Consider the following 288,358-nt stretch of genomic DNA (forward strand, 5'->3'; position numbering starts at 1 on the left):
TCTGTTGGGTGGAAAGGGGTACCTCATTGTAGTGTTTGTTTGCATTTCTCAGATAATGAGTAAGATTGACATTCTTTATATAAGAATTTGCCATTCTTTCTTCTGTGAGTTGGCTGTTTACTCCTTTTGTTAGTCCCCTTTTCTACTGGGTTGTTGGTTTTTTTCTTACTGACCCATAATATAGTCAAGATCTTTTGACTTTACTTATGACTCTTGCTTATGATTTTTTCCCAAGCAACATATTATTTTTTTTATGTAGTCATATTTATTGATCTTTTATCATTTCAGAGTTTGATATCACACTTAGAAAAATCCTCCTTCTAAGCTTTTTTTTTTTTTAAATTCTCCAATGTTATCCTAGTAACATTTTTGTTTAAGTTTTTGCATTTCACTCTTTGACCCATCTGAAATTTATTTTGGTATGAGATATGGGTTTTATTTTTCAAATGGCCACCTATTTATTTTCCAGAACCATTTAATGAATACTCTATTTTTCCCCTACCCATTCCAGTTACCACTGCTGCTTAATAAACCACCCCCAAATTAGTGGTGTAACTAAAAAACCATTATATTGTGCTCACAGGTTCTTTAGGTCAGGAATTCAGAAATGTCACAGGAAGAAAGCTTTTCTTGCTCCACGGTGTCTGGGGCCTCAGTTGTAAAGAAGTGAGGGCTGGGGTCCCTAGACAGCTGGAGACTGGAATCATCTGAAGGTACTCTCACTCATCAGTTGATACTGGCTCTTAGTCGGGACCTCAGCTGGGGCTATCGGCCAAAAGGCCTCTTCGTGCTCTCTCATGTGTCTGCGTGGGCTTCCTCAGAATATGGTGGTTGAGTTCTGAGAGCAATCTTCCCAGGAGAGCCAGGGGGCAGTTACTGAATTTTATGACCTAGCTGGTAAGTCACGTAGTGTCACTGCCACACTAGACACGAAGCCCACCCCATGTACTGCCTAAGAAGTCAGTACAAACTTACCCCTTTGACTAATACAAAAGAAATATACCTGGAGGAAATAACTCCCAAATGCAACAGGGAGTGGCAAAAACAGAACATTGTAAAAATGTGTTAGTGTTCAAAAGCAGAATGAAGAATAAAATCTAATGGACAATAAAATAAAAATAAAACAGATTCAAGGAAAGGAAACACAGACTCCACCTCTAAAAGTGAGGTGTCAGAATCACATTATATATATACCTGCCCCCAGTTCCTAGTGTAAGAACACTAGGAGTATCTCTTGTTCTAATACTTGGTCTCTGACCCTGGGCCAGACACAGGGTTCCTAAAACCCTACTAAATTCCTAAGAGATAAGAACACTAGAAGCATCTTTTGTTCTAATGAGTTGACTCTGAGTGGGCTCCTGGATGGGGGCTTATCACCAGAAGGACCAAGCCCTGATTAGAAGCTTAGAATTTTCAGTCCTGCCCTCCTCACTTCTCTAGAGGGGAGAGGGGCTGGAAATGAAGGTAATAATTGATCATGCCCACGTGAGGAAGTCTCCATAAAAATCCCAATAGTATAAGGTTTGGGAGCTTCCAGATTAGTGAACACATCCATGTATCAGATGGCACCCCACCTCCACGAGGACAGAAGCTTCTATGCTCAGGGCCCTCTCAGACCTCACTTTATGCATCTCTTCATCTGGCTGGTCATCTGTATCCTTTATCCTATTTTTGATTAACTGGTAAACCTAAGTAAGTGTTTTCCTGAGTTCTGTGAGCCTATGTAGCAAATTAATCTAACCCGAGGAGGAGGTCACAGGAACCTCCAATTCATAGCTAAGTCGGACAGAGTTTTTGGGTAACCTGGGAACCTATTACTTGCAATTGCCATCTCAAGTGGGGTGGATTGAGTCTTCTGGGACTGAGCACTTAACCTGCAGGACTTGATACTGTCTCCAAATAGATAGTATCAGAAGTGAGTTTTACCGTTAAGAGACCCAGCTGGTGTCACAGAATTGCTTGATGTGGGAAAACCCCACACACATCTGGTGTCAGAAGTGTTGTGAGGACAGTAGTAGTGTGAGTGTAGAGGAGAAACCTAGGAAGATGAGTGTAGGCTCTTCCTACATGAACATACAGAGAGAAGACAATATGAAGACACAGAGGGGAGACCATCATGTAAAGCTGGAGGTTGGGATTACACAACTGTAAACCAAGGAACACCAGTGATTGCTGGGAGCCACCAGAAGCTCAGAAGAGGCAAGGAAGCATCCTCCTCTAGAACTTTCAGAGAGAGCACGGACCTACTGGCACTTTGATTTCAGACTTCTAGCCTCCCAGAACTGTGAGAAAATAAATTCCTATTGTTTTAAGCCACCCAGTTTATGGTACTTTGTTACAGCAGCCCTAGGAAACAAATACAGCAGCTTAGACCCCATATCTAGGTTTCTGAGCATTAAAACTCACATCATCAGAGAATAGACGCCACCATCCATTCACAGCCTTCAACTTTAGCTGGATCCTCAACATCAGTCCACGTACTCGAAGACATCTCTGGTATAGCTGTGCAAATCCTTATCAACTCCCTTCAAACCTCCTAAAGCAGTCCCCCTCCTCACTACCACATATAAACAGCAGCTGCAATTGTGGTTATAACTTGTTTATGTTTGCGGTAGTCCACTGTCACCTGCCAGGATCTATCTGGCTTATGTAGGGGCCATACTTTTAATTGCCAGTAAATTAAATGTGGACATGAAAGGGACCACCACCCAGAAATCCTTTAGGTCTTTAAGGGTTGCACAAATTTCTGCCATTTCTCTTGAACTGTGAAATTGTTTTAGGTTCCACTATTTTGGCCAGAGGAGTCAGTTTTAGAGGTTTGTACTTGGCCTTCCCACTATGTGATAGTTCTTACCAACTGACCAAGGAATCCAAAGGAGCATTTTGACAAATACCAAGTCTGTCCACTCCAATTCTACATTCAGGGACTGAGGAACTGAGCACTTTGTCAATCCATGGGCCCCACATGAGCTGGACACAAGCCAGGACTCCATTTATTGCTGGGCCAACATGCGCTCCTACTCTATTAGAGAGGCCTCAGGTCCTTGACTATCAATATCAAGTCAGACCTTAGGTTCGACAGTTCTCACAATGTCTGGGTGTATCCCTTTTCCCAGAGTATAGTTACCTAGCAAATGGCCGTAGACCCCTTTGGGAAATAACTGGAAAGAATCATCAATGCATCCACCTGCTGTGGTGTTGCAGTGGTCCATCCTTATGGGGACCCAGTTTGTCCTTGACTCAATATGATACAGGTCTGAAAACTAGCTCAGTTCTGGAAAACTAGGCTAGGGATTATGACATTTTGTTGGGCTGTTTGCCCTCCTCCCCTAATTTTCTATCCTGATTTCTTTTGTAGTTTACATTGGACAATATCCTTGTTGTCTGCCCAGCTATCTTGCCCTGGGAACATCATGCTCCATTAACCATCTTCATAGCTCTTGGTGGTTCAGCCTCTTCTAGTTGCTACTCCTGCAATGCTGTTCATTACGCTAATCACATCCACTTTGCTTCAGAAGGTTAACTGGCATCACCTGGTTTCCATTATCAGCACGGCTTTCAAGGAGCCCAGTTCTATAGAGCTGCTCCTGTCCTCAGCCCTGGTCTCCTGAAAAGGACATCACTGAGCTCCACACCAACACTGCTTCCCAACAACAGCTCTCCCTCATTGGTACATCCCTTATGGGTTTGGTAAACTGCATTCATCTGGGCTCTCCCACAGCTGGTGGACTTTCTGGCCTTACGTAGTATATCCACTCTAGCATGCCCACTTCTGTGAGCCTCCCTTGCTCAACCATTTGCCGGGAAGTTCTGGAATTTCTATTTCAATACGTGTGAGCCATTATTTCCACAAAGTTTCCAGAGTCAATCTAGCAGTGTATTAGCATCATCTTCAGTGGACCCTACCAACGTTAAATCCTGCGTCGGGAGAGGGGGTTCCTGTGTCAATAAACTTTTATTTTATTATATCAAATATTATATGTTATATTCCATCTCACTTGACTTGTCACACTCTCAAAAGTTCTCTCGTAGAGACTGCTTGTATACGTTGGCTAGATTCTACATCTCATTTGTTGTTAAGTCCCTTTCCTTCCCTAGCAGGTCCAGCACCTCCCCAACCAGATATGATTTCCCCAAGTTGTGATTGGACCCTAGTTATTGGTCTGGTGGTCAGGTGGCAGGGGAAGTGACTTCCTGAGGTGGACTTATGTTTTCTCGCAAGGCTTCAGCACCATCCTCAAGGTGGGAGTACTAGCCTTCAAAAAGGAAGAGTGAGCTCACTCTGTAGGTTTGAAGTCCTGTTTTCCAGCAGAGAACAGGTAGCTTCGAAGGGTAGTAAGAGAAATACTTCTGAGGTAGCGGGCATGAACCCAAAGCAGAATATAGACACATCATGTTAAAAGCTGTTGCTTAACTGTCCTGATCAACTCTGCGAAGAGTGTGAAGCTACATTTATTACATTTTGAAGCAACAGAAAGTAAAGTTATTGTTGAGTCAGGATGCTTGTATTACTGCTTCAGTATTTCACATACTATTTCATTACATCATTTCTACAATGTGCTAAAGACATGCTAAGTACTTATGTGTCCATCTGTTATGTGGAATCCAGAGTAGTCACAAGATCTTTTAAAAATGGTTGTTTCTCAGACTCCAACCTGTTTGGAAAATCTGCTTCCTAAATATATGTAATCATACAACTTCCTCTGTTGGTTGCAGATATTTTATTAGAGGATTTTTGTCTGGAAAGTGGGTGAAGAGAAGGGGAGGTGATGGCAGTAAGGAAGGGAAGTGTATGATTAGATTTTGCCTGATATCCATGGGTCCCGACTGGACCGCACTCCAATATGACCGTTTTGAAGGGTCTGCAGCTGTTTGTAAAGGTAGTTAATATCATTTTGTGGTGAGAAAAGCCTTCGGAATCAGAATACCTTTGTTGAAGCCCTCGTTTCTCTATTTGATGGTTGGATGACCCTAGCGAAGTCATTTAACTTCTTTCTGCTCTGGTTTCCATATTTTAAGAATGAGGATAATACTACCTGTTCTGCTAATCTCAAATAATACTGTTTGAAATATTAAGATTCTGAACGTAAAACACTTTGTAAATTTTAAGGGACCCCTAGGGTTGGTGAGGCTGTTCCTCTTGTAATTACTATGGAGTAGCTGCAAACCAAAGGCGAACTGTTTATTCCTAAAGGGTGAATTTGTCTCTTTGGGGTGGCGGTTTGTTTCCTCTAAAATTCCTAGGATTTCATTTTTTTAATTTCGAACTAAAGAAGTATTGGCAAACATAACTTGTAAACGTTACGTGCTTTAAATGAATGCTCATTTCTGATTTCATACCATGATTATTTGAAAACAACTTTTTTACTTTGAAAAAGTATCTACAGCTTATAACCACAGAGAAGGCAAACTGGTTTTTCTTAATTGCTCCAAAGGACATTCTATCCTGAGGTGATAAATGTGTAAATTTGCAGACATGTTTGAGGATCCAAAGTAAATTTCTAAATCTACAGAACTTTATGCAAGAAAATGTCCTTTTATTTCAAAGTAAAATTTGGGTTTAAAAATAAAAGTCAGTGTGCCACAAAAACAGAAATATAAATCAATGGAACAGGATAGAAAGCCCAGAGATAAACCCACACACATATGGTCACCTAATCTATGACAAAGGAGGCAAGGATACACAATGGAGAAAAGACAGTCTCTTCAATTAGTGGTGCTGGGAAAACTGGACAGCTACATGTAAAAGAATGAAATTAGAACCCTCCCTAACACCATACACAAAAATAAACTCAAAATGGATTAAAGACCTAAATGTAAGACTGGACACTGTAAAACTCTTAGAGGAAAACATAGGAAGAACACTCTTTGACATAAATCACAGCAAGATCTTTTTTGACCCACCTCCTAGAGTAATGGAAATAAAAACAAAAATAAACAAATGGGACCTAATGAAACTTAAAAGCCTTTGCACAGCAAAGGAAACTATAAACAAGACGAAAAGACAACCCTCAGAATGGGAGAAAATATTTGCAAACGAATCAATGGACAAAAGATTAATCTCCAAAATATATAAATTATATATATAAATACATAATATATATATTATATATAATATATATAATATTGAGCTCATGTAGCTCAATATTAAGAAAACAAACAACCCAATCAAAAAATGGGCAGAAGACCTAAATAGACATTTCTCTAAAGAAGACATACAGATGGCCAAAAGGCACATGAAAAGCTGCTCAGCATCACTAATTATTAGAGAAATGCAAATCAAAACTACAATGAGGTATCACCTCACACCAGTTAGAATGGGCATCATCAGAAAATCTACAAACAACAAATGCTGGAGAGGGTGTGGAGAAAAGGGAACCCTCTTGCACTGTTGGTGGGAATGTAAATTGATACAGCCACTATGGAGAACAGTATGAAGGTTCCTTAAAAAACTAAAAATAGAATTACCATATGATCCAGCAATCCCACTACTGGGCACATACCCAGAGAAAACCATAATTCAAAAAGACACATGCACCGCAATGTTCATTGCAGCACTATTTACAATAGCCAGGTCATGGAAGCAACCTAAATGCCCATTGACAGACAAATGGATAAAGAAGTTGTGGTACATATATACAATGGAATATTACTCAGCCATACAAAAGAACAAAATTGGGTCATTTGTAGAGATGTGGATGGACCTAGAGACTGTCATACAGAGTGAAGTAAGTCAGAAAAACAAATATCGTATATCAACACATATATGTGGAATCTAGAAAAATGGTACAGATGAACCGGTTTGCAAGGCAGAAATAGAGACACAGATGTAGAGAACGAAAGAACAAATGTATGGACACCAAAGGGGGAAAGCAGCGGTCGGGGTGGTGGTGGTGGGATGAATTGGGAGATTGGGATTGACATATATACACTAATATGTATACAATAGATAACTAATAAGAACCTGCTGTATATTAAAAAAAATAAATAACCGGTGGCAAACAAAAAAAACCCTGAAAAATAAATTGCTGACATAGGCGAAAGTAAACAAATAAAATTATGGTTAATTTTTAAGCTAAAAAAAGTCAATGTGCCTTTTTATTTTTTTTTATTTTTTATTTTTTTAAAAAGGCATACTTTTTTTTAAAATTTTATTTATTTATTTATTTATTTATTTACTTACTTACTTACTTATTTATGGCTGTGTTGGGTCTTCGTTTCCGTGCGAGGGCTTTCTCTAGTTGCGGCAAGCGGGGGCCACTCTTCATCGCGGTGCGCGGGCCTCTCACTATCGCGGCCTCTCTTGTTGCGGAGCACAGGCTCCAGACGCGCAGGCTCAGTAGTTGTGGCTCACGGGCCCAGTTGCTCCGCGGCATGTGGGATCTTCCCAGACCAGGGCTCGAACCCGTGTCCCCTGCATTGGCAGGCAGACTCTCAACCACTGCGCCACCAGGGAAGCCCTCAATGTGCCTTTTTAAATAAGATCTGTAGTGAGATAACAGACGTGCCTTTCCTCTCCCCTCCCCCAACCATAATGAACTTCATTTCTAAAGAAATCACATAAGATGTGTTTGCTGCTTGATATTACTTCTTTTTGACCCCATCCTGGTCTATTCTTACTCCCTTGAGTGTGTAATTCCAAGGTGACAGCAGTTTTCAGGTAATAAGCAACATTCAAACATCTTTCATAAGGAAGATTCTGGATATTCCTTGATCCTCTTTCCCCACAGTTAATATCCCCTGTTGCTTTCCTTCCACGGATGTGTTATTATTTTATGATATATATATAATTAGACATAATAGTACAAAGATGTATTATTATTATTATTATTATCATGAATACCTAAAGATTTTGCTGATTTTAAATTATTCTTTGGCTAGTAGTAGAAAGAAATCTTTGAAAGATATTACCCTGTTAAAGAAACAGCACTTTGAAATGATTCTCCTGCATGTATAACCAGCTTACAATGGAAAATAATTAAGCTCATAAAAAATAATCACCTGGCTTGCATAACATTCTATGTTTCTAAACTTTCCACCAATATTAGAACTAATTTGTGCACAAGCTTTAAATCTGGGAACCATCTGCTTTATTCCACAAACAGTAGGCAAACTAGAATGGAAGAAAGAAAATATGCTTATCAAATTGAAGTATCCCAGTTGACTGTTCCACTTAATCAAATCACCGGGATAACTGCCAAATACATTCCCTTGGGTGGCATCCCACATGCTCCTAATAGAACCAAAATACCAGGAGTTTTTATAAAGATGAGCCCCCTGTAGAGCAGGAAACTGGGCAATTCCAGTGGTTCTCTACCCCCCAGTCCCCAGCCCCAAGCCTCAGGATAACCAGGACCCCTGGCGAGATCACCCATACTTCCGAGAAGAGATTTTCTGTGGTGTAGATTAAACTTTCAGTGAGGTATGTGTGTTTTGAAAAAAAAAATCAGTACTATAATATAATTTTATATTTGGAAAACCAAATAAAAATGCTTATTTTGAAATTTTAAATCATTTATTGTTAATTTGGTTTTCCAAGGGGGGCACAAAGTTTGAAATGTTGAAATTCTGTCCAGACTTTTTCCTCCTTTCTGCTCTTTGTGAGAATTTGCCTGACTTTCACGACCGAGCCAAGATCCCTGCTGAGAGTAGGTGTCAATGAGACCACCAGCTTCACAGGGTGCAAGAAAGAGAAATCCAGCCTCCATCACTGCTCCAGCCCAGGGCACAAATGCCCACGTTTGTCTCCACACCTCTCTTCCTCAGTCAGCCTGCCTGTAGGAACTGTAAACCCAGTGCCCAAGGGTCACAATGAAGCTTGAGTCATGTGCCTGGAAAATGAGCTGATGGAGCTCTGGATGAGAGTTTGAATACAAGGAGAGTCGCCATCCCAGACAGAGCAATTTTCTCCACACCAATCTCCTGGGAGAGAAGTAGGATGGAAGAGGAAGAGAGGAAGCCTGGCCCACATTTATCAGCATGAGCTTACTTAAGCCTTTTGCTAAGTAACCATAGAAAAATACATTGAAACCAGACTTCACTACTGTAACCAGAAAGTATTTTTCATGATTAATTGCTTCTTAGTCTCCAACTCCTGGAATACATCTCTGCTGGTGAGAATGCACTAACAGCTCTCAGAAAACCCATGAGCAAGGTTGAAATCACATATGCTGGAACAATCAGGAAATGTTAACACATACATGTTGTGATGTTGACCTTTTCTTATGGAGAAATAAAGACGGAAGTCAGTTTGCCACACAGAGTAACCAATGGGAATTGACCCAAAAAATGATGAATTGTCTAGCTTTACTACACCTAAGATTTATTGAATATTTACATTTCTTCTTGATCAATGGTGATTCCAGAGGAGTGAAGTCTAAAGATTTTATGGTCTCTACATTCTCTAATCAAAAGTAAAACACCTACTGTACATGAATCAATCTTTCAAGGACCCTGAGGCTCCCCAGCCTTAGGAAGCACAGAACTGAAGGTGTCAGCAAGGCTGGCTGGCTGTATCTTGTCTACTTGCTCACCAACCAAGACTCTGATCTCAGAAACCAAAGCCTCCAGGTTCCAGTATCCACCACCAACCAGGAGATGCTGAAATTACGTACTTACTGCATTAGGAATGCCTTTGATTGGCTTAACACTTTATTTACCTATATCTACAATTTATTTACCAAAATGCAAATATTCTTGAGAGGGATAACAGAATTTGTTTTATCTAGTGTTTATAACTTAATGGAGAAAGATTTATGACAACTCGAGAGCTGGTTCTGACAGAGAAGGAAGCGAGAGAGGATGAGGGCACGGAGCATCTGAAATGACTGTGACAAATGAGGGGGCACACAGAGGGCACTGGGGACTCTGAAATCAGTTTGCTTATTTATTTTCCAGCCTTATTTTAGTGAACCTATCCCTGACAGCATTCCCCCTTCAGGATAGCATTCGTTATCTGGATAAAAGAAAGCAGAAACTAGTGAGCTAGATGAACCAGGATCCCGCATCTGATGAGGCAAGTGGAACAAAATGGAACATCCCTTGGTCAATAGGGATGAAAAAATCCAGGGTAATTGGCCGGGCACATCTGGAGAAAGTGCTACAGAGGGCACACGTGGAAACGCTCTAAGAACACACACAGCCTTGGCATGAAATGATGATCATATTCCCAAAGTCTTCAGGTTGCCCTAGTTTCTACTGCATCTCAGTGTTCTCCCTGCTCTCCTACCCTCCTAGGGCTGTCACATCTACACTCCGACAGCTTATAATGTCCTCCATCCCCATGACCCTTGGATTCCTGGGTTGTCCTCCTCAGGGTTCTGTTTTCAGAAAACTGTGCTCTTGCTTAATATCAGTGACATGATGGCCCAGGAATTGTCACCAGACGTCTAATCTACTTCCAATGTAGAACTAGGTCAGAAATATGTTTAATCTCACCAGGCCCGTCAGGCCTTCTCAGTCTCTCAGTCTTCCCACCTCATGGTCAATCTGCCCACCTTGCTACCTATTTGAATCTATTTGAATCTCTACTATTACCATCACCACCACCATCAAGGCCCTTACACCCATTTTTTATTGGGCATCCATCCCTGTATCAGACAGAGAGATATTGGGAGCCTGCTACATGGCTGGCACTGGGAATGTAGCAGCGACTGAAGGAGACACAGATCCCTGTCTTCCTGGCATTTACAGTTTAGTGGGGGGATGCAGACAACAAGGAAAATAAATAAATACGACATCTGGTATATTAGCAAGGGGTCAATTCTGTGGATATAAATAGGTGGGGAGAGAGAGGTGGCTGCAGTTTTAACCATGGTGGCCAGGGAAGGCCTCACAGAGAAACTGACAATTCAGTAAAGACCTGAAGGAGAAGAGGGGGGACATCTGGGGACGAGTGTTGCAGAAAGCAGGAAGTGCACAGCCCTGAGGCTGGAGCCTGCCTGGCCGGTCCCAGGGGTGCTGGGGAGGCCGGTGTGGCTGGAACAGAGTTAGTGAGGGAAGATCAGAGCAGATGGGGTGGAAGAGATAAAGATGATGGGCCCTGGAGGTGAGAAACAACTCTGACCATCCCCAGATCCCAGAAACGTGGAGCATTCCTCTAGGGAGCCCTCCCCAGGGACTTTATATCCTTTATACCTGAGAGCAGCCAGAGAATTTACTGTTCACTTCTAGACGTTCTGCCCTCTATTTGGAACCTCTGCCAATTTAAGGCAAAACACTTATGCATTTCTTGGTTCCTTCAGTGGCAGTTACGTTGATAGGTTTTGTCAGGAATTGTTTTGCTCACAGTTGCTACAAAGATAGAAATTTGTGGAGATTTGTTTGCTGTTGACTCTTCAGTCAATTAATTCAAGATCAAAGGAAGCATACAGGACGATTCACAACCAGAGATATATGCATTTTTCAGCCACGTCACTAAGAATATTGAGGTAAGATAGTGACCCACAGAATATGGGAAATGCGGTGATGCGTTCTAAAAGGAACACAATGGGCTTACATCTGTTGCTAGTGGTCCCCAGTGCCTAGATCGCGTCACAATGATGTTTCATACAGCTTCTCTGTATTAAAAACAACTACTTAGAACACTTAATCTGTACCAGATGTTTTCATAAGCATATATTTTTACATATATTAATCCATAAAAATGCCTGATGTATTCTATTATGCCATTTTAAAGATGAAAAAATCGATGCTTAGAAAGTTACAGAAATTTTCACTGTGTTGCTATGTGTAACTGCCAAAGGCACACATTTTCATTCACTCTGCAGAGGGAGGCATGGAGAACTGGTAAAATATATTCAAATCTCAATAAGCAATACCATTATCATTAGATAATGATACCAATATCATTAGATCTGTCTGTGATATTTAATCTATCAAGAGTTTATTCCCTGATGAATTTCTCTGATGGATGAGGGAGATATTCCCTTAAGGAGCTGGGTGTAGGTCAGGAAAGCTGTAGGAAATCTTGGCTTGTTCAGGTTTTACAGGCCCACGAATTGGCCTGAAAACCTTGGAAAAATAGATACAGACACATTATCTCACTTTTTCCACATCCAAGTCCGGTTTCAACCAAGGTCAGAATTGTGTGCTTCAGGAAAAATCACGGAAATAAGCTAAATGAACTGAGATACACCGAGGTACACCGTTGTCCTGCTGGGCCTCATGCAGCACAGCTCCTCTGGGATTTAGCTGTGCTTTCCTTATCTCAGGATGAGGAATTCAGAAATGTCTAAGAAGTGAAACAAGTAGGATGTACTTGTTTCACTTGGGTCTTGGCCATTCCTTTCTTCAACCTCAGCAGACGGAGAAGTGGCTCTGAGACTCCAGAAAACTCCCCTGTGGGGACACTGGTGAATCCAAGAACACATTGTTTACTCTCCTTGTGGTCGAGTCCCTCAGAAGCACACAGAGGGCCAAGTATCTCAGAATCCAAACTCCCCATGGCTTCTGCATCAAGACCCTCCACCCACTTTACCCCACACCATTTCCTTGTCCTCTTATTTCAGTACCATCTACTTAAATCCATAGCATTTATATAAAGTGAGTCTTTCTTTACAAGCTTGTAGCATTCTAGAAAAGTTCTGATTTGCTTATTTGCAATTTTTATAAATCTTATTAATGTTTTTCCCTGGGATGCATTGTCATTTCAGACATGCCATCTCACTTGAAGAGGACAATATATACGTATACATATATCTTTTTGATTTATATATTTATATATGCAAATGTTTAATATACATATATTAATTTACAAGCTATATTAATAGTCACATGTCCTGATGCCTCAAACTTGTCGAAATCTCATCTCTAGGACAAATATAATTTCTGATAAAATTGTTTTTTTAGTCTTGAATTAAAGTTGGTGGATACTTCTGGTAAAATAGCATGGTAATGAGATTTGAAAAATTCAAAAAATATTTTGTTCTTATCTCCAAATATTTACAGATCAACATCCCTCTTCCAAATTAAAAAAAAAAGTTCATTCTTTTAACAAATATCAATTCATTCAACAAATACTTACTGGGTGGTTGATATGTGCCTTGAAACGTACCACCTGCCAGGCACTACTGCTAAGCAATGGAAATAGAGTGACCAAATGAGCACAAACAAAGGTGAGCCCTGCCCTCCTGGAGTTTAGAGTCTAATGAAGGTGTTAATAAATGAATCATACCAACAATATAATTATAAGCAAATAAGGACTATGAGGGAAAGGTACTCAGGGCTTACCAACAATTCAAATCATATATATGGTAAATGACTTTTATTGATAAACTGTATTAGGATGCATAAAATTGACTGAGATGTACCCAACTGCTTACTCAACTACTGCATTTTGATGTCTGATCAACATCTGAAGCTCAAGGTGTCAAAACTAAGCTCCTCGTCTTCTCCCTAGCCTTTTCTGTTTTAGTTAATGTCAACTTTATCCTTTGAGGTAGAACAAATACTTTGGTGTCATCTTGACTTTTCTTTCTACTTCAATCCTTTTATCTAATCCTTCAGCAGATCTGTGGCTCTATTTTCAAAATATATGCAGAATCTGACCACTTATTCCCTCCATTGATCCCACTGACGTCTGGATTATCAGAATACAAGCGATATTAAATCTTGCCTGGGTTTTGCAATACCTCCTAAATGGCCTACCTTCTACATTCTTCCTGTTAGCAGTCTGTTCTCAATGTGGATGATGTAGTGACCCTGCTCAGAGTTAAGGCAGAATGTATGACGCTTCCGCTCAAAGCATTCCAGTGCCTCCGACCCACCCATTAAGTTCACAGCCCTACATGGAGGCTCATTTCCCCTCTGACCTAACCTCTTGCTCCTCTGTCCTTCACTCCCTCTACTCAGCAGCCTGACCTCCTTGCTGGTCCTCAGACTGGCCAGGCACATCCCTCTGCAGAGCGTTTGCTCCCACTGTCCCGCCTGCCTGGAAATCCTTTCCTCAGAGATCAGCCTGGTGCTCCCACTGTTCCCCCTGCCTGGAAATCCTTTCCTCAGAGGTCGGCCTGGCTCCCCCACTCCCTCACCTTCCAGGCTTGGCTCAAATGCCACCTTTCCAATGAGGCTCACTCTCTAATATGGCAACCTGCCCTGGCTCGCACTGCCCAGCGTTCCTGATTCCTCTGACTGTGCTCTTCTTTTTCCTTTTGCCCCAGCACTTAGCACCTGTTAACGTGTATATAATTTTATATGAAATTATATTGTTTCTTTTGTCTGTCTCTCCCACTGGAATCTAAAACTCATAAGGGCAGGAAACTTTGTCTTTATTCACTGGTGTATCCTAAGCACTAAAAACAGTGCCTGGCATCTAGTATGCATTCAATAAATATATATATATATATATATTTTTTTTTAATTAATTAATTTATTTATGGCTATGTTGTGTCTTCGTTTCTGCGCGAGGGCTTCTCCAGTTGCGGCGAGCGGGGGCCACTCTTCATCGCAGTGCGCGGGCCTCTCACTATCGCGGCCTCTCGTGTTGCGGAGCACAGGCTCCAGACACGCAGGCTCAGTAGCTGTGGCTCACGGGCCCAGTTGCTCCGCGGCATGTGGGATCCCCCCAGACCAGGGCTCGAACCCGTGTCCCCTGCATTGGCAGGCAGATTCTCAACCACTGCGCCACCAGGGAAGCCCTCAATAAATATTTTTAAATAGATAAACAGAAGTCAGTAGGCAGGGTCATGTAATGGATGAGTAGAAGCCTTGAGGAAGCAAACCTGAGTTCTAATACTGACTGCATTTTCTAGTTGGGTGAGTTACTACATACTCTGAAGTTTCAGTCCCCACTCCCCATAAAAACGTAAACAATAGCGTCATTATAAGAATTACACATGAAGCACTCAGTGTGACATAGGCTTTACAGGTGTAGTAATGACTGACCACAATATTTTTATTTGAAATAGTTAACAAAAGATTTAATGCTCTATTTTTTCAAACAATGTTCTATAAGTCATAAAGATACCTTGAATACTTAAAAATACTTGCTCATTTTGGTCCTGTAGGTACTACTCAAAATGTGAAGCTCATCAATTGTGTTAAATTCTTCTGGGTTTCTCTGTAAGAACTTCAGCAGTTCAGTTAGTGGAAGGTGTAGGGGAACAAAATGTCTCTTTGGCATGTAGATTATTTCTAGCTGAAAACAATCAAGGCCCAAAAGACTCCAAAAGAAACTCTGACCTTCCCCCTAACTGCCTAAAAGAATGTAGATAGAGGAGCAGTTCTAGGAAGGGAGCTGTCACCATTCATAACTATGGTATGAGCCAGGTGTTGTAGACAGGGTAGAACCCAGCAAAGCCTGTTAAAATTTCTCTCTGTGTCCCACTGTCTCTGACTGGCCCAGCAAACATTTGTTTACCAAACATTTGCTTTTCCATGTGAATTGCCTTCCTCCCTTTTGAGGTCCCAAACCACTACCTCCAATATCCTCTTTTGTCCTTAGCTGAAGGTATTTAAGTCAAGGGAGTCACCATTTTGGCGAGTTACTCAGTTTTTCTCAGTCTCTCCCACGTATACATGTTATTAAACTTTTGTTTGCTTTTCTCCTGTTAATCTGTCTCATATCAATTTAATTCTTAGACCAGCCAGAAGACCCTAGAAGAGTAGAGGAAAGTTTCTTCCTTCCCAGCCTAGGTAACAGCAGCTGAAAGACACACAGAGTTTCTTAAGCCATAAACACCTAAGGACAAAAAATAGTCTCATTAATAGTATTCAAAGTTAGAAAATTAGAGAAAACAGGCCCAGTCCTTGTGGCACATAGTGAAATGTTAACAAATGACAGAGAGGAAGACAGAGAATAAATGACAGATGACATTGTCATTTATTTATGTTAAACGTTAACAAATGACAGAAATAAAAATTTGTTCGATTTTTTTTTTTTTTTGGCTTTCTTTCAGGAAGAATGAACTTCAGGCCAAGAGTGGTAGAACAAACATCAATGAGAGGATGTAGATGCCTAAGATATGTGAGGTTGTGAGAGAGAAAGGGACGCTATTCTGAACCAGTTCGTCCCCACAAGGTAAAGTGGTGAGCATCCAGGAAAACTGCCTTTAAGATTTCTGAGCCACTTTCAATTACTTTTGAGAAGCAAAAGGAAATATATTTTCTGAGAGATGGAAGATGAGAGTGGGGCCGCTTTAGTTACAATTTCCTAAAGTAAATTGCATAAACCATAGCTTGACTTTAAAGCATATATGCTAAAAGCTAGTCTGAGTGAGTAACAGAAGCCAATATAATTCATGAAGTATTAATACAAATTCATTCATTCATTCATTCTAAAGTCACTTATTGAGTGCTTACCATGGGCTAGGCACTCAATAAATGTCTTTTTTTTTTTTGGCTGTGTTGGGTCTTCGTTTCTGCACGAGGGCTTTCTCTAGTTGTGGCAAGCGGGGGCCACTCTTCATCGCGGTGCGCGGACCTCTCACTATCGCGGTGCGCGGGCCTCTCACTATCGCGGCCTCTCTTGTTGGGAGCACAGACTCCAGACGCGCAGGCTCAGCAGTTGTGGCTCACGGGCCTAGTCGCTCCGCGGCATGTGGGATCTTCCCAGACCAGGGCTCGAACCCGTGTCCCCTGCATTGGCAGGCAGACTCTCAACCACTGCGCCACCAGGGAAGCCCCAATAAATGCCTTTTGAATGAGAAAAAATTCCCACCCTCATTGAAAATAACACCCTGTTCCTTTTTTGGAGACTGGTAAATAAAGGCAAGGCCATAAGAGCACAGCTAGATCTCCAAAAAGCATTTGATAACACCTTTTATGGGATACTAATAACGTAGTTATCTTCTCAGCAGACTGAAGGACGAGTCCCTGACCAATGAACGGTGAAACGTGTAGGTAGACTCTGCGACTTGATGTAGATCAGTAGCACATTGAGTGAACCAAGAAAGTGATTTTGATCTGCTTTGTTAGAGAAATCCTGTTCAGAAAGGATAGAAAGGCCACCTTCTGCGGAAATCACCTCACCTTGGGTACTGAGTTCAGTTCCAGGTGTCAAAATTGAAATGGAAAGAAATATTGTTAATCTGAGGGCAATATAAAGATGCTGAGGAAGTACAGAGACTCATATCGGGAGTGACTGAAAAGAAGAAAGCCCCAGGTGTTTGCCCTGAGAGAAAAGAAGGATCAGGGGACACATAATAGCTGCCTCTATTATAGAAAGAGTGCTGCCAGGGTGGGCTGGAATTTGAGGAACAGGCAGACCATTTGGGGCCCATCTCTGAGTCAGGCACTCCTCAGGTACATTATCTCATTTAATCCTCATATTTAGCATTAAAGTGCCTGATCCCTGATGCACGCACGCACCTGACATCTCTCCCCAAGTACATCGGGAACACTGGAAGTCATCACTTCTGTACATCCAGGCTCATCTTCCAAGGCTTTGAATTACTGCTTTTGTATTAACAGAATCTCATTGTTTGTAAAATTTCCGCGCAGTTAAGGTCAGTGAGGATTCCAAAGAGGAAAAAAAAAAAAGTATTTTAGCCTGAGAGGCAAATATTTAACTGAGGAGTGGAGATAGAGAAGCCACTCCAGCCATCAAAAGTGACTTCAGAATCTGAAAGGACACGGGTTGTGTGTGCTGCCTGAAACGTCACAGGTAGAAGCCCAATCTCACAGAAAACTATAGACACGTAGCACTAGCCTGTGTACAAGGAGCTGTTGGCAGATTTCTTAAATGGGACTTTAAAACATGGGGTCTGCTTTGAAAATGAGAAAAATTGGTGTTTCTGGATGGGAAAGTCAGTTGGAGTTCTCCAGTTCGATAAACATTTCTGAATCAGGCTTCTGTTCCTTTAAGAACCATGTTTACCTTCAAATTCATTTTGGTTTATAGAAATCCTCCTAAATAGCAATGTTCACGAAGAAAGGAATCCTTTCAGGGAAACCTCAGAAAATATATGAAAAGGTTCTTTGAAAGCTATAACATTTTGCAACTGACTTTCAAAGAGCTGCTGCCAGCTGCAGTGATCAGTTTGAGTAGATTCAATGGCTTTTCTTTATTTTTAGTATTTCATAGTTCACTTTTCCCTACTATTCTCAAATAACCTAAATATTCTGAGCTTTCTGGTATTCGCTTTACCAGGAAACTGACAGCATGAGAAGAAGCATTCTTTTTTCCCTAGTAACGTTCCCAGCAGATTTCTGCACATCTGAAGTTCTGTGGTTAAAGAACATAGATTTATAGGCATAAATTTTAAGAACTGTTCAAGAAAACAGACATCCAAACATAACCTCCATGAAACAGTAGTGCTGTTTGAAATACTATGGTTTGGGGTTTTGGAATAGAAAGAAGTACATTTACTGAAGACATAAGCACCTAGATGACTCCACTGGAGGGGAGTGGGGTGGTCACATTCCCCAGTGAGATGGAGTCTGGTCATAAACTCAGTCCAGTCTGTCCTTCCACCACCCCTCAAACCAGAATCAGGCCAATCCTGAACTCCCTCACAGCTGTTCTTTGCTAATGTCGACTTTTGTTAAATACTTATTATATGCCAGGCATTTAAGGACACAATTGAATTTAGTCCTCACAGTGGCCTCTTGAAATGAGTACTGTTTTTATTCCCATTTCACCAAGACAGAGACTGAGGCTTAGAAACTCTGCTTAAAAAATTGCTGGTAAGTGGTGACTCAGGCTCAGAGCCCTAGTCCTTCACTGTTACCCTAAAATGCCTCTCTCCGCCTTGTTCCTTCTACATACACTGGGTCCACGGATGCCCGAATTTAATCAGAAGTGTTCTAATGAAAAGGAAAATCCCAGCTAGGCAATGAGTTAGTGGAACCTGAAATCTCTGGCCACTAGAAACAGAAAGAACCCCCTGGCAGGAGTATCAGAGAATACCACGTGTGAGATCAGTTATTCTGGCAGGTTCACCCCCCAGCCTTGGCTTGAGAGAAGAGCGCAAGGCTGGCTGCCTAAGCCCTGAGAAAAGAATCTAGTCTTTTTCTGTTCATTTTTATTTTTATTTTTTTTAGGCTTCTGGGCTTTGGGAATCTGCCCGCAAAGCCTGCAAACAGCCTTAGGAGACCTGCTGGCAGCACCCCTAGGAGTTGTTAGCCAAAACCTTCCAGATCCTCTCCTCATCACCGAGACGTGTCCATTGGGAGTAGCTCAAAGATACTCTTTCAACCAAGATAATTAGTTTAGCAAAAGGGAGCCATTGTGGTTTGGAGAGCTCACCATTGATTACTAGGTTGAGATAAAGATTGTTCTCTCCTTTTTTCCCTCTTGAGACCTTAGATAGTAAAGCACTTTTGACCTTGTGCAATAGAGATCTTCTTTCCCATTGAGAATAATGTGGGGAGGAAGGGGAGGGAGGCGGGAAGAAGTACATGTCCATTGTGCTGCTTCTCGGCACTTGCGTTTACCCCATCAGCCTTCACTAAACCCGCAGGTATGTGGCCCTCAGGGGAAAAACATGGCAATCCTAAGGCCAGTGATGGCCCTGAAGGGGTTCAGAACATGCCACCCCAAAATATGCTGCTTTGACATACTGATTATTTTGAGTTGAAAGCACTCAAGAAATAGCAGGTACGGGAAGGGCTCTCTGACCTCCTTTTTCTACCTAAAAGCACATGATAAAATTTCCCATGAGGGAGGTGCCCACCCTACACCAGGAAGAGAAGAATATCCTCATCACCAGAGACTGGTGTACAAACAAACCTACTAAATTAACCCTTATCTTCCATTAGTTCCTGCATGCATTCTCTATCGCTGTCTCACAATTTACTCCCCCAGCCCAAACCCCTTTGTCTTATTGTATTCTTACAATTTATCATTCTTTGCTTAAAAAGACATATAAGCTTTGGGGTCCAATGGCTTCTTCTGGTTGTCATTTCCCTTTGGAAGACACCCGTATACACATAAAAATATGTATGCTTTTCTCCTGTGACTCTGTCTTCTGTCAATTTCAGTCCACAGAACCTAGGAGGGTAAAAGCAAGTTTTTCCTCCCCTATAGCCCTCTTGGAATGCATGGAAGCTTTTTTTCCCAAATAATTTGATGACATAAACTAGCCAAAGTTATAAAATGCCTCTTTAAACTATTTTTCTCCTTTTCTGGCCCTTGTGTATTCTATTCATGATCATTGAAGAAAGTTTAGAAAATATAGATCAACAAAAAGAAAATAAGTAAATTAAAACCACTCAAAATACCACCACCCAGAGGTAATTATCATTAATAATTCTGTGCCAATTCTTCCAAGCCTTTTCTATTCAAATATAAACATATAAAAGTTAACTCTTTTAAAAAAAGTGTCAAATTCTACACATGGTTTTGTAACTTGCTTTTTACTTAGCAATAGATCTTTTCATATACAAATTAAAATTTCTTTTATTTTACTGCCATCTATATAGATGAGCATACCATCATTTATTAATTTGTTCAGTATTGTTGAACATTTAGGTAGTTCCTCATTTTTCACTATTACTTTAAGCTACAACACAACAGCATCATTCATACATTTTCGAGCACTTGCCAATTATTCAAAATACATTGCCAGACTCAAACCGGCACATTTACTGAGGTTTCTGAGACATTGTCCTCCAGAAAGATGATCTCCAACAACAGTTCACTAGCAATGTTTGAAAAGTGCCATAAAGCCTTTTCAAAGAGCAGAGCAAACCAATGATCCCAAAAACAATCCTAGGAGAGGGAAGAGGCAGATCCACTGCTTTGCCAGGAGACCCTTCCACTGGGGCTCTGATAATTCACTGAGATAATGTAAATGATTGTCACTCTGTTGCCCCCATCCCAAGCTTGTAAAATGAGAAAACAGCAGAGTTAGATTATTATCCAGAACAATGGAGAGTCCCGGGGGCCTTCTGAGAAGGCATCGCTTCAGTGCGCAGCGTTGTTAAGAAAACAGAGGAAAAGCCAGCATTTGGTGAAAAGCTCAGTGGCAGCAGTTGATAAAAGCTGACGCTTTGGAGGTGCAGAAAGAATTTATTAATCAAATACTTATACAGCATTTATTATGAGCCAGCCACTCTAAGTGCTTTATAAATCTCAAATCATGTAATTCCCCTAACAATCCCATAATAAGGCAGATACCACTTTTAGCCTCATTTTTACAAGGAGGTTAAGTAACATGTTGGGGATAGTTTTCGAGTCCGTGAGTCTAACTACAAAGTAATGTTGCCCGTTAGGGAATGTCCCCAGTCCCACTAAGAGCATCTCCAACTGCTTCCACATATACAGGATGGTAAGCACTCAGTTTTCCAATCAAGCAGGAAACACCATTTAACTGGTATTGCCACAGTAAAAACAACAAAGACCGAACTTTGCACACAAAAAGCCACTTAATACCTAAAATAACTAAGATAATTTTAGATAGCAACATGTTCCCTGTACCTGATTTAGCCCTGGTTTCATTTGTCACTTATTAATTTTAACTATTTATTTGTCTGGGAAGATTCATTTTTCTTTAATAAATCATAACTGGACTATGTAAGGTCTTATACTTTGCAAAGACCTGTGACATATTTCATCTCATTTAATCCCCAAAACAACCACTTTGGAAGGTATTGAGGCTTAGAAAGGCTAAGTGACTTGTTTGTGGTCACTCAGCTAGATAAATAACAGAGGCAGGACATAATGCATGGCGTCTAACTACTTCCCCACTCTGTCCTAGCTACTAGCATCCATAAGCTCACAGCAGACGTTGAAACTAAGGAAAGATGTGAGGGAGCATGTTAATAGGTTAAAAGATACAGGTAGTTATATAGATAGATAAATATCTAGACATACACATCATAATATTTCATGTATTTTGAATTCAACCATCTGGGGAACTCACCTTCCAGAACTCAAAACCACCTGGTTGGTCTATCTATCTATCTATCTATCTATCTATCTATCTATCTATCTATCTATCTGCTTACCAGTAATAAGCTTTCTTTTCCAAGCCCCACAGAACTATTCTTAAATTTCACACATCTCAAGTCTTCTGGATTCTTTTCTCTCTGTAATTGACAGAGGAAGTTAAGGCCACTTTTCATTCATTTATTCATATGTTCACTTCTATAAACCTGCCCTGGTGTCTTCTACACAACTTACCAAAACACTCTCAGTCTCTTTCAACATAAACACGCGCACACACACACACACACACACACACACAGGCCCACAGGTGCACGCACGCACCTATTAGTTGTAGCTAATTTTTGCAAATTTAGCTACACATTTAAAGCATGTTTGTCATATCTTATCCAACATACCTAGGTGTTACTTAGCAAAGATGTTTCTGGTTAGCTGGTCCTTCTTACTGCCTGAAAAGGGAAGTTATTCTTTTTCTCTCTAAACTTCCCTTTTCTTTGATGTGTCCACATTTTATTGCTTCTCTTCCTCTTTGTTTCTCTTCTCATTTCTTGCCCCTTCAATATCAGAATTATCATAAAATCTGTCCTGGCCCCTTTATCACTCTAATGTGCACTTCCTGTGTGATCATTTTCATAGATAAAACTGAAAACAGTGTGCTGATGACTCACAAATCAGGAACACAGAATTCCCTTCTTGACGTCTAGAACTTTATATCCAATTACCTCCTGCATATGTTCACCTGAATAGGCCACTGGAACTTTAAATTCAGCATTTCTAAAGCCTAACTCTCTCCTCCCCCCAAATCTTCTCTTTTTCTTGTACCTCTAAGAGACAGGCAATGTCATCCACTCAAGTGAAAAAAACTTAAAGTCACTCTTGACTCCTCCCCTTCCCTCAGTTTCCACTTCTGTCTCCCACCAGAATAATCAACTACCTACCGTATCCAATTAGGTCTATTTCCCTTCTCTTTTATTCAATCCTCCACTTGCCTACCTTTTCAGGCCTTTGTCATCTCTCTCTGGGAAAACACAACAGCAGTCTCACCTCTGCTCTATGCTTTCCAACCAGGACTGACAATTCTAGTAAATAAATATACAAGATGCCCAATTAAGTTTGAATTCCAGATAAACAATCAGTATTTTTAGTGAAAATATTTTCCAAATATTGATGGGCAGACTATAATTTATCCAGCAACCCTACAAACACATCTTCGATATTGTCATCCAAGTGAGCAGAAAATTTACTATGGTATTCCTGGCTTAATATCCTCAAGCATTCCCCATTGTCCACAAGATTGTCTTTGGCATGGCACACAAAACTGTCCATAACCTCGCCACTCTATACCTCTCCAATTTTTCTCACCTATCTCTCCCTTTATTCACTGTGTTGCAGCCCCACTGGCCTCCTTCTGGGTCCTAGAATGCATGGAGCTCTTTTCTGCCTTGGAATTTGCAGGTCCATCTACCTGGACCACTCTCCCTCAGATCTCTGAATGGCTGCCTGACTCTTATTTTTCAGAACTTAGCTAAATGTCACTCATTCATAGAAACTTTCTCTGGGCATTCTATCTATAGTAGCCCCTGGTTACTCTTCACCTCATTCTTGTTTCTTTTTTTGATAGCATTTCACAATCTCAAAGTATCTTGTTTATTTGCTTACTAGTTTATTATACATTCATTAGAATATAAATTCTGTAAGGGCAAAGACTTTGCTAGTTCACCACTGAACTCCCAAGGTTTAATACAGGTCTTGACACATAGTTGGTGTTCAATAAATATTTATAGAACAAATGAATAAATGCATGCATGAATGAACAAATTAATGAACAGTTAAGCCCTCTAGCCATGAGTTTCTTTTGACTGTTTGCTTATGCCCTGTGCTTCATGCCCTGTCTTAGTCAATTCAGGCTTCCAAAACAAAATACCTTAGACTGGGAGGTTTAAACCATAGAAATTCATTTTATCACATTACGGAGGCTAGAAGTCCAACATCAATGTACCAGCATGGTCAGGTTTTGGTAAGAGCTCTTTTCTTGGGTTATAGATGGTTACCCTTCTTACTGAATCCTCACATAGTGGAGAGAGAGAGAGTGAGCAAACTCTCTGGTGTCTCTTCTTATAAGGGCACTAATCCCAACATAATGGCCCCACCTTCATGAACTCATCCAAACCTAATATCTCCCAAGGTCCCCACCTCTAAATACCATCACATTGGGGATGAAGGCTTCAACTTATGCATTTTGGGGAGACACAATTCAGTCCAAATCATGCCCCAAGTGTGATTCCCTCTTTTCCCTTCTATGTGCTCCAGAATCACCATTTCTATAGACAGATTTCAAGTAAAATAAATCACTTCGTCCTTTGAATCTTGCCAACATCCTATGCACCTGTAGTGCTTTACTGTAACTAGTTTCATACATGACCATCTTCCTTTCTGAGACTTATAAGCTCCCTGAAGGTTGTACAAACACTTCATTGTGCCAGACATGTCTGGCACAATGTCTGGTGCACAGAAAGAGTTCAATAAATACTCACTGATTAAATACATAATTGGATGAATGAATATTAGCATCTAAGAAGGCAACATAATGTGGCTAGGACTCAGGGTAGCCAGTATTCATATCATAAAGCTCATAAGAGCTACTCACAGAAGATATATTCTTTCATTCCCTCATAGTCTATTTATAGCTAGTTTTCATGGTATTAATGATTTCCAAGTCAACCTGTATTAGTTTGCTAAGGCTGCTGTAACAAAGTACCACAGACTCTGTAGCTTAAACAACAGAAATTTACTTTCCCACAGTTCTGGAGACCGGAAGTCCTAGATAGGATGTCAGCAGGGTTGGTTCCTTCTAAGGGCTCTGGGGGAAGGATCTGTTCCAGACCTCTCTCCTTGGCTTGTACATGGCCATCTTCTTTCTCTAGCTTCACATCATCTTCCCTCTGTAAGTATCTGTGTCCAAATTTTCTTTGCTTATAAGGACACCAGTCGTATTGGAGTGGGGCCCATCATAATGACCTCATCTTGACTTAATTATACCTGCCAAGATCGTATTTCCAAATGAAATGACATTCTGAAGTAACAGGGGTTAGGACTTCAACATATGGATTTTGGGGAAACACAATTCAGCCTATAAAACAATCTCTGTTATGCTAATGAGAAAAATGGCAGGCAAGTCTGGTCTAAGCAATCACACAACAGCAGAAAGAGAAGTGATATCCAACCACCTGAAGCCAAGGGAGAGAACATGGTGGATGTGGGGACCATAAGGGGGTGGGGGAAGAACACAATGAAGAACAAACACAAGACATTAATAAAAGGATACCGACCAAAGGGCAGCGTGCACTGCTGTTCGTGAAAATACACAGGGTCTTTAGGAAAATATTTGGTTATGTGTAGAGTAGCTTATTTAATGGAGCAGGAAAAGCTGTAATACATTTTATAAAGCAATCCTTCAAGTATGGTTACATGGTTTTAAATATTGCTTCTTAAAGGTAAACCTCCAGGCACGTGAAAAATTTAGCTACTTAAAAAGACCCAGCCCCTCAGTGGTCCCATTGTTTCCTGATAACTTCCATCTTAAAGTAAATTACCACAGATCATAGAGTAGAAACGAAAAAAACCAAAAGATCAAGTAGTTCCCCCAAATGGGTGAAAATACCAGGAACATACATTCAGGTGAGAACCCATATGTGTAAAATAAGACACATATACTCTTTAATTCTTGTTCTTGCTCTTAGCTTCTCTTCTTTGCCACCCACCTTCTAGGACATCCGCTTAAACATCCTGGAAGAGTGAATCACCATGTGTATGTAAACCCAGTATTGGTTTCTTGGAAGTCTGGCAGGTGAATCATATTTCATAAATTTTGCCTTTAACAATTTCATTTGGAAAGAAGTTTTCATGTTTCCCAAATGTACAGTGTGTCTGTTAAGAAATTGAAACATGGTAAAAGAATGCAGAGCTTGTTAAAGCTAAAAAGTGTTATGTTATATACTTTTTGTAGCATAAGATATTTTCACATCATCATGTTGTCTCCATATTCATTTCTTAACCACAACTATTATTGTAATTGCATTAATTATGGTAATGCTAACTGTTTTAACAAATATCCCAAAATATATATAAGGTTCAAACACACTGTCTTGAGTATTTGGGATGGCTAAGCTCCTCCTTTGGCAATCCTAACACTTTCATATTTGAAAATGAGTCAAGTATATGGATATTATATTCCAATTCCAGTTAACAAAGAGAGAACTCTTTGTATGTTGGATATTCCCAAATTCTTTCCTCAGTAGATTAGGAGATTTGGATTTGGTCTGAATTTCTTTATATTCCTGAAATCTCCTTGTGGAATTCTTCAACTTAGACCAGTGTCTGGACAGCTAGAATTATGGTGAGCACTGCAACATAAGTGACAACAAAGCTTACCTACTTAATGTGCCATAGGCCATAAATAAATAAGACTGCTCTTTGGAAAACTTCCAAAGGGGTTAATTTCTACCTCTTGGAAGAACCAAGTGCTTCCATTTATGTAAGATCACATTTATTTCATAGTATAGAAAGAGGTTTAATAAAATATTGTATGTAGAGCACTTAGCTCAGTACTTGGATATAGGAGACAAATAATAATACACAGAATATGGCCTTATACAAGCAGCACTCGAAGGATATGCATTCAGATATTAGGAGTGATTTGCTCTGCTTGGTAGTATTTCGAGTATTACTTCTTTTGCCTGTCTATATTTCTCTGTTTACAGTAAACATTTATAGGTTTATAACAAGTAAAATTAAAAAGCTATTTTTAGCTTTTAAGATAATATTTTAAATTCCGTGCTAGTGTTTATTAATTCATCTCTCTTTACACCTGAAGTTTCCCTGTTAAGTGGATAGTCCAAAATACCCATTTGCAAAAAAGGGTCCTATTACCATTAGGAGTTTAACATGTGTTTAAATTTTTGTTAGTGACACACAGATAGAACCATAAAGCATACATGAAAGAAAATACTTTCTCATCTAAGAAAGAAGTCATTTTTTGCTTCAACATTCTAGGTTGGAAGACAAGTATTAATGGCGGATAACCTGATAATCATAACAACATTTTCAATTGAGAGATGGATCACTGCCTGAAAGTCTGAGTAACCCAGGCGTTCCTGAAATTCTGTGGTGGCTTCTGTTCTCACCCTGTGTCTACTCTGAAATTAAACTCAGCTCTTTGCCGCATCCCCAAAAGAAATCCGACACTAAAATTCATTCATAAGTAATGCCAATTTTACTGAAGATTTCTAGGGGAGATGAAGAAAGGAAATTACATCATATATCACCCAGAAAAACTTAGTAAAGTTAATCTTCACTGTTTGCCCCCTTCTCCTGTGTCAATCAGAAAATCCTCTCTACTGTCTGAAACCCAGCCTTGGGCTTGTTGCCAGCAATACCCTCCACAAACAACAGCCCTCACCATTGCCATAAAAAACAGACCAATAACTACTTAGCACAGGTTAAGTCTGGTCCATGGGTGTTTTATGTTCCTTCTCAGGCAGTTTATTAAAATATTCACCCAATAAAACAGGTATGTGTGTGTGGTGGTGGTGATGGAAGTGAAATTTCGTAGCTAAGAGAATATTATTTCCACCAGATGGATAAATACACAAAGTCATTGTACACCCATAAACATATATGAATAAACACACAATATGAAAGTGACAAGGACTCTTTCAATTCTGCTCTCAGCCTGTCCTTGTCCCAAGCTTTGGCTCCCGAGAAGAAAGAGCTGGCCATTCCTGGAGCCCTTGGTGACAGGACTGGGGCTCCTTAACTTAAGTTCCCTCTACGTGGGAGCCTTCGGTATGCCCTCTCAGAAGGCACATTGCAGTGGCTTCCGAGAACACATGGAGCCTCCCAATGCAAAGTATTTTTTAAGAAAACTTTTTTAGAAATCTAAAAAAAAATTTCCTCTATACTTTTGTATAACACTTGACAAATCAAGAAGAATTTTAATTGGAAATACATAGCAAACTTTGACTTTCCTTCAATAATCATGTGTCCTATTAGTATATAAACTGTAACATGAGGGTAGGAAGACTTACCTTGATAGCTGTCATGAATCCAAATTCAAGCTTTTTTCCAACTATTTACGCCATCACTCAGCAACCATTTAGTAATTGCCCAGTTACTGTTTCCAAGTATGTGGGCTCTGGCTTGTAAAGTCAGAGTGGGAAAGAGGAAAACCCAGCCTACAAAGTTTCCATCAAATAAGTCTAAACTCCAGACGTGTCTTGAGTCACTCTGACTCTGCTTGGTTATTGAAATTCTATGGAAATTTTTTCTCCTCATTGGCACTACTCAAACCTCCAGACCACTGGTTTCCAGCCTTATGGTGCACTGTGCTGTTTTTCCCTATTGCTTTTTGAAACATAAGAGTGTAACTCTTCCACTTTCATCCTTGCTGTTTTGGGGGTTTCAAAATTTATGCTCACATATTATCTAGGTTATTCTTATTTTAAAATAAGGACAATCACAATTTTAGGTTTTAATAGCTGAATTCTTCATATGCCATTGCGTCTCAAAACCCAAGTTGCCCACTCTGTCTGAGGCGGCCACATTCCACGGTTGTCCCAGAAGTACCTAATGAATACAGCTTTCCCCCAGCAAATCTGTGAAGGCGGAGAGCATGTTAGCCCTGGATAGCCTCTGACTCCCCTTTGCTAGCCCTTCCCCCCATTATCATCAGCATCTTATCCTCCAAGCGTTACCCACATCTCAGACATCTATCATTTCTTGAGATCCCAGAAAAAAATAAAGAACTGAGTGAGTTAATTTCTTAGGAATAGATGCAGTTCAAAAAAGGCGCAAAGGTTTCAGGTAAATTTAGCAAATCTCTGATGGGCATAGTTAAGACTCCAGAAGGAAATTGTCTCAGGGCAGGACCCTTAATACCAGTTGGTTTCACCCTTTTGGCCACCATATACTCTTCAGAGGGGGGCATCATATTGGACTAGGGACAACACTCTGCATTCTCTGAACCTCACTTGCTGCATCTGCACCTACTCTCAGGGTTGTGTAGAAAAATGGGACTGTGTAAATACAAACAAGTAATATTTTATGAGTGCATGTGAAAACTGGTGAAATCTGAATAAGGCCAATGGGCTAGTTAACAATATCGTACAATGACATTTCCTGGTTTTGGTATTTTACTATAGTCGTGTAAGATGTTACCGCTGGGGAAAGCTGGGTGAAGAGTATACTGGACTCTTGTACTATTTTTTGAACTTCCTGTGAGTCTATAATTATTTCATAAATAATTTTTGTGTGTGCATGGAAAAAAAGTGAGAAAGGATTTTAAAGTCTTCCTAGAAAGGTACAGTGCATTAAAGAAATACTAAAGTTTTACCTGCCTCATTTCCAATATCTTTTATGTCCCCAAGTACTGTGTGCAACATTTTTAAGTAACTAATAATAACTACCCCCCCATAAACTCATTAAGCAAGAAGCATCTTTAATTCTCCAAAAATATCATTTTGAAAAGCATTAAGGTGATTTTTCTCTTTTGCCTATTTTGAGCACAAGCCGTCATCCTGACTTGCCCAAATGTGGATACGGGTGAAGTGGAGAAATTAATGTTTTGCATGCTTTTATCAAATACCAAAAGAAAGGCTGGTGTTCTAATATTCAAAAATAGGACTTTGCATAAAGACAACTAGACCTTTATGGCAGATTATTATTTGGGGAAACGATTGTCTAAATTCCTCCATCTCCCCTTGAACATATTCAGGGACTGACTTGATTGCCAAAACATAGAGTTTTCATTGAGGAAGGTCCAGAAGGAGAAAAGACTGCTCCTTTTTGGCCTCGGTGAACTGCAGAAAGGAGGAGAAAAAAGAAAGTGTAGGAGAAACCATCAGATATTTGTATCCGTTTTTATGTCTCCGGCAGCCCAAAACATGTTAGGTTCATGAGACAATAACTTATGGGGGTACAGGGGAGGTGGTCTTGCATTGTGAACTTGGGGAGGAAGCTATCCTGATCCAATGTAAGGTGCAGTCATAGACACAGAGCAGAGTGGTAGACAGATGGAGCCCCTGAAGTTAGCTTTCCTGAGCTACTCAGTTTCCCTGTGGCCTGGATCCTGAGCTCAGGGCCAGCAGTGTGAGAGAGGAAATCCCACAATAGGGGATAAGACTGGATTTCAGGGCCAGCCAGATAGACGGAGGATGTCGTGAGAGACTCAGAGGCTGAGGTGGCTAAGCCAGATGGATGGACCTTGAGTTCACCACTGGTAGATTTCAAGCTTGGAGATGAATAGGGCAATTCCATGAAAGGCAGAAAGGAACTTACTTCTGAGGCCAGAAGATGTCAGCCAGTGCACACTCACGGACAACAGGAGGTCAGGGATCTCTCCCCCCCAGCCCCACAAGGTCAGAAACTCCACTTCTTTTAAACCTGGACTCCAAGCAATAGAGAAGGAGGGGGGAGACACTCTATGAGAACTAAATATTTTCATCCTAGAGCGTCTGAACACTACTCCAAAACATCACTCACATTGTAAGGTCACACTAGCCTTTAAACAGGACTAGATTTTGGTTAAATTTTTTCCCTGTCAACCAGCATATGGTGACTCTTCTGCATACCTGAATATAATGCAGTTAATTATGAGATAAATTTTTTAGTCTGCTGTCCATGTGTCTTGTAAACTACAGGCAATCTACATGGTACCTGGGTGGCTAGAGAAAAGAAGAAAGATCAGAACTGAGCAGAATTTGTTCTCACTCAGGTTTAAACATATGGCAGGACAAATCATGTTATTACATCCTTACATCTAAAGTCTCTCTAAGCATAGTTTAGTGTAGCCGAAGCCCTTAGCATTTTTCTAACATAAGCTTAAACAGGTCCAGATAAGTTTAACTTAGCATTTATTGAGCCCTTCTCAATCAGACACATTGGTAGTTACTGGTACAAAGATGAGTAAGACAAGGGTCTTGCTCTCAAATTGCTCACAAGCATCTAAGTAAATCATTGTGATACAATATATGCACTAAAACTACTTTAAAAGACAGTGATGTCAACGTACGTTCTGAAGTTAAGGTCCATCAGAACAGAACAAAGATCTATCAGCCAGTCTTTCACTAAGACTCTAGTTGACAATGTAACTGAATCTCAGTAATGTGTCTAATAGTACCTCTACTGTGGTTTAAAAAATTATATTTTAAAATTCATGGGTTGTTTTACATGGTCATTAAAATGCTTTTTTTCCTGCAATCTAATTTTTAAGACTAGTCTGAATTCTATCACATTGGGACCTATAGGCTTGCTGTAAATTTTCAGAGCAAGTATCAACCTATAATTGAAGCACTTTTCACTTTTCTAAGCATATTTCATGTGTTATTTCACTTAATCCTTACAACGGGCATTAAATTATCCTGTTATCAATGAAAATGAACAAAACAGAGTTCACGCAACGTGATGCAAGGGTCCGCCTCTGACTACTGTGCACACTTCCTCTTCCCTGTGCTTTTCCTAAAGCACCTGGCAGGTCTTTCCATGTAGTACTAGTTTATACAAATTGGCTTTGTTGCTCCACATTTACCAACGTGTATTCTTTAGAACACTAGAACTATATGCATAGGCTGCTGGTACTTTCTGTTTTGATTAAAGTTTTTTTTAAGTAAAACTAATCCTTGAAGCTTTTGGTATATTAATGTGTACTGTGTATATTTCCAAAGGACATAACAGTGCTTAGTACTTTCTAAGCGTATAAACTGTTTTGTAATGGAGCTTTCCAGGTCTATTAGGTTTCTCTAGAGAAACAGAACTAATAAGATATAAATAACATATATAATATATTACATATATATTAAATATGTATAATATTTATTGATTTATTGATTTTAAGGATTGGCTCACACAATTTGCAGGCTGGCAAGTCCAAAGTCTGCAGGGTGGGCCAACACTCTAGGGACCCAGGGAGGAGCCAATATTCAGTTCAAGGCCGAAGATCTGATGTTGTAAAGGAAGTCTTAAGGAAGTCTTCTGGAGAAGTCCCTCTTGCTTGAGGATGGCAGACTTTTGGTCTATTCAGTCTGTCAACTGATTGGATGAGGCCCACCACATTATGAAAAACAATCTGTTTTTCTCAAAGTCCACAGATTTAAATGGGGCAAAAATACCTTCACAGAAATACCCAGAATAGACCCAGGCAAACTAATACGTAAAATTAACTGTCACACCAGTAGATTAGGATTCCACAGAAATCACCTTAGAAAACACTGCCCTGGCTGGATTATCATCTCCTTAAAGGCAAGACCTGGGTTTTTAAGTTCTTGTATCCTTCAATATCTTGATTAATTGATAGTAAAAGACTGTAATTATGATAAAATGGAATGAGCACTGGATTTAGAATCAAAAAACGTGGAGTCCAATCCTGGCTCAACATTCTAGTAACTTTGTGGTTTCAAGGAAATAATTCAATCTCTATTCTTATCAGGTTTGTTACATGTGGACTGGGAGTAATCATAACTATATCAAATTAAATGAGAAGATACGTGAAAGTGTTTGGTACATACACTTATGAATTTAAAAATGTTTCATAAAGCAAACAGTTAAAACTCCATGACAATGTCAAAGTATATCTCTGAAAATCAATACACTTCATGTTATTTTTGTCTGTTATCAATACTTATTCATTTTGTTTTTTTAGCCAAAAATGAAACACATGTCATTTTAATGTTACCAAAATGGGGTATAGGACAAACCATATGAAATTGTCAATGTTTAGTAGTTTTTGAATTACAAGAATGGCAATTTCATTTGGTTTATCCTAATACGAATAGGTGGTAAAATGCAGGGTTACACTTGAGGTTATTATAGCTAACAGACTTGTTATTGCTAATTAGGACTTGGTAGGCCCCATTCATTATTGTCTCTGCCTACAAGAAGATTTTATTCTGGGACAGAATGACTCAGAGTGTCAAACAGAACTGAAAGAAATAAATTTGATCACTTATTTGATTTGGTGGCAACTTTTAACAAATCTCCTTTATCTAGGTTTTTATTCTTACCGTGTATTGCAGGAAATGGTTATGAGAGGTCTGAGGGGAAAAGAAACTTCTCTTAATAGCCATTCTGGCTTCCTACTGCTCCTTGAACATACCAGGCACATTACTTCATAGCTTCCCCATGCATCTGCCTGGCCAGCACGTCATCTCCCCCAATTCTTTATCAGGTCTCACCTTCTCAAGGAGGCCTAACCTGACCACCCTATTTATTATTTTTAACAAACTATCCTCCACATTTCCACTACCCATTGTCCTGGTCCTTTTTTATTCTGCCTTATTTTTTCTTTTTATCCATAGCATTTATCTCTTTCTAACATATATAATTTAATTTTCTTATTTGTTGTATCTATTATTTATTGTTTATCTTTCTCACCAGCATATAAGCTTCTCAAGGGCAGGGATCTTTGTTGATTTTGTTCACTGATTATCCAAAGCCTCTAGAACAGTGTCTGGAACACAGTAGGAGCTCAGTAAACATTAGTTGAATAAATAAATTTAATGAGAAGATCTTGAACAGGCAAGACGTGTTGTTGAATGACTAGGAAAAGGTAGTTGGTTCCAGACTCAAAGGGACAGCAAGAGAGGAAGATATTTCGTATCAAAGTAATCGATTACATATTTGATTCTAAATTTCTGTTTTTATTTTGTGGAAAACTCTGCTGAAATGCTGTAAGAGACTGAAGTCACAATCTGAGGTGATAGCTGATGATGAAATCATCAGAATAAGTCCATTTTCTGAGATGACATCCAGACAGATCGGGAGGAAACATATGAATCTACTGCCAAAGCCAGTTGATCAGAGCCACTGTGGACAATCTGTTTCCGGTTTTTTCAGTATCCCAGAGTAACAAGATTAAGCATTCTTTTTTCTTCCCCCTTAAATTGCTAATGTGTGTATAACTTATAAAAATATTCTTGGACCTAACCAATGAATAAGGACTGTAATAGAGGCAGACCAAATTTAAAGATCAGGGCAACCACAAACCATAATGGAGGGTGCTATTAATGTGACTAACTCATTCTGGCAGGAAATATAGGAGTCAAACCTCCAAATCACAGGGCAAAGATCAACCTGACACAATCCACAAATTTGAGTCACTGAAATTGTGCCCAAACCCAAGTGAAGCAGAAACAATTGCCTTGTTCATTCAAGAAGAGTGCTTTCTATGTGATTGAGAGAGGGCAATGCTACCATGGCAGAGCCTCTGTTGCACATATTCTAGATCTGGTAACTTATTGAATCCTCATAACAACTCCATGAGGTGGGTACTAAATGATTCCCCTTTTACAGATGAGAAAACTAAGTTGTAGTTTTAAGAAACTTGCTCCAGGTCACACAGCTAGGAAGCCAGGATTTAAAGCCCGGTGGCTGTAACTTAGGAATTCATGGTCTTATCAATTCACTACCACCTCATAACACAACAGAGAAGAGATGATTCCTTGGGAGACTATTATAAACAAACTTTACAGCTAACACATTAAATAGAGAAGACACTATGCAAATCATTAGGCAAAATTTTTTAATTTCTAGAAATAGGAAAAATTGTTTAAGGTCTTTGTTTATCCCTTAGACGTATAGAACATTATACTTTAGTGGAGTGAGCCATATGAGATGGACTAGCTAGCCGCTCCAGATTTCTTCTACACCTACGCATTTTAATTTACACACTGAGAAACATAATATCGTAGAATAACAGAACCAGCCTAGGTCTAAGCCTGGTGTCATGATTTACTAGTTGTTATTCAGCTACGTTTACAACGTGGATTTGGGACAAGTCAGAATTGTATGAATCCTCTGTCGTTGGAAGGCTGAGGTTTGTTCCTGTCTTGAAGTTTGTTCAAGCGTGAGTCCACTGATTGAGGGAGTGATTGTGGTCTTCCAAGGGTGCTGTGTAAAAAGGAAGTTGTTTCTTCCAACAGCCTTGTTTGTGTTTTTGAAAACTGTTTCAGTTTATGTCCTGTCTCCATTCCCAGGCCCAGCCCTCTCAAAGTAAACAGATGACAAGCAGTAGTGGTAGGGTAGTGGTGATGCAGGGGTGGGGATGGAGGTGGAGGAAGGAAAGAGATGTCCCTAGGGCAAGAAGATTTCCAAAGAACCCAAATGTAATTTGGAAATAAACTCAAGTGCCAAAACCAGATGGGATTTATAGCATCAAGATCAGTCAAATCTATAAGCATAAATATAGACTGAGAGAAATTTCATGTACTTATTCTAAAATGATCAAACACTGATGGACATTCTTATACTAAATGCCAGTTAAATTAATGGCTAAAGATGAATTCTTGGCACATAAATAGGTACACCTCTTTATCCCATTCATCTCTAGCCATCTGCTTCTACTTGCCCAGAAAACTCATTTGTTTCTGATGTTTTGTGGAAGAACAGAATCTGAGCTTCCTTAATTCAGACTATGGCACTAAAAACCATGAAAGGAAAGCAAAGAAGGAAGGAAGGAAGGAAAGGAGGAAGAGAGGGAAGGAGGGGAGGGGAGGGGAGGGAAGAGCAGGGGAAGGGAAGGGAAGAAAGGAAGGAAGGAAGGGAAGAAAGAAAGAAAGAAAGAAAGAAAGAAAGAAAGAAAGAAAGAAAGAAAGAAAGAAAGAAAGAAAGAAAAAGAAAGAAAGGAAGGAAGGAAGGAAGAAAGGAAGAAAGAAAGAGAAAGAGAGAAAGAAAGGAAGGAAGGAAGAAAGAAAGAAAGAGGAAGAAAGAGAGGAAGGAAAGAAAGAATAAAAAGAGAAGGACGAACGGAGAAAGGCATTGAAAAAATAAATTTCCATAATCTTAACTAAATCTGGAAAATAAGCCAACATTTAAAATTTCCCTTCTTTCCAAGTCTGCTCCCAAGACCTTAGCTGACCCCATCTGGGTTAGAATGTTCTCTTTCTACAAACAAGAATTAATTGCAATCCTTGATTCAGTAACATTGGAACTCACAAAAATGTCCCTCTTGTATGCCTGTCTACCAAAACACGTACAACTAAAACCAGAAGTAATATGCGTTTCCTCTATTTAAAAAGCAAGTAATTCTGTAGTATTAAATTATCATTTATATACAAAGCACTTGTCAAAACTTTAGTTGATCGCATACTTTGATGTCAGCAGAATAAAAAGGAAAGACAACTGCATCACCTGAGAGATGATATAGTTCTATTGGCCAAAAGACAAAAAATAACTCAAGAAGACTTGGGGTGATGACTGGTCATGGATGCTAACATGGATTCTTACCACACCCACCTGAGGCTCCACTAATTCTCAGCTACACATTTTGGGTACCAATTTGTAAAAAATCAAGGCATTTATTGAAATATCAAGTAGTCATTTCCTGACTTACTCCAATAAGTTAAATTTTCTGATAGAAAGGGTTTTTTAAATCCTTAAAACATAAGTATTTTCCTGAAAATTTTGAAATTCACCTGAGAAAAACATTTGACTCTGAACCAAAGTAATGTGGATTGACATTTCTCCAAATCCTATGTTCAAATATTACATTCAAAGGAGAGCTATGCCCAGGGGCCATGAATTAATAGAGTTTACTGTTATAATCATTGGTTGATGTGATTATGTGTGATTTTAATAATGTGTAATATATATTATATATTTTTTATATGTAGATGTAGTTTATATATAAAATGTTTATATATGTAGTTAAATAGTACAAACATATACATGTAGTTTGGATAGTGTTACAATGAGTATGTGTTTCTTTTATGGTTTAGAAAAAAATAAATTATTTCCATTCTTGGTGGGGGAAAACTACATCTTAGTAAATTCAGATTTTGAATATACCAATTTAGGAATTAAAGTTGTGCCAATATAGTACTTTAATTTTTAAAAAATAAAAGTGCCATATATATGTTTACCAACTTCTAGGAATTTTCACAGAAGATACACTTTGAACAAAATTACATATGGATTAGGTTATTCATTGCTGTATATTTGTAACTACAAAATATTGGAAACAGTTAAAGGCCCTTACATAAGAGATTGACTTAATTAACTATGGTAGTCAACAGATTTTGACAAAGGAGTGAAGGCAATACAATGGAGCAAAGGTAGTCTTTTCAACAAATGGTGCTAGAACAAGTGGGCATCCACGTGCAAAGAAAAAAAATTAATCTAGACAGAGACCTTACACCCTTCACAAAATTAACTCCAAATGGATCATAGACGTAAATGTAAAACACAAAATTATAAACTCCTAGAAGAGAGCATAGCAGAAAACCTAGATGGCCTTGGGTATGGTGATGACATTTTTGATACAACACCAATAGGCGTGATCCATGAAAGAATAACATAACTACACTGAAGGGGGAAAAATTAATACAAGTCATTTTGGAACACAGAATTGTGATTATAAATTTTTAGTCTAGAGACACAAAGAACTAAAAATATTTCTTGAATTCTACTTAGTAGATTTGTTTCTCTCAACCGTGTTGGTTAGTAATTCCTTCATTCTTCATATTGTAGGATTGAGCAAATGAGTAAATATGTTGATAATGTTGGGAACCAAGTTTCTCACTGTTGGAGAAGGAAGATACCATTATGAAATGGGAAAGAGTTAGAAAGAACCATGTAGTACTGAATGGTAATTGAACTCATTGCATTTTACACATGTAATTATAAATATAAATAGAGATATAAATAGAGACACATAGACAAAGAGATGTAGCTATAGATTGTACTCTTGTTGACTAAAGGAGCCTAGATACAATGATATGCCAGAAGTAATTAGGGCACCAGCACCCACTAAATGGAACCAGGGCTCCTTGGAGAAATGGCTGATTCCAGAGTTAGCACAGATAAGTACAAGATGAGCTTAAAACATTATTTTTGGTATCAGAAATTAAGGAAGTGCTCAGAAAATAATGAGGATATGTCAAAAGGACACAAGAACCCACCTGTAGGAGCTTGCACAGGCCAAATTTGGGGCAATTTGAGTACTTAACTAAACAATGATTCTGTGTATTTTAATCAATTGGAATAAAAAAGAATCCGTGAGTCTATATAAATAAGAAACAAATAATAGGGCTTCCCTGGTGGCGCAGTTGTTAAGAATCCGCCTGCCAATACAGGGGACACGGGTTCGAGACCTGGTCCGGGAAGATCCCGCATGCCGCAGAGCAGCTAAGCCCACGCGCCACAACTACTGAGCCTGCACTCTAGAGCCCGTGTGCCACAACTGCTGAGCCCGTGAGCCACAACTACTGAAGGCCGTGCGCCTAGAGCCCGTGCTCCACAATAAGAGAAGCCACTGCAATGAGAAGCCCGCGCACCGCAACGAAGAGTAGCCCCCGCTCACCGCAACCAGAGAAAGCCCGCGCACAGCAACGAAGACCCAACGCAGCCAAAAATAAAAATAAATTTAAAAAAAGAAGCAAATAATAAACAAACAAAAATAAGAAGGGAAAGCTTTTCCTTACAGTAGAAAGCTAATAAATGTAGAAGGAATAATGGCAGTATTTAAAATCACCCTTTTGCAATTGTCATAGTAAAAATTGAATCAGGGAAGAATTATTAATGGATACTAAAGACAGGTGAAAATTTAATGAGAAACAGAATATTGATAGGGGCTTGAGTATCTCCCCACTAATAACTTCTAAATTATAAGGAGAAAGTACTATCTTTGCAGCAGAGAAACCTGGTGAACACCAACTTAACCAACTGACCAAATTTGGCATCAATAATAATGGCAAAATCGAACATCTTGTGCTTCCAGAAGTGAAGCACCAAGGACACACTATCACTGATGTAGTGTTCCTGCCCAAACTGCAAAACATGTATCCAATCATAAGGACATATCAGACAAACCCAAACTGAGGGACAGCCTACAAAATAAATAGCCTGGACTCTTCAAAACGTTGACATTATTTGGTAAAGGCTGAGGAACTGTTGTACCAAAGAGGAAAGAAAACTTAATGCAATGCATGATTCTGTTTTGCATCCCAGAAAATAAAATCTTTTAAAGGACATTATTGAAAATGAGAAAAAATTAAATTGATCTGGAAATTAAATAATGATATTGTATCAACATTAAACTTCCTGACTGTGGTTGTGTGACTTAATGTCCTTGATCTTAGGAGATACACCTTAAAGTTCTGGGGTGGTAAATGGGCATAATGACTCCAGTGTACTCTCAGAAAGTTCAGGGAAAAAAATAAAGCTATCCATAAACATACATAGAGAGAATATTAACAATCAGTGAAGATGGGTGAAGGTTAAACAGAGTTCTTTATACTATTCTCACAACCTTTCTGTATCTTTGAAGTTCTTTCTAAATAAGTATTTTTTAAATGCAACTAACTTTATTATTTACATTTTCAGATTTTTAAAATAAGACAAGATCATTATTTAAAAAGTAGGCTACATACTGAAAGTTATAAAGTAACGATTGTAAATCCCCTGTAATTCCATGAATTGTTAAATCAGTGGTGTCTTTCCTTCAGAATGATTTTACACATACATATTTCTTTTTAATGGGATAAGATTATACCAAAAAAAAGTTATACAATCTCTATGCAAAATATGCAATTTTAATGTTTCTCTGACTGAAATTTTTATTTCTATGTTGAGCACCCATTTGATCTGATATCAAAAACAATTTAGTTGCTTTAAGAGAAACTCAGAAGCAATGAGGGCAACCACAGTTAAACTCAGTTCAAGGATGTAACCATCCTTCACTTGTCTCCCCCCAAAGTGGAGTCTAAATTCCAGGTTATCTTATCTAGTTTCCAGGCCACAGTGGGGCAGGGGACCACTGATTGGAGGAATTCTATCTGTATACAGGGCATCAACATTTTTGCCACATAGCTGGAAATAGTTTCCAATTTTTGTCTTGTTTTTCAGCTTCTCTGAATTGTACATTTTAAAACTAACTCTATAAGTAGAGTTAAAAAAAAAACCCAATGGCCCTAAGCTAATATTTAAATTACTTATAATTAATGACCATAATTCCATTGAAGTCCTAATAGAAATAGTTTGTTTTTTTGAAGCTCATGCCACAAGATTTTTTTCTCACCAGCAAAGCCTGTGTCCCCTGTATGAACTGGTCTATATATATCAGAAATGAATCTGGAACATTGCCAGTCTGCAAACCAAAAATCTGACCAATGGTATTGCCTCCCAAATGAGTACTGGGATCTCTTTGCTTAATAATCACATTTTGAAAAATTAAAGAGATACATATATAGTTTTTAAAAATTTGTATGCAATGCCAAAAGTCACAAGATAAAAATTTTATCTCCCTCTGTCTCTTAGTATTAATTCCTGCCTCTCTCCACCCTGGCTTTAGTGTACAAATCAAGGTTGACAAACTTCAGACCGTGGGCCAACTCTAGCCCCCCAACTACTTTTGTAAATAAAGCTTTATTGGAAACAAGTTACTCCAATTCCTTTTACATATTATCTATGACTACTTCCTTGATGTAATGGCAGAGTTAATTAGTTGCAGCAGAGTCTGTACAGCCTGAAAAATTCTATTATCCAGCACTTAAAGAGAAGTTTTGCTAGCCTCTGAAAAATGATAGTATACTATACATGCTATTCTACCACTTCTCTTCATTTAACAATAGTCATACAGTCAATATGTAGATCAACTTCTTTCTTTATAGTAGTGGAATCGCATTCCATTGTTTGCTTAAATAAACACCATAATTTGCTCAACAAGCCTTTTAGGTTATTTTCTGGTCTTTGTAAAAGATGATATTTTCATGCATTTGTGCAAAGTATATCTGTTGGCACCACTTTTACAAATGAAATTACTGAATAAAGGTAATGTGTACTTTTTATTTTAATAAATATTGCCTGATTGCCAAGTATAAAAAGTTTTATAACAAAACTGATGTAGAACTGATTCAAAAGGGAGACCTACTTCTCCTACTCTCCCTTCTATTTAGATAATGCTGGGAAGAAAAATATAGCCCAGGATTATAAGAGAGATAATAAATATAATAAGGAAAGAACAACATAGCACAATCTCTGGCAAAAAAAGTGTACCTTTAAAATAATATGTTTTTATTGAAATGAAAAAGAGAAGAGAATAATGAAAATTATACAACATGGCTTTTAGAGGAGTTAAGGAAAAATAGAAAACTTTGTTTTACATTCTCCTGCAGAAAAAATCATTTACAGTTTGCCAAAGTTGTTTTATATATTAAGTTAAATAATGGTTTCAAATGTGGGCAAATATGTCTTTAGTTGCAAAATTTCAGAGACAGGCTGTTCTTTTTCCTGATAAAAGTCAAGCCCAGTAAGAAGTTCCACATCACGGACCCGGGCAACATGTGCGTTGAATCTTTCTTCAATCCAAAGAGCTTCTGGTTTATTTTCCTGAAAAAGAAAAACAAAAGACTATTTTCCCTGGGGCATGATTTTTCATTAACAGAAAGATCTTTTATTACTTAGAAGTTGTCCTTTTTCCTGTGTTTTTTTGGTTGTTGTTGTTTTTGTTTTTGTTTTTTTTACTGAGGTATAATTGACATAAACAGCATTCTATTAGTTTTAAGTGTACAACATAATGATTCAGTGTTTGTTCCTGTGGTTTTTATTGCCTTAAATCTTAATTTGATACAGCTAAATTTTGTTGTATATTAAAAGAAAAAGAAAAAGTACAAAGTATACTATAACAAATACAGACTGCCATAAAGTCATAAAGTACAGCCAATTTTATATTTACTTCAGATACAATTTTTTTTTAAAACTGAGACATTAAAGATGAAGTTAAGTCCCCACATTCCTCTACTCAGAGTTAATCGTTACCATGAGTCAGTGTGAATCCAGTCTGTGTTTTCACACTTTTACTGCACATCAGTATACAATATATAGCATTGATTTATGTTTTCAAATTTATAGAAATCATGTAAGTGGCATTCTATAATTACTTTTTCCTTCAATATTATGTTTGTAATCTATTCATAGTGAAATATCTAGATCTAGTTAAATCATTTGTTTTTAGCTATGGTTTGTGGTAGCACAGTTTATTTTTTTCATTGCCATATTGCTAGTATTTTTGGCATTATAAATAATAGTGTCATGATAAATTACCACATGTCTTCTGTGTTCAAGAACATGAGTTTCTAGGATATAGAAATGGAATTGCTGGGTCATAGAGTACATGTAACTTTAACTTTACCAGATATTAAACCTAGCACTCCTCAAAGTGTTTATACCAATTTATAGTTCCATTGGCAATGGAGGATAATCCCCATTTACCCACATCCTTACCAAACCATGATGTGAAATAGTGCTTTATCCCTGTTTAAGTGTTATTACCCTGAGTTTGACTGAGTATCTTTTCAGATATTTCTTGGCCATTTGACTTTCAATAGGTTTTTAACTACATATAAAAAACAGTATAGTTAAAAATAGTATAATAAATAGTATAGTAAAAACAATTTTGTATACTATATATACTGTATATATAAAGGTTAGTGCAATAATTTAAAGCCATGGATTTCTGTGAAATTCCTTATTCTTTATTTATTAATTTTCTGATATTCATATGATATTGCTAAATTTCCAGTTAAATTTTTAAAAAGTAAGAAAGTTTACAAGTTTGTTTAATTAGATGGGTCTGCTTAAATGACTTTCAGTTGACTTCAGCATACTGGTTCACTTTTTTAAATATGCAAGATTAAAATAGGCAGCTACTATTTGAGCCAGAGAAAGTATAAGACGAAATCACTGTTTGTTTCGAACCTCTAAAGTATTTCTCCATGTGAGATTCATGAGGTGAGTTATTACTTTTTTAAATAAATATGTGATGTACTAATATTAACTCATATTTCTAATGGGAATCCAATTCAGTCTTTTTTCCTTGCCTGCACTATTTCACATTTTAGTAACATTTAATAGTTTTGATGACTTTTTTCATAAAGTTTCCCCCCCGTGGCTTTTATAACTCTATTTTCTCCCAGCTTATTTGGTATCCATCTAACTGAATGTTTAGGGAACACCTGACAGTCTTCACTTTTTTAAAACTGCAATGAAATGATCTTAATGATCTTAAATGAAATGAAATGTACTTAAATGATCTTAAGTACAACATAATTATAACTAGGCAGGGGTGATACTCAAGCTATTCCGTATCAGATAGTTCACCAGCACCAATCAATCTGAACAGAAGCCAGCTGTAGACAACTGCTCTAGCTGTACCACTGCATCCCAAGAGAATAAAAGCCTTGTGTATATTGAGTTTTTATGAGCCATATTTAAATATACGCTTTTAGATTTATATATATATATATATATAATTTATTGATTGATTACATATGTATTAGACCTGTTGCATAAATAGAAGTATTGTATACACCTAAAATACAACTCAATTTGTTCGTTTTTTGAGGCGATACCAGTTTCAGTACTTTTCTCCCCTAACCACCTCCTTAATCTCTTCCTTATTCACTTACAGTCTCGTTATCACTGCTGTCACACTAATGAAACCATTTTGTCAAGGATGACCTAACTGAGTAGAATTTTTGTAGACCTTTCACTTAGCTATTACCCCAAGCTTCTGAAAGTTCCTTCTTTGTCTTCCATAGCTCTGCTTACTTGTTTGATGACACCTTCTGTTTCCTCAGCTGACTTTAGTTTTTTCCATCCTGGAAGAATAGACATTTCCCTCCATCTGATCTTTGGACCTCTTCTCTCTATTTTCTTCCCTTTGGAAATTTTATTTCACTCCCATGATTTAATACCAAATCTATCACTATAGTTCTGTTCTCTTCCAAGTTCCATAGCTGTATTGTCTACCCCTAATTCTATTTACAGTACAACTGTGTACCCCCAATTGCATTTCCAATATATACTAAGTTACAATAATGATAGTCACTTGGAGTTATGGCAGTGTTCTCATTTATCTGACAGGAATTCAGCAATACAAAGTTGAGGGGAAAAAAGAAAAAGGAGGAGGAAAGAAATGATGGAAGAACAAAGGAAGACAGAAAATATATAAGGAAATAAGAATCTAGTTCCCTACATCAAGTGTGAGGTGGAATTGTGACTCTACCATTTCTACAACTGGTATCTGTTCCCTTAAACATTTTATAGTGTGAGTACCTTCCCCCCACTCAGTGATTAGAATATTTAAAAGTGCAGAATTTTCATACAACATGACCCTTAAAGAAAGCCTATTTCCTTGGGTGCTTAAAGCACAATTACCTGTTCTAATGCTGGTGGAAATGTTGGCTGAATTTCACTTATTAAGGTACAGCTTGTGTATGTACAGTACTTTGTGGGTGATTTGATTCTGGGTGATTTTTTCTGTAAACAATTTCACTTTATTTTGACTTTAGAATGTAATTCCTTAAAAAATGTGATTTCTTTATAATGGCTACCATTTGCTTACTATTTATTTAGAATTCTTAGGGGTTTATATGAAATATCTTATTTAATTTTCAAAACAACATCATGAGGGGGTGAGTTTTTTATACATTTGAAGAAAGTGACACAGTTGTTTACCCAAAGAGGCCAAATCAGTAACTGAACCCAGATATCCAACTCTAAAACTCATGCATTTGCATTCTATTCTATACTGCTTCTCACATACCCTCCTAGATATTCAACTAGTTTCTTAATCGGAAGACCACCAACAGCAAATGTATCCTTCCCAAAACAACTGATTGTCTTATATATTTCCTGGCCAATCACACCTAAATTTTCAGTCACCTTTGGCTCTATCATCCTCTCTTCCCTCCCTATATCTAATTGACAGTCACATCTTATTAATGTCACAATCTCTCTTATAATTATAGCTTGGTTTAAGTTTGTTTCATACTCATCATATTATGCCTCATAGTTATCTTTATAGATATCATAGCCTGATTACTATACTGCCAATTCCTTAACATTTTGGAATATGTACAATTTATTAGTGATCATGTCTTATTCAATAGAGATGATGCCCTGTTAATTTTGAGATCATCTCCACGTTGGATGTTCAGGGAAAGCTTCATACCGTTTGTACTTTACCTTGAAGTGTAGGTGGAATTTTTAGCAGATGGAAAAGAAGGGCATTCTAGAAGACAGAAGAGCATGAGCAAGAACATGGAGGTAGGGAAAATCAAGGGGTGTTCAAGTAATTTCAAGAAGCTCAGTTGGCCTGGAACTTGCGTCTGCAAAGTCAGCTGAGGGTAAATGGTGAAGAGCCTTAAGTACAGGCTGGGAGAGTTTTGTTTGTTTATTTTTGTAGTTTTATTCAGGGTAGATAGATAATCAAATGGATGAGAAAGGATGTCATCGTGAAAAACTAAATTTTAAGACGAGCAACTTGATAGTGAAATACAGAGGTGAAGGGGAGGAGGACAGGAGATAGTAAAACTACTTAAGATTCATTTTCAAAAGTCCTGATAGAAGACAATAAGGGCCTAGACCAGGGATAGCAAATCATTTCTTCTTTTCGCACCCATTCTAACCAATCCAAAATGGCTACCTAGAACCTCTATGATAAAGAACTATTTATTCCTGATTCAGTGGAAAAGAGCACCACACCGTATCAGTCACCAAAGTCTGCCACTGGAAGAGGAAGTGAAGAAGGACGGCTTCCCCTTGTCTTGACTAAATAAACTTCTGACAGGACAAATAGGAAGAGATTTAACTACACAACATCTCCTGATAGCTTCTTGTTTGGAAACTCTTCCTCATTCTAGGACTATGAGTGACCCACTGCTTAGCCTCTAAACTTTGCCATCCATCTTGAGTCACTGAAAGCAACCATTCAACACTCAAGTTCAAATCCTATCTTCAAGACTCAGCTAGAATGTCACCTTCCTTACCAGAAAGTATTTTTCCTTTGAAATCCTACTACATTTTATCTGTCCCACTTTGTGCCACTTATTTTTCTTTCTTTTATTTTACTAGGCTTCTAAATGATAGACTATGAGCCTTTTTTGCTAGAATTCATATCTGATTTATCTGTGTATTGCCCATAGCACAGAGTATGGTGAAGGCAGTTATGTGTTGAACACCTGAAATAGAGATGAATCCCAACCTGGCTTAGAACCTAAGCTTTAATTTCCATCTCTACTAGCCCATGGGATTTTCCATGTGAACGCCCATTTCTACAAACCAGGTGTGCCTACACTTAATTATCCTACCTACCTGCCAAAATAATTCTCATTCCTAACTTCCCTCTATTTTCCCCCTAATTACCTGCATTTAAAATCTCTGATTCAGCTTTGAGTCTCCCTTTTCCTTTGGCTCTTGCATCCAGCCAGTTGCCAAGTCCCTCCCTTCTTCATTTCCTCCACAGAAGAGTCTTCCTAATCCTTTCAATCTGTTCAAATTCTGCCCATCCTTCAGGGCCCAGCCCTACTCCCACCTCAATTTATGTAACCTTTATTGGTTATCCCAGCCAAAAGTGTTTTGAATTTGAAACACTAAATACTTACAACAGTATGTGACAACGAATCCCAACTTTGTAATGTCTCTTACTTCTAATTTTTAAAATAATTCTTATATGATCGACTGGCCCATTTATGTGTCTGTATCTCATTTATATATCAAAGTTATATATGAACTCCTTGAGGGCAGACAATGTATTCTTCTTTGGTGCATTCGAAAAAGCTTCTATCATGATACTGTTTACTTAATAGGTATTCAATATATTAGCTGAATGACTTCACTAAAACCCAATTACCAGAATACATATGTTTTTCTATAAAGAACATATATGAAGTTGAAGTAACTATTTACATATAATTTGGCTTGATCCAAAAGGTTTTGAGGTGGCCTAATACATGATGTTAAAAAAGGAATGTTATTCGAACTAACTTATTTTGTAAATATATATATGTATTTAGGTAAATACATATACACATATATATACACATATATATACACACTATATATATATGTATTTTCAGACCTCATGTTTCAAGTTGATGGAATTTTTATATTTACATATTCATTTAAGAAACATTAATTTAGTGCCAACTTTGGGACAGAACCTTAAGGCTTGCATTCAGAATAAAAAGCCTAATAAGATACAACCCCTTTCCTTATTAGTGAATGTGAATAAAATATATCTAAATAAAATATATGACATGCATATATAAACACATGTTCATGTAAGCATATACATGTTTAAGTTGATATTAATTACATAGAGATCAACAGTCTAAGGAAAAGTTCAAAACTGAGGTCATATTTACTACAACTCTAACCCATGAAACACCTAAAAAATATACTGTAGTCAGAGCCACTTTTATGAAAGCCCAGATGAGCTCTGACTAATCGTTTTCTCAGGGCCCAGGGCCTCTCCAGGAGCATACTCACGGGACAGCTCTCCACGTTGGTAGGTCGGTGAGGGATGACAAAGGGTAAGACGTCCAACCACCCAGAGCAGGCGTCGGGGGTTTGGCTCTTATTTTTACAACTGGTCAACACCACGAAGTAGTGTGTTGGGATGGGAACACTGGTGTTGACTACATATCTAAAAACATAATTGAAAAGATTTGAAGTTATTATACTTTTGCTTCTGAAGATTAGAAATGTCTTTATATATTTTTAAAGAAATGTCAAAGTAAAATTATAGTAAAAGAAAGTAAATAAATAGAAAATACAAAATCTTACCACACATTTTTAAACCTTAATGAGCCTGAATCAAGATTTATAGAAGTCCAAGCCTGGTCATTTTAACATCATGGGAAAGTATTAACATACAATGAAAAGCAGAGCAAGGTATTCTGCCTCTCAGCTTTGTTGACTTATACATCACAGTAACGTTTCCTAATAGAGCAGGGGCTGGAAATGAAGGAGCTGGGATTTCAACTCTAGCTGCGCACTTCTACTAGACGTTTGGATGTGTACTAATCCTCTAATAGTCTAAGACTTTCTAGGTTTCCTCAACTTTAACATGGAGGTTTTCCTATGCTACCAACTTCGCAGCATAGACGGGGACAAATCCATACAACTGATATGACAGTCCTTTAGTCTCAGATAACAAACGTGAAAGTGCTTTTAAAAGTTTCAAGTGCAAAATAAAGGTAAGCTATTAGTATGAGTCCACTAAAAGGAAAATGAACTGGTAGAAGTAGTAATGTATTACTGTGATTTAGAATCAGAGCTAGACTGTCTGGGTTCTGGCTTTACTACTTAGTTTTGGAACTTAGACAAGTTAGTTAACCTCTCTGTGCCTCAGTTTCCTTTCCTAAATGGGAACTAATGGAATCTAACATGTGGATGTTTTTCAGATTAAATGAAGTATCTGTAAATTCTTAGAAGCATACCTAGCATGGAGTAAAGTGCTATCAAATTGTTTGCTAGGATTATTAAATGGTGAAAGACAGGATCAATAAACATTGAAATAAGGACAAGGCAAACAAAATTTAAGGCCACACACAGTGATCATGAATGTTATCTTATCAGAAGGTATAAGTAGAAATCATTGCTTTACATAATCTAGGCTTAGACAGTACAATAGTTTAGTACTGCCCATTTTGATAATAAAGAGAAATCATGGATGACACTTCTAAAACTCTCTATTCCTGTGTGCTGGGTTCAAAAGTAATTCTTAGCAACATGTATGACCAGGTTTAGTACAAAGATGTACAGTTTAGTAGGACTAGTTTTCTATAGGAAGCCTACACTATCTCCTGGGAGATAGTTTTATGAATCATCCACTATCCAAAATATTGGGAAGTATTTTGAATAGTCACTTCTTGATTTTTTTTATTTATTGCTGAACTGGTTCTCTATTTACTGATAGCACAGTGAGTCTTCCCTACCTCCTTAACCTTGACAAAACCACGTTTTCCCTTTCACATTAGTTTAGAAATTTTCCAAATAAAAATTTTGCTAAACTATTCCTGGACATTTTTTTCTTTGCCTATTAGTTTAAATCTTTGCCATAGAAAATTTTTGCTAAATATTTAGATAGACTAGTTGAAAATAGTCAACAATTGCATCTCTATATAAATATGTTATGTAATGTTTAGAATACTGAGCTTTAATTTTAAATATTGAGGTTTCCCCTTATGATACCCTACTGCCAAATCAAAAGTCCATTTGGTTTCAAATTACTTACTCTGTAATTTCATCTGGAGCATCAAAATGACCATCGTAATTATAATCAAATATTGGTCCACTAACCACATTCACTCCATTTCTTTCCATGGCATGTTTTACAAGAAGAACACTATGGAAGTAATTCCACATTGCTAAAAATAAAAGAATAAAGCGTTAAAAATGTCTGCCTCTATTGAACATGGAAATATTTTCTATTATAAACAGGTCCATTTAAATAGCATCCAATTCTGCTTTAATACTTGTCAGTGGTCATTGAGTAATACTGCAAAATAACCCATGCGACAAAAATAAACAGCCACATTCATGATAGCTTTTTGTTGTTGATGTAGTTACAGTCTCGGAATGACAGTTAAATATGTCTCCAAATGCTTCCCTAGGGCTGAGCTGCTTTGGGGACTGTATTAAAAAATGGTCAGAACACACATACTGCCTTATTAATTGTGACTCTAAGGACAAACACTTTTCATTTACTTATGGTGAGTATCAGTAAAATTTTCTTTTGTGGTTAGCTCTAAAATTAGGATTAAAAAATTATCAAAATTCTAGCAACAAGTCACCCAAAGTTGAAGTAAGTTGGAAAGAATTTACATTAGACATCCTTCCTGTTTCAATATTTAAAACATTAGAACAGGGACTTCCCTGGCAGTCCAGTGGTTAAGACTCCATGCTTCCACTGCAGGGGGCGCGGGTCCAATCCCTGGTCGGGGAACTAATATCCCGCATGCCACAAGGTGCGGCCAAAACAAAAAATTAGAACAAAATGACTGGTAACAGGAACAAATTGCAATAAAAGATGTGTTTAGTTTAGAAGTTCAAGGAGTCACTTGGGTATTTTAAAATTAATAATCTAAGTATATACTTACTTTTGAATGCTTCATACATAGGGACCAAATTACTTGTAATTAAAGCATCATATTGACTATCAGAAGTTCTATTGTTTGCTGCAAAACAAATGAATTTTATTAAATCTAGCTATAAGAGAAAGTATGACATTCTACATAATAGGCCCATTAGTATTACATACCAATGTAAATTTATTAACACACAAAACACAGAGATACAAAGCACTCTCCAGTGGAAGTCATCAATAATGCAGGCAGTTTTATGCATTTGATTGATACCTATAGTGGGCTGGTGACCCTCAAGAAGATAGGTCCATGTCCTAACCCCCCATTACCTCTGAATGTGATAGGTAGGAAAATAGTGTCTTTGCAGATGTCATTAAAAGTTCAAGATGAGATTATCCTGGATTTAGGGTGGGTTCTAAATCCAGTGACTGGTGTCCCTATAAGGAGGAGGAGGATTGAGAAGAGGAGAGACTCAGGGGAGAAAGCTATGTGAAGATGGAGGCAGAGATTGGAGTGATGCAGCTACAAGCCAAGCAACACCTGGAGCCCCCAGATGCTGGAAGAGGTAAAGAAGGATTCTACCCTAGATTCTCTCTTGCAAAGGGAGCTTGGCCCTGTCAACACCCTGATTTCAGACTTCTGGCCTCTAGAACTTTGAGAGAATAAACCTCTGTTGTTTTAAGCCACCAAGTTTCTGGGTAATTTGTTACAGCAGTCTCTAGAAGACAAATATAATACTGATAGGAAAGCATTGTTATTGAATATACATAAAATAATAATGCTATGATAAATAACACTTCCAAAGTAAAATTTTCTTGAGAAAGTGGGTTTTAACTCAGTGACGATTGCTGACAGCACCGTCAATGGTTGGCTTTGAAGACACATGGGCTTGCCATCTAGAGGAGCGTGTGCTGAGCCTGTATGCGCTGGAACCAGACCGCCCGGGTTCGAATCCCAGCTCCACTGCCCACCAGCTGACCCACTTGGGCAAAGCGCTATGTCCCTCTGTACTTCATTTGTCTCATGTCATCTCTCTCACTGAAATATTGTGAGGATTTAAACTGCTGCACGCCTATGACTGTTTATTATAATGTTTTTTATATTTAAACTACCCTTGGCTACCTTAACTAATACTCAAATGAAAGGCCAATGCATGGGAAGCAAAAGGCAAGGAGAAGCAAGATTTTTTTTGCTTTTTTCTTTAAGACTTCACAGCTGCTCACCGTCCCCAGATCCTCTACAAGCCTTTTCTACTTTTTTAAACTAAACTTTGAAAGTTGTAAAGTCAATGAACATAACATTATCTTCTTTTCAGGAAACATATGAATTTGCTTATAATGGAAATGCTAACAATTTGTAATGGAGAGTTAGAAGGTGGTTTTGTTCAATCCTTAATATTTTTTGAGACAAGCTGTTTAGTTTTTCATTTCATTTCCTTGTCAAGACAAACATTTATAAATCAACCAATATCTTAGGGCTTAACAGATACAATTTTATAATGCCAATTTAAAATTTTTTATTAATAAAATGTTGCAACTATTTAAGGTTTATCCTAGGGTTTACATAAATTTGGTGGCGCTCTAATTGTCTCTAGATATTGTAACAAGATATATCAGTTTATTATCCTAATTCTCTGTCAGGAATTTTACATTGATGTGCTACTTGCTTTCACTAGGCCTTTTTTTCCCACTATAAATCTCAGAACCTCCAAATTATAAATCTCTAAATTGACCTCTTTGGTCATGGCTTCCAGAAAAATGAAGCCAAATATCTGGAGAAAACCCATTCTCAGAAGCTGAAATTGTTGAAAATCTCATGAGTAAATCAAGGAAATGACAATCCCTGCTGAACAGAGAAGAGATTTGGGTTTTAGAAAAATCACATTGGCTTTTGCATGTTCCCAAGAGAGAAGCTTTCTGAAAAAATATTTCAAGTTCATTCAGCTGCTTAATCCACATAAAGCTGTTGGATATACAGCCTGAGCGAGAGGCCCAAATTCCAGCCTGATTTGTCTTCACAGGCACAGCTGCATTCTCAAGGCAAGCCTTAGCTTGGCCAGTCACCAGAAAAAAAAAAAAAGAAAAGAAAAAAAAAAGTTTTTTTAGACGCTTGTGTCCCTCTCCAAAGAATCTTCAGTTTTAAAATTAAACTTAAACCTGCCGAACTCTCTGAACATCTGGGCCAGATTAAAGCTGATATGTGGTTCCCAGTGCAAAATTTATTAGTCTTTATTATAGCTGTTGCACTGCTCCAGGCCAGCCCACAACCACTGGAAGCCTCCTGGGCAGCTAGTTTAGCCCAAGCAGGTAGTTTTGGTGGGGAGCATATGTTTAGGGCACATGCCCACATCCAGCTGATGAGGGCTTTCTAAGCTGCTGCTCTAAAAAAGAGTTATACAAACCAGGAGGATAGAGGAAGCCGTGGGTGATATTCTTGTCTGCTAAACAGAAGGAAAAATTTTGGCTCTCAGAAGGAGCAACCCTGACATCAGCCCGCAGACAGTCTGGGACAGTGGGAGGAAGAGGCGATGTGTCTCCCTGTTGAAAGAGAGAAAAGAAAAAAAAAAAAATGACGCCCACATTGTGGCTCACCCATCGCCTTACTCGGTTTGTAACTTCCCTAGAATGTTTTTCATTTAACCTTTTCTTATTTTCTTAGTGAATCAGGTCTACGCAAGCAATGGAAATGGATGTCTTCAGCAATGTTTTCTTCTGTGGTTCCCTTCTGGTTAGGGACACGGGAAGGGCAAGTCAAATACACCTTGGAAAGGAATATTTGCAGGTTAAAACCTGAATTGAGTGCAGAGGGATAATGGGAGCTACTGCTAAAAACCCAAATCCATTTCAGGATCTAACTTTAGGTGGTGATATATACTGTGCTTGCAAATAAAAATTGAAAATAAAATATAAACTATTTTTAAAATACAGATATGACTTAAGGATAATATTCTTCAGTTGAGCAAGAACTTCTAATTAACCTAAGATTAACTCAAAGAAGCTGTATAAATTTACTTATTTGGGGACTTTAATAAATTTGTAGCTATGCTTTATTCATCTTGAAATATAGGAATATATGTTTTATAATTTTCTTTGCAACTTTAAAGACTAATATGATAATTCATTTACTAGCAGGCATCTATAAATGCACTGCCTAAGTACTTAAGGTAATACAGTATTACATAATCATATTTTGATGAGCATATAATTATGAGTATGTAAACATTTTGCTATTCATTTAATTTTTTCAGAAATTTTGATTTATATGCCCTCTACTGCCCACAACATATATATTTCTTAAAAAATTATTTTATAATTTATAAAAAAGAAGTTTAAATTAAATTAGAATGTTCTTCCTCTATTCACTATATTGTGCTAAAAGCAAAAATTAGCTATGGTGTCTAAAACATATGTGGTAATTATTTTATAATATATGCATATATCAAATCATCACATTGTACACGTTGTAAACTTACACAATGTTATATGTCAGTTATATCTCAATAAAGCTGTGGAAAAATAAATAAATAAAATGTACAAGATCAATTCACAAAGGAAAAGGCAACATACACTGTGTGCTACATTCATAGGCAGGAGAGCCCCATGATGAGATATAGGACAGGAGGGAGATGAAGATGAGGGGAAACACAAGCAGAGGATGTACCCCTAACATGCGGCAACACACCGGTTGGAAAACACTATACAGCAGTGGCGTAAATTTCTCAACTTGATTGTACACAAACATTTATCTCTGCTCCCCTCTGAAATCCCATTAAAAGAACAGTAATGATGAAGACACATAAGAGATGATAAGAAATTTTCAGAAACTGGAAGTCAGATAAGCATATCTGTTTACTACTGTAACCTTGACTTGGTAAACCAGTAAACACTGATAACAAAGAGCCTCTGGTTGGGAAAAGCCCAAAGAAACTGATTCCTTCTGTAGAACACCAGAAGTGTAGAATTTGGAGTCTCCTAAAGACAGGGGATGTATGTAAAGTTGGAAAGAAGAGGATAGGCTGAAAGTCTGTAAAAGAGGCCAGACAGAGGCTTTACTCACTGGGGAGGTTGATCCAAAGAGACAACCAGACTAAAGGACACAAGGCACCCTGGAAAGCAGATGAAAGCAATGGAATTAAATTTTAAAATCTATGTACTGAATGGTAAGATTCCCTCCAGTCTCATCACCCCCGTGTATGTTGGTTCACATGAGAAGTGTCCTTTCTTTGAAAAACAAACCAGCCTGAAAAGAAAACGAGATACAATTGGGAGTCCCCAACAAAATGTCTGGTTCTCCTCCTGATTAACATATAATGAAGCCTATCAGCTGGCAAACTCAGCCCTGTAGCTTAGGGCCTTGCCCTTAAAATATGAGCTGACAGCCAAGGACCACCAGATATGCATTGGGGTTGGGGAGAGGAACGAAGAAGAAAAAGAGACAATACAGACAGCAGAAGAAAACTCACTTCTCAGAGAGATGAGAGTATGTATGGCATCCATAGAGAAAGAGCAGAAAGCATTTAAAAAGGAAAGAGATAACAGAAAGAGCTCTTGGGATTTAAAAATATGACAGCAAAAAAAAAAAAAAATATGACAGCAGAAATAAAATTTTCAATAAGCTCTGGAAGATGAAATTGCAGATATTTCTCAAAAAGTGAATTAAAGACAAGAGATGGAAAAAGGGAAGGCACATATAAACACATTAGAAGTCTAATGTCCTATTAATTTTGAAGAAAAACTGTTTCTAAAATTCTAAAGCTAAGCCATCAATTAAGCATATAGATAGAATAAAGACATTTTGAGATGCACAAAGTCTCAAATATGTATCTTCTCTTCTTCCTTTCTTAGGAAGCTCCTCAGTGATATAGTCACCAAAACAAGGAGTAGACCAAGAAATATGAAGATATTAGTATTAGATGCAGTGTATCCACTCCCACCATTTATTTCATTCTCCTTCTGGTGCAGATACTAGAAAGCTAAAAACATTTGTTTATATTCTTTCAAAAACAGATAGTGAACAATTCTGAATGACCAGGTTTCTTCACTTGGTGTAAAGGGGCACATAGAGACGATGCAAAGTGGGAGAACTAGGGAGATTGACAGCTGACCCAGTCAGCCCTATAGACACCCAGAATATTGTGAGTTGATGTTTCCTACCACACACCATTTTACTTGAAGAAATATATAATACATGAATGTAGCCATTGATGCATTTTCCATAATATAAGGAAAGTGAAATGCCTATATTCAATAGTTAAAATTATAAAAATCTTAAGGAGGGAAGTTTATTGTAATTTTAATGAGCCTGCAGCTATGGAAGTTGTGCTCAAACAATTCAGTTGGGCAAAATGTTTACTGTTTTCTCAAAATGGCATAGACTTTGGGTTGGGAGAAAAGGACCAGGATGGCTTTAGTCAGAAAGTACTAAAAAAAAGCTACACGTTTTCTGCTAACTGAAAATCTTAGATGTGTTTCTTATTTTTCAAACTTGAACCCCCAAATATAAGGACATCAAGACTGGGAAAGACAGGGTATGGCCTCCTTTATAAAGGTGAGATCAGGCAGTAGGCAGCTCTCTAGAAGGATGGAGGGGAGGTCTAGTCACATCATTTCTGAATCTTGGGCTCTTGAGAAAAGGCATAGTGAACTACCACCTTACGACCCCACTACTCCCCTACAGACACAGATACACGCACAGACACACACAGACACAGACAAACACACACACACACACACACACAAATAGTTTCATCCTTCCATCTGTTCAGAGTTCCTTAGAGTTTTTTAAGCCAGGGGATAGAAAGTCAGGAAAACAATAAATAGAATTCAGACACTCAGATGAAATCTGAACTCTAGCTCTCAAAATTCTTCAAGGGAAGTAGATGATAAGCACAGACAGGAAAGTGGGATACTTTCATTTCTAGTCTGGCATGGAGACAAAATAGAACTTAAACAAGGGATAAAACTATTTTTATTGAAGTTATATAGACTCTCCTTATCTGTAGACTGAATGTCAAAGCTAAAACGTATTTATTTGAAGATTGGATAATTGTGATCTTGCCTTACGGTAAGGATAATAATTATACACACGTTTAAATTATTTTTCTGGTCGTGATTTTTTTCTATAGGGAAAAATATTTATTATAGTTCAAAAAACAAAAAAAAACTTTTGCAATACACAATAATGTCCCTAGTTTTTAAAGACTCAGAAAACACGTTTGGGTCATAATTTACAATATCAGTGCTAACAAGCTTTAGAAACAAAAAAGACTTTGTGAAAATTTAGTTATGGGCAATATATACATATGTATATATAGAGAGAGAGGGAGAGATTTTTCAAAGTGTACTAGATTTTCTTCTCTGAAAAAGCCCTTCGACTTCATACTCAATTTCTGAATTAGATATGCTAAATAATTGTAATTCTTGGTATTATTTTTAATTTTCCACCTAGCAACAGAAAAAACAATTCTCATCTTCCTACTGAGGAGGGCCAGAAGCAAAACCGTTATACAGTCTGATCAACCTTAATGGTTTTGAAGCAATTGCTGTAGGACCGTGATTTCAAATCACAACTACTTCCCCCAAACTCTTCTGAGATAATAACAACAACAACAATTAGAAAACCCACCAAAACCACAGAAAAACAAAAGTTCCGTAAAACTTAAAGACACAAGCCAATTGGGTCCATGCTCCAAAAAGTGCTTATTTAAAGTCTGATTTTTCAAACACAGAGCTGATTTACAACATTTCTATGTGAATCTCAAAACATCCTTGTATGTAATTTTCTTGAACCACGACATACTAACAGAGTAATTTCTGAATTAGAAAGCAGAAAATTGCTAGAATTCCATCCTCTCACATGGACAGAGAAATACACAAGTGGTTCTGTGGGATCTGTGAAAGGACAGGAACTTTGGGTAACAAAGAAGCTAGTTTTAAAACAATAACAAAAAAAGAATTGTACTAAACTCTTAGTCTGAGCCCACTTGAAATCTCTCTGCCTTTGGTTTCCGCTAAAGCTCATATAAATTCAGGAATGCAAGACAGCAGGGGAAAGTATTAAAAACATAAACATTCCCCTTAACTCCACAGAATCCCTGGTACCTGGACTTTTCAAAATAGAGAATAGAATAATAAAACTGGCCTTGAATATACTGCCCCTCTCAAAATCAAAAACAAAATAGAAATTATTTTAAGGAATAAATAACTTCATATTATTGTTTCATAGTATGCTTCATAGCATGTTGAAGAAAATCACAGACAACGGAACACTGTGCATATTAAGAAAGTGATGTTGCCGTTAACCATACATATGAACTCAGGTAACTTTGTAAAATATTTGCCCACATTGGAAAACAACATTAGTGCTCTCCTACCACTGACCACAATTAAACCATTGTCAGCGGGAGAGTTGACTTTCAGAACACATAAAGCCATAATTAGTAGTGGGAAAATATGCTTATTCCAGAAATCTTGAATTGGAACAAGAAGAGTAAATAAACTAGATACAACCAATCATTTCCTTTCCATAAAAAGAGATGGAAGATCTGTACCCTTAACAAGAACAGTAATAGGTAGGGGTTTGTCATCAGAATCTTTGTATCTAAAATACTAAGATTTTCTCTACAAAAACAGCTTCCTGAATATTTATTTACCCTTCTGGTTGGAAGTACTGCTTCATCTTTAGTTCTTTAAAAATAATGGTTGGGATTAATTTATCTAATGCATTCACTCAATAACCATTTACTGGGCAGCGGTATTGTGCTGGGGAATACATTAAATAAAACCATTCAGCTCGGTGGTTTGTGACCACCTAGAGGGGTGGGATAGGGAGGGTGGGAGGGAGGGAGACGCAAGAGGGAAGAGATATGGGAACATATGCATATGTATAACTGATTCACTTTGTTATAAAGCAGAAACTAACACACCATTGTAAAGCAATTATACTCCAATAAAGATGTTAAAAAAAAAAAAAATTCCTGCCATGAAGGAATGTTTGGGCTGATTTTTGGCAGACTTTGATTTTTGCTTTAATTTACATTTCCCTGATTGCTAATAAGTTTCAATTGTTTGGTTCATATCCTTTGCCCATTTATTAACTAAGATGCTTGCCATTCTCTTGTTTATTGGTAGAAATTTACTAGCCATTCTGGATCCTAATTAGTATTCTGTATACTCATCCCTTGTTTCTCATATGCAGTGCAAATATATTGTCCCACCCATAACTTCATTTTTTTTGTCACACATTAATGTTAATGTAGTAAATTAATCAATTTCCTCTATGTAATTTTTGTTTTTGTTGTTGTTCTGTGTCCTAAGAAATCCTTCCCTATCCTGGGGTCATAAAGATATACACAAAGGAAAATATGGATTTGCTGTTCACATTTAGGTCTATAAATTCACCATCAATTTAATTTTGTATGTAGTGTGAAGTAGGGATCGAATATTTCTTTTTCTTATGGTAGCCAATTGTCCCGGTGACATTAATTGAAAAGGAGTTTGCCAGATAGTGAAAGAGGTAAGAGGATTTAAACAATTGGATTCTCAACCTCAATCTGCAGAGACCTGTAACATAGGACACCTATACATGTAAGGCTAGCCTGGCTTCTTAGAGTGCTAGATCCTTTAGGGAAGGATTACCTCTTATTCACATTGTGTTTACTGTGCCTACCACGGTACACAGCAGATAGTATAGTGTTTTAAAGTAATCAAATAAATAACAAAACCCTTTATAACTTAGTTACCATCACCTTTTAGGTGCACCCACCATATACTTGGGAAATACCAAATGAAATGTGTGCCTCTGTACTTCCTGTTGCTTCTCTTTGAAATCTTTTTTTCTATCTGCCATACCAATTAGCCAGTTGGCCTGTAAACACTCTGCTTTCTCCAGGCAAAACACAATGTATTCCTCTTTTGCACCCATGTAGCACCTACAAGTACTTGTAAGTAAAACCTGGGACATTGTCTTATCAATACAAGCCACAGGCCCGTTGAGCTCCCTTTGGGATCTCTACTGCAAATCAAAATTCAACTTTTAGTATAGTAAAGAACTACAATTTCTTTCCAGCCTGCGTGAATCAATGGACACAGGAACTTACCGGTTTAGGGACTGTATATGAACTCCAAAGGGGCATCCTGCTAGTTTTGTCAAATCCACTGATATATTCCCTGTGATAAAGAAGACAGTGTTCCTTGTTCTTCTGTATAACCCTGGGCCTTCCAAATGGCAAGTTTAGTTTCTTTGTTGTTGTTACTAAAATAAAAATAACATAAAATAAAAATGTTTGTGAAAATTAGCAAATGTTTCTATGTATAGTAACTACCCATCTCTGATGGATTATTATTTTCCAGGTACTCTGATAACTATTTTACATATTTAACCTCTTTAAAGTCTTACAACAACCCTATGAGGTAGGTGTTATTATTGCATTCTAAAAATTATAAAACTAAGGCTTAGATAAATTATTTAGCTAAACAGCTAACAGTTCACAAGACATATCCGAAGAGATAAAACCTTAAAATCAAAAGCACATACTTTATAACAAAGATGACTTACTTTAGTAATTGTCCTAGGAAAGAAATTGGAATTTTATTAAAAGTATGCCTACTGTATTTATTCATTTTTAATTGTCTGCCATTAGTCTAAATTCCACCAATTACTGATGGTTAAAAAACGTGCAGGGTATTCATGCCATGGAATAACACTCAGTAGATTATAAGAAGATTGTCAAAACAGCCGACGTATTTACTGAACTCTTACTGTGTGCCAGGCATCATTCTAAGTACACACATATGTTAACTCATTTAGTCTTCCTAACAACTCTAAAAGTAGGTATTTCCATTTTACAATGATGAAACAGGCCTAGAGAGTTCAATACAAGAATACTTGAAAGATAACAGGTTGATTGTAGTTAATAACACAGTATTGCACATTTGAAAGTCACTAAGAGAGTAAATCTTAAAAATCCTCATCACAAGAAAAAAAAAATTTTATAACTATGTATGGGGACAGATATTAACTAGACTTATTGTGGTGGTCATTTTGCAATATATACAAATATTGAATCATTATATTGTACACTTGAAATTAATATAATGTTATACGTCAATTATACTTCAGTTAAAAATTTTTTAAAGTAAAAAAATAAAAGGGATAACAGGTAATAATAATATTACTCCAGGGCAGACACTGTTCTACATTCTTTCCATGGGTTAGCTCTTTTTTTAAAATTTTTATTTCATGTCAGAGCATAGTTGATTAACAATGTTGTGTTAGTTTCAGGTGTACAGCAAAGTGATTCAGTTATACATATATTCATGTATCTATTCTTTTTCAAATTCTTTTCCCATTTAGGTTATTACAGAATACTGAGTAGCATTTCCTGTGCTATACAGTAGGTTCTTGTTGGTTATCTATTTTAAATATAGCAGTGTGTACATATCATGGATTAACTCTTTTAATCTTTTCAATTACGTGAGGTGAGTACCATTATTATAAATGAAGAGACTGAGCCACAGAGAGGTTAAGTAATTTGGCCCAGGTTACACAGAGGGGAAACAGTAGACAGAGGACTTAAACCCAAGCAGTTTGTCTCTTCACATCTAAAAAAGTGAATAGGGAACTGTAGACAACGCACCACCATTTCAAGGAATTGTTGTGTGCTTGGGACCATCATAACTATTCCATGCTGCTACTGTTGTTATTAGATCTGGGGTATTTTTCCCTCTTGTATATTGGCAAGAAAATCTTTATGTTCAAAAGGACCTGTAAGCTTATTTTGGAGAACCTTCAAAAGGCAATATGGTATTTTGTTAGGTCTAAACATCGAAGACTTAACACGCTTTCTATTGACTTACTTTCACCTTGGGTGAGATTTAGCATTTGATTCACGCGTTCAAGGTCAGCATTCTGCAAGATAACGTGGGAGATGGGGAGAAAGTGAATCATAGTAACAACACATGTTTTAAAAGGTGATCGAGATTATTTCTGCAGTAGTCACATGAACGTTTTACTATGGAACAAAAAAGCCAGACTAACTTGAGTTTAAATTCCAGTTCTGCCACTAACTCAGAAATATAGAGACATTGCTACTGCCAGGAATACATTTTTTTGTGTGGGAGTATGCAAAGATGTAATTGATAATGGGGCATATCATTCTGACCATAGCTGGAATCAACTACTAAGCTTGGATGACAACATCCCTGGGTTTTTGAAGCTTTAATATATATATATATATATATATATATACACACACACACACACACACACACACACACACACACACACACGCAACTCCCTTGAGAGTCTTGCTAAAACGTACATTCTGATTCAGTGTAAGCCCAAGCTTACTGGGGCCTGAGATTCTGGATCTCCAACGAGCTTGCAATTGATGCAGATGCTGATCCTAGGACCACACTCTGAGCAGGAAGCGACCTTCCTTACAGAGAAGAACTTGGGGTTTTCAGTCACATAGACCAAGCTTCTGTGACATTGGACAATTTACCTAACTTTTCGGAGCCCTCCTTATCTCTAAAGTGGGGAAGAAAACACCCACTTTGTAATATTTATTATTATTACTTTAAATAGTGGTTCCATTGAGGTTATCTGGAGCAGTAGGAAACCCACACCTTTACTCTGATCTTCAGGATGGATTTGATTTTTACTGGGAAGTTTAGACTTTTGCCCCTTTAAATCTTTTTTGGTTGGTAATTTACTTATGCATTTATTTCTGTGAAATGATGTTATTTTGAGGATCAGAGAATGGAAAGTCTTCCATGTCCCCTGGCTCTAAGAAACAATTCTTACCTGAGGCAGCTGGTGTTTATTTAGCTTTACAACCACCCTTGGAACTTGGCATCAAATGTACCTTGACATTAGTTTTAGCTTGATGGACTACGGATAGTGGGCTCCAATTCCATTCCGATATCCCAGCCCCACCCATGTGCTTTAATTCTCACAGCGGGGCTTGGTCCTTGCATTCTGAGCTCCTGTTCTGATTGCTTGCCTTTGGGAGACCCCTCTTAGCGCTGGAATCTCACCTGGTTGAGAGTCTCCTGGGATCTGAAATCCTGCTCCTGAACTCAGCTGGGCATCTGATCCACTAAAGAGACCTTCCCAATGCCGACTGTTTGTCAGCCAGCCTCCAAGCGTCCTCTGATCAAAGGGTTCTTCACTACTACCCAAAAGGATACCTCCCACTTTAGATGCTAGGCTTCCTGCTGAGCAGCCTCCGAAGCACCTACCCTAGTGGGTGTGTCAGATGCCCCATCTCAGTCCCTGCCCCCGCCAGCTATTTCTGCTCTGAAATAACCGAGTATGACCATCTGATTCTTAAGCTGTAAGAGAGATGGTTTATGAGGGAAATCAAAGAGAGCCCCAGGATTCCACTGTTTTGAACGATTAAGGACAGTTAGCTCACCATGGGTTAACAATTGCCAAATAGTGCTTTCCAGTTTACAAAACATATTCACATACTTAATCTTACAATGTTCCTCTCATTTCCAGATAAGGTTCAGAGAAACCACATATTCTCTTAGTAAATATCTGAGCTAGGACACAAACCTGGTTGTTAGCTACTCTGGTTATAGATGAGTTTGCCCCTTTACATTCTTATGGATACATGAAGTTATTACTTACATTTTGTAGCCCGGGGCATGAACATCCTAGAGTATCTGTGGGCAATGGAACAGTAAAGCCACAAACAGAAAGCTTTGACACTTCCTCTGCATGAGATGGTTCATAAAAAGGCACCTTCAGAAGATAGTTTAAACTACCATGGGTACCATTGTTTGGTGCTGGTTGAATGTGTAGAAGATCTGTTTAAAAATTAAATTCAGAGTAGTTTTAAATTAGAAGGCAACAACATCTATGCCGAAGATGGGAGAAAACAAACACTTAGTGTTCACTTCCTTTAATAAATTCTGCTGCATACACCATTCAGTTTAGCAGCTTCCCCCTCCCCTCCCAACTTCCATACCTAGTCTTTCTAGAAAATAGGAACAGTTGCTGTAAATGAGCCACAGGAATGTTTATGAACTGTTTCTGTTCCTCCAGAGAAAAGCATCTTTGCTTAAATGATCACTTTGTGCCTTAAGCATGTCATGGTTTTCTAGCATTAAAAAAGCTATACTTTTAGTAAAAACAAGTTTAAAGAACTTAGATAATTTACAATCTTACTTGTAGTATATTTATTTAATTATAGGAAAATAAGTACAGATACTTTTAAAGTATTAAACTAGTGAATTTTGCTTAAAATTTAGAGAACTTTTTATAGTTTTTCCTATAAAAACAGAACATACAAATATTGCACAAACATAGCCTTGTAAGTGGCTCCTGCTGAGGACTACCAAAGAGATCTCTCCTAGAACTGCAATCCTAACTAGTTCTTTTTAAACTTTTCCTGGAAAGGGCCAGTAGCCCTGACCACAAACTCAGCCTTGGGAACAAAGAATTTAAGTTAATGCTACAACACATTATTTTTAAGTGGATACTCTTTGGTCTCTAAGTTACATTCAGTTACTACAGGCCAGTGGCAAGATTAAGAGTGACAACTGTGAGCTACTTATGTTCCCAGATTCCTATAGCTAAAGGTGAAATTGCAACTCAATTCATTGCCTTGCCTAGCTAAATGATGTGTGGTCTGAGGTGAGCACATAGGCAGGAAGGTAGGTTAGATTCCCCAAAACTCTAATTCTTTACGGTTTTTTAACATTGAGTGTAATGTGTCGATCCAAATAGGACTTTTTTACCATCCTTTTATTCCAGAAGCTTTCTCTCTGTAATTACAAGAAAATACTTCTGTTTTTTGCTGTGTTATCCCTGCTCTGAAAAGTTGGAAGTGTAATTTTATTTATCTAAGTTCTATTAAATTAAATTTTCATGTAGTAACTAACTAACAGAAAAGTTGGTCTCCCAGGGTCCAATGTTTATCATTACTAAAACAAAACAAAACGAAAAGAACTCACATTTACCGCTAAATTAATTCTGAATAGTAAATAATTCTACCTCATCTTTTCTACTTGCCGTCTCCTTAGGACAGAGCATCTACTTCTGGGATTCAATTTATCACCAACTTCAAAATTCATATTTTTAAAACTCAATTCACATATGATTGTTGAAGTTATATAGGTATACTTACCGCACATTAGGTTATAGACTTCAATATTGTCAAATGGTTCAACTTCAGTCTGCTGTTTAAAACTGGGTCCATGTGCCAGAAAGATAGCCTAGGCGGTAATAGTACACCTATTACTAGATGCCATGTAATCTCAAAAACAGATGTTGCAAGAGACACAATTTTCTTTTTCTAACAGCTCTTCTATTTGTATCTTAAGCCTCTTTAAGAATTCCTTTCCAGATTTTTTTTAACAGTATGATTTTTTTTTATTATTGAAGTACATTTGCTGTACAATATTATAAGTTACAGGTGTACAATATAGTGATTCATGATTTTTAAATACTCCATTTATAGTTATCGTAAAATATTGGTTGCTTTCCAGATTCGAAAATGATTTTTGCAACATTTCCACCTGAGATGTTGTACCAAGTCCAATCAAATATAATCCATACTGTGTTTACTTCTAAATCCACCTGCTTCCATAGCACCTCCTATGTCAACAGACTAGGAGAATACACGCAACAGTGGACAACCGATGCCAGCACAATTCTACAACATCTGGACAACAGAAATTAGAAATTCATCATACAACATCATATATTCTTTTTATACTCCTTTCTTATCATTGTTCACATATGTTACTACTACATGACAAAAAATGTTGACATTTCTAAGCATTAAATATTTTTGTACACCTTATACTTGCCCACTGATTTCTCAAAGACATCTCCCATTTACTTTTGGGATGAAGAGACCTAAATATTTTTATTTATGTTTAAATAATTAAAGGTAACTTAATTATATTATTTATAACAGATCTAATTTGTTTTAGATTCTAAATATCTAGAAGAACAGTATCAAACACGGATAGGCAAAATTCTTTTCGGGCAACAGGAATATAAATATACACATATATATTTTCCCAACATAATCAGCAAAGAATTGGAGGCATAGGTTTTTCTTGTAGTAATCAACTCAATTATCAAATAGTACCCTAATTAATAGAGAAGGATGCTGTCTCCAGAAACTTCTCAAGTATTTACAAAGAGATATAATTCATCATGACAATGTTAAGACGTAGTATATTCATAGAGAGCCTAACACATTTTTCTTTCTTTGGAAAGGGGCATGTGTGTGTGTGTGTGTGTGTGTGTGTGTGTGTGTGTGTGTGTGTGTGACAAACGGAACTAGGTAAGACAATCAGGTTGCAAAATCATGAAGCTTTACCTAGGGGGGAATATTGGCTACACTTTACTCATGGGCTCCTTCAAATAGTTTCCTCCCTGGGCTCCAAGGACAGCACACTCTCCTGGTTTTCTTCTTCCCTCACTGGCTCTACTCCCAGGTCTCTTTGCTAGTAACTCTTTGTCTCCCAATCTCTTCAAAGAAAAGTGCTTAAGGCTCAGTACTTGCTTTTCTTCTCCACCTACGCTCAGTCCCTGAGAATATTATCTAGTCACATATCTTCGAAATAATTTATATGCCCAAAACTCAATTTTTTTATCCCTTTAGGTAGACTCTCTAATTGCCTATATGTAACATCTCCACTTGCATGTCTAATAAATATCTTGAATTTAACATATCCAACTAACTCTCCCTCTTTCCTCTCCAATCAGCTGCAGCCATGGTCTAATATCCTAACAGCCTAACGAAAGTTCTCTCACCTCCAACATATCAGACACGTTCCCACCTTAGGCCCTTGACACTGGCTGTTTCTTCTGCCTTGGACACCTGTCCCCTGGATACTTGAAAGGTTAATTCTTGCACCTTCTTCAAGTCTCTGCTCAGCCGTCATCTCAATGAATCTTACCATCTCCATCTTATTTAAAGTTGCACTCTGCCCCCATGTCACCCCCAAACACCCCCAATTTCCACCTACTCTGCTTTACTTTTTCTTTATTTCCCGTAGCACTTATCTCCTAACGTACCAACCATACATTGCTTTGTTATGCCAATTGTCTATATCCACCTGTTAGAATAAAAACTTCATGAGGGCAGGGGTCTTTATCTGTGTTGTTCACAAAGGTATTCAAGAGTCCTGAACATTGCCCGTCACAAAGTAGGTGCTCAATAAATATTTGTTTTAAAAAAAAAAAGCAGTAAGTTACCTCCATGCTCTTAAACTCATTGTTATAACCATGGTTGCCTCCTCCACAGGAAAATGCTTTAGTCCTATAAAGAAATAATATTATTACACTCTGATCAATCTATTGATATGAGACCTTATTGCAAACTGAGCTTTAATGGATTTTGATGTAGCCTCTCCTTTTATATAAGTAAAATTTTCTGTCAACAACAGCATAAATATATTTATTTTCATGCTCAAATTCAGAGCCACAGAGGAACAAAGAGAGTGGTAGGAGAGAAGGAAGGAGAATTCCAGCATCTATAAATAGAATTCAAAAGTATTTGACTTTTAAACATTAAGAGAAGGATATACAAAGGCATGGATTTTTTAAAAAATTTGTCTTTGGGCTTACTGTACCTTTACACATCCATGTCTGTGTGATTAAGAGTAGTTTGATTAATATATTATGTTAAGCATTTCAGTGCTTTAAAAATAAATCTTTGGAACTGGGAAAAAAATATCAATTCCTATTTTATGTCAGAGATGTCTAGGGAAATAATATGAAAATATGAATAGAGAATACTCAGGGCAAGTTAATTATAATACTTGGAAAGGAAAAGCCAGTATATTCTGTAAAGTCAGAGTTTATTTTTAACTTTTGGGATTTTCTTCCAGAGGTTGTTGTTCTATTACTTGAAAGACTTTTCAAATTTAATTCATTTGTATTTTGCCTACGTTTCCACATTTTAGTCTTTGAATTGAGCAGTATTAGCAATTTTATATGTAGTTAGTTTTTATACTTGAAAACAAAATAGTGATAAAGGAACCTAGATTTTTTTAAAGCAATAATGTTATACTGGTTCAAATTAGGTCCCTAAAGGGAAAAAGACTAATATTTCCAAGTGTTGGCCTTAAAAATTTTCTCTCATTTGTTTCCCCAATCCCCAGCTCCCAACCCCTGGGCAAATACACACACACACACACACACACACACGCACAGTTTTTGTTTTTTACATTGTAACGTTAATTGAGAGCAGGACTTTAGTGTCTTAAAAAATCAACTTTAAAAAAATTCATAACTGATTCTCACTCAGCTTAAATAAAAAAATAAAAATAAATCACAAAATAAAAAATAAATCACAAAATTCACCAGGCCACACTCAAGTCTACCCAATAGAGGGAAGAAAGGAGAAACTAAGTACCACCTAGAATGGGGAAAGCAAGAGTAGTCCTTTTGATAGGGGGTTTAAGTTCAGTTACTCTAAGGTGTCAGTTCATGTCATCTTAGTTAATGCCAATAAAATTCTTGGTATGAGGTAAAACTTGTTCTAAAAAATATTTTTATACTTATTCCATAGATATTTGGTTCCCCAAGATTACTGGAGCTATTTGATTGAGGATAATTAAGTTTTAAATTCTGTGTGGGGAACTAGAGTATTCATTAATGAAAGAAAGGAAAAGTCTTTTGAACTAAGCCATTGGTAAAATTCCTAAAATTGATCCTTTATTTATCTTTCTGTTTTCAGATAAATCTAGTTTTTGTTGGTTTGTTTTTATATTTCCAACCCCTAACCCATCTTCATTAGAAAACTTTAGTATTACAAAACCATATTTGGAAGCAAAAGATAAAAATATTGTTAGAAAAACTTCTATTTTTTATTGCTTTCCAAGTGAAAACTTTAGAAGTCTGCTTTTCTAATTGCTCACATTCAAGCTTTCCAACCATTAATTTGGCTCTGGAAATTACATATGGAAAAATGGAAGCTGGCACTTGGAAAAGATGAGTTGATTTTATCTTTCATAATTTAGCTCAACTTCCAAGTACTATCTAAAATCTTTTGGAACAAATCGTTTTTATCTTCTCCATGTTTAATTAATAAAGTCAAAATTAAGGCCCCGTTTCTCTGCCACAGCTGGGACATGACACACATGGGCAATAAGCAAGCCTTCTCTCCTGATACCCAGTTAGTTGCCAACTCCTATCTTTCTCTGTCGTACCTGTCACATTTCCCTCACTTTCCTCTACTGCCACCATTCTAAGCTAGATCTGACCTGAATTGGTTATCCTGGCTCTGAACTCCAAAATCTTCCCACATAACTCGTACACATACACACACCCCTAATTGTATTTAACCCTATATGTCCCTGCCGGAAATGGAAACATATGTTTTAATGAGTACAAATGGAAGACAGAGTATAATGAACTGGTACTATCCTGGAAAATCTGAGGCATAAGTTCACCATACTTTCCCAATAGTGTGCTGACTAGTTTTACCATCCCCTACAGCTCCACAGCTCCCTTGGGGCTGTCATCACGCTGAAGACTGGGTCACAACACATCTTTCTAACTGGCCTCCCTGCCACTTGCTTGACCGTCCTCCTCCATATGGCAGCTGGAGTGAGCTCTCAGAAATGCAAATCCCAATATATTCACCTCCAGCCACCTTGTATCTCCCAGTGGTCTCCTACTCTTTTCACAAAGTCACACTCCTTAGTCCTGACAGATAAGGTCCTTCATGCAGGAGGACCTGAATGAAGGCAGCTTCATTCACTAGGTGCTCTAGCAAAACGGAACTACTTGCAATTCATGGAATCTAGTCCCTCTGCTTGGAAACCTGACCCTCTGTTTCTACCTTTCCTTGCCCCAGAGCTGCTACTGACTTAAAAGAAAAAAAAAAAGGGACTTCCCTGGTAGCGCAGTGGTTAAGTATCCACCTGCCAATGCAGGAGACACGGGTTCAAGCCCTAGTCTGGGAAGATCCCACATGCCGCGGAGCAACTAAACCTGTGCGCCATAACTACTGAGCCTGCACTCTAGAGCCCGCGAGCCACAGCTACTGAGCCTGTGTGCCACAACTACTGAGCCTGCACTCTAGAGCCCGCAAGCCACAACTACTGAAGCCCGTGCGCCTAGAGCCCGTGCTCCGCAACAAGAGAAGCCACTGCAATGAGAAGCTTGCGCATCGCAATGAAGAGTAGCCCCCGCTCGCCACAACTAGAGAAAACCAGAGTGCAGCAACGAAGACCCAATGCAACCAAAAATAAATATAAAAAAATAATTAAAAAAAAAAAAAGGTGCTCCACTGCTCTGAGCAGAGCATTCAGAGAAAGAAGCACCTCTGAGAAGACACAGCCTGGCAGTGCTCAAGGCGTGGCAAGCAGAGGGGTGCCTTCCAGTAAGGAAAAGGGGTCCTTCTCCTCTGCAGACACGGCCTGTCCAGGCTTGGTGAGCGGAACAAGGGTTAGATTCCCACTCCCACTCGTCTCCTTGGTTGAGTGCCTCTGTACAATGCACAGACTAGACAACTGCACAGGGAGACCCACTTATGTGACAGCATTTAGCCTAACCCATCCTGAGCCTTCAAAACCCAGAGCAGGAATCACACCCACGAGGAAGCGTTCTCTGACATTCTCTGGCATTCGCACCTGGGGTGTGAAATCACTCTTTTTGTTTCCTTGTGCCTTGTACTTGATCCCAGTGCAACAGTTGTTACACCTGATTATAACTGTTGCCATCCTCCCTCCCTGGGTGAAGATCCTTCGGGTGGGGACTGTGTCTATCTCCATTTCTCAGAAACGTGCCTGGACAAACCGATGGTTTGTCAGTTTCCAATCATAACATAAAAAGCTATTATTCATGTTATCTAAAAGGGAACTTTAACATTACTTCAACTAGTTTCAAATAATTGGGTTTCCCCAAATTAGTAAAATCTAACACATTTTATAAAGGGCAAAATAAGGAGGAGAAGGAGGAAAATAGATTACACTAAATGATGAAATTTGCTATAATTTTGAACAGGGAATCTAGTTATCAAATATTGAACATTATAACTAAAGATGACGTATTTTAACTTAGAAAATAGGTAGCCTGAGACTCATGTGTTAAGGGCTGGAGATAGAATACACCCAGGACTTAATCAGATGAGACTTCCTGTTGCTCTGATTGGGGCTGTAGTCAGCATTCCCTCTGATGTAAGTTAGTTTACGTTGTATATGAATAGCAAGAGATTAGTAAAACCAGGTTCGTCTTGTGTTACAGATGAGACAGATGAAGACCTGAGATATTTATCTGTGCAAGTTCTCACAACAAACTAGGTGCGGAGCCGGGGCTTGAACTCTGGGGCTGCTGCTCTATTTACATCTGACTGCTAGCTAGTAAATGTACAAAGCTCACAATTTGAGACTGAGAATTAATGTGTGAAACCCAGAGGTATCCTGGTGGCTGGGCTCTCCTTCTATAACCCATAGTCCATGTTGTTGAACTGATGGGCACCTTCTCATTTTGTACCATTGGTCTCCTAACTCCTTTGATCTCATACCCTTAACAGTAAATATTTGGAGAACTCACTCACATTTATATATGACATACACACACTACTAAAAATCTTATATATTTAACGTTAGTAAAGCTTAATTTATCTCACGTAATTTAATCTTCTTTTAGAGAATGCTGTCCTGACCCACAGGACAGCCTACTGAGCCAAAGGGCTCTGAAACTCCAATTCCAAGAAGAAAGGCTAGTGTCATCTAGTGGCCACGTGTTAAACTGCACGCTCCCTGGCCTAGCGATGCACTGCTTGGCTTTCCTGTTATCTCGGAGAATAGACTCTACCAAATCTCCATTTCCTCATCCTGCACACATTTATTATGTTAGAGCCCAACTTCCTCTCTTCCTTTGTCTCCTCTTCCTTTATTAAACATATCTTCTATTTATATCCACTTATGCATATGGAAAAAATACTGGAATAAAATACAAAAATAGGGAATGCGAGTTAAACTACCAGATAGTGTGTATTTATTTGTTTACTGGCTTATTATCAGGCTTTTCCATTTGACAAGGAGGGCAGGAATAATTTCTGTATCCCAAATGCCTTGAACAGGGTTTGGTACACACATAGCAAGCATCAATAACATTTTTTTGAGTCAATTAATTAATTGGTTATTTGGGGATAGAATGATTCAGAATGCTTTATATTTTCTCAAAATGGCCTTATATTTTGCAAATGCTCAATGATCAATATGAATTACAATTACAACTAGAAAAAAAGAAATGTTACAACTAATTGGTTAGCTTGGCCTTACAGCCATAAGCATGCTCTTTCAGAAAAACCACAAAGGTGACAAAGATCTTAAAGAGCTATCTAATCAATTACTCATTACCAGCCTGTGAGACAACTGAGGCCATCTTTATATCCTGTCTGCCACCTAAAGGAGACCACAGTGGTCTCAGTGGTTAAGAATGTGCTGGTACTGATAATCTCTGCGACAGTCAGCCTTCTTCCTCATTCTCATCTACATTGTAAAGATTAGTAGGCTAAGATGGGCAACCTCGTAACAGTCATTTCAAATACAGAAATGCTAGATAGCATATAAAAGGTCAAGAAATTGTCATACTCAGGAAAATTCATGTGATCATAATAGCAGGGTAAGGTCAAGGAAATTTATAATGAAAGATGGCTGTTAAAAGTATTATGAGATAAATTAATAGGCACACAGACCTCACAGCCAGCCACTGTCGATCCACCAAAAGATGAGCTTTGTCAATTCTGACATTTTTGGCATAGTGTAGGCGTTTTGGCAAATCAGGAGTCAAATAGGGTGTGAAATGCTGATCAGGTTTTCGGCACTGAAAAAGAGGTAAATTATTTCCTCATGACACCTATAAGATATGCAAACTAATTCAACAATTTCATCTCCTAAGATGATTTGTTAAACACTTTTTAAAAGTAAGAGGATTAAAAAAAAAAAAAAAAAAAAAAGCCTCGCTAATAAAATAGCGATATAAAACCTGAGATGCAAGAACCAATCAAAAGCAGTTACAATTATACTTAAGGGAGTTGATTTTTCTGACCTGTACAAAAAGATCTATAATATCTGTGCTTCACTATTTTCCAATATTAAATCATACAAAAAATATGAAAAATGATGCCACCTGAAGCTCACTAGCCCAGCTCCTTTGAATGAAACATCAGCCCATTCAATTCAGGAGTCAGTGCCTCTGATACCCAAACAAATTTCCAATAGTGGTGTCAACTCCAAAATAAAAACAGATAAGGTAAAACCAACTGACAGGAATTTTCAAAAAAGTTGATGGAGGTTTAAGAAATAAATTACAAATGGCTTGGACTCGAAAATATAGAATACAGCTTTCTTGAAACTTAGATTAAAAACATCCATTAATTTAAACATATGTATTAGAAGACTGTATACTTACACTGAGGTTCCTAACAATTTCTTCAGAATTAACTGTTTCAAAAGAAAAAGAAGTAAATCACATTACAACTGCAAAGAAATATAAACAATTCAGGTGAATTTGACACAGACGCTTATTAATGACTATGATCTGGTAAAATTAAATTAAAAAGTACTTTAAGCAAAGAATTATTTTAGTATTTAAGAATGGAGTATATTTTAACTTAACAATATTAGATATTACCATAGACTTTAACAACAGACTGTAATTAAACATGGGATTTTCTCATTTGCTTCTGTGTGGTCTTCCCAAGAGGTCAGAAGAGGGGGCCTGGTAATCCCTGCATCCTCAGAATCAGGAGGCTATGGTTATTCGCTTTCAGTATTACCTTTATTTTTTTATGTGGTCATCTTCATACTTACAGGTAAAAAAATCATGAGGTACATTATGACTCCTGATACGGGGGGCAGGTCCTTCATACATGTAGAAGTTTACTTGGGAAAAATAATTAGTCATATATTCCACTTTGTCACAATAAGTCTGATCCATTCCTGAATTAAAAAAAAATTATTCACTGAATGTATAAGATGGTAACAATCGGTTGTCTTTGATCAGGTCAAATAGGAGATATTTTATGTTACAGATCTCAAACCAAGTTTGACTGAGAACCTTTACAATTTACCCAATTACTTTATTCTAATTAGCAGGCCTTGAAAATCCTGGCAGTGGAAGAGAAGGATCATGTTTATAAGAGAAGAACAGATAGGAATTATAAACAGATCATCTGTTCAATGCAGATCTATTAAGGTAATTTCAAAGAAGAAAGTTCTCTGTAGGAAGCTAAATAAATCTTTATAACATCTGATTTTACATAAAGCAACATGATATATTTTTAAATCAAAAAATAACATGCATTTTTATAAAACAATACATTAAGCAAGAGAACAAAGCCTAGAGAATTTTTACTTTTCATAAGTGTATTATTTAAATTTATATAAGAAGCATATGCTTTAAAAAAGAATTGGTAGTTAAACCTTTTTTATTTGAAGATTCTTCAGACTCCATCCAAATTTTTATTTTTATTATTTTTACTATTCATTTTATTATTTTTATATTTTATAATTTTTTTAACAAAATATGCATTAAAATATTTTCTTTAATTTTAAAACAATAGGTCAAAGTATTAGGGAACCATTTTAGAAACTTTTAAAATAAATTACTGTGTCTCACATTATCTTGATGTAAGATATAAACAAAATTCTGCAGATGTGTTCCTTTTCCTCTTCTCACCCCATCTAGACTACCCTGTCTAGAAAAGGTCCACTTCTGCTTTATGTACTTCCTACCACACCACATCGAGCAAAATACTTGGCATTGAGTTAGCAGTTTAAAAATGTTTGTTGAATGAATGAGTACTTTAAAAGTGAGGTTGCAGAGGGCATGACATCTGTCTCACTTCTTTTAATATTCAGGTTGACTGAAATGGAGAGCTACCCTCAAGCAGAGAAATGTGGAGTGACAGGGACTTTATAGAAGTCTATTCACATGACTCAAAAGAAATACACAGAACATGGTAAAACTAGCCAATTCAGTAAACAGCAGCCAATCTATATGAATGAATCATTCACTGAAAAGAAGACATTTTTTATGATAAGAGCCCAGCCACATCCTTGTTAAGTACTACTAACTCCAAATATATAGAAAATTAAGTGTATGGATAGATTTTTCAGAATGAATGTTAGAATAATTAAACTAAAAGTATAAATTTTAGTCCTCTATTCATCACAGCCTACTACAAAGCTCATTCTTTGCTCATTCAAGAGCTTCTAGGTCTAGAAATAGACTTTAAAAATCTCTATTTTTTTTGTATGCTCCCCGAAGTGATAAGATTTAATCAACGATAAAATACAATTTTAAAAAAAGCACGATAAAATATGATTTAAAAAAAAGCATACCATGGTCAGCCAAAAGGATTATATTGACACAATTGACTAAGTTTCTCTGCTTTAGGCCTTCCATCAACAATCCAAAAGTGTAATCTACTAACTGTAAGGCTTGAATTACCTAAGGAAAAAAAAATTGGAGTTAAGATTATCTTCATGAATTAAGGCTTAATTAACCAAACCATTACCTAATCGAGTAAAAATTAAATAATTTCCTTCTCTGAAATTGTTGGGTTTTGAAATAGGATATCAGAGCCCAGCACCCATACTACATTTACCAAATACCAATTCCCTATATTTCTATAGCCAAAAAAAAAAAAAAAAAAAAAAATTAAACCATATTCCCTACAAAGGAAAATAGACTACTGGCCAATAAATACCTGAGAAAAAGTGTTCAACTTCAACATTATTCAAACATTATTTAACTGCAAAGGTTTTCATGATAATTTCCAATGCTGGGGAGAAGAGTCCATAGACACTTCTATAGGAACCTAAATGGTTACATATGTTCCAGAGAATAATGTGACAATGTGTAGCCAGAGAGTTTAAAAGGGGCATACCCTGTAACCTAATAATTCTGTTTCTGGGCATTTGTCCTAAGTAAACAGAGTACAGATGGAGATTTACATACAAGGATATTCATCACATTATTTATTTACAATTTAAATACAAGAAAAAAAATTATACCATATCCTTAAGTAGGCATACTCAATAACCATTAAAAAATATTTAAGCAACCTAAATGTCCATCAACAGACGAATGGATAAAGAAGATGTGCTACATATATACAATGGAATATTACTCAGCCATAAAAAGGAACGACAATGGGTCATTTGTAGAGACGTGGGTGGACCTAGAGAGTGTCATATAGAGTGAAGTAAGTCAGAAAGAGAAAAACAAATATTGTATATTAACGCATATATGTGGAATCTAGAAAAATGGTACAGATGACCTTATTTGCAAAGCAGAAATAGAGACACAGATGTAGAGAACTAATGTATGGACACCAAGGGGGAAAGGGAGTGGGGATGGGAGGAATTGGGAGATTGGGATTGACATATATACACTACTGATACTATGTATAAAATAGATAACTAATGAGAACATACTGTATAGCACAGGGAACTCTACTTAATACACTGTGGTGACCTAAATTGGAAGAAAATCCAAAAAAGAGGGGATATATGTATATGTATAACTGATTCATTTTGCTGTACAGTAGTAGAAACTAACACAACATTGTAAAGCAACTATACTCCAATAAAAAATAATTTAAAAAATATTTTTAAAGAACAATGGCATAGGAAGATGATCACAATACAATGCTAAAGTTAAAAAATTAAAGCCAAACTGTATGCACACCCATACATATTGCATAATCCAATTTTGTTTTTAAATACATTCAGCATTTCATAGTAAAGTCACATATATGGAAAACCAAAAGAAAATATATCAAGGTACGGTTAACAGTGATTGTCTCTGAATAATGAGTTGGAGTTCATTTTTATTTTATTGTTTATATTCTTTTGTATTTTTAGATTTTTCTACACTTTATCGATATAGTATATTTAACTGACTTAAGGTTTAAGTGAATAATTTTAAACTAACATAACCTCATTTTTTTTCAGTGAATAAGAAAATGTAATAGCACTTTCCCCACGGGATTGGGGGAAATGTTTAATCTTCTTAGTACTATTATAACAATGATTGCCTTTTTTTTTCTTTTTTGAGAAAGGATTTTACAATTTTACAATTTTATTTTATTGGCTTTGAGAAAGCCAATTACTGTTAAGAGTGTTAGTGCATTACCTCATGAAATCTCTCAGCAAACATTCATGGAAGGTGCTACTGGAATTTCCAGTTACAGAGACCAGGAAACTTGAGGTTTAAAGCAGTTAAGTGACATGTTGGTGATCCCACAGTTACTAAGGGACAGGGCAGGACTTTAACTCCAATCATCTCTATATACTGCTAAGTCTATCATCAACTCCATGACACTTTCCTGACCCTCATTCTCAGGGTGACCACGCACTCTGGTTTGCCAGTGAGAGTCATGGTTTCCACCTGTCATCACAGCCTAATTATGTTCCCTTTCACATACGCCACCTACTCACTCCTCCTGGCTGCACTCAGAGCCCTTCCTCCTCTGTCCTCCCCTGGCATCCTGGCATCCCGCTACCTTTGGACTCTCCACAGTTTAGAAATCATCTGTGCCTCTGCCTTTCTCCCCAGGAGCATGGGAGCTCCTGCAGGGAAAGGACTGTGCAACCAAACTCATCACCTGCTTCCTAAGCACAGAGCTGTTCACAAAGTACACACTCCATAGATGGCACGTTGCACTGAACGTGAAGTGAGTAGATGCCAGCCTCCTATTCTAGCCCAGACAAAGCTAAGAAACAAGAAATGCCTATAACAGGCAATGAGTAAGATAATTAACAGGGATAGAAAGCTCTGAGGCAAACTAAGTTTGGGTAGAAAACCCAACTTCTTTCACATGCAATCATGATCACTCACTTTCACAGGGGACACTGTGGAAACAGTAAAATCAATCCTGATATAATTAATTAACTGGAAAGACCCTCAATGAACAATTTTTCTCTGGATCTGGAAATCCCCTTGGGTAAAATGGCATTCAAGGCTGCTCTATGCAGCAGAGACATAACCTGTTTTTCAAAAGGTACAACATTCCTCCTGTCTTGTTCCAGCTCCTTCCACATGCTTCCCCCAAAACAGAGTCCTTCGGTGCTCAGAAATTTTCCCATCACGTTCATGAGCATTAGCAACATGTCAGTCAATCTGTTCTTAATTTCAATTTTCTTTTCAGAATTAAATTTTTCTTCCCAACTTTTCATTCCATCTAAGATTAATAATTTGTTTTTTAATAATGAATAATTACTGGATCTTATTAAAGTATTAGACCATTATTTAAAGTTACTGGAACCAACCAGGACACTCTGTGCCTAATTCAACATCAATCCTAGAGACTCATCGGAGCAAATTTGTTATTAAGAAGTTCTGATTTTATTATACTTCAAATGCCTCTCCCACCTCCTCCTACCTCTCCAAATCCTGTCACCCTCTACATCCCCATTTCATAAAGCCTTCTCCAGCTATGCCAGGTCACAATAATCTTCCCATCTAAACACTATTTAAGCTATGAAATTTTTTTAAGGTTTCTTTGAGAAAGAATCCTTTTGTGCATTAACTCGTTATTTCCTTTATCTGCCCTTTCAACCTGGTTTCTGGTACAGGAGCTTCATCTTCTTCACCTCTAAGAATGCCTGGCATGACATCAGGCCCACAAGAAACTGTTAAAAGTAGGTCTTAGGGACTTCCCTGGCGGTCCAGTGGTTAAGACTCCACGCTCCCAATGCAGGGGACACCGGTTCGATCCTTTGTTGGGGACCTAAGATCCCGCATGCTGCGCGCCAAATAAAATAAAAAATTTTTTAAAAAGTAAGCCTCAAAGGGATAGCAGGGCAAGAGCAAGGGTACTGATAACTGAAAAACCTAGAACTAGTTAATAAGCTTTCAATATAGTAAATCATCTTTTTACTTTCAAATTATGTCATAGTAACTCTGAATCAAAGTATGTGATTAAAAGTAACAATAGCAATAACAAAGCCATAAAGCTTTCCAGTTTCTGCATCTGTTTGGCCTCTTCTTAAGTTTTAAATGAGGCTTTGTTTTAATCCTTCTATTTTCACTGTTCACTCTTTCTTTCCTTAGGACATCTCCGCTTCGATGCACCATCTGTATGCTGCCAAACTGCCTGATCTCCATCTCCTTTGAGCTTTAAATCCATATTTATTTGCCTTCTGGACATCTCCATTTGGATGTCACAGGCACCCCAGTCACAACATGATCTTCACCTCCAAGAAGATGCCCTTCAGTGGTCTTATTGGAGGAACCTGCCTGCTTATGCTAGAAACCTGAAAATCACCATTGATCCCCCACCCCATCACCTATCTCACACCAAGTCATATCAAGTCCATCTCTTAAATGAATCTTAAATATACCTTCTTCCATCCATGATGGTTGCCACTACCACAGTCCAAGTCACTATTATCTCTTTCCTGAAACATTGTAAAAGCTAACTCATGTCTCCCCACTTTCCCTTGCTCCCTCTAACCCATTCCTCTTACATGATAAAAGTGATTTTTAAATTCACATAGATCTGATCATGTCCTTCCCTGATTAAAATGCCTCAGTGCTTCGCATTGCACGTTTTATGGCCTAGAAGAACTCGCGTGGTTTGGTGCTTGCCTCCTTCTGTAAGCTTCCTCTTAGCCCTCTCCCCTGGTCCACAGTGCTCCTGACATTAGTGAGAGATAATCCTCATATAGCAATTCAGACAGTACCTGGCACAGAGCAGCACACAATAAGAGTTAGCTGCTATTCTTATTTTTACCATTATCATATTATCTATTTGTCTAGCTACCTGTCCATTTGTCTGTCCATTTGTTCCTCTAATGTGCTCAACTCCTCCCTTAACCAGGCCATTTGTGAACTTTTTATCTTTTTTGTTATTCAGAGAACTTTCTAACCAGCCCCAACCCAGACTAGGTTAGCCCCTAAAGACCTCTCAGGGCATTCTGATTGTTCCCTTGGCAGCACTTTTCCAAATTACACTTAAAATTTATTTGGGTACTAAACTAGAGCATTGGATAGAAGAAAAAGATATGGCACCTAAAGTCAGCTGTAGGGGTCAGACAAATGCAGATTAGAGTATCCCCTCTCAAATCATATCAAGCAGGGATAACAATTAAAATGGAAAAGAAGAAATGGTGAATATGCTTTAGATAGTTACTAAGCCATTCACCCTTAGAATAACCTGATTAAGTGTTAGATTCTGTGAGACAGTCAAGGGTGGTGTAGGAATATAAAAGAGGACAAATGGGTTCATAGTGGTCAGACATGAGCAGGGCTTATATTAGAAATCATTTTGATTTAATGAGAAGGAAGAAGAAGGGCATTTCTGGCAAACACCTAAGTCATGCTGCCAGAATGAATATGCTTGCATTCCAACTGAGGAAAACTGTTAAATGAGTTTCCGTGGGGTAAGGAAACGCCATACTCATGGGGACCTTTGCAACTTTATATCATGTCCAAGACAATGCAGCCTTGAGTGGGTTTTAGAAGAGAATCAGCTTTTTAAAAAAATCATATTTAAGAACTATATTTCTGTAGTAAATACAAAATGGTTTAGATAATGAAGAAACAAGTATTGAAGGGTCTACCTCAATTATAATGGGGGCCTAGAAGGCGAATAACTCTGACTGATGCAATAATATATTGTCCAATTATAAGGAACTTCTGATTGGAACTGTGCTTGAATAGACAGCCGTATATTCTACGACGGACTTTCAGGTGACATGGCTCGAAATGGGCTACATTAACATGTTAAGTTGACACACTGGATCTAGCCTTGATGTTCTCGTGATGTGACATAACAATGCTGCATCTAAGCATTCAATAAGTGTTATCAAATTAATTAAGATGTGCTTAATAAGGCAGATATTGTTTTTACACGTTTAACTATTTTGTGGTTAATAAAGCAGATAATCATTTAGACTTTTAACTATTTTTATGTCTTCATCTATATCAAATACACTTGTATTCAGTGGAAATTAAAGAATAACATTTCATGCTGTGGGTGAAGGCTAGATGATTTTAGCTTTGTTTAAAAAGAAAAACTTACTGCGGCACTGACTGGTCCCTGAGCATGTCCTGCAGAATCAGGTTGTTCCACGTATATGGTATAAAAATCGGGTCTAGGAGTAAAATTGAAACAGAGAAAGACGTTACCCATTTGGAATAAAGGTACAAGTTGGGTGTGGGAGATTTGTAGGTCTGGAACTTTGTGGCAGTTTCCTCCTCTTTTTCTCTGGTCTTTCCTTCTCTACAACCAGGCCCAGTGGTTCAGTGGTTCTGCTTGGCTTTGGCAGGGATGGTGGTCTAGCAGGAAGTAAATGAGACCTTCCAGGATGTAAGCACTTGTCTGACTCAGTGCTGAAAATCTGTCTTGTTCTTGCTGTTAAGACCCCTCTTGATGAGCCTCGGCCCTCTGTATTTCCTACTTTATGACTTTCTGCTGACTCTTTTCTCTGCCACACTAGTTCTTTCTTTAAATGTCTGGTTTTAAGAATAATTCTTGAAAAATGCCTGTAAAAAGGAAACGCCAAGTTTTTTTCCAAAATGGTAATTTAAACTAAGAAATACTTTCATTTTATGCCCACAAACATCCCGCTGTGCCAGCACTTCCCTGACACTAGATATTACCGTTCAGCTTTGGGCAGGTCCAGCCACTTTAACAATGTAAAGACCCTCTCTTCATATGTGACACTTCTGAAATGAAAAGTAAAAATAATTTTTAAAAATTAATCGAATCAAAATAACTTCATTATATGCCTGCTCAGGAAGGCAGGTTGATATTTTTAGATATTTTGTGTCCATATATTATAAAAATACTGAAAGGGATTCAGTACTACTCAGAGGGATTCCCGTTTTCAATACCTATAGAGAGATACACTCGACTCACTATAAATTCAATGTATATTGTTTTCTTTCCTTCTCATTCATCCTTCCTTCACTGTTCCCCCGATTAAAATAGAAGGCCATTAATTACTATCCATTAGTTCAATTTGTTTATTTTTATTTACTTCATTCATTTATGCATTTATGTGCACTATCTTTTGTCAGACATGATTTCTTCATTTTAAACAGAATTTATCAGTGAGCAAACCAAAGACGACGTCCTTCCTAGAGGTTACATTCTAGTCAAGGAAGACAAACAATAAATAGGCCTAATACATAAATAAATTACAGAGTGTATTAAAAGGTGAAAAATGCTATGGGAAAACAAAAGCAAGACTAGAGCCAGAATATGGGGCACTGAGAAACTGGAGTGGGAGGATTTGAACTTGAAATCTTAGTGTGATGAGGCTAAGACAATACGGAGAAGGTAATTTTTGAGCTACAGCCAGAAGGAGGTGAGGGAGTGGGCTGTACAGATACATGGAGTAAGACTGTCTCAGGCAGAGGAACAGCCTGTGCAAAGGCCCTACAGCAGAAGCAAGCCTGGTATGTTGGGGTCACCGAAAAGGTCAGTATGGCTCGAGTAGAGTGACAGAACCCAGGAAAGTAGCTGGAGAGGAGTCCGAGAGGCAGGGGCACAGCAGGGCTCATACCACTAGGGCCTTGTGGGATTTACTCTTTGCTAAACTGCAAGCCGTTGAAGTTTTTGGTGCAAAAGAGTGCCATAATCGGACTTGTTCTTTTAAGTAATTATTCTGGCTGATAAACTGAGAATAGATTATAGGGAACAGAAATAGAAACAGGGAGACGTGTAAAAAGGCAGCTGCAGTAGTGCAGGCAAAAGAGGATGACAGCTCGACCAGAGTGTTAATGCTGGGGGTAATAAAAAGCTCTCAGACTGCATATAATATTTTGAATTAGAGGCACAAGGGTTTACTGACAGATGGGATGAGGGATGTAAGAGAGAGGAATCAATGTTGACTTCAAGATTTTTTGGCCCAAACAACTGGAAAAATAAAATTACCATCAAGATTAAGACCAAAAAAAAAAAAAAATTCTAGGGGCTTCCCTGGTGGCACTGTGGTTAAGAATCCACCTGCCAGTTCTGGGGACACGGGTTCGAGCCCTGGTCCGGGACGATCCCACATGCCGCGGAGCAACTAAGCCCGTGTGCCACAACTACTGAAGCCCGCACACCACAACTACCGAAGTCCGCACGCCTAGAGTCCGTGTGCCCTAACAAGAGAAGCCACCGCAGTGAGAAGCCCGTGCACCGCAACGAAGAGTAGCGCCCCCCTCGCCGCGACTAGAGAAAGCCCATGCGCAGCAACGAAGACCCAACGCAGCCAAAAAAAAATCGAATCATCCCTGCCTAGACGGGATCACATCTGCAGGTGCTTTAGTACCTGTTGTAAATCCTATATATGGAAGGAAAGGTGCCATTTATAGCCACATCTGATCCTGGCCAAAAGTAGGTACCAGCTTTTAAACCTTGATACATTGCTGTCAGCCAGATCTATAAAGAGAAAATTTCAAATAAGTGGAGGTCAAGAGAATAATCAGTTTGAGTAGAAATGGTGCCATTTATGAGAAACTTGAACAGTATTAACAGTTGCAAAATTTATTCAACTATTAAAATGTATTTAAATTATTTAAAATTTGTCTTTGTCGCAGTTTAAAAAAGTAATTATCCAGGCATCCACTTCAAAAATCAAAAAACATAGGACAGTAAGAAAGATCATTTTTCAAATTGGTAAAATTGTACAGTTCTTCTTTCCCTTTTAAAGATTTATAAAACAGAATGAGTAAAAACGTTAACAGATAATCTTTCTGAGTAACTTCCAGGTTGATACGTTTATAATACAACATCCAAGTTTCAACTGAAGACAATTTAGGTGAACAACTATACACGTTAAAAAGATTCAAATTATAATTATAAATAATGGTGAAACACCATCCCACCCCTAGCCCTTAGAAATTAAAAAGATAATGTAAAACTCAAAGTGGAGAGAGAAGAGAGATCCACTGTCACGTTGGGAAATGAAGGTTACTTTGGAGCCACATGAAGAATACTACATACTGGTTGTCCATGCCACCAAACTGGATTATCTTTCTCCTTTGAAGAAAGTGAAAACTTCTTGTTGAGGTATACGTCATACATATTATTGTCAATGATGCCATGTGATTCTGGATATAACCCCTAAAATGATAATTTTTTAAAAAGATTTAAGGTAAAATAATAAGTTAATAAAACATACATTTAAATTGAAATAGCATAAGACCTATAACTCATATTTGAAAAGATGCCATATACCTTTCAATATAAAACCCCTGGATCTGAACCCTAATGCCAAATATACATACTAGTATTATATATATTCTAGTTCCACTGTGGTCTATAGCTGCAAATGAATGACATTAGGCAGATGATTTGGGCTGATAGTTTTAATATAACTCATGTTATTAATAACTGTTTGCTAATTATAGATTCTATATTATAATAATGATTAGCCATTGGTTTTATTGGCAGTAATAGCAAGAAATTTACTACATGGATGCTTTTAAGTATCAGATAGCCTGGCAAATGGGTTAAAGTGTGTTACCAGCACTTTAAAAGGAAGCCTGCCAAGTCTCTGTACTTCCTCCCTTCCATTCATCCATCAATCCAGTCATTCCTTCAATTCACATATTTTTATTGAATGCCCATGATACCCTATGCAGTTGTAACTATATTTAGAGAGGTTTTTAGGGTCATTATTTCGGAACATTACTATATATATGAATATGGATACATATGCATATGTAGGAAATTAATAGCACTTATGTATAATCCCTCATTTATATATACATGTATAAGTATTAATATACTATGTATGTAGACTTATGTAAGTATGCGTACATATAGTCAATTCTTGCTATTTGCAATAGTTATGCTCTATAAAGTTGCTGCAAACACTGAATTAGTGAATATCGAACCACTGCTCCTAGAGAAAATAAAGGGTTAGGTTCCTGTGAGCTTTTGGTTACAATATTTTTGTCTACTGATCCATATGTAATCTTGTTTTATGTGTGTTTCTGTTTGAAGATCCCTTATTTAATATATATTTTTAGTTCAGTATAACTCATGACTGAACAAATCTAACACACATATCTTTTCCATAAGGTACATCACAGACTTCTTGCTCTTAGGAACACTAGAAAGTACTTGAGCACCACACTTGAGGGCCATTGTAAACAGCAAAATCTCCAATAAAAGAGCACAAACATGTGAAAAACATGGCACTAAATAGACAGTAGACTGTGAAAACAACATTTGTTTATAGAATGAGAGCTAAAAACAAGAAGGCAGAGTAATGCCTTGTTAGACCTCAGCTGGAAACATGTGAGCTGGGTAACTCAAATGTTTAGGTGAATCTGCAAAATGGAATCTGCATTTATACATGCACACACACACATGCAAACACACATATATACATATATACATACATATAATTACTTAAGGGCTAAAATTTAAATAAGTTGTAATTACTGTTCCATACTAATAAATGCAATGTAGTAAAGACATAATATCCTTTGGCAATAAAGGCTGAGGCAGAGGATGCCTTAAGATGTGTTCTAAATCTATAAATATTAAATAAGTTAATCTTCCTTTGAGTTCATTTTGATCATTTCTTGTACGTCTTCTCATACATTGAGAATTCATTTGCTTTACTTGCTTTATCTAAAGAGATATAGCCAGTTTGGGACTTCCCTGGTGGCGCAGTGGTTAAGAATCCACCTGCCAATGCTGGGGACATGGGTTCGAGCCCTGGTCCCAGAAGATCCCATATGCAGCAGAGCAACTAAGCCTGTGCTCCACAACTACTGAACCTGCACTCTAGAGCCCGCGAGCCACAACTACTGAGCCTGCGCACCACAACTACTGAAGCCCGTGCGCCTAGAGCCTGTGCTCCACAACAATGAGAAGCCCGCACACTGCAACGAAGAGTGGCCCCTGCTCGCTGCAACTAGAGAAAGCCCGTGCGTAACAACAAAGACCCAACGCAGACAAAAATAAATAAATATTTAAAAATAAATAAATAAATTTATAAAGAGATATAGCCAGTTTGAATTCAATTATGAAACAAGAGACTTTATCAAATTAAATATAATAAAAAAAGACTAGGAAAGAAAGAACTTTCCCACATCAGAGTGGCTGTCCTCATACATAGCCTACCATTCCCAGCAGACCTTCAGATAAATGGAGGTTAATCAAAAGATCAGAATAGAGGGTATTTCTCACATCCAAGAGGCTATCCTGGCCTGTCACAGAGGTAAATGAATCTAATGCTGGGACACTCATTCATAGTTAACATCTCACAGCCCTGGATTGACCCCATACTGAGACACTCCTTCCCAGCCTGAATTAGCTGTGACTGCCACCACACATGCTCGTGAAATGTGTGACCTGCGGCTTGGCCAGTTCCGCCTAAGCATGTCTGGTGTGGTCAGTCTTGCCACTGGGCTAAGCACTTACCGTGACAATGGTGTAATGATTTGGGAAGGTTTTGGTCGGATAGGCAGGTCTCAGGTATTTTGAATGAATTCCGCATGTTTCTGCAGCAAAGGATAGTGAGAAATTAAGACGTTGTTTCTTCCTCAGAAGTTGTTTGAATAACTAAAAATCTGAACACGAAAGTTTCACAGAGAAATAGAAAACTAACTAAGGGGTGAATTAGATGGAAAGAGGTCGAAATTCTGATGCTTAAAATTCCTCCATTCCAAGGAATGACAGTTTTCAGGAGAGGAGTGAGCTAAATCAAGGGTCAGGAAAATTTTTCTATAAAGAACTAGATAATAAATATGTTAGGCTTTGCAAATCCATATGGTCTCTGTTGCAACAGCTCACCTCTGCTATTAAGGCCTCTAAGCATCTATAGACAACATGTAAACAAATGAGCATAGCTGTGTTCTAATAAAACTTTATTTATAGACATTGAAATTTGAATTTCACATTTTTTTTTTGCATGGCACAAAATATTCTTTTTTTCCCAACCATTTAAGAATGAAAACAATTCTTAGCATTAACAGGCCTTACAAAAACAGGCAGAGTGGGCGAGATTTGGCCCGTAGGCCACAGCTTGCTGACTCCTGAGCTAAATGTACCCTACTTTACACAGTGCCAGCTTTGTTTGCTTTTGCTGCTCCCCTTTTTCTGACCCAGGTCATTACAACAAGAATTTCTGTATAACATCGGCTTCTTAGCTAGTTCTTATACATAAAGTATCCAATATAACAAAAGTGAACACAACTATCTAGATAACTGAAAAGGAGTTTAACTTGTGTAAATGCATAAGCCCATGCCACAAAGCAATGTTACAAGATGAACTAACTTTCCCACTTATTATTTTCAGTCAGTACAGTTTCCATCTGATCAGTGAAGTTTCCTGTGATCTGTTTTCCCCAAAGCATGGCATCAAATTGGCTTTCAGTTATTCTGTTGTTTTCATCTGTGCAATAACTCTGCTCAAGGAGGTCAGAACCACTAAGGCACACTGATATTTCCTCTGCAGCAGTGAAGTGTGAGAAATTTTCCATACCAAAATCCTACCAACTCTAATTCTAAAAGAGAGCTTCACCATTAGAGATTCTATTTAGGTTAAAACAAAAAGTGCAATGGATTGTTGTCCAGAAAGCAACAAACATTGCAACTGGAAATAATGAAGGTTTTCTCAAATAGGCTTGGAACTGGTCTCCTTCCCAGCCTCTAGAACAGTGTTTCCAATATTTTCCAGGAATTTCCTCCTTCAGAAGATTCTTGGATCCAATACCAAGTCTACTAAATAGGACTCTGGTGGGGATGGGGGAGGTTGAAAAGTGGAGGAAAAGGAGCTCAAAAAATCTGTATTTCTAGCAAGCACCCCAAGTGGTTCTGATGTACTCGAGTTTGAGGCCTGCTCTAGGACATAACGTATAATCAACTTTTTTCGTTCTCAGTCAGTACCCCCAGTAAATAAATCATGTCCTCAATCAGGGAAAGAAACATTTAATATTGTTAAGAAGTCATATGATAGGGCTTCCCTGGTGGCACAGTGGTTGAGAGTCTGCCTGCCAGTGCATGGGACACGGGTTCGAGCCCTGGTCTGGGAAGATCCCACATGCCACGAAGCGGCTGGGCCCATGAGCCACAACTACTGAGCCTGCGTGTCTGGAGCCTGCGCTCTGCAACGAGAGAGGCCGCGATGGTGAGAGGCCCGCGCACCGCGATGAAGAGTGGCCCCCGCTTGCCGCAATTGGAGAAAGCCCTCGCACAGAAACGAAGACCCAACACAGCCATAAATAAATTAATTAAAAAAAAAAAAAGAATGAAGAAGTCATATGATAGAAAATAAAATGAGATCACATCCACTGATAAAAGAATTTAACTGGGGAAAACAATCATACAATAGAGAGAGATATAAAGTCAGTCTCTGTTTTTATTTCCCTGAAACATGGGTAACGCGTTCAAATTCTTAAATGCCTAAAGTCACAGAGTATAAAATAAAAAACAAAGCTACCAGTGATGTAAAAACATGACACCTTCGTAGTTTTAAACAGGACACATCTGTTGACTATCTACAGATTCAAGCTACCATTTTCAATCACCTGCCTTTGAACCAGAGCTATTATAGAATAACTCATCAAAAGCAAGATCTTCTACCATTGTTTCTTCCAGATCTTAATAATCTAAATTATGACTGAACAGAATAATTCTGGAAGGACACACAATAAACCAATGAGAATAGTTGCTTCTACAGAGAAAAATGAGGAAGATCAGGAAAGAGAGTCTGTTGGTTGGTTGGTTGGTTTTTTTGTTTGTTTGTTTTTTTACTGTATACCCTTTAATGTCACTTGTAAAAGTTTATCATTTGCATGTTTTACTCCTTAAAAAACATATTTTTAAAAAGAAAGTACCAACCGAAAAAAATTCTGAAGATATAAATGGAATAAATATATATCCATAGTAACTATAAACTATAAGAAGAAGTGGAAGACTGAATGGATGAGTAGGTGAAATAGCTGAAGAATGTACAGATGCAGCAAAAGCAGTACTAGGAAAGAAGTTCATAGCAATAAACACCTACATTAAAAAAGAAGAAATTTCAAATAAACAACCTAAATTTACAGCTTAAGGAACTAGAAAAAGAACAAACAAAATCCAAAGTTAGTAAAAAAGAAGAAAACAACAAAGATTACAGCAGAAATAAGTGAAACAGAGAATAGAAACAGAGTTCTAAAAATCAACAAAATTAAAGTTGGTTTTTTGAAAAGATAAACAAAATTGACAAACCTTTAGCTAGATTAAGGAAAAAAAAGACTCATCAATAAAATCAGAAACCAATACCACAGAAATAGAAAGAATTATAAGAGACTGCTATGAACAATTACACCCCACGAACTGCATAACTTAGAAGAAATGGATAAATTCCTAGAAACATACAACCTTCCAAGTCTGAATTATGAAGAAATAGAAAATCTGAACAGACCAAAAACAAGTAATCAAAAACCTCCAAACAAAGAAAAGCCCAAGACAAGATGGTTTCACAGGTTAATTTTACCTAACATTTAAAGAAGAATTAATGTCATTTCTTCTCAAACTCTGCCAAAAATTTGAAGAGGCAAGAACACGCCCAAACTCATTTCATGAGATCAGCATTACCCTGACACCAAAGCCAGAGAAGGATACTACAATAAAAGAAAATTCCAGGCCAATACCTTCATGAATTTAGATGGAAAAATTCTCAACAAAATACTAGCAAGACAAATTCCACAGCACATTAAAAGGATCATACACTACTTTCAAGTGAGATTTATCCCTGGGATGCAAGGATAGTTACTACTAGTCTTGTCCTATCCCCAGTTTCATATCTAACTTTCCAAGAAATCTGACTTCTAGTTCAAGCTAAATCACTTCTATCTCACCTGACAGTTCGTTGATTCCTGCCCTTCTTTGTCTGCTCCCACCCACGTTAGGACAAGACAACAACCTCATGTTCTCACTAGAGTCCGTGACCCCTTAGTAGTCACTGATATAACTCACTGCACTGTGGTGTTAGCCCATGCTCAGTTTCCAGGCAGCTTGATAAGACACTAGAGATGAGGTTCTAGACTTCCTTAAAGTAATGCCTGCTGTCACATACCTCACCTCAACCCTACCATTCTCGGGAGGTCCTAATCCTAAATCTTTTAACACATCTACTCTTAATTGGACCTCCTAGAAATGAAGAGCCCATTTTGCCTTGGTAGACCTAATTAGTTATGGCTTCACACATTAAAGAATTGAGACGTTGTATAAATGACTTAAAAAATATTTTAAACCTTAGAAAGGAAGGCTCTTAATGGCCCAGTATTTCACTGGTGTCCTTTCCAACTCTCAAGGGGATGAGCAAATAAAATAATTCCACTTCTAAAGGGGTCCAGTTCAACCTGGCTAGATAAATTCCCTTTTGGACACAGGGTTTGATATCCAGACTACCAAGGGAAATGCAGATAAGGAAATAGAAACTGAGAGTGGTTCATGACTTTTCAGGCTAAAGTAACTCAGCAGTAAGTGACAAATCCTGAATTTGGAGCCAGTACTGTCAGAGACCCAACATCTTAATCTCTTTGCTAAAGATCTGCCTCAGAGAGTGTAGGAGAACCTGAAGAGACAAAGTCCCTGATGCTGTAGGGGGGAAGTAATTTACCTTTCTACAGTCAAGGAATTTTAGTGCTGGGATTAGTAGTAGAAATCATTAGGTCTAATCCTCTCATTTTACAAATGAGGAAACTGAGGCCCAGAAAAGGTGATCACCTTACTCAAAGTCAAATGTTATTTTTTAATAATTTGGAAAAAAATAAAACCAGGAAACCAGTAAAATTGTCAGAAATTTTGAGGACCATGGAGGTAAAAGAGGGTCTGGTAGAAGGGGGAAGTAAGAGAGGAATTGAAGGGCAGTGAAGACTGTGCGCCCTGGAGCTGACCGTCTGATACTTCTTAACTTTGTGTCCTCGGGGTTCTCCATTCTTCTTTATTATTGACTTTATAAAATTGTGCGAAGTCCAAGTACCCTAACTCAGAAGTACATCATGATAAAGATGACAATAAAAATAATAATTATAGTAATAACTTAAAATCATCCAATGTGCACTATGTACATAATCTCACAGTATTTCTATGAGGTGGTAAGTGACCATTTTACAGAGGAAGAGACTAGGGCACCAACCGTGGAAGTAAACTTGCCGAAGGTCTCAGAGCTAGTAAGTGGTGGAGCCAGGTTCCAGGCACTTTGATTCCAGAACTGGACAGAGATACTGGACTTTTCACCTACTGGAGCCTTGGTATATGCTGATTCTGCCCAGTCTGCACAGGCTTCTTCACGCTCCCATCCCTACTGGGCATATCCACCTTGCTGAGACCCAGAACCCAGGTCTGACAAATGCCAACTTTGAGAGAGTATCCATGAACAGATTTTCACAGAGCAGAAGTTATATTCAAATACAGAACAAATCAAAATAAACAAACAAAAAGATAAACACGCTGCAAAAGAAGGAAGGAGGAGCCAAGAAGTATGAAAATAGGTATCGTGTAGTAAACTCATCAGACTCTTGAGAGGACCCAGAACTAAGACAAACCACTGACATTAAAGGTCAGAAAGAAAAGTGTTAGTTAATCTAGACATTAACTAACTAGGTGTCTATCATCTGCATGTCCCTGATTATAGGAGACTTACTCAGTTTATTGATATTAGGTATTAGAGTACCCCATGTCTGTAAATATTCAGCTCTAAATCCATCCATGGAAAACAAAATAACTGGTGGCAGGTCAAATCTGAAAATGCAAAACAAGAAATTGTCCATTATTTTGATTTTTTAAAAAAGACACTTTTCTGTACTACTTATATTCTCTAAATTAGAAAATACTAAGAAAGTACAGTCAGAAATAGTTCTAAGTCAAGTTTTCCTTTCTCTTTTGAAAAATTATTTCCCTTTACAATCAGTATGTCCAGTACGTTATTAATCCATAGTAAAAATGTACAGTATTTTTTAAAAGGTGTTACATAAATCTGGGTCTTTCAACTTGGAGATCTACCACCCTTTGAGTTCTAGAGTTTAAATAATTTTAGCTAACTTTATTTCCATTTGCTCCTTGGCACTGGCTATCTGTGACACCGAGGTATACCATATATGAAATTTCTCTAGCCCTGAGTGTTTACAATGACCAGGCAGTGCACTGTGGAGAAAAAGGAAGGGATTGGCCTCAGAAAGATGAGTTTAATTCTCTGCTTCATTCTTTAGGAGCTATTTAACTGAGCAGTTATTCAACCTCTCAAAATTCAATCCCAACCCACGCACCCAGCACTTTGGAATCATTACAACATGGCACATTAGTATCATTGCCTCACCTCAAATATATGTAGTATTTTACAGGGGCAGGTATACATGGAGCTAATTATTTGTAGTTTTACAGTAGAAGTCAGCAGCGTGCAAGCAGAGCACTAACAAAACATCACCAGAAATGAGATTTTCTATTAGAGACATTTCAAAATCCCAGCTTTGGCTAAGGATTCAAAAGCAATGATTACTGAATTCAATGCTCACACTCAAAAATTATAAAAGTTACAATTATTCTACCACATTTTGGATACAACTATTGTTATTATGATATGGACTTTAGGAACTCTGAAACTTACAAGATGTTTTATTAAAGTTCTACATTTTTTTACTCTTATTCCAATATCTCAGGATATTAATATTAACCTCCAAAGCATTACAATCTCATTTTAGTTGAGTATTTAAGTTACAATGATGAAAGGTAACTTTTGGGTTATAGTCAGAGACTGTCTTTTTTCCATTCAATATCTTTTTTCACTTCTAAAATTTTATTTGTATTTTATATACACACACACACACACACACACACACACCAGAGATGTATAGTTTCATAAATTTTTCCTAACTGAACTCCACTGTGTAGCCATCACCCAGATCAAGAAACAGAATATTACTTAGAATCCTTCCCTCGTTCCCCTTTCTAGTCACCAACCTCTGCAAAACACGCACCACAGACGATCAGTGTCTTGACTTCTAATAGCATAGATTAGCTGTGTCTATTTTTGTACTTATATTTATATGCAAACAGAATCATACAGTATATATTCTGCTGTGTCTAACTTCTTTTACTTAACATTATGTTTGAGATTCATCTGTATTTTTGCATATAGTTGTAGATCATTCATTCTCATGGCTGTCTAGAACTCCAGTGAATGAATAAACCACAACTTATTCATTCTGCTGATGGACATTTGGATACTTTCCAGTTTAGGGCTGTTATGAATAATAACTATTAACAGAGTAAGTTTGTCTTAAATTCCAAACTTAGTGCACACATGGGACTTCTCCGGAGGTACAGCAGTTAAGACTCTTTGCTTCCACTGCAGGAGGCGCTGTTCGATCCCTGGTCGGGGAACTAAGAACCTGCATGCCACATGGTGTGGCCAAAAATAAAACAAAAACAAACATAGTGCATGCAAATAAGAATGCCAAAAGGAATTTTCAACTCAGTGCTCAAGCAGTTTCACATCTAAATTTTTGAACAAGAACATAAGTTTTCAAGAAATTTGGTTAGAATTTGTCTTTTAAAATTCTGACAAAGGCCCAGTAGTATTGTAAAGAAACTTCTGAATGCTGATACCAGCTCAAAGTAAGAAAAATGATTTCAGTTCTTTTCAATGTGTTTGAGTAGAGCTAGAAAAAAATATTAGCATAGCCATCTATTTGCACATTGTAAAAGAAACTGTGAGGAGAGTCTGGAGGATGTGTATTTGGTTTCCCAGAATATGTATTTATTGTACTCATTTAACAAATATTTGAGTCGGACATTGTGCCAGACACAGAATAAAGGCATGAAGGAATTGCAGCCCTTATCTAGGGGATGAAATTGAGAAGTAAACAGAAGTGATTAATGACTAGATTTGGGTACAGGATGCTATTCAAGTACATAGGAGGACGTCAGATTCGATCTTTGTAAGGTGAGAGCAGGCTCTCCAGGGGGTATGACATGTGAACTGACCCCTAAAGAACAAATAGAAATAATATGAAAAAAGAATGGGACCGATGTTTTACTCACAGAGAGCACACGTTGCAAAAGCCCATGTGAGATAAATGATGCATGCAATAACATTTAGGAGTCTCAAAAGCATTGGGTTAAGCAAAAAACAAAAGAACACAAAAAGAGACTCAAGAGGATAGATGGTATGATTCCATTTATATGAAGTTCTAAAACAAGAATCTATGGTGATGAAAATCTGAACGTGACCTCTTTCTGTGGAGATGGAAATATTCTGTATCTGTGGGTTACACAGATTTCTGAATTTCCAAATCTCATTATACTGTACACATAAGTGTGAACACTTCAGTGTATATGAACTACACCTCAAAAAATCAGAATGGAAAATTTTGACTGTTTTAACCACAATGTGCAAAAAATTCATCACGAAATTAAAGTGACATATTGCAATTTGCGTTGGAAAATACTTATTTTTTCATAAAGTCAGTAGCATAATGCTGATTTTTAAATTTATATTTATAAATATGCCATCAAAATAACCACGCAGCTTAAAAACAGGGTAGGGGGTTTTTAAAAAAAAACTTCTGTAAGAACAGCATCTGCACTAACTAGGATAAAACTATAAGGTCTCTCAATCTTGATGCTGCAGGCTAACATCAGATCACCAGCTGAGCCAGCCAGAAATGCTTCCCAGTGTTCTAGTATTGCATAATTGGCAGTGTGAATTCCAGGGTTCCCAGCTTCAAATGCAGGGCTTGGTGCTGGTCACTCACCAAGGGAAAACACTGAACAAATGGTCTTTCCAAAGATTTTAATAAAGTCTGACACATTGTTCACATGATTTCAGGTTTGGGGGTAAAAGAAATATAAATGCATCCGTACGTGTGTATGTCTACAACTGCTCAGAAGAGTCCTCTATTTAAAAAAAAAATTTTAAGCGTGGAAAAAAAAAAAACCAGGGTCATACATCTATGTGATCAGGATGCTGATTCAATTCTCATATGAAATCTTCTGAACTTGGCACATTATCGTTGTTGTTATTATTTTTACTGTTATTCTGATTTTACAGATGAAGCTTAGGGAAGTTACCAGGGCAAAGTCCCACAGGCAAAACCAGGATTAAAACTCAAGTCTTTTTTTTTTTATTCCAAATTCTTTACTCTTCTACCTAGAAGCTTCTGAAGAGGGCAGCTGGATCTGAGGACTGGTGTAAACCAAAGTAACATGATATACAAACAGACACATTATACACACACATTTTTTTTTTAACGAAATAACGTTATCTAAAAATGTCTCCATCAATTCTTTCTATAGTCAGATATTCCTTTCTCCTTCTTTTATCTCACTGTCATCCTCCCACTGCTTGGGCCAGAAGAGTGCAGCAGGTAAAGGGCAGAAGGGACAACTAGAGGAAAAGGGGAAATCCACCTTGACTGGGAGGTGACGTGGGGCACGTTTCCAGGGGTGGGCAAAGTCCGGGGAGCAACCATCAGAAACGTGTGAAGGAAATGTGTGCCAAGGGTGGGGTGAGGAGGGCCTCACATGTCCATCACCCGTGCCCATCTGGCAGTGTTCTCCTCATCCATTCTTCAAGGTCCATCTTTCCCTGTGAGGCCATCCATGGACAATCCTCTTCCCCTTCCCTCAGTGAGAATAAATCTGAGGTGCCAGGATGATAATAGAAAAGAGTCCTGGCTGGAGTCGTTTAGATCTAAATTCTAATCCTGATCGTAGGACCTTGGGATGTTAGTACAAATATTTCAACCATTTTTTAAGTCATTGTTGTAAAATATGAATATAATAACTTAATGTAAAAATGCTTTTAAAACAATAAAGCAAACGAAAGTATGTTATGAGTTGGAAGCCACAAGGAATCTAATCTTTTGTTAACTGTTTTGTTCTAAGATGTAAACAGAGTGGGGGAAATTCCACCCTGCCTCTCAGCTACATTCCTGCGTGCCTGTTAAAGGAGAATCTGTTAAAGGAGAATAAATGTGCCCATGTCCTTCTCACCCTTCTGGGCACTGAGGCTGCTGGGCTGTGCCACACTCTTCTTCCACCCATGAGGTTTCTCCTGAAAAGCATAAGATCAAAATCTTTAGATAAGAAAAGAGAAACCAATGTCCAATGGACATGCTCTTTCCAAACGACTTAATTCATGTTCCTCCAAAGACGAAATTCTTCCAGAACATGTTAAATGCTACTTCACACGTTGGCAAGGTCAGTGCCTCTAGCGATTTGCACAGATTAGTAATCTACACTGACTGAATACCAGGAAGCCCATCTTTACCAAGAAAATAACGGGAATTCCTTTAACTGGAAAGGGACAATTTCTTCTTTCTTTTTTAAATAATGTTTTTTCCCTCAAGGACAGTGTTTTCCCAACTGCTAGGAAAAATGAGTTTAATAAATATAGGTATATAATCTAAAGAAAAATGAAAAGAAAGCATGAAAAAAAAAAGAGAAATAGCCAATGAGAATAATTGATATTAACATCAAATGGGGAAAATCAAACAAACAAATTTTTAAGATCGTAACTAAAAAATTCTCACTCCATGGTTGTTTCTGTCTATAGAACATTCCCACTAGTTAATGAAGTAGAAATAATAGAATATGAATGTCATCATTTGCAACCCCTAATGGATCTAGGCAATGATCATCAATGGCTAACATGACCAAAAAAGAGACAAGCAAACAAGATGTGCCTCTTGATGGAAGTAACACCACTACCTGTGAAGGGTACATGGTAAACAGGTAGATAGATTGATAGATAGATAGATAGAAAGATAAACACCTGAATCTGAACAGTCCTCTAGTTCTAACTACCAATTTGCAGGAAATATAGGGGATGACAAACTGCTTAAGTCACAGAGGATGCAATCTGCAAAACCCAGACTGGAAAATTCTACAGGACAAGTGACTCCATGTATCCAACATGTAAATTGCATGGGGTGGAAAAAAGGAAGGGAGAACCCACTTTTAAAGGACTTGAAATATATCAGCCAGTTGCAATGTATGGAATCTGTTTGGATCCTACTTCAAATAAATTTTTTTTAATATAATAAAACAAAAAAATCTGAACACAGATTGGACATTTGTTAACAATAAATAATTATTGAAGACATTTTTAGATATATTGATGATATTCTAATTTTGTTAACTCTTCATCTTTTTTAGATACATACTGAAAATATTTATAGATGAATGATATTAACCTTGGGATTTGCTTTGAAGTAATCTAAAATTTTCAAAGAGAGGTTGGAGGTATTTTATTAAGAAAAAAAAGCCCCAAAACTTGAAAATAAGCAAAAGGAGGACTGATCATTAAACTTCATTTTAATGTCATGCTGGGAATTATTTTAAAAGCCCACCTATGGATTATCTAGTTACCTAGGAGTATATACCTTTATCTAGCTTATTCTTTACCACTTATTCATTTTACAACTTAGTAAGGGTAGCAGTTAATTGGTAGAAAACTAATAGCAGTGTAACTGATTCTTATCTGATAGCAGATAAATTGTCCTGTAGCAAAGCAAATCATTTGTGTCCCACCACAAATTACATCTTTAGTGATTTTATTCCAACATTCTCTCAGTTCTAGGTATACTTAGTCTCTTCAATCCTCTGAGCCAGCTTAACATTCATACTGTATTGGTATGAGACAAGATTGGGCACGAGTTGATCACGAATGAAGCAAGGTGATGGACATACGGTTAAACACACTATTCTTTCCATATGTTAGAAATTCATCATATTTCTTTTCAAAATTTTGAACTTAAAATATAAAAGTTAACTAGCTGGTTTCTTGCACAAAAATTATTCAAATTCCCTCCAACTACGGTCTGGAGATACAATTTTGGCAAGAACCATTTAACAATCTTAAAGTGTTGAATTCTTAGAGTGAGAAAACATTTACCTTTGTTTAAAAAATAAACTGAAATGATTCAATGAACACCATCAAAGTGGTTAATTAGTGGTAAAGGTAAACTTCAACACTGCTTATAAAAATTACTTTTGTTTCTGTTAAATTCGAGAAATGTTGTGCAATGAATTCAGTGAGAAAATTTGCCACATGACCTGCGGATCACTACTGAGATAAAAAGTTAAGAGTTATAAAATTAGGACAGAAGGCAGGAGACCACAAAGCTCAGAGGCACTATGCTCAATGAACTTATTAGAGAAATAAGCAAACTGCAAACTACACTTGCCTTTGTGAATTTAGGGGGATTTTTAATGACACAATATTCACTATTAAATATCAATTATTATTTAAAAACAGACTTACCATTTCAGGCTTTTACTTTCCTTTCTGCTTGCCCTTTTTAGTGGATTTTCAGTTATATTTTGCATAAAAACTGATTCATCTATTAGTGTAAAACTTATTTTTTACTGAGGGACTATATTTAATAATGTTTCTACTATAACATTTTCCTCTTATTTAAAAAAAATCAAAATTCACCTTAATCTCTTTTTTTGTCTAAAAATATTACACACGTAAGTTAGTTAGCTCTACTGGGTGTGGTGTTAGGAAAAAGGGGTTGATAGCTTGAAGCAATCTTGTTGCTATGTGTATATGTATGTTTTTCCTAAGTCTCATCAGATGTGTAGAGGGATTGGTGATTTTTTTAAAAATCTACATCACTTATAAAGTGGTAAAGCAGGTGAAATCAGGCGTTGAATAATCTGGATTCTAACCTTGGCTCTCTGCATCACCTCCCTGCCAGTCCTAAATCAGTCATTAAACCACTGAGGACATAGTTGTTTCAACAATCACATTGCTTTAACTACCTGCTATTCAGGCCAGAGAATCTCTTCTGCGATGTTTTAACTTTAGGATCTGCCGTCCAGTGTCTCAAACCACAAGAATGTCTAGCATAGTCATTGGACTGAAAAAGACCTTGCTTTACAGAACATGTGGAATGTTAACCTTTCTCTTCTCTTCTATAATATCTTTGCTATGAGCTCCCTTCCTCTATCGTGCACAAAACCCATTTCTTCCCACAGTAAACACATTGGGTCTTTTCTTCCACATAGAGTGGCTAAAAATTCTTTGACTTGTTTTAATGTTTGCAGCCTAGGCCAGCTCTAGGGTCACTGAACTCACAGAGGCAAATGGGTCAACACCTGCTTACCTTGGCAAACACTCTTATAGTCAGCACAGCAGTCTTTCTTCTGTAAACAGTCATCTGAACAAGAGCAAAAGCTGGATTCCAGTCTGGTCTCCCCACAACGAAATTTATTGCACGTCCATATTCGAGCTGGAAAATTACACAATTCGGTTTTGAGCATACAACTTAATTTAAGCATCCAATAACAAAACTACAAATTCCATGCATTTCTTCTTGTATTATCCTATGGTCAAATTCTTGGTTTATCTGCATTCATAAATGAAAATTCATAATACGAATAAGGGGCAATCCACCACTTTTCTTCGTTTGGCATGGGTGGCAGAGAGAAATGTAGCTTTAGAAGCTGCAGCTCTGGTCTACCTATCAGGTACACCTCTGAGTTTGGAGAAACTCTGAACACCTGTCCTATTCCCACCCAAGGGTAGGAACTTCCAATGGTAAAGAACTACTAACCTTGAGTGACTGTTGCCACCCAAGAGCAGCCTGCCCAGCCTTATCTAAGGACAGACAAGGAAGTGGCAGTGACAACAGAAGTAACAGGAACATGGTCAGGTCTGTAAGAATGTAGGCGGGCAGGGTACCTCCCAGCTGAGAGTGAAAGAAAGGTAGATCAGCTCCCCACCATGCCTCTGATATTTTCCCAGGCTAGGCACTTAATGTGAGATCAGTTTCAATAAATCCCAGTGCTAACAACAGCAAGAGGCTGGACCGAGACTGCTTCCTAGGGCCACCTGCCAGGAAACAGTGACTAAAATCAACATCAGCCCCTGTGCTCAGACAAATGCATTGGCTAGGTGACAGCTGTGTGTTTCAGTCATGCACAGAGTTCTTCATTCTTAATTATATGTTATGTACTTAGAAAGAAAAGAGTTCTGGAGATGAATTAAAAGGAGTACAGATCTTATCCATACTAGGCTATACCCTCCTTCTTGCCCTTTTCAGAGAGCATAATGTAAGGAGCTGTACTGTCCTAATCTTCTCTCCTCGAACCACTAGACATCTCCCCCCACCACCTCCTTGATTTCTTAGAAAATTAAATATTGCAAACTGTCTCTTCCGCCTCAAGAACAGTGTTTCCCAAGTTGTGTTCTGTGGACCGCTGGCATCAGAATCGCTAAGAATCACCAGCTTTCCAGTGGGGTCTTATGCATCCTGAAATTTGAGAACCACTAAAAATGAAACTAAATAAGATGATAAGCCATGAGAAAACTCCCTTGAAACTTGTGTAATTTGACAACATTTCATCTACTGGAGACTCTTTTTCCTCAACCTCAACTAAATAAAGTGTGGATTCTATCTTTAGTACTGAAAGGGGGGTCAGGATAACACTAGATCCTGAATACAAGGCGTAATGGGCTGAATTGTGTCCCTCCCCTAAAATGTTGAAGTCTTAACCCCCCATGACTGTGAATGTGACCTTATTTAGAAAAGGATTTTGCAGATAATCAAGTTAAAATCAGGTCAGTAGAGTGGACCCCAATCCAGTATGACTGGTATTCTTCTTACAACAAGAGGAAGTTCAGACGTGGACACACCCAGAGGGAAGACTGTGAGGACACGGGGAGAAGGCCATCTGAAGATGAAGGCAGAGCTTTGAGTTATGTCTGCCACAAGGGGAGGAACACGCAAGATGGCTGGCGACCCGCCAAAAGCTAGGAGAGAAGCATGGAACAGATTCTCCCTCACAGCCTCAGAAGGAACCAACCCTGCCAAACCTAGATCTTGGACTTCTAGTTTCCAGAACTGTGAGAAAATGAATTTCTGTTGTTTAAGCCACCCAGTTCGTGGGACTTTGTTATGGCAGCCTGAGCAAACTAATACACAAGGTGAGCATTTGCACATGCATTAACGATAGCACAACCAACATGCTAATAAACTTGCTCTCAGGATTCGTACTTGATTTCACACAGGTGTCTTCAAAGTCCCAGCAGCAGTCGCCTCGGCCTTTACATCCCACGTCACACCGGCAGCCCTCTAGTCCTCTATGTGAAGCATCAAAGCATTTTTTCCTGCAGCTTCCCTGCAGAAAGAATTCTGCAGAAACAATAAGGAAATCTGTGCTTAGAAGTTATCCGAAGTCTCATAGCTTGATGGTGCAAGCACAGGAAGTACCTAGCACAGATTAGGACGGACAGTTAGATAATTTTTATTGCACTGTATGACTCATCAGTGCAAAGTGATAAATAATGAGTAATACATAATGAGTGATTTTTCCCCAGGACTCCAGAGAGGTCCCAGACTCAGAGACACCAGGGGCCATAAGGAGAGGGTAGGAGGGACAAGCAGAGGCTAAATGTAGTGGAATTGGTTGAAAGTCTGGATATGAAGCAGCAGCTACCCACCCCACCTCCCACTTCAGAATAGAAGGCTCAAAATTTGGAAGAAATTGGGAGGAGTTGCTTTCATCACAGAGACAGCAGACATGGAGGATGGCCATAATGAGAAAAAAAGATGAACAAGTCTTACTCTTAAATGTGAACAGATGATTACCAGACCTTTGAGGATAGCATCCAACATGAAAGACCAAAACAAACAAGAAAAAAAGAAAAACTTTTGAAGAGGAAATAATGCAAGGAGCAGAAGAGTTAAACACACACACGCTCACGCACACACAAACACACAACTGATATTGAGATGCTCAGAAAAGAAATCGCATCCATTAAATAAGAAAGTAAACTATAATTTTAAAAAGGGAAATCACGTTCAGGGTGCTCTTGGAAATAAAAACATGAGAGCAGTAATGGAAAACTCAATAGAGGGGTGTGGTAGGCAGAATTATGGTTTTCAAGAAGATTCCATCCCCTAATCCTCGAGACTGTGAACATACTGCCTTACATGGCAGAGGAAGTTTGCAGATATAATTAAGGCCACTACTTAGTTGACCTTGAAACAGGGAGGTAGTACTGAAAAGTGAAAACAAAGAAAATGGAAATGATATTATTAAAGAAATCATAATAAAGTTTCCCAGAATTGAAGAGTAAACATTATTATGTCAAAGGTGCTCACCAAATTTCACAGCAAAACTCACACCAAGGGATCAATAGGGATAAAGAGATCTGGAAAGCTCCCAGAGATAGATCAGGAGAAATGTATACAGGATCACAAGTCAGAATGATATCAAATTTCCTAAAAGCAACTCTGGGAGAGGGCATAGGTCAAATGGCATGTTGGATACACGTCAAAGAGCACTATGTATTAAGTAGATAGGTGCATAACAGTAAGGGCATGCATGGCAATTAGATGGCTACAAAGTCCAGTGAGAAAGTAAGGGGAAAAGTTTATATGCCATTTACATAAAAGGTCTTTACATTTTTACATTCACTCTCCTCCTTTGAAACATTTTCCGCACTTGGATTTCAGGGCAAAACAATCACCTGGCTTTCCTCCCACATTCCTGGCCCTCCTTCCTAGTCTTCTGTGTTCTCCCCCCTTCATCTTCCAATCCTTTAAGGTTGGCATACCCTGGTCACATTGCTTTAAATCCCACGTATGATGCTGGTAACCACCATGTTGCATGTCCAGCCAGAACTTCCCCCAAAAGCCAGCCTTATATATCCAACTACTTTTTGACTTTTCTACTTGGACATCTAGTAGGTATTTCAAATTTAACATATCCAAAACTGAGTTCCTGATTATTCTTCCCAAACCAGCTCCTTCTATAGCCTTCCCCATCTGAATTATGGAAATGCCATATTTTCAGATGTTCATGCTGAAAATCTTGAGGTCATTCTTGACTCCTCTGTTTCTCACTCCATATCCAATCTGTTGATAAAATCTATCTACTACATCAAAAGATCTCCAGAATCCAAGTGCTTCTCATCAGTTACAATGCTACCACCCTGGTCCAAGACATATGGCTTGTCTATATTATTGCAATAATTTTCTAATTGGTCTCTCTATTTCTCCTGGTTTCACTCTGCCATTTATTCATAACACAGCAGCCTGAGCGATCATATTGAAAAGCAAACCACAGCATGTCATGTCATTCCTCTGCTCAAAACCTCCAATCACTCCCCATCACACTCAGAATGAAAGCCACAGGCCCTATTTTGACCTACCAACCCCTCTGTGATCAACTCCTCTTTGGTTGATCTAATTTTATGACTACCCTTCCTCTGGTCCTCTTAGCTCTAGCTCACTGATCTCCTGTTATTCTTTAAGTAGAACATGCCAGGCAAGCTCCTGCCTTAGGCCTTTGCACTTGCTATTTTCTCTTGCCTGGAATGTTCTTTTCCAAAATATCCTTGTTTCTTCCTCACTTCCTTTAGCTCTTTACTCAAAAGTTATTACACACACCCCACCCACCCTGACTCAATATTTCATGTTCCCCTTTTCAGTTTTACTTATTCCTTAGCACTTTCCCTATCATATTATATATAAATATATTGCTCAATTTTAATTATCTGTCTCCCATGCTAGAATGTAAACTCTTTGAAGGATTTTTGTCTGTTTCCTTTATCACTATATCCCCAGTAATTAGAATAGTGTCTAGCACAGAGTCAGTGCTCAATTGTTGAAGAGCAGGTAAAAAGGATGTGCACATAAAATGAGAAATTTATCACTCAGACTAGAAAAACTAGTTTAAAAACTCACACTAGAAAAAATATATATTGCCTATGAAAAGTAGGTTAATTGGAGCAGAGAATGGTGAAGATGATCAAGGGTTGGGGTTTAGGAAACAGTTGTGGTGGAAGAATGAGGGGGTAACTATGTTAGGATGCTGGCAAAAAGAGGCTGGCGTTAAACACCCATCCACTGGGTGGGAGGCAGAGGAGAGTGATGCCACACAAGCCCTGATAGACTGAGATGAAAGGAAGAGAATAAGGAACAATGACTGGGGAGCCAGTCAGTAGCTGTACTAACGTAAGGAAGGGAGGGAAAGAGCTGGAATAATTGGAGATTTTGCTCAGAGATTACGATATGCCTTTTGCAATTAATTTATGTGATTTGCGGGATGAAATAACCGAGAAATGATGCCCACCTGCGCACACTAACATCAGAATAATACCACCAAAATGACCTGCCAACCTTTGCTAGATCTAGGACTGGTACTGCAGCTCAGAAACACAACAGCCAAGTGACCAAGAAAAGACAGTAATTTTCCAGCCAATGCCCATCTTTTCAGTTCCACTGTGTTCCCATGTTACAGCAGGGGTACTGAGTGTTTGTAAGTTACTAAGTGAAAACATAATTGGAAAATTGCCAGTTAACCTCACCAAGAGTCTCCTAATGGAGAAGACTTTCCCCATTGGAGTCAAATTAGAAGTTAATCAACCAGATAAAAAAGGAGAATAAATTATCTAACACTTGACCTCATACTTTCCCTTAGTAAAAGTGTCAAAACAATATATAGTAAGATTATAGAAAGTGCTTTTTATTGAATCGCTTGCAAACGGTTTATTTACTGTTCATACTGATGCGATATGGCAAAAGGGATGTGAGGTGTTTTGATACTTTGAGCCACGGATCTCCTATTTTTTTCTTTGCTTCTTATGAGGAAAAAAAATGTGAAGCTTTTATTGTGCACTACATTTCAAGAAAGTGGCACTGCCTAACCAAGAAATGGTGAGATTTCTGGGACGGGGTAATACTAACGTGATATCAAGGTACAAAAGTGGTGGTAGGAAGTCATGGGAGTGAAGCAGCTAAGACTTTTGAAGCCAAGTTTATCATAGGGTATTAATGATTAGAGTAGGAGCTGGGAGAGAAGGAATCTTTGATTCAGTTACCAAAGCCCTCTATGAAGGTGGGAAAAGGGGGAAATACTGGAATGATATGAATCTCAAAGAAGCAGGGAGATGAGGTCAAAGAGGAAGGTCCAGAAGCGGCAGTGGAGAGGGCTAACCACAGAGGTAGGCTCCTGATAAGTGGGGCGTGGGAGAAAGGGGAGCCGAGCCGAGCCTAGCAAGGAGGCGCGTCCAGGTTATAACAGGGAAGGTGAGCAGAAGGAAGAAAGAAGGAAAGTTTCTGAGACAATGCTGAGGGGAGTACCTTGCTCTTCTTGCTGCCTGAGTCCAGCTACCAGGCCTAACGCAAGTGACACAGCCACCAACAAAGTGAGAAGAACCTATTACCAAAAAAATGTGACTTTTATTACCATTTTGTTAAAATATACAAAGACCCAGATAACCGCCCTCCCTTGGTGATTGTTAAGGGAGCACAGCCTGCTAGCTTTTCGGTTACCAGACCCAACAATGATAAGGGGAGAGAATTTTATTTAACGCCTGATTATTTTCAGGCATTAAGTAAGAAAGGTTTGGGAAGAATGTTAAAATACTATTTATTACAGATCTTCAAATTCAAATACAATAGTCCTAGTTAGTTTAACCCCAAATTGAGTTAAAGTACAAATGAAACCAAGGGGCCATTTACCTATGCCCATTTTCCTTTCTTAACTAGATACATGTTTGGAGATCATTTATTTAAAAGCATTCCAAAACTGTGAAATCGTTAACGACCTCATTCCCAGGAAGCAGGGTATTTTTCTCCCACTCTGACCATCAGAGAATAATGAGAATATTTAACATATAAAAATATAATGTCCAAATAATTAACTAGCAAATTATCTGCTTTGATCTGCAGTGCAAACAGATGTTTTAGGGTAACTGGGAAGTCACGTGATCAAAGATTGTGTATGTCATTCATTATCACTACTACTGACAAAGCTCTTCAGTGTAATGGACCTTATACTATGACTGAAATTAAACAGTGATACAAATTAAAGAGAATTCTTCCCACTGACCTCTTTCCCTATCCATTAAGTCCAATGATAAGCATACTGATGATAGAGCTTAAATAATATGTATCACCATAAAGAATACAAATGCAACAGGTACACAGTTTACTTAAAGTATTTTACAATACAAATAAACTTTGTATGTTTCTTTTTTAAAAATCACTTTTATAAAAGAAAAAAAACCAACATCAAAATTTGCTTAGATAATAAAAACCCTACATCAACTATAGATTTTGTCTGTTTTTCTTCTGAAAATCAACTGAAAATTAACATACCTAATTTTTACAATAGAAGAGAATTCAGTGATTGGGAAAATATGGTTAAAATACTGTGAAAACAATTTTTATATGAAGACTCAAAATTAGCCCAAGGGTCAGTGACCTTCCAGCAGGTATTCATTCAGTGGAGAGGATGGAGAGGGAAAAGTAAACATAAACAGTTATTAAATAACATCATTAGCACTTTTTCCCTTATTATGATGCTCAAGAGCCACAGGTGACTAAGGCTACTAATGCTACAAAGCAACAAAGCACTGGGAAACTTTCCTATGGTAAACCTCATATGTCATAGATTTACATTTCGGCTATATCTCAGTTTACATCTTATTTTTGGTCCTTTGGCCATTCAAACTTGCTGGGAGAAGCAGAAAACATCTAGCTGTCCTTAGGATGCTTTAAAACTTTGTAATGTTAAATTTTCATGTCTATTTCCTAATGATTTTGTACTTGTTCCATATATTTATGACTTGCTCTCTGCATTATTCTGTAATCTCCTCAAGGGTAAAAAGGTTCATTTTTAATCTTGTATAATCATTGACTCTAAGTATGTAATTCTGAATAAGCTTCTTGATATTAAGGTGCAAATATATCTTAAACTATCTTATGCTATCTACAAAGTGGAGAGGGGAGTGCTTTGGACTCCAGAAATCACTGAGAAACCAACATTTGGCTTTAGCTTGGCTGAAAAAAAATGCTAGAAACACAATAGATACATAAAAAAATATTAAATAAAACTTATACTAAAATTTAGAAAAAATAGGGTAGCTTTGAAGCTATGATTTTAAACTATTGAGCTTCTGTTTATGTGTACTAACAACCCACTAAAAGGATACAACGAAGGGAAATAAACGATGAACAGACTTTGCTCCCCAGGAGTTGATAATTCCCTGAATAAATAAGGTAGGATAAATATAGTAAATGGCATAAGAGCTAAAAAAGAATGCCAAAGTTCCCAGAATAATGAATAAATAGAATATCTTGAGCGTTTCCTTTGTTATAGTCACTGAGCTCAATACTTATACACACTGTTTCATTTACTCCTCCAAACAATGCTTGCATGACAGAGAGAATGGCAATGACATTAAGAAAAGTAGGGAATTTAGGAGAAAACTGCAGTGGTATAGGTGTGAGAAAACTATGCAAATGGTTTTGGCTACAAGGAAGGTGCTGGATGAGGAGCCAGCAAGCAGGCACTTGAAATGGTGTGATAGCAACTCAGCAAGAGGTCAGAACTAGTGGCTGACTTGGAATTCTTGGTGGAGAATATGCTCTTAAAACCATTAAAAAAGGTGAGATTTCCTAAAGAAAAGATCTTTAGTTAGGGTTTGGTGAAATGCATAATGAGAAGAAAGATAAATCAGCCAATAAAGCAGATAAGGAGAAAAGTGATAAAAATGGGAATGTCAATGCCATCATGAAAGCAAGGGGAGAGAAGAATTCGAAATGAGAAATTACTCCACAATATCTGTGTATTATTGTTAGGAGACTCAACAGGAGAAGGACAGGGGAGAAGGGCTGACTTTTGAGGAGGTGACTTGAGTACAGTAAAAACAAAGCTAGAGAACAAAACATGGTTGGGTGGTGAGAAAATTGAGACAATGGCTAGAGCTGAAAGTTTGATTGTAAAAGGAAAAGAGACGATAATAAAGTCAAGGAAAGTTTTTTATTTTTGTTTTTGTTTTGTTATTGTTGTTGTTGTTTTAGGACAGGGAAGATCTTACCATATAAGGGAACAAGAAAGAGAAAATAGGAAAAAGAGACCATCTCTAGGAGTGAAGTAAAACAGGATAAAATCAAGAGTCCAACAAAGAATATAAGACACGGTGATTTTAATTCCTCACTCTCTTGTCTTAAAATATTCATGCAAAAAAATTTAAAAAGGTGACTTGGGAGATAAATATAATTATAATCATGGTAAAATCAGTGCTGCTAAGTGTTCTGCCACAGATCCCAACCTTTTAGATTGATCAAATATTAATCTGTTGTTACTCAAATTTCTTATTTGCAAAATGTGATTCACTTTGCTTTAGAGTTGTCATAAGGGATAAAACTAAACACAATTACTTAAAACTTTACATTTAAATAGCAACACAAACAAATACAATCGGGAAGTCATACCCCTACCATTTGTTGCAAAGCTACAGAGACGAAAATGTTAAAATGTACTTACAATACAAATTATTTTGTATTTCTTAGCAGTGTTTCTCATAACAGGTTCTTCCGTTGATAAACTCAGCGTAGAATCCATTGTTCTGTTAGCTGTATAAACCTGTTCTACCAGAAAATGGTAGAACTCCTTCCTTTTTCTAGTCTGGCAAAGAGAAACTGTATTAATTACGTGGCTGTGACTGACTTTTAAATGTTTGGGAAGAGCACAGCTCTTTAGTGATTGGGCAATCAAGAGAGAGGAGAAAAGTAACAATAGTGTTGAGAGATGAAAGTTCATTTCTAGTACACTGTTGACAACTGTTCTTTCTCTCCTTATAGTTTCTACTAAATACTAATCAAAATATATGTAACAAGAATAATACAATAATCAAATTTTAATACAATGATCATTGATTTTCTTTAAAAATAAACCAAAACACCTTGTTACCAAAATTCTAGAAAGTTTCTACATTTATATAAACTTCCTGTCACTGTTGAAAACTAACATATTAACCATGTGCTTTAACCATATAAAAACTCCAACTCTGCTAAATCTGTATAAAGTATTAATCATGTGATAATTATGACTTGCATTTTAGAGCATTCACAATCTGACATGTTTTCACATGCATTAACTCATGTCAAACATAACAGAATCCCTTACAAACATTGCATCCCTATTTTGTAAGATGAGTAAAGTAAGGCTCTGATTATTTAAATTATGTGACTTACTTGTCCCAAGTCACATTTACTAGATGCCAGAAGTGGAACTGGAACCCAAGTCTTCTATAGCCCCAAATCCAAGGTAATTTTCACTGACCAATTAAACGTGATCCTTTCTTATTTACATAGACGAGAATGGTCTCATGATACATATATTTCATGCTGAGAGGGGGTTACTGATTTCTGATGAAAGAAGCGAAATTAGTAGCAGTGTGGCCAAAGAGAGTTCTAATAAATGGTGGGTTTTACACATTTCTATTTTAAATGGCCCTAAGGCAATAATTCTCAAAGTGTGATTCCATGGAACTGATAAATGAAATATTTTCTGCCATGTCAGTAAACAAAGGGTGTCACAGTCATCAACGATTGCAACCCTTCAGCATGAGCCGGTGAGCCCTGAGGAATCCCAGGGCTGAAAAGAATATCTGCCATCACGCAGCCATCAGACTGCAGCCACTTCCTGCGGTGAGCCCTGAGGAAACTCAGGATGTGAAAACACAGGCTACTGGCCCCCAGATAGCTGAGGTGCATATCAAAGGAATGATTTCAGTGAGCCCAGACTCTTGCATCTTCCCATACATAGAAAAACGCTAAATTCCTTAACTTGAGATATCTGGTTTTCTTTAATTAACAGTAATTTTTTGACGTTCAGACTACATGCCCTTTGTTACAAAACTTCTATATAAACTGGCTCCCTGCCTTGCCTCTTCGGAGCAGTTTGTCAGAAGCATCTGAAACGCCGTCTCCCAGGCCGCAGTCCTCATTTTGCCCCAAATAAAACTTAACTCGCAACTCTCACGTTGTACATTTTTTTTAAGTCAACAGAACATTAGTCCTATGATAACCTCCTTTATTTAATCAGATAAAGCTTGAAAACTCTCTTTTAGTGTAAAGGTTATAAAAATCCTGTAGACTGCAGTACATTCTTTGGAAACCACTATTCAAATTATTCCAACCCTAAAGACCGTGAAAAGAAATAGGAAATGAATCTATCCTAATATACAATGACATAAATATTAAGAATATTTCTGAAAATTGTAGCTAAATCCCTTTTTCTGTTATTGAAGTGCACTCCCTTCATGAAAAAATCTGCAGCATAAAAGCCATGTTTCCTTTCGTGGCTTTGAGGATTTGTGCTATTCTTTCCCATCACTTTCTCCATCCACTATGCCCCCCACTTCACCAATTCCACCTACAGACCTACTAGTGGAAGCATCTGCATTTGTTGCGGTAACAGAAGGAATTAAGTTTTAGAGAAAATCTAATTCACGGTCTTGCAGACTTCTTTCCATGGAACACAATGAACTACCAGTTCTTTAAAAATTCAGAAATGAACAAAAACATATTTGAATACCTTTGGCAAATGGTTCTTTGTACCGGGTAAACTTAGAAGCACCCAAAGTAGTTTTTTAATTTTAAGTTTTTAAATTCTGAAGCCCAGGCTCCACATTGATTGAATTAGAATCTTCTGGACTTTTGACAAAGGCAGCAGCATTTTTAAGTATCCTTCCACGTGATTCTTTTTATGTAGCCAAGATCAATCTGAGGCAGGAGATAGATGGGCTCCAGGCTAGGCATTTACAACTGGCCTCCTGTTTACATTTCATGGGGCAGCAAAAAGTGGGCTTCAGCCCAGACACTTACAAGCAGCCTCCTGTTTGCATTGCCTGAGACAGGAGATAGGTAGGCTCCAGGTTAGGCATTTACAATCAGCCTCCTGTTTACTCTGAAATGGAAGTAACAACAGAAACAGGGTAAATAGCCAGGCTTTGTCTCCTGTGGACACCTTAAGATACCAGTCACAGGAGCTAAACCCTGTTTGAGTAAAGGCTCAAGAGGTAACATATTTCCCCTCCTTGGGGCAAGGGAGACACTACACATGCAAAGAAAGGCTCTTTGGGGGTCAAAAGTCAGGGGATGCCGGGCCATAATGTCCTGCTTTTTTCTTCCCAGATACCTTTGCATTGAAATCCATCTTGGCTGAGGGGTGCGCGTGCACCTAGGGGAGGGTCCTGAGACAAATTAGCCAAGGGGACAAAACAAGATGATTGGCCAGAAGGAAGACAAAGACTGGAAGAACTGACCTATATAAATGGCTTAACCACCTTTTACGGGGCTCCTGCTCATTGGGGGGACGCCCGTACCCTTTCTCTCCTGGTGTGTATCTCTGCCTTGCTTCTGTCTTAACTAAACAAACTGTCTCTCTGTGTGCTCTCCCACTTGTTGTTATGCTGTGTCTCTAATAATAAACTTTGTACCTGTTTTTAAAGTTTTTGCCTCCTTGAGAAATGCATTTTTCAATGGGGGCAAGAGCCAGGGAAAATTTGTTTCTAGCCTCTACCCCTTGCTGGTCTAGTGGCTAGGATTCCTGGTTTTCATCCAGGCTACCCAGGTTCAACTCCTAGGCAGGGAACTAAGATCTCTCTTCAAGCCACCACTCACTGCTGCCTCTCTGAAATCAAGTCTAAACACTTGCTTTGAGTCCTGTATGCACTTTTGGATTCTCTTCTGCAAACTTTCACTCTGGATTCTAATCAAAATTGATGGTTGTACAGATAAAGCTAGAGGACCCAAGGGACTTGGTCATCTGCCCAGATCACCTTGGTGAGCGATCTCTCAGAAACGAGATTCTGCCATGTCTTCAGGCTCCCACTGCAGAGTATTTTGTTGTTATTGTTGTGTTATGACATACTGATTTTATAAAAGATAGATTAAGTCTACATTGCAATTTGCCTCAAAATTAGGAGATTCCTAGGACCTACGGCTTTTGTGTACTCATCTGACTTAAGCCTTCAGTTTTTCTTGGTTTCTGGGTTCTAATTGCCTATTTGCACTTAGGACAATCTATCTAGTCTCCTTGAGTCTGTTTCACAGTGCTCCTAGCTTTATCTACCTCTCTGTGGTGGTTTGTTTTGTATGTCAACTTGGCTACGTTATCGTAACCAGTTGTTTAATCTCCCACACTGTCAGAACACCCCTCCTCTCTTCTTCCACCCTTGTTCCCCAACCCCCTTCAACCTTGAGAACACAAGAAATCATTAGGTACGGAAGTCAGGAGGCCTCTGATAAAGTCTTATGTCTGTTACAAGTTGATTGACTCAACATTAGATTCTTCATTTTCAAAGTGATCTCAGATTATCTCCATGCTAATAAATGTTGGATATTATAATGGAGAAATATCTTAATCCTTCAGCTCCTGAGGGTAGAGAATCTACCTGGGACATGTACAGGTATGTACAGTAGAGATGTTGGCATTGCCCAGTCTCTAGTCATATTTTCTGCTATAACAATTCCCCTGAGTCCTAAGTTCCAACCTCTTCTGAGTTTTTCAAGTCTTAGAAACTTCTTAACAGTTCTCCTAAACATTGGACACCAGGCAAATGCACAGCTTCTGGGCAATTTAGACTTTGGACTAGACTGCCTGTGTTGTCTGAACCTGCGCTTTCTAAGTTACTTGAACCTTGGAAGCCTCACTATTCTTCTTCCCTTCAGTTTTAGAACAATCTCCACCTTCTGGGTTCTGAAAGCTTCACTCTGCATATTCTAATGCTTAGAACACTTGGGCTCTGAAAGGCAGCTATCATTACATCCCCCACCAATCATAAATATTTTTTACATTCTACAAGGTCCCCCTGTCCACAGATTTCGGGGAATTTTCTAAAATCACAGAAAGCCCACTTGTCAATGTCTTGTTAATGTTAGCCTTCCTGGTTCTCCCACTTGAGCTTGAGTGGTAGTTGGACAAGCCAGACTGGGAAAGTTCAGAGAAACTAGATACTCTGTGGGTGGTGGAGGTGAAGTAGATACTAGGCTCAGGTCCAGCAGAAGAAGTCCAGGGAGATCTCAAGTAACATAAGAGCAGGGATGCGTGGGCAGGTGGCCAACTTCAAGGAGGGCTTATTACAAAAAAAGGCTAACCAGATAGGTAGGTGGTATAGAAAGCACAGATGCTAGCCCTTGGCAAGTGGAGATCCAATATTGGAGCTGAATCTAGACCAAGATGTCCAGGTGGGACTGGTGTTAGCAATGCCGAACCAGAGCCAAGAGGCAGCAGTATATAGGAAGGGACAAGGCAAAATCTCACCATGGACTACAGGACCCTGGCTCTTGGAACTGAAATACTAATAAAGTGCCTGGATTACTAGACATCCAAACAATGATTGATAAAGTAGAATCAATGCTTGTGGACTGATATCAGTATTTTGCATACCTAAGTGTATGAAAGAACCCTTTTCAAGATGAAATACATCAAATCTCATTACCAGTCAGCACAGATGAATATTGTGGTTCAAAATATTGTAATTTTGAACCTCAATTAAACAAAATGTTATCCCCCAACCCTAGGGGAAAAAAAGCTCTATTATTTTATTTTTAATTTTATCAATAAAAGTTTGTGAAATTTGTTTCCTTTTACTATGTAAGTACACACATTTTAAATTTCATACACATACCTACATAGTATCTTTGGTTATGCCTCTTGGCCCACAAAGCTTAAAATATTCACTAACTGACCCTCTGCAGTTTTGGAGGCTGGCACTAATGTACTTAACCAGAGAAACCCACCCCAGCTCATCACTTGAACCATTGATTACTACCTCTGATGATTCAAAAAGTCAGAAACCTGATTTTATGCCTCCAGTTGTGGCAATTGTCTTCTACAGAACAGTCAACTTCTCTAAGGTTGTGTCTGGGGTCTGGAGAACTACTTCTCTTTCTTTGCCTCAAGTGCAGATCTGCCCTACTAGTGTTAGAATTCTAGTGGTCCACTCTTGTTCATTTCAAAACTCAGAAATAATTTTATATCCAAAAAATGTCCAAGCTTTCCTAGGCTCTTGTTGTTTTTAGTGTTTTCAAGGGAGTGTCATTCATGACACAATTTCTAGGGACATCTCCAGAAGAGACATCCCAAAACCGGAGTCCCGCCATGCTACCTGAGTTCACCAGTGTTTGGGAGAGAGCAGCCCCACAAGTGTCAGTCCATGAAGATAAGGGCTGTGAGTTCACTCCACTTCTTTAAACCCTGACAGGCACTGGGCTATTTCCCCAAAACTTGGAATCCCTCTGGCATTCCAGCTCTGTTGAGACAGGGGCTACATTAGTTTAGGCTTGCCATTTTGTTCCATTTTATCTAGCGCAATGGCTGGCACCTAGAAAACATTCAATGAACATTTGCTGAAATTATTTAATGGTTTCAGAAATGACCTTGGAGGTTTAAGTCATAAATGTCTAGTGAAACAAATTGTTATAAATTATGACAACCTTACAGGTATGTGATCCAAATCTTTCTCTACATTCAGCATTTCAGAAATAGCTATTACCTCAAAGGAAGCCTCACCCATGAAATAATGCCACATTGGGTGCTTTTATTCAATGCAGAGTAACAATAATAACTGAGAACCACCAAGCCCCAGATTTTATGCCAGGTGTTAGGAGATGCAAGAATGTTCCAGTCTGGTAGACGACTTCAGTCTGGTAGAAGAAACAGACATGTTAAACCATAATATAATGTGAGATGTGCTATACTAGTAGTATTAATGAAATACCAGGGGAATAGAAGAGGAAATAATCAACTTTTTTCAGGGGATTCAGAAAGGTACCTATATTAGTTTGCTAGGGCTGCCATAACAAGGTACCCCAGACTAGGTGGTGTAAACAGCAGAAATGTATTCTCTCATAATTTTGGAGGCTAGAAGTTTAAGATCAAGTTGTCAGCAGAGTTGCATTTTTCTAAAGCCTCTATCCTTGACTTGCAGATGGTTGTCTTTACACAGTGGTCTCCCTGTGTGTGTACTTCCCTGATGTCTTTGTGTAATAATCTTCTCTTCTCATAAGGACACCAACCATCTTGGATTAGGACCCACCCTAATGACTTTAACTTAATTACCTCTTTAAAGACCCTATTCCAAAAACAATCCTAAGGTACGGAGGATTAGGACTTCAACATATGAATTTGGGGGAAACGAGTCAGCCCATAACAGTACCTTAAGAGGTAACATTTCTAATAAGCACTATGTGACTTAAAAAGTAACTCAAGCACTGTTGTTGAGTAGTGAAAACATGAGTCCCATCACCCGTGCCAATCGTACTTACAGCAGAAACTTTGCCAAGATTTCATGTGCTTACATGGATCGGCTTAAAGGGAAGGTCTGTGGACCACTTGAAATTATGCACAAACTTTATGTGTATATATGTGTAGGTATATGCATAGGTATATGTATGTATTTGTTTTCTATATAGCTTACCTCAGAGTCTCAAAGGCAAGAGCTAAACCTTCTAAAAATAACACTTTTAGGGACACAATAGCATACCTACAGAAAACAAAATATGTTTAACCTGAATATAATCATGAGAAATGAGACAAACCCAAATCGAGGGACATTCTGCAAAACAACTGCCCTGGAATCTTCAAAAATGTCAATTTTATGAAAAGTGGGGGAAAGAATGGGTTAGTGAACTCTTTCAGTTAAAGGAGATCACAAAAACCTAACAACTAAATGCAATGCAAGACCCTTGTTTGGCTCCTGGATGGGAGAAAAAAAAAATATGTGAAGGACATTATTGGGACAGTTGAGGAACTGTGAGTATGGATGTATTTTAGATAATAGTATTATATTGATGTTAAATTTCCTGAGTGTGCTATGGGTACTGTGGTTATGAAAGTCAGGTCCCACATGCATGACTTTCGGAAAGCACACAATGAAGTATTTAGGAGTGAATTATGACATCTGTAAATAATTCTCACATAGTTCATATAAAGATAATAGATTGATAGAGAGAAGATGAGGGACAGAGAGGAGAGAGAGAGACAGGAAGAGACAGAGAGAAATAGCAAATGTGGTAAAATATTTAAAATAACATGTGATGATTGCAAAATTCCTGCCATTTTTCTCTAGGTTTAAATTTTCACAAAATAAAAAGTTGGGGGGAAAAGAAATAGTCTTTCTGAGGAAACTAATGGAGGATATGATCTCTTCCATCTTCAAACAGGAGAGTAAATTGAGAAAGAGGAAGACATGAAACTGAGCAAACAGAAGATGCATGTAAGAGAGAACAGAAGAGAATCTCCAGGACACTAGCCAGGATAGTAGCCAGGAGGCAAGCTTAGAGAGTAGCCAATCCAGACTGGCAGAGGAGGACAGAAGTTCCAGGATGGATGTCTACAAGAGGAAGATAAAATTGGTATATACTTTATGTGTCTGAACTTCCTGAGAAGAGACTAATATCTCAGATGGAGGTTTCTGGATGAATTAGTCATAGGCACATCCCAAACTAAGCAAAGAAAAATCATGGCACAATGATTAACCCCTAAAACAAAATAAAAAGTTGTACAGAAAAGCAAAATATAATCACAATGCACTGTATTGCATTGTGTAAGTAATAAAGTGTAAATAATAGCTATAGAGTCAGAACAATATAAACAGTCTGCAATCTAACCAATAAATTCTGATACATGAGTGGGATAGAGAAGGAGGAAATGTGAGAGGTATTCAGGAACACTAAACGCTCATCTTTCATAGTAAGTCAATACATAGTACCTAGAACTGAAAGAGCAAGAAATGGTGGGATAAAGCATATTATTTAAAAAAAGAATTGAAAGTGGTTAATTCTGGGGCATGGGAGTTGAAGGTGGGGAGGAGTTTGGTTGGAATGGATACACTTTAAATATGAGGTTTGGAGAATGAGTCCTCTCTTTATTGAAGTATTATTGATGCACAATATTATATAAGAATTAGTCATCTTTTAACATTTACATATATTATTGCTTTGAAAAATTATAATACCAAAAAGAAATTAACAATTATAGTAATAGTATTATCAATTGATTTCACAGTGAATAACCAAAAACTAAAGCTTTAAACTCTGGACAGCACAATGATCACTATGGTCTGAGTTAAAGTACTATTTGCATCAAAGTTTCTATAAACAAATAAGATGACCCAGGACAGTGAGGTTTTTACATGACTGAATCGATTATAAAAATCAGAGTTCTTCAGCCTGTAAAATCTATGTGGTATGATTAAAAGAATAATAAATTTGGAGTCAAAAAGCATTTTGTGGCAAAAGAAAGAAAGAAGAAATGAAAAGGTTCGAACTGAAGAAATTGAAATGTGAGTCTGTTGAAAATGAAACGCCAAGGTTGGATTTAGAGGCAGAGAGTAACATGATAAAAGATGTACTTTAGGAACATTTTCCCGGTTCTAGAGAATGGAATGGACCGGAGTGGGGAGACATGAAGGCAGAGGGGCCAGGTAGGTGTGGCTGTCACAGTCCCGTGAGAGGTCACAAGTCAGATGAAGGCTGTGGAAAAGGATAATACATGTTGGGTTTGAGAAATATGAAGCCTGAGCTTGGAGAATGAGTCTAAACCCACGTGACCCAGAGAGGAGTGGGGCCTGAGCAGAGACAGGGGCATCAGGATGCGAGGCTAGTTTTCTGGAAAGCTGACAAGTAGGTTTTGGACCTAATGAGGCGGAGGTATTTATAGAACACACATCTTGAATTATTCAGCATCAAAAGTAAAGAGAATATCTTTTAGGAAAGAAGTGTAAAAATGTCTCTATTGTACTTTTTAAAGTAGTACTTTATAATAAATAGTATAACACATCCAATAATTTCTCCCATCCCTCTCAGGTAGCCAATGTTGATACTTAGGCATTTATATAAGTTTTCTGTGGCTGCTATAGCAAATTACCACAAACAATGGCTCAAAACACCACAAATTTATTATTTTACAGTCCTGCTGGTTTAAAGTTCCATCCAGATCTCACTGGGCTGAAATCAAGATGTCAGATGGGCTGAGTTCCTTTCCGGAGCCTCTTGGGGAGAATCTGTTTTATTGCCTTTTCCAGCTTCTAGGAGCCACCTACATTCCCTGTGACTCCCTTCCTCCATCTTCTAGGCTAGAAAACTTGCATCTTTCTGACCATTCTTCCTTAGTCATATCTCCTTCTGACTCTCCTCTTCAGCCTCCCTCTTCCACTGCTAAAGGCCCTGCGAATTACGTTGGACCTACCCAGATAATCCACGATAATCTCCTTATTTTAGGGGCAGCGGATTAGCAATCTTCATTCCATCTGCAAATTTAATTCCCCTTTGCTATGTAATTTAACATATTTTCAAATTCTGGGGATTAGGACATGGACATCTTTGGGGGGAGTCATTATTCTGCCTACCATAGGCAAAAATACTTTTATGCTTTTGATGAAATAAAATTTCTATTTTAAGGCAGGACAAGATAAATTAAACATAAAATTCTCTGTGGGATTAACCAAGATGGCGGAGTAGAAGGACGTGCTCTCACTCCCTCTTGCGAGAGCACCAGAATCACAACTGGCTGCTGGACAATCATTGACAGGAAGACCCTGGACTTCACCAAGGAGGATACCCCACATCCAAGGACAGAGGAGAAGCCACAGTGAGACGGTAGGAGGGGCGCAATCAGAGTAAAATCAAATCCCATAACTGCTAGGTGGGTGGCTCACAGACTGGCGAACACTTATACCACAGAAGTCCACCCACTGGAGTGAAGGTTCTGAGCCCCACGTCAGGCTTCCCAACCTGGGGGTCCGGCTACGGGAGGAGGAATTCCTAGAGAATCAGACTTTGAAGCCTAGTGGGAATTGATTGCAGGACTTTGACAGGACTGGGGGAAACAGAGACCCCACTCTTGGAGGGCACACACAAAGTAATGTGTGCATCGGGACCCAGGGGAAGGAGCAGTGACCCTGGGGGAGACTGAACCAGACCTACCTGCTGGTGTTGGGGGGTCCCTTGCAGAGGCGAGTGGTGGCTCTGTTTCACCGTGGGGATAAGGACACTGGCAGCAGAGGTTCTGGGAAGTTCTCCTTGGCGTGAGCCCTCCCAGAGTCTGCCATTAACCCCACCAAAGAGCACGGGTAGGCTCCAGTGTTGGGTTGCCTCAGGCAAAACAACCAACAGGGAGGGAACCCAGCCCCACCCATCAACAGTCAAGTGGATTAAGGTTTTACTGAGCTCTGACCGCCACAGCAACAGGTAGGGAACACAGCCCCACCCATCAACAGTCAAGTGGATTAAGGTTTTACTGAGCTCTGACCGCCACAGCAACAGTCAGCTCTACCCACCACCAGAGCCTCCCATCAAGCCTCTTAGATAGCCTCAACCACCAGAGGGCAGACAACAGAAGCAAGAAAAACTACAATCCTGCAGCCTGTGGACCAAAAACCACAGTTACAGAAAGATAGAGAAGATGAAAAGGCAGAGGGCTATGTACCAGATGAAGGAACAAGAAAAAACCCCAGAAAAACAACTAAGTGAAGTGGAGATAGGCAACCTTCCAGAAAAAGAATTCAGAATAATGATAGTGAAGATGATCCAGGACCTTGGAATAAGAATGGAGGCAGGGCTTCCCTGGTGGCGCAGTGGTTGGGGGTCTGCCTGCCAATGCAGGGGACACGGGTTCGAGCCCTGGTCTGGGAGGATCCCACATGCCGCGGAGTGGCTGGGCCCGTGAGCCACGACTACTGAGCCTGCGCGTCTGGAGCCTGTGCTCCGCAGCGAGAGAGGCCGCGACGGTGAGAGGCCCGCGCACCGCGATGAAGAGTGGACCTCGCTCGCTGGAACTGGAGAAAGCCCTCGCACAGAAACGAAGACCCAACACACCCAAAACTAAATAAATAAATAAATTAAAAAAAAAAAAAAAAAAGAATGGAGGCAAAGATTGAGAAGATGCAAGAAATGATTAACAAAGACCTAGAAGAATTAAAGAACAAACAAACAGAGATGACCAATACAATAACTGAAATGAAAACTACACTAGAAGGAATCAATAGCAGAATAACTGAGGCAGAAGAACGGATAAGTGACCTGGAAGACAGAATGGTGGAATTCACTGCTGCGGAACAGACTAAAGAAAAAAGAATGAAAAGAAATGAAGACAGCCTAAGAGACCTCTGGGACAACATTAAACGCAACAACATTCGCATTATAGGGGTCCCAGAAGGAGAAGAGAGAGAGAAAGGACCAGAGAAAATATTTGAAGAGATTATAGTCGAAAACTTCCCTAACATGGGAAAGGAAATAGCCACCCAAGTCCAGGAAGCGCAGAGAGTCCCATACAGGATAAACCCAAGGAGAAACACGCCGAGACACATAGTAATCAAAGTGGCAAAAATTAAAGACAAAGAAAAATTATTGAAAGCAGCAAGGGAAAAACGACAAATAACATACAAGGGAACTCCCATAAGGTTAACAGCTGATTTCTCAGCAGAAACTCTGCAAGCCAGAAGGGAGTGGCATGATATACTTAAAGTGATGAAAGGGAAGAACCTACAACCAAGATTACTCTACCTGGCAAGGATCTCATTTAGATTTGATGGAGAAATCAAAAGCTTTACAGACAAGCAAAAGCTAAGAGAATTCAGCACCACCAAACCAGCTCTACAACAAATGCTAAAGGAACTTCTCTAAGTGGGAAACACAAGAGAAGAAAAGGACCTACAAAAACAAACCCAAAACAATTAAGAAAATGGTCATAGGAACATACATATCGATAATTACCTTAAACGTGAATGGATTAAATGCCCCAACCAAAAGACATAGACTGGCTGAATGGATACAACAACAAGAACCATATATATGCTGTCTACAAGAGACCCACTTTAGACCTAGGGACACATACAGACTGAACGTGAGGGGATGGAAAAAGATATTCCATGCAAATGGAAATCAAAAGAAAGCTGGAGTAGCTATACTCATATCAGATAAAATAGACTTTAAAATAAAGAATGTTACAAGAGACAAGGAAGGACACTACATAATGATCCAGGGATCAATCCAAGAAGAAGATATAACAATTATAAATATATATGCACCCAACATAGGAGCACCTCAATACATAAGGCAACTGCTAACAGCTATAAAGAGGAAATCGACAGTAACACAATAATAGTGGGGGACTTTAACACTTCACTTACACCAATGGACAGATCATCCAAAATGAAAATAAATAAGGAAACAGAAGCTTTAAATGACACAATAGACCAGTTAGATTTAATTGATATATATAGGAAATTCCATCCAAAAACAGCAGATTACACGTTCTTCTCAAGTGCGCACGGAACATTCTCCAGGATAGATCACATCTTGGCTCACAAATCAAGTCTCAGTAAATTTAAGAAAATTGAAATCATATCAAGCATCTTTTCTGACCACAACGCTATGAGATTAGAAATGAATTACAGGGAAAAAAATGTAAAAAAGACAAACACATGGAGGCTAAACAATACGTTACTAAATAACCAAGAGATAACTGAAGAAATCAAAGAGGAAATCAAAAAATACCTAGAGACAAATGACAATGAAAACACGACGACCCAAAACCTATGGGATGCAGCAAAAGCGGTTCTAAGAGGGAAGTTTATAGCTATACAAGCCTACCTAAAGAAACAAGAAAAAGCTCAAGTAAACAATCTAACCTTACACCTAAAGAAACTAGAGAAAGAAGAACAAACAAAACCCAAAGTTAGCAGAAGGAAAGAAATCATAAAGATCAGAGCAGAAATAAATGAAATAGAAACAAAGAAAACAATAGCAAAGTTCAATAAAACTAAAAGTTGGTTCTTTGAGAAGATAAACAAAATTGATAAGCCATTAGCCAGACTCATCAAGAAAAAGAGGGAGAGGACTCAAATCAATAAAATCAGAAATGAAAAAGGAGAAGTTACAACAGACACCGCAGAAATACAAAGCATCCTAAGAGACTACTACAAGCAACTTTATGCCAATAAAATGGACAACCTGGAAGAAATGGACAAATTCTTAGAAAGGTATAACCTTCCAAGACTGAACCAGGAAGAAACAGAAAATATGAACAGACCAATCACAAGTAATGAAATTGAAACTGTGATTAAAAATCTTCCAAAAAACAAAAGTCCAGGACCAGATGGCTTCACAGGTGAATTCTATCAAACATTTAGAGAAGAGCTAACACCCATCCTTCTCAAACTCTTCCAAAAAATTGCAGAGGAAGGAACACTCCCAAACTCATTCTATGAGGCCACCATCACCCTGATACCAAAACCAGACAAAGACACTACAAAAAAGAAAATTACAGACCAATATCACTGATGAATATAGATGCAAAAATCCTCAATAAAATACTAGCAAACAGAATCCAACAACACATTAAAAGGATCATACACCACGATCAAGTGGGATTTATCCCAGGGATGCAAGGATTCTTCAATATACGCAAATCAATCAATGTGATACACCATATTAACCAATTGAAGAATAAAAACCATATGATCATCTCAATAGATGCAGAAAAAGCTTTTGACAAAATTCAACACCCATTTATGATAAAAACTCTCCAGAAAGTGGGCATAGAGGGAACCTACCTCAACATAATAAAGGCCATATATGACAAACCCACAGCAAACATCATTCTCAATGGTGAAAAACTGAAAGCATTTCCTCTAAGATCAGGAACGAGACAAGGATGTCCACTCTCACCACTATTATTCAACATAGTTCTGGAAGTCCTAGCCACGGCAATCAGAGAAGAAAAAGAAATAAAAGGAATACAAATTGGAAAAGAAGAAGTAAAACTGTCACTGTTTGCGGATGACATGATACTATACATAGAGAATCCTAAAACTGCCACCAGAAAACTGCTAGAGCTAATTAATGAATATGGTAAAGTTGCAGGATACAAAATTAATGCACAGAAATCTCTTGCATTCCTATACACTAATGAGGAAAAATCTGAAAGAGAAATTATGGAAACACTCCCATTTACCATTGCAACAAAAAGAATAAAATACCTAGGAATAAACCTACCTAGGGAGACAAAAGACCTGTATGCAGAAAACTATAAGACACTGATGAAAGAAATTAAAGATGATACCAACAGATGGAGAGATATACCATGTTCTTGGATTGGAAGAATCAACATTGTGAAAATGAGTATACTACCCAAAGCAATCTACAGATTCAATGCAATCCCTATCAAATTACCAATGGCATTTTTTACGGAGCTAGAACAAATCATCTTAAAATTTGTATGGAGACACAAAAGACCCCGAATAGCCAAAGCAGTCTGGAGGCAAAAAAATGGAGCTGGAGGAATCAGACTCCCTGACTTCAGACTATACTACAAAGCTACAGTAATCAAGACAATATGGTACTGGCACAAAAACAGAAACATAGATCAATGGAACAAGACAGAAAGCCCAGAGATTAACCCACGCACCTATGGTCAACTAATCTATGACAAAGGAGGCAAAGATATACAATGGAGAAAAGACAGTCTCTTCAATAAGTGGTGCTGGGAAAACTGGACAGCTACATGTAAAAGAATGAAATTAGAATGCTCCCTAACACCATACACAAAAATAAACTCTAAATGGATTAGAGACCTAAATATAAGACTGGACACTATAAAACTCTTAGAGGAAAACATAGGAAGAACACTCTTTGACATAAATCACAGCAAGATCTTTTTTGATCCACCTCCTAGAGTAATGGAAATAAAAACAAAAATAAACAAGTGGGACCTAATGAAACTTCAAAGCTTTTGCACAGCAAAGGAAACCATAAACAAGACGAAAAGACAACCCTCAGAATGGGAGAAAATATTTGCAAATGAATCAACGGACAAAGGATTAATCTCCAAAATATATAAACAGCTCATTCAGCTCAATATCAAAGAAACAAACACCCCAATCCAAAAATGGGCAGAAGACCTAAATAGACATTTCTCCAAAGAAGACATACAGACGGCCACGAAGCACATGAAAAGATGCTCAACATCACTAATTATTAGAGAAATGCAAATCAAAACTACAATGAGGTATCACCTCACTCCTGTTAGAATGGGCATCATCAGAAAATCTACAAACAACAAATGCTGGAGAGGGTGTGGAGAAAAGGGAACCCTCTTGCACTGTTGGTGGGAATGTAAATTGATACAGCCACTATGGAGAACAATATGGAGGTTCCTTAAAAAACTAAAAATAGAATTACCATATGACCCAGCAATCCCACTACTGGGCATATACCCAGAGAAAACCGTAATTCAAAAAGACACATGCACCCGAATGTTCATTGCAGCACTATTTACAATAGCCAGGTCATGGAAGCAACCTAAATGCCCATCAACAGACGAATGGATAAAGAAGTTGTGGTACATATATACAATGGAATATTACTCAGCCATAAAAAGGAACGAAATTGAGTCATTTGTTGAGACGTGGATGGATCTAGAGACTGTCATACACAGTGAGGTAAGTCAGAAAGAGAGAAACAAATATCGTATATTAATGCATGTATGTGGAACCTAAAAAAATGGTACAGATGAGCCAGTTTGCAGGGCAGAAGTTGAGACACAGATGTAGAGAATGGACATATGGACACCAAGGGGGGAAAACTGCGGTGAGGTGGGGATGGTGGTGTGCTGAATTGGGCGATTAGGATTGACATGTATACACTGATGTGTATAAAATTGATGCCTAATAAGAACCTGCAGTATAAAAAAACAAACAAAACAACTAATACTAAACTTTCATTGGGTTATTTGTATGGAAATATGTTAATATAAATGTTTCAGACATTACATGAAATTTCTAAAAATCTTATATTTGTATTTGTATGGAAATATGTATGGAAATACGTTAATATAAATGTTTCAGACATTACATGAAATTTCTAAAAATCTTATATTTGTATTTGTATGGAAATATGTATGGAAATATGTTAATATAAATGTTTCAGACATTACATGAAATTTCTAAAAATCTTATATGTTCTGGTATAATGTTATAAGTAATAATCCTAGTTATTACTTTAAAATGTATATCTCAGAAATAACTAATTTTCTTGTCAACTGCATTATTATGAACTTTCATCAAATCTTTAACCGTGGTCATTTTTAAGTCTTTTCTCATTTACAGACAGTTCTGGGTGTATTCTGATGATTTTGCAAATATGTTCCTATAAAAGGGTTTCATCTTCAAGAAATTCATGGAAAAGACTCTGACAAGTACAGGTTTCTGGTAACTGACTGTACTGCTGAACTGAATGAATAAGCATTTTCAGAACTCTAATGAAAAACTGATGAACTCATAAAAGTGCTAACAAAAGATCAAGATGAATAAAAAAATGAATTACATGGGACTGAGTGAACTGATGAGGATGAGAATAATTTTTGTGACTTTCTGTCTGAATTAAAAAAAAAAAAAAATCCCACAAGGACTCAGAGGCAAAGAATATACAAATCAATTTTCACTGCAAAGTAAAGGAGCTGTTACAGTGGAGGATTACTGGACTGAATGTCAATATTATGACATAGTATGAGTGTGTTTCATGTTTGGTAATTGCAATCATTGTTGCTTTTGTTGTGGTCATCCATGTAAAATGCTTGGTGTCAGTCTATTTATCTCTTGTAAAAATAAAATACAGTGTGTGTGTGTGAAAAAAAAAAAAATTGAGAAAATCTAACAAAAAAAAAAAAAAAAAAAAAAAATTCTCTGTGTTTGTTTGGGCCTCCTCCCTCCCTAACGTGCTGTGTGCACCTGCATTGCACATCAACCAGAGCTCCTCAAAGATGGGAGAGCCTGTTCAACTGTAAAGATCAATTTTTTTCTTTCTTCTGATGCTAGCAATGTAACTTCTTAAAGAATAGCATGGGGTCATGGTGACTTCCTGCTCACTTTGTACGTGCTTACCTGGACTATGCACCCTTGGTTCACTTTATGTAAAATATTATTATGTCATTTGATGTATGATCCTTTGCCTTGAAAATGTATATGGCTGTGCCTTTGACTTCTAACAGGCAGAAAGTTCTCAGAGCTGCCCAGGTTATAATCCTCAGTTTGGCTCAAATAAAATTCCCTTTTTTTCTTCTTAACTTGACAGTTAATTGAATTTTTGTCAACATTTTCTTGGCGTAGTCGGCAGGATATCAAACCTGGCGTCTACCCTGAACCAGTGCTTGGTTACCAGCATGGGCCCTTTGAGCCCCACCTGTTTACTGGTATTCCTGAGGTGCTTTGGTGAGTTCTCGTGATATCCAGACATCGTTGCTTTAAATGTCCTGAATTTTACTCCTGCTGTTTTTCTTGGGATTTGGAGTCCTAAGAGTATACCAGTACATTTCCTAGGTAGGGACCTAGGGGGAATTTTGGAGTAAACTGGCTGGCTGTCCTTTTTTAAAAGTTGCCTTAAATTGGAAAGATATGTATATATGGTCTGAACAAACTGTTTGCTAGTGAAATCAAAGACTGAGCCTGGTCAAGTCTGAAGAAAAAGAGACAACTGCTCCTTCTGGCCACAACATGTGTAGTGTCTGAGGGTCAATCCCCCTGCCAGGTAGTGGTCCCACAGAGGATCCCACTACAATCACTAAGTAAATCCTGCTCGCCAGGTTGCATAATAAAGGCTAATCGCCTAGTGCCCTGAGCAGTTTTAGACCATTGGAGGGAGAAACTGAGACTCATAAGAGAGTTGAACTGACCCAGGCTCCGTGGGGAGCTAGACTCGGAAACAGCACACATCCAATCCAACTCACTGTCCTCAGAAATTGTTCAGATCATATCTAAATTCGGCCATGAAACTAATAATGGGAAACTGTGCCTCAAAGGCCAAACAGCTCCTGGACGGGCAGCCACTCACTGGAACTCTGGCTGGCTTCATATACAATTGGAACAAAGCCAATGCTTGCAAGCACTTAACGCTTAAATGGTCAGGATGGAGCCCTTTTGACATTCTAGAGAAAGCCAGCTTCATAAAACACCTGTTCAAAATTCTGACCCCAGGAGAATAAAAGTATTCCTAGGAGAAACCTTGACGTTATAACTCTTATTATGTCCTTGAAATGTAAACACAGCCCACAACACCTGAGAGTACAGCGTTAGCTCAGTTAGTAGAATTTAAAACTGAAAGGAAGAAAAAAAAAGGAAAAGAGGCTTTTTAAAACTCAAGCAGGAAAATTATGAGATATCTGTCTGTGTTTGTCTTGATGTATGCTTGTCTGTGTGTATGTTATAAACATGATATGTCCCTACCTCCAGATGGTGTTATCAAAACTAATTTGTAAAAGAACTCTATTTAACTGACTTAAAGATAAGTGCTAAAAAAATCAAATATTTCTAGATGTAACTTAAATTAGCCCAAATTTGTAAAGGATCACATGATCTAGGATTAATCTTTAATGAATAAAAACAAGTTTAAATTGACGGTTTAATTAATTTAGACATGTCTTTAGAGTCATCAACATTAAGTATAATACTTTTGTTGTAACTAGGCTTACTGAAAGTCAATAAGCTCATATTATCTATGCTACAAACTTTGTCAATGAGATAATTAATGGCCTGATTATATTTCATAAGTAATAAAATATAAATGGGATGTAAGCTTTTGGTGAATTCTTTAAGAATAATATGTTTTATGGAATGTCTGCCTAAAAACGGTTTCTCTGGATTTTTGGCAACCTGAAACTTTAGAGTTCTGCTAAATTAAATTAAATTATGGAAATTCATTGAATGTCCAGATCATTTTTAATAAGATAAAATACTGAAACATTAATTGTTAAAGAAGTCTATGTTTACCTACTTTTGACCTCTTATTACAGAGAAACTAAATATGTTTGAAACTATTAATAAATATATTTTGTGCTTTTTAAAAGCATATATTTCTAGAAATATATATTTTTAGAAATCAATTTTAAAAAGAGAATCTTGAGAAAAGAGTTTTATGCATGGTCAAGACTAAGATTAGATTGAATTTAATTAAATAAGTGAATTTTAATATTAAAGGTGAAATGCTGTAAAACTAGAATTTGGTTTTTTTCTCTGTCGAGAAGACAAAGTTTTCTTGAAATATTGATCTGCTTTTGATAACAGATTGTAAAGTTTCTTTACCAGTAACTCTCTGTACTTGCCTTTGAAATCTTATTGTCATTTTGGTTATGTGAATAAGTATTGTTTCACACTGACTTACTTACAATCCTACTTGGCCAAAATGTTTAAAACCTTTTGATATCTCTGACAACCTTTCTGAAATCAAATTCATGAAGTTCTTTTGACCTCCAGCTAACTTTGGGATGCTTCAGAGGGTCCTTGAACATCCCAAAGAAATAGGTAAATATTATTAACATAAAGGTTCTAGAAATTATATGAAGCTCCTAACCTCTGAAGTGTCCTGGTATGTTGTCAGTGTTAATTCTAGTCATTATCCTAAAATGTTGTATGTCGCAGAAATTGCCAAATATCCTTAATGACTGCATCATAATCAGGTCTTGAACAACGCTTTTTAAGTCTTTCATTTATAGACAGTTATTGTCTTACTCTGATGCTTTTACAAAAATGCTTATAGATGACTTGCTTTTATGCTCCAAAACCAAATTAGACTAGGTAGCAAAAGGACTTCCACTTTGTCTGAAGGTTATTTCAGAAAGGCTACTGAAGAAACAGGAATAGGGTCTCCTTTAAGTATTTATGTCCCACACCCAGTTGAGTCTCTTCTAAACTCTCACCACGTTCAGCACAATTCTGAAAGCCAACAAACTTCTTATGAAGTAATGTTGCTTTCTGCACCTCATACCACCTTGGTTTGATGTAATAACATTAATCTTGTAATTTTGCTTCCAGCATCACAGGAAGAAAACAACTATGACTGCGTTTTGTTGATAGATCATCATCTTGCTCCCTGGAATGACTTACAAGAAGCCCCATTGATAAGGCTGATCTAATTAGATTTACAGATGGTTCCTACTTAAGGGATGAGCAGGGGCATTACAGAGCTGGAGGTGCAATCACATCCGTAGAGGATATAACTGAAAGCTTTTATTTATCAGAAAAAAAGTCAGCACAACAAGCCAAATGAATTGCCTTAACTCTAGCTTGTCAACTAGCTAAAGACCAGGTGACAAATATTTATAATGATGGTCGCTATTCTTTTGCAGTGGCACGAAACTTTGGAATGCTATGAAAACAAAGAAGTTTTTAACCTCTTCAGGACAACCTGTAAAAACTAAAATAAAAGGCAGGTTGCAGAGTTATTAACTGTTATACAATTGCCAAAACAGTTAGCAATTATCAAGACAACAGGGCATTCCAGATCTGACACTAGGGAAGCTAAAAGAAACAGCTTGCTGTTGCTGCAGCCCAACAAGCAGCTTTAAATATTTATCCTGTTCAGCCTCGAGAATGCTCTCCGTTAACCCTGCTAACCCAGTAAAAGGTTTCTTTCTACAGGCTCAAGAAATTGCCACCACAGAAGGGAAACGGACACGGCAACAAAAGGGGGGAATTTTGACCCCACCACGCATATATGGTTTAGACCTGTACATTCTTTAATCCATTGGGCATCTGAGAAAATGGTTTTTTGGGAAAACAATATTTTGGAAACTTTCACCCACAATGGTTCAAAGGAAATATATTACATTAATGACAGGGTCTTATTAAGACACTTTAAAAAAATTAGTAACTACCTTTACAGCAAACTCCCAAGAAATGAAAAGGATCATAAATTACAACCTAGAGATTTTGTTTATTGGAAAGGACATCAAATAAAAGATTCTTTGCAGCCACAATGGGAAGAACCTTATCAGGTATTAGTAACTAATCCATGCACAGCCAAACTGAAAGACATCAATTCATGGTTCACATCTCATTTTAAAAAGCCTCCTCCACCTGAATGGACTTTGACCCCTGTTTCTACACCTGGCTTCAACTAAGACAAGCATCCCCAAGCTAGGGGGAGAAGAAGATGACAACAGTAGCAGACAACTGACCGGTCTATTCCCATCCTCCAAAGATTCTAAGCTGCTTCATCTCCATCCACAGCATCTAGGGTTTCCAGCTTTCCATTAGAACTGCTATATCCTATTCCTTAAGGAGGTAGGTGCATCCCCTGATCCTCACATCTCGCCCAGTATTTCTTCTAAACCAAATGCTTATTTGCTAAGAGACAGAAAGAAAACCAAATTTTCTTTCTGTCTCTTAGCTCACTCCATTATTTACAAGCCCAAAGTGATCATCGCATTAGCTGATGACTCAAACAACCCGTCCTGGCTTTCAGGGCTCTCCAATTCTGAGAGGTACTACCCTTGACTCACCCTCCAGGATGATTCAACTATTTGTCCTCAGACCAGCTCTAACAGCGATCCAAATATACTAGCCGTTTTTACAAAGACATCTTGGTTGATCTCACTTTGCCCAAGTCCTGCTGGTCACCTTTACCTCTATTTCTGCCTTAGCTTGTTTCCTGAACTTTTGACATATTTCCTGTTCTCAGCACCAAGCCTCCACTATGCAAAATTGCACTGATAAATCACACTGATGTGACCACTAGTATACTTCCTTAGGTACAGTTTTATGTTCACCCTTTTGCTCAATCAGCTGCTCCACATAATTTTTCTTTCTGCTAAAGCTTTGGTCATGTTTGAGGAACGCTAGGACAGCTCATACTGTATTTATTTCTAAAACTACCTATCTATTAAATCCATGAGTTCATATCAAAATACCCAATTTCAATCAAGCACTGTAGGATTCATCCTAGTTTTCTCTTTCCACATGTGTATACCCCTTCTCCCACAATGTGAAACCAGACTTCCACTGAACTTACTATTTCTGCTTATTTGATAAACTCCCCTGTATGCAACCAGCCTCTCAACCTCACCACCATCCCCTCCCATGCTTGGATGCCCACGTCATGCCACTTAGGTGCCTGCAAACTCTACTGAGCCACCCCCCACCCCACCCCCATCCTGGAGGACAGAGCAAATAATCAAACGGAAAAGGATTATTCTCAAGCCTCAAAATCTAGTGGAAATTGCCCAGCTAGATTTCAGAGTTGCTTGGAACTTGCGACCCCTTTATTCTTTTCAATTTTTCCCTTTTGGAATGGGAATGTATATCCTAGGCTTGTCCTATCATTGTGTTTTGGAAGCAGATAACTTGTTATCTGGTTTCACAGCCTCATAGCTGAAGGGGAATTTTGCCTCAGAATGCCTCACACCTGAAGCATCTATAACTGATTTAGAGGATATTTAGATGACAGTTTGGACTTGGAATTGATGCTGGAATGGTTAAGATTTGAGAGCTGTTGTAATGGGTTGAATGTATTTTGCATGCTAGAAGGACATGCATTTGGGGGCCCAGAGGAAGGAGTTTTGAGGTTGAACTGTATGCCTCCAAATTCACATGTTGAAGATGTAATTTACTTGGACAGAGGGTCCAAATAAAGAGGTAATTAAGTTAAAATGAGGTCATAATGGTGGGCCCTAATCCAATATGACTGGTGTCATTATAAGAAGAGGAAATTAGCCACAGACATGCACAGAGGGAAGACCATGTGAAGACACAGGGAGAAGACAGCCGTCTGCAAGCCAAGGAGAAAGGCCTCTGAAGAAACCAACCAACTGATAAATTTATGAATCATAAATATTTCTTATATATTTATCAAAATAAATAATGATAATAATGGATTTTGACTTATTGAGTAAAATAGGAAACCTTGATTTCAAATTTCTAGCACCTTGATCTCAGACCTCTAACCTCCAGAATTGTGAGAAAGTACATTTCTATTGTTTAAGACAGCCAGTTTCTATTGTTACGGCAGCCTTAGCAAACTAATACCCTCAGCCTAACTCTTTTTTTTTTTTTTTTTTACATCTTTATTGGAGTATAATTGCTTTACAATGGTGTGTTAGTTTCTGCTTTATAACGAAGTGAATCAGTTATACATATACATATGTTCCCATATCTCTTCCATCTTGCCTCTCCTTCCCTCCCACCCTCCCTATTCCACCCCTCTAGGTGGTCACAAAGCACCGAGCTGATCTCCCTGTTCAGCCTAACTCTTGAAGCTACTCTGCAGCAGGAAATTTGAATTCTTTCATTTCAGGTTTTTAGAAGCTCTTACGTGGTAACAAGGGCATATTGTTTTGTATATACTTATTACAAATGTTAGGGAACTAAGTATCTGCCAGGTCAAAGCCACGACAGGAGAATTACTAGCTCGTCACCTAGCAAGTGAACGACATGAGTTCAGCTGTACAAGGTATTCCACAGCCTTCAAAAAAAAAAAAAATTTAAAGGGCTTTTGGAGGCCTATGACTTCCAGCAGTTTTCTTCACTAGTTAAAGTTGATTATTCAAAACAAGGCATGTTTTGTTAGGAGTTGGCGATGATAGTGGCATATGAAAAAAAAATACAATCTCAATAAAATATTAGCAGATAGAATCCAGAAATATATAGAAAGGATAACATATCATGACCGAATAGTATGTATCCCGTGGAAGTAAAGTTGGTTTAGCATTTTGATGGGGTTCAGGGCAGGCTGCCCCAAGATGTGTCACTCTGGCATGCTGAAAAGGCTCAGGAAGAACCTTTGAACTTCCCCCACTTATTGTCTAAAAGAATTTAAGATAGAAGACCTGTTTGAGGAAGGAGTCAGCACCATAGATACTATAGTAAAATATCAACTAGGTGTAGTAGACAGGGAGTAACCTACCAAGGCTAGTTAGATCAAAGTCCTGTCTGTGTTCCACTGTCTCTAGATGGCCCAGCAAACATATGCTTACCAAATATTAATTCTTTTCATCTTCCTGTGAATGCCTTACGTCCCTTTGAAGTCCCAGACCCTTACCTCCTTTTCTCCAGTCCAGAGTAATAAATATACCTTATCTTGCCTTACTGTCTTTGGAATTCTTTATGCTTATGAGGGTTCCCTGTATATATGTAATAAATTTGATTTTCTCCTGTTAATCTGCCTTCTGTCATTTTAATTGCCATCCAAAAGAACTAAGAGGAAAAAGAGGGGGAAATTCCCTTCTCCCACAATTCAAAACCCCGTCAATTAAACCCATCACATTAACAGAGTAAAACTGAAAAATCTCAATAGAGGCAGAGAAACATTTGACAAAATTCAATATCTATTCATGATAAAAACTTCCAGTAAACTAGGAATAGAAAAGAAGTTCCTCAATATGACAAACAGCATCAATGAAATGATAATGAAAATCAGTGAAAAACCTACAGCTAGCATCAGACTTTATGAAAGGCTGTTTTCCCCCTAAGATCAAGAACATGGCAAAGGTGTGTGTTCTCACCACTTCTATTCAACATTGTACTGCTGAAGGTCCTAGCCAATACAGTAAAGCATGAAACAGAAATAAAGGAAGAAGTAAGTTGGAAAGGAAGAAGTAAAACTGTCCTATTTACAGATGACCAGTTGTGGACATAGATGATTCTAAGGGTTCTATAAAAAACTACTAGAACTAAAAAGTGAATTGAGCAAGGTCACAGGATTAATGACCAATATCCAAAGATCAATTGTATTTCTATATGTTAGCAATAAACAACTGGAAAACAGAATTTTTAAAATGCTACTTGAAATACCATTCCCCCCAAAACGCATATAAAATACATAAGATTAAATTTAACAGAAGATATGCAATATCTGCACACTGAAAACTACAAAAGATTGCTGAAAAAAATAAAAGAAGACTAAATAAATGGAGAGATCAACCCTGTTTGTGGACTAAAAGAGTTAATATTGCTTAGGTGTCAATTATCTCCAAATTACACTATAGATTCAATTTAATCCCAATAAAAATCTCAGTATTTTTTGATCAAAATTGACAAGCTGATTTTAAAATTTATATGGAAGTGCAAAGGATTTAGAATAACCAAAATAAGCTTAAAAAATAAATTTGGAGAACTTAAGCTACCTTACTTCAAGAATTACTAATTAGCTACAGCAATTGGGACGATATGATATTGGCATAAGGATAGACAAATAGATCAAAAGAACAGAATAGAGAGTCTAAAAAGAGACCCAGACTAATACAAGGCAATGCAATGAAGAAAGAAGGGTAATTTCAACAAACGGTGATGGAACAAATGGATGAAACTAGAGGTATGATTCATCCTTTGGCAAAATTCCTTTCTATGAACATGTGAAACTACAAAACAAATTATCTGCTTCAGAATACACTGGTGAGACCAGCATTCCTATTTCAAAAGGAAGAAGTCAAAAAGAAGGGGTCACATGGGTCCCAAGCGAGTCTGAGACCTGGCAGGGAAAATTCCATTAGATTTTAAGGCTCAAGCATAATTCTCTTTAGCTTGAGGCTCTGTTCTCTAGGCCCATCAGGGTGGCAGCTGAGCAACTCAGCCCTAGGCAGCAGCCATGACCCCTCTGGAAACGAGGAGGAGAAAGTCCTGTCCCACCCTAACACATACACACACATGCACCACACCTACAAAAACTAATTCAAGATGAATCATGGATCTAAATATTTGAACTATATATCTACACTATCTATACTAACTATAAAACTTAGTTCTTAGAAGAAAACATTGGAGGATAGCTCCATGACCTTAGGGTAGACAAAGATTTCATAGGCTACTTAAAACAATAACCATAAAATTTAATCATAATAAATTGGACTTCATCAAAATTAAAATTTTCTGCTAATCAAAGACATCATTTTAAAAATGAAAAAGCAAGCCAAAACAGAGAGAAAACGTTCACCATGCATGGATTTGATAATAGACTTGTATACAGAATATATAAGTACTCCTACAAATAAATGAGTATATAAGAAATCACCTGATTAATAGTAAGCAAAAGACTTAAACAGACCCTTCATGAGAGATATCTGAATAGCTTATAAGATACACATTTTTAAAAAAATCAACATCATTAGTCACTAGGAAAATCCACACCCATTGGAATGGCTAAAAGTATAAAGATTGACAACACTAAATGCTGACAAGGACGTAGAACAATTAGAAACCACACAAATTTGTAGCATCAGAGTGTAAAAAGAGTAAAAACCATTTTGGAGAACTGTTTGCCAATTTATTATAAAGTTAAGCATATACTTACCATATGACGCTAAAATTCTGCTCCTAGAAAAATATGTCTACAGAGAGACTTGTTTGAGAAAGTTCATGGCAACTTTATTTGTAGTAGTCAAAACTGAAAATGTAAATATCCATCAACAGGTGAATTGAAAAATAATCTGTGGTATATTCATACAATGGAATGATATACATGGATAGATCTCAAAATACAAAGTTGTGTGAAAGAAGTTAGACACAAAAGAGGAAATACTGTGTGAATCCAATTATATAAACTTTGAGAACATGCAAACTAATTAATGATTACTTAAATTAAACCAGTGTTTGCCTCTGGGAGGGGGATTGGCTGCAAAAGGACTCTAAGAACTTTCTGGGAAGATAAAAATATTCTATATCTTGCCTGAGGTAGTAGTTAAACAAGTGTCAACATTTGTCAAAATTCATGGAGCTGTATATTTAAAATATGCATTTCACTGTATACAAATTATACATCAATTTAAAAAAATGACTTGGGGGAAACACATGAAGAAGGTCTAGAAATGGATGGTCAACTTTTATTCAATGAATAGAGCATCAGCAAGCATAATATAAAAATTAATTTGTATTTGGTTATGACAAATAATTCTTACCAGACCATTTTACCTACTTAATTGTACAAGTCCTGGCCAACGTCAAGAGTAGCTGGCATTTGCTGAGAATATACCGATTTCTCTGAAGAACCTAGGGGCAGGACAGGAATAAAGACGCAGACATAGAGAATGGACTTGAGGACACAGGGAGGGAGAAGGGTAAGCTGGCACAAAGTGAGAGAGTGGCATGGACTTATATATACTACCAAACGTAAAATAGATAGCTAGTGGGGAGCAGCCGCATAGCACAGGGAGATCAGCTCGGTGCTTTGTGACCACCTAGAGGGGTGGGGTAGGAAGGGTGGGAGGGAGATACAAGAGGGAGGGGAGATATGGGGATATATGTATTTGTATAGCAGATTCACTTTGTTATAAAGCAGAACCTAACACACCATTGTAAAGCAATTATACTCCAATAAAGATGTTAAAAAAAAAAAAAAGAGAGAGAGAATATACCGATTTCGAAACACAGAGCCGAAACGTGGAAATCTGCTAGTAAATGAAAGCTGTCTTAGAAGTGAATCTGGTAGAAGACAATCCACAATAAAATAATCTGTTTAGCATACAAAAAAGAACAATAGGTTGCTAGGGTACTTGGATTTTAATAATTCTGGCTCTGTCACCCTTCTATAATAGCTCAGATATTCTGCAAAATACACTCTGCAATACAGTTCATTGAATACCTAACACCGTGTCTAGCACTGAGGGAACGGTGGATAAATATTCCATAAATGAAGTCCTCTACTATTTATACACAAAAGTGTTATATGAAGACAAAGAAGAGACACCTAAATCAGCTTGAAGAATGAGAGCAAGTTTCTACAAAAATGTCAACTGATGTTTGAAAGAATACAGCGGTGGGGGGCACACTACTCAGTGTATCTGCTCCGACCATGCCACTGAATCAACCTTCCTCTTTGCCACCCTTCTCCATCCCTACCCACCACCAAAGAGGCTATATGTATTCAGTAATTGATAAATATTATTATTTTTAGATGATCATAACTGAAAACAGTATATATTATTATTCGATTATTTTAATTAAAAATCAGTAGTGATGCGTTCATTCACCTTTTCAACCTTCATTGAAAGTCTGCTGTGCTTCTGGCACTCTGCAAGGCACTGAGATAACCATAGTCGAGAAGGCATTGTCCCTGTCGTCTAGAAAAGTGAGCTTTCAACTCCTGGCTCCAGGCTGCTGACGGAGTCCTAGAAGGTCAGCAGCTCGTAGACATCAGGTTGACCCAGGTCGCAAGAGGAGCATTTCCAGCAGGCTCTAGCCCCTGGGTCTCAAGTTTGTTTTCTTCCCGCCGTGCAAAAGCATCAGCACCAAGCAGGAAGCAATTCCCGCTTCAGCCGGGAAGTGGCGGCCTGCAGCCGACCGGGCCTCGGGGTGACTTAGGCTCGAGCTTCCACTTAGGGGCGCTCTCGTCTGGCTCGCGCGCCGCACTTCTACACAGGCGGAACCATCTGACTGGGTCCCTGGTTTCTGCGGGTTTCGTAATCAGCGGGCACCCAGCGCTCCGGCTTCCGTGCAGCTTCCGGTTGTTTGCTGGGCCCTGCAACAAACAGGGGACGGACTCAGCTGGGCGCTTGGGGAAGAAACCGACCCCGGCGAGCTGAGGTTTCCTATAGGCGTCTGCGGCCCTCTGCCCCTCCATTGCCGGATCTCGGGCCTGACCCGGGCAGCGCGCCTGGTGTCCAAGGAAGGCGGGGGAGATGGTCCAGATGGAGACGCAACTGCAGAGCATTTTTGAGGAGGTGGTGGTGAGTGGAACGGCCAGGGATCCAGGACGATGGCTGGGAGAGGGGGTGGCTCGCTGCAACGGCTCAAGAAACCTGGCCCGGGCAACCTCTCCTCCATCTCTTCTTTGTTGTGAAACCGTGTATGTGTGCAAGGGTTGAGCAATTCTCAAACTGCTGTCCAATTCCAAGTCTCCTTTGAAATCCACAACACTCTTTGTTACAGGCCAAGCAGGCAGGTATTGTTTGTTTCTGCGCGTTGCTGATTAAGGTGACTTGCCCTTGTTGCATTGTATTATTTTGCTCGGGGACGCCCCTCCCCCTCCCTTTTTAGAAAACAAAATTCACATCGTTTACTTTTTTTTTTTTTTAACAGAAAACGGAAATTATAGAAGAGGCTTTCCCTGGGTGAGTATATGCATGGCAGATTTTTGTGTTTTTACCTGAGTGTATCTTTGTAAGATTTTATTTAGGTCTGTCTTGGAGGTTTACAAGATCCACTATTCTGGTTATGTTGAATTACCTTTTTAAAACTAGTGGCAAATAATGCTATTTTTGTTTTTTAGCATGTTTATGGACACCCCTGAAGATGAAAAAACAAAACTAATTAGCTGTTTGGGGGCCTTCAGACAGTTTTGGGGTGGTCTTTCTCAGGTGAGCACTGCATTTTTAATACACTCAGCTGATGATTTTTGACCCTTTCTTTTTGCACATTTTCTTTGATGTTGCTGTTAAGGTCTTTCTGGAAAAGGAGAAATAAAATTGTCATCATCTTTTATTTGTCTGTTCTGATTTCCATTTGTTTCCATTTGTATTCTTCCAGTAGAGAATCTGTATTGAAAAATCAGATTGACGACAGCACGGTGTGAGTTGTTTTTAGAAATCTCTCCCAAGTTAGATTATATGAAACCATTTTGATCCTATGCTAATTTATTTGGTGCACTTCAAAACAGCTGTGTTAGGGATTGTAATGGCTAAAAAGTTCATTCATTTACTCAACAAAGGAACTGGCCCAGCATTGATACAAAGATGCCACAATAAGGATACAAAGATATTATAATAAAATTGAGGAAAGGAGCAGTAAAACTTAGTAACAGAGAACATTCACCAGAAAATGCAGCCTTGAAAAAGACAAAATGTGTGATCCTTAAAGAGTTCATAGTACAGTAGTACCTTATCTTCTCATGGTGCATTATAGGTAGGAAAATGAGAACTGTTTGCACTTGAGCTGCTGGTGGTTAAGACTTGCTACTCAGACATGAATCACAGAGTTTCAATACATTAGTTTTTTTAAATTTCTTTTACTTTTAATTATTTTTTTCTTTTTATTTATTTATTTATTTTTGGCTGCATTGGGTCTTCATTGCTGCCCACGGGCTTTCTCTACTTGCATCAAGCAGGTGCTACTCTTAGTCGTGGCGCGCGGGCTTCTCATTGCAGTGGCTTCTCTTGTTGTGGAGCACGGGCTCTAGGCGCGCGGCCTTCAGTAGTTGTGGCACACGCACTCAGTAGTTCTGGCTCGTGAGCTCTAGAGTGCAGGCCCAGTAGTTGTGGCGCACGCACTTAGTTGCTCCGCGGCATGTGGGATCTTCCCGGACCAGGGCTCGAACCTGTGTGCCCTGCGTTGGCAGGCGGATTCTTAACCACTGTGCCACCAGGGAAGCACCCTAATTATTTTCTAATAGATAATATATTCATGCGGTACAAAGTGCAAAGGGTTGGACCAAAAGTTGGACCCAATGATGAATCTGCCTTACATCTCTCTTAGCTTAATTGCTTGTTTCTTTTTCTGTCTGCAAACAGCATTCCCAGTTTATGTTTCCTTCTAGAAGTGTTTTTTTTTAATACATTTATTTTATTTATTTATTTTCGGCTGCATTGGGTCTTCGTTGCTGCGCGCAGGCTTTCTCTAGTTGCGGCGAGCAGGGGCTACTCTTCGTTGTGGTGCGCAGGCTTCTCATTGCAGTGGCTCCTCTTGTTGCAGAGCACGAGCTCTAGGTGCACAGGCTTCAGTATTTGTGGCATGCCGGCTCTAGAGCGCAGGCTTAGTAGTTGTGGCACAGGGGCTTAATTGCTCTGCAGCATGTGGGATCTTCCCCGACCAGGGCTTGAACCCGTGTCTCCTGCATTGGCAGGTGGATTCTTAACCACTGCACCACCAGGGAAGCCCCTAGAAGTGTTTTATGCATAGAATCATTTTTATAGAATGTTCATATGCCGTGTACACTGTTCATTAGCACCTTGCTTTTTTCCTCTTAATATTAAATTCTCAAAGTAATTCTACATCAATCCATTAAGAGTTACTTCTGCCTTCCTTTCTTACTTTCTTATAGCAACATAATATTCTATTATATGGCTGCACCTTCCTTTATTTAACCAGTCTCCTACCAACTGACAGGTTGCTTCTTACCTTATTCACTTTAAATAATGCTATAATGAACAGTTATATGCATGGAACACAGAATAAATTTATAGTATTGCTGGGTCAGAGGGTATGTCTATGTGTAGTTTTTATAGAAATTGCCTAATAGCTTTCCATAAGGGTTTTACCAATTTATACTCCCGATAGCAATGTATAAGAGTATCTTATTCCCTAGAGCCTCACAGTAGAGTGTTAATGAACTTTTTGATCTTTGCCAATCTAAAACAGGAGAAATTTTATTTCAGTGTGGTTTTATTTTTGCATTTCTCTGAGTGATGTTGAACATCTTTATGACATACTTTAATATTTTAATAATTCGTTAAACATTTTATCAGTTAAGATACAGTCTTCGAAAATTTTATATTCTAATGGAGGAGCTGGGAAGAAAATAAGTATTTCTAAGTCAGCATTATATGTTCAACAGTAGAAGTGTGTATGAGGGACAGCGGTAGCACAGAGGAGCAGGACATCTTGAGGATATCCTAGAAGATAATCTGTGATTTGGGTACTACATTCTGGTATCAGATTTAAAGTTCTGCAAGTCTAGAAATTGGATATGTCATTAGATTCATAACTCATTGGGCTCTTAGGGATTAGACTCACGAAATTCTCATGAGGCTGATGTACTAATTCATAGTGGATTTTTCCCCCAGTGACAGGAATATTTATATCTGCCATTAAGGGCACTGCTTACAATGCCGTACACAAGCTTTGCTAGAGTTTTCTATTGATCATGAATATGTTAATAAAATCGTACTCTTTTTGGAGGTGCCATGTAGTAAAAATGGTGGAAGTTTATATAATTGTATGATTTTAAGCTTACTGTAACTCAAGTACTAAATCTGAATTTTTTCAGTTTTTTATTTTAGAATTTGTTTTCATCCATGAATTTATAATGGAGTATCTCATTCATAGTCTTGATATACTCCCAGGTACAATTAGCTATTTGTTAGTTACAAAATGTAAGTTTAGACCTAAAACGTGATCATTTTCTGATTTTCCAGGAGTCTCACGAACAATGCATCCAGTGGATTGTTAAATTCATTCACGGCCAGCATAGTCCTAAAAGAATTTCTTTTCTTTATGACTGCTTAGCAATGGCGGTCGAGACTGGTCTCCTTCCACCCAGGTACGTTTAATGGTGAATATGAGCAATCTAAAGAATTTTCTTTCTTTCTTTCTTTTTTTTTTTTTTTATAAATTTATTTATTTTATTTATTTTATTTTTGGCTGCATTGAGTCTTTGTTACTGTGCGTGGGCTTTCTCTAGTTGCGGTGAGTGGGGGCTACTCTTCGTTGCCGTGCGCAGGCTTCTCATTGCGGTGGCTTCTCTTGCTGCGGAGCACGGGCTCTAGGGCGCCCAGGCTTCAGTAGTTGTGGCGCATGGGCTGAGTTGCTCCGCGGCATGTGGGATCTTCCCGGACCAGGACTCAAACCTGTGTCCCCTGTATTGGCAGGCGGATTCTTAACCACTGTGCCACCAGGGAAGCCCAGAATTTTCTTTTTTATTAATGTTTAGAAATTGGTTGAGGTTGTTGTTGTAAAAGGATAAGGGAATGAAGAAGGAAGTTGGGCTCAACAAGAAATCCTTTGTAATATCTCAGTTTTAATTTCTAGGATGCAATATTCTTAGAATTGTATACTTACAGTGCTCAAAACCAGGCAGACTTTGCCTTTCAGTCCAGAGACTAAAATCACTCACGTTGATGAGCTTGTTCCAGTTAACTTTTGTTGTTTTTGTTATATTCACTAGTTTGTTTATTGTATTTTTTAGATTCTACATATAAGTGATATCATACAGTATTTGTCTTTCTCTGTCTGACTTATTTCACTTAGCACAATATCCTTCAAGTCCATCCATGTTGTTGCAAATGACACAATTTCATTCTTTTTTATGGATGAGTAGTATTCCACTGTGTGTGTGTGTGTGTGTGTGTGTGTGTGTGTATGTATGGCATGTCTTCTTTATCCATTCATCTGTTGAGGGACACTTAGGTTGCTTCCATATCTTGGCAATTGTAAATAATCCTGCTATGAACATTGGGGTGCATGTATCTTTTCAGTTTAGTGTTTTTGGGTTTTTTTGGCTATATACCCAGGAGTGGAATTGCTCTGTTGGTTCCAGTTTACTTTTGCTGCGTGATGAATTACTTCAATACTTTGTGGCTTAAAACAATAATAATCCTTTTATTATTAACATTCATGATTCTAGTGCTTGACTGGGCAAGTAGTATGTAGTTTTTTCTCAGGTCTCGTGATTGCAGTCAGGTAGTGGCTACGACTGGAGTCATGACAAAGGTTTCCCCATTCATATCTGGTGGATGATACCTGGCTGTCATCTGAGACGTCAGCTGGCACTGTTGGCCAGAACCTACATATGCCTTCTCCGTGTAACCTGGACTTTCTCACAGCATAGTGGAGTCCAAGAGCAAGCATTCATAAGAGGGCTAGGCAGAAGCTTTATCACCTTGCCTTGAAAGTCATACAGCATCCCATTCGCCACTATTAGGCCTGCCCAGGGTGAGGGGTAGAGAATGACACTGATACTTTTCATGGGAGGAGTATCAGTGTCACATTTTAGAAGAGCATGTGGGATCGAAAGTCTTACTGCAGCCATCTTGGAAAAATACAGTTTGCCACAAACTGGTAAATGGTAAATATTTAACCAATAGCTTTTGGTACATATCTTTCTAGTAAAAATATAATGTAATTAATATTATTTAGTTCTACTTTGTGTTTAGTCTTTCATATAAGTAAAAAATGTAAAATACTATATGTAATTTTTTGAAAGTGTGCTTGAGTAATATGTACCTTTATGAAAAATACTTACTGGGACTTCCCTGGGGGCACAGTGGTTAAGAATCCGCCTGCCAATACAGGGGACATGGGTTCGATCCCTGGTCTGGGAAGATCCCACATGCCACGGAGATCTAAGCCCGTGCGCCACAACTAATGAGCCCGTGTGCCTTAGAGCCTGTGCTCTGCAAGAAGAGAAGCCACCGCAATGAGAAGCCCGCGCACCGCAACGAAGAGTAGCCCCCGCTCACCACAACTAGAGAAAACCCCCGCGCACAGCAACGAAGACCCAACGCAGCCAAAAAAGAAAAAAAAAAAAACTTACTATGGCAAATATAATATCCAGAGTACGCAGACCTTGGCTATTAGAGAACTTGCGAAAATTCTGTCTTGTAATTGGAACGGGTATTCCTTTTCTCTAGGATGGTTTGTGAATCCCTGATAAACTCTGACACACTTGAATGGGAAAGAACACAGCTTTGGGCCTTAACATTTAAACTGGTTCGGAAAATAATTGGAGGAGTGGATTACAAGGTATTTTTTTTCCTAATTATTCAATATAAAAAGTAATCGTTGTTAGGTGTGATTACTTTTTCAGTGTACATATCTTAATTTCACATGGGAGAAATGAAGTGGAACCATTTACAAGATCTCCTTTTTTTCTTGTATTTCCTGAAGGGATTTAAAATTGCTCAGTGTTTCTCACAGCTTCTCTGCTCCCCTCCCAACATTCTTAAAAATGCAGGTGGCTGGTAAATTTCTGTGACAAGTAGGGAAGTCACCAAGCAGACTCTGGGTCCCTTCATGCCACAGATCTTATGATGTTGGGGCCCCTTTCCAATGAAAGAGCACAGAGCAGGTGTGTATGGAACTGAGAAGAGATGCAGGCATCAGCTGATGAAGGGAGCAAGTCCTGCTTCACCTTGACCTCCCTCGGACACATTTCCTTCCTTAACTGGTGTCTTCAGCACTCTGCTCTTGACCAAAACCAACAGCATACACTCTCTAACTGTGTCTCATAATGCATCTCAGGAGCTCCATAGCTGCAGAAGCTTCTCCTTCATTCAAGCCACTTTTGTTATTGTCCTTCCTGAAAGACTTGCCAATACCTGACCCTGTGCTTTATGTCTGTATTTTTGCTAATCTAAAATGACTTAACTGATAAGTATTGGTTTGAATCGTGATTTAATACAGAACTAATTCTAAGAAGCTTTTTCTGATTATTTTCTCTGTACTTGTACTTCACTTTTCTCAGCATTAATATGTAGTTTTTACCTCCTTACTTATTTGTATGGTGCTTTATAATTGTTTCTAGTTTCTTTCATATATATATGTTTTGTCTGTCTTTTTTACAAGATTGATCACATTGTTTATACTATGGAATGAAATTTCTTCTCTATATATCAGATTCTGCTCTGAAATAATGCAACTGGTAATAGATATGAGTGGATGACCAGTTAACAGAATGGCCTTATTCAATAAGTTTGAGGGATTAAAGTATGTGATAGATGATGAGAAGGGGGAATAAAGTTAGAATATGCAACGGGAAGGAGTAGAAAAGGTCATCTGCCAGAAAGTTTGTATTATTGTCCCTGTTTTCAGAGTATTTTCAAGTTATATTCAAATATATTTCTGTCTGTTAAGCTCAAATTAAACTTTTTGGACCCTCATAGTAATAGAAACTCTTCTAATGTTGTGAAGGTCAAAAAAAGCTTAGCAGAGTGTGGAAAGTTTAATTTTTATTTATAAGTGACTTTCTTCGTTCATTCATATTGCAAGCCATTCTTTAGAGTCCTGCTTTGGAACATGACACTTCTCTTGGGTTAATGTTAGGGGGTTGAATGTTAGCTCTGGTTCAGAAAAAATCAAAAGTGTGACCTTGAGGGTAACATTTTTTTTCCCAAGTGTATAACCTTGAAAACTTTAGATGTTTTAACTAGCACCGGGGACGTTTTTATATTTTAACCTATGACTTTTTTGTTCTATCAGGGTGTTCGAGATCTCTTAAAAGTGATTTTGGAGAAAACCTTAACAATTCCCAATACAGTGAGCTCAGCTGTTGTACAGCAGCTTCTAGCAGCAAGAGAGGTAATTTAAACATGTCTGCAATTCATTGATCATATCCTAAAAAAAGTCTAGTTTCACATAGTTCTGTGCTTTTAAAACTTATGGTAGTTTGTAAAACGTTCCATTTCTTTACTTCTACAAAAATCGTGTTTTAAAGGTGCTATTTCACTTTCATTGTATTTCAAAGGGAAATTTTATATTTTAATTAATTCATGGTTTTTAACTATGAAAACAACAATATTGATGTTAAAGTATTTTCAGCCATTTTAAAACATCAGCCTGTGGACCACTTAAAAGATCTTTGTGCTTTGTAACTAATGTTGCAAGAATTGTTAGTCTGTTGCCTTCCTATTAGAGTCTACCAATAATTGATGCATTTTCAATGTTTCTTACTATCAGCAGTCATTTTATTATTTATTAATCTTCATTTTTAGATATTCACATATAAACAAATTTTTTATGCTACAGTTTAAGCCCAGTGAATCCATGAAGTAACATCTCTACTTTTTAATACCATAGTTCTTGTTGTTGTTGCATTTAAAGGGCTTATCTGTGGGACTAGTCAAAATAATAACATCACCCTCTTATTTTTCTTAGGTTATAGCATATATCTTGGAAAGAAATGCTTGTTTATTACCAGCATATTTTGCAGTCACAGAGATCAGGAAATTATATCCTGAGGGAAAACTTCCACACTGGGTAAATTTAATATTTTCTAAAATTTTTAATAGAAAGTTTTATTAAAAATCGTTACATTAATCTGATTTTTTGTGTGCTTATTCTTTTAATGGTCACTTTATTCCTAGATAATAATGTGATTTTTTGTGTGCTTATTCTTTTAACAGTCACTTTATCCTTAGATAATATATAATATGTATTTATTTCATTTCTCTGCTGTCCTGCTGAGACAGTTTATATATTATGTGATGAAATATACATAGCTTCATCAAATAGCTAAGAACATGGTGGTATGACCTGACTTAATTCAGGGAGAAATGAACTGGTAAGTAATTGTTTGGAAGGAAGCAAAAGAGAACTAACCTTTGAGTAATTTTATGTGCCAGGAATTGTACTCAATCTTTACATATTATCTCATTTTATGTAAATGATTCTTGTATTCAGAGCAATCTTGATTTTATTTTTATACCTATTTGTTTTCTGTTTTGTTGTGTTTTGTTTCAGTTACTTGGAAACCTGGTATCAGACTTTGTGGATACCTTCAGGCCAACAGCAAGGATCAACTCCATTTGCGGTAGGATCATAATTCAAAATATACTAAATAGTACCTGATCTTTAGTGATCTGACTATTGAACAAAGTTGATGGTTGGTATCTTATACATGTCTTGGTGACCTGTCATTTTAGTATAACTCTAGGAGCTTAATAATGTCCTTTTACTTGCTTCAGGTACTTTGTGTGTTAAGTACAGGGAAGGAAAAGCAACTGTCTGGACTGGTCTAAGTTTCAGATAGAACCATTCTAGAAGATGTGTTTCCTCGTGATTAGAGGGAACTTTTAGTAGAGCTAGTAAAGCACCATGGAATCTCTAGGCAACTGGAAATCGTGGTAGATCTGCCCCTCGATTATCTGACTCTCTCAGCCCATTCCAATTTACACCTTTGCTCTGTATTTCATTTATTTTGTTTTCCATTTTTTCATGTTTGTTAGATTCTCAGAATTTTCTTTTAAAAACAAGCACGTGATTTGCAATTTTTGCAGTGCTCATATATATTCCTGAATAATTTCTAGAAATCATGGTGGCCTCAGAACAGCCTGGAACATAGACATTATTTAGTCAATGACCAAGTTTTTAGCACTTTCTGTGAGTCAGGTGCTATTCTGGGCACTGGAAATACAAAAATAAACTAAAGAGACACTAGACAGATAATTCTTAGGCTTTTAGCTTTTGTAACTGAGTAGATATTGACATCATTTAATGAATTATGGAAGGATTGAGAAGGATGATGTTGAATTTAGTTTAAGTTATGTTGAACTTGAGGTGCCTGTGGGACATCGCAGTGACAGTATTTATCAGTCATTTGGATACATGAACTGATTGATGGTCATAGACTACATCTAAGGCTTCTAGGAGCATCATGTTTAAAGTTACTCAGGTTGACCCTAGATTAAGCGTCTGTAAACTTTTTCTATAAATGGTGATATAACAAATATTTTAGGCTTTGTGGGCTATACAATCTGTTGCAACTACTCAACTCTGCCATTACAGTGCAAAAGCAACAGTGTTCCAGTACAACTTTACAAAGACAGGTGGATTTTGTCCATGGATTGTAGCTTGCCGACCTCTGTCCCTGGACAAATGCAACATTTGTGAGTTTGGAAGGCCTGTACAAATTGGTCTTTAACCACCTGGACTAAAAATAATCAAAGAAAATTCCCAAACTTCTATCTAATTAAAACATATTTTTAACCAGTGCCTGGTTCAGCATAGATGTTCATTAAATAGTTGTAGAGTGAATGAAGGACCAGGCGTTGCTATGTTCACATTTATTTAGAAACATTTTTTTGTAATGCATACAGGCCGTTGCAGCCTTCTGCCAGTTGTAAATAACTCAGGCGCCATTTGTAATTCATGGAAATTGGACCCTGCAACTCTCCGTTTTCCTTTGAAAGGCCTCTTGCCATATGATAAGGTATGTTGCTAAATACGATGGAACTTTTGATCCATCTAAGAGTCTTCATTGTGGATTATTTGATGTGTAATGCTAAATTGTCTCTTCAAAGACTGAAGAAGTAAATATTTAATGAAAGATAGTTTATGGTTTATCATATGATTTCAATATCCAAGTACAGCCTGTGGTTTAGGATATTGCAGGTGTCTATGTTCCAATGGTCCACTTCTGGCAAAGCACTTGGTGTTAGAAAATTGAAGTTTTTAATTGATTCCTTGTTTTCACTTTTCCTTTACAAAGCAGGGACCAAAAATGAATTTGCAGTGTCCCTAAAATTTGAAGAGTGAGCCTCCTATTTGTTAGATTTTTGTCAAAAGGGGAGGACAAAAGTAGAGTAGAAATTTCTCAAAGGAAAAAAATCCACAAATATCCGTAAAATGAAATATGTGATATAGACATAAAGCTATAATGAAATATGACAGATTTATTTTATTATCTTGGGGTTTGGAGTAGTGACAGAGCAGGGTATGGGGAGGGCAAGATACTTTTCATGTAAATGTTTCATGTCAAAAATGACATAGACAGTGATTAGGAAACTTTTCCAAAAGTGAGGAGTGTAAAATAGTGCAACTAAAGTGACAATTCTGGGTTCTTGGCATATTAGTCACCAAAACTTTGGAAGATGAAAAAGTGGTAAACTAAATGGAATTTGCAATAATGATAGCAAGTAATAATGAAAACAGAAACTTATTGTGAACTTACTATGTGCCAGGCACTGTTTTAAGAGCTTACTTTGCAACAACTTTTATTCTTAACTTTGCAACAACTTTTATTCTTAACTATCATCTTAATATTTCCATTATCCAGATGATGAAACTGAGACACTGAGTAGAGTAGTAACTTGACTAAAAGGGCCCACATTTAGGAAATAGTATAGTCAGGATTCGAACTCTTAACCTGTGAGCTATCAAGTCATTTGTCCTCTCCAAATTTGGAAATGATGTTTATGTTTACACTTGTAGGAGAATGATTAGAAACTGCCTCCATTCCTCTTTGATTAGATTTCTGGGGAAAAAAATCCTTTCCCTACACTGATGCTTAAGACTTTCACGTGACTGTAGCTGAAGCCATTTCTAAGTTTTCCTCTATGACCTTGGGCAAGTCCCTTCACCTCAGTTACATCATTTATCAAATGAGGGGTGGGAACAGATTAATTGTAAGCACTAAAATCCTATGATTTTTTTCCACTAGATACTGCCTACTGTGTGAAGGTAACAAGTGCCTTTAGAGGATTTTTTGATCCCAATTTCAAATTATTTGAATTAACATTAACTTTGATCTTGAAGCAATAATTTTCTTTATTTTCTTTAAAGGATCTCTTTGAACCACAGACTGCTTTGTTGAGATATGTTTTGGAGCAGCCTTATTCCAGGGATATGGTCTGCAATATGCTAGGTTTAAATAAGCAGGTACTGTACTGTGCTGGAAACCTAGTAAATTCTGCATAGAATCTGCACTATTCTTTTCTCTTTTCTTTGCTATAGCTAACTGAGCAAAACAGTTAAGAACTATTTGGTGATTTTTTTTTTAAATATATGGTTTATTAAACAATGTATTATTCTTATCATTTATATATTGCTTTAAGAATGTTTAAATTAAGAAGGAGATATTTTAAAAATTGGTTTATTTTGCATTGCTTTTTTTTCTATAAGGCCAGTTTCAAGTATACCTTTTGCCAGAGAAACCTACACATGACTTAACCATAATTTTTGACTTTTTTTGTTGTTCGGGTATCTATTTTTATAACCCTTGGTATTTTCAGCATGGCCTCAATTGCTGATTTTTTTTTTTCTTTTTGGTGTGTGTTTTTGGTGGTTTAACATGTGGGAGGGTTTGTGCTGACTCTGGGTTCCTTGAGGCTGGCCTCATAGTCACTGTTTTGTCTTTTCTTTTTTTCTTCCTTTATTTTTGTTCTGTCCTGTCTTGTCCTGCCCATCCTCCAATGCTCTAGACCTTGAACATTGCTCAGGTATGTTCACAACCTTACTGTTGTATTGTGACTAACGATACGCTGGCCGCTTTGTAGCCACTGATTCCATTTAGAGAATACGTGTATGGTCGGGGCTTGAAATTGGCAGGACCATGCTGAGACCAAGGCCACTAAAATGAATTTCTTCTTGGGATATGAGAGTTGTTTTTGGTGGATTGTTTTTGCTTTTGGTTTTTGGTGTTTGTTTTTTTTTAATATTCTTTTTTTTTTTTAACCAAATCAAGAGACAACACCTGGCACATGATAAAGCCTGTCACTTTTTTGATGGGTTGTTTTTCCTTCCCACTCCATTTTACTGTTTTTCATACTTTAGGGCTAAAGCTAGCCTGGTGGAATTTTCAGAGATGGAAAGATTTGTGGTGGCCTTTATCTTTCCAGACTATTAAAACATAAACAAACAACAACATCAATAAAAATACTTATGTTGCTTTGCCTAAAAACAAAAACAAATTAAAAACAAAACAAAAAAGAGAACAAAAGCACTTTAACAGAGATATGCTACTTTTAAAAGTTGGAGTGGTACGCTTTACATGGGGAAGTTTTTTTGGAAACACGGAGATTGACTAAGAAATGTCACACTCTTAGGTGACCCCACACCTGCTTGACAAACACCCTTCTTTGTCTGTCTTTGCCAGAAGTGTCCTCCTCCTGCAGTGAGCGCCTCGCAGCTGAAGTCCACCTGTGGCAGGAGGAACACGAAATGGCCAAACTTTATAAACCAAACTCTTATACAGTCCCAAGCCTGTTCCAGGACTTTTCACCTTTGAGATTTTAAGCAAAATAGTGGTTCTCATTATTTTTGTTAAAAATTTTTGAGCCCAACATATTAAAATAGACCAGCTTTTTGATTTTAAAAAGACGTTCTTGTCTAGGTTATATAAAATAGCGTTGCTGTTTGCAATACTATAGTGAAGGTTGTGCCAGTGCTTCCATTTATAAAGCCCTATTTTTAAGGACATATAGCTTGGCCATAAAACTTGCTCAGTGTTGAAACTTTGCATGCCAAACCTCACCCTAGTAGCAGTATCTCTTTTATTATTTTAAGTTTTTTCTTCTGAAAAATTTACCAAGTCTCCTTGTTTGGACAAGCCTTTGTTCATGTGAAACTGAAACTGCTTCACACCACAGTATCTGACAGTTAACCTCACATAACCTGTCAATGTAACATCTTAAACACCAAGTCATTAACTCTGATCAGCTTTCACTTGAGTTAGAGGTAAGTATTCAGTGAACCTTGAAAGAATGCTTCGTGCTATGTCTTAAAACTAATTTTTGCAGTGAGCTTTAAGGCATACTTGACTCAGTTTTTTTTTGCAGTTTGGTGAATGAATGTACCCATGGTCATTTGAGCTGCAAGTACCTTCCCCCAGATATCCTTATTAGCCATCCTTAGCTTTTTGCTTTTGAGGGGCAGCTCTTCTCAAACTAGAAATTGACAAAATTTTGAGAAGGGTGTTTCTGATCTGATTCTTTCAGTAACAAGTTTCAACCTAAAAAAAGTTTATGACTAAGACATAAATCCGTAAAAAATAAAGTTTATAATGGAAATGCTGACAGAACATTATTAATATTGATCTCACTGTAGTGTAAACATTGTCAGAAGTTCACAATTCATCATTAATTGTTTTGGGAGAAAACTAGTGAGCGCACTTGTAAGATATATGCTGCATTGACTTGATATATTATTTTTACCACCTGGAGAGTAGGGTAGAAAATGAGAGCACACTGTATAAGAAGCATATGATTAAAAATAAACAAGTTATCTCATCACATCTTTTATCATTACAGAACTATATCCTGCACTATACTTTCTTGTCCTCTCTCTAGCAATGCAATAATTTACTTAAAGCTTTGAAACCTTTTAAGAGCTATCCATATTGCATTTTCCAGTAGGAATTGGGCTATGGTATTTTATCCTAAAATTGGTTGCATTCAGAAGGTCATAAATAGCCCAGTTCTGTGACCAGCAAGGTAGAGTGTTCACAGTGTGAGAATCCTGTTTTGTGTATTTGCACAAGAGTTTGTATTCTTTCTACTGAATAAGAGCATTACAAAACAGATTCACTCCTCAAGCTCTTATGTGGTGGTATATGAACTCTGGCTGCCCTGAGACAGTGAAGTACTAGACTGATCACTCAGTTTATCCTTAAAAGGCACCATTGAAAGTGGTATTAACTGGCATGGGACTCCAGTTCTGATTGGTAGAGAATATGATAAATGACATACAATGGGATTTTTCTTCCCAACCTGTCCTAAATAGATACTGCTTTAAAATTGATTTCTAGCACTGAAATAATGATTTTAAATTAACTTACGCCCACCTAAGTACAATATGTTAAAATTGCACCACATAAGCAGTACCAAAACTGTTATATGAAAATGTCAGAGGCCACTTAATATAGGATATGCTTACTAAGACGGAAAGCATTATCATTTGCCATTTTAAATAGTGGTGGGAAAAAATCAGGGGCATGGATGGGGCTTAATGTTTCTATTAATTCCTTGTGCCTGATTTTCAGCGTTTACCAAAACTGAAAATTTAATACAAGTTTCCGATACAGTTTGAGCTGTTATGCAGAAATTGCATTGTTAAAATACTGAATTTAGATTCTTATTGTTAAAACAGGCTTTAACTAAACATGCATATACATATGATGTAAACTAATTCCATTTGTATGCCTATATCTTGAAGACTTAAATTTATGAAAGCTTTCAGCAAGTTGTGAATAACCATAGACATAGCATCCATTGGCTACCAGAATTATCACACCCTATGATTGATAATTAGCCTTTATTCACAGATCATTAAACTGATTTACAAATTTTCATTTCTTCCACTTTATAAAATAATTTATGTGATGGAGAATCTTAATTTTAATGTAATTATCTTTTAGCAGTTGAAAACTAAAGCAAAACTTATTCTATAGTAGTTAGTAGCACAGATCATTTTATATTCCAGACTTTTCCCTCTTTTTTTTTTTTTTTTTTTTCATATTATTAAAATTGGCAAGTAAAAAAAGGAACATGTGTAAGCTATCCCTAAACTTGGTTTGAGAACTATCCTTGGATTTAACCAAAAACACCTGGGAAATATATTCATTCTGATAGATGTTCTGCTACCCTCAGACTAACCAGTGCATTTGGTACCATAGAGATTCCTGACTGATTTAATTATTAACAGAAAATCTGGGGGTAGTCTTGAGTCATGGTATACACTGAAAGCTTGTCAGCTTTGACTGTAAATTTCCTAGTTGTTCTTACTTTGCCAAAATCTTAGTATTTTTGGTTTTCCTCTAAATCATTAACTATATGACCATCAATCACTGCACTCCTAAAAATATGTAGGTAAAAATCCAGTTCTCTGAAACAAATAGCTAATACTAATAAGGGAAACTCAAAAATGACCCAGGTGCTAAAAACCAATTTTGTTTAGTTTATTCTTTTTTTCCTGAAGCAGACTGACGGAAGACCATCACGGATGGAGGAATAGATGACAAATTGGTTAGTTTCCAACTAGCAGCAAATTCCCATCGCTGAAGAAAAATTCCTACTGGAAATTCTGGCTTTACTTCTTTTCACAAATTTTTCTGACTCTTGTATACTTTGAATGATCTCGCTCTAAATTTGTGTTGTCTGACACATTTCTTAGGTTGTTGGTGGTTGGCAGAACTAGTGAATTTCAAGCCCTGTACACAGTAGTTTTGCATGCTGATTTAAGAAATAGTTTGTAGTGTTGTCTGTTGCACTTTGCTCTGCTTCATAATGATAATTACATTTGGAGGAAAAGTACTGTAGTCCCAACTGGTGGTGTTAATATTGCTCTTCGTAAACCTGTAATGTGATTGAACTGTGATCATGGCATTGTGTTTTTGGAAAAAATATGAAACAACCATTGATGCTTACTGTTTTGGATAGATGTTTGTTTTATTTGCATGCTTTAAGAAAGTGCAGCTATATTGGAGCTTTACAAGTTTGGAGCTGGCAGAAAGCATGCAAAAGAGGGGATGCTATTCATTATGTTTTGTTTTTTTCCAAATTCGTCCCCATTTTGCATTTTTCCCCTAAATTTAAAGAAATCATATCCCTTTTTCATGGCAAAAGACTAATAATCACATCTAAAGTTTATAGGGAAAGCATCTATGTTAGTATTGTATTCATTAGAAAGGCTTCCAACTGCCTGGCTATTAAGTCATATAACATATTTTATTAAAAGTATAAAAATGGCTTAAAATATGGCTTAACATATTTCTTTTGGTAAAAGTACATTTTTTAAAATCACTTTAAAAAAGCATAAATCTTTTTGCCTCTAGAAAGGGAAGTTGCATTTTCATTTTTAGTGTTTAAACTCAATTCGTTTTCTTGTTTTAGATTTTTAAAATAGTCTAATTTAAAATTAAAGCTGCATTATGTTTGGCTTCTAAGAGGGAAGAGCAGAGATTTAACTTTGAGATCAAGTTTTTTTTTGTTTGTAGAGGAAGTTTTCCTTTCAGTATCAGATCAATACCACACATTGAAAAACAGACGTTGAGTAATCTGGAAGCTATTTAGATATACCTCTGTATATAAAGTTAGTGTAAACATGTGGTGATTACTTTTAAATAAATAGATCACACACTACTTTGTTTGCTCTCCTGTCATAGTATTTAATTCCTGGAAATCCAGGGTTTTCATATTTTGAGCTAGATTGCAAAATTAATACTGTTATCCCCATTTCGTTTTTCTTTTAAATGATCTTTGTTCAAAAAATAAATAACAAAATTTTCTACTGTGTAGTGTCCTTTGTCATAGTGGAACAATGATGTCTATAGTGAAAGTCAAAAGTTAATGGGAAGCCTGTTTTGCGTGAGACCTGAAAAATAATTTTTTATGATACTCATCCTCTATGATAATGTAACATGATGCAGCTTTAATAGACTAAATCTAACCTTAACTTTCTAAGTTCAACTTCATTCCATGCTTCTCAGCCTCTTGTTACGATTAATGCCCATTAACTGGTAACTTCTGAAACTAACCGGGAGGCTTTTGGAATACTGTATTTAATCTCTGCCCTACAGCACAAGCAGCGCTGCCCTGTGCTGGAGGACCAGTTGGTGGATCTGGTGGTTTATGCCATGGAGCGATCGGAGACCGAGGAGAAGTTTGATGATGGGGGAACAAGCCAACTCCTCTGGCAGCATCTCTCGAGCCAGCTCATTTTCTTTGTGCTTTTCCAGTTTGCAAGTTTTCCACATATGGTCCTTTCTCTTCATCAGAAGGTAAGTACCACACCCTTTGTCAGAGCCACTTTACCTGTTGATTAGTGTGTTTTAGACTGGTGTGGATGTTACCTAGTGAACAGAAGTTCTGAGCTCTGATTTCTGTTTTGTTCAGTGCCTTTATGGTTTCTTAACTTCTCACTTTCTTGTCACCATAAAAACTGCATTCACTTCTTCATTCCACATATTCACAGTGCAAGGACCAGGAGATACAAAATGAAAAGGCACTAGTACAGTACCCTCAAAGAGCTCTTTACCGGTGGGAAGATATAGGTATAAACAATTTGATTATAATATTATAGTTCACATAATGGAAGCATGTTTCCTTGTGATAGGAATGAGAGAACAGTCCCTATTAAAGACATCAGGAATGGCTTTATCAAAGGGATCTTGAAACTATTACTTGAAAGACAAGTAGAAATTTGCCAAGAGGAAAAGATAGGAAAGTGTTTCCATAACAATAAGATGGTCATTTGGAAAGGGACAGAAGTGTGTGATAACTGGAAAGAAAAATATAAAAGAGAAAGTGTTGGTGAGATGAGGAAAGCAGGAAGGTAAGACCAGACATGGAGAACTTTATATGACCCTGTGTTTGTTCTGAGTTAAATTTACTTTGGGAAGCAAATGAGGAAGGGAATGACATCATCGTATACAAGTTGGAAAAATCAGAAGCAAAGAAATTAGTAAGGGAGCTGTTGCAGTGGTCTGGGTGAGAGATGCTGAAGACCTAAACCAGGACAGAGAGGAGGAGCCAGAAACCCGGTATGCTGGGAGGTGAATACGACTTGGTGACGATAGGTGACAGGGAGTAAAAGGAATCTAGGATCACTCACTGGTTTCTGCTTAGGCAGTGAATGAAAGAGTAGAACAATAAATCCAAAACAGGGAATTCGAGTGGAAGAGTAAGTTGTGGAAAGGGTTAGACACATTGAATGGGAATAAGGCATAAGGCTTTGGACACATTGGGATTAAAATAGTGTTGTTGTATCTATAACATCTTGATAGTCTAGATTATTTTGGGGAAATTTTTTCATAAGAGTTGTTAAAATCCTTTCAACCACCACTTACCCACCACCCCTATCACCACCACTGGTTTCTGTTATCATCTACAGGAAACCAGGAAAAGTGTTTTTGACAACCAGTCCTTGAGGAGTAAAAAAAATAAATTTAATCCTTTTGGTATAATAAAGTACTCCTTGTGTTTTGATGAAATATTTTTAGTAATATTCCCAAATTAAACTTGATTCTCATGCATACATGATCGACTTAATCATGTTTTAAAACATTTAATTTTTGATATGCATAGTTGTTTTGGAGGTCAGGGAGAAAACATATAATATTAAAATAATTTAAAAGGCTTTGCTGGGTGTGCCTTGAGTGGAGAATAAGTAATTAGTAAATGCAAACGTTAGATGCTAACTTTCTGAGAACAAGGTTTCTCTCTCTCTCTCTCTCTTTTTTTTCTTTAAACTTTACTCTATCTGTTTCTTTAACTGGCTGTGTAGATTTGTATTTGAACGTTTTTTACAGTTAGCAGGGCGAGGACTGATTAAAGGCAGAGATCATCTGATGTGGGTTCTCTTGCAATTCATTTCTGGAAGTATTCAGAAAAATGCACTAGCTGATTTTCTCCCTGTCATGAAGCTCTTTGACCTTCTGTACCCAGAAAAAGAAGTAAGTTTTACTAAATAGTTAACAATGTGATTAGAATTATGTCTAATTTATGTTTAAGGATTTTAGTGTGATTTTGTGAGATGAGCACTGGACTTGAAAGCTGGAAACATGGTTCTTTTCCCAGTTTTTGTGATTGCTGTGATCATGGGATAGACATTCAGTTTTTCTTGACATTAGTTTACTCCTGTATAAAGTGCAGAAATTGAACTAGATTATTTTTGAAGTTTATGTTAAATCACATTTGAACATCTAGTATGACAAGCTCTTTCTCTACATTCTAAAGAGGGTTACAATTTTTTAAAGCATGAAACTGTTTTAATCTATACACTTTGAATGACCACATAACATCAGTATCTGTTAATATGGTTTTTTTGGTTGTTTGCCAATTGAGTGTGTCACACTAGTGTTTTATTATATAAGGTATTTGAGTAAAATATGGTATATATTGATGATTGTCATTTTTTTTTTAGAAATTTTGGCTACCTAACATATCTGCTCTGATTTCTGTGACATGATAGCATAGTGATTGGTGTACTTTTTAAAAAATTTTTATTTATTTATTTTTGGCTGTGTTGGGTCTTCGTTTCTGTGTGAGGGCTTTCTCTAGTTGTGGCGAGCGGGGGCCACTCTTCATCGCGGTGCGCGGGCCTCTCACTATCGCGGCCTTTTTCTTGTTGCGGAGCACAGGCTCCGACGCACAGGCTCAGTAGTTGTGGCTCACGGGCCTAGTTGCTCTGCGGCATGTGGGATCTTCCCAGACCAGGGCTCGAACCTGTGTCCCCTGCATTGGCAGGCAGATTCTCAACCACTGTGCCACCAGGGAAGCCCGATGATTTTCATTTTTCAGAAACATTTTATTATGGAAATTTTAAAATGCACAAAAAATGTAGAGTAAATAGAAAAAGAAACTCCTGTCCCATCACCAAGAAATACTCTTTTTTTTTTTTTTTTTTTGGCTGCGTTGGGTCTTCATTGCTGTGCGCGGGCTTCTCATTGCTGCGGAGCACAGGCTCTAGGTGCACGGGCTTCAGTAGTTGCAGCACGCGGGCTTCAGTAGTTGTGGCATACGGGCTTATTTGCTCTGCGGCATGTGGGATCTTCCCAGACCAGGGATCGAACCTGTGTCCTCTGCATTGGCAGGTGGATTCTTAACCACTGCGCCACCAGGGAAGTCCAAGAAATATTCTTATTTCATCTTCTTTCCTCATCTTTTTTATTAATGCCGGATGATTTTAAAGCAAATTCCAGACATCCATGTCATCTCACCCATCGATAAACAATATGTTTGATGCTACTCATTTAGATTGCATGTCTCTTATATGTTCTTGGAAAGCATATATGTGACTTTTAGAAACTCTGTATTCATATTTATCACACTCAGTAAGATAATGATGTGATTAATTTTTTTCATAATGATGTGTTTAATTTTTAAAGGATAAAATTTTTTTTTAATAAATTTATTTTATTATTTATTTTTGGCTTCATTGGGTCTTCGTTGCTGTACGCGGGCTTTCTCTAGTTGCGGCGAGCAGGGGCTACTCTTCGTTGCGGTGCGCGGGCTTCTCATTGCGGTGGCTTCTCTTGCTGTGGAGCATGGGCTCTAGGCGTGCGGGCTTCAGTAGTTGTGGCTCACGGGCTCTAGAGCGCAGGCTCAGTAGTTGTGGCACACGGGCTTAGTTGCTCCGTGGCATGTGGGATCTTCCTGGACCAGGGCTCGAACCCAGGTCCCCTGCATTGGCAGGCGGATTCTTAACCACTGCACCACCAGGGGAGTCCAAGAATAAAAATTTAATGATTATGAATGCTTTGTGGCAGTAGGAAAAGCTTGACTAAGCACCTGTGGATTTCTGTTATTTTCTTGGCAAGTAAAAACAATCTTGTAATAGTTTCAGTATTTGATAGCTGTTAGATCTTCTGATTTGTGTTATTGAACAGTCAAAGGACAGTTGGAGCTAAATTATGAGATACAGCAGAAATGGATTACTAAAATATATATAATTAGTTAATTCTACTCTTTCTTATTATGTTTAAATTGTTCTTTTTTAGTTTATCCCAGTTCCTGACATTAACAAACCCCAGTCAACTCATGCCTTTGCAATGACCTGCATTTGGATTCACCTCAATAGAAAAGCCCAAAATGACAACTCCAAGCTACAGATTCCAATACCTCATTCCCTAAAGCTTCACCATGAGTAAGTTGTTTGTAGCTTGACAGTTCATTTTTTTAATTTAATAAATAGTGGGTTGTAGACTAATATTGGTCTCAGTATTTATGTGAAGTATGGAAATCTTCCCACATCCACTGGAGGTGAGGGTAAATATTTAATGTGTACGTTATAACTAAGGGAACCTGATCAATTGCAGCAGAAAGCAACTAGAAGATTAACCAAGCCTGTTTATATGTATGTGGAGATACATATTTTTATATATATATATATATATTTTTTTTTTTTTTTTTAATTTTCAGGTCTAATCTTTGCTTTTACATGTTTTGCCTTAGTTAAAACACTTAATTTCCAAAACTATGTGAAAATGTTTCAAAATTGCTTAAGTACTTGGAATTTGAGCATGATCTGACTGAGATACCTTTCACTCCCTGGGCTGCCGGGATTGATTGGGCTGATCTGGCTGGCATGCTCCCTTACATCATTTCCAAAGCTGCGATTACTCAAAGAAGATGCCCTCTTTTAGATAGGACTGCGCTTCCGTCAAGGGTGTTAGGAATGGCTGAACTTCTGAAAAGGACTGACTGTCAGATCTCTTCATAGGAGACTGTAGGGTAGTCAGACTTCACATTCCATTTGGCTTTCATTTTATGAGGTAACCCTTAACCATTTTTTCTTAGTGACATCTGTAATGAAGGTATATTATTGTACTTAAGCAAATAGATAAGTAGAAGGCTAGTTCATGAATCTGTGAGTTATTTCTTCATTATCTGAATCTTAGTGCAGTATATATAGTACATACTTAACAACCATTCAGTGTTCACTTATAATTACTTACATTCTTTCTGAAATGCTTCTCAGTCTTTTATATGTGTTAACACTATGTTTTGGGCAGAAACTATAATACCTATAGGAATAAATATATAGTTGCAGGAAATTAAACTTTTTTAGAAATGCAAATTACCTTTCTAGAAATTATTTGCATTTTTTTCTGTTTAATGGAACTTGAAATTTTAGGTTCCTGCAGCAGAGTCTTAGAAATAAAAGTTTACAGATGAATGACTATAAGATCGCCCTGCTGTGTAATGCATACTCTACAAATTCAGAATGTTTTACATTACCCATGGGAGCTCTGGTAGAAACTATTTATGGAAATGGAATTATGAGGATACCTCTTCCTGGAACGAGCTGTTTGGCTTCAGGATCTATTACTCCCTTACCAATGAACCTCCTGGATTCACTGACAGTTCATGCCAAAATGAGGTATGTTCTTTCTATTTATTTGGTCCTATGTCAGGGAATTGATATCAGTGCAGCAAAGACTTGATTTCATGATTATGTGTGTGTATTTTATGGCCAGGTATATTTTTAAAAACCTCTAGGTTTATTTTATTACAAAAATGGTATTGTTTATTATAGGAATCCTAGAATATACAAATAAACCCAAAGAAAATGAAAATAATTGCTATAATCCCTCCATAAGAAATAAGCATTGTAAAATTATATTTATATATATGTATTGAGTATTAATTAAACATATTAATTAAACACATTTTTAGATCTAGTGCTCTTCAGGAACATCTGTTTTAATTGCTACAAAGAAGTCTTTTGTGTGTCTATGTATGTTTCTTTAGTCAGTTCCACGTAGTTGGATACTGAGATTGCAGTGTCTCAGTGTTATAAAGATGGCTATGAAGATTATCTTTCTGGCTGTCTTTGCACCTTTCTGTCTGTCTTTGCACCTATCCATAATTCCATTTTTATTAAATAATTTGCTGGAAGTAGAATTGCTGAGTCCAGGGATGCAAAAACTGTAATATCTTCCCTATGCTGACTATACATAAGAGTGCTTTTAGAATTGACATTTATGGTTTCTAAAAGACGGAAAGGGCTCTGCTGGGTGTGATTCTAGAACCTCAAGTGCCCATAGGAGCCAGGCTGATAATGTAAGTGAGTGATGCCTGCCTGGGGCTGCGTGAAGGCGAGTCAGGTAATAGTGTGCACGGAAGCCTGTGTGTATAGAGGGGTTGAGGCTGAACGGAGCGTGAGGGGCTCAACTCACGGTGCTGCCACTTGTGCTAATTTCTGCAATGTAAGAATGAACACTAGTGTAGCTAGTTCTTGGTTGTTTTTGGAAAGGGCTTTTATTTCTAGACTCTCAACCGTTAAATGTTGGCTCAAACTACAAACACTGCATAGATCAAAGAGAATGTGTGTGTGGGCCTCCAGGTGGGGGGTCATTGGTTCCAGAAAAACCATGCTCTTTTTCAAATGGTTAGCATTGTGCTAGAATTATACAAGCACTTTACTGGCATGTGACCAAATTGAGGAATGTCCCTTTAGTACCTAACATTTGGGTCTTACCAGTGATTTGTTAAGCAATTCTGTAACAAAAGTTAATTTCTTAAATGGTTTTAGTTACATATTTGAAAAAGAAAAACATCCTAAAACCATTCAAGCATGTACCCAAATTTTGAGTTGGGTACATGAGTTGTACCCAAATTTTGCTTTCCCGTGAGCAGAGAGATCCTGAGGCACATTGAAAGCAGCGTGGAAACCAGAATTAGTCTCAGGTTGTACAATGCATCACTACCATGTGTCCTGTACAACCTAAATGATTAAAACAGAGCTGATTCATTTCATATATTTAAGTTCAGATTTATACCAAGTTCTCTATAAGTAGAATAATTCCTGTGTTTATGTCAAAAATAATGAATTTTTATTTTCTTTTATTTTATGTTGTTGTTTCTCCTCAGCCTTATCCACAGCATTGCTACCAGAGTGATAAAGCTTGCTCATGCAAAGTCCAGTGTGGCCTTGGCTCCAGCCCTAGTGGAAACGTATAGCCGTTTATTGGTCTATATGGAAATAGAGTCTTTGGGCATCAAAGGATTTATCAGTAAGACAGAACTTTCTGGTGTTTTTAACCATTAACGCTTCCATTCATTCAACGTATACTTTTCTAGTTGCTAGGGATATAGCAGTGTACAGAAGTCACTGCCATCATAGAGATTACCTGCTAAATGAGGAAGACAGACAAAAAATGTAAATAATCGAAATATGGAACATGTCAGGTGATAAACCTTACAGAGAAAAATAAAACAAAAAAGAGGGATAGACCCTTACAGAGGGTCAAGGGAGTGGGATGCATGTTTTAAAGTAAAGTTATGGTTAAAAAAAAGGGGGCGTGTAATTGTGCTAGGTGCTTGGGATGTAGTGAGCAGGACAGACATGATGCCTGTACTCATATAAAAACCCACAGTCCCATTTGCCTCTCTTTCTGGTTTGCCTGGGACAGCAATGAGTACCAAGTCTGACTGGCAATAGGCAGGGGGTGTTCCTGCATTGCAGAAGACATTGTATGATGTCTGTTGGTTGTTATGCAGTTCTAAATAATAGATATTTTCTAATATGGAAGTGTTTTTCTGATTTGAGGTAATTTTAACTTTTTACTAATACAGTATCATTTTAACCATGGTTACTCTTTTTTCCAGATAATTGAAAGTCAAATTAAACTTTATTAGCAGGGAGGAGGGGGTGTGATACAATTTGTGTGTTAAAAAGTGATCCTCATGCTTCAAAAGGTTGGGAACAGTAACTTTATAAAAGTAATTTAAAAGATAACTAAATAAAAATAAATAAAGAAGTGAGGAAGGTTAGAGTAATTTTTTTCCATATCCTGGCTCTTATTTTACCTTTCCAGATGAACTTGAGTATCATTTGTCAAATTCCAGAAAAAAAAAAAAACAAAGTTGGTATCGTTGGGTTGGCCATAAAGTTCGTTTTGTAACAGAAAAGCTCGAATGAACTTTTTGGCCAACCCAAAAATAAGGATCTGGATTTTCTTCCTTAAAATTAAAGTACAAATTAAGGAGAAAATTTGGAGAATATATGTGTATATATGTGTGCATGTGTATCTGTATGTTTGTATGTGTGTGTGTTCATGATCAGAATCTTTGCATGGATTTTACTCTGTGACTTTTCTTCAGATATCTTTTAATACATAGCTTTTACTGATTGGTGCCGTAAATTGTCTTGTTCCTCAAGGTCAGCTTCTGCCAACTGTTTTCAAGTCTCATGCCTGGGGAATCTTGCACACGCTTCTTGAGATGTTCAGCTACCGGATGCACCACATTCAGCCTCATTACAGAGTTCAGCTCCTGAGTCATCTTCATACTTTGGCTGCAGTTGCACAAACAAATCAGAACCAGCTTCATCTCTGGTGAGCTCATTGGAGACTGTCTTTCCTTGGATTTATTAGAAACTTTGTTGGAGATGGGGAACTTAATCCATTAACTTACAGTATTTTTATTCACTGTCATAAAACTCCAGGGCTTCTGGAGTGTTTTATTTCCAGTATAGAAGAAGTAGAGTCCAGCTTTTTAAATAGAAACCTAGTAAGGTAGTTGAATTATTGCCTAGGGATCTTTGGACTGAGAACAAGTACTTCCAAGACCTTTGACATTGTATTCTAACTTAGCCCTTTAGAATACTGGATTCAAATATACTTCAGATTATGGTTAAAGTATCATGTCATTTTGATTTTCTCTAAGTGAAAATATATTTCATATTTTAAAAGATGTACTTTTTGAAATGCTGTGCATCCAGGTGAAATTTTTTAGTCCTGCAGACTACAAGCTATCTTTTTCAAATGTGTAAAAATGTCAGTTGGTTTTTGCTGTAAAATTTGGCACCTTGGGTTTTTAAAACAAATTAAGCAAAGCTCATTCTCACACAAAAGACGAGTTCATTTGTCTGTTTGTTTTTAATCAAAGAAGGGAAATTTATAGTTTGCATGTTTTCCCGTTGTGATTAACCTAGAATTAGATTTAATTCTATAGTTCTGAGATTTTACCTGCAGCTTAATCTTTTAATGATTGTTTTTGTTCTCCCACTTTTCAGTGTTGAGAGCACTGCACTCAGGCTTATAACGGCATTAGGTAGCTCGGAGGTACAGCCACAGTTTACACGCTTCCTTAGCGATCCCAAAACGGTGCTTTCAGCGGAATCTGAAGAACTGAACCGCGCCCTGATATTGACCTTAGCTAGAGCAACTCACGTAACAGGTACAGTGAATATGCAGCCGCCCCCAACAGAAGCAGATGAGTCAGTGTGCTGTGTCCCTCCTGACTACTAAGGGGCAGGGGGGAGGGTAACCTGCTGAAAAGATTCTTCTCACTTGTTTCCAAAAAACCAGTTGTTGTTTTCATATCTTCACCATTTCAGTAATTAACGTAAATTCTTCTCTGTGTACTACCATTTTAACTAGGTTGAACATCAGTTTTTGGTCATCTAACATCATTTTAAAGTCATGGTTCCTGAGCTTTTTGGTCTCAGGACCACTGATACTCTTAAAAAATAATAATAATAATTGAAATTCCCAAAGATTTTCTGTTATATGGATTACATATATGATATTTACTTTGTTAGAAATTAAAGTAGGAGTTTTTAAAATATTTGATTTATTTTAAAATAACAGTAATAAACCTATTGCATGTTAACATAAATGATGTAATTTTTATGAAAAATAAACCCTATTGTCTCCAAAACAAAACTTTAGTGAGAAGTACCATTGTTTTACATTTTTTGCATCTTTCTTTTTTTTTTAATAGAGCTGCTTTTATTTATTTATTTATTTATTTATTTTTGGCTGCATTGGGTCTTCGTTGCTGTGCGTGGGCTTTCTCTAGTTGCAGTGAGCAGGGGCTACTCTTCGTTGCAGTGCGCGGCCCTCATTGCGGTGGCTTCTCTTGTTGCGGATCACAGACTCCAGGCGTGCCGGGTTTCAGTAGTTGTGGCACGTGGGCTCAGTAGTTGTGGCTCGTGGGTTCTAGAGCACAGGCTCAGTAGTTGTGGCACAGGGGCTTAGTTGCTGCGTGGCATGTGGGATCCTTCCAGACCAGGGCTCAAACCCGTGTCCCCTGCATTGGCAGGCAGATTCTTAACCACTGTGCCCCCAGGGAAGCCCTTTGCATCTTTCTTTAATATCTGATATAAAGGAACATTGCTGGATTCTCATATTTGCTTCTACATCTCACCTATTGCAAGTGTTATTTTAGTAGAAGTAAGTAAAAAAGAAATGGCCTCACACAGATAGGAGATGGAAAGGGGAAGAGTATTTTAATAGCTTTTTCAGCTAATTATGAATATTCTTTGATGTCACACAAAATTGAAAAATTGATAGTTTCTTAAATGGAGTACGAAGTCCTATCAGTGAACTCTTCGTACTCTGTTACATTATAACCCACTGGTCTGTTTTGTACATTTAATGGATTTTGTGTTCATGCATATTTTGTGACTTCATGAATTGGTTTTTTAGAAAACATTGGTTTACTGAGTTCTGTAGATAGAGCTTGTAAATGTTGACGCATTTCATTATGCAGTATCAGAAAATTACATTTTTTAATCTCACTGTAGATTTCATTAGAAAAATTCTTTAAGTTTTGGAAAACTATTAGGCTTGTGGTAGTGTATATAAGTTTTCCAAAATTCTAATTTTCACTTGAAACGCCAAATTTTATCATTGGTAAAAGATGCAGTCATTTGTTCTTCTTGAAGTGACAGACTCCCTTTGTTAATTTTCAAGAAAATGTCTGCCTAATGCCCAAATCCAGAAAACTATATGTTCTTTCAAGTAAAATTGGAATCCCATTGAAAAAAAAGAACTAATTTGACCCAGTACTCAATCGCACAAGTATTTTTCCTCAAGATACCCATCATACTTTGGTGTGTAGGTGGAACACCTTATGCGTACTTCCATTTTATCACACAGAATATTACAAATAAATGTACTTAAGGGCTGAGATACAATCTTTTTTACTACTTTATCAAGGATATTCTTAAGTGAAACTGGCACCTTTTTTTTTTTTCCTGCTAAGAGTGTTTTGTGGTGAAGATTACAGTGGCTATTAGTATTGTTTGGTGCCACTGTTTGATTTGTTCTGAGGGCCAGCAATGTTACCCTCCATTGCTTTTGTGCCATCAGTGCACATTTCAACACAGTAAAAAGGCCAATGATATCTTAGTATTATTATTATTTCAGTAGCATTGACCTCATCGAATCCTTGAAAGGATATTGGGGACCCACAGAGTCTACAGACCACACTTTGAGAATGGCTATTTTAAAGAAATAGTTATTGAATTTAGCAACCTCAAATACCTTTGTGTAAACTGTCTTATTTTACATAAATAAACCTCTTTGGTTTAGAGAGTTATAGTCTATAGCTGTTTCAACCACCAGAAAAGATATGTGGTACTTTATTAGTTCTATTTCCTTGGCTCAGTAAAGTGCTAATACCTCATTGTCAGAGTGAACTAAATGAGCAGTCGTGGTGGGCCTGTACCAATCTTTTATCATTGGTGCTCTGTAATTCAAAAAAAAAAAAAAAAGATACCAAATGTCTTCTGTCTTCTTTTCACTAGTTATGTTCATATTTACCGATGTGATGACTAGTTAAGTAGTGAATGCACTGCAGTGAAATTCTCTGAGTGTACATACTTGTGACTTTTCTGTGATATCATTTATGAATTGTGGCCATGATCTTTTATATCTGGGTTACATTTGTTTGCTTGTGTTCAGATTTTTTTACAGGCTCTGATTCAATTCAGGGAACTTGGTGTAAAGACATCCTTCAGACCATCATGAGTTTTACTCCTCATAATTGGGCTTCACACACTCTTAGTTGTTTTCCAGGCCCACTGCAGGTAATTTCATCTTGAATTATATATTGAATATACAGTATATGAAATCATTCTTCCTATTTACTGTGTTATTCTAGAGAGTTTTGATGATACCCAGAGAAAATTAGCTTTTATTTCTTTTTTTGTAAATCCTTGCTATTACTTCCAAAATCTCTTGAGTTTTTCCTTGTCTTATTATAGGACTGGATATGTTTCTAAAAATTTAATTGTTATGGCTTCATCTTACTAGTTAACAGTTTTAGAATCTTGTGAGATTTAACACATTAACTGAAAAATTCTTTCTCATAGAACAGGAACGGGGAGAAATACAATGTAATGGAACTTCACAGAATACACATCATGTACATTTGACTGATTTTTTAAAATCACACAGAGAGCAAAACTATAAACTTGGCTTTTATAATATGGAGAAAGGAAAACCTCACCTGTCTTCCACTTTTCAGAGAAAATTTTAGGCATAATGAACGTCTGTTTTCTGTTAACTTCTAATAGGGCTGGAACAGTAGGTCTCAAACTTATCAGAATCACCTGGAGGGCTTGTTTAGCTAAAGATTGCTGGACCCCAGCTGCGGAGCTTCTGATTCAGTAGGTCTGGGATAAGGCCTGAGAATTTGCGTTTCTTACAGGTCCCAGGTAATGCTGATACGGATGGGCTGGGGACCATACTCTGAGAATCACTCGGCTAGTGTAATGGATTCTCCTTATAGATATACTAAAATATGTAACCGAAGAGTACTTAAATTTCTTTTTCTTTTCCTTTTTTTTTTTTCCCAAAGATGAGCAGAAGTATCACCAGATGATTGAAGAAAGTTTGAAATTCAGGCTTGCTTGGAATTTCTGTTTAGAAAATCTAGGAAAGAAATCTTAACAGATAATCCAGTCAAGCCTTTGTGTTTTCCCAGTATAGAAGTTCAGGCCTTGATTACTGAGCTGCTTGAGGTCACCTGGAATTTATTAGTGTTAGAGTCAAGCCGGGCCTGGTTTCTTGACTCTGTAGCCATAGCCCTTTTTACTACAACCATTGAAGTAAACTTCTGATCTTCCTTGTAGGCATTCTTTAAACAAAATAATGTACCTCAGGAAAGCCGTTTTAATCTGAAAAAAAACGTGGAGGAGGAGTATAGGAAGTGGAAGTCAATGACGAATGAAAATGACATCATTACCCACTTTTCTGCACAGCGCTCTCCTCCTCTCTTCCTTTGTCTTCTCTGGAAAATGCTCCTGGAAACAGATCATATTAATCAGATTGGCTATAGGTAAGCCAGAAACCTAGATCTGCATGCCATTTGGCAAGCCATTGTACCCTACAGCAATGCAATTTATTTTTTACTCTCTGCTTTCCAGAGTGTTAGAGAGAATTGGAGCTCGGGCCTTGGTAGTCCATGTGAGGACATTTGCAGATTTCCTGGTATATGAGTTCTCTACATCAGCTGGGGGTCAGCAACTCAACAAATGCATTGAAATTCTTAATGACATGGTATGGAAGTACAACATTGTTACATTGGACAGATTAATTCTCTGCCTGGTAAGAACACACTTACTTAAGAACAGATTTCTCAGCAGTCCCATTCTCTTTTGGATCGATGTGTATGACTAATGGATCTTGTGCTGATCTGTTCTATGTTGTTTCTAAGGATTTAATAAATTTATACTATAAATCAAGTATTGCTATCAATTCCCTAAGGGACTAGAGATTCCCCAATTTCTTCATTCATTCAGTAAGCATGTATTGAATATCTACTGTGTTGTATGCACAGAAGGTATAGAAGTAAATAAGACAGATGTGGTCCTGGCCTTGTAATGCCCTGAGTTGCTTCTCAAAGGCTCCTACTAGAGGCAGGAAGTAGTAAAAAGTCACTGAATCTTTTTTGAGTGCTTATAACCATTTCTGTACACTTTGGTAGCCATAGTCATAACTGAGCTGTACTTCTTATAGCCACCCAGTATTCCCCAAGCAGTTTTTTCTCCTGATTTTGATGTCTATTTCAGGCCAAATTTTAAGAAAAATCACTGAACCAGGCTGGAAAATGCTACATTTTTTTTAATACTATAGTGGTGATATTTAGGGAGCTTAAGTGGTTAACATTTACCTCTTAGCTGTAGAGCATAGATATAAAGATGGTTATAGTCTAATAAGGGAAATAAGGTAAGTCTATAAATCAGTAAAATAAAAGGATAAGTTAGAGGTGTAGGGAAGATATTGCCAGGCAACAATGAGAGATTACATCTACCTAGGTGGTGGATCTTAAAAGGTGGGTTAAATTTCAGAAAATAAAGATGGACATTCTAGGTGAGAGCCAAAAATAGGCAAGAAAGGGTCAGATATGTTTGAGGAATGCTGAACAGTTGTTTTGGGGTAGACTAGACATATAATGAAATTCTAATAATCGTGAGTTTTACTGCTTTCAAATTTAGACTCTTTAGAGCCATGCTTTTGCACAGGTTGGGCATTTTCATTTAATTTTTCTGTTCTTCTCCAAAGGCCATGCGTAGTCATGAAGGGAATGAAGCCCAGGTTTGTTATTTCATAATTCAGTTGCTGTTGCTCAAACCAAATGATTTTAGAAATCGAGTAAGTGACTTTGTGAAGGAAAATTCCCCAGAACACTGGCTACAGAATGACTGGCACACCAAGCACATGAATTATCACAAGGTACTAATTAAAATTAGTGCTTCAATTAATCCTTTTTAAGGCCAAACTTTAGGTATTTGGCTAATTGACTTGGCTGTTTTCTCTGCAGCTCTGCTCTTTTCTCTCTGGTCTGTATAGAAGTGAATTAGCTCCCTAAACTTTCTCAAGGTTCTAGAGTATCTCTAATGTTAAGAATAAATTGAAACTACAGTTTTAGTAGACATGGGTACTTACAATACAAAATGAAAAGAGTTATTACCAATCCTTTCGTATGTAAATCTCTTTTGGTTTATCTTTGGGATAATAGAGATTTTTGGTGAGTAAAGGACTCTAGATTTCGTTGCATTGCAGGAACAAACACAGTTTTATATTCTTCGAAAAATGACAGGTTTATTTAGCTCCTTTTTTAAGAAAATTACAAAAGATCCCGTAAACATTTACCATTTCCTCACTTCCACAGAAATATCCGGAGAAGCTCTATTTTGAGGGCCTGGCAGAGCAGGTCGATCCTCCTGTGCCGATCCAGTCTCCGTATCTGCCCATCTATTTTGGAAATGTGTGTCTCCGATTCCTTCCAGTATTTGATATAGTAATCCACAGATTTTTAGAGTTGCTCCCAGTATCCAAGTCATTGGAGACTCTACTAGATCACCTGGGAGGCTTATATAAATTTCATGGTGAGCTTTTTCAAATTTTAATTCCATCTAATAGCTCTGTAGACAAAAGTAGGCTGGGCATGACCATTTGGGTAATAGTAGTTCTAAAGGTTTTATTTTAATAATTTTTAATAAAAGTGTTTTTGAGGGACAGTGCTATGTGATGATACCATGAAGTATAAAATAGAAAACAAAAATATCAACAGTTAAATCATAGCCAAAAAAAAAAAAGTAATATACAAGAGATCCCTTATTTTATATAGTGTGTGATTAATTACCAAATCAGTATAGAAGGAGGGAAGTATGAGTTCAGAACAGACTAATGTTACTATGAACTAAACAGATCTTGGCAGGCTTCTTGGATGGATAGTGTTTGAACTATGATGTATGTGATTTGTATAAAGAGAAAGGAGAAGAGAGCATGATAAGCAGAAAGAATCCTTTGGAAAAATCATGGAGGTGTTAAAAACAAGGCATTTTGAAAACAATTGCCGCATTAGGCTAAATTGTACCTGGTGGTAGATCACCGTAAATGCCAGGCTGAGAAGTTATGATTTTATAACCTGCAGATAATCAAGAGTTAACTAGAAGTTATTGAGTAAAGTCATGGTATGGAAAGCATTCTTTTAGAAAGGTGAATCCAGTTCTAGCCGCAGCATGTCTTGGAAGGAGGAAGCCATTTCAAAGACTTATGTCAAGACGTTCAGGTGTATGATTAGCATCTAGACAAGTGTGGTGGCATTGAAAATGAGAAAGAAGGGACAGATAGTCAAGGAAGTAGGAATTGGGCTTGACTGACCAGTTATGGGGAAAGTATCAAAAGAAAGAAATCAAGGACAACTCTAAAGTTTTGAGCCTGGTAACTGGAGCATGGTGAGGTCAGTGACAGAGCACAGAAGTCCTGGAGCAGCCGCTGTGGGGACAGGGCATACTTATCTGGGGGGCAGTTCTTCTTAGTCCTTGATCTGAGATGTCTCCCTTCAAAGCAGAAGTCTGAATTGCGTTTTAGCGCTGCAGAGTAGGTATGAAGTTCAAGGGAGCATTCCTTTAAAAACGCTTTTCTTCTGGATTGGGTAATATATGCACATGATGCAGTGAAAAGTAGTTAGTCCCATCCCTATCCCCCAGTTAGGCAGTTTCTTTCCCTGTCGGCAATCACTATTACCAGTTTCTTGTGTATCCTACCTTAAATACTCTGGAGTTGGTAGTTTATTTTTTTTCACAAATATTATGTAATATACACATTGTTCTGCACCTTATTTTTTTTTAACCTTTATAACGTATTAGGGTCGATTATTTTGTATCAGTACGTACAAAGCTGCTTCATACATGCCATAATTGACCTAACCAATCCCCTATTTTTCACCATTTATACTGTTTTAATCTTTTGCTAGTATAAACAGGGCTGCAGCAACATTGCTTACACATAAGTCATTTTTGCAGGATAAATTTCCAGGACTGGAATTGCTACGTCAGCATGTGATGAATATCCTTCAGTATAAGCTGTGTATATTGTTAGAAGCCTTCTGCGTTATCCTAGAATAAAAATATTCATTGTACGCACTTGCCCAACATGTGAAATAGTTTTATAACCTTCTGAGCTGTTTTTTGGTAATCTTGAAAATAGAGGATTAGTTTTCCACAGTTGTCAGTAACCAGGTAACATTGTAATGATCTGTTTTCTTCTTGGCAGATCGTCCAGTGACCTATTTGTATAACACTCTGCACTATTATGAAATGCACCTGAGAAATCGCGAAAGTCTCAAACGAAAACTTGTCCATGCAATCATTGGGTCGCTCAAGGATAATCGACCACAGGGCTGGTGTCTAAGTGACACTTACCTGAAATGTGCTATGAATGCACGAGAAGACAATCCCTGGGTCCCAGATGACTCCTACTATTGCAAATTGATTGGCAGACTAGTAGATAATATCCTTTTTACTGTGATTTTTCCAGACTCTTCAGAAATAACTATATGTTGATATGTGTGAACATATATTGTCTTTAAATATTCCAAGATTTTGATACATTCTAAGATTTCAATTTTTTAAGATCATTTTATTTGAAGTGTTTTGAAGGTTTTGAAATCTTAAATTAGCAGCATTATGCCAGATAGGCAGAAATTTACTCCATTAAAATTTATATTTCAAAAAAGACCTTAGAGAAGAGATCTGTTTTAAAGAAAAAAAATCCTATTCCTAAATAAATGTACTATGTGTTGTAGTACATACATCTGTTTGCCACTGGAGAACATAGAATTTTGTTGCTTTAAATAAATCCCTGAATGTTTTTTAAAACATTAATAGATAACAATAAAACCTTATTATTTTTTTTTTTTTAGTGAAAGAGATTCTATATTGGTATTTTTATTTCTTCACTTTTATGTTGTTTTAAATTATTAGCACACTGTGCTTAATATGTCTATACACCATGCCACTGTTTACTAGATAGAGCAATTTTACATAAATGGGCATGATTTCTTTTCCTATGCAAGGAATTATTTCCTGAAGTAAAAGAATTACTCACGAGAAAGTAATGTTCTTATTAACTTTCCTATAACTATTAAAAGAAAATAGGTTGATAAAGCCTACAGATACCTTGGTTGCATCTATAGCTATCATGTCACAGTTACAAGAGCCCACTTATATAAGACCAACCGTTTATACCTGTGGTTGACCACATGGTTGCTATCAGTACACTTCGGTCATGTCAAATTTATTTGTATTTGGTTTGTATTGTTTGCCTCTTAAGCTCTCTGATAAATCACTTCTTGAGGCCTCATAATCAGATGCATTGGTAATCGAATGAGATGTTTACATGTGAAACATTTGAAAACTGTAAAGCACTATACAAATGTGAGCCTTTAATCTCAAAATAATCAAATAGTTATTGCTTTAATCATCTGCACCAATGGCTGGCAAATCTCCTGGTCCATTCCCAAACTGTGACTGGAGATTCAATGAGTTTCCCAACCCCGCTGCCCACGCACTGCATGTTACTTGTGTGGAGCTCATGGCCTTGGCTGTTTCAGGCCAAGATGTTGGAAATGCTCTTCTAAATGTTGTCCTGAAAAGGTGTGTATCCTGTTTCCTGCAATAAGATTCATTGTTTATTTGTAGAGAATGATATTTTATTTGGAGCTGTTTGACAAACCTGTTGTCCCAAGGCCAATGCACGTTGAATAGTGACTGTGTTTTGGGTCCAGATCTTGTCTTTGTAATATAGATGAAATGCAATGAGCCCTGAACAGGGTCAGGAGACCTGGGTTTGTTCCCACTTCTACTCTTTATTAGCTGTTTGACATTTAATTTAGGAATAGTGTTAACTTCTCACTAAAGATAGTCTTTCAAGATTCCCTTCTTAAAGACCAACATAAAGTAGGGGATAATGATTGGAGAAGAAGTATACAGAAGTGAAATAGTCTTTTAGCTCAGCAACCATTGTTAAAGGAGACAACCAAAATAAGAAAAGAAAAGCCTTATTTAGCTTTTGTTTATATTTTTACTCGCTAAAAATCCATTGTAGTTTTATTGAAATAGGTCAGTTGTCACCCCCCAAGTGATATATGTTCTCAAAATAAGATCCATTGTCACTTTTATAATTTCACTCTTTTATTCTTTTTTCCCCACTAATAGTCAGCCTTTAGTGCCAAGAGAGAACATTACAGCATGGATGAATGCAATTGGACTGATCATCACTGCCCTACCAGTGAGTTAATCATTGTGATTTGTATAAGCTCGTCATGCAATTAATGAAATGTTTCATATTTTTTAAGCTTTCGTGTTATTATTGCTTCAGAAATCTACAGTGACTATTTTGTTTGCCTTTTGCATCAGATTTAAATAAATCTACCTGACTTATGGGTCCCTGCATCTCTGGTCCCACCTTACCTATCCAACCTTAGTTTTCCCATTAAAATCTGATCTACCTTCAACCCCGTAACATGTTATGTATCTAGAGCCTTTGCTCCTGCAAATAATGCTTGTTGAGACATGTTTCAGGTAGTTCTGCCATGTAAGAGAATATATCAGAACCCTTATTCCTTCTGTCAGCTTCTCTAAAGCTTACTCATTCTCTGCTGGCTTAGGGCTTGCTTCTTCAGTGAAGTCTTCCATGACTTCTCCGCCCATGTGAAGTCTCCCTTCTGTGACCTCCACACATGTCTAGTCAGCACCACACAGTTGTCTGACATCTTTGAATGTCAGTAATATTGTCTAAACCTGAGCTTTCCAAACTTGTTTGATTATGCACCTTTATGAATCACTTTTTCCTTACACTCCTCCAAAATATATGTACACACACACACATAGTTATGAATTATAAATGTGTACCAGTGTTATCTGTACAATAAATATAGGCAAAGTCAATTTACCATGTAGTAAATATCAGATACTAAATGAACTGGACATGAGAAAGTGCTATTATTTTAAGCTTTGGAGCAGAATACTGGATATGGGGTGGAATACTGGATAAATGCTATTTTTCACCAGGCTTTCTCCTGGTTTTAAAGGAGCCGTATTGGATTGTCCTTCATGATCGAATTGTGAGTGTTATCAGCAGTCCCAGCCTGACATCTGAGACAGAGTGGGTCGGCTATCCTTTCCGCCTCTTTGATTTCACTGCTTGTCATCAGTCCTACTCTGAGATGAGCTGCAGCTACACATTAGCTCTGGCACATGCGGTGTGGCACCATTCTAGCATCGGGCAACTTTCTCTCATTCCCAAGTAGGTATTATGATTTCTTAAAGACATTTGATTTATCATTTCGTTTTTGTTTTTTAATCTCATTTATGCATGAGGTATATATATCATTCAATAGAACAACTTAGAAGTAAAAGTCTTAAGTAGATTCTAGGTATCAGGAAGCCTCCTTTATTTCAGAATTGTTTGAATGAAATTAATTTGTATGTATAAGTAACAATCTGGTATCTTGTTTTCCATTACCATTTTGGGAGGCTTAGTCAAATGCATTCTTTTTCCAGAATATATCCCAAAAGTTGGCTTTTGAACTGCGTAACTAATATTAGGCTATCTTCTGATTTTTTTTTTTTTTGACGGTATAATTGGTATTAATTAGATTCACATTTCTTGAGAATGGCCTTTATATTAGGTTGGTTATTCTCTTTTTATTTCAAATAATTCACATTCTGTCATTCAGTAATTTTACTATTAGGAATGACTTCTAAATCTGAAGTAATTTATTTCAATAATCAAATGAAAATAAGAGCCAGTGAGAGATGTAAGATTAATTTAAAATGTTACCAAAATTAAAGGAAACTTTTAAAAAGATTACAAATTTTGCAAATACTCGGGTAGGCTGTATTAACAAAGTTCAAACAATTCAACTGATTTCAAGTAACAATAAATTTTTATTTTTAAATTTTAGGTTTCTCACTGAAGTACTTCTTCCTATAGTGAAGACTGAGTTCCAGTTGCTTTATGTGTACCATCTCGTGGGACCATTTTTACAAAGATTTCAGCAAGAGAGAACTCGATGTATGATAGAGGTAGAATAAAATCTGGGTTTTCCGTGATAAGATTAAGTTCTAAAAGATATATTAAGATTTCTTTCCCAGTGTTTTTCAAACTGCATATCATTACCATTAGTAGGAAAATCATTTTAGTGGGATCTAAGAGCAATTTTTGAGGCCTTAGTGTCCCCATAACTTAGTATGCCTATAACGAGTTTGATGTGTGATGTGTTGAACTGGAGATGCAGGGGAGAATACCTGTCATCAAGGTTGAGAAGAAAGTTAAGGACGGAGAAGTGCATTTGAGAACATTCTCTGTAGTACAGAGGAATTCATTAAAATCATGGGAATGGTTGAAGTCAATCACCTATCACAAGAGTATAGATAAAAGAAAATGAGCCAGGAGTAGACCCTTAAAGTATGAGCCACCAAATGGAACTAAGAAGGTCCAGTATAAAGGCTCCCTGAGATTGCACATATCCCAGAAATTGAGAGGTGGTTTCTAGAAAAGGGATTGTCTAGCTCTTAAGTTTAAGAGAATACTATTAGAAAGAGAAACTGCATTTAAGCTCTATTAGGAGGCAGTTTGTAGCAGTCTGGATTCCATTATAAATGCAAGCAGTGTCATATCACCCATGTGCACAGAGGTCTGTGTGATAGTGACAGTTCCTCAACAAACATGTTATCCTCTGTGCTAGTCTTGTATTGGAGTCTAGCTGCATCAAGCTGAATTATTCAACCATTTTCTTACCATTTAAATAATTTTATATTATTTGTTAAATAGATCGGTGTGGCATTTTATGACATGTTGCTGAATGTAGACCAGTGTAGCACCCACTTAAACTACATGGATCCCATCTGTGACTTCCTGTATCATATGAAGTACATGTTTACTGGTGACAGTGTAAAAGAGCAAGTAAGTTCACTTTAATTATTTTTTAAGGACATTTAGTTTAGAAAACTTAAATATATGGCAGATAGACTTTTTTGTTTGGGTGAGTGGGGTTTTTTGGTTAATTTTTTTCTTTTAAGGGGACAAGGTTAATAGACCTTTTTAGGCTACGTGACATATTACTCTGGACATAGTGTTAAAGTAAATACCTATTATAATTTCTCACACTTTTCCCCTTGATATTTGCAGCAAAACATCTGAAAAAGACCTGGGGGCTTATTAACAGTAAACTTATTAGGAAGAAACAGTACGGTATGGCTACTGAAAAGATCAGAGAGGCCTTGTGTTATAAGTGAAGCAGGGCCTAGTTTTCCCCCCAGTGATTAGGGTACACTGTGAGGGCGTGAGACAAATCACAGCATGACAAGAAGACTAAAACCGGGAGGGTCAGGAGAATAACTAATGAAGGGTATTTGAAGGAACTGGGGGTGCTTAACTTGAATTTTTAAAATCCTGGGGAATTAATTGTATTCTTACTATTTGGGCGTTGCCATTTGGAATAGGTTTTAAATTTGTTCTGTGTCACTTTCAAAGGTATACAAACTGGTGAAGTTAAAGGGAGGCACGTTGTAACTCAACATATAAAGAGCCATAAAAAATTTAAAAATTTAAAAAATTTTTAAAAAATTAAAAAAAAAAAAAAGAGCCATTCCCTGGGAGAGCTGTCTCAAAGTGGAAGGGACCTCCTTAAATCATAACTGAGTTTCCTGTCTGTGGGAACCAGGATCTCAGCTGTTTTAGAAGGGTGGAGAGAGGGCAGATAGGTGGAATTAAGTGACCTCCCCTCCATACTTCAATGTTATTTCTCTCTAAAATGGGAAAGGAACATAAATTGATAGACGTAAACATAAGACTCCTAGTCTGAGGGATTCGTTCCTTGGAGCTGGCGACATGGGGTGGGGAGGGTGTCGACTCCTTCATGCCTCAGCAAGATTGTCAAGTGGGAACCAATTCAGAAATGTTCTCGTTAGCATATTCCTTATATTTGGGCCTAAGAAACTTTGACACAAGGGGAATACAAAAAGGAAGAATTATTAATGGGCTGATCTTTCCTAGTAAAATCCAAAAACATTTGAGTAAAGCTAAGAAAGCTATGGAACTGCTTGATGTATTTATTCCTTTAAAGTTTTTTAAGTAAGAGTAGATCTAATATTATTTAGTTTGAATTCCAAGTGTAAATCAAAACCAAAAAGTTAGCTTTATAGATAAATGTTATGAACGTAAGTTATTCAAAGAACTTCGACATATAATCGTGCTTTATGCTTCCGTGAAGATGGTATCTTAAAAGGATGATCCCCTTGGTGGGTATGTAGAATTCCCTGTGTAAACTCTACTAGCTATCGTCAGTGGGACGACTGGCTAGCTAGGTAAACGAGTATGTCTTTCTAAGTGTATGCATACATAAATAGACGCGCATACACGTGTATACATATATATATGATGTGTGTGTGAGGGACAACATATGTTTTTTCTCACGTAGGAGAGAAAGAGTTTTATCTGCTTTTGTTAAAACACAAAACATGCAGAGAAACATCTCATCCACCCGTTCCACTCCCTAGTTTATTGTCTCAGGATATGTGTAAATTGCTTCTTTAAAGGTTGGAAATTGAAGTTCTCTGGTTAAAATACTTTTTAATGTTTAATGTTTTCATTTTTTAGGTAGAGAAGATTATCTGTAATTTAAAACCAGCTTTAAAACTTCGTCTTCGATTCATCACTCACATTAGCAAGATGGAACCGGCTGCAGTGCCTCCACAAGCCATCAGTAGTGGGTCTCCAGCACCTCAGTCTAATCAGGTGCCAGTGTCTCTACCAGTGACTCAGTGAAGTCAGGGTGTGCTGTGGTGAAAACGGACTCGAATCTATTAAATCTGAACATGATCGCGCTACATAGTGGTGGAGTAGAGGCAGTGATGTTCAGATTGTTTTATTCTGATTCAAGTGGTGAATCTGTTGACTTCCAACTCCCATCTCCCTATATTTTTGTCTCTAAGAGATAAAGTAAGCTACACGTTGTTCATATCCACAACAATGTACTAGAGCTACCTAGGAATGGGGACATATCTGATCAAATGACTTTTACTAGGCACTCTCAATCTTTCCTATCTTGGCCATTGTTTTTATTTTTTAGTATTAATGACTTATTCAGTCTTCAAATACACTGTTTTAAAGGCACCGCACATGTAAAATAGTTATTACAAATCCTTTTATACATAAATCTCTTTTGGTGTATCTGGGATAAGAGATTTTTGTCAAGTAAAGGACTCTAGATTTCATTGCATTACTGGAGCAAATAGGTTCATATTCTCTTTAAAATGGCTTAAATTTTTTATCATAGATTTCCAAGTAAATGGGCTAACATTTCTAGTGTAGATTGGCAAGTTTTTGCCTTTGCCGTGGACTTGAACTTAACTATATGAAATGAGTTGGAAGTCATGTAAGAAAATAACATAGCTAGAAATGCAAAAACTTACTAAAATCATCCTTAAGTGGTGATTCTTTCATCTCTGTTTTTAAAAATAAATCAATTGCTTTTCCAGGTTGACACTTTTACCTGACAAATGATGTGATTCTTTGAATTTTTATAGTCTTAAGGTTTTTAAGTATTTATATTTTTAAATATCATGTACATTTTGGTTCTTTGGAGTTTATTAGATTTTGAGAGACATACTGTTAATGAGGGGGTGGCATTAAGATTGTAAAAGAGCTGAAAAATAATTAGTAAAATCTGTTGAAAGAATAAACTGTCTGATTAATTACTCAGTTTGAATGAGCATCTGCTGTGTGCCAGGCAGTGTACTGGCTGAATTAGAACAGAGAACTGAGCTACTGCCATGGGTTGTACACTGTAGTTGGTGACTGACATTGACCTAGGAATTAAGAGGTACATATTTTTTAAAAAAGAATTAGTGAAGTTTAACCAACTGTACTTCAAATTTTTATTTCCAAATACATTCCTCCTAGACCTTCATCTTCTTCAGGTTTCATATTATCATAATCACTAAATGTTTATTTGTCATGCAAGGACAGCTTAAAATTTATATAATGGTATAAGCAATTTTTCTAAGCTAATAATATTCTTAAAATTCTCCAGAAATTTTATGCTAGAAATGATTTCAAGTATAACTCTTAACCTAGTCTCAATATATTCTTGCTGCCTCAAGGACTATATTGCTTTGAGATCCTAGAATGGGAATAATTGTAACACTGGTATTATACAACCATAATAAAGGGAAATGAAAATCAATATCACTTTCTTAAGGACATATACATTCCAATTAATTTTATTAAAAATTCAATTTTTCCTCTCTAGCTTAAAAAAAAAATGGGAATATGATTTTCCCCAATAGGCTTTTAAGAGATTATTATTATTAATCAGAGACATTAATAAATACAGAAGCTTTATGTGTTTAGAATGCAGCTGAGGAAAAAATATTTATATCCATTACATCCTAAAATTTTTCTTTTTGAAAACTAATAGTAACTTTAGAGTGGCTATGTTCACTAGGCATTTCTGCAATGGTAGAAATAGTCTATATCTGTGCTGTACAGTACAGTAGTTAGTAGCTCCATGTGCCTGTTGAGCACTTGAAATGTGGAACTGAATTTGTTATTTTGTTAAGCTTTAATTAATTTAGCCACCTGTGGCTACTGTATTGGATAATGTTCTCTAGAGTAAGATCCATTATAATTGCTCTTACCTAAAAGTCATTCAGTAAAATGTTTATCCTACAAAGTCCATAGTGTCAACAGGTTTAAAATTCTGGGTTGCAGGCAAAAAATCAGATGGTAGAGGCTTTTTAACACATAAAGCAATTATAAGAAGAACAACAATAAAAATTCTTTAACAGAGCCTGCTTCATTACCGAGTCCACTTTGAGTTCTATATAAGTTAGAGAAAAGGGGAGGAGTTTGCTTCCCTTGTTTTGATTATAGTTTATTCTAATTTATTTTTCCACTTCCTTCACTATATAACAGCCGAGCTGAGTTTTTAGGATGTTTAGGAGTTCAACAAATGAGACACACTGTAATTGCAATGAGTGAAAGGTGGGGCATTTGGAAGCCACAAATAATTTTAGGTGAAATCCCGATCTGAATTAGCATATCTTAGAAATAAAATAGCAGTTTGATTTCTTTCCTCTTTCCCAAAAGACTATCATCTGAATAGCAGTCATGCTTAAAATATCAACCAATATCACGTTTGAGGCTTAAAAAAAGTAAAACATGGTCATCTAACAATAATGAAGTTGGAGATTGCCCAAGCCTTATGATTACTCATTTTATAGATGAAGGAACCAGAGCCAGAGAGTTTAAATAACTTCACCAAGGTCTTACAGTGTTTTGGGGCTAATGATTTCACTGTGGCTTTTTAATATTTATAGTAGTCTTAAGCAGGATGTGTGTGTATCTATGTCTGTGTGTGTGTGTTTTGCATGTATTTAGAAACCTATGTAGCAGTAACAGAATCTTACAAAGAGATAAAGAGAAAAGAAGTTTCTAGGGATTACAGCTTTGAACAACATGGAAATATGGTCCCTTTTCAGGTTGGGTAGCTTTATCTCCTGAAATCAAGAGTTCCACTCTATGTGCGGGGGCTGATATAGGTGTTTATTTTTAATGCCAGCACATTTTTATTTGGAAATGAATGTGTATTTCTCTAACGATAAGGCTTTTGCCAAAATGGGAATATAAGCTTTTTAATTTCACAAAAGTTAGCATTTCCATATCTTGAATTTCATACCAAGAGGGAATTGATACAGTTTATACTAATTGTACTAATTTTTACCAAGGTAAAACATTTTTCTGAAAGACCAAATCTTTGGGAGGGTAACTAGAAGTTTAACTAAACTAGTGGATTTGCTAATTATGTCGTTAACTGTGAGATTTTTCTATGACGTTTCCGTGTTTACTTAGGCAGGTTAAGGTAATCAGTAGGCTTATGGTTACCCTCCCGAGCAACTCCAAAACAAGCCAAGGTTATTGCTACTGCTGTGTTCACTGTCCGAGTTACTTCTTCTGGTGTCTTCCCCAGAGATGGATTCACTTCCATTATATCTAATCCTGACAGTAGCCCTACAACAACAAATGGAAATAATGTAATTTATTAAATAGTTGACATTTTTAATTTAGTACAGACTGACTTGAAATATTATCCGGGAGTAGAAAGAGGTGTAACAACTGAAAACATCTCAGTCATTGCATCATGCAATGGACATTTAGGAAGTGTCCGTTGGGGCTCGATTTTCAGATTTGGGAGGTATCAATATATATTGGCCAGGTATACACTTCCTTCTTTATTCACTCAGATTTTTACCTACCTGTTTTGTAAATTTCTTCTGTGATGTAGAGACCTTCTCTGTAAGACAGACCTCCCTGGACTGGTGTGCCAGTAGCTGGTGTGAAAGACGGGTCCAGTCCATCAACATCAAAGCTCAAATGAATTGGCCTTTTCTTTCTTTTAAGAGGTGGGAAAGGAATTAAGTTTAAAGTTGGTGGTTTAATATTTCGTAGAAAAATACAGTTCTTACTTTGCTTTATAAAAAGTAACAACCCAGTGAAGTTCCATGATTGTACTTACTGGCTTTATTAATAACTTACATTGACCAGTGTCAGTAGCAAGTCCTTTTCATAATATTTATGTTACACACATACAGACACACATACACACACACAAAGTATCATACCTTCCTAGTAGATAGCTGAATGCTTCTTCCATCACCTTGCCAATTCCCAGTTTATCCACTTCAGTCATTGAAAAGTATTTAATTCCCAGAATTTTCAAAATGTAGCTATGAAAGAGGATATATTAATCTACAATTTATAAGGAGGCTGACCCTATGCCCTCTTGTTTCCTTTTAAAGAAAAGATCAGTGTGGTGAGATTAAAAAAATATTTAAGTTTGGTGAACTGTATGTATATATCAATATATTTTTAAATAGCAAGTCAAGGTAAAAATCACCTGAATACATACACGTATATGTATGTATGTGTATACATGTAAATATATGTAGATATAGATATATAGACTTGGTGCTGAAAATAATTTTTTCTCATCGGCTCGACCAGCACGCCTAGCAAGAGAAAGGACAAAAAGGAAGATAAGTCACATCAAGGAATAAACTTACTGTTCCCCAGGGTCCACGTCTCTCAGGCCGATATACACAATATCTTTGGCAGATAGGCAAGGAGTCATCCAGGAGAATCCTGGGACATCGGGCATCTAGAATTGCAATGGTTCCATTGGGTTATATATGCTTCTCTTGAGCAAATCTTACATTGAAAGTTAAGGACACTTGTTAGATTGCGTGTATCTTGTTTAGAACATAAATCTCAGGGAAATCATTAAAATATAATACAAAATTAAGAATGAAGTGCCTGCCCACCTGTGCTACCCTTGTTTGCTTTGGCCTTACCCAGCTTCACCCTGTGGCCCAGACCTAACCTGAATCACTTGTCAGCATTTACCTGCCCTGCGCCCCATTTCCACTCCGCCCTGCTTTCCTGGAACTCTTCTGTAAAGAAATCAGTGTGCTTCCATTACTTTCATAGCCTCCTTCTTTTCTTCTCTTTCTCAGTAAAGACTTAATCCAGAGGGCGGTTGAGAGCGGCTAAGGGAAATTTTTGATCAGACCTTTGGTTTGACCATATATTCAGATGTCCTGGAGCCAAGCTTGGCTGTTCCCATGAGCTAGCTACGCATTTTGCAAGCCTATCACTTTGGTCATCTGTTTGGAAAACATTGTTGCCAACATTTAACATTAAGGAGGTTTTGATCCCCAAGTATCATCACGACGGCCAATTTGCTACAGTTGAATCAATAAAAATTGTTTTATTGATATGCTACAGCATATCAATAAAATTATGAACCACAATGTTAAATCTTATTCTGGAATTTCATCTTAATGTCTTTTAGAAAAGAAGTTTCCAAGGAGGAGGTAGTTCTTCCTCTTGGGATTTAGATATATGCTTCTCATAGTAAAGACGTTAAATAATAAACCACCATAATCCTCATTTGAAAACTCCATTTTTGAAAAGGCCCTATGATGTGGAGGGGACACTTGGTAAGAATGAGAGGCTATGGGGTTGGTAGTAGAAGGAGGAGGTGCCAGGAGACCAGTTCTGGGCCTTGCTGCATATTTGGTATGTCTGCTAACCTCTGAACCTCTGTTAACTTGCTTATAGAGGATTCCTCTCTGCCCCACCTACTAAAAAGGGTAGTTTAAGAATCAAAAGGGAAGCTACATATGAAGTCAGTTTGCAAACTATCAAGTAAGGTCGAGGTACAGAGCCTCACCACCTCTATCCGCCCACCCATTGCTTATTGGCTGCCCAGAAAAAGGTTTGAGAAATTAATCAAGAAGATGGCACAGGGATTCTTAACTTCCCTTCCGCCTCCTGAACTTCTGCTAAAGATAATTCTTTTGTAACAAAATACCAACCAGCGGTTTACCTTTCCCTTTAGTTCCTTCAGGAGGAAAGATACAGGTTGTCCATGTAAGTTCCCAGTTGTGGTTGTCAGTGGAGTGTTGATGTCCGTGTGAGCATCCACCCAAATGACACAGAGATCTGGGTGGACCCTGGCATGGCCAGAGATGCTGCCAATTGCCAGACTTGAGAGGAAAAGAAGTTTGTATGGACATCAGGTTTGCAGTATCATTATCTATATCATATCATAAATGCAATATCCTCACCTGATTTTCCTTTAAGTCAAAGTGGCTAATATTTCTGAGAGGTTTTAAACTGGAGATGCCAATTAAACAATTATAACAATAGAGAAAGTATAGCTTATACTTAATATTTACTAACAAGTTATATTTATTCACTTCAATGGCATTACTAATAAATTTGTAATGTTTTTCAAAACCACCTTCTAATAAAATTGAAAATTATAGTTTAACTAAAAATTAACTGTGTGAAAAGACAGTAGCCACACAAGAAATTTTTTAGCATGAGACACCACTCAACTCTCAGGGTTAAATCGGGCTCGTTTTCTGTACTCTCATCTCTCTTGGTAAATACTAATTCTCCCAAGTGAATTAGGACAGAGTCCTTCCATTTTTCTTAAAATCCAATTCTTTTACAATTGGGGAGCATCACTCAGAAGGCCTTACATCCACTTCAGCCAGTGTATCCTGGGAGCTCACTCACTCAGATCCTCTGCTGGAACTTTCTAGTCTCCTGCTATGTATTTAAGGACCCGCTCTTAGCCAGATCCAGAACCCTCAAAGTTCATCTCAAACATTCCAAGCTCCAGAAAACTTGCCGGAATGAAAATGCTAAGTAATATTTTACACAAAAGTTAAAAGATCAGGATTTGCCATGCAATGCTTGCATTCTCCCATTTGTGAATCTTCAGGGATCCTCCAGAGAATCGTGCACTTTCAGATTCTCAGAGTGGAAGCAGTCGTTTCTTGATGTTCAGGTATTGATGATTCAGCTTGATGTTTGTCTTTCCCTACAGGTTTCTTTTCCTTTGGCCTTTTGCCACTTAAAATTTCCACTTACAAATTTTTCCACTTAAAAAAGAAAGTGAGCTCCAGTTTCTCAATGGCAGTTTTGTCACAGAAGCCCTGGTAACACTTTGGCTTCAGGGGAGAAAACGGAGGGGGGTGAAGTAACTGACTCTTGCATCGAGAGCTATTGTAATGTTTGTACTTTTTATCTAATTATACTTCTTCCGATAACATATCGTGGGACCTTGAGAGTAAACATGGAAAGACTCGCATGCAAAAATTATCTTTGCCACATTATTTATAATGGTGAAAATTTGAAAATAACCTGAATATCTGAAAATATGGATATATATAGTGATATCATACCTTGATGAAAAATTAAGCAACAGTAAACAATTATGCTTGTATATATCATGAAGTAACATAAGGAAATTTGTAGTGTAGATTAAGAACAAAACAGGATAATATACACAATTATTAAAATCATACACAAGGAAAAAATTACGGCAGGAACGAAGTATGCCAGATTTTCAAAATTCTAGTACAAACGGTTGTTAGAGAATTACAACTGCCATTGTTTTTTCCCTTTTGTATATGTGTGTGTATTTCAAAATTTTTACAATTATTAACTTTTATAATGGGAAACACCTGCTTTAATTGTTGACCTAAATGAGTTGTTTCTATTATCAGTAATCAAGTACAATAAGCTGACTATGAATTTCCTCAGTGCTTATTTAGAAACGTAAGCCTGAACATTTTGCCGCAATCCATTCATATGTCATGTATTTTCTGCTGTTATAAATCTATGTTTCCAAAATAAAGTGGTAACCAATAAAATTAAAAGAAAAAAAGACAGAAATTTTGGTTTAAAATATTGATCAATGCTCTCCCTTCCTTATTTTCTCTCTTCTCATGGTTTTGGTGATACTTCCTTTACAGTATTTGTGCCAGACTTCCATAGAGATAATCATTAAAAAAGACCTGTGGTCTCCACCCAGTACAAGGCTGGTCCTTCCGTTCCTCTTGATTTCTGCCACCACATCAGCCAGCTGTTCACTTGCTTTTCCCACAGACCTTGGATTCTTCACCATTTGAAAGGGACTGTCATTAGGGACATCAGCAAAGGTCAGGGCCCCATAATCTTTCACATCACACTCTATAATTAAAATTAAAAGTTTCAGGTTACTAAGTAAAAAAAGAGATTACAAAACAGCCTGTAGGATGATTCCAACTTTACCAAATAGGTGTATTTGAAATTAAAAAAAAAAAAAAGTCTGGAGTGGCTGTAAAACTTGTGAAGGTGAAAACCTTGTCCACTGTTGCCTGACAGCATCATTCCACCTTTGCTGCACACCCGTGCCTGCTGTATGCTGGGTTCTCTGCAAATATCGATACTTCTTGAATCAAGCCAGTTAGGCTAGACACGAAAGTGTAACAGTGATAAGCTGGTTTGGGCTTAATGGGTGGCATCACTGTCTTGGTCTCTGTCTCTGTTTATGTGCTGTCTACTTTTCTACAATAAGCATGTTTTGTATATGTAATGAAGAAATTGTTTTTAAAAGAATATGCAGGGCTTCCCTGGTGGCGCAGTGGTTGAGAATCTGCCTGCCAATGCAGGGGACACGGGTTCGAGCCCTGGTCTGGGAGGATGCCACATGCCGCAGTGCAACTAGGCCCGTGAGCCACAACTACTGAGCCTGCGCGTCTGGAGCCTGTGCCCCGCAACAAGAGAGGCCGCGACAGTGAGAGGCCCGCGCACCGCGATGAAGAGTGGCCCCCGCACCGCGATGAAGAGTGGCCCCGCTTGCCGCAGCTAGAGAAAGCCCTCACACGAAACGAAGACCCAACACAGCCAAAATTAAATAAATAAATAAAAAATCCTTCCCTCTACTTTAAAAAAAAAAAAAGAATATGTATACATATATATTTATGCCCAGAAGAAAATACACCAATATTTTCTAAATTTTCTTACACTATATTAACAGCCCGTGGTTTCAGTCCAATCTGTCACCAGCTGAAGCAGCTCAGCTCCCTGCTCTGTCCATTGTACCTGCCTCATAGTGGGACTGTCTGAATTAAATAAGAACGAATGATTAGCAACGAGCCTTAAAGCTTCTGTGAGGTCAGGAAATAAAAGCTCTATTATTATACTTCTTTAATAAAGAAATTGCAGCTAGCCCAAAGTTTCTAAGGACCTAGGTCACTCCCTAAAAGGCCCTGTTTAGGCTTCAATTTACAGAGCTTCATGTGATATAAGTACAGTGTTCTGAACTAACCAGTCATTGTACGCTGTAGTCATTAAATGTCCGTGTGTATCCATGATTCAGTAACACCTTCAAGAGATTCAACCTGATATAAAATATGACCAAATTATGCTTGTTAACAGAGGGACTAGTCTAGTCCATTTCCCCAAGCCTTCTGTTCTCTCTTGGGGTCTTTTTTTTTTTTTTTGGCTTTATGAGGTATAATTGTTATTCACTAAAATTCACTCACTTTAAATGTACAGGTCAACCAGTCTTAGAAATATCTACAGTCTTGCAACCATCACCATAATCAAGATTTAGAATATTTTCATCACCCCCTAAATTCCCTCGTGCCCCTTTATGGTCAATCCCTGCCCCACCCTCAGGCAACTACTGATCTTTGTCTTGCTATGCTTTCGTCTTTTCTAAAATTTCATACAAATCATACAGTTGGTAGTATTTTGTGTCTGGCTTCTTTCACTCAGCATGATGTCTTTGCCATTCATCCATGGTCTTGCCTATGTCAGCAGTCTGTTCCTTTTTATTGTTGAGTACTAGCCCATAGTATGGATGTACCACTTTTTATTTATCCATTCAACGGTTGATAGGCACTTCGTTGTTTCCATTTCTTGGCTTTTATAAATAACGCTGCTACAAACATTCAGGTAGAAGTGTTTATAGTATATGTTTTCACTTCTCTTGGGTAAATATCTAGGAGAAGATTTGCTGGGTCAAGAGGTAAATGTATGTTTATTTAAGAAACTGCCAAAGTGCTTTCCAAAGTGGCTGTATCATTATGCATTCCCACCAGAAATACACGAGGGTTCCAGTTGCTCCATATCCTCCCCAACACTTCATCAGAGTTTTAAATATAAAGATGACGTTTACTTTAGCCCATACTTTTAAAATTATATCACTTTGCATTTGCATGCTCGTATATATGTATGTATATGTATATGTGTACACATACACTCATATACACACCATGCAAACACTAGGTACTATTATTATTATTATATTCCTGTTTTATTTTCTCTCCTTTTACAAATAGGGGTCCTCTTGCTAGTAGTGTACTTCCTGCTGCCCCTGGCTTTTCATTTTCGATGCCCCTGACTCCCCTACCACCCACCCCCACTTCTTGCACACACACATTCTCTTATACAAGAGTCTGGCTGGAAAGACAAAATATCTGAGTGAAGATATTCATCCAACAGTATTTACTGAGCATGCTCCCCATTGCTGCTTTTTTAATAGGATGTACTTCTAAGGTTATAGCCAATGCTGCAATTCTGTGGCATAAATGTCACTCCAGACACACCCTCTTTTAGCAGGAGCCTGGTCATTCCTTCAGAGTGAGAAGGAAATCAGGTTGATCTTTCAAGTTAAAAATTACCTTGCTTAAACTAGTGGTTACCAGTGGGGAGGGGCAATGTAGGGGTAGGGGATTAAGAGGTACGAACTATTACGTACAAACTAAGCTACAAGGATATATTGCACAACACAGGAAATATAAGCCAACATTTTATAATAACTATAAATGGAGAGTAACCTTTAAAAATGTGAATCATTATATTGTACATACATGTAACATATGGTACATTAACTATACTTCAATAAAAAGTAATTAATTAATTTTTAAAAATTACCTAGTTCTTTAAGTTTCTCAAGCAGACCAGCCTTCCTCAATACTGTAGGGCCTTCTTCCACCCCTCCTCGTGGCTGAACAATTAAAAAATAGAGTAATTCAGACATTATCATGACCATCTGATGCCCACAATAGGAACCCTTTTCATTAATCAATTGAAGAGTAACTATCAATTTTTGAATACCTACAGAGTCAACAATTTACATTATCTCATTTAATCATCACGGCAAGGTAGATTGAATTACCCCTATGTCAAATATGAAGATCTAGAATCAGAAAGGTTATATAACTTTCCTAACAAGTGGGAGAGCCTTAGTTCACATCCGCATTCTTTAGATTCCAAAACTTGCATCTCCTCTTCTCCATCACACCGTGTTACCAGCACAGTGAACACATATTTTGTACAAAAGCACTCCGAGAGATGGAGATACAGTGATTAAAAGGAGAGGGCTTCTGTCTTTGAGTAACTAACAAGCTAACAGGGGATTTGGATATTTAATCCCAATTACAGTACTTAGAGACTTGCTTCAACTCATATACAAGATTCATAACCACAAAAACAGGATGATCGTAACTCTGCCAGGGGCAGAGTGTGTCAGAGAAGTCTGCGTGGAGTAAGCTGATATTTCTGCTGAGTCCTGCAACATGAGTAGGTGTTCAGGAAAATAGATAGGGTGATAGAGAAACTTTGCAAACCAGGGGAACAGCTTGAGTAAAAACATAAGAAAAAAAAAAAAGAGCGTGGCATGAGAAAGACCTACTTGCAGGTCCTCACGGTGGTAAGTTAAGGCTCTTGGGGAGAAAGCAGGTGGCAGGGAAAATCATCCCCCAGGAGCCGAAACCACAAAACTAACCCAGTATTTCAAGTTTTGACCTGCTTAAGCACAGTTGGCACAATTCTACCTTTGCTCATTTTACATCAGGGAAGCTAACACGCTTCTTCCTGGCCACAAGTCTCCTCCAGCCTCCTGGCAGATTAGCCATCTAAAGAACCGGTTCGTGCATGTGTCTCTCTGACTCTAATTTCCAACAAGCCTTTTCAATACAGGAGGTTACTTTGTGTTCTCAGGGGAGAAGGTGTGCCAAAAGATAGGTGCATCTATCCCCAGGATTGTGCTGTGGCACCAAACTAAGCAGATATTTCTTCCCAACTCAAATTACCGGATGACTTGCCCTGGCTGCCAGGCAAATCCTTCATGTCAAATTCCTGTCCCTGGCAGCCAGGGACGCCCCACGCTCAGCCGGACACATTTGCTTCTTCACTCCACTCCTTTTTTGTATGACTCCCACCCCCTCTCTAGTAGATACAATTTCTCCTTCTTTAAACGCCAACAGAGTGCTGCTAGGCTCAAATTTTGCCTTGGTTTTGTGTGTGTTTTTGTCTTTTCTCCATTATGAAATCTTGGATTTCAGTCCAAGTTTTTCTACACTTCCAGCACTGTATTTTGTAGTACGGAGCTGACACTTAGTAGATGCTCAAAAATTGTCAGTTTGATAAAACTCCCTGCCCTTTTTCCCTCTCCCTTTCAAACTTTAGAACAAATCTCATACATCCCTTACAAATGAACTTATTTACAAAACAGAAATAGACTCACAGACATAAAAAACAAACTTATGGTTACCAAAGGGGAGATGGAGGAGGGGATAAATTAGGAGTTCGGGATTAAAATATACACACTACTATATATAAAATAGATAACCAACAAGCACCTACTGTATAGCACAGGAAACTACACTCAACATCTTGTAATAACCTATAATGGAAAAGAATTTAAAATTTACATACATATATAAAACCGAATCACTTTGCTGTACACTCAAAACTAACACAACATTGTAAATCAACTATATTTCAATAAAAATTTTAAAAATAATAAAATAACACCATTCTGAACTTTAAGAATTATAAAAAAACAAAACAAAACAAAACAACAACAAATCTTATACACCCCTTAGTTGATACGAAAGTCCTCCCTCAGTATCTGTAGAGGATTGGTTCCAGGACACCCACCCTACCCCACCACCTCCCCATCCCCCCACCCCTACTCCCCCTACCCCCTGCCCCCTGCACGGATGCTCAAGTCCCTTACATAAAATGACATAAAGATATTCCAGATACAGAACCCGCAGATATGGAGGCCCGGCTGTATATTTATTACAATATCACAGTCGATCAATTTCACAGAGTGACACTTTTTAGCTTTTTTTTTTTTTTTTTTTTTTTTTTGTCTGATTCAAACTGCTTCTAATGATTGGTCTTTCCTCATTGTTCTTTGTTGGCTCTACTGACTTTGAAGCTGGGCTCCATTCCCTAACTGACCGCAACTCTAAGATCCTCTGTAGATCTAAAGATGCACCAGTGCAGGTCAGGAGCACAGGCTTTGGTATCAGACAGTCCTGTCTGGAATTACACAGTCAAAGCTGTGTGACCTTGAGCAAATTCTCAGACCTCTCTGAGCCTTAGTTAACTCAACAGTAAAATAAATATAATACCTACTTCATTCTTTGCCACCACCTCCTCCCCTTAACCACTGCCCTGCAGGGGAATGGAGTCCTTTTTCAGATTCAACCTTCTAGCCCTTTAATCCTCTCCTTTGCCTATTTATCCAACTTTACCTCCTTTAGGTGAGGACAGAAATTTATATGTTGGCCATTTTTTTCCCTTCTATGCTATGGCTTAGTGTAGAAAAATATCTCTCTCTGAGTCCTTACTATCATGAGACAATAAGCTTCATTCTCATGGGGCCATGTTTTAATAAGGAAGAGCTGTAGAAGGCAGGAAGGAAGAATTATGGAGAATGGAAAATGCATCTGGCTATATTTCAAAATATTATCCCCTAGAGTGGCTGTTATTATCAGCATTTGGCCTTCTGCTGAGGTCCAGGGGTCAGAGCATATTCAAGCCGTTTCCTCCCTTCCTTCCTTCCTTCCTTCTTTTTATATCAGTCATTTCAGTGCTGTCTTTGTTAGAACCTGTCCCAAGAATAGGTGAGCACATTGTGGATTTTGCAATTACCCCCAGCATTAAAAGAAACACTTCTTTGTCAGCAAAATGTCCCTGTGTTTCAGGAGAGACCTTTGAAAGATTTCCAGGGAAAGTGAAGCAGTATTGACTGACAGTCCAAATGCAGTTTGCATCTCTAACCTCCGACCTGTCCCAATTTGTTTTGTAATAAAAAAGCCAGAGTGCAAAGCAAGAGTTCAAAACTAAGAGAAGAAATACATTGCGCAGACGGGCAAAGAGAAAGTTCTAAGAAACCTGAGAAATCCCATTTAAAACAACCACAACCACAAAAAATAAGCCTGGGAAGGTGTCAATTCACACTCTATCCTGCTTGTTTTTGTTTTTGTTCTTCCCCATCCCCCCTCTTTTAGCACAGACGCTTACAGGAGTCGAAGATATCTGTAATCTCATTAGATTTACCAGAATGAGTGTGCCTGGGCAGAAAAAAAAAAGACTGTATATTTACGTGTTGCTGGCATGTTTTGGAATCTGGGAGTTTGATAAATTCATTAGTCCTTTCAATGTGGTCAACTTGCAGGTGGGTTTCCTTTTTTGTTTTTCTTTTTTCCTCCCTCAAAGAGAGGTGCACAGGGACTCTACCTAGTCCATGAAATCAGTACTTTTATAGAATCATGAAAGCCCTAAAATAATATAAATCACTCACAAAGTTAATAAATCAATAATGTTTAGGTTATTCACATTTTTAAATTCTAAAGGTTGCTGCCCGTCTATGGAATTTTTCTAGGTGTTAATTACATAACTAAACAAATGTGTTTTCTTAAAATTCTATCTCCTTCTACATATACACAGTAACACCAAAAGCAACGAGAGCACGGAAATCTGAATGAGTAGCTACAATGAAGAAAAAGTCTATTTCCATTCAAATAAAAATATTTTCTCTTAAAAAAATATGAGGAAAAATTCAGCAGATTTAAACAAAATTAGCTGTGGCTGAGATTAGGAGCCATAAGAATAAATGGATTTGTGACCATAATTATACAATGATGCAAAATGGTGAGAGGACTTTAAAATATAGATTTCAGGTCAGGTTGTATCAGGGAATTTAACTAACCAGACATTAACACCTTACTAATTTTGGAGTTCGAAACTTTCTCATAAATTCCGGTTATTCAAAGCCAGGGTTTTTACTCACCTGGCCCTTTGAGAAAGGAGCTCCGATGACCCCTATGGATTTTGGCTTGGAACTCATGCTCCAGCACTGCTCACCGCTGCACCCAAGGTCTCGAGCCATCGTCACTCTGCAACTCTCAGTGACGGAGAGCACATATTTTTTTCTATTTATAATTGAGTTAAATCTGTTTACTTTATTCTAATGAGGGAGAGTGGCTCCACCTACTGAAACAAAGCAACCGTCAAGTGGAAGTCCAGCAAGTTCATACTTGGAATAACTATGAGTCCTCCGGGTCTAGGTCTCTAATTTAAAGTGAGATTATTCCTGTAGCCAGTTCACACCCATTTGACAAAGCCAGCTGGTGACATTAATCTTTCCTAACCACCACTTTGATTTCCTAATCATAATTATCTTTTCTAGTCATAATTAATTAATCAAAACCACAGAAGAAGTGCTATGGTTCTAGCGGTGCAAACTCAGGGCATGGCACTTACCTCCTCCAGGTCTTTGCATCCTCCTGTGTCAAAAGGGCTGGGACTAGCAAAATGGTCTCCCACATCCCTTCCAGGTCTACAACCCTGAATTCAGTTTTCGCTCTGGGATTAATAGTTAATCCACGAGGCACACCTCATACACCACCAGAGCACAGTCTCAGGGAAGGCATATGACTTCCTTTTCTGATTATTGATTAAAGAAAAAATTAATTGCCTGATTAATAACCCAGAAGTGTTACCATACTAATTTTGAAATACGATATGCGGGAAAGTAACAGTTATTGGACTCATAATATCAAAATGAAATAGAGATGCAAAAACAGCCACGACTGAGTTTTTATCATGTGCCAGATGCTGTTCTGTTTTATATGATCTCATTTAATCTTTATGTGACTTTTATGACCAGTCTCATTATTTGTGTTATTTTACTGACGAAGCAACTAAAGCTCAGAGGGGTTGCCAAATGTCGCAAAGAGGAAGAGCCATGACACAGTCGTAGGCATTCTGGATCCAGCTAACCACTGGGCTTTACATTCTAAACGCAGATGAAGTGTCAGCTATGTGTGCCTGTCAGACCAGTGTGTCAGATCTTATAGAAAAACCCAAATGAACTTTTTGGCCAACCCAATACATCCTAGATATTTACTTGGGGTATTTTGTATAGCTAAGTATTAACCTCTTATGGTTTCACACTGCAAATAACTTTTTCTAATCTGTCAGTAACCTGATAACTTTATATATATGTCATCACTCAAGATTCTTATTTTTGAAATAGGCAGTTGAATAATTTTTTCCTTATGCTTTGCACTTTGGAAGTTTCATTAAAGTCCTTTCTACTCCAAAATCACAAATATATATTTCTGTACTTTCTCCTATTTGCTTTAGAGTTTATGTTTCACATTTAGTTCTTTAATCCATCTATACCCATCTTTGTACATTGTGTAAGTTTTCCAACTCTATTTTCCCTTGTAGAGTCCATCAGTTTCCTCAACAACACCCACTGAGTCGTCCTTCCATTTTGCCTCATGGATTCGAGTGGTATTTCCCTCATGTACCAAGTTCCCCTAGACACATGGGCTCTTTCTTCTGATCCATTGGCTTATTTACCTGTGGCTGTACCAGGTCCACACTCTTTGATTATCCTGGCTTTACGGTATATCTTACCATTCTTTGGTTAATAGTAACATTTTGCTCTTCTTTTTCAAAACCGATTTAGCTATTTATGAGCCTCTGTTCATCTACATATTCAGAATAAGTTGTTGGGTTCCTTAAAAAAAATCCTGCTAGGATTTTCACTAAATTTGTAGATGAGTCCATAGAGATTTGATACCTTTCAGGTTTCATTGTGGGTGTATTATTTTCACTCTAACATCTGAAAGTTCCCTCTATATCAAGCTGAGGTTGCCTTCTTATTACTTGACCTGGTGATGACAACCCTTCAATCCAAGTAAAACACACTATCCCTCGGCTTCATGTCTTTCTTGCATTGTCTATTGTTTAGCCTGTATATCCCCAAATACCTCACCAGTTTCTTATATTACATGATGGCTACTCTCCTTCAGCTCATCAACTTGGTCATTCCCTTCAAAACATCTTCTGGCTTCCCTATGGCCTCCTTAACTATGTGATTCCATCCAGAGCCAAGTGCACACATCCCGGTGTAGATGGAGTCATCTAGCCCATCAAAGACAAATTTGGTAATGCTTGAGTTTCCAATTCACTGATAAAAATACTGAACAGGGCAGCACCTATGAAAGAGCTCCTTGGTATTCCGATGGAAACCTCAGCCCAGATTGCCATAGTTCCATTAATTAGTCATGGATCCACAGGTACAGCTGTTCCCTCAATTCCCAGCTCAACCACTCCATCCTGGCTGTAAGGATATCATAAGGAAAACTGCCAGGTATGTCAATAAATTCTTGCTGCACTTTGCCTGCTACATTTTGTCACTTACCAGTCTGACTTCCCTGTCAAAGGTGATGAATGGACCCTGAGAGACACTCTCTTCTTGGTAAACCCATGCTGACTTCTAGTGATTACTGTTTCCTTTTTGTTGTGAACATAAACCATCTTTTCGATCTCCAAAGCTGTCATCTCAGGACTTCTAAAGGAAGAAGACAGAGGACATCTTACCTATATCATCCTATCAGAGCTCCAGTTTTTCCAGCTCAATCCTTTCACTTATTTTAGAGTGTACATATTAAGTTTTTAAAGCCCTTCTCCTAGTAATACAAACCTCTTATCTAATATCTCTCCTTCTCTCCCTCCGTCTTTCACTCTCTCTCTCTCTGTCTCTCTGTCTCTGTCTCTCTCTCTCTCTGAAATCCTATCTAGCACATTCCTGAAGATGGGACCACATCTTATTTGACTTGGATCCAAAGCCACTAGAATGAGGTTTGACACATAGGCCCTTGTATTAGTTGCCTAGAGCTACCATAACAAAATATCACAAACTAGATGACTTAAAAGAGCAGAAATCTGTTATCTCATAATTCTGGAGGCTGGAAGTTTGAAATCAAGGTGTCGCAGAGCCATGCTCCTCCTGAAACCAATAGGAGAATCGTTTCTTGCCTCTTCCTAGCTTCTGGTGGTTTTCCAGCGAACTTTGGCATTCCTTGGCTTGTAGATGCATCACTCTAATCCTCCATCTTCACGTGGTCTTCTCCCTGTGTCTCTGTGTTTTCCCATGGCCATCTTCTTATAAGGGCACAGGTCATATTGGATTAGGGCCCACCCTACTTCAGTATGACCGCATTTGACTAGTTATACATGTATGCAATGACCCTATTTCCAAATACGGCCACATTCTGAGGGACTGGAGATAAGGACTTCACCATATCTTTTGGGAACACAGTGCAACCCTTAAGAGCCCTCAGCTAATGTTTTTGCAATAAAAAGAAAGGATGAATAAATAAGTTCCATGATGAGAGAAACCAAAAAATCATATAGCCCTTACCCTCTACCTCTTTCTCTTTCTAAGCCTTCAAACTGTGGCCCATCTCTGCACTGTCCTTTCATCAGCCAACTAACAAACAAGACTCTCTTCCAATGAAGCCCAGGAGTCTTAGCGCTTTTATAAAGAACTAGAAAGTACAAAAAATCCAAAGGACTAAATCTCTAATGAAGTGATTTCAGGGAACCATTTTGTTTGATGCATTGCCCAAACTTTTTTTTTTCTTCTAAATATTTTTGTATTGTGTACATTCTTTATATTTTGTTGTAACATATTATTTGAGAACAGATTCCATTAAAGATTTTCTTTTTCTTTAAGCCATCTCTTACTCAGGAAGTGACCTGAAGGGCTGGCATTGGAGCCTGTTTCATCTCGGCCTGGGTCAGGGCGGGTGTGAGGGGTGTGGGTACGACAGCAGTGGGGTGGGTCTACGATGTATGTGCTACAGATGGGACATTCGCGCTCGGCACCAGTGTTTCCAGCTTGGTGGTTCTTAAGCTTTCTTGAATTACTGAGTGTTCTTTTTTAAAAAATTTTTATTGGAGTATAGTTGATTTACAATATTGTGTTAGTTTCTGCTGTACAGCAAACTGATTCAGCTATACATATACATATATCCACTCTTTTTTGCCCAAACTCTTTAAACCCAATACAATAAGAAGGGGCCCGCTCCTGGAACACTTTGATTTTATAGAAATGTTCAAACTAATGATCCCTGGTACATTACCTAGTCATGTCTCTAGGAAGGAAATCTTCTAACCCTTTGAGGCATGCTAGAAACTTAAGCAGAGTGGGCGGCCATGAAAGAAGCTTCACTCTGAGTGTCTGGCTCATGTCACTTCATGACTATGTGTTTATAGCCTCCTCCTTTTTCTTTGCCTTCCTCTCTTTACCTGGTCAGACTTGAGGCAGTCGTCCTGAGAGTGTGGAGGCGATAGGAAACAAAATGTCAGGACGTCACTGATCTCTCTATGAGCATAGGAGCTCGGGGCAGCACTGCACCAGGAGACAGTGAGTAACCCAAAAATGGAAGACCCACCCACCTGGTGCCCCGAAGTCTCCAGAGCTATCCCTCAGTTCCCAGGGGGACCCTGAACTGCAGCCTTGGGATGGGGAAGATATTTAAGTTTCATTTAGCAAGCTGCAGCTGCAGACTCCCAGACAGAATCTAAGAGAGAAGGAAGAAGGTATGAATCACAGAAAATGATAATCGCTGGTTTCATGAGCACATGTGAGTCACCTGAGAGTACCCTAGAAATAGTGTGGGGACTTAAGGTCTTGCACTAACAGGCAAAGACTGGAGCCAGGGAACTACTGTGTATGCCTGTTATTGGGATCTAGATTTACTCCAAGGTAATGTGGCTGGGAATGTAGGAAGGCAGGCATATGGAAAAACCGTGTCCCCTGAGGTAGAGCAGCTTGTTCAGCTCACACAACGAATTGAGTCTAGAGCTGAGAACGGGATCCACATTTCTTGGATCGCTCTAATGCTACTCCCACTTCTCATGCCGCCTCTCTTCACCTGCAAGACTTCTTCATTCTTATAAATGAGACAGTCAAACTTTAGCTTTTAAAAAATTAAAAGGATTTTCAGAATCTTTCAGAAATGAAACCTGGTAAGTAGTGAACCATATACTCTGAAAAAGTTGACAAAGAATCTGTAGAAAATTCATCAACTTCTCTACCTAGACCCAGAGAGTCAAATCATTATCTATTATGTTTCAGTGGTTACTTTCTTTTGATTTGTCCTGCTAGATGGTGGATGCCCTCAAAGTCTGACTTCTCTGGAAAATTAAACTGAAATTAAAAACAGAATTTTAATTTTTGCTGAGGAGTTTTAGTGTGTCTGTGTATTAATCGGCACTGAATATCAATTTCTTGTAACTATTAATGGAAACCAGAAGTGTGTTAATTTAAGAGATGGCAGGATTTTGTTTTAAGGTTATCTTGGGTCATGCTCTGGGAATTATGTTACCTAAGCTTCCAATGAGGCATTTCTGGAGGAAAGTGGGGTTTTGTCTAGTTGTTTTCAAGATTTTTCTCTTTGCCTTTGGCTTTCTGTAGTTTTGGTGTGCTGGGTCTAGCTGTGCATTTCTATATATCTTTCTTGGATTTGTTTGGCTTCTTGAATCTGTGGATAAATATTGTTTATCAGGTTTTTAAAAAATTCCCAGCCATTTTTATATGTGCCAGTGTCTCATATTCTCTGCCTCAGCTTCTTTCTCCGCTCCTTCTGGGATTAAAGTTAAAAGTATGTTAGGCCTTCTAAGTCTATTCCCTTATCTCTTGCTCTTTTTGTCTTTTTATCTTTCCATGTTGCATTCTAGGGAACATCTTCTGATCTATTCCCTGGTTCAATAATGTGTCCATCAGCTAAATCTCTTCAATGAATTCTCAATTATTTTCCATTTTTTTGATATAGGTTTCTTCTCCCTGTAGCTATTTCCAAGTTTGTCTTTCATTTCTTTAAACATAGTAAATATAGTCAGCTTGTAGTCCGTAGCTGGTAATTAGTGTTTGAAATCTTTGTAGGCCTACTTCTATTCTTATTGTTTCTTTCTTATGGTGATTTGTTTTTTAATGCTAGGTCATCTTTGTGCTGGTCATTGTTAATGAAAATATTTTCAGGAATAATGTGAGGAGATGATAAAAGTATCTTCCTCCGATAAAATCTGTGTAGTTTCCAGGTACCTGGGGCACAACAAGTCTAGAACTGCCTTAAATCCAATTCAGGGCTCAGGGTCTCAGTGCCACCCAGGTGAATTGAAACTTGGATGCAAATCTTTGTAAAAACTGGTTAACTTCTCGTCCACCTTACTCTGAGGATAGTCCCTCTAAAGGGTCACAGCTTTTTTTTAAGATCTCTTCCTTAATTCTGAACTTTTTATATGCCCTGAGCTTTGATTTATGTCCATTTCACTCCACAAGGCTGTCAAAACAAAAGTTAAAATTTACCTGAATTTTCAAATGCCCCAGAGCAAAAGCAGCTTCTGTTCTAGCTTACTTCCTGAGGCTCCCATTTTCTCTTTTAATTTTAACCTCACAATTCTTTACTGTCATGTTAGGTCATCACTGCTTTTAAGTGAGTTTTGCCCATTATTTTTAGTTGTTGTCATCAAGAGAGATGATCTCAATAACCTAGCCTACTATTCTTGGAAACTGGAAGTTTACAGGTGAATTTTTGAGAGTATTCTGGCAAAATACAGTAGAAAGTTGAACTTATGGTCTTTCCAGTGACATTTCCCAAAAGGGGGAATCGACAAGATGTCCACTCTTTGGGTAAACCATTTGAAGATGTGTCCTGAGGACACATCAGCAAGGAGGCTTGGCTCTCTGGCTTTCCAGAGTTAAGGACGAATGAGAGTCACCTCTGAGATCATGAAACATCTTTACTTGGCAGAGTCCAGCACTTTCAAGGCAACCACTCAGTTTTTTAGCTTATATGCTATAAATTCTCTGGTGAAGGACAGAGCTCCTCTGACCTGTATACATGCACACTTACATTCTGTGCGTGGTTCAAAACACATTGCTACTCAGAGAGAGGGAGGCTGATGAAGGCAGAGGGCTCTACCTATCTAGATTCCTTGGTAAGCAATCAACCAATAAGTATTTACTAAAAACCATTTTATTTACTGCTTGCTTCTGTACTTTTCATTATGCGGGACCAGAGGTATAATATATAGACAGAGCCCTGAACTCAGGATGAAGCTAGGATCACAGATTGCATGAACTTGCTATGTCCCCTTAGTCTCCTTTAATCGCCACAGTTCCTCAGTTTCTCTTTGTCTTTCATAAACTTTAGACATTTAAAGAGTCTCTAAACTTAGGTTTGTCTGAGGTTTCCTCTGATTAAATTCAAGTTTTACATTTTTGCAAGAATACCACAAAAGTAATATTGTATACTCTCAGTGTATCACGTTAGAGGACATGTGATGTTGATTTGTCCCATTACTGTTGAGGTTGACTTTGATCTCTCAGTTAAAGTAGGATTTGCCAGGTTTCTCCACTGTAAAGTTACTATTTTTCTCTTTGTGATTAATAAATATCTTGTGAGGTTAATCAATTTTATGTAATTATCCTATTTCTCATTATACTTCAACCCACTAAGTTTAGCCTTCATTGATGATTCTTGACTGAAACAGTTATTACTGTGACATTTGCCAAATGGTGATCGTTTATTTCCATCACTTTTTACATTTATTAGTTGGAATTCTACTCTAACAAAGAGTTTTTATTCCTTCCCCATTTATTTATTTATTCAGTTATTCATATCATCATGTGTTCATGGTTTCTACTCTATGGGTATTGATCCATCATATTCTGTTACAAATGTTGGTGTCCCCCACATCCAGTTGATAGGCTGAACCCCTCACCCTCAATGGTATTTGAAAATAGGAGCCTTTGGGAGGTAACTAGAGTTAGATGAAGTCATGAGGGTGGGGGCCTCATGATGGGATTATTGCCCTTATAAGAAGGTACACCAAAAGCTTGCTCTCTCTCTCCATGGATGCACAAATAAGAGGTCATGGGCTTCCCTGGTGGCGCAGTGGTTAAGAGTCCGCCTGCCAATGCAGGGGACACGGGTTCATGCCCCGGTCCGGGAAGATCCCACATGCCACGGAGCGGCTAGGCCCGTGAGTCACAACTGCTGAGCCTGCGCGTCTGGAGCCTGTGCTCCGCAACGGGAGAGGCCCGCGCACCGCGATGAAGAGTGGCCCCTGCTCACCGCAACTAGAGAAAGCCCTCACACAGAAACGAAGACCCAACACAGCCATAAATAAATAAATTAATTAATTAAAAAATGGTCCGCATCAAAAAAAAAAATCTTTAAAAAAAAGCTTCAGCTTGAAAACCTCTAACCTTCCAATGTTTACTTTCTAAAAAAAAAAAAAACCCTGCATTTTTACTACCCCCCCACCAATGTTTACTGTTTTTGAAATTATATTTTACACCTTTTTGTTTTGTGTATCTCTTAACTACATATTGTGGATATAGACGATTTTACTACTTTTGTCTTTTAACTTTCCTGCTAGCCTTATACATGGCTGATTTACTATCTTTATTGCATATTTGCCTTTACCAATGAGATTTTCCTTTCATAATTGTCATGTTTCTAGTTGTGGCCTTTCTGCTTTTGCTTAGATAAGTTGCCTTAACATTTCTTGTAAAGCTGGTTTGGTGGTGCTGAACTCTTTTAGCTTTCGTTTGTCTCTAAATCTTTTGATCTCTCCATCAAATCTGAATGAAAAGCCTTGCCGGGTAGAATATTCTTAATTGTAGATTTTTCCCTTTCATCACTTTAAATATACCCTGCCACTCCCTTCTGGCCTGCAGACTTTCTGCTGAATAGTCAGCTGATAGCGCTATGGGAGTTCCTTTGTATGTAACTTGCTGCTTTTCCCTTGCGGCTTTTAATATTCTCTCTTTATCTTTAATTTTTGCCACTTTAACTACAATGTGTCTTGCTGTGGTCCTCTTTGAGTTGATCCTATCTGGGACTCTCTGTGCTTACTGGACCTGGATGTCTGTTTCCTTTCCCAAGTTAGGGAAGTTTTCAGCTATTATGTCTTCACATAAGTTCTCTGCCCCTTTCTCTCTCTCGTGTAATTCTGGGACTCCTATAATGCAAATGCTATGCTTGATGTTGTCTCTTAAACTGTCCTCATTTCTTTTTTTTTCTTTTTTCTGTTCAGCTTCAGTGATTTCTACTACTCTGTCTTCCAGTTTGCTGATCCATTTCTCTGTATCATCTAATTTACTATTGATTCCTTATAATGTACTTTTCATTTCAGTTATTGTATTCTTCCTCTCTGTTTGGTTCTTCTTTATGTTTCCTAACCCTTTGTTAAAAACTCCTAACTTCTCCCTCTCTTCATCCAGTCTTCTCCTGAGTTCTTGGAACATCTTTATAATCATTATCTTGAATTCTGTAGAGTAGATTGCCTATCTCCACTTCACTTAGTTCTTCTGAGATTTTATCCTGTTCCTTCATTTTGGACATATTCCTCTGTTGCCTCACTTTGCCTAATTTGCTGATTTTATTTCTATGTATCTTGTAGGTAGGTTATGTTTCCCGGCCTTGGAGAAGTGGCCTTTGGTAGGAGATGTCCTATGCATCCCAGGAGCTCTGCTGCCAGTGTCTATGCCCCCAGATTGCCTCCTGCCTCTTCGGGAGGTCCTCCAAGATTTGCAGGTAGGTCTGACCCAGGCTCCTTTCAAATTACTGCTTTTGCCCTGGATTCCAGAGCATGTGAGATTTTGTGTAGGCCCTTTAAGAGTGGAGTCTCTATTTCCCGCAGCCCTCTGGCTCTCCTGAAAGTAAGCCATGCTGGCCTTCAAAGCCAAACGTTCTGGAAGCTCACATTCCTGGTGCAGGATCCCCAGGCTTGGGAGCCTAATGTAGGACTCAGACCACTCACTTCTTGAGGAGAACCTCTATCATTGTAATTATCCTCCCATTTGTAAATTGCCCACCTGGAGGTATAGGTCTTGACTAAACCATATCTCTGCCCCTCCTACCCATCTCATGGTTACTTCTTTATATCTTTAATTGTAGAAGATCTTTTCTGCCAGTCTTCCAGTTTTTCTCATCAAGAGTTGCTCTATAAATAGTTGTAATTTTGGTGTGCCCATGGAGGAGATGAGCTCAGGGTCTTCCTACTCTGCCATCTTGGCCACTCCCCTATTAGTTGATCTTACAGTATTTGGCTGGAACATCCTTCAATCAATGACATTTTATACCTACATCTATTAATAGATGAGTGATCTCAAGTGAAGCAATTCATCAATTCTGATTTTTTTAATGTAGGTTTTATTCAGGGTTTGAACCACAATCTAAGAAAGTAATATCCTTGGGCACTGTTTTGATTCACTGCAGACTGATCTCCCAGGGTTGCTTTTTAGTATCATGAAATTGATCTTTTTGGAAGGACACAATAAGAAGAAGCCTTATATCTTATAAGCCTTAGATATAAGCAGCCTTATATCTATATTTGCAGTGGAGTTATTATTGAAGTTATTGTGTGCTATATCTTTAAGTGTTCCCTACACGAAGTCCTCTGAGTAATTTCTTTCAGAACTGAATGTTATAAAGTGTTGCTTGGCCTGAGAAAGTTAAGTTTTCTTCTTTTGGACTTTTCTTTGGGGCTATGTTTTCCAGGAAGCTCAAAGCTGATTTTGTGTGTATACGTGTGTGTGTGTGTGTTCATTTTCATTTTATCTGATCCTGACTTTTAGTATATTTTTGATTATTAGATTATGTGTGTTGCCTAAAAGCACCCTCAAATTCTTCATAGTCTCAAAGCATGGGAAAAACAAATAAGCAATTAAATAGTAAATTTAAAATGTTTTGATATACAATTTTTTTTCTTGAAATGCCATGGTCTGATTTATTTGTATCTGTTGAAAAAGTGGTCCTAAATTGTTTGTGAGAGTCAGTGGCAAATAGAGACTGGGGGAACAGCCAGAAAGCCCTAAGAGTATAAAAATACAACTTTAGTTAGGGATAAGTGGTTTCTCAATTGGGTGCATCTAGTCACTGCTCTTTTCTCAGATTTAGGAATATCCATTGTTTTCCATTCCCACTGAGGTCTACCTTCTGGTACGGTACTTCCAAAGTTTCAAAATTTTTGCCAACAAGGCTGTTGAAAGCAGGGATATAAATGGTATTTACAGTGTAATGTCCATGGACTTTGTTGCCAAACTCTATTACAAGTGAACTTCCAGGAATATTTGTGCTATTGGGAAGAGCTTCTACTGTTTTCAAGGCTTTCAGACAATTGTATGCAAGTTTAAGATTTGATGCTTTCTTTTCTACATTGACAAAAAGAAGTTACACCCTCATTAAGACACAGGTAGTTTTAGTATTAGTTGAATTCATATTTCTGTTTTAAGCATATTTACACTAATCCTCCAAGAAAAGGCTTAGAGAAAATTATGATTAAAATATTTATAGGACAATGCTCATAAACATACCAGCTGATTGATTGAAAAATAAAAAGAATCTAAGATTGCAGCGGTAAAAGAAAGTTGACAGAATGTGACCTCTTTATGCATTACAACCTGAGAAATCGTCTCCTACTCATTCATTCATTCATTTATTCAACAAATATTTATTGAGAACATACTTTGTACCAGGCACCTTCTACTCTATTTCTAACATGAAAACAATGAAAATATATAAACCAATATTTTATAATGCCAAACTCACAAGGAAAGTGTTAGTAACGTGTGGTTTTCTATAAAACAGACATAGTTTCAGAAAAGTTTTATATCCAAACATGAATATCTCTAATGAGACTGATTGGAGACATTTATCATTTCAATTAGACAACTCAATTATTCACTGAATAATCTGTCAGGTTCCTCATAATTTTTATTTTTCTTCCTGATGATAGACCAACATAATATTTTTATTATTAAAAATGGATATGTGCCCATTGTAAAATATTGAAAATATTGAAAAAATAAGAAAATGAACTTTACCCACAACCCTACCTCTCATATATAAATACTGCTAATATTCTTCTATGTTACTTTCTAATATTTTATGTATTTACATGTGTTGTTCATTGCAAACAATTTTGTTCATTGGGAACAATTTTATATCTCGTTTTATTCTCTTAGAATTATTTTCTGAACAGTTCCTATATTATGAATAATTTTTTAAAGAATGCTTTAAAGAGATATCAATATTCTATCAAATGATCTTACCATAATTAACTTGAATGATGAATATTTAGATTGTTTCACTCTTCACTACTATTGAAATTACTATTAAAATTCCAAAGTTATGCATTCTACAGGCTCTCATACAACTGCCAAGATAAACCCAATACTAAATAAGAGTATTTCACCAGCTTAAAACAGAGGCAGCTCTCATAGGAACTAGAAAGGGAGATGATGAGCATCGTGCAGTTAGTTCCTCAAATTTTTTTTTTTTTTTTTTTTTTGGCCACACTGCACCGCTTGCAGGATCTTAGTTCCCCGACCAGGGATTGAACCCATGTCCCCTACAGTGGAAGTACTGAGTCTTAACCACTGGACCGCCAAGGAATTCCCCTCAAACATTTTAAGCGTTCAGTTACACGAGGAGTTTGGAATTCTGTCGTAGTAGTCTTCCTCATGGTAATTGATGAAGCAAGATATGAATATTAGGACTCTATGTGTCATAATAGGATGGAAGATAGTGCAATATTGTGAAAAGTTCATAGATTCTGGAATCAGAAAGGTCTGGCTTTGAATTCGGAGTATTTGACCTTGAACAACATCTACAAAATGGGGATAATAATAACTTTGAATGATTCTGGTGAAGAATATACTAACTAATGTATGTAATGTGTCTAATACAGTGTCCATCTATAATAAATGCTCAATTTATTGTAGATTAATTATAATGAATAATAATGGCTATTATTTTAAAGTTATATATATGTATATTTCATTATTTAATAAAAATCATTCTATTGGGCAAGGCAATGTCTTTTACCTGACTTTAGTGACCCTATGCAGATATTCCAGAGGACAGTGACTTGCAAAAATTTCTTCTCGTGTGAATCAAAAGCCTACAAACTCTTCAAAACAACAATTTCTCCATTAGTTGTGAAATAGATGTCTTAACAGAAACTGTTAGCAGAGCAACTGATCAGTAACAAAAATTGATCTATTTGTCACTAAGGACAGCAATTGGAAGTTAAAAGCCTCCACCCCAGGAATGGATTTTCTATCCTCTAGTGTCATACAAACCACTCAGAGATTGTGTTTTATCTTTTCCATTAAAACAACTCTAAAAGATAAATTAATATTTATTAATTAACTAGAAAGCAGGACCTGGGGCTTCTGCTCTTAAACAATAAATTAGTTGGAAGGAGGAGGAGCATTGGAACATCACCTCCAAAGTGCCCTCATGACTGCAAAAGGGCTGCCTGGTCATAATGGACACCTTTAAAACTCCAAGCCTAGTGTCACCGTGCATGCTGGGAGCCATAGATGCATAGGTGTGGACATCGTATTTTCTTCCTTTGGGGACCATGAGTGTTTATCAGGAACCAGAAACCACATTTCCAACGTTTAAACCAATGAGTCTCCACTCTGGCTGTGTAAGAAAATTTCCTGGAGAGATTTTAAAAACACCAGTGATGGCCCCCCACAAATAAATCAGAACCTATGGGGAGCATTTTGGTTTAGGCCAGTGGATATCAAACTTTAGCATACATCAGAATCACCTGGAGGGCTTGTTAAACCACAAATTGCTACCCCACATCTAACACAGTGCTTTTGCCTAGTGTAAGTGCTCTAAAAATATTTGCTGAATAAACAGTGTTCGATTTGCATTTGAAAAGAGCAAACTTCTAGGACAAGGTAGATTAACTGGTGTCCCTGGATGGAATTTTCTGCAGTGTTTCATGGGCATGTGCGTCTGTACACTCAGAGGCCAGCTCCTTACTTTCATCAGATTCTTAAGAGGGGGTGGGGTTCCGTGATCTAGAAATGTTACAAGGCACTCTTATAGGAATTAAATGTTATATCTTCATGAGTAGAATGAAGAAAAAAAGTAGTCTTTTGTTTTTCAAAAAAACTAACTTCAGTATTGACTAGCACAAAAAGCATTTCATCTCGTTAAAAGTAATCAATTAGCCACTAAAGACACTAGCCTCTCAATCTAAGAGCCAATCTGTACTCTGCCTCTCTCACATGGTTGACGTGGAGAGGAAACAAAAGATGTGAACATGTTTTGAAAACTATTTCATCAGTGCTTTGTATTCTCTTCCAATACACTGCATGCCTAGTTTTACTCCTGATGCCCAGTTTTACCCTGTGCACCCAGTAAATGCTTGTTAAGTGGGAGACTGTAAATGGGCCTGCCCAGCGTGTCTCAAATTGTGGTCTGTGTACCACCTGCCAATGAGTCACCCAGTGGACGAGTTAAAAAAGCAGATTCCTAGGACCCCCTCCCTGGTCTAGCAAATTAGAATCTGTGTGGAGGGGGGAAGTGAGTGAAGAGGACCCGGATTCTGACTTTTCTCAAACTTCTCAAATGATTTTGAAGCAGATGAAAATTTGAGAACCACTGAACTAAGCTGACATTGGCATTGCCAGTCCTCATTGAAATCTCCCTAGTAGGTAACTTACCTCCTTGGGCGGAGGAGAAGCAAGTTCAAAACAGGAAAACATCCCCTGCACATTTTACTGACTTGAATCCCGTCATAGGGTCCTTAGAGATCCATCTCAGAGTGGACACACTACCCAAACAAGGCAGTAAATTTCCTGCAAAGCAATTTCCCAAGAAGGGCTTCAGCTTTCTTATCAAGATTTAGGCTTGTGTGGATGTCTAGATCTGGCTGAATAAAATATTACCTGCCATGACTGCTACCAGTCACGCTGAATGTAGGCTGTGCAAAATGTCCATGTGGAAATAGAAAAGTAGGCTGGCCCTTTCTGGGTAACGAAGACCATGAATAATGCACAGAGAATGCAGTTTCTTTTCATGTACTTCTTACTGTGCTAATATTTGTGAACACTTTAAAAAGTAGCAAATGCAGGAAAAATAGGAGGGGGCATACCTTAAAATATATATCAAGCAAAGAGTTCAACAACTTAGACATTGCTTTCTCATATAGTGGTATATGATTACGGGAGAGAATGATGAATAAGGTGATATCTCTGAAGATCGGGTAATAAGATTAGCTCACGTAGGGAGAGCTTGCTTGGTGTCAAAGCTGTGTTAAGTATTTTACATTTTTATCTTATGAAACCTCATTAATTTGCCACTTAATACAATATTTTTTAATAAAATTAAATGTGGAAGAAAGTTAAGAAAACATGGACAAGCACTCCAGATGCTTCGAGCCAACAGGTGAAGCCAGAAATCCTGCTTTGTCCTCAAGGTTATTAGTTTCAGCTTCTATGAGGTCATCTGTCAGACGAGTTTGTTGGGCAGGGTTACGGTTTGATGAGCCACCAGGTGAAATGGCTTAGGGAAGCACAAGGTAGCCCTCTTGGGAAAGAAAAACAAACACGTTTGGAACATCTAGTGCTATTTGCTATTTCCACCTGTGACGCTGCGGATGGAGCTGCCAGCATTCCCATCAGAATGGAGGGGTCTAATCAGTCAATTAATATTTGAAAACTCTCCCCCATTTGCATAGTACATAATATAAGGCATCTTGTAGAAGGCGGGTTCCCTGTCTCAGAGGAGTTTATAATCTATTATGAGGAAAGGAGGATAAATTCCCGTATGTTTTTACTTATAAACTTGTATGTTAACCCTAAAAAGCAACCTGAGCCTTACAGATTCGTGGGAAGGAATCAAGAGATGAAAAACAAAAGTAATGGGGCTCATGGAACCAGTTGGAGTGCCCTATCTTCGGAGGAGTCCCAGTGTCCGGGGTTGGTTAAGCATAAAGAGAGGAGTCATAGAAAGCACCCAACACCACCTCTGAGCTGGACCGAGAACAAGGGAAGAAGAAAATTAAGTCCCTGGTTACCAGCCTTGTCCAGGTCATGTTATGCTTTCCCGGCTCTGTCTGGGGGTTCTGCCATGTCTTCTCTCTGCATTATCAGCCTCATAGGACCCCTGTTCCTCCTCCCTCTTCCTGAACCTATACAGCCTGACACAGCTCCTGCAACATCAGACAGTGACAGAGGCACCAGTGATGTGTGAGGTTTCTGGCCTCCCAAAACCCAATATTCTACTTCATTCCCAACTCTGACTCTCCCCGGAGGTCTGAGTGTGCCCAGGGCACGGCTGTGCACCATATTCTCTCGGGAGTCCTCCAGTTCCTCTTTTCAGTAGCCTACGGTAACTTTAAAAATATATATATTTATTTATTTGGCTGCACTGGGTCTTAGTTGCCGCATGCAGGATCTAGTTCCCTGACTAGTTCCCGGGCCCCCTGCATTGTGAGCACAGAGTCTTAGCCACTGGACCACCAGGGACGTCCCTAGCCTATCGTAACTTAATGAAGCATGTTCTTAAGTCCAGCGGTGACCAAGAAGTGCTCCAGCCTATTGATAATAATGTGATAACAACAGGAGAACGTTATTACCTAGATCCCATATTCCAGGCAGTGAGCTTGATAATACTCAACTAGGATCATGGCATCAGGGGCATGCAAGGGTCTGTTATGCAGCCACTTCTCTGTGGATACTTGCTGCTGATGTTAACCGTTCCTTTAGTCCCTTATTGGCTGCTTCTGCTGTGCCCCTCTGCTCTCGGGCAGCCAGATCACAAAGCTCTCTCCCATCCTCCTGCATCACCCCAAGGCTCCTCCAGGTCCACTGACCCACTCAGCCGCATCTCTAGAAGTGGGAGAAAACCCAGACCTCCCCTTACGATATCCCCCATTCTTCTCAGCGTGTTTTGGCATAAACATTAATGTGTGAGTTCTCCTGATTTTGCTCCTGATATTCAAAGATAAGATTTTCGAACTAAAACAAAAACAAATAATCAAATTTCATGGTACCGTCAAATACCTGGCTCTTGAAACTGAAAATCACGTTTTGAAGATTAACATCTCCCTTACTGAGGGAGTTCAAGAGAATCTCCGTAGAGACCCAAAAGTCAACAATTTGACTCTTCTTTCTTTACCATTCATATCTTGAGAGCAGTCATGCTCAAAGCCATCTTTGATGCCAGAACAAAAGAAGGAGGCTGGATACTGAGAAATGCTGGCATTGGGTAGAGGGCTAAACTTCAGTTTTCTATCTGCAATTATCATCCTGGTACACAAGGAGGAAGCAAAACATAGAATTCAAAATTTGGTTGTTGTTTTTTTTTTTTAAGCAGAAAAATGAGGATAATAGAAATATTGAGGACAGGCTGAGAGAGAGTGGGTCAATGATAATCTATTACAGATGAACTAAGGACAGATGGTACACTCCTTTTCCTCACTCTCTTTATTTAGTCTTGTTTAATCATTATTTTTTCATAAAGAGCATTTAGGTCAGAGTTCCTAGTTGTAAGCAAGGAAAGCATACTCCAGCCAATTAAGCTGAAAAAGGATTTTATTAAAAGGATCCCAGGCAGCTCAGAGAAGTGTTGGGTTGACTGGAAAACCAGGCTCAAGGCTTTCTGGGAACAAGCCCCCAAACATCACCACAGAGGGGGCCTGACAAGGGGGCCCTCACAGTGACTGCTGCCACCAGATGTTACTGTTTGTCCTGATGCCATTAAGTGGACTTTATCAAATCTGCAAATGCCATAGTCACCCATGACGCTTCTGTACCGGGATAACTGGTACAGTTATACCTGCATAACTGCCTTCCCCAAGCACTCACTGCCAGTTCAGCCTGACTGGAGGAACCCAGGAAATATAAGAATGCCATTTTGAAAGGGGGAGGAAGGTTTGCGGGGAGGTGTGAGAATCAGTTTTTCTGGGCTCTATCTACCCTTGTGAGGCTACATAGTCCCCTAAATGTAGTGAGACTATTCAAAAGATGCTGGATTAGGAAACTCAATATATGAAGTCAGAAGAAGGTAGCGATAACACCACTGTGGAGAGATCACCAGGATATATGGTTATGTATGAAAGCAAGGGAGTATAAAAATAAATAATACGCTGCCCTTTGTGTAGCAAAGGAAGGAAATAAGACACAATATCCTCTTGCAAAAATAAACATTAGGAGGCTAAAGAAGACACCATGAAAAATGATTACCTATGGTGGGGAGAAATGAGGTGGAAGAGGAAGGATGGAAGGAAGATTTCTTATCTGGATCTGATTTCTGAGTCCTTACCTGCTAAAGAATGTCATTTTATTTAAATCTCAATGACTGAAATTGAAAGCCAAACAAAACAAATGACCCTGGATGTATATTAAATTATTAGGGTTACTCCACAGAGGAAAGATGTATTTCAAGTAACTTTAAAAGAGAGTACCCTGGTGGCGCAGTGGTTGAGAATCTGCCTGCCAATGCAGGGGACACGGGTTCGAGCCCTGGTCTGGGAAGATCCCACATGCCGTGGAGCAACTAGGCCCGTGAGCCACAGCTAGTGAGCCTGCGCATCTGGAGCCTGTGCTCCGCAACAAGAGAGGCCGCGACAGTGAGAGGCCCGCGCACCGCGATGAAGAGTGGCCCCCGCTTGCCACAACTAGAGAAAGCCCTCGCACAGAAACGAAGACCCAACACAGCCAAAAATAAATAAATAAATAAATTTAAATTCATTCTATTAAAAAAAAAAAAGAGTACCTTGACTGTACATTCTTTTTTTTTTCTTTTTCTTTTTTTTAATATTTATTTATTTATTTATTTAGGCTGTGCCGGGTCTTAGTTGCAGCATGCGGACTTCTTCTTAGTTGCTGCATGTGGACTGGACTCAGTTGCGGCTCACAGACTCTTAGTTGCAGCATGTGAACTCTTTAGCTGCGGCACGCATGCGGGGTCTATTTCCCTGACCAGGGATTGAACCTCAGCCCCCCGCACTGGGAGCACAGAGTCTTACCCACTGGACCACCAAGGAAGTCCCAACTGTACATTCTTACTTGGATGTACTCTAAGGGGAAGAAAATCTATGGAAAAATAATGTTTTAACTTTTTTCAGTGGTAATACTGGTATTGTTTTTGTTTTAATTTTTGTGTTCTTTGTTTTCTTTTATTGGGGTATAGTTGTTTTACAATGTTGTGTTATGGTATTGTTTTTAAAAGTAGTTTCTTTACATTATAGGATGAAATATAAGTGGAGGGAGATAAAACTATAAAATTAAAGAAATTAAGGAAAAATATTGTATTGACAAGATTAGAAATACCCATATGAACTCATTTTTTAAAAATATGTATTTTTTAACTTTGCTCACTGAAATAGCTAAGATATGATGTCACTGCATTTGCCTTTAGCACTCTTAGAACAGGAATTTTTGTCTCTCATACCAAGGATTCAGATTTGGTGCCCCAAAGCAAGCAAGAACACTTTCAAAGACTAATGGAGTCATGTGCAAAGGACCCAGGAGACAGCTTAAAGGGTCTTCCACTGGTTATATTTGTGATGGTTTGAAACCTCCCCCCTCCATAATTGTAGTTTATTGAAATTCATTGAATTTAGAAAAATCCATGAATCCATAGTGATACTAACAGAAGGAAAAGTCAGAAAAAAACAAACAAATGACACTCTCTCTTCACCATTTGAGGCAGTTATTAAATTAACTCTTCTTGGGGGGGGGCAATTATTTTCCCTCTACCCCTCTAGGTTCTTAGCTGAGACCCCTCTGTAATAAAAGACAGATTAACAGGAGAAAAACAAACAGAAGTTTAATAGCATGTATACCTCCTGTATAAGTGGGAGATACCCAGTGTGAAAGGGTTTCAACCTAAAATGGAAACAGAATATATGAAATGGAGAATCTCACGCATGCCCCCTCAGAAGAATGGAACTTAAGAAATAAGAGACTGATTTCCTGTGAATGCCTGGTTTACAGAAGTCCAAGACTTATCTCCTGACCAACGACCATCTGCCGGGAATTCCTCCCCACCCTCAAGCCAATGAAATTACTGCTTTAACTCTGGCTGGACTTCCCCTTCTTTGAGCTCCTTGCCCAGAAGTACAACCCACCCCAAATCTTCAACGGACCTGCCTGTGTTTCCCAGATTGCAATTCCTTGGCTACTCCCAAATAAACCCAATTTCTGGTAATTTGAGCTCACCTCAATTTACCTCCTTATTTAGGCTGACATTCAATGGTGTCAGAATGTGAGATCTGAAGGAAATGACCCCCTGAAGGGACAATGACCCTTGGAATCCAGCAAAGTATTTGCACTGAATGCCTTGAGCTCAGTGCTTCCCTGGGTCACCTTCTGCTTCTGATTTGATGGGTCTCCTCCTGGATTTTGAGCTCCCTCCTTTTGGTCTAATTCTCTGACTTTATTCAGGATTTGGATAAGGACAGATTGTCCTTCTGCTGAGTACTCTTCTGGTTTCTGAATTAGAGTGTGCTTGGTTTAGACTTAAACTGTGAATTTCCCTGAGAGCAAAACTAAAATCAGCAGGCACCAGTCAAGAACCTAAACAGTGTTAAAGAACTTGTCACCTTTATTTGAGAGAAAATTGTCTCCAAAGCACAAGATTTCCATGTAAGGATAATGGGGTCACGGATGAGTAAGTTTGACAACAGGTCTCTAGCCACCTGCAAGAAAATTCCCTCCAAGGAGGAACAGCTGGTCATGGGTCAAATAGGGCTAAGGCCATCTACCAGGAAAAAGAAGTATCCTGAAAGGCCATACTATCAAAAAATACCCAAGTCCCAACCTAAGCATACCCCTTAAGCTATCTAGAACTTTTTCTTTGCCCTCAGGAAAACTCCAAAATGAGATTCTCAGTCATCTAAATGTTCTAAGGGTGGCCCCCCCCTTTAGGAACCTCAGCCAGTTTTATGTTAAAAAAATTATGGACTTCCTGGTGGTCCAGTGCCTAAGGCTCTGTGCTCCCAATGCAGGGGGCCTGGGTTCAATCCCTGGTCAGGGAACTAGATCCCACATGCTGCAACTAAGAGTTCACATGCCACAACTAAAGTTCCTGCATGCCGCAACTAAAGATCCCACAAGCAATAACGAAGATCTTGTGTGCTGCAACTAAGACCCGGCACAGCCAAATAAATAAACATATAAATAAATATTTTAAAAAAAACTATGGTCTCTCTTTATGTGCATGGATCAATCTTATTAAAGACAACCTTGAATTACAATGGCCTTATGAGGAATGTTCCAATTAGACAAGATCGTTTATTTAAGAAGTTCGTTTGAAAGCAAGGGCTCCCAAATCAAACAAACAGAACGGGATACCTATTTTAATTGGCATGCGGAAGCCTCCAAAACCTTCAAAATTCCAAAGTAACTTTATTCAAAGATTCCTTGAAAAAGGCTAATGAAAAAATAAAGATACAAGAGGTACCTAAAACAAAAGACTATAAGACACACATAACATCTACTGCTTCCCTTCTACCCTTTACTTCAGTACTCATTCTACTAATTTTCTGTCTGAATTGTCTCTCCACTCTGAAGAGGCTACACAACCATTAAAAAAGTCCACCAATTTAGTGGCCTTACAGACACCCCCTATATCTACCCTCGAAGTTCCCCCTTATGAGCCCATATCAGTGTTGACGGGACTCCAAGGGGTTCTCCTGTAACTGCTACTAGCTATTCCCTTAAACAGCCAAAGGGAAACTAAAATTAAAATTATTGGAAAATCTTGACAAATTCTGGTAAATACTGGAGCTACACTCTCCACTTTAAACCCAAATTACTCCAGAGCCTACAGATTAAATCCTAGGAAAACTGACAGAAGGATGAGAATTCTTTTGATAGTCAGCTTTCCCAGATCTCTGTCTGTACTGCCCAGTCTAGAGAGAGAAAATAAAATTTCACATGTCCCTACTTTTCCAAATCCAGCCTATCAGTTATTGCTCCTTTGTTTCCAGGGACAGCTGTTACCTTCCTGTTTGTTTCATTTTGTTCCTGAGACTGGCTTGGCAACCATTAGGTTGGGGACCCCAAAATGTGGTGGAATAGAAATATGGGTTGCACCACATTTGTAGCTTGGGTCCTACCAATTATTGCCAGCCCTCAGAGGAATTGCCTAAGTCTTTCTTTTCTTTTCTTTTCTTTTCTTTTCTTTTCTTTTCTTTTCTTTTCTTTCTTTCTTTTTCTTTCTTTCTTTCTTTCTTTCTTTCTTTCTTTCTTTCTTTCTTTCTTTCTTTCTTCTTTCTTTCTTTCTTTCTTTCTTTCTTTCTTTCTTTCTTTCTTTCTTTCTTTCTTTTTCTTTATTCCTTTCTTATTTTGGGGGGGGGGGGCGGTGTTCTTTTTGTTTGTCCCGACTGAGACCTGACAAGTTATTTGAAAGGATTTTTTTCAGTAGCTCTATGGTCAGAAGTTGGCCAAACTGGCAGCTGATATTCAGAGCCTGATAGAAACTTCTTTTAAGGCATTCTTCCCTAAGCTAAATGAAACTATGTACCCAAAGGGAAAGAAAAATCTTCCAAAGACAAAGCTCTAAGTCTCAAACAGAGGAATATTTTATTTCTATCTAAGTTGAAGATTTCCCTGATCTAAAGAAGCAAATTGAAGATAATATAGTCAGATGGGTGGATCAACCTATGATGTCACTCAAGCTGCAACCCAATCCCTCGAGGAATTAGAAACAATTGTACTTGTTTACGAATCTAATCTTTACAAGAATGGGAATTCAGCTCTAGAAGCAAATCAAAGCCCACCTATCAATTTTACCAATCCCAAACCCCCCCTAGTCATCTCAAAAGGCTTGCAGATATTGTATTTTTAAAAAATCTGAATTTAAGAAACAAAAGTCCTTCTTGGGGGAACTTGCATTTTCCCTGTGCCTTTGAGATGTAAATGTTCTACTTGGTTTTCCCTTGGAACTCTTAATTATGTCGTATCTTTGAAATGCAAACTTCAAGGAGGTCATTCTTATCAGAAGGAAGGGAAGAAAGGAAAGCTGCTTAGAATCTAGGCAAATGAAAAATCTTAAAACTCCACAAATGTTAGTAAAAAATTTAGGCTGTCTGAACAGATAAACTTATGCCATCAGCCAGAAACACTATTTGGATCAAACTGTTCTTTTATAAGCTAGTGAGTTTTGCATTATCTTACCTATCTCACAGCTAAAATTTTAAAACAAAAATTATAAGATTTCTGTTTTCATCTGTCTATATGTTTATGTATGTCTATGTATGTACGTTATAGATGTGTGATATTTTTCTACCTGCAGATGGTATTGCCAACATTAATTTGTAAAAGAACTCTATGTAATTGGCTTAAAGAAAAATAAGTGCCTATATGAATTAAGTATTTCTAGACTCTCAGAAATATTGAAAGTAACGCAAATGTTTTTTCAAGTTCACATGATCTCTGGTAAGTCTCTAGTGTCTACTGAAAAAAATGCACAATCTAGAAGTTGATAATTATGTTCTGTTTAGTGGACATACTGAGGACTTAAGCCTGGGAGACAGCTTCTCAGATAGCTCTGAGGGACTGTTCCAAAGAGGTAAGGGAGAAGTCAGGATATATAGGAGTTCAAACAAACAAACAAACAAAAACCAGGTAGTAGAACATCAAAATATTACCGCTAATTAAACAAAAGCAGACTTCTCAAGTTAAAGAATTTAGCGCTTTTCTATGTATTAGAAGATGCAAGAGTCTAGGGTCAATGAAATTGTTCCTTTGATATGCACCTAAACTATCTAGTGCCAGTGTCCTGTTTTTCTCCATCCTGAAGACCTTCAGGGAGCACCATCAGGGGTGGCTGCAGTGACTGATGGCTTCATGGCCACAGCATCCTTTGTTTACTGGTAAGGTGGGATGACTTTCTCTGTCCACATTAATAAATAAAATCTAGTTTGTTGATTTAATTTTAGAAGTCATGTCTTTAGAGTCATCAGCATTAAATATAAAACTTTTATTCTACCTAGATTTACTAAAATAAGCTCGTGTAACCTCTGTCACAGAATTTGTCAGCAAGAAAGATAACTTAAGAACATGGTTACCTGTTCAAAGTCTAATGAAATTTTCATGAGTAATCTAAACACAATGGTTATTAACAAGTAATTAAATAGATGTAAGGGAGATATAAGTTTATAAATAAACTTTTCAACAATAATTGTGCTTTATGATATGTGTACTTAAAAATAATTTCCAGAATCTTTTTGGTTACTTGAAACCTTATAGTCATACTGAGATAACTTGATGGATGGGTATTCATTGAATATCTAGATCACTTCCAAATGATATAAAAAAAAACATTAATTACTGTGCATAGGTTTGTATACTTTCGACTTCCTTTTACAGAGAAACTAAAGCTATTTCATTCTATTAGTAAACAAGTATTTGTGCCACATTGAAAATCTTACTATGAGGAAGAATATACTTCTGTAAGCAGATAGGGCAAGAAGTGCCCCAAGGAAAAGAACCAGTTATAGTTTTTGACATAAGAGAAGCCACTTTTGGTCTAAGTCATTTTGTGATTTAAGCCTGGCGGCAATGCTTGCCCTTGAACAGATCTCAGTAATAACGATATTAAGGGAACAGAAGAACAAATGACTGTTATCAGGCAAGAGAAGTAACAATAACAAAGATAATAAATTAGTTGTAAAGATTCTGTTTCAATGGTAAAGATCAGCTAGAAGCACTTTCTTGAGCTGTTTTGCAGAATTTAAACCCCACCTTGAACACTTAAACACCAGATCAACTGAAACCTAAGGGATGATGATGTTGACCTTTTCTGACCCTCAGTGACATCAGTCAACTAGAGCTTGGACTCTGTCAACCTTTGCCCCAATTCTATGCTGAATTCTCCTCTGCTCAATCCCCTTCATGAATATGTGTGTACCCTTAGCTTAAAACTTCCCCATTTTTGCTGTTCAGAGAGACACTGCTTCGGGAAACATCTCAGCATTCTCCTTACTTGCTGCAAGTAATAAATCCTTCCTTCCCCCAGTCTTTGGCTTGGCTGTGTCTTTTGGCTCAAAGTCCACCAAGAGGTGAACCCAGTTTTTGGGTAACAATTCTAGAAGTTATGGAATATGCTCTGACCTGGAAAGATGTTTCCATTGTTCTAGTATCTCAGGCCACTGCAAAGAGGATAATCCAACATCCAAATGACTGTTGGATTTGCCACAATGCTGCTGATCCTATGGCCTCAGTTTCTGTGGCACAAACTCAGCCTCCTCTCTATCATGTCAGACTCCCTAACCCCAGGGGTCCATTTCTCTGTTTCTGGTCACCAACCCCAAACCTGGGAACTCTGCATCCAGGCACTGAACAAAGAAAAGGACACAAGGCAAGAGCAACCAAAATTAAAACACCTGTGTTATCTACAGACCCTTAAATTTTACTGGCCTCCATGGAGGTCAACTTTCCTTCCAGTCTTGAGCCACAGACTCAAATGGGGATTACCAGGAGGCATTCATGATTCAAATTCGTTTCCTTTGGCAGATCCCTACTTCCCTGGCTAGGAGTAAGTGCAAATGAGGCTACAATCAAGAATCTCTCCTTAGCTCTTGAAGATATTGTACAATCTGCTGCTAAAGCAATAGCTGCCCAGCAAATATCCCTAGACTGTCTGGCCAAAATTGGCTTTGATACCAGAATAGCAGAACAAGGAGGTGTTTGTGCTATGGCCAACACCACCTGCTGCTCTTGGATTGAAACTTCTGGGGATGTTGAGACTCAGCTACATAAGATCTCTGAATAAACCAGTTTGTTTAAGAAAGTGATTCCTAAGTGGGGTTGGTCTTTAACTTTTTTTATTCTGATTGATTAGGGTCTTGGGAACGGTGGGGAGGGAGGGAGTGAGGGAGGGAGGGAAAGAAGGAAGATCAATTCCTGTACCAGAAAGAGCAGGATGACAAATTCTCTAGAAACTCTTATCAATGGAGAAGGCAAGGACTTAAATCTACATAACAACTGTGCTTTGCCTGGTAAACTCTCATACCTCTGTCCCCATCACCCACAGCCCTACCTCTTCTTTTGTCTTTAGCTGGAGATGGTATTTAAAGTGGTGGCTGGGCCATTTCAAGGAGTTATACAGGAGGTACACATGTTATTAAACTTCTCTTTGTTTTTCTCTCACTAATCCTTCTTTTCATTACAGGGGTTTGCAGCCGAGAACCTAAAAGGATAGAGGGAAAGTAATTTTTCCTCCCTTGCAAGGGTAACCAGATAGCCGCAATCAATATATAGGAAATAATAAAAATTAAGAAATACTCACTTGGCAACAATTAGTCCAATCATTGACTCAGGCAAAGAACTGGTGTTGACCCCCTTAGAAGAATGATTGATGGAGAACTGGAAAGCTGAATGAGGCCACAGTAGCACCACAGATATTGGTTTCTGGTTGCCATTGAGGGATCAAGATGTTAACCCCGCCCCCAGTGGTTTCTCTGAGCATCGCACTGGTGGACAACCAGATATCAAGGGTCCCCTGGTGAGATGCAATATGAAATGAAGCACATCATCTAGGGTGTATTGTAGCCAAAAATATTTAAATTGAATCAAACCTTTATATCTAATTTCCAATTAACAGGCAAAAGGTAAATGATGCCCCAAGTAAACAATCAGATAAATCCAGAATTGGGGATATTTTCTTCACTGTGAGCCATTCCCTTCAGCAAGACAGTGCCATTAAAATGTTACTGGCTAATTTGCAGCAACATGGATGGACCTAGAGATTGTCATACTGAGTGAAGTAAGTCAGACAGAGAGAGAGAAATATCGTATGATATTGCTTATATGTGGAATCTAAAAAGAAATGATACAAATGAACGTATTTACAAAACAGAAACAGACTCAGAGACTTAGAGAACAAATTTATGGTTACAGGGAGGGGGAGGGTGGAAGGAAGGGATAGTTAGGGAACTTGGGATTGACATGTACACACTGCTATGTTTAAAAAGGATAACCAACAGGGACCTACTGTACAGCACAGGGAACTCTGCTCAATGTTACGTGGCATCCTGGATGGGAGGGGAGTTTGGGGGAGAATGGATACATGTATATGTATGGCTGGGTCGCTTTGCTGTGCACTTTAAACTATCACAACATTGATAATCAGATACACTCCAATATAAAATAAAAAGATTTAAAAAAATGTTACTGGCCAGATTAAAAGGACCTTAAAGCACCAGCAATCAGATGCGATGTGTGGTCTCAAATCGGATCCTGTTTTGGAGTTATATATGATTTGGGAAACATTTAGGGAAATTTAAATGTGGACTGGTTATTAGATGATACTAAAGATTTTAGAACAATGTTTTTAAGTGAGAAAATGTTATTTTAGCTATGTAGGAAAATGCTTTTATTTTTTTAAAGATTCAACTGATATACTTACGGTGGAACGTCTTGGTGTCCAGGAAGTTACTTTAAAACAATTCTACATAAAAGTAAATGTTCAGAAAGCTGCTAGATATAGGAGATGAAAAATAATTTTCCAGTAATGGGAGGTTGTCAGGCAAAGCACAGTAAGCAAGGGTTTGATTACTATGTCAACTTAAGTTATTGTCTTCTCCATTGACAAGAGATTCTAGAGATTTAGTCATCTTTCTCTTCCTGGTACAGAGAGGGAGACACCTTCACAAATGGAGATTTCCCTTATAAATGGAAATGTCTCTTACAAAAGGGTAACTTCTACATAGTTTTCAGAGCTTCTCCTGTGTCTCCTATTTCTTAAAAATAACCAGCTCAAGATAATCCTTAGGCCAAAGAGGCATATTTTGGGGTGGCATATTCTGCTCCCTTTATGGGCAATTAGAAAACACATCTTTCTCTGAATTAATTTCTTTCTATAGTAGAACATTTAACTGCATTATATTACAAAGTGGTCATGTCTCTGAGGATTTTTAATTACTCAGCCTAAAACTTAAGTCTGCGTTGGTTGTACTACATCAGGCAGCAGTAGCAACCCGCAATTCCACTGACAGCAAATGTGGGGGTACTGGCTTGCTAGGGCTGCCATAACAAACTAGGGGGCTTCAATAACAGAAATGTATTCTTTCAGAGTTCTAGAGGCTAGAAGTCCGAGATGAAGGTGTCAGCAGTGTTGGTTCTTTCTGAGGGCTGTGAGAGAGACTCTGTGCCAGGACTCTCCCCAGCTTCTGGTGATTTATGAGGAATTTTTGGTGTTCCTTGGCTTATAGAAGCATCATCCCGATCTTTGCCTTCATCTACACAAATTTCCCCTTTTTATAAGGACACCAGTCATGCTGGATTAGAGCTCATCCTAATGACCACGTATTAACTTGATTACCTCTGTAAAGACCCTATCACCAACTCAGGTCACATTCTGAGGTACTGGGGGTTGGGACTCCAACATATGAATTTGGAGAGAGAGGGCACCATTCAACCCTTTACAGTGGGGAAGAGCAAAGTCTGTGATTGTGGCGTGAAACCATGGTCTTGAGAAATCTAAGGATTCACAGACCGCACCAGCCTGAGTAGCTACCTAGAGGAGGGCCCAGGGGACAGGACACCACCTCCCCTGCCTTAGATTAAAACAACACTGCTTCTAACTCTTCACATATTGGTGTCCACATGAGATTTCCCGAAAAAAGAAAAATTGTCAGGAAGAAGAAAAGGGGAGTCCTTGCTCAGTGGATATAGGGTTTTGGTTTTATAAGATGAGAATGTTCTAGAGTTCTGGTGCACAACAATGTGCATATAGTTACTGTACTGTGCACTTACAAATGGTTAAGATGGTAAATTTTATGATGTGTGATCTTTACCACAATTTTTTTAAAAAAACAGAGCACGCCAAATTAGATTTATTCAGCTGACTTTTGTTCTACAGCAATATTCCCTGAAGAGGTGACTCACAGACAGTGAGTCTTTTTTTTAAAATAGACAATTCTTAAAGGTTACACTCCATTTACAGAGTTCAATACTGGCTCTATTCCCCATGTTGTACAATACATCCTTGTAGCCTGTCTTACACCCAATAGTTTGAACCTCCCACTCCCTCACCCGTATGTTCCCTCTCCCCACCAATAACCACTAGTTTGTTCTCTGTATCTGCACCACAATCTTCTTTAAAAAGAGAAATTTGTCATAAAACCACGCTCCATATGAAGGACTAATAATGCCATTTAGCCTGGGCTGCCCTCACATGGTGACAGCAGTATTTGCACAGGAAATACAAATGCCAACCACTTCCTGCCTCTCACTAGGTCTCCACATTTTCTTCTTGCCCTGAAATTCCAAGAATCAGAACAAATTCTCCTGTTTTACAAAGTCATTTTTCCTTTATTCCTGAGAGTGAATCTGATTTTCTTAAGAAATGTCCTGATGCATAAGTGGTTTTTGTTCAATGACAGTCATAGGCATAGTATGAAACCTGAAAATTTCAGTCTCACTCCTTTCTATATTTTGTATTATGTATGCCTTTCGAAATACCAAAAAAAACCCCAAAGAAGGTAAAATAATATCATGACCCAATATTCCTTTAGAAATTAGAAATCAAAATATAGTATACAAGCCATCCTAATGGGTGTGAAGTGCGATTTCATTGTGGTTTTGATTTGCGTTTCCCTAAGGACTAATAATGTGAGCATATTTTCATGTGCTTATTGGCCATTTTGTATATCTTCCTCGGAGAAATGTACGTTCAAATTCATTGTTCATTTTTTAATTGGATAGTTGGGGGTTTTGTCGCTGAGTTGTAAGAATTGTTTATATATTATAGATACCAGAACTTTATCAGAAAACATAGTATATAAATAGTGACTCCCAAACTTTATTAAAATCTATTACACAAGGGGGCGCTAGATTAACATATAATAGCTTGACTCGCGCAAGAACCAACATTTAAATTAGCTTTAGAACATAATTTAACTTAAAATAAATTTTAGCTATTGTTTTTCCACAGCTGAGAATAGTCAGTATTCACCAATTGAAGAGTTTTTTCACATTCCACGTGGGAATTAATCTCTTTTTACACCTGAGATTTCAAAAGTTTCTTTGAATGAATCCTCCCAGTGCACACACACACACACACACACACACACACACACACACAAATGTCTGGCAAATCAACACGCACACCTCTCACTTGATCTGAAATAGCGATGAGGTCTCATCCTATTAAGCATTTTTATTACCCATGTAATGTGTTATATAAGTAATTAGAAGCAGTTGTCAAAATAAATTAAGTAAACTCTACTGGTGATGCAGCATGTCTGTCCTTAAAAAGGTTATTCATTTACATGCATTCTTAGTTTAAAACTTTAAGGGAATTACGTGTTGTCATTAATCATAGTTCATTCTGGCAAACTTGTTCCTCCTAACTTTACACTTCCCCACCTCACAAAGTTATTTATAGGAACTATCAGGCCAAATCAGCAAAATTTTCAGGAGTGGTAAGAAATATCCAGAAACATTCATGTCCTCATTTCAAATTTGCCCACTAAGTGTCCATAGTATAAAAATTTGAATTTATGTAGAGGAAAAATCAGCAAGCTCTAATTAAAGTTTAAGGGAAAAAATGCTCACAATTCTAAATCTCATTCTACGGACTGAGTATTCAATTAATAACTTTGTAAAGATAACCCTAAATTTTATTTATCTCCATCACACTACACTAAGTTAAAAACAGTGTGTGTTCTTGGTATAGATGGATGTGGATTTAAATCCCAGATTCTGAGCCTCAGTTTTCTCATCTCTAAAACAGGATCAATATTTTCAACGTATCTGGTATACCGTGATGGCATTTTAAATAAGATAATGTTTGTACATCATGCTGGTCAAATAATATCTATAAGCATCAGATATTCTTCCTCTTTCCTTTCTTTTCCTTCCTTCCTTCTTCTCTCTTCTCCTTCCTCCCTTCCTAAATTCTCTGATTTTAAAAGGTGTCAGGCTTCAAACAGTGGCAAGGTTTATACAATACGTTGCTCTTACTGCCATGTTTAATATTTGGTTGTCTTTAGCTGTCAGCTTCTCCTTGCCCCCTCCCAAACCACCCCATTCCCCACACCCATGTACAAAAACTCTCATGGGGAACTCCTTAGGGGCTGTACTCCAAGCACTTTGCAGAGTACAACACCTGGTGCAGACTAAGTGAATCGACTCTACTGTTTCAAAGGTTTTCTTCTTTTCCTATTATTGTTCATTTCAGCTATACTGAGGATTCAGTGATACACTATACCAATTGTCTTAGGCAGAGTTTTTAGTGGTAGGCAACAGAATCCACTCCACTAGTGAAAGATTTTTTTTTTCAGGGATAGAGACAACTCCCAGAATTGTTGGGATGACTGCAGAAATGGACTGAACTTCAGAAGCTGCTGGCTCTTCCACAATAGGAAGCTGTTAAATCTGAAAGCCACTGCTGCTGACAGCAATATGCCGCTGGTGCAATGATCTCTATTGGCAAAATGGATGCCCCAAACTCTTCTTTTCCCTCCACATAACTCGGAGGGAGAGCCTCTTTGAACGTTGCAACCTGAGTCACACCTGGAACTCTACCTTTAAGAGAGACGGCGGAATGTAACTGCTAGTTCTACACACAGGAAGGCACAATAGAATTCATGTTGGGGAGGATTTTAAATGAGTCAAGAGAATCTCTACATTCTTTGTTTTCTATTTGGTGTATTTTCATATAATTATTAGAGCTTTTAAATACATTATTAGAAAAAGAAATGAAGAAAACAATAGTAAAGATCAATAAAACTAAAAGCTGATTCTTTGAGAAGATAAACAAAATTGATAAACTTTTATCCAGACTCATCAAGAAAAAAAGGGAGAAGACTCAAATCAATAGAATTAGAAATGAAAAAAGAGAAGTTAAAATTGACACTGTAGAAATAAAAAGGATCTTAAGAGATTACTACAAGCAACTATATGCCAGTAAAATGACAACCTGGAAGAAATGGACAAATTCTTAGAAAAGTACAACCTTCCAAGACTGATCCGGGAAGAAATAGAAAATATGAACAGACCAGTCACAAGCACTGAAATTGAAACTGTGATTAAAAATCTTCCAACAAACAAAAGCCCAGGGCCAGATGTCTTCACAGGCAAATTCTATCAAACATTTAGAGAAGAGTTAACACTTATCCTTCTCAAACTCTTCTGAAAAATTGCAGAGGGAAGAACACTCCCAAACTCATTCTATAAAGCCAACATCACCCTGATACCAAAACCAGACAAAAATATCCCCAAAAAAGAAAATTATAGACCAATATCACTGATGAACATAGAGGCAAAACACCTCACCAAAATACTAGCAAACAGAATCCAACAACACATTAAAAGGATCATAAACCAAGGTCAAGTGACATTTATCACTTGCAAGGATTCTTCAATATACGCGAGGATTCTTCAATATATGCAAATCAATCAATGTGATAAACCATATTAACAAACTGAATGATAAAAACCATATGATAATCTCAATAGTTGCAGAAAAGTTTTTGACAAAATTCAACATCCATTTATGATACAAACCCTCAGAAAGTGGGCATAGAGGGAACCTACCTCAACATAATAAAGGCCATATATGACAAAACCACAGCAAATATTATTCTCAATGGTGAAAAACTGGAAGCATTTCCTCTAAGATCAGGAACAAGACAAGGGTGCCCACTCTCACCACTATTTTTCAACATATTTTTGGAAGTCCTAGCCATGGCAATCAGAGAAGAAACAGAAATAAAAGGAATACAAATTGGAAAAGAAGTAAAACTGTCACTGTTTGCAGATGACATTATACTATACATAGAAAATCCTAAAGATGCCACCAGAAAACTACTAGTGCTAATCAATGAATTTAGTAAAGTCACAGGATACCAAATTGATACACAGAAATCTCTTGCATTCCTATACACTAACAATGAGAAATCAGAAAGAGAAATTAAGGAAACCATCTCATTTACCATTGCAACAAAAAGAATAAAATACCTACGAATAAACCTACCTATGGAGTTAAAAGACCTGTATGCAGAAAACTATAAGACACTGATGAAAGAAATCAAAGACAACACAAACAGGTGGAGAGATATACCATGTTCTTGGATTGGAAGAATCAATATTGTGAAAATGACTATACTATCCAAAGCAATCTACAGGTTCAATGCAAGCCCTATCAAATTACCAATGGCATTTTTCACAGAATTAGAACAAAAAATTGCACAATTTGTATGGAAACACAAAAGACCCCGAGTAGCCAAAGCAATCTTTTTTTTTTTTTATGGCTTTCTTTTCTTTTTTTTTTTTTTAACATCTTTATTGGAGTATAATTGCTTTACAATGGTGTGTTAGTTTCTGATTTATAACAAAGTGAATCAGTTATACATATACATATATCCCCACATCTCTTCGCTCTTGGGTCTCCCTCTCTCCCACACTCCCTATCCCACCCCTCTATGTGGTCACAAAGCACCAAGCTGATCTCCCTCTGCTATGCGGCTGCTTCCCACTAGCTATCTGTTTTACATTTGGTAGTGTATATATGTCCATGCCACTCTTTCACTTTGTGCCAGCTTACCCTTCCCCCTCCCCGTATCCTCAAGTCCATTCTCTAGTAGGTCTGCATCCTTATTCCCGTCTTGCCCCTAGGTTCTTCATGACCATTTTATTTTATTTTTTTTAGATTCCATATATATGTGTTAGCATACGGTATTTGTTTTTCTCTTTCTGACTTACTTCACTCTGTATGACAGTCTCTAGGCCCATCCACCTCACTACAAATAACTCAATTTCTTTTCTTTTTATGGCTGAGTAATATTCCATTGTATATATGTGCCACATCTTCTTTATCCATTCATCTGTTGATGGACACTTAGGTTGCTTCCATGTCCAGCTATTGTAAATAGAGCTGCAATGAACATTGTGGTACATGACTCTTTTTGAATTATGGTTTTCCCAGGGTATATGCCCAGTAGTGGGATTGCTGGGTCATATGGTAGCCCTATTTTCAGTTTTTAAGGAACCTCCATACTGTTCTCCATAGTGGCTGTATCAATTTACATTCCCACCAACAGTGCAAGAGAGTTCCCTTTTCTCCACACCCTCTCCAGCATTTATTGTTTGTAGATTTTTTGATGATGGCCATTCTGAATGGTGTGAGATGATATCTCATTGTAGTTTTGATTTGCATTTCTCTAATGATTAATGATGTTGAGCATTCTTTCATGTGTTTGTTGGCAATCAAACACATGAAAGAATGTGTTGGTATATCTTCTTTGGAGAAATGTCTATTTAGGTCTTCTGCCCATTTTTGGATTGGGTTGTTTGTTTTTTTGATATTGAACTGCATGAGCTGCTTGTATATTTTGGAGATTAATCCTTTGTCAGTTGCTTCATTTGCAAATATTTTCTCCCATTCTGAGGGCTGTCTTTTCATTTTGTTTATGGTTTCCTTTGCTGTGCAAAAGCTTTTAAGTTTCATTAGGTCCCATTTGTTTATTTGTGTTTTTATTTCCATTTCTCTAGGAGGTGGGTCAAAAAGGATCTTGCTGTGATTTATGTCAAAGAGTGTTTTACCTATGTTTTCCTCTAAGAGTATGATAGTGTCTGGCCTTACATTTAGGTCTTTAATCCATTTTGAGTTTATTTTTGTGTATGGTGTTAGGGAGTGTTCTAATTTCATTCTTTTACATGTAGTTGTCCAGTTTTCCCAGCACCAGTTATTGAAGAGGCTGCCTTTTCTCCACTGTATATTCTTGCCTCCTTTATCAAAGATAAGGTGACCATATGTGCATGGTTTTATCTCTAGGCTTTCTATCCTGATCCATTGGTCTATATTCCTGTTTTTGTGCCAGTACCATACTGTCTTGATTACTGTAGCTTTGTATTATAGTCTGAAGTCAGGGAGCCTGATTCCTCCAGCTCCGTTTTTCTTTCGCAAGATTGCTTTGGCTATTCAGAGTCTTTTGTGTTTCCATACAAGTTGTGAAATGTTTTGTTCTAGTTCTGTGAAAAATGCCATTGGTAGTTTGATAGGGATTGCATTGAATCTGTAGGTTGCTTTGGGTAGTAAAGTCATTTTCACAGTGTTGATTCTTCCAACCCAAGAACATGGTATATCTCTCCATCTGTTTGTATCATCTTTAATTTCTTTCATCAGTGTCTTATAATTTTCTGCATACAGGTCTTTTGTCTCCTTAGGTAGGTTTATTCCTAGATATTTTATTCTTTTTGTTGCAATGGTAAATGGGAGTGTTTTCTTAATTTCACTTTCCGATTTTTCATCATTAGTGTATAAGAATGCAAGAGATTTCTGTGCATTAATTTTATATCCTGCTACTTTACCAAATTCATTGATTAGCACTAGTAGTTTTCTGGTAGCATCTTTAGGATTCTCTATGTATAGTATCATGTCATCTGCAAACAGTGACAGCTTTACTTCTTCTTTTCCAATTTGGATTCCTTTTATTTCTTTTTCTTCTCTGATTGCTGTGGCTAAAACTTCCAAAACTATGTTGAATAATAGTGGTGAGAGTGGGCAACCTTGTCTTGTTCCTGATCTTAGTGGAAATGGTTTCAGTTTTTCACCATTGAGAATGATGTTGGCTGTTGGTTTGTCATATATGACCTTTATTATGTTGAGGAAAGTTCCCTCTATGCCTACTTTCTGGAGGGTTTTTATCATAAATGGGTGTTGAATTTTGTCAAAAGCTTTCTCTGCATCTATTGAGATGATCATATGGTTTTTCTCCTTCAATTTGTTAATATGGTGTATCACATTGATTGATTTGCGAATATTGAAGAATCCTTGCATTTCTGGGATAAACCCCACTTGCTCATGGTGTATGATCCTTTTAATGTGCTGTTGGATTCTGTCTGCTAGTATTTTGTTGAGGATTTTTCCTCTATGTTCATCAGTGATATTGGCCTGTAGTTTTCTTTCTTTGTGACATCTTTGTCTGGTTTTGGTGTCAGGGTGACGGTGGACCCATAGAATGAGTTTGGGAGTGTTCCTCCCTCTGCTATAGTTTGGCAGAGTTTGAGAAGGATAGGTGTTAGCTCTTCTCTAAATGTTTGAAAGAATTCGCCTGTGAAGCCATCTGGTCCTGAGGTTTTGTTTGTTGGAAGATTTTTAATCACAGTTTCAATTTCAGTGCTTGTGATTGGTCTGTCATATTTTCTATTTCTTCCTGGTTCAGTCTCAGAAGGTTGTGCATTTCTGAGAATTTTTCCATTTCTTCCAGGTTGTCCATTTTATTGGCATATAGTTGCTTGTAGTAATCTCTCATGATCCTTTGTATTTCTGCAGTGTCAGTTGTTACTTCTCCTTTTTCATTTCTAATTCTATTGATTTGTCTTCCTTTTTTTCTTGATGAGTCTGGCTAATGGTTTATCAATTTTGTTTACCTTCTTAAAGAACCAGCTTTTAGTTTTATTGATCTTTGCTATCGTTTCCTTCATTTCTTTTTCATTTATTTCTGATCTGATCTTTACGATTTCTTTCCTTTTGCTAACTTTGGGGTTTTTTGGTTCTTCTTTCTGTAATTGCTTTAGGTGTAAGGTTAGGTTGTTTATTTGAGATGTTTCTTGTTTCTTAAGGATTGTATTGCTGTAAACTTCTCTCTTAGAACTGCTTTTGCTGCATCCCATAGGTTTGGGATCATTGTGTCTCCATTGTCATTTGTTTCCAGGTGTTTTTGATTTCCTCTTTGATTTCTTCAGTGATCCCTTGGTTATTAAGTAGTGTATTGTTTAGCCTCCATGTGTTTGTATTTTTTACAGATTTTTTCCTGTAATTGATATCTAGTCTTATAGCGTTGTGCTCGGAAAAGATACTTGATATGATTTCAACTTTCTTAAATTTACCAAGGCTTGATTTGTGACCCAGGATATGCTCTATCATGGAGAATGTTCCATGAGCATTTGAGAAGAAAGTGTATTCTGTTGTTTTTGGATGGAATGTCCTATAAATATCAATTAAGTCCATCTTGTTTAATGTATCATTTAAAGCTTGTGTTTCCTTATTTATTTTCATTTTGGGTGATTTGTCCACTGGTGAAAGTGGGGTGTTAAAGTCCCCTACTATGATTGTGTTACTGTCGATTTCCCCTTTTATGGCTGTTAGTATTTGCCTTATGTATTGAGGTGCTCCTATGTTGGGTGCATAAATATTCACAATTGTTATATCTTCTTCTTGGATTGATCCCTTCATCATTATGTAGTGCCCTTCTTTGTCTTTTGTAGTAGTCTTTGTTTTAAAGTCTATTTTGTCTGATATGAGAATTGCTACTCCAGCTTTCTTTTGATTTCCATTTGCTTGGAATATCTTTTTCCATCCCCTCACTTTCAGTCTGTATGTGTCCCTAGGTCTGAAGTGGGTCTCATGTAGACAGCATATATACAGGTCTTGTTTTTGTATCCATTCAGCCAGTCTATGTCTTTTGGTTGGAGCATTTAATCCATTTACATTTAAGGTAATTATCGATATGTATATTCCTATTACCATTTTCTTAATTGTTTTGGGTTTGTTATTGTAGGTCTTTTCCTTCTCTTGTATTTTCTGCCTAGAGAAGTTCCTTTAGCATTTGTTGTAAAGCTGGTTTGGTAGTGCTGAATTCTCTTAGCTTTTGCTTGTCTGTAAAGGTTTTAATTTCTCCGTCAAAACTGAATGAGGTACTTGCTGGACAGAGTAATCTTGGTTGTAGGTTTTTCCCTGTCATCACTTTAAATATGTCCTGCAACTCCCTTCTGGCTTGCGGAGTTTCTGCTGAAAGATCAGCTGTTAACCTTATGGGGATTCCCTTGTGTGTTATTTGTTGTTTTTTCCTTGCTGCTTTTAATATGTTTTCTTTGTATTTAATTTTTGATAGTTTGATTAATATGTGTCTTGGCATGTTTCTCCTTGGTTTTATCCAGTATTGGACTCTCTGTGCTCCCTGGACTTGATTCACTATTTCCTTTCCCGTATTAGGGAAGTTTTCAACTATAAACTCTTCAAATATTTTCTCAGTCCCTTTCTTTTTCTCTTCTTCTTCTGGGACACCTATAATTTGAATATTGGTGCGTTTAATGTTGTACCAGAGGTCTCTGAGACTGTCCTCAATTATTTTCATTCTTTTTTCTTTATTCTGCTCTGTGGTAGTTATTTCCACTATTTTATCTTCCAGGTCACTTATCCGTTCTTCTGCCTCAGTTATTCTGCTATTGTTTCCTTCTAGAGAATTTTTCATTTCATTTATTGTGTTGTTCATCACTGTTTGTTTGCTCTTTAGTTCTTTTAAGTCCTTGTTAAAAGTTTCTTGTATTTTCTCCATTCTATTTCCAAGATTTTGGATCATCTTTACTATCATTTTTCTGAATTCTTTTTCAGGTAGGCTGCCTATTTCCTCTTCATTTGTTAAGTCTGGTGGGTTTTTACCTTGCTCCTTCATCTGCTGTGTGTTTCTCTGTCTTCTCATTTTGCTAAACTTACTGTGTTTGTTGTCTCCCTTTTGCAGGCTGCAGGTTCGTAGTTCCCATTGTTTTTGGTGTCTGCCCCGAGTGGCTAAGGTTGGTTCAGTGGGTTGTGTAGGCTTCCTGGTGGTGGGGACTAGTGCCTGTGTTCTGGTAGATGAGGCTGGATCTTGGCTTTCTGGTGGGCAGGTCCACGTCTGGTGGTGTGTTTTGGGTGTCTGTGGCCTTATTATGATTTTAGGCAGCCTCTCTGCTAATGGTTGGGGTTGTATTCCTGTCTTGCTAGCTGTTTGGCATAGGGTGTCCAGCACTGTACCTTGCTGGTTGTTGAGTGGAGCTGGGTCTTGGTGTTGAGATGGAGATCTCTGGGAGATTTTCACCGTTTGATATTACATGGAGCTGGGAGGTCTCTTGTGGACAAATGTCCTGAGCTTGGCTCTCCCCCCTCAGAGGCACAGCCCTGACACCTGGCTGGAGCACGAATAGCCTGTCATCCACACGGCTCAGAATAAAAGGGAGGGAAAAAAAGAAAGAAAGAAAGAAAGAAGAAGGTAAAATAAACAAAATAAAATAAAGTTATTAAAATAAAAAATAATTATTAAAAAAAAATTTTAAGTAATAATAAAAAAGGAAAGAAAGAAAGAAAAGAGCCACCAAACCAAAAAACAAATCCACCACTGATAAGCACTAAAAACTATACGAAAAAAAAAAACCCAGACAGACAGAACCCTAGGACAAATGGTAAAAGCAAAGCTATACAGACAAAATCACACCCAGAAGCATACACATACACACACAAAAAGAGAAAAAGGGAAAAATATATATATATCCTTGCTCCCAAAGTCCACCTCCTCAGGTTGGGATGATTCGTTGTCTATTCAGGTATTCCAGAGATGCAGGTACATCAAGTTGATTGTGGAGATTTAATCCGCTGCTCCTGAAACTGCTGGGAGAGATTTCCCTTTCTCTTCTTTGTTCGCACAGCTCCTGGGGTTCAGCTTTGGATTTGGCCCCGCCTCTGCGTGTAGGTCACCTGAGGGCGTCTGTTCTTGGCTCAGACAGGACAGGGTTAAAGGAGCAGCTGATTTGGGGGCTCCCACGCTGGGGGGGGAGGGAGGGGTACGAAGTGCGGGGCGAGCCTGCGGCTCCAGAGCCCAGCGTGACATTGCAACAGCCTGAGGCGCGCCGTGCATTCTCCCGGGTAAGTTTTCCCTGGATCACGGGACCCTGGCAGTGGCGGGCTGCACAGGCTCCCGGGAGGGGAGGTGTGGATAGTGACCTGTGCTCGCACACAGGCTTCTTGGTGGCGGCAGCAGCAGCCTTAGTGTCTCATGCCCGTCTCTGGGGTCCGCGCTGATAGCCGTGGCTTGTGCCCATCTCTGGAGCACCTTTAAGCGGCGCTGTTAATCCCTTCTCCTCACACACCTGGAAACAAAGAGGCAAGAAAAAGTCTCTTTCCTCTTCGCAGCTCCAGACTTTTTCCCAGACTCCCTCCTGGCTAGCTGTGGTGCACTGGCCCCCTTCAGGCTGTGTTCCCGCAGCCAACCGCAGTCCTCTCCCTGGGGTATGACCTCCAAAGCCCGAGCCCCAGCTCCCAGCCCCCATCCATCCTGGCAGGTGAGCAGACAAGCCTGTCGGGCTGGTGAGTGCTGGTCGGCTCTGATCCTCTGCGCGGGAATCTCTCCCCTTTGCCCTCCGCACCCCTGTGGCTGTGCTCTCCTCCGTGGCTCCAAAGCTTCCCCCCTCTGCCACCCGCAGTCTCCGCCCGCGAAGGGCCTTCCTAGCGTGTGGAAACCTTTCCTCCTTCACAGTTACCTCCCACTGGTTCAAAGCAATCTGGAGAAAGAAAAACGGAGCTGGAGGAATCAGGCTCCCGGACCTCAGACGAAACTACAAAGCTACAGTAATCGAGTATAGTACTGGCACAAAAACAGAAATATAGATCAATGGATCAGGATAGAAAGCCCAGAGCTAAACCCACACACCTATGGTCACCTTATCTTTGACAAAGGAGGCAAGAATATACGATGGAGAAAAGACAGCCTCTTCAACAAGTGGTGCTGGGAAAACTGGACAGCTACATATAAAAGAATGAAATTAGAACACTTCCTAACACCGTACACAAAAATAAACTCAAAATGGATTAAAGACCTAAATGTAAGACTGGATACTATAAAACTCTTAGAAGAAAGCATAGGCAGAACAGTCTTTGATATAAATTGCAGCAAGATCCTTTTTGACCCACCTCCTAGAGTAATGAAAATAAAAACAAAAATTAATAAATGGGAGCTAATGAAACTTAAAAGCTTTTGCACAGCAAAGGAAACCATTAAAAAAAAGAAGAAGAGACAACCCTCCAAATGGGAGAAAACATTTGCAAACAAAGCAATTGACAAAGGATTAATCTCCAAAATATACAAGCAGCTCATGCAGCTCAATATCAATAGAACAAACAACCCAATCAAAAAATAGGCAGAAGACCTAAGTAGACATTTCTTCAAAGAAGACATACAGATGACCAAGAAACACATGAAAAGATGATCAACATCACTAATTATTAGAGAAATGCAAATCAAAATTACAATGAGGTATCACCTCACACCAGTCAGAATGGCCTTCATCAAAAAATTTACAAACAATAAATGCTGGTGAGGGTGTGGAGAAAAGGATCTCTCTTGCACTGTTGGTGGGAATGTAAATAGATACAGCCACTATGGAGAACAATATGGAGGTTCCTTAAAAAACTAAAAATAGAACTACCATATGACCCAGCAATCCCACTACTGGGCATATACCCTGAGAAAACCATAATTCAAAAAGAGTCACGTACCACAGTGTTCATTGCAGCACTATTTACAATAGCCAGGACGTGGAACCAACCTAAGTGTCCATCAACAGATGAATGGATAAAGAAAATGTGGCCCATATATACAATGGAATAATGCTCAGCCATAAAAAGAAACAAAACTGAGTTATTTAGTGAGGTGGATGGACCTAGAGTTTGTCATACAGAGTGAAGTAAGTCAGAAAGAGAAAAACAAATATCATATATTAACACATATATATGGAATCTAGAAAAATGGTACTGATGAACCTATTTGCAGGGCAGGAAAAGAGACGCAGATGTAGAGAATGGACTTGTGGACACAGGGGGAAGGGGAGGGTGGGACAAATTGAGAGAGTAGCATTGACATATATACACTACCATGTGTAAAATAGATAGTTAGTGGGAACCTACTGTGTAGCATGATGACCTAGAGGGGTGGGATGGGGGCGGGAGGTGGGAGGCAAGCTCAAGAGTGATGGGATATATGTATACATAAAGCTGATTCACTTTGTTGTATGGCAGAAACTAACACAACATTGTAAAACAATTATACTTCAATAAAAAAAAAAAGTAATTGGAGACAGAATTGAAACAACCATTAAAAATAAGCAAATAAATACTTTATTAAACACAAGTACATGTTCTTCTAACGTGACTGGTGAGGAAGATGGCAAATGCAGAGATTCAGTAATGTGACACTATTTTTAGGACTGCCTATTTTAAAACTATGTATCTAGAATATTTTTGAAAGTAACCAAACTCAGTAATATCATATTATCTATTTTTCTAAACAAGACTCTATATCATACCTATATAGATTAAATACCGAATTTTAAACACCACGGAAGAGACTGGTCAGTGGATTATTGTTTTCAATAATACTTTTTTCCAGAGGTATTTGTTTAACCCCTGAAAAATCTGGAAAGCTGTAGTCTCTAATACCTTGGATTTTTAAATTCACCCAAAATTTCTTTTTATCTTAGAATAATTCAAAATATACTATAAGCAAGAATATCATCAAATGAGGGATTGCTACATTTTTCTCTCTGGGATGATTATTGAACAATTTTCCAGTTTCAACTTAACCTCTACTGAGCCCATTATGTCCGTCTATGGCCTTTTACAAGCTATAGAAGACATTCCAAAATGAGAAAGATTGTCAGCATAACCAAGAAGAAAATTAAAGTAAATGTGGGTTCCTTTTGATATGTTAAATAATTTCCATATCTTTGCCTCCCAGATCTGACTTGTGCTCTATAATTTCCATGATAATATCACAAAATGGAAGTAATATTAGGTTTGCAGAGCACAGTGAGCTTGAAAGTTGTTAAAATGGCTCAAATTTCTACTCCTGAAACACTTCACAATACCCTTTCCTTCTTCCTTTTAAACAAAACAAATGCTAGAGTGCCTTTAAAATGCCTCAAAGCATAGTGCTAGACTCTTTATATACATTGCTTATTCAACTCTGATTTGAAAGCTGCAAGTAGTTCCAAACAATGACAACAGAGAAAACAGTTTTGACAAAATCAGAGATAATAATTATTAATTCAATCATTTAAATCAGGACAATGAATAGTTGTTTCACTGAACAGAAGAAATACTTGATTTAAAACGCATCCATCTGGACAACTACATGTAAAAGAATGAAATTAGAACACTCCCTAACAGCATACACAAAAATAAACTCAAAATGGATTAAAGACCTAAATGTAAGGCCAGACACTATCATACTCTTAGAGGAAAACATAGCCAGAGCACTCTATGACATAAATCACAGCAAGATCCTTTTTGACCCACCTCCTAGAGAAATGGAAATAAAAACACAAATAAACAAATGGGACCTAATGAAACTTAAAAGCTTTTGCACAGCAAAGGAAACCATAAAATTGACGAAAAGACAGCCCTCAGAATGGGAGAAAATATTTGCAAATGAAGCAACTGACAAAGGATTAATCTCCAAAATTTACAAGCAGCTCATGCAGCTCAATATCAAAAAAACAAACAACCCAATCCAAAAGTGGACAAAAGACCTAAATAGACATTTCTCCAAAGAAGATATACAGATTGCCAACAAACACATGAAAGGATGCTCAACATCACTAATCATTAGAGAAATGTGAATCAACTACAATGAGGTATCACCTCACACCAGTCAGAATGGCCATCATCAAAAAATTTACAAACAATAAATGCTGGAGAGGGTGTGGAGAAAAGGAAACCCTCTTGCACTGTTGGTGGGAATGTAAACTTATACAGCCACTATGGAGAACAGTATGGAGGTTCCTTAAAAAACTAAAAATAGAACTACCACATGACCCAGCAATCCCACTACTGGGTATATACCCTGAGAAAACCATAATTCAAAAAGAGTCATGTACCAAAATGTTTATTGCAGCTCTATTTACAATAGCCAGGACATGGAAGCAACCTAAGTGTCCATCAACAGATGAATGGATAAAGAAGATGTGGCACATATATACAATGGAATATTACTCAGCCATAAAAAGGAACGAAACTGAGTTATTTGTAGTGAGGTGGATGGACCTAGAGACTGTCATACAGAGTGAAGTAAGTCAGAAAGAGAAAAACAAATACAGTATGCTAACACATATATATGGTATGTAAAAAAAAAAAAAAAGGTCATGAAGAACCTAGGGGCAAGATGGGAATAAAGATGCAGACCTACTAGAGAATGGACTTGAGGATACGGGGAGGGGGAAGGGTAAGTGGGGACAAAGTGAGAGAGTGGTATGGACATATATACACTACCAAACGTAAAATAGATAGCTAGTGGGAAGCAGCCGCATAGCACAGGAAGATCAGCTCGGTGCTTTGTGGCCACCTAGAGGGGTGGGATACGGAGGGTGGGAGGGAGGGAGATGAAAGAGGGAAGAGATATGGGGACATATGTATATGTATAACTGATTCACTTTGTTATAAAGCAGAAACTAACACACCATTGTGGAGCAATTGTACTCCAATAAAGATGTTAAAAACAAACAAACAACCAAACTCATCCATTTCCACTCAGGCGGTTTGTCAGTATTTTAAATTTCCTAAAATGCTTTCATTGTCTGAAACCTGTGAAAATAGAGGGACATTAAAAAATTAGAATTGTAAAAAATAAATAAATAAATAGCTCATCCATTTCCATATTCAGGTTATAGTGGGACGGAATGAACAATTTATTTATTTTTCTCTATATTCATCAGGTTCCCAGGATGAAACACAGGCACTCAAACTGAATCATTTGAGGACAGTTAAGTAAAGGGACATTTTACAAAGATGTGGGCAGAGATTAAAGAAACCAAGGTGAAGAGAGCAAGACTCAGAGTCTGGTAAGTGCATGTGGGCGTGGAGAGCTATATCACCTCTGGGCTCAAAGAGGCAGGAGGGGGTATGGTTAACAGAATCTGGATGAGGCAGCTCTGTGGAGAGGGCTACATGATAGGAACTGACCTCTTCAGTAGAGAAATGCACACACTCTGGTGTGGCCTGTCAAGGACATGGCTGGTAGAATAAACACTCCGTTCACCCTTTTCCAATACTTCAATAGCCTGCTGCCACCGCCCATTGGCTGAACTTAACTAGAGACAGCAACAAAGGAGCCATTAATTATTAACACAGTCCTAGGGCACAGTGTCAGAGCAGAGAATGGATCATGGGGCAAAAGGAAGACATGGGTGTGGCCTTTATTTCGTGCCTGCGTGGCAATTCCTCATAGACACTATCTAATTTATTCCTTACCAAACCAAGCAAAGTAAAGATTTCTCTCAATTTGCAGATGAGAAAACTGAGGCTCAAATCTATTACTGTAATTTACCACATCCAATAATGTGAGTCACTGCAATAATAGTTTGGAGGAAAAAAATCTAAGTACATGCAGAAAAAAAACACTAGAAAAAATGTAGTTTCCATTGATGATAAAATGTTTGAGCAATATTTGCATAGAAGGAATTTCTTAATCTAGTATAGGGGATATATATATTTAATTCTACAGTAAATATCATACCTGATGGTGGAAATATAGACACAGTCCTTTAAAACCAAGAACAAATCAAGAATGTCTACTGCATTGCTTATATTTTATATTGTAATGCAAGTCCAAGCTACCACTGGAAGTCTTAGCTATTGCAGGAAGAAAAATATATTTAAAACATAACAATTCAAAAAGAAAAAGTCTGCAAAATATAATACATAAGAATTGAAAAAAAGAACAAAAAGAATCAATCAAACAAAACACTAAAAGATGGGATAATGAAGAGGTAGCAAAATTGAGTGGTGAAAGAACACAGGCTGTTAAGTACAACAGATCTGGTCTTGAAGCACAGCTTCCCTGCTCTCAAATCATGTGACCTTGGCTGAGTGACAACATCACAGATCCTCATGTGATGAATGTGTATTGGTGTATGAGTATAGTCATTATGGTTGTCTACTTAGAAAACCCAAGAAAATCTACAGACAACTTTTGAGATCTAAACAGAGAGTTCAGCAAGATTGTTGGATATAAGAGCAATATACAAAAATCAATTTCATTTTTATATGCTAGCAACAGATAGTTAGAAAATGTAATTTTAAAACATGAGGAATCTAGAAACAGACATAATAAAATATGTGCTTGACTTGGAGAAAATTATAAACTTTACTGAAGGGTATTAAAGACCAAAATAAGTAGAGAGATGTATATATTTAGGAAATCAAAATATAATACTTCTTTCAGATTAATCTTTAAATTCAATATAATTCCAATAAAAAAGCCCACAAGATTTGGTAGAACTTGAAAGTTTAACCTAAAATCTGCATGGAGAAACAAAGGGTCAAGAGTATTAAAAACAATATTAGATAGGATCAAGACATATGCTACCAGAAAAAGACTTATTACAAAACTATAATAACTAAGACAATGTGACAAGGAAAGACAAATAGAAGAGAAAAGATAGCCCAGAAACAGATCTATACACATTTGGTTAATGTTTATGTGACAGAGGTGGCAATACTGATCAGTGGAGTTCAGGAGTGCTAGAACAATTGGTTATCCATATGAAAAATACAAAATCGGATTCCTACATTACACCACATACAGAAATCATCTCTAAGTGTGTGAAAGACTTACATTAAAAAATAAAACTTTAGGGACTTCCCTGGTGGCACAGTGGTTAAGAATCTGCCCTCCATTGCAGGGGACATGAGTTCGATCCCTGGTCCGGGAAGATCCCACATGCCATGGAGCAACTAAGCCCATGTGCCACAACTACTGAGCCTGCACTCTAGAGCCTGCGAGCCACAACTGCTGAGCCCGTGTGCCACAAATACTGAAGCCCACATGCCTAGAGCCCATGCTCCACAACAAGAGAAGCCACCGCAGTGAGAAGCCCATGCACTGCAACGAAGAGTAGCCCCCGCTAACTGCAACTAGAGAAATCCTGCACGCAGCAACGAAGACCAAACACAGCCAAATAAATAAATAAATAAATTTATAAAAAAATAGAAAATAAAACTCTAGACATTTTATAAGAAAATGTCTTCATGGCTTTGGGTAAGAAAGGTTTTCTTAAATGACACACAAAATGTAAATATCATAAACAAAAGGATGATAAATTTGTCAGCATCAAAATTAGTGATGCTTGCAAATGATGCAACCGACAAGGGCTTAATTTCCAAAATATACAAACAGTTCATACAACTCAATAACAAAAACCAAAATACCCAATCAGAAAATGGACAGAAGACCGAAAAAGACATTTCTCCAAAGAAGACATTCAGATGGCCAAAAGGCACCTGAAAAGATGCTCAACATCACTAATTATCAGAGAAACACAAATCAAAACTACAATGAGGTATCACCTCAAAAAGTCTACAAATAATAAATGCTGGAAAAGATGTGAAGAAAAGGGAACTCTCCTACACTGTTGTTGGGAATGTGAATTGGTGCAGCCACTATGGAAAAGAGTATGGAGGTTTCTTTAAAAACTAAAAATAGAGCTACCATATGATCCAGCAATCTCACTCCCAGACATATATCCAGAGAAAACTCTAATTTGAAAAAATACACGCACTCCAATGTTCATAGCAGCACTATTGGCAATAGCCAAGACATGGAAGCAACCTAAACGTCCATCTACAGATGAACGGGTAAAGAAGGTGTACATATATACAATGGAATACAACTCAGCCATAAAAAAGAATGAAATAATGCCATTTGCAGCAACATGGATTGACCCAGAGATTATCATACTAAGTGAGGTAAGTCAGACAGAGAAAGATGAATATATCACTTATATGTGGAATCTAAAAAAATGGTACAAATGTTTTTATTTATGAAACATAAACAGACTCACAGACATAGAAAACAAACTTATTGTTACCAAAGGGGAAAGGAGGGGAGGGATAACTTATGAATTTTGTTTTAAAAAATAAGGGTATTAACAACAGTACCCGCATCATGTGGCATGAACCCACTCCATGCCATCCTACAGGGAAAGTGCTGAGCAAACTGTCTGGCCTCTGGCAAATCTGCTTTCTGTGGCTCAACCACATTGATCTTTCAGAATGCCTGATGCTTTCTCCAACCATAGGACCTATTTACATGCTAATGCCATGTACTTTACTTCACAGCATTCATCTGACTGGGTAGTTATGCATTTACGTGAGCAGTAGTTTGATTAACTTCCATCCCATTGCCAGGCTGTTAAATTCCACGAAATAAGAGTCAGTATTATTCTGGCTCAGAATCATATCCACAGGACCTAGTATATTTCCTGGCTCCTTCAGTACACTCTGGTTGAAAAGTGAATGCGTATGCACTTAATAAATATTAACTACTGATATTTTATTATTTTGTAACTTGACCAAGACCATACAGCTAGTAAGCAAATGAGTTGGAATTCAAAGCCATCTGAAGGATTGTAGAAGTCCTAACCCCTGGGTTGACCCTATATAGCTAGGTCTCCTGAAGAAGTGTCAGCTGGGTCACCACACATAATAGGAGCGTGAACAAGGGACGTCTAAGCCATTGGTTCTCTAAACCATTGGTGATTTTGCTCCATATGGAACACTTGGCAATGTCTAGAGACATTTTTGATTGTCATGACTGAGGGAGGGGGTATGTTCCCAGCATCTAGTGGACAGGGCAGGGATGCTGGTAAACATCCACGATGCAAAAGACAGGCCCCACAGCAAAGAATCACCTGGCCCTAATGTCAGTGGTGCTGAGGTTAAGAAACCATGGTCTAGGCCACCCTAAGATGCATCTTGGAATTAGGACCATACTTTAGTCACCCCTGGAAGACAAGAATCTTGCAGAGCAACCTCTTTTTTCCTGTCACCGTAGATTTGAGTAATTAGGCTGCTCCTTAGTGAAGTCTCAGACTTCTAGATGTTCATCTAAGTTGCTTTCAAGTGGCCAGCACTTTGGAGGTTTACTCATTAACTCTGAAATCCTAAAGGGCTCTGCTTTTTCTTTCTTTCCTTTTTTAAACTCTGATTTTACTTCTTGGACCATTTACAGGACTCTGGGTGAAACCTAATTCTTTCCATTAACGTTCAGATTTTAGCTTCAGTGGGGTTTTTTTCCTTCTGTTTTCAACATTAAGAAATACTTCTCAGTCATGGAAAGATGAGAATAAAATATTTTAATGAGCTTTGTACAGTACGGGGTCTCTAAGGGAATAATAACTGTGCCCTTCACAGTGTACTCCCATTCCTTTCTGTTGCCTCAGTATACAGTGTGTATTTTTATTTCACCCCAAACTGAGAGTTGTTTTCTCTTCCACCCACAACTGTGCTGACTGCTAATGGGCTTATTAACTAAGGCGGGTTGCATCATTGCCACCCGGAGCCATTAGCATGTGCTGTGAGTCAGGGATGCAGAACACGGCTCCCGGAGAAGAAGAGGAGGAGGATCCAGATGGAAACATCAACATCACAACGACCTCAGGGGTAGCGTTCTGGATTCCACAGTCTAACTAACTGGAGATATTTTGGTATTACAGAGCGACAGGAAGTAGATTTAGCTCATAACAAGAGAGACGTTAATAACCCAAGATATATGACAAGGGACTAGAAATGTCTTGGCTTAATAAAATATTCCCTGATAGTAAAAATTCTGCTGCAAATGGTCTGTGTGACATTCACCTTGAGAACAAATGAAGACGGACTTTTTATTAATGAAGATGAGTACCAATAAGATCCACAACTTCCTCCCCTCTCCCCCACTATTTAGGAGCTCAGCAAATTACTTAATCTCTTTAAGCCTCAGAGTCCCCTTTTTTTTTTTTTTAATTATTTATTTATTTATTTATTTTTGGCTGTGTTGGGTCTTCGTTACTGTGCGAGGGCTTTGACTAGTTGCGGCAAGTGGGGGCCACTCTTCATCGCGGTGCGCGGGCCTCTCACTATCGCGGCCTCTCTTATTGCGGAGCACAGGCTCCAGACGCGCAGGCTCAGTAGTTGTGGCTTACGGGCCTAGTTGCTCCGCGGCATGTGGGATCTTCCCAGACCAGGGCTCGAACCCATGTCCCCTGCATTGGCAGGCAGACTCTCAACCACTGAGCCACCAGGGAAGCCCTCATTTTTTAAATGGGGCTGATGATAGTACATATTCCACTAGATTATTGTAAGGATTAAATGAGGTAATGAGTGTAAATAGGCAGATCACCATGCCTAATACATATAATAACTATTATCACCATTGGTATTACCAATCCCAGTTAGTTCTGCACATTCTTCCTACCCCTAGAAAAATCTGAAAGATAATCATTAAGACTGAATATAAAATATAATTAGGGTGGATTTTTTTTATTTTCTGAAAACTTTCCTAGAGCATATTTTATTACCTGAGGTAAAGGAAACTACTTCTCTACCAAATGTATTTTGAAATAAGACAGGAAGACAACCCACTGATTGGAATTAATGTACTGTCTCTTCTTTCGCTAATTTGACTGTCTTGTCGTTTGACAAGTTATAAACCCTTCAGCATTAGGATAATCTGAGACTCTCAGAGTAAAATCTAAAACAAACTGCAAATATGAGGACATCAATAGTTGGTTGTGTTCATGTTAGCAGAAAAGAGGGAAACACTATCTGACCATATTATCTCTAATTTTAAATTTACAGATTCTTGCATCATACACATGAATATACTAGGTGTTGTGTTGTTAGTGTGCCCAGGGAAGGAAAGGCATTTTTGCTTATCTTTGTGTTTCTGGCACCTAATTTTACACCTACCAGATAGAAGTTTCTTGCTACTTGCTGCAAGAACAAAATAAATAGTTTCTAAATGTTAAATGCTCATGACAAGTCTCACATGACCTGTGTGAACTATTAAATCAAAACCTCATGAAAACACCATAGTCTGAGTTTTAAAGCAAAGACTTAATATGTTGTTTAGTATCTCTGGTTTTATCACACACAAAAAAGTTAAGTCAAAATGGGGTAGAATGAAACCAGATATTCTATTTATAAAGTATGTCTAATGGTCTGAATGGGACTAAGGACAGTGTGTTGTCATGGTGACAGGATGTGGGGTTGTTAAGCCCGAAGACAGTGCCAGTGTATAAAAGGAGATTATTTGGATAAATATTCAATTATTCTTTTCTTATTCAAAGGTCCTAACAACCACCATCCAAGGATGATGGCAATGTAGCAAAGTAGCCAGGGTTTTAAATTAGAAGCTGTGCACTATGAACTCCAATGTAACAACTGAAGAGGACTGAGACATTCACACAATAAGCACTTAATGAGTGCCCCTGTGTGCCAGGCACTTTGAGGCTTGGAACTAAATAGCTAGGATTCTCTATTAATGTAGACTTACTGGTATTGGTAAGGGGATGTATAAGTCCATTTGGGCTGCAGACTGGGTGTCTTAAAAATAAGAGAAGTTTATTGCTCACAGTTTTGGAGGCTGGAAACCCAAGGTCAAGGTTCTAGCATGGTCGGGTGAAGGCCCTTTTGCAGACTGCAGGTTTCTCATTGTACCTTCATATGGCAGAAGAATGGGCAAAGGATCCCTCTGGAGTCTCTTTTATAAGGGAACTAATCCCATTCATGAGGGCTCCACTTTCATGACCTAATTACCTCTCAAAGGCCTTACCTCCTAAGAGCATCACCTTAGGAGTCAAGATATCAACATATAAATTTTGGGGGTAAACAGACATTCAGATCATATAGCAGGGGGTAACGTTAGAAAGTTACCTGGTTTCTTTGAACCTCATTTTCCTTATTTGTTATATCATTATACACACAGAGAATATTGTCAGAATCCATTCAGGTCCCTACCAGACTCCCTTTGCCCCTGGAATCCAGTCATCTTCAGAGTCTATGCCATTCATTTGGCATGTGTTACCTGTGGCCTTGCACATTATAAGGATCACATCATAATCATGAAATAACACGGGCTGCATGAAGTAGCTATAGTACATAGCTTGTTTAATTCTTATAGCCAAGAAGCTAAATATACAGATATGAGGGAGGAGAAAGATGGGAGGACTCACAAAATAGAGGACTAGTCATATGGAAGTACAATGAAGAAGGCAGGGGAGGTAAAGAAGGAAGGTGAAAGGAATGAATTCAAAAATGGCAGCGGTTGATTTAAAGCAATGAGGTGGAGAAGAACCATTCTCCAACACAGCCTACTTTTGTATTTATGCCTTCTGTCCATTTTGTGTTCTGCCTTTCTTTCTCTTCTTTCTTCTCACTGTATTTTTCTTTAATAAGTTTTTTATTTAAAAATAATTGTCAATTTACGGAAAAGTTGCAAAGATAGTACAGAGAGTTCCCATACACCTGTATTAGCCTGCTAAGGCCGCCACCACAAGATACCACAGACTGGGTGGCATAAACAACATTTGTTTTCTCACAGTTCTGTAGGCTAGAAGTCCAATATCAAGGTGCCATCAGACTTGGTTTCTGGTGAGGCCTCTCTTCCTGGTTTGTAGACAGCCGCCTTCTCATTGTATCCTCCATGGCATTTTTGTGTTCACAGAGAGAGAGAGAGAGAGAGAAGAGATCTGGTGTCTCTTCCTCTTCTAACAAGGACACCAGTCCCATCAGATTAGGGCACCACATTTATGACCTCATTTCACCTTAATGGTCTCCCTAAAGACCCTATCTCCAAATGCAGTCACATTGGGGGTTAGGGCTTCAATGTAAGACTTGAGGGTAGAAGACACAATTCATAATCCACAGTAATTCTTCTCACCAAGCTTCCTACTGTTCTTATCCAAAGACTATAGTTCACTGACCTGTTACCCCTCTTTTGGACAGCTGGACAAAGAAAGGATAGGAGAAAAACCTACACACTCCCTTTTAAGATTTCCTTTTGGTTGAGCAGTTATGTGCCCAGCTTAAAATCACGATTTTCTTATTAAAGGAAAGAGGAGAGTAAATCTTGTTAGGTAGACAATGCCTGCCACAATGTCTAATATATTTTGGTGTTTGGTGACTCATAGTTCCTCTGAAAGCAAGAATGCATCTGAACCACATGTGTACAGCTGAATTTAAAAACCATTAGTTGTAAGAGGAAAGTGAGGGTAGGCAAAAAATTCAAAGATGGTTGAGTTCAGTGTAGGCAAAACTAGGAGGTTCAGAGAACTATGAGGAGATAATAATAGGATGGAAGAGAATAATGTGAAAATTTTCATTTTAAGAGGTTTATGGGGCCCAGGTTCTTGGGGCCAGAGAATTAAAGATGGGGGATGTAATGAAAATTGTTGGACATTGCTGAGAGCATTACATATAAATGCTTCATTATCTGGTTTGCATTAAATGCTCAGACAAGTTTTATATGCTCTGCATTCAAATTCAGTAAGACAGACACTTGATCCCAGGGGAATCTGAATCCAAGAAATTGCTTCTCTGTAATACTTTATTAGTTGTTGAAGCCTGAGACAAAGCCCTCCACTCCTAATTCAATGTCAATTATTCTCCTTAAGTTATCAAAATGGCAGAAGGATAGTTTGCTTTCCCAGTGGCATTAAAATCCTCTTTCTGCTCATTAGGAATCTGCCTTTGTTTCAAGAAGGAGAGATTCTACATTTTGATGTGGGAAGTTCATAGCTCTGAATGGAAGAAAAGGCATCACTGAATAACAAAATATTTCATAAATTTGAATTTAGAAGTATAACCTTCTGAGTAATTTTTTTTCCTAGAAATCATGAAGCTCTTGATTGCTGTAAAACAATTTGACAGCAGTCAGAGCAGAGTAGATCTACCTAAGCACCATTAAATATGTTCGTTTTATTTCCTTTCTGTCCTTTATGCTCTACTTACTCTAAACATCTTTAAATTATTCATTACATTTCTAGGAAATCGCTCAAAAGGACTGTCTTTGGATCACCACTCATACTAAACTAAGTGGTCCCTCATCTCCCAACTTTGTTTACTGACCATTCAGAAGCCCCTACCACATCCAACAGCCTCCCTCTCTACCACATGCCTCACCACCAATTTGGACAATTTTCATACCCATGTTGAAATTTTACCACTCAGTTTTCTCAGCTTCTGGACTTTATCAGTAAACTGAGAGTAGTCACAAAGCCAAAGAAATTAATAAAATTAATAAATTAGAAAGCAAACAGAAAAGTAAAATTAATAAATAGAATCAGAGCTTTTTCTTCCAAAAAGACAATAAAAAAGAAAAAACATAGTTAAGATTAACCAAGGAAAAGAGATAAAACAAAAAAGGAAAAACTATCAATGAGAAAGACAGTAAAACCACAAATAGGGATACATTTGAAAGGTCATAATAAAGTATCATGTGCAGCTTTTTGCCAACAAATTTGAAGATCTAGGTGAAATTGCTGATTTTCTAGAAAAATAAATTTTAAAAATTGATTCAAGAATAAATAGAAAACTAGAATAGACTAATAGTCACTGAAAAAAAATTTTAACTTATCAAAGACCTATTTCTAAAAAATGTGTCCTACTCAAAGAACAGATGGCTCCTGTGTTATTTAAATTTTTGCTGAACATGCAAAGATGGAAACCTTTCCAGTTCATTTTGGAAAACTAGCATGTCTCTTATACTAAATCCGATATAGATAGACAGCACAAGAAGTAAAACATAGATCACTTTCATTTACGAATATGGCACTTTCTTAAACAAGTTTTGGATAGAACCTCTGTGCCAAACAACCCCAGATTTCTTCCTCTTCCCTCATAAATCCTCTATTCCCATGCTGGGGTATGATGAAAGGTTAAAAGAGCAGAAAGTGGAATTTGGAACTTCAGGAAAGACGAAGGCAGACGCTAAAATGTAGTTTAAATAAATTCTGAGGTGTTTACAAATGACTTGCAAATTATCACAGCCAAGCTTTCAAATTTAAAGTGTTTTGTGATTGATTAGCTCACAAAGCAAATACTGATGATTAGCAGTTCACCTAGATTCTAGAGGTTGCAACCGAGAGACCCAGGTCTTTCAGGAACAAATGCTCTCTACTTTAGCTCATGTGCCATTTGCATGTGATGCATTTCTGTGTCTGAGTCCCAATCTCCGGATCAGCACATCACAGTAGTCAAGTCAGTGACCATTCCTTAACTTTACCCAAGACAACCTATTTGTTCTGGATCATGTTCAAAAAACGTGATCCAAGGAGGAGTGGATGGCAATACGAACACAGAAGTATTTCTTAACAGTTGGCTCAAAAGTGAAATTGTGAAATTCAGGTGGGAAAGCATTAGAAATCAGACACACACACACACACACACACACACACACACACACACACACACACTCTCCAACTCATGCCATGGCTAAATGTCCTGAACAGAGGACACTGTTAGAAGCCCACTAGGTTGCTACAACAACCCCTCCCATAACACATGTTCTCTTGTAATATAACCTGGTCATTCCCCCATCAAAAAGTGGAGTCTAGGGACTTCCCTGGTGGTGCAGTGGTTAAGAATCCGCCTGCCAGTGCAGGGGACACGGGTTCAATCCATGGTCCAGGAAGATCCCACATGCCACAGAGCAACTAAGCCCGTGCACCACAACTACTGACCCTGCAAGTCACAACTACTGAGCCCACATGCCACAATTACTGAAGCCCACGAGCCTAAAGCCCATGTTCTGCAACAAGAGAAGCCACCGCAACGAGAAGCCCGTGCACCGCAATGAAGAGTAGGCCCCGCTCGCCGCAACTAGAGAAAGCCGACATGCAGAAACGAAGACCCAATGCAGCCAAAAATAAATAAATAAAATAAATAAATTTGTTTTTAAAAAGTGGAGTCTATTTACCCTCCCCTTAAATCTGAGCTAACCCCATGACTTATTTCTTTGTAAACTTTTTATTTTTAAATAATTTTTATTCGTAGAAGAGTTGCAAACATAATATGATGGGTTCCTGTGTACCCTTCACCCAGCTTCCCATAACATTAACATCTTGCATAACCAGGATACATTTCTGTGATATATTTTGATCAATGTAATTCAATGGTTTGTGTGTAACTTCTTAGACTAGGTTTGGAGTGCTCTTTCTTAGAGCCCAACGTCCACTCAATAAAAAACCAGGCAGCCATGTGAGAGACCCGCTTAGAGAAGAACCAAGGCCCCAGTCAATAATCCCAACTGAGTTCCCGGCTGGCCCCTGGCACCAACAGCCAGCAACATGAGTGAGGCCATTACGGCCCTTCCAGCCATCTCAGCACTCCAGCTGACACCTCCAGAATGCAGGAGAACCATCTGGTCAACCCACAGAATTGTGAGACATAATAAATTGTTATTGCTCCAAGCCTCTAAGTTTGGACATAATTTATTATGCACCAATACATAACTGAAACACCAACTTTAACTAGTTTGACATTTGTACTGAGGACTAAATAAAGTTAATCCAGGCAAGCTGGATCCAAGAAAGAAGAGGAAATGATACAAATAAAAAACAGTTTGGATAAGCAGTATTCTATCCCTCTAATTCAAGCATGCTAGTCTTTTTTATTATCAGACTAAATATAAAGCCAAGGTGTTTTTAAGTGATAAACCACAGCTTTGGCGATGGAAGACTCAAAGATCAACCTGATTAGGGGAGAAAAGCTGGTAAGAAGCCTTTTAAATTCTGATTTGAATTAAATAATGTACATGTTTACCTATTCAAAAATTATATTTAAAAAGAGAATCTGCACACACCTGAACTAATTTGGTTAGTCACACATTTCCTCTAAGCTTAGCAATGAAATTAGCAGTTACAAAAATGGCAAATAAGCAGGACCATTTGTGAATTTTTTCTCAATTACCTAGATCAGAAGCCAGCAAACTTTTTCTGTCAAGAGTCAGACAATTTAGGGCTTGCAGGCAAAGAAACAAAATCAAAGATACTATATAGAAACATTAAAAAAAAGAGATTTTTTTATCGATAAAAGTCAAGGTATTTTAATAACAATTGTGTAAAATTTTTTTGTAATATGGGTCTATTAATGAGAAGAATAGAATTCTCTTTTGTGGGGCATAATAATTTTTCTATTCAGAGTTCAAATGTAAAAACCGTCCTTAGCTCATGGATAGTAAAAAAAACAGGTAGCAGGCCAGATTTCATGCAGTCTGTAATTTTCCACCCTCTGCCCCTTTGGGAGAAGCAATTTTGCCATGGGTTCTGAGCGGTCCTGCACATCCTTGCTTGGTATGCCAAGATTGCAAGACCCTGACAGATATTTACTAGGCCTTTTTCAGGATGGTGTTTGTAGGAAACAAACTTGAGGGATGAGGTACATCTCTCTAAGACTAAGAGTAGGCTCACTCTAAAAGTGAAAGATTCCCCAAGATCAGTGTTGTCCTGTAATGCAACTCAATGCGTCTACAGGTATCCATCAAGGGCTCTTTGTATGGTGCCTGGACTTGGGGGCCAAGGGAAACTGACACAAATGAACATGAAAGTCTATGTACTGCTTTTGCTATGAGTGATAATATTCTTTATCTCTGACCCCAGAATCTCATGTCTTCTGCCATCATCCATGATAACCTCTTAGCCTGTAAGTAGGGTTAAGGTCTCAGACCCTTTACAGTTCTTGCCATGAATCTTATATATAAATTAGATAAACAGCAAGAACCTACCATATAGCACAGGGAACTATACTCAATATTGCATAATAACCTACAATGGAAAAGAACCTGAAAAAGAATATATATATGTGTGTGTGTATACATATGACTGAATCACTTTGCTGTACAGCTGAAACATTGTAAATCAACTATACTTTAATTTTAAAAAAGAGCTAAGGTTTTTAAGGGACAATCAATTCCATATTGGATGAAGTTAGAATGCAGAGAAAAGACTGGCCTAAGAGCACTGTGCCATATCCTGGTCATAAGGGAGAGCTGTGGGGATGATATATGGTGGAGCAGGAGGGCACAGTAAAGACAGCCAAGGTGTCTACATCACGCTCCCTCCATCTCCCATCCCCAAGCACGATCTTCCCAGGTGGTGGTGACAGGTCCTCTTCCCCATCTTCTGCTCAGCTCCATTCACCCTTCTCCTCTCCTCTCTTATATTCTCTTTCCTTGACCCACATCCTCGTCAGCTGACCCTCAGCTCCAACCCCTTTCCCTTGACGTCTTCCAGCCAGGACTGGCCTCACACTACAGTTCTGACCAACAAATGGAGTGTCTTGGGTGGGGCATCTGAAATACTTTGCTAACATAATAAAAAAGGGCAGGCTCAGCCAACACACCCCATTGACCCCTTCCTGTAGGTTGGGTGTAGATGATGAGTAGTCGGCAAACTTAGCATAAAGAATTCTCATTCTTTAAATGAGTGCACTGTTAACCCTAGTGTGCTGTTGGTGAGACTATAAATTGGTACAGTCACTATGGAAAACAGTATGAAGGTTCCTTGGCAGGTGGAGATAATGAACACAAAGTACCTATCATAGTCCTTGGCCCCATAGTGCTCACTGAGTAGATTAGTTATTGTAGGCATATTTTTTAAATTAATTAATTATTTACTTATTTATTTTTGGCTGCGTTGGGTCTTTGTTGCTGCGCGCGGGCTTTCTCTAGTTGCGGCGAGCGGGGGCTACTCTTTGTTGCGGTGCTTCTCACTGCAGTGGCTTTTCTTGTTGTGGGGCATAGGCTCTAGGCAGGTGGGCTTCAGGAGCTGTGGCACACGGGCTCAGTAGTTGTGGCTCGCGGGCTCTAGAGCACAGGCTCATTAGTTGTGGTGCACGGGCTTAGTTGTTCCGCAGCATGTGGGATCTTCCCAGACCAGGGATTGAACCCGTGTCCCCTCCATTGGCAGACGGACTCCTAATGCCTGTGCCACCAGGGAAGTCCCTGTAGGCATATTTTAAAATCATTTATTGTTTCATGATTTAGTTTGGATACTCCAGCAAGCTTAAATCTATTGATCCTGAAGAACTGGCACAACACAGGAAAAAGACAATGTTTTCCTTTGTGTGTAATAATATGTATTATATCTATGTTTTGGTGTTTTAGTATGTGCACACTGGTGATTGGCATTGGAAATTTTGTACTTCCTTCCATGTTGTAATTATAAGATGGGAGTTATTGGGTTAAGAGGTCATGTAACAATATAGTGTAGGGAGCAAGTGTGCTGGCAAATTTGCAAAACTTGAAGAGGAGCTTGAATAAAATTCATCAGTGCCAAAGGGCAGGGTGGAGAGGAGAAATAACCTAGCAGTTCTCCAGAAAAGGGGTATAAACGTCAGGCCAAACCATCCCTCCTACATTAGGCTAAGGTAAGGCTGGTCGTGTTCAGCCTGCAAATCCTATCTGATAAGAGTCTAAAAATTTTGCTGAAGTAGTGCCTTTCTTTTACAAGTTTTTTTCTGTAAATCTTTTTTTGCAAGAAAAAACAACATTGCAGCCAGGAAAGCACTGGCAGGAAAACATGTGGAACTGTGACGCCTGGAATAGCTGGAACCTTAGAAAAATACTGCTCCTATTAGGCTGGTATTCTATTAAGGAAGGGAACTAGCAGTTTTTATTTTAAAATGCGGTGTTTTTATTCTAATTTCAAGTGGCAATTTAGAAAAAAATACTACACTTAATGCTATTATTCACTATGGGATAAATTTTTCCAGCTTATGAATATTTTGTATTCTTTTACAAAAACTTTATTCTTTGGGGGAGAAGAGATACATATTCATTGTGTGTAGTAAATTCAATTATAGAAAAGTACAAAGAAGAAAGCAAAAATCACGAAAATTCTATCACTTAGAGAGAGATTATTATGGGTAATACTTGATACCTGCACTACTTCCAAGTATCTCTCTAGAGGTTAGTATGTGTGTGTGTGTGTCTGTGTGTGTATACGTCTGTCTTCTAAGTATATATACATATATATGCAATTTTGTATGGTATGTGATGTGGGCATTTTTCTGTGTCAATAAATTTGAATGTACATCCTTATTTACTCCAAAAACATGCCTAAAGAATAATATGAAGATGCAGCTTTAGAGAAAAAGAAATCCTTAAGATAAATTCTTTAAAACAATTTTTAGAAATTACTAACAGAAATTGTTCTCATGTCTATATGTGTGCATACATATATATATATATACATATATATATTTGTTTGGCTATTTGGTTTTTTTAATTGTGCTTTTTTATTTTTCAAAATATTTTTGTATTTAAATACAAAAAGTTCAAGTCTCATCTGATGCTGACCTCTAAGCCCCTGGTTTCCCTTCCTGAAGGCAAAAAATGTCATCACTTACTTACCTGTGTATCCTTTTAGAGATAGTTTACAAAAGTTGAGCAAATTCATATATTGCAAAAACATATATTTATGCAAACACAAATGCATATAAATTCCAAAACATTATTTTCTCCTTTTACATAATTGATAACACATTATATATACTGCACTGTACCTATTTTAAACAATATATCTTTGATATCACTTTGTCTCTTTCTAGATGACTTTTTCCATATTTTTAATACTTCCATGGTATTACATTATATAGTACACCCTAATTTATTTAACTAGGTTTATGTACCTAGACATATAGGTTGTTTCCAATCTTTTGCTATGGCAAACAAAACTGAAAGTAATAAACTTGTGAAAATATAATTTCAATGAATATAATTATATTTGTAAGTTCAATTCCCATAAATGGAATTGCTAGAACCGTATGACCCAGCTATTCCACTACTGGGCATATACCCTGAGAAAACCATAATTCAAAAAGAGACATGTATTCCAATGTTCATTGCAGCATTATTTACAATAGTCAGGACATGGAAGCAACATAAATGTCCATCGACAGATGAATGGATAAAGAAGATGTGGTACATATATTCGAAGGAATATTACTCAGCCATAAAAAGGAATGAAATTGGGTCATTTGTAGAGATGTAGATGGACCTAGAGTCTGTCATACAGAGTGAAGTAAGTCAGAAAGAGGAAAAACAAATACTGTATATTAACGCATATATATGGAATCTAGAAAAATGGTACTGATGAACTTATTTGCAGGGCAGGAAAAGAGATGCAGATGTAGAAAACAGACTTGTGGACACAGGGGGGAAGGGGAGAGTGGGACAAATTGAGAGCGTAGCATTGACATATATACACTATTATATGTAAAATAGATAGCTAGTATATCTAGCTAGTGAACCTGCTGTATAGCACAGGGAGCTCAGCTTTGTGCTCTATGGTGACCTAGATGGGTGGGATGCGAGTGGGGGAGGTCTAAGAGGGAGGGGATATATGTATACATATAGCTGATTCACTTTGTTATACAGCAGAAACTAACATGACATTGTAAAGCAATTATACTCCAATAAAAAAACAATGGTGCCACATGACCCTTCATAAAAGTTGTACCAATTAAATAACCATCAGTAACATATGATAATGCCATTTCTCCACACCTGCCAGAAGAGTGTTATCAAATAGTTTTGTCTTTGCAATCTGATGGAAGAAAAATAGTGTAAAGTAGTGTAATTTTCATTTTCATTTATCTTATTATGAGTGAAGGTAAGCCTCTTTTATATTTAAGATCTATTTTTATTTCCTTTCCTGTGAATTGTCTGTTTGTGGCATTTGCTTATTTTTATTTTCAATCGATATTTTCTTATTGATTTGAAGAACTTCTTGTTTATTAGGAAAAGTAGCCCTTTGTGATATGAATGATAAACATACTGGTTTTTAAACAATAAAAGAAAAAGTATAAAAAATATTCAGTCAAACAAGGTATGCAAAGATTGGTGTGGGTTCATTCTGTGACTCAGCAGTACAAATGAAATATTTATTGGAATTTAAGGATTAAAGTTAAGTGTTACTCTAATCTCACTCTACTCATATGCAAACTAGTTTAAGCAAAAAAAGAAAAAAAAAAAGCTATTTTATGTAAGAAGAATTCCAGAGGTGGGCAGCTTCAGAAGCAATTCATTCTCATCAGCACCCAGGTTCTTTCTATCTAATATTCTTCTCCATACATCATAATAAAGCTGGTTCCTTTTGCAGTTGTGAGGTGGCCACCAGTAGCAATCACAGCTATGTGCCTCCTAGTTCAAGCCCACTGGGAGACTGAGATTGGCTTTTAAAGCAAACTAAGACCTTTCTCTAAAGATTCCATCAAACCTCTCCTCATGTCTCATTGGCCAGATTTGGGTCACTAACCCAATTTAAATCAATCACTGGTAAAAGTGATTGAATTACCTTTGACTCAAATAGATGCACCACTTTGTCCAAGGCCAATTCCCCAAAAATCATTACTCTACTCATTGCAGAGGTAAAGTAGATATTAGATAGATGCTCTTGCATTGGTCCAGTAGTATAACTTCTCTGTGCCTTGTTTTCCTCCTTCATTCAATGGGAATAATAATAGAACTTATTATAATTCAGAAAGACTTAGTGCAGTTCCCTGCACTAAATAAAAGCCCAATAGATGTTTGCCCTTTTCTCCTTGACTTCCCCTCCTTCCTAGCATTACTGTTGTTTTTGTCATTGTTATTACTTCCTGAATAGCTGTCTAAGGAGCACAGTTTTGGAGAAAAGTAGTTGAAAACTTTTTTTAGAAGATATATTATTGCTGTTGCCAGAACATACTCATTCTCTGTTTCTGACTGACCAATTCTGTCTGTACCAATTGTCCATCATGTTAGAATATGAATGGCATCAGTAAGAAATCCTGTCATTCACAGTCAGCTCTTACTGATTTACTAGTGAAGTGAGCTTTTTTTATCCTAAACTTACTGCAGGAAATATCCAACCTTGACAATTAAAAATTAATTTTTTCATCCAGATATCCTTGTCCTATGATTAGATTTAGGTTATGCATTTTTGGTGAAATACTACATAAATGATATTATGATCTTCCCAAAGTATCATATCTAGAGGCATGTGATGTTTATTTCCCCCTGTTTTCTCCACTTGAAGAGTTACTATTTTTCCTTTTATGGTTAATAAACAACTTCTGGGGAATTTTTTTAGGTAATGTAAATATCATTTTCTTCATCAAATTGTCCCCCTACTATACTAAATACTACCATAGATGATTTTAATTACTTTTATTTGTGTTTCTTACCTGAATCCATTTTTAATATGATGTTCTAAGGGATGATTTTTAAAACTCTATCACTTGTTTTATATTTATCAATTGACATTCTACCATAAGGAAGAGCTCACATACACCTTCCTTTCTTCCTTCCTTCCTTCCTTCGTTCCTTTCCAGTACGGACTCTTGTATTCTTATTTTCTTCACTGAATTATAACTCATTATTGTCCTTACCTATTCTGATGTTGAAACTACCCCATATTTGGCTCCTGCATCCTTTTAACATGAACCAATTTTACTTTTAGTGCTTTCCTTAATTTCTGGCACAAAAAATATTCCAACCCCCTTCCCCTTTTTTTTCTCATCTCTGTTCAGTCATGAACTCAATCATTCTTTAGGGGTATCTACTTCTTTTTAGTGAGAAAATGAACTGACATCTAGGCAAGGTGTCACACGTTAAATATAAGAACATAGGATAAAAGAAGAAGATTGAAAAGTTATATCATCCAAATACTAATTTTTTGGCATGATTATATTAATATCAGATACAATAGACTTCAGATAAAGGATATTACTAGAGATACAGTAGGATATTTCATAATAATAAATGGGTCAATCCGTTAGAAACATATGACAATCCTAATTACATGTGCATCTAATAGTGTTGCTTCAAAAGAAATTAAGCCAAAAAAAATAGGCAAGAATAAAGAAGAAATGGACAGATAGCTTCATAGTCCTCAGAGTTTTTAGCATACACCTCTTAGCAATTAGTAAGACAGGCAGGCAAAAATCAGTCAGTGAAAATATTACATAACGAACATAACCTACAGATATTAACATGATAAAAACCAAATATTTTATGAACAACTTTATGGAAATATATTTAACAACTTAGAGGAAATTGATAAATTTCTTGAAAAACACAATTTACTGAAACTGACACAAGAATATATAGAAAATCTAAAGAGTTGTATATTGTTTTTAAAAAGTGAACATGCAAATACAAACCTTCCTTCAATGAAATATCCAGACCCAGATGCTCTTTTGGAGAATTTTACCAAACATTTAAGGAAGAAATAATTTCAATCCTATACAAACTCTTATAGAGAATAGAGAGATTACTTCATGAAGTATTGATTTATGAGGTCAACATAACCCTATGACTAAAACCTGAAGAGAATATTATTAGAAAAAGACATTAGGCTCTTGTATTTCATAAACAAAGATGGGAAAAAATCCTAAACTAAATAGTAGCAAATGGAATCTAGTGATAGGTAAAAATAATATTATATCATGACCTAGTAGTAACATGTACCCAAGGAATTCAAGGTTGGTTTAACTTTAGAAAATCAATCACTTCAACAAATTTAAAAGGAGAAATACATGATCATCTCAATAGGAGTATAAAAAAATTGATAAAATTCAATACTTGTACATGGTAAAAACAAACAAAACTCTCAGCAAATTAGGAAGAGAAAGAAAATTAAGCTAATAAAAGATATTTAACAAAAAATCTTTGCAGCTAATATTATACTGTAAGATATTGGATGCTTTTCCCTAAGATCAAGAAGAGGGCAAAGATGTCCACTCTCACTACTTCCATTCAACACTATAATAAAAGTCATAGTTCATGTAATAAAAATAAATGTCATAAAGATTGGAAAAGTATAAGTAGAACTACCATTATTTACAGATGACATAATTATATAAGTAGAAAATCTAAAAGAATCAACATCATACTAAAACTAATCAGTGAATTTAGCAAAGTCATCCCATATAAGGTCAATATTTTAAAATGTCAATGGCATTTCCATATACATGCAATAAACCATTGTATAATTAAATTAAAAAAATAATCTATTTATAATAGCTTAAAAACAGCAAATACTGAAAAGTAAATTTAACAAAAGAAAAGCAAATTCTTCTACACTGAAAACTACATGAGAAAACTACCCAAAAAATTACTGCTGAGAAAAAAATTAAAGAAGACAAGTAAATGGAAAGACAGACCATGCCCATGGATCAAACCCAATATTGTTTAGTTGTTGATTACAATCCCAAACAAAATACCAGCAGCCATTTTTTGTAGATATTAATAAACTGATTTTAACATATATATGGAGAAAATGTCCTGAAATAGTCAAAATTATCTTGATGAAAAAGGCAAATTTGGAAGAGATATACTAAAAGATTTCAAAACTTAACAAAAAACTACACTCATTAAAACAGTAAATTTCCTATTTGACCTAAGGATAAACCCATAGATTAATGGATCAGAGCAGAGAACTCAGTTACTTAATGTTCAACAAAGATGTTAATAAAATTTAATATGAGAAAGAAAGGTCTCTTCAATAAATGGTGCTGAAGAAATTGGATAGCCATTGAGGGAAAAAAATATTGATCTTAACTCCTTCTTCACATCATAAAAAAATTAATTCAAGAAGGATCATTGACCTTAATGTGAAAACTAAAACTATAAATTTTCTAGGATAAAATAGAAGAATATCTCTTTGACTCTGGGATAAGCAAAAAATTCTTAGATAAGGCACAAGAAGAACTATTAAAGAATCCAATTATAAATTGGATGTCAGCAAAATTTACCTTTCTGGAAGGATCTCCTAGCACTACTCTAATTTTTTCTGGTCTTAAAAAAGGATGCCATAGGTCTCATCTTTGATTTGTCTTCGTCCTATGTCTTCATGGCCATTGCTATGATTCAGTGAGAGACAGTTTCATTATCCAAACTGCATTGTTTGGACTCTTTGTTTTCTTTCAATACTGCTTGCAAATTGGCCAGTTTCTTTTCTGAGGTCATTTCTTACGACAACCTGCTCATGCTATCAACATTCTGCCTTGAAATATCTTTCTAATTCCACAAGTTCATTAGGTGCATTTTCTGCCTTCAAGGGTATAGCATATAATAGTTTAAGCGAATGTTTTGTCAGTACATTATACAGTATAGTATAATAGCTAAACAAATGTTTAGCACGGATTGTAAGTTTTCCAACTTTCTGTACAAGTTTTTATACCACCTGCCCCCTTATCCCCAAAGCAATAATACCATATATATTAGGTTTTTGTAAAAACAACAGCCACTTCTAGAACCAATGTCTGTATTAGTCAATTTTTGCTACATAATAGAAACTCAGAATTTCAGTGGCTTGCAACAATAAACAATTCTTTTTATCTTCACAGGTCTGCACTTTGCAGTGGTTTGGCTGATCTAGGCTGGGCTTTGCAGTGACAAGCTGAACTCCAGGCTTTGGGTCCAGTTTATTTTTGTTACAAGTGTCTTCATTCTTAGACCTTCACAAAAGGTGTTCCAGCTACCTGGGGCAGATCAAAGGAACAGTTCTGAAGACTTTGCTTTAGTAGTGTACATTAATACTCCAATGGCCAAATCAGGTTACACAGCCAAGCCCAACATCAACGGGGCAGAGGAGTACACTCTACCACCATGACACAGTGGGGAGGTGTAACCAGGATGGAAAGAAGAACCGGGGAACCTTATGCAACCGACTATCCAAACCAAAGGAAACATCAAGTTAAATTAAAACATGCTAAATCCATTTTCACTAAAATCAGAAATAAGACTGATCACTGCCATCAACAATATTAGCAAATGCAGCATAAAAAATATATTAAAAATTTTTTAAATCAATTACTGCATTACCTGAGTAAAAACCATGTGGCAAAATTAGCTGAATCAGACAGATTTATATTCCATGGAAAAGGAGGCCAGATCAGCATTAGAATCTTTGTACATGAAAATTTTTTACTGATTTTTTTTTTTTTTAATTTTAAGCACACTAGATCAGCAATCCTCCTTTCTCTTACTTCATTTTTCAAAGGGGGGAAAAAACCCTTTTTCCCCTCCGAAGACTACTTACTGAAAATCTCATGGACCAGTTTAGAAAAGAGGCTAATGGTCATGAACAGCTCTTTGCACAATTTCTTCATTGTACAGTGTACAATGATGTAATTCTAGGAAATAAAAGATAACAAAGACCTTGGTGTTTCGAAAATGGCCACACCTAGTTTGTCTTAATGCTGAAATGATGTTATTTATTCATATGAATGAATCATCATTGCAGAGCTTCTGCTATTCTCTGCCCATGTTCATTTCTTGTTGTTAATTTCTAGTGTCTGAAAATTAGGTAATAAATCAAAAATAACTAGAGGCCCTCCTACCAGGAACCCTTTTTGTTTTAAAATGGTAGCAAAATACTGACACCCCAGTCACTTAGCTGCAATAGCATAAGGAGAAAACACATCCACTCGCCCATATCACACTCCCTCTGAATTGTTTCCCACCATGACACAGCTCAGCCTGCCAAGGTTCAGGACTATGAAACTCATTTCACATTTCATTCCTCCCCTCTGTTCAGCACTCCCTTCAGATTCCTGAAAGCAAGAAACCTGCCACAACTGATCTCATTCTAAACACATTTTTTCAAGCAAGTAGACTCTATATTTAGAGGGCCTTTGAAAATTGAAATCATCACCCTAAATCACAGATAACTTTTCCTCTTGGGCCCCCTTAACTATGGTAGGTTATTTTCAAGAGCAGCACAAAGCCTGTAAGACAAAACAAAGAGGACATGATATTTGGAGTGGAAAGAGGAGATTAACATGGAGATAGAACGAACCAATGAAATGTAAAAGGTAGGGCGATCCGGCAACTAAATCAGTGGCAGATCAAGCAGATCTCTCTCCAGACCCACATTATAGGACACAACTGAGTGAGATCAAAACCACCTGAATTTAGGGGATGGCAACTTTGCAATATTATCTTGCCTTTAGCACACATCAAGCATTGTGCATTCTTCAGGGCATTTCACTGGAACCAAACAAGATTCTATTCCTAAGGATATTTTACAGTAGCCACTGAAAAGAGCTGGTGATGGTTTGTATTATCAGTGAGCTCACTCTGAATTCTTAGAGTCCTGATTCTCTATCATCTTATTTAGATAGAAAAAACAGTTAGAGAGAAATACAGTATGTGCTTCTTTATCTGGAATTAAAATACCCAGAAAAGCAAAGTAAGTTGAGTGGCAAAAACAATGATAACTGATTATTTACAATGATTACCAAAGGTACTAGTGAGAACTTAAAATGCTTTCTGATCACTGAAAAATTAAATTATGAGCATTATAATTTTAGTGTGAAGAGTTGATTTATTATATTTAAATTCTCTGAAATTGGCCATTCATTTATTCAGTCAACAAATATTTATTCAACATCTACCAATTCTTGTTTCAATGAGGGGCAATGGACAGAATCACCCAAAAAGTGGAATCAAGATTAAGATCCCTGTAGGAGTTAACCAGATAGAGTAAGACAACAGAAGGAATTTGGTCTGAAAGTCCGACTGAATGAAGCAGGTTGCAGACCTGCTTGCATCTTTTCTTAGCACACTATCCTCAAAAATGTCTTCCCTAGATTGCTGCCTTGTCCCATTCATTTTGAATGACTCCTAGCCATCTACACCTGATAAAATCCAAACCTTTCTTAAATGTGCACTTCACTTACAGAAGATACTCATTCTATATTTGTTGAATTGAGTATATAAGAACATAAAATATTCTTCATAGCACATTTATCAGTTAGAAAAATTCAAAAAATCATTAATGTAAGACCAGGACATTTCCCTTCTGAGTTCATTTCAAGAGACGGCATCTGTGGCTCATTAGCAAATAAAGTACAGAAATTTTCTTATACAGGATTTCATTAAGTAGAATGATCTTTCGAGGTCATTTTACCAAATAGAAAGACCTTTCAAAGTCATGACCAGATTGTGAGAAGATGCCATGCAATATACCTAGATTTTAATCAGATAGTGTTTTAATATCTATGCGTTCGTAACATACAAGAAGTATTTGAAAAGAATGCACATCAAAGTCAAAGACCTTTCAAGTTAAATGGAAAAGACCTCAATTATTTTAATAGCTTTGTGGCAGGTTTAAAGTGTGGTCACATATTTGTTGACACTTCTGCCATAGAAAGGGGTGTCTATGTCCCCTTTTCTTGAATATGGATGGGGCTTGTGACTCTTCAACTAGTCAAGTCTCGAGGCAAGTGAACCCTATGTGACTTCTGAGGTTAGATCACAAAAGCTCGTGCAGCTTCCACCTTGCTTACAAGAACACTTGCTTGTAGTGCCCTTAGAGTCTACGTAAGAAGTCTGACTACCCTAAGGTCACATTGTTAGAGACACCACATGTAAGCACTTCAGTTGGCAGTCCCAACTAAGCCCAGCCTTCCAGCCATTCTCCTAAAGTATGAGACATGGGAATAAAACCTCTCTGGACTTTTCAGACCATTTTATTAGATTTCACAGTTCTGTAGGTCATGAATGCTGTAGGGTTCAGCTGGATAATCTTTCTCTTCCACGTGGTGTTAATGGAGGTCACTTGATGGAACAGAAGAATGAACCAGCTGATTCCTGCCAAATTTCTGACCCACAAAATTGTGAGATATAATAAAATAGAGGTTTTTTTAAAGCCACTAAGTTTTGAAGTTGTTTATTATGTAGAAATATGTAGCCAGTACAAGATCCCTCAGCCAGAACCCCCTGAAAAAAAAAAAAGGATATAAGAGAATAATTTATGTACTGCTGAAAGGGAGTCTCATACTCTGTGAGTAGATAAAAGAATTAGGTAATATACAACCTAGTCACAGGAACAGGGACCACGAGTGCCATCAGGCCACCCTATTTAGAGGATCTTAATATAACAGGTCAAAAAATGGCCCATCAATGTCATCCACAAGAATCCAATCAGTGTCTCAACTGAAATCCTCCACTCTTACAGAATTTCAACCGGCAGAGAAGATATCCTTCAAAATTGTTTGCAAAGGCATACATATCTCCTTGATAGTTAAGCATTTTTCAATTCTGTAAAAATTTAGAATTAAATATAAAAATGTATAAGTAATCAAAACCATAGCATTAATATTTGTGTTATTGAATCTGTGTATTATTAATATTTCGTATTTGTTATGTTTATAAGAATTTAGCCAATTAGAGTAAGAAATCAGCCTTGTAATTCCAATTTAAAATAAATAATTGAATAATTAATTTAAACTTGTGATTTCAAAATGAAATCTTAGTAAGGTTGTGTACAGTTTGAGGACATTTAACAAAATTCAAGTTTCTTCAATACTGTAATGTTAATTTTTTTAATATATTTTTAGAGTACTCAGGAAGGTTTCTTTTAGTTGTCACATAGTTTATGTATCAAGTGAACTTAAATGAATCTAAAATATTTGAAAACATTTCACTAAGTTTTCAAAATGAGACAAACACTATTTAAAGTCAATGTAGTTCCTAATTTAAACTCCTTACAAAAGAATTTCCTCATGAATCTGCTGAGAGCTATTCTTCTCCTTTCTCTCCTAGATATTTCACTAAGCTGTCAAAGAAGAATGACTGGTCACTGCCAAGGGCAAGAAGAAAAAGGTAGTTCTCCCTGAAGAAGGGTAAAGAGCCTGTTAATTATCAGCAACAGAGCTGAGCTCAGCAGTTTCTGAACAAAAGAAAGCTCTGCCTTGAGAACCACCCATCCCCTGTCAGTGCCCTGACATGCTCTTGGTGCTTTCCCTACCTCTCTGCTGCATCCAGATAAGGAGATGAGCACCTTTAAAAGAGGGACACCACAAACAACACTCAGGGAGATGACCTGAAGTGGGTAAGGGACCTGTCACCTGTTACCAGGTCTTCCCCTTTAAGAGACAATTGCAATATAAACCTTTGTTCCTAGAATGCAGAAGCATTCCTTCCATTCCACCTCCAGAGACAAAGAACAAAAGAAATTAAATATATATGAAAGAATTAGAATAAAGAAATAAAGATATTCTTAAAATCATCAAGTCTCGCTATTGGACTTAGCCTACCCTTCTCATATGCTTCTAGAAACGTGCATATGTACTTTTGTGGGCAACAGCCTGATCTCTGGCATTGGTCTAAGTTATGCCTCTATCTTATGTCTTTCTTAGGTTATTTGACCGATGTTTTTCTGTACTTCAGCTCTCAATGTTTAGCTCAGGGAATGTTGTTCTAATGACGCATTTTGCTCTATTCTCTTTGGCTTAGAAAGCCAGAGATAACCACTCTCAGGTCCGCTGGCCCTTGCTACTTCCAGATGCAGAGATTCATGTTGCCTGGGCAACAGAGGTGAAAGCTTCCCCTCACCCAGCTGAGCAACAGATGATCCTTATCTTACCAGCCTCCCTTCCCCATGTGTATCTTAAATATTAATTTCTTTATAACTCTTTTGACTTTATGTGAACCACTATCAGCATGGTGGACCTACCATATTGTCTGATCAGGTCCCTTTCCTGTTCCTGGAAAATCACCCAAACCCCATCGTGTGTCTATACAAGAATTAGCCTCTTCTTACTCCAGTTACCTTGGCCCCAACTGACTGGCTCAGGGATAGCACCTAATCTCCAGTTGGGCCATTAGAGTCATTTTCCAGTTTTCTAACTGGACTTGAGGGAAAAAAATCCAGTAATCCTTGTTATGGGTTGAATTGTGCTAAGAGTATTTCTTTGACTTCCTCAAATTTGTGAATTTTCCAGTTTTCCTTCTGTTATTGATTTCTAGTTTTATTCCATTGTGATCAGAGAAGATACTTTGGATGATTTCAAACTTAAAATATTTATTGAGACTTGTTTTGTTTTCTAACATATGGTCTATGTTAGAAAATGTTCCAAATGCACTTGAGAAAAATGTGTATTCTGCTTGTTTGGGTGGAGTGTTATATATGTCTCTCAGGGCGAGTTTGTTTATAGTGCTGTTCAAATCTTCAATTTCCTTATTGATCTTCTGTTTAGTTGTTCAGTCCATTATAGAAAGTAGGGTATGGAAGCACTCAGCTTTTTTTTTTTTTTTGGCTTCGTTGGGTCTTCGTTGCTGCGCTCAGGCTTTTCTCTAGTTTCAGCAAGCTGGGGTTACTCTTTGCTGCCATGGGCGGGCTTCTCAGTGGCTTCTCTTGTTGCAGAGCAGGGGCTCTAGGCACGTGGGCTTCAGTAGTTGTGTCACGCAGGCTTAGTTGCTCCACGGCATGTGGGATCTTCCCAGACCAGGGCTCGAACCCGTGTCCCCTGCATTGACAGGCAGATTCTTAACCACTGCGCCACCAGGGAAGTCCATACTCAGCTATTATTGTAGAACTATTTCTCCCTTTAATTCTGTCAATTTTTCTTCATATATTTTGGGGCTCTGTTGTCAGGTGTGTATAATACGTTTATAATTGTTATATCTGTTTCATAATGAAGCTTCTCTATACTCATTCAAAAACTTAAAGAGATGCCCAGGAAATCTAATAATAGATTGGGTAGCTCTATTCTTGCAGTTTAACATTTAACATAATATTTGGGGTATATATAGTAGTTGCCATAATGTGCAAGGTCTAGAAGCTTTTGTATAGTTAATTAATTTACATAAAGGAATTTTTTTACACAGGAAAAGAAAAAGATTAAGACAATGAAATGGATTTCTAATCAAATCTGAAATGAAAATCAGTTATAGAAATGCCTGCAGAACTTCCTCTTTTGTGAAAATGTTATACTATGCAATTTATACATATACAAAAGATTTTATATATATATACAAAAGATTCTTTGTAAGGCACCACTCAAAGTAGATGACATTTATGTATGTAAATGCCTGTCATGATGTTCTTAGTAATTTTGTAATCCAAAAAATGAATCTTCTATAAAGTATTTTTTTAAAGTGCATTTTCTAGTTCTCTATCACGAAAAAGTAATTTGCTCTAGTTCTAGACAGTGAAAAAACAAGACAAAACTACTCTGCTCTGTTCCTTTGCTGCTTCTTTATAGTGTCCTCCTGTGTAATTGATCCCAGTGCCCAGATGTTAGGGCTGCTATTTCTTCAAACCATTAAAGAATGTGGAAGATTAGTTCTCTGTGCTTTTGATTCCTGTCAGAAAATTTCAATAGGTGGGTTAAGAAGCCTGAATGAGTCAGAGAATCTTTAAATAAGAAGACAACTAAAGTTAGAAGCTATAAAGCAGCTGCTTTTTTTTTTTAAAAAAAAAGGTAAATATAAAAATTGAAAGTCCCATTTGATGTTAAATTATGGACCATATTCTGGTGCTGCAAAGGTGGGAATAATCCCCAGGCTCACAAAGGGCATAGATGATTCATTAAGATGCACTGGTGTGACATACTTTTCCTTACAAACTGCTCAGTCTATAATTCCTGCATCTGGAAATGCACTGTCCCCTCCCTGGAACAGCAATGAAACAAGAGAGGCTAGATATAGTGAGTAGTCTAACTCTTCCCTTGTCTGTCCCCACCTCTCCCAACACACACACACACACACACACACACACACACACACACGTCATTTCTAATTAACCCTCATGGGAGTGAGAAATTGCTCCAGAAAAGGGCTGGGTCTGGGCCAGGGTTTCAATCACCAGATTTGGGGCTGGGCAGGGACGTGAGAGTGGGCTGCCCTGCAAAGGAACGAGTGGGTCGATCTGAGGAGAGGACAGGTGGCCTGAATCCTCCAGGGCTCTGCTGAGCTGAAGCTGACCCATGCTGCCAAAAAAGCAGGTAGATATAGAGATCAAGATCAGAGAGATCCCGGCTGACATGTTCTGATGCGGAAAAGGAGAGGTGGGGACTGGCCAAGCCTATGTAGGCAACATGGATATTTACATAACACATTACAGTTTATGAGCGCTTTTCATCTTCACTATGCCATTTGTTTTTAAGCAACTGAATTATGTAAGAGGCAGATAATATTCTTATTCCCGGATAATATAAGTATCCCCATTTATTTTCATAAATGAAGAAATTGAGGCTTGTCAGATATCACAGTTTTAGTGAGGACAGAGCTATAACTCAAACCTACATCAGTTCATGCCTCTTAAGCTTGTGTTGTTTGGAATATCAGCCCCCAATAGACCTAATAGGTTACTGCAGATCAAAACACAATGCAATAAATTCAAGCCTTCCAGTATGGCTGGAGCTGAGTTTGTGATGGAGGCGGATGGTAAGCAGTTTGGCCGGGCTCGTAAGCTGTTTTCAAGAACTTATAATTTATTCTAAAGGCAGTGGGGGCTTCCCTGGTGGCGTGGTGGTTAAGAATCCTCCTGCCAATGCAGGGGACACGGGTTCAGGCCCTGGTCCGGGAAGATCCCACATGCCGTGGCACAACTAAGCCCGTGCGCCACAACTACTGAGCCTGCGCTCTAGAGCCTGTGAGCCACAACTACTGAGCCCGTGCTCTGCAACAAGAGAAGCCACTGCAATGAGAAGCCCGCGCGCAGCAACAAAGACCCAACGCAGCCAAAAATAAATAAATTAATTTAAAAAATAAATAAAATCTGTGAATTAAAAAAAAAGAAAAAGGCAATGGGAAGGATGTATTCAAGTTTGTATTTCAAAACAGGGATCAGCAATCTATGCATCAGAAGCCAAATCTGGTCCACTGCCTGTTTCATAATTAGTTTTATTAAATCACATTTATGCCTATTTATTGTCATATTGTCTATGGCTGATGTCGTGCTACAAAGGTAGATTTGAATAGTTGCAACAGAGATCATAGGGCTCTCTCTAAGGTAATTACTATTGGCCCTTAACAGAAAACGTTGGCTGACTGTTTCAGAGAGATCTCTGACTGTGATGCTGATTAGAGGGAACCAAGATGAGATGCAGTAGCCCAGCCAGAAGTCAACTTCAAAAGTTTAGTGAAAGATGACAAGAATCTAAAGTAGGTTTGGGGCAATGGCAATGATCTCAAAGATCTGATGTGAGGATTCTGAAAGACTTGGAGCCTGGATATGTAATTTGAGGAACTGGAAAGATAAGAATGATTCCAATTACACTATCAGATCTTTTTAAGACAGTAATTGATGGCACAGGATTATATTCTTCACCCAGAAAGAGAATAAAGAGTGAGAGAAAAGGTCCCAGGCAGAACCTCAAAGAATGTAGATGTATAAACACTGGGCAAACAGAGAGACGCACTCAGAGAAAATTTAGAAGGAGTTCCCAGACAGGTGAGAGGACAGCCGAGGGTCAGTTGTGTCAAACACGCCACTGGATGGAGGTGAGGACCCAAAACTTGCCATTGGATTTGTCTAGAAAGAGCAGTTGCTATGGAAAGGCAAGAGGCATACCCCAGACTTTGGTGGGCAGAGAAATGGCAGAGAGGTGAGGAAGTGGGGAGAGAAATAGACACAACGTTTACAAATGCTTGATTTGGAAGGGAAAGGTAGAAATAGCCAGGCAGCTGCAGGGAAACCTAAGACTAAGCAACAGTTTCATTCTTTTGTTCTTTGTCTTTTACTAAAGGAACTCTGTGAGCAAGTTTAGATAATGAGGATGAGCCAGCAAAGAGAGAAACTGAAGATACAGGGGTCAGTGAGGCTGACTGATGGAGGATGGCTGCCACAGAGGCAGGAGGGAAAATCCAGAGCAAGGAGAAAACAAGATCATTTACTGAAAGTGAAGAAGGATGCCACAGAACAGGTGGTTTGAGTAGTCATTATAGACAATGGCAAAGAGAAAAATAACTAGGGCAGTCCAGAATTGCCAGGCAGAACTAAAGGTCCAGCTGAAGATCCGTGAGTTGCGTGATTTTCTCCACCAGTGTGAACAGTTTAAGTAGAAAACTAAACACAACATTTCAGGAGTGAGGAGTTGCAATAACTCAATAGTTCAGCTGAGAGAAGTGGTCTCTAAAGTCTTTGGTATAAAGGATACATTCTTATCCTTCCACCTCTGTGAATATTTTTCACTTCTTGAATCAAAGTAGAGTCCCAAAGACTACAATTGTGGACCACAGCAACTTAGCCTCTCATAGAAGTGTCTTCACTCCGTTTCAATTAAATTTTCTGGCCTTTCCAAGCCATCCAGAGAGAGGTCCATATGGCGTTGTTCTGGGTTCCTGTTGTAACTTAAAGGGAAATTTTCACAATGTCGGGAGCCCTTGATGTCCTGCAAATGAAGGAGGAACCCACTTAGGTGGCACCAACCTTGACTTCCAAATGGAACAGTACATCTGCAAAAGGAAGAAATGATAGCATCTATATTACACATCTGAAGAGATCCTGGGAGAAGCTTCTGCTGGCAACTCGTGCCACTGTTGCCCATTGAAACCGGCTAACATCAGTGTCACATCCTCCAGGAATACCAGTGCGCAGACTGTGCTGAAGTTTGCTGCTGCCACTGCTACTACTCCTATTGCTGGTTGCTTCACTCCTGGACCCTTCACCAGCCAGATCCCAGCAGGCTTCTGGGAGCCAAGATTTCCGCTGGTTACTGATCCCAGGGCTGCCCCCCAGCCTCTCATGCAGGCGCTTATGTTGACCCGCCTACAGTTGCTCTGTGTAACATAGACTCTCCTCCATGCTATGCAACCCTTGCCACCCAGTACAACAACAGGGAGGGGTGGTGGATGGCAGCCAGGGAAGTTCTGCGCATGCGTGGCGCCACCTCCCGTGAACACTCATGGGAGGTCATGCCTGATCTCTACTTCTACAGAGATCCTGAAGAGATTGCAATAGAATAGTAAGCCACTGATTAAAAGGCTGTGACCAAGGAGGAATTTCAGGGTCAATGGACTGCTCCAGCTCCCTTATTTACTGCTACACAACCTAAGGTTGCAGACTGGTCTGAAGGTGTGCATGTGCCCCCTGTGCCTATCCAGTAGTTCCCTGCTGAAGGCTGGCGCGTTCAGCCTGCCACTGAAGACTGCTCTGCCGTTCTTACTGCTCAGGCCACTGGGTAGGTAGGAACAACCACTGAATGGTCTTAAGCTGTTCTACCACAGGCTCTTTTTTTTTTTTTCCCCAGCACGATAGTTTATTTTTGTAGATACTGATATTTCCTTCATTTACAGTTTATCCCAGAAGCTGCCGTGGTAAGTACAAGTATTAGATTGTTTCTGTTCATAATTGCTTCATTAAGAATACACACAAATCAATCTGACAAAATGAGTTCTTTACCTGGGAATTTGGACTCAAGAACAGGACAGTCACATAATCTTTCCCCAGGCTTCCACAGACTCTTAAACAGGAAATGAAAATAAGGTTGACAAAAAATAAAGTTTCCAAAAAGAAATTTCTGATTTCTTCTAACCTATCGATTGAAGCCCAGCTTCACTGGCAGCTGTAGTAAAGACCCTACCTTGATCCTAAACTGTGTTAAACCCAAAATTCAAGTGAGTCTGAGGATGTCTGAGACTCTAGCCTGATGGGGGAGACGCTAAAAGTACCTTTATATGAGGATGAGAGGAGCAAGATGGGAAATACATCTTAAGAGACAAGAGAATCAACGTATTGACATCTTCAATGTTGATACAACCAAATCTCGCCAATTAGTATTTTACCAAACTCACTGTGAGGCAATGGACACAAGGTATCAGCATCATTGGTACAAAGAGTTACAATCTGAGGGCTTGCTTATTTGGAGGCAAGCATTGTTCCAGGTCCTTGTCCTACGTTGTCTCATTTAATGCAGCAAACTTCTGAAGGGGTATTATTATTGTTTCTCTTTAATAGCTGAAGAAACAGGCTTGAGATACTAAGTGACTTTCCTGAGATCACACAGCCGGTTGTTAGTAGCACCAAGCTCCACACTTGTGAAGCCAAAACTATCCTAGACACCTCTCTAATGATAGGAGTATCATCAGCCCACAAAGTCAGGTATACAAGAAACTTTTGAAAATTTCTTTAACTCAGTTTAATTTCTATCTGAAGCCTCATCTTGAAACTTCTACTACTATTCACCTGGGCCATTTCAAGATTTCACCACTCTCATTCTACTCTGAGTTAATGACAATGTTTGGGAGCTGATGTGGCATCAAGGCATTGGGTGCACCCTGAATTTTAGCAATCTGCCCACAGTAAATACTACTAACACAGCCATTGTTCCATTCAGTGTGGCCCCTGGACCATGGGCCAAAACTTGTCAAGTACAGCAAATCGGTTTCTTTTGTGATTTTTTTTTTTTAACATCTTTATTGGAGTATAATTGCTTTACAATGGTGTGTTAGTTTCTGCTTTATAACAAAGTGAATCAGTTATACATATATATATATTCCCATGTCTCTTCCCTCTTGCGTCTCCCTCCCTCCCACCCTCCCTATCCCACCCCTCTAGGTGGTCACAAAGCACCGAGCTGATATCCCTGTGCTATGCAGCTGCTTCCCACTAGCTCTTTTGTGCTTTTTAAATGTAGAATTAGATTGCCTTTGGGCAGGGCACACACTCTAGAGTTTTGTACACGCCCCATTAGTCTCCCATTCACACCACTTGCAACCTCACATGTATGTTACCCACCAGGAACCTGGATACATTGAGTTTATGAGCCTGGTTGGAGAACCCACAAAGCCTTGGTCTCCATGGTCTTGCTTGCCTTAGTCCCTTCTGCTCTTGAGACCCAAGATCTTCTCTGCTAGCATGACCAGGAAGTAGGGCATGAACTTGCCCATCTCTTTCTCTACAGCCCTGGGCTCTGGGGACTATTTCTCATCTTGTAGAATCCTTTACCCACCATGCTTATTAAGGTCACTTTCTCTGGGCCCACAAATTTTCTCCTCCCTCCAGGGCTTCAGATTTGGAAAATAAAAGCCAGAATTTCCAAGTTTATCTTGCCCCTTCCTCTCTGGAGGTAGGGGTGGGGACAGGGAGGGGGGAACTTAGGAACTGTTTCAACAAAGAAAATACACGGAGGGAAAAATATGATAATAGAGGATAAAATAATACCAAAACAATATCTTGCCACTTTAAGTTTTTTAGAAGAAAAATGCCATTTGACTGTAAGGAACAAAAAGTATAGAATAAAGGTCTTTGGACTATTTGGGTGAGAGTTCCACTAACTTATCTTCTGGCACCAACCCAGAAACCACACAGAAGGGGAAAATACGCAAAATACAGCACAGTGCATTGAATATCCAAGAAAGTTAGAAGCTGAAAAAGCTGTGCTTTCACATAAGAGCAATTGTACAAGCCTCTTCTCAGCATGTATTTGGGAGCCTTCTGAGAGCATGGTGAAGTGCTTTCTGGTGGTATGATTTCACGGAGCACTGACACCATCTCATTCCTTGTCCCATTTCTAATCTGTGCTGGTTGACACCATCAGGGCTCTCATAAGTGGCGTCATCTTCTTTTTAAATCACAGAACAGTTTTCTGTGTCCTCTTTGCTTTTCTATTTCTCCCAAGATGGCAGCTGGAAAAAAAAGAATATTAAAAAATGATGAAGGACCAAGTACATGGAGAATGTAGCGCGGCATTTGTGGGTTTTGTCTACTTTTATCTAAGTGTAGCTCTTCAAGGAGGAGTCTCATGACTCTGTCTGTTATCAAGTCATTTATATGAGATGTTTTCTCCTGAAAAAAAAAGTGATAATTGCTATTTCTCTTGCAGTCTGGCAGTCTCTAAAAGCCCAGATTAACTTTCACCTCGAGACAGTATTATTTGTACCAAGTCATACATGAAAATATATTCCAGGCCTATAGACTGGGTTCAGAAGTACAGAATGTGGAGATTTAAAAAGCTCCCTGAGCAGCTGAGTGTGCAGGTTGGGAAAGGTAGAGGTATGGCAGGTAAAAGGAGTGGCAGAGAGATAGTGAGGGTCTGTGTGGGCAGGCTGAGTTTAGCATCCCGGAAATGCAGCCTAGGGACCTAAAAGAATATGGAAGAATTGAACATTGCGACTGTCTTAGGCAACAAATGGCAGATGATACTGGGGGCAGGACCCACCCCGAGAAATGGAAGACCTAGACATTAGCCACAGGTTTGAGGGGCCTAAGCAATGGTGAAAGCTAGTGGGCAACCAGACCTCACAACTGTTTGATTTAACCTCGCACAGCCATTCTGGGTAAGTATTTTCCCTGTGCGCTGAAATGAGGGAACTAAATGTCAAAGGGAGTTAAATGAATTGCCTGGTCATATATTTAATGAAGTGATTCAGACCAGATTTCACCCCAAGTCCTTTCAAGTCCACTCAAAAGCCTGAACATTTTCTCACTTCACCAAAACTGACAGGGTACAGACCTGAGGTCCTCTCAGGCAGCATCCTGTCCCAGCAGTTCTGGAGCCTGCAGTGTTTCTCAAAACATGATCTGTGAAACCCCCCACTCCAATAAGAATCACTCTAGCCACTTGTAAGAAATAGTAACTTCTGGGACTCTTCCCCAGATATTCTGATTCAGAAGGTCTGGAGTGAATTTCAAGAATTTTAACTTTTCTTAGAGATCTAGATATAAGCTATCCAGTGACATTGCTCCATTTTCTTGGCCACTGCAATTGAATTATGGTTGGGCATAAGACCTAGGCAGGGCCAACTGGTGTCTTCTCTAAGATTAATATATATATATACATTTTATATATATATATATATACATATATATATATATATATACACACATTATATATGTATATATTTATATACACACACACTTGAAGAGAGCAATATTCTTTCTCCTGATACTGCTAAGCTTTGAGGTTGTGAGCTAGGTTGGCTGGGGTTCCTCTTGCCTACCATGTAGAAGGAGATTCTCTATAGAAGTTTATAAATCAGAAATAAGTTTTCAAGTCCCCTGGATGTAGTGATGTCTAAAGTCTACCTTGGATCTCCTAGTTTTTGAGCCCATGCTCCTTTTTTTCCCTTTCTTAAGCTAGTTTGAGTTGGATCTCTGTCACTTGCAACAAGGTGGCCTTGCTAGAGTTTACGTGAAAGAAACCAGAAGGTTTACATGAGTGCAGTATGAGTCACCAATGTAATGGGACTTCTAAATTCACCAAGGTTATCCTTGGGTTTCAGAGCAAAGGGTCTAAGTTACATGTTGTTTTTCTTGTACTTCTTAATCCTCACGCTGTCCTTGGCTGATGTTGTCCACCTCTGTGCCTTCAGTTACAATGATTCAGAAACCAATATCTCCATCTACATCGCACATCTGTGGTTTTGATCTTCTTTGGTTGTGATTCAAAGTCTGCTGAACATTTCTACTTGGGTGTCCCTGGGCCCACAAATCCAACAGGTACAAACATGCATTAATGATCTTTTACCCCTCAGATATGATTCATCTCTTGTTCTTGTCTCTGTGAAAAGCATAGCCATTCTCCCAGGTCCAAAGCCAGAAGCCTGGGCACTCTACTTAACACCTCCCTTCCCATCACCATCCCTACCCTTCTATTACTACGTCAAGTTGGTTCTGCCATCTAAACGCCAAACATACATCTAAATACCCAAATACAGCTTACAAAGCTATTCGTAATTTGGCTATTGCTTACCTAGATTGTTCCATTTTTGTCCTCCTCTGCTTTTGGATTTTATGTGCTAGCCATTTTAAACTTTTTCAGTACCTTGAAGCACCATCCCATACTCTCTTTTGCCTCTGGGCCTTCCTATAAGTTGATCAAGTTGTCTGGAAGTCTCTTCCCTCACCTCTCTCTCTGCCCGTGAACTCCTATTCATTCTGTAAGACTCAACTGAGATGTCACGTTTGGAAAGACTTGCCTCTGACCATGAGTATGGCTTAGGTTCCACTATTGTAAGTTCTCACAGTGTCCCAATAATTCCTCGTTGTAGCAATATTCAGTATGTTTAGCTTACTTTTCAATTTTTTAAGAGATAGAAAATTTACATAAGTAGAGAGAAATAAAATGTCAAGGATGGAAAATTAAATCATTTCTTCTCAAATTAATTTTTAAGCTTAACCCAGTATAATCATCCATGGTTGGATTTTTTAATTGATAAAATTATCCCAAAATTCATCTAGAAGTATGACTGAATGAAAAATAGCTTTAAAATTTCAAAAGAAAAAAGAAAAAGAAATAACGGGAAATTGACCTTATCAGTTATCTAAACCTGTTAAAGATATAAATGTTAGAATGCTGCTTAAAATTATTCAATGGCTTTTTATTTCATTAATAAAATTTCTTAACAAGGGCCTACCTGAGTTGCATTTATTTGGTGGGACCTAATTTCTATCCAGACTCCTACCTACAAGGCTGTCTAGGAAGTATAGTGTTAGCTTTCCAAGCTAGGGAGAAAAGGAAGATGAACTAGAAGGAGGGGGGAATGGAGGTTGAGTTCTAATCAACCATATCCGCCCCAAGAATTCTGCTCCTGGTTCTGAGTTTGTTCCTGGTCCTTGTCTCAAGACTTGGAATTATTTTATTGACTTTGTGTAGCTATCTTTTTGGGAAGGGGGTCTTCTCCATGCACTTCTCCCATTTCCAAACGTAAGCTTCATAAGGCCAAGAATTATGTCTGTACTGTTCATTATTATATCCACAGAGATAATGAATAAATACCTGTTTGATTAAAATGTAAATAAAAGAGGCCTCACTGAGCCTTGAACTATTAGACCCACTGCTTAAGGTAGTGATGCATTCTGAAGACTACAGTTTAAGAGAAACAAAAACAAGCTAGACTGAATTATAAGAGGTTGGCATTGATGATGAGAAGCTACAGGTACCTTGTCATATAAGGAATGGAAAAGGAAACATTTTAGCTGAAGACAGAAACTCAAGAAAAATGGGAGTGCTGACTTCAATAATTTGAAAGTCTATCACTTGGAAAAAGGAATAGACTGATTTTGTTGTTTCAGAGAATAAGACAAGAACCAATGGATGGACGTTATAGGGAATCAGAATTCAACTCGGTATCAGGAAGAACTGCCGCCTAACCTATTCACCAGGAGATGGTGAGTGTCTTTCCACGGGAAATGGTCCTACTCAGGGATGTGGTTCCTTTATCACTGGGTCTGGACGGTGGTGGACTGAATGACTTCTGAAGCCTCTAGGATCTAAAAATAGACATATATCTTCCAAATTCTTGTTGAAATGCCTGATTATGCAAGTTGTTAATGTTTCATTTCTTTAGGACTAAAACAAGTCATTCATAGCCTTAGACCATGACAAAGCCTTCAAAGAATTCCAAGCCACAGCATGGCTGAACTGTGGATCTGGAAATACACCAGGCTATTTGTCACCCTTCACCTTCCAGTCATCCTACACCGAGTAGGTTTATCATTCCGCACTTCACACGGCTCTTCACACAGTATTAGCAAGGCAATTTCAGTTATACAAATTGGCTATTCACCCCCATACTCTCTTGGTGGGAGGCTGATGTTATTCTCCTCACCTTAAAAGCAAGCAGAAGCACAGACACTTGAAGTACTTTTCACAAGGTCACTGGAAATTAGATGAAGGCCCCAGCAGCTGAGCCTGGTGCTTAATTCCCTGAGTCACACAACCCCTCACTGCTGCTCTGCAGGAGGCCTGGGTTGAGAGTCTCAGGAAAACATGGCAGTGGCTTTAGTTCTGGTTTTCTGCTCATGCTTTTTTTTTTTTTTTTTTTTTTTGACTATTCAAAGATCATCCGCTGTTTTTATTTATTTATTTTTTATTTTATTATTATTTTTTAACATCTTTATTGGAGTATAATTGCTTTACAATGGTGTGTTAGTTTCTGCTTTATAACAAAGTGAATCAGCTATACATATACATACATCCCCATATCTCTTCCCTCTTGTGTCTCCCTCCCTCCCACCCTCCCTATCCCGTCCCTCTAGGTGGTCACAAAGCACAGAGCTGATCTCCCTGTGCTATGCGGCTGCTTCCCACTAGCTGTCTATTTTACATTTGGTAGTGTATATATGTCCATGCCACTCTCTCACTTCGTCCCAGCTTACCCTTCCCCCTCCCCGTGTCCTCAAGTCCATTCTCTACGTCTGCGTCTTTATTCCTGTCCTGCCCCTAGGTTCTTCATGACCTTTTTTTTTTTTTTTAGATTCCATATGTATGTGTCAGCATACGGTATTTGTTTTTCTCTTTCTGACTACTTCACTCTGTATGACAGACTCTGGGTCCAACCACCTCACTACAAGTAACTCATCAGTTTCATTTCTTTTTATGGCTGAGTAATATTCCATTGTATATATGTGCCACATCTTCTTTATCCATTCATCTGTCAATGGACACTTGCTTCCAAGTCCTGGCTATTGTAAATAGAGCTGCAATGAACATTGTGGTACATGACTCTTTTTGAATTATGGTTTTCTCAGGGTATATGCCCAGTAGTGGGATGGCTGAGTCATATGGTAGTTCTATTTTTAGTTTTTTAAGGAACCTCCATGCTGTTCTCCATAGTGGCTGTATCAATTTGCTCATGCTTTTGAATGGGTAAAGCAATAATTGTGCTTTTCCAAAACAAATTTATTTTTTCAGAAATAAAGAAACTCAGGAGCATAATTCTTTGACAGGATGCTTATTTTGCAATACAATGCCTGGATTCTGATTACTCTGTCTTGATCTAGAAGATTCCAGAGACATATACCTCGGCTAGTAAGGGTTTTAATAAATACTGCGTATACGTGGTATTTTAGTGGAGAAGTGATTCTTCATTCCTCCTCAGTACTGCTTTAACCATGATGGAACTGGATAGGGAATGTTTAACAGAAGGGTGCTTATCTGAAGGGACACTCATTTTGTAGCTATATGTGTCCTTCCATCTGCCCATTCGTGAATTATTCAACCAACATGAAACAGCACTGTTTGAGGGTGGGTTCTTTTTTCAAATGGTGGAATTTAAATAAGCTCTATTCCCCGAAATAACTAAAAAAAAAAACAAAAAAACCCCCTACATCAGCACCTCCAACACTCCAACACAGGCAAAGTTGGCCAAGGGCTGTATTTATCATCACCAGCTCTGCAGGATTTTTAAATTTTTCCAAGGAAACTGAAGGAAGCTGGTTTTCAAAGAAAAAGTACATTTTTAAAAATCCATTCAATTCTTAAATGTATTATCCAACAGTCATATCTTGATTTTGAAGTAATTCTCCTTGGAGGAAGATAAATAGTAGATTTGCTGCTTTTGGATGTTTAACTCTTTCTGACGAAGCAAATGACTCTAGAGAGAGTCCTGCACTGAGAGAGGATCAGGAAAGGAAAAGCTAGTACCAGACCTCTCCCTGCCAATAGGAGGCATTGCATGAGAGCAACCGCAACTGCGCTAGTAGGACTTGCCTCTCGGCTCGAAAATTATTTTTAAATGTTTTGGGGTTGAGTGTGTGTGTTACACAAAGGTGAAAACCTTTCTGGAATAATCCCAGTTTTAAAATTCATAATGGCGTATGTCTTTAGAGCCACACAAAATGCAATCCAAACAGTATCTGCTACTACCCTTTTCAAAGACTCAATGACACAATTTCATAACGTGCAATATGTAACTGCTCAGAGTGTGGAAAACACCTCATAAGATTAAGAACATCAGAGTTCAGTCACAAGTACCGACATGTTGAAGGGCAATTTATTAAGATATTAATGTTGTGGGGGTTTTTGTTTGTTTTCTTTGTTACTTTTTTTTTTAACATCTCTATTGGAGTATAATTGCTTTACAATGGTGTGTTAGTTTCTGCTTTATAACAAAGTGAATCAGCTATTTTGCTTGCTTTCTATTTTACTTGTTTGCCTGTGGAAGAATGAGAAAGAATGAGGCATGTTTGTCCTTCCCCCACAATCCCAGCCTTGGTGATGAGCAAGGATTGAAGTCCAGAAGATCTGTGGCTTTCTTTACTCCCAGCTCAGAATTAAAAGATTCTGAAAATGTCTGCCTTATTGGGGTGGTGGGTGAGGAATGGAGGTCTGTGTGTTTGGGAGTGGAGGTGCAGGGTAGCCTGAGCTGAAAGAGCTTGCTCTGACCAGGAAAGCAGATGGGGGCCTGAGGGAGGGACAGGGACCCTCCCCACCTGGGCAGGTGACATTGGGCAGTGGGAGGACAGAGAGAGAACAGCTCTCACAACATTCTGGGGGGACGGCAGGACCCCTGGGGAGGCAACGCCTGTCTGGCGCAACTAGACAGCCTAGACTCTGGGAAGGGAACGTCAATACTTGGCAAAGATCTCTCTGCCCCTGAGTTGATAAACCAATGGAACCAACTGTTCTCTGTGTGCTGCCACCACAATCAGCAGTGACCATGAAGACCAAAGACCAGAGGGCCCTTCACATTAGACCTGGCCTAAATAAGACTCCTTGGACCTTTGAATAACCCTGGTGAAACTGGGGGAAGAGAATCCAATAATGAATGAGATTGAATTTCCCACTATTACAGCAAGATGGAGATTTGGAAAATATTACATTTTATTTAAAGGATGAAAGAAAATGACACATTTTGCATCCTGAAATTGAAGTATTTGGTGGTATATATGTGTGTGTGTATATATTTACATATTTTTTTCTTCCAAATTATCAGGAAATCGCAAACCAAAAGTCAATTCTACTAATATCTCAATAGTTTGGAACTGTGAAGACATTTATCCATAGTAACAATGTTATACACAGAAAGTAGATCACCAGACTGACCTTCAAAGATTTAATTTAAAATACAAATCATTTAATTTCAAATGTTATGTATTTCAAATGGAACATATTATTACAATATGGTAATTAAATAAAAGAGGGAAAAGTTGGGGGAAAATTTTGTTTATTCTTGATAGTGAATGCTGGCACTTAAGGAAAAACAGATTGTTGGGAGTTAGGTTCTGTTCTGTCTAATTTGCTCAAGAAAGTAGGAACAACTTTCAGGTTAGATGGTTGGCGGCACTAGTCACCAGATGGTGACACTGACCCAACACTCCTTGGTTGCTACTTCAGAAAGGTCTTGGAAACATCATCTGTGGGTGGTATGGTGGAGCACCGGTCCCAGGGGAGAGGCAACCATCACCCGGTACCCTGCATAAGGCAAGGCTGGCATGCACTCCTCTCAGGCACTTTGTATGAGCCTTTTTGCTCCAGGAGCTGGGATGCCACGTACTGTTTGACCGTCAGAGTTTGCACACAGTGCTGCACTTTCATTTTGCCAAGCTTTCAGGAAAACTTTATACAAAGACGGTGTGGGCAGCCATTCTGCTGTGTGATTTGAGACACATTAGGCAAGACCCCTACCAAAAAAAATCCACCCTCACCAACCCTACAGAGTATAAGATACAGGTATTAATGTCTTAGGATCAGGGCCCCTAATAAAATGCACATATATTCTGGGAAGGTAATCCCTTTTCTAAGAATGTGAATTAATGCCTTACTTTCACACAGAACGGAAATAAGAAAACATGAATTTGTTAGATGATTAAATATTGACAATGGATATATTATAGGAAACTTTTCCTTCTCAGAGTTAAAAATAGAACAAAACTGGGGCTTCCCTGGTGGCTCAGTGGTTGAGAATCTGCCTGCCAATGCAGGGGACACGGGTTTGAGCCCTGGTCTGGGAAGATCCCACATGCCGCGGAGCAACTAGGCCCGTGAGCCACAACTACTGAGCCTGCGCGTCTGGAGCCTGTGCTCCGCAACAAGAGAGGCCGCGATAGTGAGAGGCCCGCGCACCGCGATGAAGAGTGGCCCCCGCTTGCCGCAACTAGAGAAAGCCCTCGCACAGAAACGAAGACCCAACACAGCCATAAATAAATAAATAAATAAATAAATAAATAAATAAATAAAATTAAAAAAAAAAAAGAACAAAACTACAAATTACATTTCATGCAGACATCTTTTCCCATCTAAACAATACTAAAATGGTGAGGACAACCCATAGTAGTACCAGCCACTGAGAGGCACCTTCCTCTTCTAGAGACACAGGTAGACTTCAAATGTTCCGGCACGGGGCCGAGCCTGCTGCTGCATCCTGGGGGTCACCAATGGCCCCTTCTGCTGTCCGCCCCTGGAGATGGGGCATGCCACACCTGCAGGAGCAAAGACGGAGCCCTGTTGGGAGGCTGGGGGTGGAGAAAAGAGGAGGTAAGGGGAAAATTCATATTTTTATAATTAAAAAATTCATATGAGACAATTACTGCAGCTTTACCCAGTGTCCAATTATTCTCACAACAGGATTCCTGTCTTCTTAAGTTATCTTATATCTTAAACCATGTTAAATAATTATGCAGCTTTTATATGAACTAACATATTCACTGGCCAATTTGAGATTGTATAAATAAGCCCTTATCTTGAACTGTTACACATGCATTTACTTGCCTCAAATTTTGAAATAATTTTCCTAAAGTCTCTTTGGAGCTTCAAACAAATGATTCGACTTTCACTTCATTATTCTAAGTCTCACCAAAGAACTGAGACGGAAACCCAGATAGCAACTAGGAGGGCAGTAGCAGGAGGAGAGTGAATTCTGTGCGCTTAAGGAAGGGGGGGTAACAGAGGCCAGAGCTTATGTTAATGTCCTAGGACAGCCGTAACAAAGTAAAGCAAACTGGGGGGCTGAAAACAACAGACATTTATTGTCTCACCTTTACGGAGGCTAGAAGTCTGAAATCAGGTGCTGGCAGGGCCTGATTTCCCTGTAGGGAAGGGTCCTTCCTTGCCTCTTCCTAGCTTATGGTAGTTGCCAGCAATCCTTGGCTTTCCTCAGCTTATCGATGCATCACTCCAATCCTCCATCTTCGCATGGCTGTCTTTCCTCTGTACCCGTCTGTCTCTGTGTCTAAATTTCCCCCTTTTATACAGACACTAGTCAGATTGAATTAGGGTTCCCTGATAATCTCATTTTAACTTGATTACCTCTGTAAAGCCCTGTTTCCAAATAAGATGACAGTCTGATACTGGGGGTTAGGACTTGTGATATATCTTTGGTGCAGTGGTCGGGGGACCACAATTCAACCCATAACATGGGTGTCAATGAGCACAAAACAAAAATCTGAACTGCAAACAAAAATTATCAAGGACCAGCCACACTACTTCAACAAACACTAAGGGAAGAAAATGAAAGCAGAAACTTTCTGAATAAATATAGATGGCAAGGTTAAAACATGAAATACTTTTCTGAAAAGCTGCCAGTTGATTAATACAGTGTAGAATATGGAAGGGGTGCTGCTAAAAAGAAATAGGCTAACAAAAGGAAAGAAAGAGTAGGGGCAAAGGCAAAATTTGCCTGCGTCACACATTTGCATGGGGCTGATTTGGGGTGATTATTTAGTAGGTATAGTGAAAAGTCAGTTTAAGTTACCCTCAGTTGATTAAATATCAAATTATACTTGTGCTATGTGCTTTAGATTGACACTTTATATTTCTTTTTGAAAGTAGGTTTTTGAAATACTGCTATCTAAATGGAAACCATAGACTTAGTAAGTTTAACTATGAATCTGAAACACCGAACTCAAATTTTAGCTTTATTATCTGTAGTGGACCCCTAAAAAGATATGTCCATGTCTTAACCCCCCGGAACCTATGAATGTTACCTTACTGGAAAAAGAGTCTTTGCAGATGTAATTAAATTTAGGATTTTGAGATGAGGTAATCAGCCTGGTTTACCCAGGTGTCTCCTAAATCCAAAGACAAGTGTCCTTAGAGGAGAGAGACAAACACAGAGGAGAAAATGACATGAAGATGGAGGCAAAGATTGGAGTCAAAGAATGCCAACAGCCACCAGAAACTGGAAGAAGTGAAATAGGGATTTCTCCCCCAGCCCCCTTGAGCCCCAGAAGGAGTATGGCCCTGCTGACAACTTGATTTTGAACTTCTTGCCTCCAAAACTGTGAGGGAATAAATTCCTGTTGTTTACACAGAAATTCCTGCTGTTTACACACAAATTACCACAAAGCCACCTACTTTGTGGTAATTTGCTGTGGCAGCCATAGGAAACTAATACACAGTCATTTCCCAATGCAGTTTTGGAGAAAGCCAGAGGCTCCATTTTTGCAGTGTCAGTTCTAAAGGTCCATGTTTGGGTTATAAGACTTTCTCACAATTTAGCCTGTAAGTCACACTCTCAGACTTCTGTGCATATGAGATACTTTATGCAAACAAAAGTGAAAACAAATAGGATAACACTTATTAATTCAAGAAATATTTATGGGACACCTACTAAGTGTTTGAGGTGTTGTGAACAGCCATGGATGAAACCTCTGCCCTCATGAAGCTTACTCTCAAGGAAAGGACCCAGAAAACAAGCAAATAGATAAAAATGAATACATCAGACAGGGACAGGCGCGTTGCAATACAGCAGGATGAGGGAGTACAGTGACTCCGGTGGAGGGCTGGGAGCTATTTTAAATAAGATGGTCAGTGAAGTTCTCTTTGAAGAAATGGTTTTAGAGCAGAGAACTGAAAGAAGTGAGAGTGAACCATGCACAGATCTGGGGAAAGTCATTTCCAGATAGAGAGAAAAGCAGGTGATGAGGCTGAGGCAGATATGAGCTGCCTTGGATGAGTAACACCAAGAAGGCCAGGCTGGAGTGACCCGAGCCATGGAGGGGGTCGAGGTGACAATGACATGAACTCTTAAGCACAGTAAGGGCTTTGGATCCATTCTCGGTGTGGTGGGCAAGGAATCAGATCTGTCCCTCCAGCAGGAGACTCGTTTGCAGATAACTGCTCCTCGCTGCCCAGCAGCTTACCTCCTCCCAACTGTGGAGACGGAGGTTAGTTACCACTCCTGGTTCCAAGACCGTGTGTCTGCTTCACCCGGCCCAGACGTGGTGTCCCTGGATCTCATGCCTTCCAAGGGCCTGATTTCTTTCCAGCAGGGATTTGAAGAAGCCTGACTGTTAAGTGAAACTTCCTTTCTACCTACTCATTGGAGGGTTATTTAGCAGCTGGAAGCCAGAACAAAAATGATGAGTCAGGCTTTGAATCCATTTTCTCAGAATCTAAAATGCCCCCAAATGAATGGATTATGGAATTCAGGAGAGAATAAGAGATAAAGCAAGTTGTTTCTGGAACAGGAAGCTATGAGGTTTTTCACAAGTTTGGCACCATTGTTTCTAGAAACATAGGCATGGAAAAGGCTACAAAGGGTAGTCCTGATTACTGATCTCAGGGAAGGTAGCTCAAACCCCTCCTGACAGAACAGCTTCACCCAATATGAAAGATCTCAGAGGAAACCATTTTCCATCATAACCAGTTAAGCAAATTATGTCTAAAGAAAGGAAACTTGTATTAGCACATTTATCCAGCATTCAATAAATATTCAATAAGCACTTCCACATTCAGACACAAATCAGTGAATTAGATACGTTTTTGTGGCCATTCCTACTGTGCAAAAAATTACTAGAGAGGAGAGAATTATGTTTGTCTCATTTGGCTTGAAGCGCCAAGACAACAGATGCCATGGTACAAAGTAAGGTATGAAACTACTGTACAAGATTTGAGGAAGGAATTTTAAAAGGTATAGTGTTTTGAATACAAACTGAGGTTGGAGGTTGGAGAGGCCAGGAAGATGGAAAGAAAATCTGGGGGTCTGGTGGTTAATGGGCTGTATAGTCTATCCCTAAAGAAGGATGCTTGCTTCTCCCTACCTCAAGCCTCTGGAACCTGGAGAGTTTGATGAGTGTCCCCTGAACACTGAGTGCCACCCAAGGACTGGTGGCCAACCAGTATCAGATGAATGTAAAAGGCAGAGGTGCGATGGCCATCTGCCTAGGTATTGGAGCAAAGAGAGGCCCATGCACTGGAGATTACCTGTGTTAACAGAGATGGTCAGGGAAATGGTTATACACACACTCGTGTGTGTCCTTACATGTGGGCCAGAGAGCCTGTCCAAAGTGACCCTAACAGAAGAATGGACCACTGTATGTCCAGAGGCTAAAGAAGAAACCCCAGGGGAGCAGCCAGAGGAGATACAATCTCCCACACAGGGAATGCAGCCAAGACTCCCCCAGTGATGGGGCACATGGTCTTAGGAGAGAAACAGCTTCTAAGAGCTCCCGAGACCAGGGAAAGCCCACGTGGTTAAGTCAGGCTTTTCCTTTCCTTTTCTCCCTCTCCTCCACAAAGCTCTAATCCTGGTGGGTCAGTCATGGAGGTAGCAAGAAGGGGTGAGGTAGAGGGTCAGCTGGGGAAGAGCGGAAGAGATCCTCTCACACTGTCCACAGCCAGCCTGCAGCAGGCCTGATCCGGGGAAGGAGAGAAGCTGAACCTTGAATGGAGTTCAAGCATCGCGTGTTCCTATTACTGAATTGAGGTTGTTTTTATTACCTAAATGTGATCAAAGAAGTCTGTGATTTTCTTTAAGGTAAGTAGGACTTACCCTAAATTTCTGTCAGACAGAGGAAGATGCAAAGCCATAGGGATGTTCAACATCGCTAATTATTAGAGAAATGCAAATCAAAACTACAACGAGATATCACCTCACACCGGTCAGAATGGCCATCACCAAAAAATCCACAAACAATAAACGCTGGAGAGGGTGTGGAGAAAAGGGAACCCTCTTGCACTGTTGGTGGGAATGTAAATTGGTACAGCCACTATGGAGAACAGTATGGAGGGTCCTTAAAAAACTAAAAATAGAGCTGCCAGATGATCCTGCAATCCCACTCCTGGGCGTATATCCAGAGAAAAACATGGTCCGAAAGGATACATGCACTCCAATGTTTATTGCAGCATTGTTTACAATAGCCAAGACATGGAAGCAACCTAAATGTCCATCAACAGAGGAATGGAGAAAGAAGATGTGGCACATATATACAATGGAATACTACTCAGCCATAAAAAAGAATGAAATTTTGCCATTCGCAGCAACATGGATGGACCTAGAGATTGTCATACTGAGTGAGTAAGTCAGACAGAGAAAGAAATATCATATGATACCGTTTATAAGCAGAATCTAAAAAGAAATGATACAAACGAACTTACTTACAAAACAGAAACAGACTCACAGACTTAGAGAAGGAACTTATGGTTACCAGGGGGGAAGGGTGGGAGGATGGGATAGTTAGGGAGTTTGAGATTGACATGTACACACTGCTATATTTAAAACCGATAACCAACAAGGACCTACTGAATAGCACAGGGAACTCTGCTCAATATTGTGTAACAACCTAAATGGGAAAAGAATTTGAAAAAAAATAGATACATGTATATGTATAACTGAATCACTTTGCTGTACACCTGAAACAATCACAACATTGTTAATCAACTATACTCCAGTATAAAATAAAAAGTAAAAAAAAAAAAAGATGCAAAGCCATAGAATTTAATGGGATAGTGGGAGATAAATAATAAAGCTAATTTTGATTAAACCTATGGATTTTACTTGTTCTGTTTATGGTTATATCAGTGGTCAACTGTCACCATCTTTTTTCATTTTCTCTGATTGCCCCTGTAAAACAGAAAAAAACAAGCTTAAATATTATTCATCTATATGATTTGCATACATTTCCAATTATTAGCTGGGGTCCACTTGATTTCAGTATTGCCAGAATACGGCTATTGCGGGGGCATGTTTTCACGTAAGTCAGCAAATTATTTTGTAACACAATAGCACTTAAAAAAAGAAACCTCATGAAACGCAGCTATTTCTGTTTAAGGACTTGAATCCAAATTCTGGCTTTTCTGTATTAATGCCTAATAATAATAGCTACAATTTAGTCTATGTTTTCTAAGTCACTTAGATAAATCAACTAATTTGGTTCGCAGAAAAACCCTATGAGGTAGTAATTATTACGTTATCTTGATTATGCACATATCTGTATGTTCACCTGGGTCCTCACATTCCTCTCAATGGATAAGATGGTAATGGGGTGTCACACAAAAAGATTATTCCTCAATGACCTTCCTTATTCACTGTGCAGTTTATTTTTCTTTTCTACTGACTCACCTCTACTGAGGAAGCATTCAACTTTCCATAGAAACAATTCCTTTTTTTGCACTCAGCTGTCATTAATTTATATAATATTTAACTAAATCTTGTATTATTAAAGAAAGAAGTGTTGATACAACAGGCTTAGTTTCAGGTTTAGTAGCAAACACATCTAACTTGTAATCACATACCCTAACAAATGGAAGACGTAATTCTACCAGCTGAGTGTTTAAATTCTGTGGGCGTCCATCAGAAGGCTAAACAGAGGGAGTGGTGCACGTCAGTTCATCCAGCAAGTCAGTTCAGAGGAAGTCATTGAAGAGTCTAACATTTTTCTCTTAAAAATGTTATTACCTATTTTCTCTTGGTGTTTGGCCCACCTACAGGAGTTCAGCTTCCTAAAACACTCCATCCTTCCAAGAATTTAAGAGTATCTCTTTGGGGATAATTTATGTGTTTTAATGAGCAAGTCTCATCAGTTAACATACATATATAATAGAATACAAGTCATCTATGTACACCTTGATACATTATTATAAAATGAACACATTCATGTAACCAGACAAAAGGAAGAGAATATCACTGGACACCCTGTACACCACATCACTACCCCTCCCTCTCCCACAGAGGAAGGTATTATTCCTGTCAGCTTGTCTGATATATTATTGAATCTATATAATGAGCTCTTAATTTCAGTTTCACAATTTCCCTTTGACTTTTTAAATATAGTCCTCAGGTCCTCTACTGAAATTCTCCATCATATCATGTAATTCCTTTTTTTTTTTTTAATGTCTTTATTGGAGTATAGTTGCTTTACAATGGTGTGTTAGTTTCTGCTGTATAACAAAGTGAATCAGCTATACATATACATATATTCCCATTTCTCCTCCCTCTTGCGTCTCCCTCCCACCCTCCCTATCCCACATCTAGGTGGTCACAAAGCACTGAGCTGATCTCCCTGTGCCATGTGGCTACTTCCCACTAGCTACCTATTTTACATTTGCTAGTGTATATATGTCCATGTCAATCTCTCACTTCGTCCCAGCTTACCCTTCTGCCTCCCTGTGTCCTCAGTCCATTCTCTACATCTGAGTCTTTATTCCTGTCCTGCCCCTAGGACTTCAGAACCTTTTTTTTTTTTTTTTAGATTCCATATATATGTGTTAGAATACGGTATTTGTTTTTCTCTTTCCGACTTACTTCACTCTGTATGACAGTCTCTGGGTCCATCCACCTCACTGCAAATAATGCAATTTCATTTCTTTTTATGGCTGAGTATTATTCCATTGTATATATGTGCCACATCTTCTTTATCCATTCATCTGTCGATGAACACTTAGGTTGCTTCCATGTCCTGGCTATTGTAAATAGTGCTGCAATGAACATTGTGGTACATGACTCTTTTTGAATTATGATTTTCTCAGGGTATATGCCCAGTAGTGGGATTGCTGGCTCATATGGTAGTTCTATTTTTAGTTTTTTAAGGAACCTCCATACTGTTCTCCATAGTGGCTATATCAATCTACATTCCCACCAACAGTGCAAGAGGGTTCCCTTTTCTCCACACCCTCTCCAGCATTTATTGTTTGTAGATTTTTTGATGATGGCCATTCTGACCAGTGTGAGGTGATACCTCAATGTAGTTTTGATTTGCATTTCTCTGATTAGTGATGTTGCGCATTCTTTCATGTGTTTGTTGGCAATCTGTATATTTTCTTTGGAGAAATGTCTATTTAGGTCTTCTGCCCATTTTTGGATTGGGTTCTTTGTTTTTTTGTTATTGAGCTGGATGAGCTGCTTGTATATTTTGGAGATTAATCCTTTGCCAGTTGCTTCATTTGCAAATATTTTCTCCCATTCTGAGGGTTGTCTTTTCGTCTTGTTTATGGTTTCCTTTGCTGTGCAAAAGCTTTTAGGTTTCAATAGGTCCCACTTGTTTATTTTTGTTTTTATTTCCATTTCTCTAGATGGTGGGTCAAAAAGGGTCTTGCTGTGATTTATGTCATACAATGTTCTGCCTATGTTTTCCTCTAAGAGTCTGACAGTGTCTGGCCTTACATTTAGGTCTTTAATCCATTTTGAGTTTATTTTTGTGTATGGTGTTAGGGAGTGTTCTAATTTCATTCTTTTACATGTAGCTGTCCAGTTTTCCCAGCACCACTTATTGAAGAGGCTGTCTTTTCTCCATTGTATATTCTTGACTCCTTTATCAAAGATAAGGTGACCATACGTGTGTGGGTTTATCTCTGGGCTTTCTATCTTGTTCCATTTATCTATATTTCTGTTTTTGTGCCAGTACCATACTGTCTTGATTACTGTAGCTTTGTATTATAGTCTGAAGTCAGGGAGCCTGATTCCTCCAGCTCCGTTTTTCTTTCTCAAGATTGCTTTGGCTATTCAGAGTCTTTTGTGTTTCCATACAAATTGTGAAATGTTTTTTTTCTAGTTCTGTGAAAAATGCCATTGGTAGTTTGATAGGGATTGCACTGAATCTGTAGGTTGCTTTGGGTAGTAGAGTCATTTTCACAGTGTTGATCCTTCCAATCCAAGAACATGGTATATCTCTCCATCTGTTTGTATCATCTTTAATTTCTTTCATCAGTCTCTTATAGTTTTCTGCATACAGGTTTTTTGTCTCCTTAGGTAGGTTTATTCCTAGATATTTTATTCTTTTTGTTGCAGTGGTAAATGGGAGTGTTTTCTTAATTTCTCTTTCAGATTTTTCATCATTAGTGTATAAGAATGCAAGAGATTTCTGTGCATTAATTTTGTATCTTGCTACTTTACCAAATTCATTGATTAGCTCTAGTAGTTTTCTGGTAGCATCTTTAGGATTCTCTATGTATAGTATTATGTCATCTGCAAACAGTGACAGCTTTACTTCTTCTTTTCCAATCTGGATTCCTTTTATTTCTTTTTCTTCTCTGATTGCTGTGGCTAAAACTTCCAAAACCATGTTGAATAATAGTGGTGAGAGTGGGCAACCTTGTCTTGCTCCTGATCTTAGTGGAAATGGTTTCAGTTTTTCACCATTGAAAATGATGCTGGCTGTGGGTTTCTCATATATGGCCTTTACTGTGTTGAGGTAAGTTCCCTCTATGCCTACTTTCTGGAGAGTTTTTATTATAAATGGATGTTGAATTTTGTTAAAAGCTTTTTCAGCATCTCTTGAGATGATAGTATGATTTTTATCCTTCTATTTGTGAATATGGTGTATCACATTGATTGATTTGCATATATTGAAGAATCCTTGCATTCCTGGGATAAACCCCACTTGATCATGGTGTATGATCCTTTTAATGTACTGTTGGATTCTGTTTCCAGTATTTTGGTAAGGATTTTTGCATCTATGTTCATCAGTGATATTGGCCTGTAGTTTTCTTTTTTGTGTGTGTGACATCTTTGTCTGGTTTTGGTATCAGGGTGATGGTGGCCTCATAGAATGAGTTTGGGAGTGTTCCTCCCTCTGTTATATTTTGGAAGAGTTTGAGAAGGATAGGTGTTAGCTCTTCTGTAAATGTCTGATAGAATTCGCCTGTGAAGCCATCTGGTCCTGAGCTTTTGTTTGTTGGAAGATTTTTAATCACAGTTTCAATTTCAGTGCTTATGATTGGTCTGTTTATATTTTCTATTTCTTCGTGGTTCAGTCTCAGAAGGTTGTGCTTTTTTAAGAATTTTTCCATTTCTTCCAGGTTGTCCATTTTATTGGCATATAGTTGCTTGTAGTAATCTCTCATGATCCTTTGTATTTCTGCAGTGTCAGTTGTTACTTCTCCTTTTTCATTTCTAATTCTACTGATTTGAGTCTTCTCCCTTTTTTTCTTGATGAGTCTGGCTAGCGGTTTATCAATTTTGTTTATCTTCTCAAAGAACCAGCTTTTAGTTTATTGATCTTTGCTATCATTTCCTTCATTTCTTTTTCATTTATTTCTGATCTGATCTTTATGATTTCTTTCCTTCTGCTAACTTTGCGGGTTTTTTTGTTCTTCTTTCTCTAATTGCTTTAGGTGTAAGGTTAGGTTGTTTATTTGAGATGTTTCTTATTTCTTGAGGCAGGATTGTATTGCTATAAACGTCCCTCTTAGAACTGCTTTTGCTGCATCCCATAGGTTTTGGGTCGTTGTGTTTTCATTGTCATTTGTTTCTAGGTATTTTTTGATTTCCTCTTTGATTTCTTCAGTGATCTCTTGGTTAATTAGTAGTGTATTGTTTAGCTTCCATGTGTTTGTATTTTTTACAGATTTTTTCCTGTAATTGATATCTAGTCTCATAGCATTGTGGTCGGAAAAGGTTCTTGATATGATTTCAATTTTCTTAAATTTACTAATGCTTGATTTGTGACCCAAGATATGATCTA

General features: G+C 37.9%; 3 protein-coding genes and 1 pseudogene across 8 annotated transcripts; 2 read left to right on the forward strand and 2 right to left on the reverse strand.

The window, feature by feature from the left end:
- Window positions 1-40,865: 40,865 nt before the first annotated feature.
- On the reverse strand, window positions 40,866-135,503 carry ENPP3 (ectonucleotide pyrophosphatase/phosphodiesterase 3). Of its 3 annotated transcripts, XM_036871131.1 has the most exons (27): window positions 135,236-135,486; window positions 109,327-109,408; window positions 106,982-107,122; window positions 103,789-103,864; window positions 99,694-99,831; window positions 97,801-97,926; window positions 94,682-94,742; window positions 90,333-90,430; window positions 85,118-85,197; window positions 82,682-82,801; window positions 82,008-82,117; window positions 80,347-80,412; window positions 79,766-79,838; window positions 74,076-74,184; window positions 72,543-72,671; window positions 72,142-72,173; window positions 71,426-71,553; window positions 65,968-66,031; window positions 63,881-63,968; window positions 62,380-62,558; window positions 60,600-60,651; window positions 58,841-58,995; window positions 52,145-52,280; window positions 49,759-49,836; window positions 48,894-49,026; window positions 47,144-47,300; window positions 41,030-41,200 (listed from the first exon to the last, which is right to left on the reverse strand). In XM_036871131.1, exons 3-27 carry the CDS (start codon window positions 107,057-107,059, stop codon window positions 41,030-41,032), a joined length of 2,637 nt encoding a protein of 878 aa, XP_036727026.1. In that variant the 5' UTR covers window positions 107,060-107,122; window positions 109,327-109,408; window positions 135,236-135,486. The 3 variants fall into 3 exon arrangements, with proteins under 3 accessions (XP_036727025.1, XP_036727027.1, XP_036727026.1); XM_036871130.1 differs by lacking the exon at window positions 109,327-109,408 and having other exon boundaries at window positions 40,866-41,200; window positions 135,236-135,503; XM_036871132.1 differs by lacking the exons at window positions 106,982-107,122; window positions 109,327-109,408 and having other exon boundaries at window positions 40,874-41,200.
- A 212-nt stretch (window positions 135,504-135,715) lies between these two features.
- Window positions 135,716-177,766, forward strand: MED23 (mediator complex subunit 23). 3 transcript variants are annotated; one of them, XM_036871126.1, is made up of 30 exons: window positions 135,884-135,931; window positions 136,284-136,315; window positions 136,474-136,561; window positions 139,334-139,458; window positions 141,548-141,659; window positions 143,115-143,213; window positions 143,790-143,891; window positions 144,375-144,444; window positions 145,730-145,842; window positions 147,195-147,290; window positions 147,833-147,850; window positions 152,926-153,126; window positions 154,657-154,800; window positions 156,847-156,992; window positions 157,983-158,228; window positions 159,722-159,864; window positions 161,013-161,187; window positions 161,868-162,031; window positions 164,545-164,669; window positions 165,717-165,922; window positions 166,011-166,191; window positions 167,149-167,319; window positions 167,759-167,975; window positions 169,648-169,884; window positions 170,864-171,029; window positions 171,591-171,663; window positions 172,466-172,680; window positions 173,342-173,462; window positions 174,211-174,342; window positions 176,038-177,766. In XM_036871126.1, exons 1-30 carry the CDS (start codon window positions 135,884-135,886, stop codon window positions 176,203-176,205), a joined length of 4,134 nt encoding a protein of 1,377 aa, XP_036727021.1. In that variant the 3' UTR covers window positions 176,206-177,766. The 3 variants fall into 3 exon arrangements, with proteins under 3 accessions (XP_036727022.1, XP_036727021.1, XP_036727023.1); XM_036871127.1 differs by lacking the exon at window positions 147,833-147,850 and having other exon boundaries at window positions 135,716-135,931; window positions 176,038-177,140; XM_036871128.1 differs by lacking the exons at window positions 135,884-135,931; window positions 136,284-136,315; window positions 136,474-136,561; ... (1 more) ...; window positions 145,730-145,842; window positions 147,195-147,290 and having other exon boundaries at window positions 141,617-141,659; window positions 176,038-176,205.
- A 533-nt stretch (window positions 177,767-178,299) lies between these two features.
- On the reverse strand, window positions 178,300-191,420 carry ARG1 (arginase 1). 2 transcript variants are annotated; one of them, XM_036871149.1, is made up of 9 exons: window positions 191,350-191,420; window positions 188,434-188,473; window positions 186,721-186,793; window positions 183,813-183,987; window positions 181,829-181,988; window positions 180,504-180,598; window positions 180,063-180,167; window positions 179,697-179,833; window positions 178,642-179,451 (listed from the first exon to the last, which is right to left on the reverse strand). In XM_036871149.1, the coding sequence occupies exons 1-9, from the start codon at window positions 191,412-191,414 to the stop codon at window positions 179,285-179,287; spliced, it is 1,017 nt and encodes a 338-aa protein (XP_036727044.1). In that variant the 5' UTR covers window positions 191,415-191,420; the 3' UTR covers window positions 178,642-179,284. The 2 variants fall into 2 exon arrangements, with proteins under 2 accessions (XP_036727045.1, XP_036727044.1); XM_036871150.1 differs by lacking the exons at window positions 188,434-188,473; window positions 191,350-191,420 and adding an exon at window positions 190,877-191,074 and having other exon boundaries at window positions 178,300-179,451.
- Window positions 191,421-266,384: 74,964 nt separating this feature from the next.
- LOC118904960 lies at window positions 266,385-267,225 on the forward strand (annotated as a pseudogene).
- Window positions 267,226-288,358: the final 21,133 nt, after the last annotated feature.

The sequence above is a fragment of the Balaenoptera musculus genome, chromosome 12 (assembly GCF_009873245.2).
Source record: "Balaenoptera musculus isolate JJ_BM4_2016_0621 chromosome 12, mBalMus1.pri.v3, whole genome shotgun sequence".
NCBI classification, from domain to species: domain Eukaryota; kingdom Metazoa; phylum Chordata; class Mammalia; order Artiodactyla; family Balaenopteridae; genus Balaenoptera; species Balaenoptera musculus.

What these genes read in the sequence shown, in the direction of transcription:
- ENPP3 (XM_036871130.1), bottom strand. Translation starts at nt 135,313, where the DNA reads ATGCCTTCTCGACTATGGTTATCTCAGTGCCTTGCAGAGTGCCAGAAG. An exon ending in CAGGCAGCAAGAAGAGCAAG is followed by an intron (nt 99,832 to 103,788) that starts GTACTCCCCTCA and finishes TTGTTTCTGCAG; the next exon opens with AATTCTTTCTGCAGGGAAGC. An exon ending in AGTCTATAACCTAATGTGCG is followed by an intron (nt 62,559 to 63,880) that starts GTAAGTATACCT and finishes ATTTTTAAACAG; the next exon opens with ATCTTCTACACATTCAACCA.
- MED23 (XM_036871126.1), top strand. Translation starts at nt 135,884, where the DNA reads ATGGTCCAGATGGAGACGCAACTGCAGAGCATTTTTGAGGAGGTGGTG. An exon ending in TTCTGTACCCAGAAAAAGAA is followed by an intron (nt 154,801 to 156,846) that starts GTAAGTTTTACT and finishes GTTCTTTTTTAG; the next exon opens with TTTATCCCAGTTCCTGACAT. An exon ending in TGATCATCACTGCCCTACCA is followed by an intron (nt 171,664 to 172,465) that starts GTGAGTTAATCA and finishes CTGGTTTTAAAG; the next exon opens with GAGCCGTATTGGATTGTCCT.
- ARG1 (XM_036871149.1), bottom strand. Translation starts at nt 191,414, where the DNA reads ATGTGGGAGACCATTTTGCTAGTCCCAGCCCTTTTGACACAGGAGGAT. An exon ending in TGAGAAACTTAAAGAACTAG is followed by an intron (nt 183,988 to 186,720) that starts GTAATTTTTAAA and finishes TTTTAATTATAG; the next exon opens with AGTGTGATGTGAAAGATTAT. An exon ending in TGAAGGAACTAAAGGGAAAG is followed by an intron (nt 180,599 to 181,828) that starts GTAAACCGCTGG and finishes TTGCAATTCTAG; the next exon opens with ATGCCCGATGTCCCAGGATT.